The sequence below is a fragment of the Ciconia boyciana genome, chromosome 3, assembly GCF_034638445.1.
Source record: "Ciconia boyciana chromosome 3, ASM3463844v1, whole genome shotgun sequence".
NCBI lineage: Eukaryota > Metazoa > Chordata > Aves > Ciconiiformes > Ciconiidae > Ciconia > Ciconia boyciana.
The window spans coordinates 115,719,131-116,004,252 of NC_132936.1; the positions used below are offsets into that span (position 1 = coordinate 115,719,131).

Below are 285,122 nucleotides of genomic sequence, written 5' to 3' on the forward strand. Positions count from 1 at the left end.
CTGGGAACTCCTCCTTCCTTGAGCCAAGTGCCTTGCTCTTTGTACTAGCAAAGCAGACACAGCTCCTGTGCCTTGGAGGGAGGCTGTGAACCTGTGTTCAGTGGCTGGTGTGACTATCTCTGCAAGACATTTGATGGGCATCACAGTGACAGCTGGGCCTTTTCCTAGGACAAGAGGTCTGGGGGTGTGGAAAAGTTTTTTCTCTGTGGTGGCCTTGATGGCCTAAGGAGCCATTGGGAAATGCCACCAAGGGGACCTGAACCCCAGAGGTGCTTAGAGATGCCCAGGTCAGGTGAGAAAAAAACAGTTTAAAGCCCATGTGGAAACACATTTCACCAAACTGGCATTTAACATGTGCATGCATACTCCCCAGTAGCTGGTTTCATCTTTACAGAGGCAGGTCTGCAGAGCAGGCAGTAGGTAGGCAGACATGTCCTCCAGGTAAGGCTGGAGGCAGTGTGCTGGCTGTAGACAGAGCCATCTCTGCAGTGGGGCAGCCCTGGGGTTTGCAGGTATTATTGGCACTCTACATTGCAGCCTCCACAGGAGTCAGTATCTAGCCCAGGCTTTAAAAGCAGCCTCATCTTGTGCTCTTGCATAACAGTGAGATGGATATTGCACTGGATGGATATATACAGACCGAAATGATAGGAGTCTGTTTGAGCAAACACTTGCACATGAAAGCTTCAGCTGGCTACAGAGCTTCATTTCCAGGAGCAGAAGAAAACCACTGAAGAAAGAAACCCTTTGAAGACTTCAATCACCCTGATAAGGGAAGACAGGGCAGAATGGGGGAGAAGGCTCCCATTCGCAGCTGTAAGACTGCCAGCTCCACTGGCAGGCTGCGTACCACCACCCCAGAAAGCTCCCCTAACACATACTGCACAGGCAAGTGTGGCTCCGGAGCCTGCCCACTGCCCTTCCCCCGGCTGTGCCACAGCCCCTCGATTTAAACCCTTAATCCTGGAGAGATTGTGCAATAGCTCCTTCAGGCTGAGAACTGATTATTCCCGTTTCAAAGGTATTTGGCACTCAGGCTCTACTGGGAGAGCCCAGTTAACCGGCCCAACCCCTCCTGCAAAAGCACCTGCAGGCGATTCCTGCAGCTGGTGCCTAGCAACATGTTCTGAGCTGCTCTGACAACAGCTAAAATTCAACGTTATTTCATCCTTCCTCCCCAAGGGAGCAGCTCTTGAGTCATCACCAGGGGAGAATGGGACGTGTCTCCCACTCGGCTTGCTATAAATGAGTGGTATGCGAGGGGCTGCTCTCTGTCTCTTGAGCACGTGTGCTGCTGCTGGCTAAAAAGGCATCTCCTCTTGGCATGTGGGACAGCTCCAGGTTCAGGAGATTTGCTAAATTGTTTTTTTCCCCTCTTTCCCCACTTGCTTTTAAATTGTTTTTTTCCCCCTCTTTCCCTACTTGCTTTCTGCTCCCAACAGCCTCTCTGCTTTCTTGGAGCTCTCTACAGGGAAGCCGGCAGGAGAACCAAGTTTGGATCCATGCTGAGTCCTACCTTGGCTTTGCTTGGGCGAGCCCCAGGTCACGCAAACACATACAGGTGTGACAAGCTTGGGGCTGTGCTGGGCACTCTCTCATGACATCACAGCAACTTTTAGATCACCTGTGTGACAGATGAAGGCACTCCTGAATCTGAGGGAGATGCTCTTGGGGAATGGTGAACATCAGAAAAAATACATAGGAAACCAAGCTTGCCTGTTTATGGGGCTGAGATCCTCGTGGAGGTGGTGAGGCAAACACCAACCAGCCCAGGCAGGACTAAGCAGCGTGTTTCTGCATGTGGGTAGGGCGCAGGGACTGGTGATGCAAAGAGGGAGTCAACAGGAGGATCCAGCTGCAGAGAGGGCAGGGGCTCGGTGGGCAGCACAGCCTCCAACGTCTGCTGGCACTGTGCAGAGGGGAGGAGGGCTCTGGCTGGAAGAGGTGGGAAGCTGTGAGTAGATGAAGCCCATGAGTAGTAGGGCTGTGGTGCTTCAGCCTGGGCGCTTCTCAGAAAAAAGCGAGATGAGGTGACTTGCAGGGCTTTTTCAAACTCTGGGAGGGCACATGTTTGCCTCTGGGAGCAAGCCTGAGATCCAGGCAGACTTCCCAGTGGGAGACTGTTAGGAAATCTCAGGCTTGCCCGAGTGACGCAGCTCCCTTGGTGGTGTCTGGTGGGAGGGCAGCTGACCACCATCTGCCCTGGCTGTTCGCAGTGCTAGCGCCGGTTCACCCCTAAAGGGCTGACCCCTCCTTGCCTCCCCAGTCTTCTCCCTTGGGAAGCCCTTGGTGGGCCTAGGAACTGCAGCCAAGGCGTCGGAGGCGCCTTATCAGCAATAAGTGGGGACTGCCAGAAGGACCACCTTTATTTCACAGCTTTCTGTCCTCAGCTCCCATCTGCCTGCAGCGCTGCATAGCCTGGAGGGAAGACTGAGACTCACCTTGTCACTAGTTTGGACTCTACAGCCTGAAGCAGATGAGGAAAGATGTTGGTAAGTGCGGTACCACCAACAGAGACCTCTCCAGCTCATCTCAGGTCCATCAGCCCTTCAGGATGGGAGATTGCTCTGTTCTCCAGCCCAGGAGTGGTGTTCAGCGTGCTTCAGGTGTGTGTTTGGCTTACGGATTTGTCATCATGTAGGTCACCTTAAACAAACCCAGCAGCATTGCACAGGTTAGCTGACAGGAATAGAGAAGCATTTTACACAGAAAGGCATAAAGAACCTGAGTCTGATCTGGCCTTTTCTTGTGTCCACTGGGTGCCTCTGCCTGCGTGGGTCAGGAACTGTCCTGTCCCCTGCCATGCCATGCTCTCTGAAGGCCAGGAGACATTGTGGTGGATCCGTTTCCCTTCCAGCTGTGGGAGGGGACAGCTCTCCCAGCAGAGTGGCTGAGCAGCCCCTGCCTTGGGCAGAGCTGGCTCATTGCACCGATGACACTGGTTGTGCTGACTGGCCCAAGTGGGTTTGGGACAAGCTTGGGACAGCAGAGGTTTCTAAACCAGCATGGCAAAATCCAGGAGAAGACGCTGTCTGTAGCACAAAACTGTGCCTTTGCTGGCTGAGGGGACTACTGTCCCAACCTGCACTTGCAGGTTAGACATGTCCTCCTGCTCTGGCAGTCTCTTGCCACCACAGCCTGCCAGTGGTTTGCACAGTTGCTCCCAAGCTCCTTTCAGGCCAACTCCATGGCTAGCTTAAGCAGTTTCAGTGCAAACTCCTTGCATAGCCTGGCTAAGAGGAAAGTGGCACACAGCTGGGAGTGTGGTGGAGATGGGGACCTTTGCAGCCAGGAGATGATATGTTGATAGCAAAATCCTCAGCTCAGAAAACATCGCCTTCCTTCCTGCAAACATGAAAGGACAGAATTAAGGTTGAGCTTTCTGACCTCCAAGTTCTTGACTTCTGTTATCACATTACAGCAGCAGCAAATCCTGTTGCATGGAGCAGAAATGTATCTGTCTGTATATGCACTGTTTCAAACTCTGCTCTGCATAAACTGTTCCAGACTTGATCAGAAATTAGGCTGTTTACTAACAACAGAACTGGGAAACTTCTTCAGTATTGTGGTTTTTTTCCCCATTTTTTTAGTTTTCATATTGAGCTGCTGAAGCTTAAATCTGTCAGTTAACAGTGTTTCAGCTTTCAGTGTGTTTTACTTCAAGGTATTTCTCTTTGCCTGATTTCCTGTGTATCTCTGAAATACCTCTGTATGTAGAGTGTGCTCTGCCTTCTTTCTGATGTAAAGAAAGGTTTTCCTCTTGACTTGGGATGAAGTTAGAAGGGCAGGCAATGGCACACTCATTTTCCCCAAATAAGTAGAGGGTATTAAACTGCAAAAGGCCAATGGCAATGTTTTTTTCTAGCATTCATACCAACATTTCTGTACAAAGGGGTTGAATCTTGCTTCCATTTATGCTGATGTAAATCTAGAACAATAACATTCTCGACAGTTTTACAGCATTGCATATTTTATTATTACAAGTAGCATAACTAGAATTGAATATATATTAGTTTGATCGTTGTATCCTTCTGCAGTTCTCACTTGCTGTGGTTACAGCATCTTTTAGACATTTTAATGTCTTTTTAATGTGTTTTAGACATTAAACTCTCTGAGGCAAGGACTGCCACTGTAAGCACAGCACCAAGTGTAATGGACCCCAATGTTAGGAAGACCCTTATGTGCTACCTCAGTAGTAAAGGTCTGAAAGCAGGGTTTGGAGAAGGTTTGGAAAGCACTTCCAGGTGCCATGACAGCCCATTAATTTTTGCTTTGAAGATCTCTTCTGAGCTTTCCCTCCACCTCTGTTTAGGCAGAACCAAACTCTGCTTGTTTTTTAGATCGCTGTCACTCAAAAGTTGCACTTCCTGGACCAAATAAGTTAGAACAGTGCAAGACTTTGAGAAAAATGGTTTCTACAGAGAGTATTACCATGGTGAGGTGGGTTTTTGCAAAGTTGTTGCTCACTTCACATGCTGATTTATCAGACAAATGTGTTGTCATAACAAGTGACAAGGTCACACCTACCAATTTGATTATGGAGGTTTACACGACCTTTAGCAATAGGAAACCTCACAGACCTAAAACCTTTGTGCAGTGAAGGCACCTAGCTTTAACAGTTGGCCTTTTAAAAGGATGCAGTAAGGTCAGTTTGGGTTAGAGGAACGGGACTCTTACAAAACCCAGAAACAGCAGGAATGTTTGGTCCCTTGGGAACTTGTGTGTCTTATTCTGATTCAGAGCTGTCCTTTTGTGTGTTTCCAGCCCAAATGCAGCAGCAGTGCCACAGCGAGTGAGAACTCAAGAGCGAGGAGCTGGTGTTACTGCCAGAAATGCAGAGCGCTTGAGTCGCTTTCCTGGCTGTCCCCATGGCCCAGTAAGAAAAGGGAAGTGAGGGTCTAGCAGGGTGACAGCACAGTGCAGGGAGAGGTGGATGCCATCAGGTCTCCTAAAGGGATGGGCCTGGCGGCACACTGGCAGCTGGCTGGCTGCATTTTCTGCATGAGTGAGCTGTGCTGGGAGCAGCCAGCCGATGACGAGTGAGGAATCCCTGAGGGACGCTCACCCCGAGGTGTTTTGTACGGCCTTGGGGCCTCCTCACCCACCGCGCCATCCTTCATCCCTTTGCCCCGAACACCCAGCTTGCCCTCCAAGCCCCTCGAGGCCCCTCTCGCCCGATGCGCTGGAGGCCCGCATACTCCATGCCATTTCGACGGTGGGGTGCAGGGCCGTGAGGGGGGCACCCCACCCCTCAGCCTGGGGGCTGGGCCGGGCAGCAGGGCCCGGTTGGGGCGGGTGTGTGTGTGTCTCTCCCGCAGCAGCGGGAGGCCCCCACACGGCGTGGGACTTCGCCTCCCCCTTCAGGCAGAGCGGAGGCTTCCTCCCAGTGCGGGCGGGGGACTCTATCGCCTTTCCCTGCTGCCCGCGGCCATGCACCAATTCCTCAGCGCGCGGCCCCGACAGAGGGCAGTGACGCAGGCGCGGGCCGCCGGCGGGGAGTGACCGCGCATGCGCCACACCCAGGAGCGGCAGGGCGCGGGCTGCGCGTGCGCCACCCCTCCCCTCCCCGGGCGGGCAGCCGGGGGCGCTAGGACCCGCCCTGCCCGCGCGCCGCCGCCGGCGGGCGATAAAGGTCTCGCGGCGGAGCTCTGACGTCACGGCGAGTTAATTTTAAACCCGGACAAGATGGCGGAAAGGGACGCGGCGCGGCGCGCGGGTCCGGCCCGCCAACGGCCCGACCTGGCAGGTAACGCGCGCCCCTGGGCGGGCGGCGGCGGCGGCCGCGGGCCGGCGGCGGGGCTGCCCGCGGGAGGCGCGGGGCTTGGCGGCGGGGCTTGGCGGCGGGCGGTGCCGGGGGAGGCTCCCGCGTCTCCCCCCTCCTCAAAATGGCGGGGGCGGTCGCCAGCCCTGACGTCCGCCCTCGAGGGGCGGTGGGGGAGTCGGCGCGGCGGCCCCTCCGCTCGGCCGGCTGCTCTCTCCCGAGCGGGGTGACCCCGCTCTCCCTGCGCGGCCAGGGCCTCCCGCTGAGCGGACGGCGGCCCATAGCGGAGCAGGGGCGGCCGTGAGTGCGGCCCGGGGGCTGGCGGTCGGTGACCTTATTCCCCGCTGCGCCGTGGCCGGGCCGCCCCGCCGCCCGCCCGTGTGTATATCACGTGAGGAGCGGGGGATGCGGGCCGGAATATGGCTGGTGCCGCCCGCCGGGGCCCCCCGGCCGCTCGCCCGGCACGTTCCCGGGGCCGGAGCGAGACAGCCCGGAGGGCGCCTGCTTCCTCGGAGCCACGTCCACTTGCAAAGGGAGCAGCACTGGGCAGCTCGGGGAAGGAGGTGGCTCATCCCTCATGTGGACCGTCCCCCATATGGACCTAGTGCGCTCCACCGTCAGTGCTGCTCTTGCTTGTAATATATTCTGTGGTGGTGATGGGACATGTCTCTGGCTTGGTGTTTAGCCTCGCATGTGCTGGAGTCTGCGCAGTATGGTTTTTTTAAATAAGGTTCTCAAGAATAGCTTAAAAGCTGAGAACTTGTAACCCTCTCTCTGCCATACTCTGTGTGAGGGGGGACCTGGGACTTGAACACTAAGTTGAATCATGTGAGGTTTTTAGCACTGCATTAGAACACTGAAGTATTTTAAAATCTTTGTTGTATAACTCTCACTTAATTTGGAAGTAGAACAATTGGACTGGGCACGATTACACAAAATCTAGCAGATGCTATGTGCCACTATTGGTTTCAATGGCTTCATTTGTAAGCCAACTAGAGACTGGGAAATCTAACCACACTATAAACTGGCAGGTGTGGAGTGGCTACTGTACAGACTTTTTTTATAGGGAGGAAAAGGCACCGCTTTGGAGCATGTGAAAATGTTTGATTGTGTTTGGCAGCATTGCAATTTTAATAATTTAAGAGTCCAGAGATTGAAATTGAGGATATGATACTGCTTTACTGCTTGGGTACTTGTTTCTCCCCTCCCCCCAGCACTACTGAATTTTCTTTGGTGGTTCTCTGTGTTTTCACCACTATGTAGTTTAATAATCTCAAAGCATTAGATTATTGCATAACTTTCTCAGGGTCATAAAAGTGCTAGCACACCTGTAATAAAGGACCTTTAAGGTAGCTGGGTCATCATTAGTGGTGGAAACATGCACGTGTCACTGTTAAGTTGCTTGCGTACTTCAGGCGTGGAACAACTTAATTGATAGGGTCTGCATGTACAGCTATGGATGATCTGTGCCTGCCTGCAGAGTACCTTTCTGTACAATGAAATAAAGCAGAGTGGTAGATTGGAATAGTTACAAGAAGAGAAATGTAACAGGAGAGACCTATAACTCCTCCTATACCATTACTAAGTGTTGCTTAACAGCTGTTACGTTCTAGCTTACCTTAAAGTCACTAATGATGTTACAGTTCCTCCTCAAATAATAGCAATAGCTCTGTGGTGTTTCAACTAGAATTCTTTTGAAAGCAGGGAGTGGGGTTGAAGAAGGCTGTATTCTTTTCATGTTCACCTGCCTGCAACTTAAAGACACTTCTGAAATAGTTCTAGCACAGAACAGTTTTACTTGAACTATCATAAAAGCATTCCTTTAAATACAACAGTGTCTCCTAGTTTAGGAGGCCAAGCAGCTCTTGTTCGTGTTGGATGGACAGGAATGCTTAACCCAGGTCTTGCAGGAGTGCTGATACTTCTAAGGTACCTTGTGCCAACTGCAATCCATGTGTTTTGGTTAAAAATCAGTTATTAATGTTTGCTTACTGACTATGCTAGTAAAGTACCACTGACTGCTGGAGCAAGAGACTGTGATAGATGAGGGATTGTTTTCTCTTCTTGTCCTAATAAGAATAGGGACACTACCTCAAGCTGGCTAGACTGGATAAGAGCTGGTCTGTTGGAGGGGAGGAGGGCTGGGGATTTTCCTCCCATGTAACAGGAGAGCACTTATCTCCTGATGGCAGTATCACATCCTCTCTGACTTTGAGTTTTTCCCAACTGCAAAAACAAATGTAATAAGCAGATGGAAATGCAGGTCAATTAAATTCTGTGGTGTTCTTGTTTTGGTAGTGAACCACAGGGTTGTTAGTCTCCACTGCAAGCTGGATCGCAGGTTTCATTTCAGCAGTATGACAAGACTAGTTTTAACTTTGTGGCTGTTGTTAGTAGGCTGTTGTACATCTTAGTACAGTCTGTAAAAGTTCCTAACTGTTTCAAGGACATTCACAAGGAAAACTGCCAAGTTTCACTTAAATCTAACTTTTCGATGTAAGGTGAAGTTTGAAGTTGCTTTTGTTACTGCACTGCAGTCTTGAACAGGCCCTGTTCTGGGGATGATTTTTGATCCTGGCATGGCAGTCTTTGAATGGGAAGTTTTAAACTTTAAAATCAGGCCGAATTTTTTCCTTGTCTTTTTACCGTTGCTGCATGCTGTGCCTACAATGTGATCTGCAAGCTGTCAGTTTGAGTGCAGTTTTCCAACTTTTTGCTAAATCCTGCATTAACTTTTCAACTTTACTATACCAATCATTAGTGTTTTAAGGTTTTGTCTTTAATCTCAACTATCTAAGGTGAACAAGGCACAAAAAATTTTCTAAGCTTCTGCATAGGCAGGCCTGCTGTATTTGTCATTTGTGAACAACTGAAGTTTTCAGAAGTACTTACATACACTGGTTCTTAAGACTTTACTCTTACTGGAGAATGGGTCTCTTTCTCAAAACATTTTCAGCAACCTGAACTTGAGATGTCCTGGAGGAAAGATGGAAGTAGCTTTCTTTGGTTTTGGAAGGTTGTTCTCGACATGAAGAATATTATGTTATCCTAAAGCTGATTTTGAGGTCATAGTGCTGTGTAGGGAGTTGATTTACATGAATACATTTTGTGGGGTTGAGGTTTGTATCTGAAACACCAGAACAAACAGATGAGCAAGTTTGAAATATGTGAAAATGTTACTCAGCTTGATGTCTGCTATTTCAGTTATCTACAAAGAAATGACTGATATGAAATGAGTGATGTCTGTTAGGACAAGGATTATAATCAAGTCATTTCTAGCGGCAAATTAATATGTAATAGGGACTAATGTTCTGAGAGCATTGGTAGCTAACTTGTCTGACCTTTAACTTCTGTTTATTTCTGAAATAAATTAATATATTTTGTGTAGTGTTCACTTCCAGGAAAGCAAGATTTTATGTGCTTGCTAAGCATGCTTTTTGAAACACATTCAATATAAAAGTTGGAGGAACTCAGAAGGCATTTAAATTCGGAAGTTGATCCTCTGCCCACTTAAGAAACCTGGAATGAAATCTGAGGAATTTGAAGATCTGTCTTTTCTCCCCCACTGTTAATTCTTATTTGACTGAATTTATCTCCTAAGACTTGAAGGTAGCACCCATTGTATTCTGTAACTGTACAAACGAGTTACTGGGAGATGATCTAGGGTATAAATTAATGCTAGGCAAGTAACTACCTGTTGGTGTTTAACTGGAATTCTCGCTCTGCAGCAAAGTAAGGAGCTTACCCTCCCCCTTTGCATTTGGGATGGAGCATACATGGGCTGTTACAGAGCCATAGCTGGTAAATTCACTTAATGAATTACCTCCATAGCAGGTTGTTCATGTGCTTACATATCCTAAAGCTGTCTAGTTAGTTTGTCTGGAGTCTATCACTGAAAATTCCAGCTGCTCCATGGGGATATTACTCCTTGAGGAAACAAGACTAGTTTGTATCTCATTCTAGCATGAGAATAGTAGATCTTTGTGCTCAGTATAATCTGTGGAGCTAAATAAGTCTCTTCTCCCTTTTCCATTAACTAAACAGGAAAAATAGCTATGCTAATTTCATAATGGTTAGTAGCTGGCTCCTCTTTAAGGTTGGAAAAACTTAAAGCAGAATGTTTGACACCAAAGATGGCATTACTGAGGCATATAGCATCGAAGATAGTCTGACAAAAGTTACCTGAGTGAATGCGGGTAAGCTGGGTATTGGAATTCCTGTTTGATGCCAGCTTGATGAACTCATGAGCAGGGCTAATAGGAAATCAAATATAATGTGAAAGAGAAGTCCATTTGGGCCTCTGCAGAAATGAATTATGGAAGACTAGCTTCTTTTAAAAGAAGCACCCTGCTCTTCTCTATCCTGGAGGAATAGATAAGTGAACTGTCAAAGCTGTATGACTGCACAAAGTGCCTTTTGGGAAAGGACTCAGCTTACAGCTCGGTTACCGGGCCTCTATTTACAGCTTGTGTATGGTATGAGGGATATTCTGATACGCTTTTGCTAGGAGGGGAGATGTCTCATCTAATATTTTTTTCTTGTTCTAGATGTATTTCCAGCTTTATTTTGCAGTGCAGATGATGAGCAAATGACTGATTGCATTTTTAGCCCTACATACCAGTGATTTCTGTATGGCAAGGTGGGGTTTGTGTGCTTACTGCAAGTCTTGGCATGTTTCTCTTAAAAGACTGGAATAGAAGCCAAAACCTGGAAGGCAGCAGAGTTGAAGACTTGAACTAATAAAATGTTGTACGGATTACAGACATGGAGTGTAGAACGTAATTTCCAGTAAATTAATATTTGAAAGTAGAACTTAATTTGCTCTTATGCAGTTGTTGCTCAAGTGAGATCAGAATCAGGTTCCAGTCTGGAGTTAGTGTCAAATCATAATACAGGTTTGTTTTTTTTTCCCCACCATTGCCTTAAAGGTAGTCATGTTGAATTTACAAGTTCTTATTTGTCTCAGTAAAATATTTGAAGTGTCTTTTGAGCAATGTGTTGTATAATGATTCCAGGACAACATGGCTTTTTTTACTTGGATTGAAAATTATAGAAACCTATTGGAGAACATGTGTCAGCTGCTTGTATCGATGTTAGAACTACTTCTTGTATGTTGTGTATACTTGGAAAAGTTGTTCTCACCTCTTATCTTCTTAAACAGGGTGGTACTGCTGAGTGGAAGAATAAGTGCAGTTATTTTAACTATCTCTGTAAGCCCAGTCCTATGATACTACTGCCTGCAAACTTGCATGCTATGTCTTACTCCCCTCCCCTCCTCAACCCCTTCTGCATTTTCAGCTCCTCAGGTAAATGTAAGAAAGGGTCTTCTGGCTTTTGTGACTGTTTGTTTATCTTGGTCTGTGTAGTGTGATTTACTCGGGGAACCTTAAACAATTGGGAAATGAAAGGTACCATCTGTCAATCCTCTGCCTAATATGGAATTATCACAGTACTGATTTCAGGGGAGGAACAGTTACTCGAAGTACATGAGCATCTAGGCATGGAGGCAGAAGCTTGGCTTCCTTTAATGTATTGCTTAGACATAGAATAGCAGTGAAAATGACTGCTGTAGACAATTAGGTTAAGGTTCTTCATATAACCAAATCACTTTCTTAAAACAAGAAGTTGTCTTGCTTTTAAGAGAAATAATTTCTTAAATACTTTGTAATTCTGAACTAATACTAAGGAATTATTCTTAATGACAGCAGTGTGATTCTAAACATGGCCTTAAAGCTGCCCTCAAGGCAGTTATCACTTATCTTCCAAGCAACAAAGTCTTAAGCTTGTCATGGGGATAAGGGAGGGAATGAAGTACAAAATACTTAAAAAAATCTTTCTAAATGCTAGTATGTCAGATTTCTTAGTACAGAAATTGTTTGGAAAAGTGCAGTAAATAATGCTTTTGGGGGTTGGGGCACAGAACTGGGGTATTTTCTAGAGCTAATAGTACTATAGAAATAAGTAGCTACTGAAAACTTACTGCATGTTATGCTCTGAGATTTAAAAGGCAAAAAAATATTTCAAAATAAAATAATGGTGGTAGGAGCATTAAGAAATGCAACTTCTGCTATTAAGCTTAATTTTTTTCAATGGAAAAACGAACATGCTGTCCACTATGAACATTTAGATAGCAGATGCGATTAAATAATTGTAGAACCTTCAGATGCTACTGAGAATCCTGCTTGTTTGAGAAGACCCTTAAAATGCACTCTGGTGCTTTTAAAGAGGTTGGAAGTTGGCTCGTGATAGACTGAGGCTCTAAGAATAACATTCAGTCTAAGTACTTTGAGTTGCAGACATATCACTGTTTCATTAATCAAATATCAAACTAAACTGTTCTGTAGTCTAAGCTGTTTTCTTATTTCTGTAGTGCATTAGAACTGACTAGATTAAGCATTTGTGAGCTTTAAAGAGCAGCACGCTGCTATGTATCTCTGGGTTCATCTTCTAAACATAGACTTCTGTCACCAGTGTTTGTCCTCTCTACACTGTAAGGAAAGATTTCATGGATCCACAAAATAAGGACAATAAATACGATCTACAAAGACTAAACTGTTGATTGGAGGGGGGTGTTAAACATACAGTCTTCAGACGGTTTCTTCTTCCTTCTCCACCCAAGTGAAAGATGGATATTGAACCATTTGTAGTCTCAACATATGGTATGGTGTGCTGTCCTGTAGAAGAGCAGTTAGATTGGCTAGATGTATTCAGACTAGTCCAAGAACTTGATGTAAAGAGCAGTAGTAACCAGCTCCCCTTCTGTGTTTCCTCCTTTCAGGAGGATTGTGTGGCTTGCCTTACCTCTGGGATTACTCTCCTTTTTCCCCCTCAATGCTCTACTCACCACTGGGCTTCACTGGCCAGCAGCCATTAGCGTACACATAACAATGGCATTTGCTGTCCCAGGAAAATGCTGTTTAAAAAACCAAAAATGCTCCAGTTGTTAAGACTCTTGTTTTGCTAGCAGAGGCTGATGTTTCTATGGTAACAAGTGTTGTGAATGATGTTAAAGAAGCTTAGGTAAGTAGGTAGGCCTTGAGCCCTTTGAACTGATATGAAGGTGCTTGCTGTGTGGAACTGAGCTACTAAAGTGTGCTTTACAGCATGATCATGACAACTTATCTGGTGATTTTTGAAATCAAAATTCTTCTGATCTACTCTTTAGTAGAGACAGATCTTAGCAGGTACAGTATATTCAGTAGGAACGTTCAGAGGAATGCTCCTCTAGTGCAGGAAGAACTATGCCAAGCTCAAGGTCTTCCCACCAGTTACACATCCTAGCCTATGTTACTGACAAAACTGAAACTAGTGTTAACCTCCATTTACAAAGGAAGGAAACCTTGTTGTTAAGTGAAGGTTAACAAATGTGTTGGCTAGCCCAGCCTAAATCTGAACTCTTTCAGATCTAGACAAATCCTTGGCAACACACAGTCCGATCCAATTACATCCCAGTTGTCTATCCATCTTTGCAGTGTTATCACATGTCACTAAGTCAGTCTCCACATGAACACGCTTCTTAACTGTACGTGTGAGTTCTGAGAGTCAGGAGGAGTTTTCCAGCTTAACTAGGTTGTAGTCACAAAGCTGAACTTTTCTTTTGGCACCAGTGGCCCAATCAAGCAGCTTGTGCCTCCCCCTCAATTGTGCTGGTGCAGCTGTTTCAGAGGCTGTAGAGTGCATAGCACATCACCTTGTGTTTGTTCAAGATAAGTTGGTGCCTGAACCTAGGATAGTGGTGCCAACTCAGAGGGCAGCAGTCCTGTAGTGTTCAGCAGTACAGTTGAACCGACCCTGTGCCCTGCAGATGAAGCTGTGTAGCTCTGCTTTTTGTTTGTCTTCAGCTCTAGTGCTCGTTGGACTCTTATTGAGGCAATACAGTTTGTAGAAAACGCTGGTTTGGTTTGTTTAGCTGACTTGACTCTCAGCAGTGTTGGATATGTGGCAAAATTAGTAGGAAAGGCAGTGTGTGGTTGTGTGTGGTGCTGGAAATGGGAAAGAGTGGGAGAGCCTTTGTGTGAGTGGGTGGTTAACTCAGCTGTGCTACTGAAACAGGCTTGAAGAGGCAACAGGGGAGAGAGGAGGTGGCGGTTACTGGCACTGTCCTGTTGGCAGAACAAATGTACTTTGAGCATTGCCTTAGCAAGGGACTTTTGTGCAGCAACAGCAATGGTGCCTGGCAGAGACTCAGGAGTTGTGGAGAGTAGGTGCAGAGCTCTGAAATACATGGACATGGTTAGGTACTGTGTCAATTATCATGGGTTAATTGCAGGAAAGTGAAATGGCAGCCCAGGCTTCTTTCTCTATGTGCTTAGCAGGAGGGGCTGCGATGAAAACTACTTTTGTCATGACTGTGTGAGAAAAATCTCTTCCTCCGGTGGAGACAGAGCGAACACATGCAAAATGTGATCTTTTTGTTGTTGTTGTTGTTTCAATTTCAAATGTGACTTGTGTGGGGCTTTTTTCTTTTGATTCACATTGTTGATCTGGGCATTAATTGTGTTGGCACGTGTTGTTTCCCCTGGTCACACTTCCCTTTCACCTCATGGGTGTGTTAGTGACACTACCAGGTAAGAACAGTGGAGGAGGAATTTAAATACTCCATGAAGGTGTCTGAAGGTAGTTACTGCATCAGCTTTGCTAGCTATGTGATCTAGAGAAGGCAGTTTCTTAAGGTAAACCCAGTCTCTCCCTGTACTTGTCATTCTTTGAAATGATATGTGTTTATTGTTTTATTAAAACAGAATTATGGAGTTCAGTGCTGGAAAAGCTGGATGGGAGGCTCTCTTAGTTGCAGGAGCTTAAAGAGAGGTGGGAAGCTGAGTGTAAACTGGAGGTTGGGCTAAAAGATTGCTTTTGCTTAGAAGCTTCAGACTGTTAGAAACATAGTTTGATCAAAAAGAAAAAATTAATGCCTCTTCAGCTTGCTCTGTTTCCTTAAACCTGTTGGTGTTCCTGACTGACAGCTTGTTTATCCTGGAAATGAGTATGAAAACTGGCCCTTTGGCATACCTCCTTGTACAGTAAAAGTGACCACTTGCTTTGCTTGCTGTTGAGCTCCTCTGTGGCCGTGGTACAGATGCAGCTGGGTGACTAAACCTATTCTGGCTGCTAATCTACATATCAAACATGGGGTAATTGCAGTTGGCATCTCTTGCCTTATTCTTTTCTCCCCATACTTCTCAAAATCTTGGTTTGAGTTAGCTGGTCATTGTTTAAATTATCAGCCGCTGACATGAGGAGTACATACAAGGTACATAAAATGTAGTTATGGCCTAAACCAATTAGAAAATACTGACTGAATCTTCTTTGGTGAGCAACAACCTTAAATAAAATCACTCTGAAATACAAGCAGAAGTCTGCCTAGTCTAAATCTGTGTGGCCTGCAAGGATCCAGTTAGCCTGCAGTGTTCATGAAAAGCTTTCACTTGCCATTTCCAAAGTCCATAGTGAACTAGGGCATTGTCAGATCTGGTGTGTTCTCATTCCCATCCTCAGGAACCTGGGGGATGGGTAAGAAAGGGGAGAAAAGGTGAGGAAGAGGTCTTTTAATGCTTTCATCTGCCTTAGTCTTAGTATTCTAAGGCAGCATTCTTTGAGGGGGCTGGAAAAGTACTGGTAAACCTTACTGTGGGTAGAGATCCTGTTAGGTCCTTCATTGAGTGTGCTAATAATAGCTGTGGTTTTTAGGCAGAGTGGAAGAAGGATGAGAAGCATGCGTTGTCACTATCCCTACCCTCCAAGTTTTTCCTTGTAGCTATGGAGAAACATCTTTAAGTTCATGATGTGCTTTCAGAAAAGCAATCCTTATATACATGTAATATATATAAAAATTTTTTTTGCTACTTACTAGGTTGTGTCAGGGTTTGTGCTGCTTCTGTCTTAGTCTCTGCTTATTGGTATTCTCTTACTTGTATGCATTTGCTGAAAATAGCTGAATTTGAGGGTTAACTTTTTTGCTGCACCTCTTCATTATAATGAAGTCTCTCTCTAACTTTTCTGTCCCCTTAAAATGGAGAATGCAAAATGCCAGCTTATCAGTATTTTGCATAGCTATGGGAGAGCTCTCTGCTCCTGCATGCATGCAGACCATTCAACAGAGAAGCAATTTAAAGCACTTAGGAGTAGACGGGCCTATTGTTTGATTAGTTATGATACTTCATCGGTATCTAGGTCATCAGAGTATCTTCTTTATCCCCTTCCCTAGCAGAATTGTAGCTTCAGGTACTTCTTGCTTCTGCTCACTGTTTATATAACAGTTCTAGATCTGTCCCTGAACATCCCACTGCCCTGAAGGAACAGAGAGAGTTAAATGCATCTTCCCCCCCTCCCCTACTCCTCTGTCCGTCTTGCTGGATATCCAAACAAGTCTTTGGAACTTAGCTCATCAGTCCTATTTATAGCTGAAATATTAAAAACATTTAATTATTTCTGGCCTTAAAATGAGCTACTTGGCAGTGTTTTGCTAGTCAGCAATAGGAAAGCAGTGATGCATCAAGGTCTGTGGCAGCCCCATAGCTTTCATGTGGGTCTTGCTGTGAGTTTATTGCATGGAGTAGGACTGCTGGAGAAAAGGGAGGACAATTTTGTGACTTAAATCTAGTGATTTTTTTTTTTTCAGTAGATGTGCTGGATTTTTTACCTTGTCCGAATAAGGTTTGAAGGTTAACCTATTTGTGTGGTGGCTTTTTTTATGCTCTGGAACTCAGTTCGCACATGCCCTACACTTCCTTCAGTTCACTACACCAAAACAAGAAACATCTGAACAGTTTGTCTCCTTTCTCTCTAAGAAAAATTTCCTAGGTGAAGCTCTGAGAGAATGCATTACATTTAAATGTGATGCAGCACTTCCCTCAACTTATTTTAAGCTTTTGATTCAACCTGTGAACTCCCTCAAGCCGTGGAGGTAGAACAAGGCTTCAAGCCAGATGATATGAGGTTAGTGCAGCCTCCTTCAGCTTGCTTTACCATTCAGGTGTGTGTGGGAACCTATCATGCATCTGTACTGAACTATGAGGGGGAGACTTACATTGCTTTTATATGGACACAAACGTGTGGTGTCTGTAGAGCACCAGGAAAAAGAGTTCAGGGATGCTGAGAGCTGAAGTATCTAGGGGTACCAGAAATTTTGATTTAAAGCTGGACTTCTAGCAAAGTGCAGGTTTCTGTACAAACAAGATATTAATACAAACAAGATATTAAGATTACCGGCTTCAAGATGTACAAGGCTTCATACTCTTCCTATGACACATTATTAAGCAAGATTTAATAACAGTAAGTACCAACTCTTGAAAGAGTTAAGAGAATATTTTATACACAATTTAAGAATCAGTACCCTTTCAGGATCAACCAGTTGTTGAAAGAACTATAACTCAGATGAGACTTAAGTTACTAATGAATGATAAATTAAGGTAACACAGCCCTTCAGACATATAGCACAATAGTACCAATATTCTATTTTCCTGACTTCCAGAATTCAGGAGTTACTGCATTAGAGGCCTAAAAGAAAACCAAACAAACTGACCTGTCCAAGATGAAGTCTCTTCTTTTGTTCAAGTACCACAACATTGAAGTTTGTCCCACAGCAGAAACAAACTCTACCACTGGCCTGATTCCACCTTTTCCTATCAAGTGGATTCCTTCCATCTGGAAGCGGTTTTCTGCTTACAGAATTGCCTCCAACTCCAGATTTACATTTTCCCATATTCTATCAGAACCCCATGTGCACAAACCTGATTGAGGCACCTTCCTAGCAGTTACTTATCTGGGAACATCACTGTATGGATTTAAGTACACTGAACTGCTAGTCATGCTTGCATTTCCAAGCATTGCTTTAACAAAGACAAAGAAGCAGCCATCTCCAGTTATTTGATGCATTGCATGCAGGTATGTTACATGGCCCCATGCTTCCTGTGGAAGCAGTCCAGAAGCAGTGTTCTCTTGCAGGATGTGTCATGAGGCGCCATGGAATGTACCACAGTTTAATTCATTCATGGCAGAGACCATGCCAATATCCACAGGACCTGACAAGTCATTCCTGCCAGACTTTGCATCCTAGATACCATCCTCAGCAAAAGACTCATGAACAGTGCTCCAACGCACTCTGTTTTGTGGATGTAACGAGACATTTGAGTTATTGCCATGAACTTGAAAAACTGGTAACATGGTGACCCTGGAGTTTTTCCAGCAGCTGTTTCTTCAGTTCTGACAGCATTTCACTTCATTGCAAATCAGAGAGGATGTTTCAATTTCCAAGCATCAAATCTGTGCTGCCTCAAAGGCTGGTGGCACTAAATCTTAAAAAAAAAAAAATTTGTTTGAATATATTAAGCTAGTGTAGTACTTGATTTGACCAGAAAGCAAACTTGAATGCTTAAATCCTAAGCAGCTAGAACTAGACTCCAACGTTATCCAAGTGGGTGTGGAAAACAGCCCCTAGCATTACCTCAACTCAAACTGGTTGACAAAGCAGGCCAAAAAATTCAATTGCACCAGCAGGCCTGACAACTGGAAAGGGTAACTTTAAAAAGAAAAGCTGTCAACAGGACACCAAACTATACAAACTACATTGACACAATTCTGGTCACCACTTCAGAAGAAACACTCTCACCTTTGGCCTAATGCTTTTGTATTCCCAGAAATTAAACAAGCACTCTTTTTTGAAAGAGTTTACAGAACAGGTTTTGCCACATATAGGTAGCATCCTTTGTAGACCAGAAAACTTGGGAGGATAGCCCAGGTGAGGTACAAAGATTCTGACAGTCAGAAAGAAAGCCTTCAGTGTCACAGCCTAGACACCTAAAGGGAATAATCCTATTGATAAAAGCATTAAGATTAGATAGCTCCAAGAAGACACCTGTGTTTTAGCAAGCAGATATTCATACAATGTATCTAAGCCTCTGCTTCTACATATTCCCCAGGCAACAAGTTTAACTTGATTACTTAAAACAGCCTTATATTCTTTTAAATGCATACTTTGTTTCAGCTGCAGTAATGTATCAGTTTTGTAAACTAAGGTAGACTGTAAAATAGTCTGAAACAACATCTGCAACTTCTCTTCATTCACTTGGAGCCTGACATTAACCACCTTTTCCTACCTGGAAGTCATCAGAACCTTAGCAGACCTCAAAGCACAAGTTGTAGCAGTATCTTTCTGCCAGTGCAGAGCATAGCTACCCAAAGCCTCTGTAAGCCAAGAGGCTTTCTGAACAAACAAGTAGAGTGGTCTTTTATCATTAGTTATTCCTAAACAAGCAAATTCTTCCTATCACAAGTAGATAGTACTATCAAGAGCTTACAGACAATATGCCTGTTAAAAGATCACAACATCTTGTTAATGGTATTCTGCACCCCTGGAGCTCATTTAGCTCAGAGGGGACAGGAGAGAAGATTCATCTTAGGCCCTATTCAATTCCTATTAGATTTCACTTACCAGCAGAAATTGGAAAGTCAAGTCCAGAGCATCAAGTTGGGTTTTTTGGTTGTTTTGGGTCAGCTTGGTTTGTTGGGGTTATTTTTTACTAGCCAGGCTAATATATCTGAAAGCTACCAATCTACCTACAGAGAAGACCACCATTGCCATGAATCAAGCACTTTAGAGAGTGGAGAACTACAGTGCTGACAGCTGTGAAGGAAACTTGATCCATCCAGAAGAGCTGGTTTGGTAACTTCATGCTCAAGTTGCAGAGAACACCCTTCCCTTCAAGAGATTTTGAACTAGTTAGCAATTACCAGGACAGACATTGCACAAGTTAAGCATGTTAACTGTAGAACAAGCGCTACTGTTCATCCCAGCAGCATAACCAGCATATACTAGCCTGTCACGTGCTCCTAGGCAGATGTCACAACCTTTTTGGTCCTTTATACTACCTTCTGTCTGCTTACCCTGTTACTCTGGCTGGTCGCTGTGTCAGGCAGCACTGGAGTACTTTGGAAGCCTTTCTAGAAGGCTTTGACATCCTGGGCAGAAGGATCACATTCCACTTCTAAAAACTACTTTCCAAGGAGTCTCTTAAAACAATGGTCAGGACAAGAAGTCCCACTTCACAGTCCAGTTTTCTGCAAAAGCTACGGAAGCATTGTAGTAAGTTCTGCAAGTAGTTAATAAAATAAATGTGCTGATAGCACTGTCAAGTCAGGCCAGGAGTTAATGAAATTCAGAACATGAAGACCTACTCCTTACTTCCCCCCCCCCCCCCCGGCCTTTCCTCACCTGCCCCAGAACATGGTCTCAGTATGCTACTTGAAACTCAGAATTTAAGCGAGTTTGTCCTAAAGCCCAGTCTAAGGACCACAAAGTGCTCTAGGTTCTTGCAATAGTCCAGTCTCAGCAAATCAAGTATAGGAATGGATGAGGACTAACTTTAGAAGAGGTGGTGTTCACAGAATGACCACCCCTACACTGAAGTGTTTCTAGCCAACTGGATAGTAATTTGGACTTGCAAAGCTCATGGCAGCCTCCCTATACAGGTCTCCATGACAACTCACTCAGTGCTGCTACAGAGGCAACCAAAGCAACAGACTTTTGTGGTTGGGGGTGGTGGGTGGTGGTGTTTGTTTTTTATAGTGTCTTTGAGTGACACTTTGAGAAGTCCACTTCCATCCCAGTAATGGGGTTACGGAGCCAATACATCCACCCCATACATTCACACTCAGAGAGTGGTTGTTTCAGAGGCATGGCTGATGGCTCCTTACACTGCATGTAGAACAGCAAGGCAATGCTGCCTCCTGCCACACTACTAAAGACAGGCTAGTAGATTCATCCAACTCACTCACAGGGTTGGTGTCAATGCTGTTAGAAATCCCCACGTGCACAGAAGACAACCTCAGGCTTTTAGTACATACAGAAAAGCTCTCATCTGTCAAAACATAAGGCACTAGAGCTCGTAGTGCAGTGTTGCAGGCCCAGAAAGCCATAGCTACATTTTTCTTTTTTCAAGATGTTCATCTGACCTTTGAAGCTTCTGTACTACTGAACTAACATACTCCAGACTACAGTCATATCTACCACTCTGGCTGGAGCTGATGAAAAAAGATCATCAACTGGACTTGCCCCTGAAGTCTGCCATCCATTCAGGCCTATTACTATGGCTGTTCACTAATCACTCTCTACTCCATTTTGTCTTCTTCCAACCTGAATCATTCAATTAGAGCATGTGAGCTAATGCACAGTTCTGACTGTGTATAATCACCAGGTCAAACAGGCTAGGAGATACAAGAGAAGCAATACTGTACAGCAAGACACAGAAACAGACAGACTTGAATGGAAGCAAAAATAGCCAAAAGAAGGTACTACCACTCAGTTAACATATAAGCTCTTCACTCCACTTAGCAACAACTACAGCAGGACTGCTATTGACACTCATCAGCTAAGTATCCAGAACAAGCACCATTTGTTGAAATGCTAAGCCAGATTTTGAGAACAGTAGCTTCTTGTGTATGTACAAACAATATTTCAACTGAACAAACTCAACTAAATAACCCGTTTCTTAAAGGATGAGGTAAAATGAAAAGCTAATTCCTGTCTCCCCTAAGTACACAGCTAGCAGCTGATGACCTGTTTGTTCTGCAGTGTAAGAACATGGAAGGGAGAACAGTCAGCTCAACCTGTATGCTATGAAAAGAGACAGCTCGCTTTAAATGCAAGTTCCTCCCTTTAAGCACATTAATTGAAATAAAGTACCAACACAGTTACCTTTAAGTTTCAACCCAAATACAGTCTGAGCTTGTTAAACACATCACTCACATTCTTTCATGGCAAAAAAAAGCACACACTAATTGCTAAACTCAGTTGGGTTTTGATATAGTATATGGTTTTGATCAACAAGCACTGAATGACAACTAGTAATTGCTTCTCTGGATAGTGGGTTGGACACAGACAACTGCACACAGATGCAGCACAATATTAAAATAAATTTAAATCCCATTTGCTTTTTAGTGACTTAAGACTTGAATTATGAACAAAGTCTGAAGAAGTCACTTTTATTAATGTAGATGACTCTCATCAGCACTCCTATTTGCTCTGTCACAAGGAGTTACAAAGCTCTGACTTACTAATGTATTGTAACCTGTCAATTTGCAGGTAAGCATTATGAGGAAGAGGAGGAGGAGGATGCCCTACCTGACTCAGATGCCCTGCCAGACTCGGATGACGAGGTGGATTTGGATAAGCCACGCCCCATACAGATTGTTCTTGCTCATGAAGATGACCATAACTTTGAATTAGATGAAGAAGCATTGGAAAAAATCTTGCTTCAGGAACACATCAAAGATCTTAACATAGTAGTTGTGTCTGTAGCAGGAGCTTTCCGCAAAGGAAAATCTTTTCTGCTGGACTTCATGCTTAGATACATGTATAACAGGGTGAGTAATTTGGATTTTCCCTGCAGGAGAAAAGTAGTTTGGTGTTTTAGTAATTTACCTTTGTATTTGTTGACTTGATCACAAATATAGCAGGTCAAATTTTTCTTACTTACTGGGGTTGGGGAAGACAGCTACTCTGTGAAGAAGTGTATTTAAGTGACAGTTTTTCAATATAAATTTTCCTACAGTTATCAAGGGAACTTACTGGTGTCCTGATGTAAGTGGGCATGAGAAGAACTTGAATGAGGGAGTGTGGTGGCCTTCTAGCTGGGCTTTGGGGAAGGGCTCATCCAAGTGGTGGCTTGGAGGAATCTTGCTTTGACTTGATCTCCTGAAATCATATTGTAGCACTAGCTTACCCATTGTTGAAAAAAGAAGAGTCTTATCAGGTAGCTGTTGGAGGACAAAATCTGCTTAAATATGAGGTATGGCAAAAGGGAGAAAGTCTCCTGTTTGCTGCTTGGAATATGTCTCTGAACATAATCCAGGAACTTTTAAAAATCCTTTTAAGTCATTGGTTAATGAATGCATGATCCAAAATTTAGTATCTTCTCTTAGTTTGTAGCTTTTGGCTGGTGTTGTCTTATGTCTGCTATACTTTGAACTGTTGGCTGATGTGGGGTAGGGCCTCCTGTGATCGTACGCATCTGCCTGTCAAAGGTTGTGGTGTGTTTCTTTTAATCTGCATAGTGGATATTGACAATTCAGTGTTTTATTGCTTTTTGAAGCTCTTAAAAAACCAGAACTGATTCCTTTTTTGGTCACTGTTATTCGGAGCTGGAATTCATGGTAGCAGAAACCAACCACGACTGCATCTATTTTACTTTTGTGCTAGCTGGCTTGAGGAGAAATCAAGATGAACCCTACAGTTACAGGAAATATGGGAATATTGCAAAGAGCCTGCTGGTAGTTGGCAGATGAAGACTTCCTTTCTCTCACTCCCAGTAGTGCCTGCTATTGAATTCCTCTCACTCATTTGCCAAGAGCTCTGTAAGAAAGACACTGAGGATATGGTAGGAGGAATACAGAGTAGCAAGCTGGTGCTCCCAACTTCTTAAGACTCTTTTAACCTATGGAGGAATAAACGTTTCATTGATACAGCTGTTCAGTGGATGGCCTTTTGTGTGTGTATATAAACCTGCTCTAGTGTCCTGTTTATATTAAAAACAAACAAAAAAAAACAAACAAAAAACCCCCACAAACAAAAAACCCGAACTCCCAAGAACTATAGCAATCTGAGCTAGATGGTGGCTGGATAGAGGTAGTGCTAGTTCCTTCCAAAAATAGAAGGGGTGGGCTTTAAGCAAATACTCTAACTTTCAGATTGTGAAATAAAACAGAAGTTCATAAAGCAAAATGGATTGAAATACTGTTTCAGCCTTGTGTAATATCATGCCTCTCTGTTCCCTTTATTGTGCAATCACTTTTTTCATTTTCTATAGGTGTCCTTCAGAATACCATTTATTTTACTTAAACTGAAGATGAAGGCAAACCTGGCCATCTACTGTAACAACTCTCTCTTACCAAAAGCAGAGAGGTCTTGCTCTCCATGTGCTGCTTCTGGCCAAGCATTTGCATTCTGAAGCTGTAATGCTTGCAGGCCCTTAGCTGAGCTGATCCAACTCAATGATGCATCAGAAGACACTGCACTTTGACAAATTGTTTTCCTGCCAGCTCAGTGACGTAAACTGGCTTAGGGAAAGAGTTTTACAAGCATCAGAGCTGCTGCAAACTGATTGATGGGAGTTGGGGATGAGAGAAGATAAGTGCAATGCCTCCTCTTTTGAGCACTGCTGAATTGTATCAAGTTAAATGGTATCCTCTATGCTTATGCAAATTTCGGTACAGGAGGGGAGGCCTTGGTATAGTTTTCTAGTACTCTAGTCTGATTGCTCCATCTTCAGTCAGGCTTAATTACAAGTCTGTATGTTCTGTGAACTAAATATTGGATCTTGCACAAAATACTAAAGCATCTGCATTCAGTTCGTACACTAATCAAGCAATTTTGGGATATCCTCCCCTGTGGATAGTAACACGCATGATGAAAAACTTGCCAAGATACTTCAGAATCCCATTTTCTTGTCTTAAACCAAGAGCTGGAGGTCATGTGAAAAGTTACCATTCTAAAAATCTCACTTGTGCCAATTGAAGTCACAGGTAGGATTTTGGCATGGCTGAGATTGGTCACTAACTTCAGGGAGGTGGGCATCTCATTTCAAGCACTGATACTTAGTGTTATTATTGCTCGTTTGACATGGAACAGAATAATCTACTACAAAACAGCAGCAGTTGTGTACTCAGCAAGCTGCTGCAAGGGTCCTGTGATCTTTGTGGCAGTTTAAGCCTTATTAAGAGTTGGGTGCAGCTAACACTAGTAAATTTAGATATAAAAGCTTTTTTTACAGGGGTATAACCTTCTTAGTTTGTATTAATCTGCAGGGTGCACTGTGTACTAATGGCACTATGCGAATAAAGCTGCATTGGTCCTTTCCTTAGTGTGGAATACATTTAGAGAGGTTATCTTTTAGGTGACTGATACAAAATTGTAGTGCAACTTCTAGCTTGATTTCATGTAGGAACAAAGTCTTTGTTTTCCTCCTCCCATCTCTTGAATATCTTTCAAGCCAACTGGATGGATGGAGACTGTTAAAATACTGAGTTTTAACTAAGGAAAGATGGAGGTAACAAGCTAGGAGTGCTTCAAACTGATGCAAAGGTTAGTCAGAGACAGGCTTAAGTGCATCATCCACAAGATGAAGCAGCTTCAGCTGAAGTTGTGCCTGTTAAGACACCAAAGTCTCCTGTGACATTAATCACATACGAAATCAAATGTGGTCATATCTAGTGCTCATTGAGGTTCTTGTCAAAAGATTTGTGTGGTTGTTGTCTGAATTATTACAAATAAGGATAATTTCTGGACCAAACTGGGAAAAAGTATTCTTGTATAAATGACAAATGGAACATACTGTTGAGTAATGTAGCAAATTATTTTTCAAAAGTGAAAAGCTACTGTCCATTGACATATACGTGTGAAATATGATTCAGCATTGCAAAACTGTTTCCTGGAGTGTACAGGAGCCCAAAGTAGGCCTGGAGCTTAGATTTCTAGAGTGGTCAGTGGATGCATAAGCATCTTCTGTGATAAAAAAACTCCAGGGGAAAGCTGTTCAGATTTTGCTTATTCTCTCTGGTAGAGGTGTACGTGCATGACAAAACAAAAAAACCCCAACAACCAACCTACCTGTAAAGAGTTTTAGTTCTCTTCACTTGGATACCTGTGTTCACTTTCTGAATTTTAACTGCTCATCTCATTTACTTTTGCCATGTCTGATCCAAATAGCAGAGCTGAATAGTGTGCACTTAGCATTTGGGAGAACGCTGGTGCAGAACTATTTGATTGCCTTTCCCTCTTAGTATGGCTTGCTCTGCGTGCTGCTAGGCATAAGGAATGTGTGCAGGTTTTTTCCCCATCCCCCTTTAGAAATAAGCAGTTTCACTTATTTGTAGTAAGTATTTCTATTCTGTACAGCCCCTGGGTGCTCATGCTATTTTCTGAGATGTGAACAGATGTCTTGAGCTCTTTTCTGAAAACTGCCAGTGCAGAGTCAGCAAAGTAGAGACCATAGCCTAGTGAATTGAGAAGTCTCCCCTTTGACCTTTCTCAAAGAGCACACTTTCCTGGCTGGTAATCTTCTCTGGGTAGTCAGAGGCAAATTCATTAAATGTCTCTTTCTGTTCTGCCAGCATGCTGTGTTCTAGCCTGTGAAATAAAGGTTTTTCTCTAAGCCCCCTCATCAGTTAAACTACTGTCTGCCTATCACTTCTGTCTTGTAGGATTTCAGTATATATAAACCTATCACAGTGAAACTTCCTCAGGGTGCCTGTTCATGCTCCTTACTTGCCCAGTACATAAACTACATTTCTGGGTCAAATGTGTTCATATAACAGCTGGATTCTTCTGTGAGAGCCACTGTTCTGTGTGTTGCCTGTCCTTGAGGACCAAAGACCTTGTTACAATACCATCAGCCAGAAATGTTAGCTGCAAACTGTGTTTGACTCTCTGATAGTGGGCAATGTGCCAATAAAAGTTTAATATGGATGGGTTGATTGACATGTATCAAACTCTCAACGTGACCTTTTCTCTTGAATCCTAATCACTTAGGAAAAAGTATTTTGTAAGTGACAAGTATAGATTGTAGATGATCTGGTCCTTGCCTATTCTCTTTGGCTTCTGCAAGCTGGCGCTGGGAGTCGTACTGGCCTGTGTTAGTTACATGCTTAGCTAGTTTCCGCAGTTGACCTGTTTGTGAGGGGGAAGGGAGACGATTAAGTCAAGATCAGTTTTTTTGTTCCTTGGAGAGGTTTAGCTGTTCCTGTGTTAAAATACATGCTATTTACAACTGTGTTTGAGTTGAGTCCTCTCAACTGTGAGAGAAGAGCATGAGTGTGAAGTGGAATCGATGGACAAAACTGAGCTGTTCTCATTAGCTCTGAGTGCTTGAGACTTGAAAGCTGAGCACATATACTCTTCAGTGTCTGAAGAATTGTGCAACTGCTGAAATACAGTAGACTCGTACAACGTTTCTTTGTGGATGATCCTTGAAACACAGCAGAGTAGCGTTGTGTTTTAATATTTTGTGTAGTGTTGTCAATTGGCTTTGAGGAAAATGAGAGAACAATGTGGAAATCTGCTAAAACATAGCATGTTAAAAAAAAAAAATCTCCTTGGTTTTAAATAAGTTTCTCCTGTTGTTTTGTAGACTTCTCCTTGCTGGATAGGTGGAAATACTGAGCCATTGACTGGGTTTACATGGAGAGGTGGATGTGAACGGGAAACCACTGGCATTCAGATTTGGAGTGAAGTGTTTGTAATTGATAAACCCAATGGAACAAAGGTAAGTGCTTGACTTAAATAGGTGTATGTAAAGATTTTTGCCTCTGTGTGTATACCTTTAATGCCATGGGTTTCATGGAGGCAGTTCAAACATCAGTTGCTTTCCTTTGCATTCAGTAGCTGCAGAACATATTTAGAAACCTTGTATGAGTGCAAATATGAATTTTCCTGCTGGGTTGTAAGATTTAATCTCCAACAATAGTCCCATTCTGAGACTACTTTGTTTTGGCAAAGTCTACTTTGTCCAGGCGGATGGGTGGGTTATCCTGTCTTGTAAAACTGTGATGGCTATCAATACCATATGTAGACAAATGCTGTGATAAGAACAGCTGTGTAACAAACACTGTTTTTTGGGAGGTGAGAATGTGTTCTAGCTTGTAGCTGTTCTAGTGGAAGCTGGTCCTTCCATATAGTTTAACAGGTGGTCTGTAAAAAAGGCTTGAGTGGGATAAAAGGCTCTAACTCTGATCTAATCAAAGCTGGTGCATCTTTTTTAACTCTAAGTCAGTTTAACTACAAATTTTGGTTGTAGGTGTTTATCTTCATGCTGAAACAAAGTGTTAATGTTGTTAATAAGTATTTACTCCACAATACTGGTGGTGTATCTTGACCTATTCATGTTCTCCTGAACCATAAGCTCTTAGTTATTTAACTTTCATATCCTTTGCATTTGCAAAGGAAACATCTGATGGCCGATTAATATGGGACACTGATCTTAAACAGATAGTGGCTTAGGGGTGTGCAGGAAGTTTTATCAAATTTCACAGCTAACCAAACAGTTCTCTGGCTAAAAAGCAGTTAAGTTGCAAGGATCTCTTTGTGCTCTGGGGACAAATCACTCGCTTGTTCTTGCTTGTCAGTCATCTCTAACTGAAAGAGAAGGGAATTGTAGTAGATACCAAAGATGGGAATTGGACAGACTAACTTTTATCATTAAGATCACTTCATTCCTTGTCATTCCGGCAGACAGTCAGTATCAATTATCTTGTTTTCTTCTGAAAATGATTATTTTAAGATAGATATATTTTTAAAAGTAACCATCTCATTCTTAGCTCTAATGAACTATGCTGGATTGTCGTCTGAGACTGAAGTTCTTCCAGTGAATAAGAGCTGTCTGTTACTCTGCACTGTACCCCTACTGGGCTGAGGGAGGCTGTTCCTGTGGGAGAGGGTAACTAGTGTAGCAAGGCCAAGAACTTAAGGCTGATGACATGGCCCTCTAGTTGTTGCTTACTCAGCTGTAGGTGTGTATAGGTGTGTGCGCAGGGAGCTGACTGAGGTTTAATAAGTATATATAAGGGCAGAGACTTGCTGTACTTGAAACAGAATTTATCCCAATGGCCTGGAGTTTGAAAGTGTTAACAATTTGGTTAAGTATTGCTGCTCTTTAAAACTCTCTAGGTTGCTGTACTACTCATGGATACCCAAGGTGCCTTTGATAGCCAATCCACTATCAAAGACTGTGCAACGGTTTTTGCTCTGAGCACCATGACAAGTTCTGTTCAGGTAAGAGTACCTGTGCTGGCAAATAGCGGCAGCTATAGGAACCCTCTGTCCTGAACATGCAAAGAATATCTCTCTAGCCATGGTTTGAAAGTTCACGTGCATATCTTCCTCCAACTATCATTTAAGCTTTCATACTTAATGTCTTATTTTCAGTGTAGTATACTGCATAAGTTTCTCTGTGGAATTGAGGTTATCCAAGGCCAAGCTGAGTTAAATTGCTGATGGAACTGGGGAATCCAAAAAAAAGATGTCAAAGTAGCAACTGCTTCTGTACAGATGTGTTGCAGAATCTTTTTTAAGACTTTAGATACCATTTGAGGTGAAATTACACTGTGATCAGCTAAACTTACAATTGCTGCTACTGTTAAACTTCTGACAATTCTCTTGTGCTATGCCCAAAACTACTTTTAAGCTTGTGCCTTAAATGTGCCAAAAGTGAGCAGGTTTTTGAGGGATGACAAGTGACCTTCTTCAGATGTGCTACAACATGAAAGTAACAGCAGTATGTAGAACACTAATTGTGCCTTGTGGGGTTGTTTTTTGCTGGGTTTTTTGTTTGTTTGTGTGGCTTTGTTTATTTTGTTCCTGTGGTTAGGATAAGTTGTGGGTTATTGATGCATCTTTGAGTTTACTGCTGTTCAGTATTCATGCTATTGAAACAGTCATGAACTCCCTGGATAAAATCAGATTTCTCTGGGAAGATTTGAAAGCAAAAAAACGTGGTGAACTAACTACCCAGTCATTTCTGGGTTGGAGATACAGCTGCTGGATCACTGAATCCTAGAGCACTTGTACTTGAGGATGACAAACAGATGTGCCCTTCTCAGTCCTCCTTTCTCACACCTATGTGGTAATTTGAAGCATTCAGCAGTCTTCTCTGATTGCTTTATGGCTTGCTTCCTTGGAAAGAGGCTGTTGTAAGAAGGATTAGGGTAGTCAGCAGTGATTTTGTCCCTAGCACTTTATATAAGGAAGTGGCTTTTGTTTGAAATGCATTCTGTGACACCTTTCTAGTTGCTGACTTTTAAGTAGCTAGACTTTTCTGGAGCGGGTAAAAATACTCAAGATACTTAAAGACTCCATGAATGTAAGGTAATGGTTTCATGTTACACTGTAATTCTTTCACTGTCTCTTGCAGGTCTACAACTTGTCCCAGAATATTCAGGAAGACGACCTTCAACATTTGCAGGTAAGAATATGCTGAATTTATATTAAGCTGCTTCTGAACTGATAGTCTTGACATTGTTCTTGAAGTTACTACTAATGTAACTGTGATTTGGGAGCTGCCTGCTACTTCATATAAAACACTGAAGCTGACCTGACGCTAAAACTAGTACTGCCGGTAATGACATTATTTGCATCAACTCCATGATGCTGTGATGCTTCTGCTGTGCCAATGCAGAGGTAAAATAGTGCAGGCCTCTAATCTGGCTAAATCTTATCTTTCTAAAGTCTGTTCTCTATACAGTAAGTTCTGAAATTCCTGAAAGAATGAGAAAGGAAAATGATTTATGGAAGTACTTAATGGAAAATTCCAATGTTTCTCCTTTTTTCCTAAAATAGGAAAATGGATGGTATTTCATAACCAGTTTCTAAAGAAATGTGGGAACTTGGGTCAGGGCAGAAAGAGTATCTTTTACCCAGAAGCCTTCTCTAGTTTATCAACTGAGAAGCTTCTATGGAGTTTTATTTCTGCTTAGAAACAAAAGCAGGAGAGAGTTGTCCTCTCTTTACTGTGGGGTTTTCATCCTCTAATGGAACATTGTGGTCAAAGGCCACTGAACTCTGGCTTCACGTGAATGTTGCAAGAACCTTATCTCCTTAACTTAAAACCTGTAGCTTTAAAGGTTAGCTTGTGTATTAACAAATGCTTGCCTGTGCTCAGGCCATGACCTTGTCACAGCTTAAAAGTGTTTTACATGTCTTCTGATTGAAAGGACTTCTGTCTTGGTCAGTGCTGCAAAAGACTGGCTGCCAATACTGGAAGTAGAAGAGCACTAACTAAACATAGTCTTGTGATGATGTTCTCAGTTAACAGAGTTGTATCACTGGGCCAACACCCTCCCACCACCCAAAAAAACCCAACCAAACACTGCAAACAAAAAAAGCCTTAGCAAATTATTTGAAAGCCAGGCTTTCCTCATGACTTTGGTCCTTTGACAGCCTCAATGCAATCTGAATAGAGCAATCCCTTTCTGTTATATCAGAGGGTGAGATTTAAGGGAAGAGAAGAGTGATAAATATAAGCAATGGGTAGGGGACACCCATGCATTTAAAGTTGGGGCAAGGAATCATGGGCTGAGGGAAGGAAATTCTGAATTTCTGTTGTAACAGGAATTTCTGTTATTTTGAAATACTGTTAGTCTCTGGCTGCCTTTTCCATGTAGCAGGGAAGTGAATGGGGCAGGGAGTTAGGATCAAAGGAGTTAGTCTCATGTGGATGCTTGGCCACTTCAGAGCTTCTTTTGCTCAGGGTGACAAGGGCTTGGAAGTTAATTTGTGTTAAACTTCTTGTGAGTTCTCAGATGCTCTTGTGATCAACACAGGGGGAACCGTCCTTTTAGCCATTAAATTTATCGGAGATGTCCCGGGAGTTAGTTTTAATGCAGAAGAACAGCTGTGTGGTACTAGAGGATACTGATGTGCTTCCTTCATCTTGACCTCCGAGATCTGTAAGGGGATTAGCATGGATCAAGACCTGACAGTATTGACCTCTGCTGAAACAGCCAGCAGTCCACAATTTGTGTTCTTGTGGGTTGTCTGGCCCACTCAGTCCAGTGAAGAATGCTGCTGCTGGTATTAAAGATGGTGAAAGCAATGAGAGGAAGACAGCTGATGCTTTTATACTGGAAGGAAAGAACAATTATCAGTTAAGGTCACAGGCTGAAGTAGAGAAGCTGCTGAACTTGGCTTGTATTTAAATATCTGATACATTGGCTCTAGCCAAGTTCCTTGAGATTTCCAGGAATAAATCTTTTGTGGGAAGTAAGGGGCAAACGTTAGACAGGCATACCTCCTTAGCCTAGGAAACAAGTGTTGGAAACTGGCTTGCTCAGAGACGCAGCCAGCTTTCCTCTGAGAATAGCCCACAGGCCACCCACTTAGAGCTGCAGTGCGTTGACAGTTACAGAATGGCACTGTGAAACTGGTGGAAATCATGTCTCCTTCCTGAATTTTACTGAGAGATTGGTGTACTTGTTCGTGAGGTGTATTGGCCATTCTCAACCCATAATAGGATTTAAGATTGAATGGTTTATTTTCTAGTGACATAATAGAATATTTTACAGTAGAAAAATGTGATTTATATCTGGCACCCTTACACTCTTCTTTCTATCAGTTGTTTACAGAATATGGAAGACTAGCTATGGAAGAAATTTACCAAAAGCCATTTCAGGTAACTATATATGTTAAATGGATCTTAAGCAATTGAATGTGTAGAAAATGAGCTCAGGGTAATTTGTGAAGAGAAGAAACTAGTTGGGCTGAGGGTAGCCTGTTCTTTACAAGACTGATTTTCCTTCCCTGTCACCACATTTCTTGGGAGAAACACAGTGGAAAAATGCTGAAGAGGATTGTATTTTGGGCAATTATAGCTTTGTGCCCAAGTTATAAGGCATAAAAGAAATTAAAGTGTCAAGTGATGTGCAGACATTAAGGAGAAAATTTCGTGCTGCCTTCTTACTCATTACTCTGAGATATGGTTGGTCTTTGGTGGTGGTGCATGGTTCTGAGTAAAGGTCATGTGGCCTCTAAGAAATAGCACTGAGGAGGACCATGTTGCATTTCATTTACTTGAAGTGTTACTGGCTTCGGTGTTAAAAGTCTCAAAACTGCTAGCATCTCCTGACTGTTTGCTGGGCCAGAGAATGCTGCTTCTGTTTAGTGGAGACAAAGGCTGAGATCTCCTCCATCCTGAAGTATCCTCCTTAACCTATAAGGGTACTAGTCGACTGCTGTTAGTGGTGAGTTTTAAGACTCTTGTGTCTCTAGAATATTCAGCCTGCAAGTGTGAGTCCCCAGTGTTCTTGTGATTGGCTCAGGCAAGATGCATTCTTCATAAAGCACCTTGTCTGGTATGAGTAATGTCAAGGTTTGTTTTCTGTCTTCAGCTGATGGGAGAGAGGACAGTGTAATCCCTGTGGGATAGCAAAAGGCAAACCCACGGAACAGGAAAGCTATCTTTTTGAGACACTTGGGTACTTCCTTTCAGATAAGGAGTGAGTTGCATTTCTGTGTTTGGTGTGTGGGTTTGGTTGTTTGTTTTTTTTTATATAAACAAGCAAACACTTGCACCACAAAACTACAAGGCTACTTCATTTAGAGCAGCCAAGCTTAGAAATTTTTTTACTTAAAATAATCACATGTGATAGAGTTTTTAACCTTAGGAATGATGCGAGCCATTCACTGCTGTTGTTCTTCCTCTTACAGACACTAATGTTCTTAATTAGAGATTGGAGTTATCCTTATGAACATGCATATGGCTTGGAAGGAGGAAAAAAGTTCCTAGAGAAAAGACTGCAGGTAAGTTATCTTCAGTAGTCCTAGTGTGGTCTTCTAACTTCAGTGACAACTTACTGTCAAGGTAATGATGCACGATGAGCTAACTCTTTGTGCTAATAAAATAAATTTGTGACACTCCCACTTGTGTGCGGAGTTCTGGGGTTTAGAACGTGACATTTTTAGGTTCAGGAATGAAAGCTTAAACACACTTTTGTGCTCTTACTGCTTTTAAGCTGATATTTAATCTTAATTGCAGTATTGCAAAACTATTAGCAGTTCTTACTGCCTTTCTTTTTTTCTTCAGGTAAAGCAAAACCAACATGAAGAGCTACAGAATGTAAGGAAGCATATTCACTCCTGTTTCAGTAATCTTGGCTGTTTCCTGTTACCCCATCCTGGTCTTAAAGTTGCAACAAATCCAAATTTTGATGGGAGGTTGAATGGTAGGAAGCTTTCCATTGTCTGTTTCTTGATTCAGATCACTGAGTTTATTTTCTTTTATAATGGAAGTTAAACACTGAAATGGTTGGCTATTGAAATGCTTGATTGGAAAAATGTAGGGCTAAAAGGTGAAACTACGGAATCTAGAAATGTGCATTGTGTGTTCTTTTCAGTGGTTTAAAGGTAGAGGAGTTAAGCAGGCAGAGGGAATGGATATCTTTTCTGTCTAGCTGTTGATTGTAATCTGATAACTTGAGACATACTTAAAGGTCATTAAATAAGGATTCTAAAGATAAATAAGGATTCCAGAGGGGAGAATTCACAAAATTAAAGACTTGACTTAAAATTGAAAGGCTTTTCTCTTAAGAACTTGCTAAACCAAAGGTCAGAACTAGAATGACTTTAAAATAAAAGCTGTAGACTTCTGGTGCTGCAGAGTGAGAGGCAGTCAGGATTCCTCCAATTGCTGCTTGTCCCTCAACCAAGGGAATGTATCAGAATGGCAACGACTAAAAAAGTGGGTTTGCAATAGTGGGATGCCAACCACTTCTGTGCTGAGGGTACAGACCTGCGGGATTATTGTATAAGATATTGGTGTAATTGGGGAAATGTGCTTTAAATATTACAAGAACTATGGACCCTTGTTCTCTCAGTTTGAAGTTAAGATTAAAGACTAGGTAGAACTTACTAAAGCTACACTATGTATTTAAGCCTTTAAATATCTTAAAAATGCAGTCAAGAGTTGTGATGCTATAGATTTTGAAGGGCCATGGGTTATCAGTGTTCTTTTAAGAAATGTAAGATTAAAAAGAAAACTAACCACTTTTTTTTTTTCCTGAAATTGATTGAATTTTACTAGATATAGATGAGGATTTTAAGAAAGAACTGCGGAATTTGGTACCATTACTGCTTGCCCCTGAAAACTTGGTAGAAAAAGAGATTAGTGGTTCCAAGGTGACCTGTAGAGATCTTGTAGAATACTTCAAGGTAAGCAAACTGATACTAATTATTTCTGTTAATGGCTTAAAAGAAAGTATTCTAATTTTAGGGCATGTTACTCCCAGAGAAGATAAGATATCTAGGCTGACACTTGCTGATCAGCTCACTTTTATTTTCATTTCATTACTCTGACTTTCCAGAACTGGCACACAGCTTCCTAACAGTATAGCTCTTAGCAAGCTACTATTGGCAAAATTGGTGGGGGTGGGGGGAGTGGGTGTTTGTGGTGTGTGGTTTTTTTTTTTTTTTTTCTTCTTCTTTGTAAATAGGCTGAAATATTTAAAGGTGTATTAGACATTTTTTTCCTTCTTCAGAATCCTAGTTTGTCTGGATATGTTGCTGCTCTTTTTTTTTTTTTTTTTTTTTTTTTTTTTTTTTTTTAAAAAAAAAGAGGGTCTCATGTAGATTGTACAGATAGAAAACCAGCTCTTAAACTGCTAGGTATGCATTGAAAATTTCAGATACTCTCCTCTGGATTTGTAACATGCAAGGTAGATGCTTTCTAAACACTTGCGTGTGCAGCACCACTGTATGCTCTGAAATGTTTGTGTATGATACTTGCAGCTGTTAGACTCTTGAGCTGTTTTGGTATCATGGTGACACCAGCAGAAATGTGATAACATAATCCGTACATCACCAGGAATTGGTCTGGTGTGTGTAACCTTTTTTGAATTGGAATGACTTAGACAGTTGGCTTGGTAGGATAAAGTGGCACTCATTCCTAAAGACATTAATTTTGCATTACTACTTTTGAGCATGCATGTTAAAGGTAGAACAGAGTTGGACTGATGTTAAGAAAGAAGCTATGCAAGGGAGGAATCTGAGATGAGAACTCTTTAGCACTTGTAAAATGAAGTAACTTTTTATGAAGGAAAGGCATGATATGGGATGCAGAAGTCATGGCTGTTCTGACAAGCATAAAATCAACACTCTGGAGCTCATATGTTCAGTCTCTGTATTTACATGCTGATTTTTGTTCCACTTTCTTCTCTAGTAAAGACTTGATCCTATACAGTGTAAGGAGTGTGCATTCAACAGCAGTTTAGAAAGGACTGCACCCTAAAAATTGAGTGTAAAACCTCCTCTATTGAAAAGCTGCCTGATTCATGTCCCGTATCCAGTCTGGGAGCAGTCATGCAGGGTGCTGCGGAAACACTGTGGTTATGTAACTAAAGAGGACTGCTCCCTTGGGAATGTGCATCTAAAGCTGAGATTGTGAAGTCTGAGTTGGAAACTTGAGGGCTTTTACTTGGAGGAAATAGCTACAGAAGCAAGGAGGGTGTTGAGGGAACAGTCTTTTATGACTCTATACATTTTTGTAGGTTGTCCTACAACCTAGAGCATTGGGTATATAGGGATCCTGATAACCTTGTTCTGTCCTCCTTTACAGAGAAAAATCCTCAGGGCAGAGGCTTGTAGACAAGCTGTGGGGGAGAGCAGTGGTAGCATGAAGAAGAATAACTGTCCAGCCTCCAAGGGGCTGAGAGTGGCCTTGTTGGTCTAACTTGCACAGCTTGTCCAAAGCGCTGAAGTGGCTACTGCTGCCTACTATGCCCCCTCCACTAATCTGTCCCAAAGAGCTGTGCCATGGGCCATCTTGTGGGCTGGAGAGACGTGTTCTCTTCCAGCCTTCTGAAACCCTGGTGAAAGAAGGGACGCCTGAGGATTGATGGGGTTGGGCACAGAGGGATAGGCTGCCTGCTTGGCTTCCAGAAGTATTTTGACAGCTCAGCTCTGTCTGCATTAGTGTTTTGATCTGCTTTTTTTCCTCCCACACTTCAAGGGAGCAAGGCATATGGGGAAATGTAAGTACTGGTTCTCAGCACTGGGGTATGTTTGGACAGACCTCTTGCCAGAAAGGCTGTGTGAGATAGTTGTCTTCACTCTTTTGTTTGGGTGAAGATTCCCTGCCTAGCAAAGACCTTCTTATGTATTTGAGGGAGCAGAAACCTGCTGTCAAGCCTGTTACTTCTTGAGATAGTGGCCATGTCTCCTCAAGGTGCTCTGCTACCCTGCTAGGCCCCAGCCTCAAATGCACAGGGAAGTAAAGGGATTAAAGCACTAGGGATAGCTGTGAGAATGCCAGACTTGTATGAAGAAATTTGCTTAATTGAATATTTAGCATTATTACAAAGAAATAATCTACAAGCTCTATCTTTATATCATCCCTCTTCTCTCCTTCTCCTCAATCATAAATGTTTAGGAAAAAGAAACCTTTTTTTTTTTTTTTTTCCCCTCCCATTTAGGCTTATATTAAAATCTATCAAGGAGAGGAGCTACCTCATCCGAAATCTATGCTGCAGGTATTTTATTTTTCTTTCAAATAATCTGATAGATGATGTGTACTTTAAGTTCTTTGCAATTGAAGGTCATGACTACTGCGGGTCTAAAGCTCCCACACACAGACCTGTAGTTCTTGAAGGAGCTGTTTACTTTGAAAGCCATCTGAACTGTGTAGCCTGGGTACACATTTGTGTCTTCCCTCAGCTCCATCTACCAAATGGAGCAGAGGTATATCTGGTTGGCTGGGTTTTTTTAGCTGCTTGTGTTTCCTGTAACTTGCTATTTTGTCAGTATCTTTCAGACTGTATTCAGAGGGCTTTTAGCATCACATGCAGCAGATAAAATGGAGAAGGCTTACAGCAATGCAGCTATCGCCACTGTCTTGCAGTGTTGGGCTGCTCTATGTGGGTTTGTTAGATTGGATAACTGCACGGAAGTTTCTTTTCTGGGTTGATCCAAAGAGGATGTAATCAGCTTTAAAGTGATCCGAACACGAACTGATTGTATAAAGCTGTGTGTTGAACCCTTGAATTGTTTGGGATGAAGAGCTTTCACCGAAGTGTGGGCTTTAGAGTCGGTTTTAACCATTTTGTGTTTGTAAGACTTGGGTTTTTTTAGCTTCCTTTGTCACTTCATTAAGATGTGACTGTTCTGGGTGTGTTCTCGTCCTTCAGGGAACCAAATCTTTAGACTTTTGGGGGAGTTCAGAAAACTCATCACAATGAAACAAAGGCTGCTATCATTTCCTCTACTTACTTAGCATGCCATAATATGGCTGCAAGATACAGAAGATGCCATCTTGCAGCATAGCTAGAATAACTGCCCCTGACATGACACAAGTTGAAAATAGTCTTGAATTCTTACAAATTCTGACACCAAAACTGCACATATATAATGCAGAAATAATACCAGCTTGCTTCTTTCCTCACGGATAGTGATGTATCAGGATTAGCATTTAATAGTTTAGTGATCCTTATTTGCTTATTAACAATAGAGCATTCAGAAGAGATTGCTCATGATTAAAAGCCTGTACAAGCATGTGGGAGTTTGTCTGCAGCTGTACTAGAAAGCTGAAGAAAATGTTCTGCTAGTCAGTAATCTGTTTTAATGTATATCACTAACCTTCACTTGTTTTTGTGGGGCATTTTCCTGGCAATCTGAAGCTTTGGAGGTTGTGGGGGTATGCTGGGCAGTGTAACTACATCTATGTAACTAGCTGGTAATGCTGTAATGATACATGGTGCTCAATGTTTTCTAGGCCACAGCCGAGGCGAACAATCTTGCTGCTGTGGCAGGAGCAAAAGACTTGTACAGTAAAGGCATGGAACAGGTATGATGACACAACTTTTTCTAACTGCCTGCATGCAAATACAGGCCTTCAGTTTTAATGTTGTACTTGGTGTTTGTTGTGAGCATGTTAATGGAGAAAAGTAGCTTAGGGCCAGTGCTTGTGTGTGTTCCGCACTCTGTGCTGAGGTTAGATGTCTGGTGCAGCAAAACTAGGATTCTTTGAGACAGAAATTGCTGGGGAGGTATGGGAATGGGCATGTTTGTAAGATACCACCTGTTCGTTCCCCCTGCTGCTCTTGACAGACATCTTAAAATCCTGTGTCATGAAATGGGCAAACAGGTGAGGAGACATTTGGTGGGCCAGGGTTGTGCAAGGGTAGAGTTCTAGTATTATAGTCTCATGCTTCTGAATTGTGGTCATTCATTAGCTGTAAAATGCAAGGATTAAAATTATTCTAAAGTTTTTTAAAAAACCCCCTTGAAATACAAGAATTATCTTGGCTGAAAAAGCTGTATATGTAATTTCCTACTTGCTTCTTCTCTTGAAGACAGTGACTTATACCACTCCAAGCTAAATGTCTGGATGGACTTCATGCTTCAACGTAGTGTTATGCAAGGTTTTATCATAGGAAATTCTGAAAACAATTACATGTCTTGTAAAGCTTAACAGGACTATGCTTATTGTGAAACTACAACAAGAAAAGACCAGTAGGTGTGATAACATGCTACAAACAGCTCTCCATTAACTAGGCTAATTCTGGTCTTAATTGCTGAAGTAGCTTTCCATTTTGAAATTAGAGTAAGACCTAATGCCTAGTGGCAGACTAGCCAGTTCCAGTTGTTAGCAGACTGTTTTGAGAATGTTCTCCTGCTGTAGAGAGACTCCTTCATTTGCTTCCATTTTGGAAAATCTCTTGCAATAGTAATTGGGTTGTTTATAATAAATGCCAGGTCTGCCTTCCTACCTTGAATCTTCAGTGGCTGTTGAGATACTGTAGTTGTAAGGTTTCTTACTTGGGGCAAGGAATAAACAGGAACAGATGTTCTCTTAAACAGACTTTGTTTCCATAGTAATGCTCCCCAGTACTGTATATTTTTATATTACTGTAGAGATACACACAAATGTCTTGAATAGTTTTTTATCCAGATGTCTCAGATGATGTTCTTAATGTGACACAGCTCTGAAATTTCTATTTTTAGGAACAGAAGTGGGAACTCTTTGGATTTAAGACCGGATTATGTAAAGATAGTTCTTACTGTAGCTTCTGAGTTCTCCTCAGGAACCAAAGCCCTCCTTTTCTGAGTGTGCATAACCAAAATACTGTCCCCCTAATGACCTTAAATGTAAAGAACAACAGGTGCAGTCACACAGAGTATAAGAAAACAGTGGCAGTTATTTGTGTGGTGGTCTCGATGCATCAGCAGCTCCTAGTGTTTAACAATCTCTGGGCAATGTGAAAAGACTGTTTTGGAGGATGAGACTAGTAGCCATTTTCCCAGGGAGTTTTGCCAGATGTGGAGGACTTCAATACGAAAGAAGCAGAAAGGTGCTTGTTAAACTTAAGCAAGGGGCAGAGTGGGGGTGTCAGGATCTTGACAGTGAGGTTTGTCTTGGAGAAGCTAGCCAGTGAAGCCATGCATCTTGTGAGGCAGAAAGGGGGATGCTGTACTCTGACAAAGTGATCTTCTGTATCCTGCTGAAGGGATAGCAGCAGAGAAAGTTAAAGTTGTTGCTTGCACTCAAGACATGAGATGACAAGCACTGCGATAAGACTACCTTGAGGCAGGAGAGGGAAGGCTGTTGTTTGACATCATGTGGAAAGAATCTTCAGTTTTTAGACATAGTCTGACTGTGAGGGTCTGGAGGAGTTGGAGCCATATGTATGTCTCTGGCCGAGGTAATCTCTAATCAATAGCCCTGACGAGGTCATAAATCAGTCTTACAAAGTAGAAGTCCTTGGAGTCTAACCATTTTCAAACCCATGCTGATTCAGGGAGAGGAAGATAGTGGGTGTCCACATCACGGGTATCCATTTGAGTCCGTGGTCTCATCCTTTCAGCAGACACATACTCTCACAAGTTGATCAGAATCAAGCCTAGAGGACAGTCTAGGGAAGAATAGACTAAAGATGTCAGCAGCTAGTTCTTGTTAATTCATATCACCTGGTAAGTTCCATGGGGCCTGCTAGTGGCAGCAATAAACAGAAATAAACTTGTTGAGTGGGCAAAATCTACCCTGTTTGTCCAAGTTCTGCGCTGACCCTCTCACTGAGATGGGTAACTAGGAGTAAAAAGCTGAGGAGAAGGCTTGTGGCCTTCAGAGTTCTCCTTAACCTTCCTCGAGCCAAGCTTTCTCTGCCTCCTGGTGTTCCTTTATTTCACCTTTTCATAAGAGGCTGTGGCTGATGTCCTGTCCTTCTGGGCTTGTCCAGAGGGAACAGTTGAAAGTATGAGTTCAGTTATGTGCTATAGCTCTCTGTGATTAGACAGATAAGGCTCTTGCTGTGCCATGATGCAAAGTACCTTTAGGGGCTTCACTTGAGACAGGACTCTAGGCCTTACAGAGTCAAGAAAGCTGCAGGAGGTAGACCGGTGCTGGCTTGAGAGGGGGGCAGCGAGGAGCAGGCTTGCTTTCTGTACAGCAGAAATACTCAGGGTGTGATGACCTCATCTGATTGCTCCAACAGGTTTGTGGGGGAGATAAGCCTTACATTGCCCCATTGGACCTTGAGCGGAAGCACCAGGATTTCAGAGAATCAGCTGTCAGGCAGTTCCGCTCCGTGAAGAAGATGGGAGGGGAGGAGTTCTGTCGGCGCTACCAGGAACAGCTTGAAGTGGAAATCGACGAGATCTATGCAAACTTTGTGAAGCACAACGATGGCAAAAACATCTTTTATGCTGCTCGTACCCCTGCCACTCTATTTGCAGTCATGTTTGCCATGTATATAACCTCAGGACTGACTGGGTTCCTTGGTATGAACTCCATAGCTACCCTGTGTAATCTTGTGCTGGGGATGGCTCTTATATCGTTTTGTACTTGGGCATACGTTAAGTACTCTGGGGAATTCAGAGAAGTTGGAACAGCCATTGATCAGATTGCTGAAGCTATATGGGAACAGGTTGGTATCTGTTTTTAACACAAAATCTTCCTTTCTTGAGCAGACATATCAAACAGTTTCTGTTCAGTGCTGTGAGTGAAAAGCTGGTCTAGACCTAATGGAGAATGCTAGTGCTGCCAAAGAGAAAATCAGCTCAGAATTGTGACTGCTCTCTTCAGAAAGAGATGCTGCACATGAAGAATGTTAAACAAGCTTAGGATATTATCAAAAAAGTGTTACTTAAAGGCCTTGCTAGGTGCTTGGATGGCAAAGAGTGGAGGGAGTATTTAAAAATCTTGTTACTTTTTCAGAGCAAAGAACTCTGCTTTTAAAGGTATGTTTAAAGTGCTCAACTTGCCCTATGGATGGGGTGGATAAAATATCTCAGGTGGTGCAAGAAATGGGGAAGGCAAAACACTGCTGCCTTCCCTCACCTCACCTGGTGGTGTGACACTGGATGGCTAATTAGACCTCAGAGAGAACTGGCTGATGACTTGCAGCAACCAGATTGGCTTGCAGTAACTGCTACAAGAGGATGTACAGCAGGCTTCTTCAGGAAGACTTGTATTGTCTGTGACAACTTCGGTTGGTGCAACTGCTGTTGCAAGAAATACTTGCCAGACAGACTAATTCCTGAAAGAAAAGACTACATGAGTGTAAGGGTACCAAAGCTGGAGGAGAAAGCCTTCTGTACAGGGATTTTGCTGCTGTACAGGGATTTTCCTGAATCCAGTTGACACAGCTGTGTCAGTAAAGCCAAAGTAGAGAATTCCTGACCAACTCTTACAAGTAGTGTTTGGAGCATTCTGAGTAGCTATGTTCAGTGCCAACAGAAGGGAAAAAGTTTGGTGCTGCTGTTACTAGAATTAAAGGGCTCACTGAACTGACCTGCGTGGACATTAAAATGCGTCCTACAAGGCATGAGCAAATAACTAACTGGAGCCTTCTGTACAGAGGCTCTCTTCTACATTTGAAAAATGACTCTGTTCAAGGCTTATCATAGGCAGTAGTACACTAGACCTATCTGAGCAACCAGGTAAGGTTATGAGTTACACTGAAGTGGAAAAAGTGGATTTCTAATAATAGGAGGGAAATGAGCATCAGGGTACTAAATTTCGAGTTACACCCCTAACTAGTGATTAAAATTGAGGCTCTCCTGTACCACTGTAGCTTCTTGCTTTGGAGCTTGGGGCTGAAGAGCACTGCAAGAAAAGTGGAAGGTGTCAGTTCTATGTGTAGTACTTGCTGAGTGCAGCTGCTGCTGTAGGATACCTAGAGCAGCACATAAGGCTTGATTTGACTGCTGACCTTCCCTGGAAAGGGGGAGAACTTGGCTTATGCTAGCAGGAGCTTGGCTTTTGTGGGCTAGAGGAAGGTGGTCTCCAAAAGAGCTTGCTGGTGGTGTTGCTACAGTTGCATATCACCAATAATATGCAAAGCACCTACAGGTCCTGTCTGAGTCACTCTGATTTATATACCATGTTCTTGCTATTGATTTTTCTGAATCTCTGCCTTTCTGTTCCCTCCTTGCTTCAGAGGAATCCCAGGAAGGTGAGAAGTTACTGGCAATCAGTTTCTTTTTCTGAACTTGACTGACTTTTTCTGAGCTTGATTGACTTTTTCTACTGCCTTCTAAGAGTCACTTTTCCTAACAGCTGAATTCGTGTTTTAGGTGTTTTCCAAACTCTTCGAAGTCCTTAGACGCCAAACGATTCGCCGTACTCTTACATCGGTGCTGCGACAGCGACTCTCATCCAACAATAACAAGAAGAAAAACTAGCCAGTATTTTTTAACTTTCTTTCTGTATCTGAAGTGTTCACACTTACACATATAGGACAATAAGCTGGACCGTCTGGGCCGGTCTGCATAAATGCTGTAACCATACCAGACTGATGCTGCATATAGGGTATGGAATTGCACATCCATCTTCTAGGAACTGTAAGGTGGTTTGAATTCAGTGAAATACTGCTGTATAGGAGGGATATCACTTGTGTTCATAGCATGTGACTGATTTAACCTCACTACTGTAGCAGCAAAACTCATTTCTCTTTCAGTTCATGCCAGTTTGCATCAGACTTCAGCATTCTAAGTTTTTTCATTATTTCAAGTCTCATCTCTTTTTATGTTTTTATATTTTATTGTCCTTGGTTACCTCATTTTTTTGTTTCTTTTGCACATTTCTCATTCCACAGGTGTACTAAATTCTCTTTCAGTTCATGCCAGTTTGTGTCAGACTTCGGCATTCTAAGTTTTTTCAGTATTTCAAGTCTCATCTCTTTGTATGTTTTTATAATTTATTGTCCTTGGTTACCTCATTTTTTTGTTTCCTTTGCACATTTCTCATTCCACAGGTGTTGAAGCCCATGAGTGATAATTTGATGGAGGATCATATGAGGCAGTCTGTAAAAAACTCTATCAAAGCAGGCCTGACCGAGCAGGTGTCTCACCATGCCAGACTAAAGACAGACTGACAGTTCATCTCCTCTTCAACTCTGCCCTCTCATCCTAGATGTGCTTGCTGTACCATGAGAACTCAATAATAATTAAAAAAAAAAAAATAAACCAAAGTTTACAATCAACTGTAGAAGTAGTTTAGTGTGACTGGCTTCACAGATTGCTGCCATCACCTGGAAGAGTTTGTCAGTGCTCTGCTTCTAAGACAAACTGGTGCCATGGAGACCGCTGGGGGTGGGAGGGAGGGTGTCTGTTTTACGTATAGTCCTGGTGAACCGTGCACGTGTGTGTTTGGGGGGTGTGTGGGGGAGCGGATCTTCCCCCAGTGTTTGAGTTGATGCAGGCTCTGGCTTACAGTGGGAATCTGTCCTCTGCAGGAGGTAATTTCAGGGAAGTATAACGATCAGACCCACATAAGGTGTGCTCTCACCAAATGTACCCAGCTCCACAACATCCCCTTGCCACCTCTAAAGAGTGTTTCTGTGTATTGAGTGTATCAAGTTGGTGAAGCCGTTAGAGCCACTACATTACAATATGTATCTTGCTTTATTGCCTTTTATACCAGTGTTACACAAATGCATGTATTGGTTCCTCACGCCGCCAACAGCAGAACTGACTTGTGAGGGAGGCAGTGGGTCAGAGCATATGTCTTGCCTTGAACTCGCAGACTTGGTCCTGAGGGAGGTGCATATCAGAACTGAGCTGTCTTTTTCTGCAGTTTAGCCTTCATGTATATAATATTGCCATTAATTCTATTGGGGGAGAAATTCCATCCAAAAATGTTGCCTACAGCTACCAAGCAATGAGTTAGGATTGTCTGTACAGTGTGTTTAGTTTTTATTTTTTAAGAAATCACAGATAGGGCATGTATATGAAATATAAATATATAAATACAATTTTGTATCAAAGTTTTGTAGTTTATGGCAAACCCTGGTTCTGTGGTAGCTAAGTGCAGTCCCTGTAAAGGAATGTTTGTGGCTCATGTAAATGTGTGAATGCATCAACAATTTGAAGTTTTTTGATATATTTGTGATATTTACCTGCCTTGAGCACTGCAATCTCTCACCCCCTTGGGAAAATCAATGGGAATGTTTGTTGTGAAACTCTTGTCTTCTGTTGCATTTTAAAGTTATTTCCTGTAATTTATTTTCAGTACATGATTAAAATCAGTTGTGTATATATGAAATGAAATTCGTGCTTATTTTTAAGATGTTTGAGTATGTATTCTACTACATAAACTGTCAAATACTTATCCTGACAATTATATGAACAAATTGTCTATTGTACTTCATAGCTTTCTGTTGAAGCTGATGTTCCTCTCTCATGCTTGTCTCTGAAAGATGACATCTGTCTAGCTCATATCCCCTCCCTGTACAGGAAAACTTCCTGGTATTCTAAAGCACGCTTCTTGACTTGTGGAGTTGCTTGTCAGCTTTTGCCCTCCAACAACTGTATCATTCTGAAATCTTGTTAGTGGCTCTGTTTTCACCCTTGACTAAATTGGTATCAAGTAAGGCATTTTCAGGTGTGCGGAGTGTAAAGGCAGCTAAATAATTAACTACTGTAGTTTCAGCTGGAAGTTACTGTGTGCAATAGCTGGGGGTTTTTGCATTCCTAAATGGTGACAACTTCCATCAACATTTGAGCTTCGTCAGTCTCCCCTCTCTTGAGTGAGAGAAATCATCTGTCTAGGACTAAAGCAATTGCACTGTGAATTTTGTACCATAAAGAACTGCTGGGGAGTGGTGGTTACCTGCCCTCTGGAGATGAGGGCTCAGCTCCAGGTGAATGATGCTGAAGATGAGGTAGGAATGTTGCATTTTATAGTACCTTCTCTCAAACTGTACAGATTAAATACTGTTATTTAAACAGTCTAATGGTTTGGTGATTAATCTATTTTCCTTATTAGTCAAACGACTAGAGCCACACAGGGGGCTTGGAGGGCCATGCTTGCCTTTGCTTGCATTGTCTGGGAAGGTATGAATCAGATTTGAGGCTGTGCCATGCCCTGCTTGCTGTGCAGTGAGGGTGAGAGCAGAACTCTGTCCAGGATGTGAACAGTGAAGCTGGAAGCCTTTATCCAGACTCTACCCTTGTAGAAGAGCACTGAAACAGGGTGTGTAGGGGGAGAATTCCTGAATACTGTGCCAAGAAGTTGCAGAATTAATGCAAAAACCCCCCAACTCTGGGGGAGGGATCAAAGGTTGGAAAAAGGAGGGGCGAAGGTGACTTTTGGGAGGAGCAAGTGTGGGAAATAGATTAAGGGGATAAAAGGGGCTGGTCATGTGGCAACAGGTTGCTGGTGACTGTTCTTGTCTGGCCATGTCTGTCCTGTTTTCTGTTAACTCCATTTCACACCCTCTTGCTGGCAGAAGGGACTCCATTCTATGTGCATGTGTGTATTGGGGTTGTGCCAGCAACTGGAGTGGGACCTTGGGTCACAGGGGCTTTATGCTTGGAGTGTCAGCAAACTGGAGACTAGAGGGAGTGGAAAGCAAGTGCCAGCAACTGCAGAGTGAGGTTGCTTGTCAGTGTATGAATATCAAGCCCAACTTAGCCAGCAAGTAGGAAAAGGGGCCTGGGAGCCAGGTATTGAAGCAGCCCTAAGTCTAGGCTGGATATGCATCCATTTCTGCATGAGGCAACTGGAGGGTCCAGGAAGTCCAGGCTAACTGTTGGAGGGTCTGGGGTTCAACTGAGACCTATTTGTATGCGTGTGCCTCTCTCTATGGGAGGCAACTAGAAACAAGAGGCTCCAAGGGCAAATTACAGGATAGACTTGTGTCTGAAGGCCAGTTACCGAGGGCATCCACAGGGGGTGTGTGCAAGGGTAGGCTGAACCAGCAACTGGAGTGGGGCTGTGGTCCATGTGCCAGCTAGTGGAGCAGACTGGTGATCCAGAGGCCAGCTACTGGATGAACTGAGCCTCCTTGCCCAGTCACTGGAGGGATCCACAGCTTGTGTGTGTGTGTTTATTTCCCACTAACAGACCTTCATCCTGATCAGCTGGTGCAGGACAGGATGAGGATATGGGTGCTGTTTGTGCCAGTGCTGAATGTTGACCTATATGGGCAGTGTGAGCACATGTTGTGTGTGTGCGCCTACCAGGAATGCTGGCTCGGCCTTGCTGCTGGTCGCACATGGGAGCATGAAGCTGTAGCAGCCTCACCTCTATTGGGCAACCCCTTACAATTAGTATTCTTAGTAAAATAAGGTTAGTACTTCTCAACTTTTGCCTATGTACTGTTAAGAACAACAGGATCATGCACAGAGCAGGTAAAAGGGAACAGAGAAACTTCACTAGTGGAATACATGGGGCCATAAAGGAGATAGATGCTCACTTTTCTCTACCCAGGGCTACTCTGCTACTGACTCAGGAAAGGTGCTTTGAGAGCTGTTCCAGTTCTGTGCAAACTGCTGGTGTACCAAGGCCTTGATTCCCCCATCCTCCCTGAGCAAGCAAAAAACAAATTAACAGAAAAAGCATAGAGTAAAACATGTTAACTTACCTCACACCAGCAGCACAGCTCAAAAAGGATACAGCAGAGCTAGGTAGGAAAGCTACGTGGAAGATACTATGGCTGGCAAAGTACAATGTAATGCTGTAGGGAGGCAGATTAGGAGAGATGACTGGGAAGATATAACAAGCTACAGCATCAGAAGGGGGTGGAGAAGGCAACAAGATAAAAGATACTTGCTCTTTGTTACTTCAGGAAATGCTGATTAGAATGTATTTCTCCAGCTGGCATAAAGTAGGCACTTGTGAGGTGAGTGCCTCTTTAAGTCCCTGGGTTCCTCGGGAGGGGAAATACTTATCCAGAGCAATGACTGACGTAATTTCTGGCTCCAGAAAGGCATAAACAACAGGAAATTTCTTTTCTGGTTCTCTTGTAACTCAATTTTCTTAGAGCAGGCTAGGGCCAGGCCACAGATTTTTCCTGCAGATGGCTGATCCTTAGAGTCAAGTTAAGGAAACTAAAAGGTACATCAGGCAGCATGGCACAGTGATAAGGAAATAGTGGAGAACAGAAAGCCCTGCATTTTATGAACCCAGATATACTGAGCATCAAATGTTTTTTCAATTGTGCTAGCCAAGCATGGCAGTATCTCAAAACGCCCTGCCTGTTACTGTCTTGGGTTAAAGTAATTAAGCACAGGTTATGGTAAAACTTCCTTTTTTTATTGAAAAACATGGGTGGGAGTAAAGACATTATTTACACAAGTTCCCAAGTGCAGCTCAACTCAAGAACATATTGGCAATGTGATAAAAGGATGTGGGTCCAAAACAGAATTATGGAGGCTACCAAATAGTACGAGCACAACTCCCTGGTAAACATGGACCTTCAGATAAGATCAGCAACTGAAATGAGAGAAAATGAGAGAATATAAGTATGGACCGAGTATGCTGAGAGCCACAGCCCAGCACACCTACTGCTGTTCCCAGGGGAAGCAAAGATGGGTCGGGCTTGGGAATGAGGCATGTGGCAAAACAAAGCATCTGGTATCTTCTTTCAGATGCAGCACACCAGTTCCCAACTGGAGGAGGGCAGCAGCCTCGCTAGGGCTGGCCTGCACTCACCGTTCATGGGCATCTCATCTATCTGGGTGGAGTAGTACTGCTCAATGTCTCGCAGGATGCGGATGTCATCATTCTTCACAAAGTTGATTGCTACACCTTTTCGGCCATATCTGCCTGACCGGCCAATTCTGTGGAGGGAGAAGGAAAGACAGAATGGAGCCACCTTGGGGAAGGGTAATCCAGCCACACTCTCCCATATGAAGAGCAAGCTTACCTGTGTATGTAGAGTTCTCTGTTGTTAGGTAAGTCGTAGTTAATGATAAGGGACACCTGAGGCACATCCAGGCCTCTAGCCCAAACATCCGTTGAAATAAGGACTCGGCTGCAAAGAGAAGGGGACAGTTATGGCTGTTCCACCCTGCTGAGGTAGGTGTGAGAGCTGAGAAGTTGTAGTCTCCAGCACAGGGCATCCCCTGGTATTCTATGCTCCTCCTCCCCACAGCACACTGGCAGCATCCACACTTTTACTGCAACGAAAGCTGTTCCATGCAGCATCACCAAACTTCAGCGAAGACAGATAGCACCAAGACAGCTTTGATGTTTCAGAAAGAATCTGATGCTCCTAAGAGTTTAAAATACAGGACAGAGCCCAAATATTTTTTTTCCTTCACTTATTTTGAATGCAGCAACTCCCAACCTCTTCAGCAAAATAAAACAGACTAATTCTATGCCTGTAAGTATGAGCATCCCTCCTTGGAAAGTGGCAGTCTCCCAACCCTGTGACACCAGAGGGGGATAGATGGGAATCAGAGCTCTTCCTAATTTGAGCTGAACAAGGCCGTCAGAGAGGAGAGGTTTTATGGGTTTCTGAGGCCTGTTCCCTTCAGATGCTGGAAGAAATCCTGCCCTGAGGTAGCAATGCTGTAAGCAACACTGTTTAAGGCGTTTACCTTGCGCCAGATCTGAACTCTTTCATAATGGACTCTCTCTCCTTCTGCGGCATGTCCCCATGCATGGATGAAACTGTGAAGTTGGCTTCTCTCATCTTCTCTGTGAGCCAGTCTACCTGTGCACACAGTCAAACAGCCTGGGTTAGCTCTTTGCTCAAGACAGCCAAATGCGCTAGTTGTGCTTGGAGAATGTTTGCAGAGACATATGCTGGTAAGGACTGACAGACACTTTAAGAAGCATTCTGGAGCTAAAGGAAGTAAATAATCCTTAGAAAGCATCGGCTATATGATAGCCACTATGCCCTAAAAGGAATTAAGGGCATTTGTTCAGAAAATGTAATTTTGTTTCAGGGATTATAAGCAATTAGAAGCACATTCTTACCTAATCAGTTCTACTTCTCTAAAAAGGCAACTCTTATCAGGTCTGCTTATAACCAGTTGTTTAAGCCAGGCATATCCCAAAGACAAATGTTTAACATCTGTTCTTACTATTCCCAAACGGGGAAACAGCCAGACCTCTTAACTGGGTTTGTTCTAGCATTCTCCTCTGAGTCACCCTCTGAAAGTAACATGCCCATCTAATGGCTGCTGTACCTTTCTCTTGGTGTTACAGAAGATGACAGCCTGGGTGATTGTGAGTGTGTCGTAGAGATCGCACAAGGTGTCAAACTTCCATTCTTCCCTCTCCACAGCCACAAAAAACTGCTTGATTCCTTCGAGGGTCAATTCATCACTGTAGGGAAGAAGAACAGCTATACCATACCACAAGTAGGTGAATGCATACAATGCAGTTAGAAGGGCTGGGTGTGCTTCAACGGAGATCACCTCTGTGCTGTGGGTTGCTGGGTCTATACGCAAGTCCAAGCTTTTTAGAAAAGTCCCTGGAGAAGTCTGCTCTAAGAAGGGCCTCCAAGGTGACCCATGCAACAGAGACTAGAACTCCTGGGGCACCCTCTCTGCTCTAGACAGCTTCAAAGGGAAACATTTCTGTTCTCATCATTTTTACATTCAAGCTTCTTGACAAGAGACTGAAGAAAGGTAAATGGGGCAGTGTAAGAGATCAGGCAAGAGGGAGGCTCCTCCTGTCAGGTTGCCTACACTTACTCCTTTTGACTCCTGCTGAGTTCCAGTGCATGAGGACCTGTGACACCACCAGATATAAGCTACACCTCCAAGGGCATTCAGGATCAGTCCACTAAAGGCTTTCTTGGCTTGCTATATAACAGCAAATTAATGGAGGAGGCCTACAAAAATCCTCTGGAGGAGCACAGGAGTTGGGTAGGTGTGAAAGATGGATTTCCAGGAGAAGAGACTGCTATACATGGGAGATCAGGGGGCGGGGGGCAGTCAGGCTGAGCAGCAGCAAACAGAACTGGACAAGAATAAAGTCATAGGGACGAGTTGGCCTCTGCTTGAAAACAGGACATGAGGATGTCTGCAAACACCTAGACAAACTGCAATAGTGAGAAGGAACATGAGAGAGACTGCACATTTAAATCAGTTAGTACTGTGAACTGCCCAGGGCTGGACCAACTCAAAGACTCCTGTTCTTTCCAAGGAAACTCACTCACCGTTTCACCAAGATGCGAATGGGGTCTGTCATGAATTTGTTGGTCATCTCCAGAATTTCATGAGGTAAAGTGGCACTGATCAGAACCACCTGTGTAGCTGGAGGCAAGTATCTGTACACATCATAAATCTGCTCCTTAAAACCTGAAAAGCAAAGCAAGTAGCACAGAACAGTTAGCACATCTTTCTCCTGAATATCCTGCTCTTTCACAATTTGATCTGGAATTCAGTATTGGGCCTATACTATGAGATGAACATTAACGAGTGAATCAGTAACTCAAAGCCAGTGTCACATATTGCTCATCTCTTCCTAATTTTCCCAGACTGACTACAATGTGGCCATGGTACACAGTAAAGTATGAAAGGCAGTGCTCAAGTATTTATAACTATTGAAAAGGACACTACAACTAAATCAGACGACATATTCAGTAGTTTAACCTCTTATAGCCTATAATTAACTATAATCATCTAACTTTGACAAAACCAATTGTTTTTAGAAGCGGGACTGCCAGCTGGGACACCCTGAAATCTCCTGGAAGAGGTGAGAAGAAAGGAAGTAAAAGGGAGACAAATATTTTACCTTTATTGAGCATTTCATCCGCTTCATCCAAAACTAGCATTTTGATGGCACGAGTCCTTAAACTTCGACGACGAATCATATCTGTAAGATTTCACTTTGTAAGATGAAAAGGCTCTGAAAGCAAACAAGCCTACACTGCTCCCAGCTGCTGTCAGGGCATTGTGGTGGAGGAGGGACAGGCACTTCCCCTGTTGCCAACAGAGACAGGTGTTTGGTGACACAAGGCACATCCAAGGGCCACAGAGTGCCCACTGCACCGTGCAACCTAGGGGTACATCTCTGCAGCCCGGCTAAGGGAGCACTGACTGCAGAGAAGCTCTGAGCGTCCAAGCCATGGGATGCTATTTGCCAACTGCACAGGAGAGGTGACCCAGTCTCCCACAGTAACTGCAGTTGGATGTGAGAAATGCAAAATGCTACATGAACTTTTCGTCAACAGACTGGGCAAATCCACATCCTGTTTGAAAGAGCACATGGCTTTGTGTAATCCCTTAATACTGCGATAGAAAAGTATTTGCTATTAGTGTGCTGCTCAAAGCCAGCCCAGTTCGGCAGCTGCTAATTTTTTGTTGTTGTTTTTTTTTTTTTTTTTTCACTTGTGAAGCTGTATGTTCTCCCAGTGACAGGTGCTTGTGTAAGAAGTGCTGCCTGTTTCTCAGAGATCCAGAAGATGGGAGCTTGAAGACTAACACTATCACTGTGGTAACTGCCATGAACAGGAAATGTAAAAATCTTCATGCAATGAAACCAGAAAGTACTAGCTGCAAGCACACCTGATTTAACAAAGAGAGTGTGATGGCCAGTACACAGAAAATGTGGACCTAACTTTGACATTCAAATAGACCCAGCTTCTATCTCCTCCAAGATTCTGAAGTATTTCCTGGGACTGTAATATTTTCTGCTTAAAAAATACTCTTGTTTCCATGCCACCATACAGAGAAACACTTCAACAATAAAAAGCAAAATATAAACAGAGAAAATCCAAATACTATCCCTGTCGATTTCTCTCTAGTCTTTTCCAGCTATTACTACAGTAAGTTGTTACCTTGTTATACTTCACATTTATGTTACATTAATGGTGTCATAATAAATGTAATTTTCATTCTATTTCAAATCTAAGCGCACAAAAGTTGCAGGAGGTTCCTGTGGCTCAACTCAGGTCTGAACCTGGAGGCGATGTAGCCTCCCACACCTCCTTACCAAACACACGGCCTGGAGTGCCAGCAACAACATGCTGCCCATAATCCAGTTTTCGGATATCTTCGCCCACGTTGGTCCCTCCAATGCAGGCGTGACACTGGACATTCATGTAGTCTCCCAGAGCAAGAAGACCCTGTGTTGATACAAAGGAATGACTTAATTAACTGAGCTCTCATGAAGTTTGTATTTGTGAGGAGATGCAGGTCTGCACAGTCGCACAGTGTATTTTTAAAAGAGATGTAAGCACAAGCAGTCAGAGGGATTTTTTTATATCTGTTACCCAAACCTTCTCAACAGCAGGCTTTTAAACACTGGGAAGTCAGTTCCCCAGTGATCACAACTGCTTTAAAATTGCTGTCCTGAAAAATTAAGTTAGTAATGTGTAAAACCTTACACCACTAGCCAATATGGTCACATAAGCAAGAACGGATATAATGCAGGTGAGCAAACCAGCCCTTTATCAGAATTTCTTATTCCTTTCAGGAACAGAAAGAAAAAGCAGAAACTATGCTTTGAGCTCTGCTGGGGAACACCTGAGAATTGGCCCCAGGCCTTGCGAGTGCTTTACAGACGGCAATTTAAATGCTCCTACCTTCTGAATCTGTACAGCCAGCTCCCGAGTTGGTGCCAAGATCAACGCCTGGGTCTCGCGAACCTGATTAAAACAGGTGATCACATGGCAGTTAATCACAGGTCAGATATCATCCAAGCATTACAGAGATTACAGATCCCACAGTACTCTGAAATGTCACATCTGAAGGACTGATCATAGAATTTTGTGCTAAAATCTAGTGTTTGCAAGGGTCAGTACACCTAGAAAGCTGCATTTACACAGTAACAGCCTCTTAATTGAGTTACTTTTGACAAGACAGCACTTCAGCAGTGCTTTGATAGCTCATTTTTCATTCCAACCTGATTTCTGAAAAAAGTTATAAAAGTGTGTACTTTTCTTGCAAAAGAATAGAAACAAATTTAAATCACTTCAATTTCATATGTTCAGTTCAGATAAAAACGTTGCATTGCACAAGGATTCCAAGATAACGTTTTAAAGTGTCACACCTGAAAAATATTATGAGCACTTTACAGAAATGAAGCATAAAGCTGACCTTTTCATTTACAACATGCAACATTTATTTTTATGTCCCCAGGCAGTGACAGGTGAATAAGAATCTAAGCTTTATTTAAGAGGGTACTGGCCCACAGAAAATCATAATTTTATTCAACAGCATCTACACATTCAAGTTATACTTAAAAAACAGTTGGATGGACACAATACTCCTGACTAGAACAAAAGCGAACATCTGTCAGTCAAAAATCTAGGTTTGATTCTGTGCAATGTGCGCCAACTGTTCAGACAGGTTGCTGATGCTGTTAGGACTGTTTGAGGACAATCCTGCCTGCTGAGAGATTAATTTAGCCCTCTAATAAGTATGTGAAAGAGGTCAGCTGTTAAAGCCAACTTTATAATTACAAGACTTTACCTGAACTTATTTTGTCAAGGTGGGTTTAACAGTTAAATTGTTACGGAATAGAGTCTGGTGAAATTTTCAGTCATAAATTTATCTGAAGTTCACTGGTCATAATTAAAAGATTTCAATGTAAAGCTTCATTTATTCACTCTAAAAATGAAGGCTTTTATGATGAAGATGTTACCAATTTAGTTAAAAAACATTTTTAGCATGCACTATGAAATTACCTGTATATCCAGGCACTGCAAAACAGAGATGGAGAACGTTGCTGTCTTCCCTGTTCCTGACTGTGACCTGAGAAACAGATGTTTGGTGAATACCCTGGATGTCTGGACAAACAATATAGGCAATTTCAAGATATTCCACCATTTGCCTTTTGCCACTCCTTCATTGCAAAGAAGTCAATGTTGCCAACGGTGTACCTGACAAAGTTTTGTTACGATCACAAGCATGATCTGCAGACCAGCAGCTTTGAGAACTGCAGTATCAGGGATAGAGCACTCCGTTGCAGGGTCCCCAGCTCTGGCATGTTTACTGCTTAGCAGACCAGCATTTTAACTTCCTGCAATTTGTCGTACATAATTTTTTTTCAAGTAAATGGTAGATAAGCCAATGCAATTTGTAAGGCTAGCAATTCCCACTAGTGACCTAGAAAGGATTTTTTTCAGTGGGATGCATATCCTTCATCTCTAGAGACATAACAAATTTTCTTCTGCTTACTTTTTCCCTTGATTGAGACTGCAGTTGCCTCTGTATTTCTCTGGCTTTGATGGAAAACATTCCCAAGAGTCTCAGAGCCCTATTCATTGAGTGCACGCACAATATCTTGGCTAAATCTTTATTACAGTGACATACCTAAAACTAATAAACTTTGACATTAACAACTGTTAGGATCACAGTCTAAGTGCAAGATAGCCAATTTCACCCCGTATCGCTCGTGATGTGATTTCCCTAATCCTGCCAAGCAGCAGCCGAGGATCACGGGTGACAGATCTCCCTTCCAGCTTCCGGCAGCGAGTGACTGACACCCCGCCTCTAGGGCCCGCACCCTCCTCAGGGCACACGCCCCTCCCACCCGGGAGCAGGCCGCGCTCTCGCCCCCTCGCCGGCAGCCCCACTTACTGGGCGATCACGTCTCTTCCCTTGATGATCTGCTTGATGGCTCTCTGCTGGATGGCCGAGGGCTTCTCAAAACCTGCGGAGGCGGCCGTTACCGTCAGCGGCGGCGGAGCAGACCCGGAACCGAGCAGGTGGCGGCTTCACCGCGCAGGCGCGCCGCCCCACATCCGGGTGCCGCCACCGACGCCGCCGCCCCCCCCCCCCCCCCCCCATCCCCCTCGGTGCCGCCCCGCCGCGCACCATAGGCGTAGATGCCGCGCAGGAGGTCCTCTCGCAGCCCCATGGTGTCGAAGGTGGGCGTCACGTCCACCTCCTCGCTCGTTTCGAACTCCACCTTCGTCATGTCCTCCTCCTTCATCAGCCGCTTCCGCGCCGAGCCAGCCGTCCCGCCAGATCCCGCCGACCCCGACATGGCTGAGGCCTTCCCTCTCCCGCCGCCCGCCCCTCACACACCGGCGATGGCGCCGTCGCCGCGCACCGAGAGAGCGCCCCCTGCGCATGCGCGGGGCGTGCGCATGCGCGGGGGGCGTGGGCGGGGAGGCTGGTGCGGCGTGCGCATGCGCGGGTGGAAGCGGGCGGGGCGTGTGCATGCGCGGCGGCGCGGTGAGTGAGGGTCGGGGGTGGCGGGGCCAGCGCAGCCAGGGCTTTGGTCACCGCAGGCCCTTGGGTGCCGGGGGGACCGCGCCGCGCCGCGCCGCGCCGCGCCGTGCCGGCACGGCGCGGTCCACCCGGCGCCCAGGGGTCTGCGCAAGTGTTGGGGGAGCATCCGTGCCACCACTCCAGCCGAGGCGCGGCGTGCGGCTTGCAGATAGCTGCGTCTCTGCAGAGTGTGCTCTGGGCTGGCTACCGTCACTGCCGCCTGCGTGGCCTGTTCGCCTTGTGTGAGGCTTCTTAAAGCTTGAGGCTTCTTAAATCTCGTGTGAGATCCTTCTTAAAACACCTTGAAAAGGGAGATGGAGGTTACGCATGGGGAACATGTGTTCAGTTCCCTGCTTAACATATTGCTTGAAGATGAGGTGGATGGGCCCTGATCTCTGGTTGCATGGTGACGTGTCCCCCTTGGAAAACCATAAGTGCTGATGTCTATATGTACAGCCTGTCTTGCCCATGTAAAAGCCTAGTGTCCAGACCCAGGAACAGCCTAGGCAATTTGCAGAGGGAGGATGGGCTGGCTGTCAGACCATATAACCTTTTCTACAAGCTCACGAGTGTCAAAACGAGGGTTGATTTGCAAACCTGGGCTCAGGAGGTTCTCAACAGAGACCAAAGGAGAAGGACCCATGCTTTGCTCTGCCTTTCATCAGCTGATGCCCTCTCCATTTCTCTGTCCATGTCATGCAAGCAGCTGGGATCCAGTTTTCACAGAGCTGGATCTCTGGGTTTGCTTTTGGGGCAGAGGGTTTGAATGTGGGCATGCTGCACCCCCTTATCCTCCATTCCTATCTGGGATTTCAACAGGATTTGTGTTTTCTATCTTTTCCCCTTTTTCTCCTCTTCCTACAATGTTTTTTTCATCCTTGAACAGAGGGCAGATTTAATGGTCCTCCCACCATGGGTACCCTGGATACTTGGGTGATCTCTGAACAAACCCTTAAACTTTTGTAGGAAAAGGCACTCTCCGGCTTGGTAAGGCACTATTCTGAGTCCCGAGCTAAAATGTTTGACATGGTAAAATGAATTTGTTACAAAAACATAAACATTTCCGATCCCAGCATGCCTGAGGGTGCCTGAGAGAGTCAGGCTGAGTGCTTCACATGGGTTGTTCCCATTCTGGTTGTGAGCAGATGTGTCAGGAGCTGCATGTTTGAGCAGAGCCAGCAGGTTTGGGGTGTGTGACCCCTGCCCTGGGGCAGACTGTGACTGATGCTCTTTTATTTTTCTTGTTACAGAGCCTGAAGGCAAACAAAGAGCCTGAAAGTGATAAAGCTCTTGTGAACGTGACGCTGGAGGCACAAGGTATGATGGCCTCCCTTCTCCCTATGTGTAATGTATTGGCAAGCCATCAGGAGAGGACATGGTACAGATCCTCTTGGATTTGTGGGGGAATGTAGGAGGGTGGCATGGTGCTAACATGCCTGGATTGAGTTTGTGACAGGGGAGTCATGCTGCTTGGTCCCCATCATCCTTGTTGTGTCAGTGACATTGGCTGTGCTTTTCCATTGTCCTTACAGGGATGAATACAGATACAGGGGGCTTGGTCCTCACAGTATTCACAAATAGTTGTGGGGAGGTTGTTTTTAGGATGGCTGCTGTGTGCTGTGTTTTCATCTGGAACCCTGACCTAGCCTGCAGCTCCTGGTGGGTGCCCAGTGCTTCCTTGGACATGGCTGAGACTCGTGTCCGGGCCCTCCCAGAGGAGGTAGGTGCAGGAGGCGAGGCTTTCCTCAGCCAGCATTTGTCTGAAAGAGCTGAGGAAGGAGGTGATCAGGGAAAGGCTGTGAGCTGGCTTGTTGAGAGAGGGATGGACAGTGAGTTCTGGGCAGTGAATCTGTAGAGTCAAAGGAAGCGACTGTCAAAAGTAAGCTTTGCCTTCCCTAGACCTCAGGCACTGGTCCTGAGCTGGTGTACCCCAGCACAGCTGCATTTCCTTGGGGACACCTTCCCTTAGAGAGGAGCTGGTCTGTAGTATCTGACCAAGGCAGGGTTAGGTGGGAAGGGAACTCTGGAGGCATCTGGGCTAGTCCTCCTGACAGCAGGGCTGTCTTTCAAGCTAGACCAAGTTGCTCAGGGCTTGTCCAGTCTAGGTTTGAGTATCTCCCAGGATGGAGACCTCACAGCTTCTCTTCCCAGGGCTGCAGTGCACTCAGGAGGAAGAATTTTTTCCTTGTGGCCAGTCGACGTTTCCCTTGGTGCAGCTTGTTCCCATTGTATTTTGTCTGTTTGCTGTGTGTCTCTGCAAATAGCCTGCCATTTCCAAAATGAAATTACAGGGTGACTGTATCTCCTCAGGGTCCCAGAGTAGGCATGGGGCCTTAATCCCCCTTCTCTCCCAAAACTGGAGCAGGATTCAAGTGGTTTTTATACCTGTCTGCATCCACTAATGGGGCTCAGATTTCAGACTTTGTGGAGAGGAGTTTGTTTCTTTGTGCATGGATGAAAATAGAGCAGCGTTAATTTTCAAAAAGAGTTTTTTAATTGTGTTCTATTTGCACTGTAAAAAAGATGGGATTTATTTTAAGAAGCTGTTTGGATGCTTCGAGCTGTGTTCCTGCAGCTGGTGAGTTTCTTTTCTCTTGTACTCATTTTTTAGGATCTCTAAGATCTATTCGCTAAACTGGAGAAGGATGGACATGGAAGGGTGAGCTTTGAGGAGTTGCAGTTTGGTGTGCTCAGCCACATGACCACCTTTTTCCAAGGTATGTCAACGTCTCTCAAGCAGTCGAGACTGCACTTCATGCGGTGAGCTGGAAGGCAGAAAGATTTATTTGTAAAAAGGATCCTGGTTGATGGCCTTGATCTGCAGCTCCTTGGAGGTGATTTCCTTTAACTTTGGATAAGGAACCATAAGTCATTGCCAGTTCCCTATACAGGACAGTTCATTTGTATTTGGTGTTTCTACAACGTCCTGCAGGGAATCCAGACACAAAACCAGCTGTCATACTTAGAAAGGTTTCTCCGTCTGTTTCCCACAAAAAAGGAGGCTAAAGAATGGGTTCTACTGAGAACAAATCAGGCCAAGATGTTTCGTTTCATAAGGGGGTGATTTAATAGACATTAGTTGGGCATCTGAGGGTGGTGACTTGGGGAGAGTTTTCCCCTTTGAGTCAGTTTTTGGGTCTGGACTTCACCCACTGCATGGTGACCAGAAGGCTCCCTTGGGAGCTGCCTGAGCAGGAGCAACCCCTGTGCAGGTGGAGTGAGATGGTAGTACAGAACAACAGAGGGCTGTCAAGCCTCATCTTTTTGTGGGAGGGAGAGGGATGCATATCCTAGCAGAGGGGAAAGATCACCCCAATTCATTGGCTTCAGAAGCGCTGACATCTCTGCACCTCTTGTGACTCAGGTTGTCCCCTTTTTAGTGCATGGAGCAAGCTTCATCCACATTTTCTTTGTTTGATGTAAAATACTTCTTTCTCCTTAGTGCTTTTAATTCCAAGGACTGGCAAGGCATTTGCAAATGGTTTTGAAGTAACTGTGCTTTAATGCACTAAGGTAGAACTGAATAGCTGATTACCCTGACAGCCAGGACAGCTCCATCCAGGATCCTGAGCAAAACAGCTCCAAAAAAGAAGAAAAAAGAAAAAAAGAATTGTTTCAGGTTGTTTTGTCTTAAGACTTTGAGGTAACAGTTCTCTGAGGATAGGCTTCCTCCAAACCTGGTATGAAATTGGTGCTCTTGCAGATGTTACCAGTTCTGTATCCGGTTTCTGGGTTCTGCTTTTTGGTTCAGCTTGGCTGAATCTCATTTACCTTTGAAGCTGACCTCAACCCAATTTTAGCTTCTAGATCAAACAAAATGTAGGCTGGCAGTCCCCATGTGACAGTTTTCACAAGACCCTCTGATGCTATATAACTTTCCACATTGGTCTTTCTGTGGATACTGAGTTTTCATGGGTTAGTAGGGAGACCAAAGTCCATGGTCTGTGGCTGTCATCCTGCTCCTTGTGGTTGCCTTAAGGTCAGCTCAGGACATCTCCCTCCTGGCAACTTGAGGTTGTTTTTAGAACGTTCTCCAATATTGATGGGGTTCCTAGAGTTTCCTTTCAGTATTGAAAGCTGTCAGTTTTTCTCTGCCAATTTGGCCCCACTGACTTACCTCTGCTGCTTTTTTCCTCAGCGTCAGAGGAGAGTGTGCAGGGAAGCAGTCCGTCCTTCTGGCCAAGCTGCGTGGGTCCACATCTCTTCTCCAGCATCGGCAACGGCACTAGATTTGCCAAGCCTGAACTTGTCATTGCCTTTTGAGCCCTGGAAGAACTTAGAGGAGATCCTCAAAGTCTCTGGTGCTGCCTTGTCCGGTGGTGGTGGGTGAAGTGAGCAGCAAGGCCTTTCAGCAAGCAGCTGTCCAGGGTGGAAGACGTTCTTGCAGTCAGGTTCATGATAGGGTGGCAGGGTTTGGCCACCCCAGGGCTAGGCAAAATCTGGGGTGGATGTGATCTAAGCCTATCTGTGAGATGGGGGCAGATCTCTGAAAGACTGGAGGGTGGTTAGATGGTGTAACAATGGAAGTCCTGTTGGCACTGTTAGAAGAGGGAGAAAGTGATTTCAGTCTGTGCTGTCCTTGCAGAGGCTGAGTAGCAGCACGGAGGAGCAGGTGAGCCTGGTAGACCTGCCTGCAGCTTTGGACAACACACTCATGGTCCCTAGGAGCGGGCTTCAGCATGCAGCCATCACCTCCTGCGGATACAAACTACAGTGCCTCAGGTGAGGGTGCTGCTCCCTGTGAGGAGGGCCCTTCTGTGGGATATGTGAGATGTCTCTTAATGCACTGCTTGCTGTGCCTGCAGGATCCAGGTGAGGCACATCGCCAGGGAGAGGGACAAGGCGAGGCTGGACTTGGAGAAAGTGGAGAGACGCTGCCTGCAGCTTGGCAGGGAGTTGGATGAGCAGTACGTCGCTCTCGAGCACACCCAGAGCAAGCTGAAGTAGGAGAGATCCTTTTGGTGGGGCAGGGAAAATGGTTTTCCTGTGGGCGCCCACAGCCTCTCCCTCCCGTCCCAGTCTCCCTTTATGAATGTCCCACTTGTTTTGCCATTGTGTCAGTGGTAGAGAAGTCCCTGAGGACACCCACCCCCCCCACCCCCCCCCCCCGACAGTTCCAGCATCCCTCCAAACAAGCTCTCATCTCCTGCTTTATGCATGGTGAGAGGGGGTGTGTGGACCTCATGGCTATCTGAGAACACGGTCCAGGTGCCCCAACCATGTTGCTTTTTTTTCCTCAGGGACGTTCAAGCAGAAATAGAGGCAAAAGAGCTGCTTTTGCAGCAAGCAGTCAATCACCAAGCGAAGCTGGAGGCTGATACACAGTTCCTCCAGGGAAAAGAGGCCAGCCTGCAAGGGAGATTGAACCACACGATGAAGGTAAGTAAAACTGCCCTGGGTGAAAGATGTTCCCTTCTGCAGAGGAGGCAAAGCAGAGGTGGTGACAAAGATGGATGGTTTGTGTTGCTCTTGCTGGGAAGGACAGGAGTTTTATGCAGAAAAATCATCAGCCACATCCATACTATTGAATTAAATACAGAGCTTGTTCCCTTGCTGTGACATTATTAAACCCCCATGTTGTCTGTTGGGAATGGTTTGGCCCTTGGTAACACCTGAACATTTGGTGGCTGAGCCTAAAATTGTGACAAGGACCATGTCAAAAGCAGAGACGATGGTGTCCGCATGCCTGGGATTTTCCCAGTGCTGTTCAGTGTGGAAGTACAGACGGAGATAGCTCAGGACTTGCTGCCTTTGTTGGCTGTGAGGGAAACCATAGTTTTGTGAAACAGAGGTAGAGATGAGCCTGTGGGGCTGTCTAGCTCTTATTCTGCAAAACCCACTCCTACATCTGTCCTTTTGGAGAGATGAGCCAAACCCCAGCCCATGTGGTGTGTATCAGCAGCGTGCTGTCCAAAGCACGGTCTCCTGTGACCTGTGCTGCGTTCGGTGTGCTCATGTGCCAGTTGTTTTACAGCTTCCTGCTGAAGGCCTGTGGCCGATGAACCTGTCCTGCAATGTGAGGACCCACAACATCAAGAAAATCTTCTCCCTTTTGTCTGCAGGAGAACACACAGCTGCAAAACAAGGTCACAGAGATGGCTGAGAAACTGGCAGCCTCTGAGAAGCTGGTGTTGGAGCTGCAGAAAGAACTCCACTGTGTTGTGAAGGACAAGGTAGCCTTTCTTCCTCTGTTATGGTTAAATAGGAACTTTTCAGGAACTCATCAAAAGATTGACTCTTTTCTATGAAATTTTGCGTATTTTGGGTCAGTTGTTGTGTCTCCCCCTCTTTGAACTCTCCTGCACATTAATGACAACCTGGAAAGAAAAAATATTGGCTTTTAATTTAGGCCTCTTGAAGTTTGAAAGAAAAGGAGGAGGAAAGTTTGCAATTGTAGAATATTCTACAAATCTGCAGTCTTCAAGTGGGAGCTTTAGAGTTGGGTTTCCAGAAAAGAAAAGCTTTCTTTTTCACAAGTATTTATGCAAAGGGTTAGTTTTAGTGTCTTCCACTCCAGCGAAGCATCTGGTAAAATGGATCTGGGGAAAGAAATTAGTCTGTGATATTATTAGCCAGTTTTGGAGAGCTAGCCTGCCTGTAGTTTGGTGTCTCTCACACATGAAGAAAAATGTTTTTCCTCCTCTTTCTGCGTCTGACCCATCCCACAGGTGTCAATAGGACACCTTCCATTGAATCTATGGGTGTAGCACCATGATTCCAGTGATTTAGTAAAGCTTTTGCCTCTCCATTTGGAGAGGTGATAATTTCCTTGATGAGAAGTGTTTCCCTGTGCTTGTGCAGCTTGGCCAGATGGAGGCCCACAGCCCAGAGCTCCCAAACCAGAGAGAGTGCTTTGCAGAGATTGTCCTGGAGTATGAGCGGCAGTGCCAGGTACAAGTGGGCAGCTCTCCAGCAACGCTGTCATGAAAATACAGCTCTCGTCAGCCCATCTGTTGGGCACTTTGGCCTGGGGGAGAGGAATGAGGCAGCCCTGATCAGAGTGCAGAGGGGGGATCCCTCTTGCCTTGCTCAGAGTCCTTTAGCAGGAGGCAGGACACAGCTGTGCCCTCAGTAAAGGAGCCTGTCTCCTTGCTCCTGCAGCCCTCCATGGGTTGGTTGCCTTGCTGGGATACTGGCAGGGGGGAGTAGGGGTGGGTTGTAAATTCCTTCCTTCCTGCCACCCTGTTGCCATGGGCCACTTTGTTTGGGAACCATGTAGCTCTGTATAAGGACAGACCAGACTGGGCTCTGATGCATTTCTTCTTGAACACAAGGAGAAAGCTATTGTCCTTTGGAAAGCATGTTATCAGCTAAATTCTTCTATCTTTTTGTTTTTCCCTTCCTCCTTCTTGCCCTACAAAATACAAAATAACCCCTACAAAACTTGTTGCTGCTGGACTCTGCTAGAGAGTCAAGGTGAGCCTGTCCAGGTACCTGGTGTGTGTGTGGTCCAGGCATTGGTGTTGTGTGTGTTGTATCTCCTGCAGGGTGCTGTGCTCCTGTCCAGAACTTTGGGCTCTCTGGGACATGAGCACAGCCTCCGTTTCCCTTCTCTTGTTTTTAAGTGGCTTGTGTATCTTGCATGTTGTGAGTTGCTGGGTGCTCTGTGCCTTGGCTCTGGAGTCCTGTGCTTATTGCATTGCTCATTTGTTTCCAAGTGCTATGTGTGGCTGGGGTATAGCACTGAGTAGAGACAGTGACTTATCAAATCCCCCCAGCAGGGGCTGAAATCTACATTTTCAGCAAAGCTGTTTCACGGATGCAGCAGACAGCCCCTCTTGGACCTGTAATTAAAGGCAAACCTGCTGGAGCACTGTCCAGCGCAGCATTGCTCCAGGTGGCACCAGAGGGTTGAAGATGCTCAGTGCTGCAATTTTTCCTCCCATTGAGCAGCCTCAGAGTTGTCCATGAGAATGCTAATGGATGGAGAGGTTCGGCCTTCAGGCTTCATCCGCCCCTGTGAAGGCACCCACTCAGGTTTATTCTTTACCCTTGTTGAATGCTGTCAGCCCCCCTCCTCCTCTGCTCTCCTGCTTAGAATGGAGATTAAACAAACTGGGTTTTGCATTTGTCTAGATCTGCTCAATAATATTTATTAATTGGGATCTTTGGAAATATCCTAGTTCATAGTCTTGTGCAGCCCATCAGTTTCCTGGGTGGCAGCATATGGGATATGATTTGATGTCTGCTCAAAGTGGGCAGTCCAGAGGGAGGCAGGATGCCTTGTACGCTGTTGCTTCCAGTACGGGATGGAGGGTGTGAAGTGAAACAAGCAGTTCCCCAGCTCCAGACACCCTCATGGAAGTGGCTCATTGCACTGGTGTGGTGCCTCATAGTGTGGTGTTCAGCTGTGGGACTCCTTGCTGCAGGCTAATGTTGGCACTGAGATAAGATAAACTCCTGTGCTGGCCTCTGAGGGTGTCTCTGTGCTAAGCAGGCAGCAGGACCTGCCTCATGCTCTGCTTCCCATGGGATCAGCACCTTCTTGCCTCACTTTATTCCTTCTGCAACCTAGAAATGTTCCTTTCCAGAGCCTATGGGACTTGGGTCACTGTAAATCCTGCTGTTGCTTTGTCTGCATGCAGTAGCGCTTGTTGGCTAGCCCAGATGCCCACAGGAGTGTCTTGAGGATGTAAATGCAAACCTCTGGGCTGTGTGAGGGATTGTACTGAGATCACAATGTTTCTTGTGTGTTGGTTGCTAGCAATGGTTTTGTTTAGGTCAGGAGGGGTCTCAGGAGGTCCAGCCCTCCAAGGTGTCTGCAAAAGCCCCTGGTATTGTGTGTTTTTGCATGCCGGGGCAGTTGCTTGTGGCTCTTTGTGCTTTACAGTGTCTAATGATGGTTCTTGTAATAGTGGTCGCAGTAATCTGGGCTTGTATATCTTCTCTGGCTCTTCTAAAATCTCTCATCTTTGCCTGTTTGGGACAGAAGAAAACCCCCCTGCCTTATTCTCAGACTGTGCTGGCGAGTGGGCTCTGCTCTTCATGCTGCAAGAGACCCTGAGTACACATGGCTGCTGGGAGCTGTGGGCGCTTGGCCTCCCACAGCCCTGGGGAGGTTCGTAGCCGCATCATGACCAGTCTCTGCTTCAGGTGCTGTGGGACCAGAATGGAGTGCTGCGGAGGGAACTGGAAAGGCTGCGTCTCCAACTACGGGAGAGCAGGGCTGAGAGAGGGCTTCCAGCAGGAGGTAAAATGCAGGAGGGTTCAGTGCCTCTCCAACCAGAACAAGGTTCCTTCCGGATTGGAGTTTCCATGGGAGTGTGGGGCAGCTTGTTGTGCCTGACCTGCTGCTGCTAGTTCTGGCACTGGGCAGCCATGGGAGGGAAGAAGGGGGTGATGGGTGGTGAGAGGAGGAGGGAGATGGAGGGAAGGAGGCTCTTCCAACTCGAGAGCTGGTGATGGTAACCTGTGGACTACGCAGCTGGGAGTGAACAGGCAGATTTTCACTGTTGAGGATGTTGAGGAAACACAATGTAATAAAGAAGAAGTAGCCCCAAACTGTGGGTTGGGAGATTCAGGCTGAGCATTAAGAAAGACCTTCTGGCCCAGAGGGGTGATGCAGCCCTGGGACTGGTTGCCAGATAGATGGGGGATCTCCATCTTTTGGGGTTGTATGGACTTGACTCAATGAAGCTGCAGCCATCCTGATCAGTCCTGTAGCTGTCCTGTAGGCCTGTCCTCACAGAGCTCCTCTCTGCCAGTGTGCCACTCTCCCAGCCCTCTGCTTCCCACTTCTGTGTGCACAGAGACGTCACTCTCAATGGAGCAGCTCCACGAGCAGCTGCGGGACCTGAAGGTGCAGCTGGAAACCAAGGTGAGGGGCGTGGGGGGAGATGTCCTGACCTCTTGGCACAACTGCTTGGTAAACACCCTGCTACAGCATGGCTGATGGGGCATCTACTCCAGGAGGGTTGCTAGAGAGTTCAGGCTGGGGAGCAGGGTGGTACCTTGTCTCTGTGATGGGGTTATTGCATGTGCTTCCCCAGCCCATCTTAGCTTGTAGGAGGGTTTGGAGCCCTCACTGGCTGGCAAAGGCTTTTGTTGAAATCTCTGTCACCTTGCAAAATGTTTGTGTGGGTCTTGCTCCTTATGGGGAACCAGAGATTAACTCTACTCAGTGTTGCTGTCACAGTAAAACCAGCGACAGGACCAAGAGGAGAAGCAGCCAGGTGTCTCCTGAGGGTGTGGGGCGGGTATCAGAGCCCTGTCTCCCTGGGCTTGCAGCACACTTTTAACCTGCTTGTCCTAAGGTGACAGTGTGAGCCCAGCCCGCCCTTTAGACTCATGTGAGTGGCCTCAGTTTCCACCTTCACTCCTCCTTTTGCTCCTGAACTGAGAGATCAGGGTTGCTTGCTGGGTTTCCATTGCAGTGCTGCAAGAGTAATTCCTAAACTGCCACACAGGTGATGAACAGTTCAAGGAGCACAAAGCTGTTTGCAGATCTTCTGCCTGCTTCACAGTTCTGCCTTTGTGCTCATCAAATCCTGGAGTTTCTAGTGTTTACAGGGGAGCCGTGGGGAGCAGCAGCTACTTATCACCACATCTTGGACAAGGGACCAGTTTGCGGGGTAGAGGAAGGGTGTGAGGAGAAGCGGTGGATGATGCCCTGTCCTCTCCCTTCTCTCTGGGGTCCCTTGCAAACAAGGAGAAAGGGGAGAACTGCATTGCTTGCTGGGAAGAGCTGGGACCCACTGATATCTGCTTGTTAGAGGCTGCTGTGTGAGACTGATTATTGCCCTAAGTTCAGTAGGGACCAGAACTGTTGAGAGGGTCCAGTAGATCAATCTGAGTCAGACCTATTGGAGGAGAGGGGAGCTCTCGGGAGCATAGTGCTAATATCCAAATCCTGTTTCCTCCCAACAGATAAACTATTACAAGGAGGAAATCGAGTTAATGAGGAAAAACTTTGAGAGAGAGAGGAAGGACAGTGAGGAAAGCTTCAAGGCTGAGATGTGCAAGATGGCAGACCGGAAAAGAGACCTGGAAGAAACAGTTGCAAAGTACTGGGCTGTAATTGATAGCCTGAAAGAGCAAAAATGTGCGTGGAACCTAGAGCTGGAGGAGAGGTTTGAGATGGAGCAGGCCAGGGTGAGACAACAGCACGCCGAAGACATTTACCATCCAGGGCAGCAGCTGGATCAGGAGGGAGAAGAGCTGAGGACACAGCGCAGGGACAGGGAGAGCCTGAGGTCTGGCACCATTCTTTTTCTGGGGCTAAGTGGGGGACTAGGGGTGCATCCCCTGCTCATACCAGAGTAGGTTGGGCTGATTTCTCACAGGGCTGGAAAGCTGCTTTAATTTGGAAGAAAATCTGGGCAGTATTGCATGGCTGCAGCTGTTCGAAGTGAGCTCTCTAAACTCCCCTTACATGAGTGCTTTTATTTCAAGACTTTAAGTTTCTCTGCATGTTCTACAAGGTTGTGTCAGAGGCAGTGCCCAGCAAAGGTTGTATCTCAAAACAGTGAGAGAAATAAGAGAGCCTCCATATATTTTCTTATTATCTCTCTCTTTCTTGGTCCTTCAGCAAACCTGCCTTTACTTGCTAGATCATCACAATCTGCTGTCTTAAAAGCAGCAAAAAAAAAGGTTAAATTCTCTCTATAGCCAAAACGGACTGGCTTGTGGGACAGTAAGGTTGTCATTAAATGGCTGTTCATCTTCCCTTCCTGTGCTTGTGGTGCCAGTTCTGCAGCCTCCCCAGGGGCCAGAATGGCCTTGCAGAGGAGGCTGGAGAGGAATGGGACAGGAAACTGTTGCCTGACCATGCCTGTCCCCTCCTGTTTCCCAGCACACCCCACCGCTGCCCCAAGGCTTTTTCCTCCTGCCTCTTCCCAGCTGTGCCTCCCTTCACTACCTCTTGTCAGGAGCAGAGTCCCCTTCAGCAATACGCAAGCGGAAGATTTTGCTAGGTCATTATCCCCATTTTAGGGCTGAGGAGCTGAGGTATGGGGTAGGTGTGGGAGAAAGGAGCTGACTTGGCTGAACTCTGTGGCAGACCAGGGGAACAAACCCAAATAACAGGAATACAAGGCATTTGAGCTCTGTTACCACCATCTCTGCTGAATAGTAGAGGGACTGGCTGTAGTGGGGAGCTTTCAGAGTTGTTGGAAAACATCTGATGGATGAGTCTTTGAGAAGCACAAAATGGTGTGGGAACTTTCTGTAACGTTTAAATAATTACCTTGACTTTGCAACCTAAAGAAAACTTTGCATTGCCTCTCCAGCAAAAGTACATTCTGAGGCTGGCTGAGCTTTTCAAGCTGTGTTATCAAATCCAGGTCAGCAAAATGGTTTTCATCTTTAGGAAAGATGCAGAGGTTGAGCATAATCAAGAGCTGTCATGGAGTGAATGCCAGTATGAGGACAGCTGTAAGGCTTTGTTGCAGCAACATTGGTGTGAGAGGAGGTGATTTCCCAATGATAAAGGCTCCAAGGGGAGAGCTTCAAGAGCAGCGTGCCCAGGAGAGGCAGCAGTGGAAGTGGAAGGAAAAGGACATGGTGTCTCTGTGGAAGAAGAGGCAGCTAAAGTTGGAAGAGAAGGCTAATGAGGAACAAGTCAAGATGTGTGAGATGCTCATTGTTGAGAAGAAAAAGTGAAAAAAAGCACCAGGATGAAATTGGAATAATGCAGAGATCATAGGGCTGAGGGCTCTGGTGTTGGAAGGGACCGGGTGTCTGGAGAGCTGCCCTCTGGGGGGAAAGGAGCAGGTCCCCAAGACTCAGATGAGCAGGTAGACCAAAATCTCCTGTTGCAACGTCAGCACCAAAGGAACAGAGAAGAAATGAAAAATTGCGTGATGGATGGACCAGTGCAGACATCTGTTGCAGCGAATGGCTTGCTCAATCTAGAAGCTGGAGCCAAAGCTGAAAGCATTTGTCAAGGAGAAATGAAATCTTGATAGACAAGGGGATGTGCTTGGGAAGGAGGCAGAGAGAGCAAAGTTAAATGGTTTGCCTTCACACAGCAGACACAGCAGCATGTCAGGACATAGACAGACTTGATCTGGAGGGCAAGAGGAGGAAAAAAAAGTCCTGAGCGACAGAGTGGCACAGTAGCAAAGGAGGAAACATGACATTCAGCACTGTCAAAATGGAGCTGGAGAGGGAAAGGAACGGGGTGAAACTGGAGCTGATGCAGCTCAAAGATGTCGTGCACTGGTTGGAAAATGAACCCAGAGCTCAAGAGAGTGGCAGGTTTGAGCACAAAGTCAGTTTGCAGAACTAACAGTGCTGCTGCTGCAAGAAAAGCAGATGCCTTGTGAAACACAAGGCTGCTTGATGGTCCAAGGCACTCTAACAACAGCTATATTCTGTCTTGATGCTCTAACAGCAGCTATGTTGTTTCTTGACGCTCTATAACAGCAGCTACGTTCTGTCTTGCTGTTCCCCGCATGTCTTTTACTAACCGTGGGAGTGTGGTCAAAGAGCTGGGATGTGCTCACATGGCTGTGGCTGACCACACACTTGTCTCCTCTGCTTTGTACAGCTGTACGTGGGTGTTGGAGATGCCAGAGGAAGCACAGCATGTGAATCCTGATGTAAAACTGACTCAGAAAGCAGCTGCTGTGAGGAGTGTCCTGCCTAGCAGGGGGAGCAAACGCCACACAGCCCATGCACTAGTCCTCTCGCTTGCTTGCTTGGAGAAGAAAGGAAGAACTTCCCCACTCAGCTCCTCTGCCTCCTACATGCAGTGCCACAAACTGCAATGCTGTCCTCCCTGCCAGGATGGACAGTCTGTTCTCCTGCGCTCTCCCAAGGAATTTGGGTCCTGTGTGGACCTGGGGTTTAGCAGTAGCTATTGGATAGGACTGTCTCTTTGACACAGGACTGAGCTTCCTTCCCACAAGTGCCCGTATTCATGTCCTCATGGGAGACTGGGAGTACCAGTAGAAGTGGAAGAATAATGAGGCCGAGAGGCTACCTTGAATTTGGGGTCATAGCCGTTGTGTCCAGCACTGTAAAATCACAGAGGCCTCACAAGCAAGCTGACTTCTCCAGACATGGCTCAGTTGAGGGGTTGGGCTCACCACCTGGTTATCCTGTAATGAAGTCTTGGTGAGCCAAATCTTTTTGTTTCCACTCCTTGGTAGGCTTGCAAAATAATTTCAGGCAGCTGGAAGCCACACAAATTCAGGGTCTGATGCTGTTTGTCCTTATTCCCTTTATTTCCCTTCCCTTGAAGACCTGCTCCTTCTCTACCAATGTCTCTTGATTGTCCCCACGTGTTTTGTGTGAGTTATTGGATGATTGTTTCTCAGATTTCTTTAGCTCTTGCTCTCCTTGCAAACCAAATGGGAATAGAGCAGGGAGTCACTGTAGGATGCCAAGAGCAAAGTGGGCTTTTGCATGGTTTTCTCACTTTGCTGTCTCTCCCTGCAGGGGAGAGCCGTGCTGGCTGCTGGAGGAGAACAGCTTGCTGAAAAGTCAACTTCAGAGACTCCAGCAAGAGCTGAGGCTAGCAAAGGAGAAGGGCAGCAAACACGATGAGTAAGAGAGGAGCCAGCTGTGGGCGGCTGGCAAATGTGTGGATAGCTGACACTTGTAAAAGGAACAGCCACTCAGGTGCATTTATGAGATTTCAGCTGGCTCAGCCTGCCTTTTGTTTTCTCGTTTCTGAGCAAGCCAGCACTCTCACACCCTTCACTCCATGCAAAAGCAGCCAGTGCTGGGCTGGGCTTGGCCAGCCAAAGGGTTGGGCAGGCCAGAGCACAGGGTCCGGAGCCAGGTTTGGGGAAGGCTGTGGGGATCGGTATGCCGAGGGAGGAAAGGATGGACTTCTTCACTACACAAACCTTTTGGCCAGTGGCCTGCTGCTGCCTTAGGAAGCTTGAGATAGGTACTGGGGTCACCCACTGAGCCATAAATCCAAGGAGAGCCATGTTTCTAGTGCGGATGGTCCCAAGAGTCTGCTAAGCTGGCTCTCCCACTGTTCTTCATCCCCTGGTTTTTAGGCCTCTGACAATGTTGCAGGACTTTGGATGTCCCCAGCTGTTTGCCCTGGGCTGGGCTGAGTCACCTGTTGGGCAGAGACACCTGACCCACTCCTGAATTAATTCAGGACTATATCTGTTTTGGCCTAGCTTTGCTTCCTGTTGCAGGCCAAAACCAGATGTGTGGCTCCCTGAAATGGGGCCCTTCTTTGGGTGGCCGTGGTTTGCTGCTCTCTGGCCTGAAGTTGATTGTATCCGTCTCCCCTGCAGGAAACATGTGAGCGAGTTGGGGGGAGAGAAGGTGGAGGAGCTGGCTGAAATAGCAGAGTTAACACTGTCGGTAAGAAGCTGTTAACACTAACTGACAGGGTCTTGGCTGAAGGATTTAGGAGGACAAAAACTGCATAGAGGAGAATGGGAATGTTTGTTTCAAACATTCCAACCCAGTCTTGCTTTGAAGAACCAGCTTCATTTTATAGCTTGTCAAGTAGGGAAAATTTGTGTGACAAAAGCCAGTGAAGGTCTTACAGAAGGGAAGCTGTTACTTCAAAATCTCTAATGAGGTTGACTTTACCTACTTGCACTCTTTCTCCCAGAGATTTTGCTCACTCCCAGTCTCAAACCCACATGCTCACAAGCCCTTGGACATGTGTGCACACAAGGCCTGGTCAGGATTGCTTGTGTGCAACACGGACGAGGGTTGCAGGCTGTTAGTTCCTCACCCTGTTCCTGGGATTCCTCATGACTGGGAACCACAACCTGTTTTTTGGATGTGTCTTTTGTACTCTTCGGGGCTGTCAGCTGCAGCAGGGTGGCCTTTGCTGGCACTTGCTGGTTTCAGCTTCCGTTAACCTTCAGCCACAAACCTGCTGCCCATTGTCTGCTTTTCCTCCTTTGGAGGAAAGCTATGTTGGTTGCCCATTTTCCTGGGAGGCTGGCAGAGGAATGGGATGTGGAGTGTGTCACCGCCATGCTGTTAGATGCAGGCTTTCTGCTGACATGTTTTCTGTGCTGTGGTTTGGTCAGAGTACGGGCCAGAAACTGCACCTTGCTCAGCGTTACTGCCAGGGATGGTGTCCTAGGAGCAATGTCTGGGGGATGGTGCCCTTCAGTGTCAATGCAGGCTGCTCTTGTAGCCCTTACTCTTTTCTTTCATCTGGTACTTTCACACGTGCACATGACACGTTTCGATTTGTACTGTGTTCTTACCAATCTTAATATTTCTGTTACACATTTGTACAGTCAGCCCTGCCTGCTTTCCCTAGTTACCTCCAAGACTATCATCTGTGCAGGTTTTCTTACCCAGGAATGCTGTACTTGAATTCAGCTGCTTTCATCAGGCTGGGAAATCGGCTTTGGACAGGCTGGATCGATGGGCTGGGGCCAATTGTATGAGGTTCAACAAGGCTAAGTGCAAGATCCTGCACTGGGGCCACAACAACCCCATGCAATGCTACAGGCTTGGGGAAGAGTGGCTGGAAAGCTGCCTGGCAGAAAAAGACCTGGGGATGTCGGTTGACAGCTGCCTGAATATGAGCCAGCAGTGTGCCCAGGTGGCCAAGAAAGCCAATGGCATCCTGGCTTGTATCAAAAATAGTGTGGCCAGCAGGACTAGGGAAGTGATCGTGCCCCTGTACTCGGCACTGGTGAGGCCGCACCTCGAATACTGTGTTCAGTTTTGGGCCCCTCACTACAACAGAGACATTGAGGTGCTGGAGCGTGTCCAGAGAAGGGCAATGAAGCTGGTGAAGGGTCTAGAGCAGAAGTCTTATGAGGAGCGGCTGAGGGAACTGGGGTTTTTTAGCCTGGAGAAAAGGAGGCTGAGGGGAGACCTTATTGCTCTCTACAACTACCTGAAAGGAGGTTGTAGAGAGGTGGGGGTTGGTCTCTTCTCCCAGGTAACAAGCAATAGGACGAGAGGAAATGGCTTCAAGTTGCACCAGGGGAGGTTTCGACTGGATATTAGGAAATTTGACTTCACTGAAAGGGTTATTAAGCATTGGAACAGGCTGCCCAGGGAAGTGGTTGAGTCACCATCCCTGGAGGTATTTAAAAGACGTTTGGATGAGGTGCTTATGGACATGGTGTAGTGGTGGACTTGGTAGTGTTAGGTTTACGGTTGGACTCGATGATCTTAAAGGTCTTTTCCAACCTATACGATTCTGTGATTCTGTGAAATTAGAGCACTTGTCCTGAGTGCCCACAAGGCCCTGCAGCGACAGCAGTGTTCCTGGGTGGCAACCCAGTGGGGACAGCATGGGACAGGCTAAGTCTCTATTGCCTCTATTCCTATCCCAAGCCTCTGTGTATGAATTATTTTTTCCCTCAACCTTTTCCAGAGTGAGAAGAGCAAGGGGGAGGTCTCCCACCTGAATGTCAAGATGCATCAGCTGGGCCATGAATTCACTGAGCACAAGGCCAGCCACGGTGCTGGCCCTGGCACTGTCCAGCTGCAGAGCCAGAGGCTTGCAGAGGCTGAGTGGCTACGAGGAGCAGAGACAGCCGCAAGGCTGGAGCACCACCACCAGCATGCAGCTTGTTGGATGGAGACAGAGCTGCTCCAACAGCAGCTTAAGGCCTTGCAGGAGAAGGTGGGTGTCATTCAGTTGGTGGCAGTGTGGCAGGCTGCTGAGTAGTCCCTATGATGTTGGAATTGCCCTGCTCGGGGCAGTATCGGACACCTTCCCCAGGCAGAAAAGACCGTCCCTTCATCTTTGTGGAGGACAAAGGACTCGCCCTCCTGCTCAGATATGTCTGAAGCCAGTTCAGGTGCAGCTTGGGACAGGTCCTTGCTTGCAGCTGCCCCTGTGGTGTCCCATCTGTCCTTGTCCTGTGCAGGCTGGCTGGGCAGAGGAGATGGAGGCTGAGGGGAGATGGCTTACACAGGAGTGTGGTTCCCTGTGGCTCTGCTGACAGAGGAGCTAGAGGAGTGGCAGGATCAGGTAGGGGCTGGGCAGGGATGACAGGGGCTAGGCAGGCCATGTCTGAGGGGAGGGAAACAAGGTCATCAGAGCAGGGGAACAAAGGACCACTAGGATAGAGTAAAGCCTATGTGAGAAACCTCCAAATGTCTTAATATCCCCCTCCTGCCTTCTACCCTGGGGACAGGCTCAGGGACTGGCTTTCCAGAGTACAGCTTGCTCATTCCAGCCACCCCTAGGTAGCCCTAGGGCAAAGCTGGATCGGACCTGCTTCCCAGTACCAGGTTTGCACTTTGCTGGTGGCAGGAAGCAGAGGACATGTAGTACAGGTAGGGATTGAAGCCCAGCTTGCCTGGGATGTATCTAAGAACAAACCCAGGTAAGCAGCCTCCTCTGCCTCCTGCCATTGCGGCTCTTGGTACTAGGACTCCCTCCCAGAGGATCCCTCCAGCAACTCCTGCTCCTCACTGCTCACCAAGGGGAGCCATATCTCTCAGCAAGGGATCCCTGTTTCTCCTCCTGCAGCTCTCAAGTGCTCTCCATCCCTGGCTTTGTAGGCTGCCCAGCAAGCACCACTCCCATGGTGCTGCTGCTCTGCTGTGGCCATGCTGGCATGAGAGCCGAGGTGGGGGCTGAGGGTGCTTCCTAACCTCTCCCCTCACCTGCAGCACACCCTGGGCCTGTCCCATTGCTGGCACAAAGCTGTAACCAGCTATCAGCCTTTCTGTGTTACAGCTCTTAGAAGCCAAAGCAAGCCTGAGCCTGGCCCAGAGTTGGCATGCTCTGCAGTTGCAGAAGGCCAAGGCCCAGATGAACAACATGGTGCCAAAGAAACAGTTTGAGCAGCTGCAAACTAGCTTGAGAGAGGAACAGTGCAAGGCTCAGCAGCTCCAGGAAAACCTCCACCGGCAGACTGAGCAGACATGCAGGCAGCTGGTCAGGACCCAGGTAAGCAGGGAATTGCAGGATCTCAGTCAAGGGTACAGGGGAGGGAGCACTGCCAGCCTGGAAGGCAGCTGTGGTTGAAGCCACGAGAGGTTTGGGTGGAAGATGCTATATATCAAGAGCCCACGTGGAAAATGCACTTGATCTTTAAATTCAGCTCAAATTTTCATTCCTCATGAACCCAGTCACCACACTGCACTCAAACAGGAGCCCTCCCCACTCTAATCCACCTACCCCAGACCAGATACCTTGTGCCTAGAGGAGCAGGAGTTATCCAGGGAGACACTGTGTTGGCTCAAGCTGTGGAAAGAAAGTTTGAGCCCTCTAAGTGGAGATGTATCCTGCACAGAGCAGGGTCGTTTTATCTCTAGGGCACTGGGCAATAAGGTGTTAGGTTTGTGTGAGTTTGTCCTTTGTTTCAGGACACTGTGATTCAGTTGAACTAACCTGGGCAAAGATGGAGCGAATTATAACCTAAGGAATTAAAATGAGCAGACACAAAAACTGCATCCAAGGAAGCTATGTCTCTCCCTAGGCTTTTCTGGACACAGCTGAGAGGGGGGAGGCCATTGGCTTGTTTTTATAGAAAACATTGCTGGGAAATCTGTGCCTTGTCTTAAAACCAGTTGGTGCTGACCTAGGGAAGGTTGTACTGCTCTAGACACTTGTCCCACTGCTCTTTGTACCGTGCACCACCTCTGCTGATCCCCCCACGCTCTCCTTCAGGGAGTGTGAAGGTCTGTGAGCCAGGCCCTGGGGAAGTGCATGGTCCAGGATTGCCAGGGGCCAGGTGAGTGCTGGGACAACCCAACGTTAGGCTTTGTGGCCTGCTGCAGGAGGAACACGAGCATCTGCTGCAGGCAGCTGTGGAGCAGGCAGAGGGGCTGGAGCACAATCTGAGGAGTGCCGAAGCTGTGCTGGCAGAGAGGGCAGCTCAGCTCAAAGATGCCCAGGTAAGTGCAAGAGGTGTTAGTGCTGTGTGTCCCTGCCTGGCTGGGACCCCTGCATGGGGATGCTGAACCTTAAGCCTCCTGTCCCTGCTGTAGGCCCAACTCTCCAGGAACAAACTGCTGATTGAAGACCTCCGTGGGAAGAACAGGGGGTTTGCAATGGCCCTGCAGGTGGCTGAGCTGAAGCAGAAGAGCACTAGGGAGAAGAACCAGCTGTTGGAGGAGCAGGCCTCAGCTCTGAAGCAGCTCATCGGAAAAATCACGACAGCATCTCTGAGTGGGTGATGGGACACTGTGGCAGCCCTGGCCCTGGTCCTGGCTGGGGTTTGTCAGGTGTGGAAGGGGAGGTATGGCTGGGTTGGGAAATCAGCCTTGTCCTCCCTGGTCTTGCCAGGATTTTCTTGGGTAGAAATTAGAAAACGGAGAAACCAGACAGAGTCCTTTAAGGAAATTGGTCCTGTGAATAGCTGAATTTTCCTACTGAAAGCACCAGCTTTAGTGCCTTTCTCAGTAGCAGAGCATGCTGTTGTAAGTCAGGTCTGTCTCAGGGCAGCCTTCCCACAGGAGCTTCCTGCACTCTGGCAGCATGTTTGGTGGTGGTGCGGATGCTGCCTTCTCTGCAGAGGGTTGCTGTTGGGGCCACACTGTTAGGTCTGGAAAGCTAGGGCAGGAGGGCTTGCAGGTTCCTGCATCTGGCTCACTCTGAGCAGGAAAGCTGTTTTATGGCATTAAAATGTTTGCAGTATTACAGCACCTCCTGCCATCTCCAGTCTGCTCTGTATTTCAGTAGTCTCCCCCAGCTGTTGCTAAACTTTTATTCCCTACAGCTCCTCTTGGGCTCTAGGAGACTCTGGCCCTCCTAAAGCCTGAGCCTAGGATCCAAACCAACCTGTTGCCAGATTGTTGCCTCTGTAGTGAGCAGGACAGAGGGGCTGAGGGAAGAGCCTTCTTTCAATTTGAGCCTCCAAGGCTTGGGGCAGGGTTGGTGACCCCTACTCAGCACTGCACTTCTTCAAAGGAGACCAGGAGACATGGTAAGTGAACTGCATCATCTTGCCTTCCTTGTTGGCCTTCACACACTGGCAGCGAGTACTGCTCTTGCCAGAATAAGGCCACAAAATAAGGCCTTGTCTAAAAGGCCACAAAGCCAAGCATTCACATCAGCAAATACCAAATGTATTGATCTGCCCAGGGCGTTACCCTGTGCATGGAGGATGCATCATTGTCACAGTGCCCCTGCCTTGCTCTGTGCAGAGCAGAGGGTATTTACATGGGAGCTGTGGTTGCCACTAGCTATGAAAGGACTCCTAGGATTTTGGGAGCTATAGAGACTACTGGACAAGAGAGACTAGGCAAGCCTGACTGGATGAGGGTAGCAAAGCAGAGGCTGGACAAAGTCAATACAAAGAAGAGGGCTTAAAAATAGCTCAAGCTGTTGGTTCAAGAACAAAAGGGGGTGAATTGGCTGTGAGCTAAAACTCATCCAGTGCCTTTAAGTCCCAGCCTGCCAAGGCAGAGGGGTTCCCTGGCCCTGGGACAGTGCCAGGAGATGGCTGGAGGCTGTGACTAAGGAGGCATCCGTGGTCTAGGCGTGCTTTTTCTGCCCTGGTAGATGACAGCTGACTCCTTTCTTTGCCTTGGGGCCAGCCCTGATTACAAGGGCCCTGAGGAAAGCTGGGCTATTACAAGGAGGGAAGCCCCACAGAGCATGTGGGCTAGCTCAGGGAGGTTCCTTGGCTGGGGCTGGGAGAGCAATAATGCCCCTGGCTGTAATGCCCCAGGCATTTATCCTGTTCCTGTATTCTTCCCTAAGTATTTGCTTTTTGGCTCCTGTCAGAGATGGGGGCTAGGCAAACCTGTAGTCTTACCTAGGGCTTATGTTTTTGGAAGTGTTATCTCTCAGCCACTACTTAAGAGTGAGCAGCTCTGTTAGGAAAACCAGATGGGGAGAGCAGCTCTTCTACCTTGCTCTGGTTTTATGCTAACTGGAATCCTTAAAACCCTCTGTTCCCTTTCCTACCCCTACTCCAAACAGTCCCTAGGCCCTGCCAGACCAGTGCTCTCAGGAAGGAGACTCTTCACAGAGGGACAGAGGCACAGCCCAAGTGTGCTGGGAGAAACCTTGGCCAGGCCCATGACCCAGACTGCAGTGCTCATTCATTCAGCACCTTAAGAAACAACATTTATATGCCTCTGATGGGAGACAAAGCTTCATGTCTAATCCTAGAAAGAAGCTCATGCAGCCTCATCTGACACAGCCACATCTGAACAGTTCCACTGAGACACCTAAATAACCAGTTGAGCATCACCCTGCAGGGTCAAGATGGGTTGGGCCAGAGAGCCAGGTCAGAGTTTTTAACAAATACAATGTTAACTCTTGAAAATCACTAAAATGAAGGCTGAAGCAGTTCTTTATTTTGCAACCACAGAGCTCTCCTGGCTTCTGGAGCCCAGCCCGTTGGTCTCTTACTCCTACATGCACAGTGTGAACAAAGAACTGCTCCAAATAAAAATGCATTCACAAAACGTGCTTGTAGCTGTTGGGCTTCGATAACACCCCCTCTCCCTGCCCCCCAATGCCACCCGCCACTATGCTGGATTCCCAGGATCGCTACATTAGCAGTATGCACCCTTTAGTCACGAAGAGCTGGCCAATGTGGTTTGCATACTTTATAAACTTGAGGTTGATCTTCATGTCAGGTATCAAAGGCCATTAAGAGGAGTGGCAGGGTGCCCACTGCAGAAATGCTGAAGTGTCTGAAGTCCTGCACACACCAGACTTCAGTCCCCATTGTGGGCAGGCCACCAATGTTGTTCCTCCTGTCCTGCACACTTACGATAGAATATGTTCGAGGACTCCTTGTCTGATTAACTGCTCGCATTTCCAGCGGGGTAAAAAGTGCTGCACAGAAACAGAGACAAACTTTCATTGAATTCCAGGCAGACTGGATTTGTTGCTGCACACAACCAGCTGTTCGTTGTGCTGTATGCCCACTGCATCATGGTACCAGATCAGGCAGAGCTGAACCACAGTCCTGGGCCACACAGCTTGCAGCGTGTGCAAGGAGACGTGTGTGCAGGAACTGTGACATGCTGCAAAGCTGGGATAAGCAGGGGGATGTCATGGGAGTGAAAGGGAAGGATGAGAATGGACTACCGCTCTCTTGTCACGGGTACCTGGCTATTCTTCTTCAACAGGATGGTGGTACCATCATCGATCTCAAATTCTCCATAGTCTCTTAAACACCGCACCTGCAAAGTGGAAACGCAGCTCTCAGATCAGATCTCCCACAGAAAACACTAGACATCACTGCTGACTTACAACACATGCCCCAGAACTGTACATATGGACACATTCCGACCTGCCTGCTGGAGCTTCAATGTAGAGCAGACCTGGAAATGCAGAATCCCATGGTCTGTGGACTCTACCTGATGTTCTCTTCCTGGCTCTGCCTGGAGCAAGAAGCACCAGCGAGCAGCCCAGCCCAGCTCTCTACAGACTAGAAGAAGAGCAGCACAAGAGACAGGGTCTGGGGAACAGCAGCAGCATTTCCAGGAGAACCTTCCCACACACATTCCAGAAAATGCCAATCTGTTAACAGTGAAACTGTCTTAAGGAGCAGGTTGATCATCACTACATGTTCTTCCAAAGAGAACATCAGAACAGAGCACTTCAGCTACTGATTCTGATTTCTTCCACGCTCTTGCTTTGCTGTATCAATTGTGTAGAATCATTTATAGTCTAGTCTGTCATAATCCATTTAAAATGACGACAGAGAAAACTAGATAACAATTCTTAACATGGGAACAAGGTTTCTAGTTGATCTGACAGTTGGTTAAGTTTCTGCAAAATGCTGCAAAACCTTCTCATTGGGATCAGACCACTCACCCCACCACACCAATTCCCTGTGGACTAGAAATGCCATCTTTCAACATACTTTGAGCCCCCAGTAGAAGAGGGAGTAAAACGCTGCTAGGCAGAGTGTAAACAGTAAAATGTAGAAGCTTGTGGAAGCTTTGGTGTTCTCGAAGGCTTTGCTCAATGACCTTCTGACTTGGGATGGGGGTGAAATTCTCTAAAAAAAAGACACTGGGGCAAAATGTTTGTTCACAGACAGAAACCACTAATCTTGCACTTACTTCGATGTACAGGCTTTTAGGAGGTTTTATGTCCTGTGTAAGGTCCAGCCCCTCCTCTCCTCCTACTGACCTCATGTAGGTAGCCAGAGACTTTTTGTACCGATTGAACCACTCCACCTGTGGACATTAACAGCGATCCCTCAGGCAAAGCCAAACAGCTAATGCTGAAAGATAGGTCCCTGATGAGTGAGCTCCAGTTTATCTGTGCTGTCAGCCCACTGTTCCCAAGTGTGTTCATGCCAGCCAAAAGTGAACGCAAGCTCTTCTAAAGGGAAAAACTGCCCCAGAGGCAGAGCAATCTGGATTCGGGGTAGGACACATGCTGCTAATGTTAGCAGCTCTGTACATTGGTCTAGAGATGGTTGGCTGCGAGTCTGATCTAGTAAGACCACCTGATCCTTAAAAGTGCCAAGCATGACCTGCCTTCAGTATCCATTTGGGATTGTACCCATAGACAATGAATAAACAAATCGGTATTTACAGAAAGGCACATTAAGTGTCATGTTTATAGCAGGGGAAGAGAATTCTACCCTATTTTGACTCTACCAAATAGATAATCCATCAGGAAGAGGGGAATGAGGAGAAGAGTTTAAGACAAGGCTGACTCACTTCCTCAGCTGACATGTGAAACTGGATGGTGTTTGGCAGGACGCTGCCATACTCCCACCTTAGTGCTCGGATCCGCAACAACCGGTCGTACCTGGGGGAAGAAAAAAGGGGCAAAACCAGCATCCTTGCTGAGGCGAATGCTGGCAATATCCCCCAGCAACACTGATGCCCCGGTCTGCCCTCAAAGCAGAGAGCAAAAACTTGGGTCATTCCACCCACCTTCCTTTAAAGGATACAGTTTTTGGCCTACCCAGTAATTAAAACTTTTAAAGAGCAGCAGGAAACGGGGCCTCCTCTTTGTGCTAGCGTTTGGTGGTACCAGCAATGAACACAAAGAGAGACAGCCCCGCAGCTGCCCTGCTACTGCACCTCGCAGAGGAACAACTCGCCTGGGCCAAGAGTCCCAACACCCGGCGCTTGGGGACCTTGTCTATTGGGGGCGGCGCCCCTGTGCCGGCGGGGATGAACGGACGCTCCGTGCCCCCGACGGGCCGCGGCACCCCCCCGTCTCCCCCCGCGCACTCACAGGTAGGCCAGGATGCAGCGCTGGTTTCGGAGCAGGCAGCAGTGCCGAAACCGGACGAGGAAAATCAGGTCCGTCCGTCCCGACTTCGCTTCGGACCTGGAGGAGAAGGAGCCACGTTGCAGAGGTGCGGGCCAGCTGGGGGGGCACCGCCCGGACTCTGCGGGACGCGCCGCCCCGGGACCGGGCGCGGCACTCACACGTCCGCCTGGTTCCGCTCGTACAGCACCCGCATCTCCTCCAGAGCCTGCCGCAGCCCCTCCGCCTGCAACACGGGACCCAGTCAGTGAGAGCGGGCCGCCACCGCGGCCTGTCCCGCCGCCACCGCGGCCTGTCCCGCTCCCCCCGGTCCCGGCCGGCCCCGCTCACACGGAAGGGCGGTAGGTGCCCGCCGGCGGCGCGGTGCAGCTCCCGCACCAGCCCCGCCGCCCGCTCCCCCGCCATGCCGCCGCACCGCCCGCGCGGGAAACCTGGCCGCTCCGCGGCCAATGGAGACCGGGGGCGGGGCCCCGTGACCCGCGGGGGCGGGACCGCCAGCGGGGCAGCGCCTCCCGTGGGCCCCACCCGCCGCCATTACATGCATCGAGCTGTGCCGGGTCTCGGCACCGCTGCTGCCGCAGCCGCTGCGGGGGGTCTCCCTCAGCTGAGGGCTGCAAACCCGCGTGGCAGAGCCGAGGCAGCCCCCCCGCCCCCGGCCGGGGGAGGCCGCGGGGGTCTACCTCTGCCCAGCCCAGCGCCTTACACCAGTGAACCCCGCGGTCCAGGGCCTGCCCTGAGCACCCCTGTCCCAGGCAGGGCAGGCAGCGCTGCCGCCACCTCGGCACCCAGCAGAGCGCCAGGGCCTGCGTCCTGGCCTGGAGACCCCCACGGGGCTGGGCAGAGGGAAGCACCAACCCTGCACCAGGGCAGGACAAGCCCAACTCATCCTATCTCCTCATCCACCCCCGTCTTGAGGCTTATTTTGAAATCTCACTTTTCCTGTTTCTGACTTTTTTTTGGCCTCCCACCCCAAGGTGACCCCTCTAGGCCAAGAGTAACAGGAACAGCAATTGGAGGGCCGCAGCCTGGTCTTGGCTTGAAGCAGGGTTACCCTCGTGCTAGGTCAGGTCTGCTGCGGACAAGCCCCGACCCCATCCCTGTCCCCGAGGATGTCCTCTCGCACACCCGGGGCTGTACAAGTCCCTGCAGGGGGACCCCGGGCAACGTGAGCTGTGCCAGCAGAGCCGAGGACACAGCAGGTTAAAATGAGGGGAACCAGGGTGAGGGGGGTCCAGCATCAGGACGCTGTGAGGAGCCCACTGAGAGCCCTGGGGTCTCTTCCTCTCCTGCCAGCCGGGGCTGAGCCCGTGACTTCCAGATGGTGCCTTCCAGCAGCAGCGCTATGAGAGCAGGGAATGGGGGGTGTTAGCCGCAGGCAATTTTGGGGTCACGCTGAAAGCCTCTGAGTGGATAAAGCAAAAATTAGCATTTTTACCCTGCACTTTACAAAAAAAACCCAAGGGGTGCCTGTAGCAAAACTGGTTTCACCATTCCTCTTTTTGGTCTTCTCTGGGGTGCTGCACAGAGCTGTCTCTCTGACAACCTCCTCCCTGTACTACCACAGCCCTTCCTGGTGCATCTCCCTTTCTCCAGCAGCATCCTTCAAACCTGAAGCTTGCCAAAACCAAAGGGAGAAAAATTAAAAAATGTGAGGTGTGTTTCTGGATGGGACAGGAAATTTTTTAGCACACAAAGCCCTGTAAAGGGAATCAATAACCCAGGACCACGGCTTGTCCTGCTCCAGGAATTTACTTCCCTGACCATGTGTTTCTATGGTTACTAGACATAAAAAATGACCAGCGTTTCATACAGCGCAGTTACGCAGTGACGATCAAAAACTGGAGGATTGGGGAGAGCACAGTAGGGCTTTTTACACCATAATTGAGTCATCTCAGTATGGTTTTGTATGCCTGAAACATTTATGCTACTTGTGTTTAGGGTGATGTGGCACCTGTATAACTGAGCAGGGACCATGGCTGGCTCTGGCAAGAGTGTTTAATGCTCTCAACAACTGTTTTATTTGGCATTTTAGGCATGGAGGGAAAATGCCCAGAAATACTCCAGTCAGCTGAGAGCCAGAGATGGGCTTTCTGGGGGTGTGTTCCCCAAACAGACCTGTTTCTTGGCCGCAAGGTGCTGCAGCCAAGAGACACAGCAGTTGTGTCTGGGGGAGGACAAGAGGGGTGACACAGCAGAGCTGGTGAACCCTGCTGCCCGGGGTATTGCGTCACCTCTTGTCCTCGTACCACCACCAAAACAGATTTGTGCCTACCTTGTACTGCTTCCTTCAACAGTGTAGCATGTTTTCCAAAGGATCTGACCTGTAGGTGGTATACTGGTGCCTAGATGGGGAGCACACTGCTGTTAGCCAGCCGTGGAGTAACGTGATCCCATGGCTGGAAACCAAAGCTAGAAAAAAAACCCATGCGCAGCTCCAGCAGATGCTGTAGGAGGGCAGATTTTTGCACAACGCCACGTCAGGTCGGGATGTTGGTCTTCAGAGACGTGCTGCAGCCATGGGGTTAATGAATGGACAAGATGCAGTTTTATGGCTGGGGTGTCATGCAGGAGGGCAGATGGCACAGTCTTGGGGTACCTTGTGTAAGGAGAAAAAGCGCCTTGGAGCCAGGATTAGTAAGCAGCATTTCTCCCCTCTCTCCTCCTGGCTGTCTGGCTATGGCAGGGACATCTATCTTCTCCCTCCCTACTCACCCAACAGCACGGCAGAGGTGTGGGGCCTGAAGAAGCCGTTGTACAGTGCCTGGTCCCCAGAGGGCTGTCACTACAGAAGCATCATGCGTGGCTTGTCATTAATAATTGTGTTCTGCAGTGATAATGACCCATCTAAGCCAGAAAAGATAATAGCAATAAACATACATCCCTAATTCCAATTGTAGCTGCTGAAAATTAGTTGTTGCATCTTGCTGAGGGATAGAAATGTAACTGAGCCTTGATTGAAAAATTCAGGGGAAGCTGCCTTATCTTACTCCTTTGCCAGATTAAAAAAGCCTCATACATAAAACCAGACAAAATGAATGAAGAATTTACAAACATCTATATTTTGCGTTAGGAAATGTGATAAAATTAGGAAAACAGCTGAAGACAGTGATTTTACAACTCTGACTATTTCAGGCAATGAGAGGTTTACATATCACAGTTTAACAAGATAAAAGGTCTCCCACAAAATACATAGATGACAGACATCTCATCTGAATTTGACATAACACAGCATCAAGTACACATGTAATGTGATGAACAGTGCCAGGTCATTCCCCAGTTAGGTAACATACAACCTCTTGAATAAGGCAATTCAAATATAACTCTTAATTCAAATCACAACATACCCAGGCAGCATGCAGGGAAAAGTCATTTATTTTGTACATTGGAATGACACAACTTGCAACATGTTTCCATTTTATGTAGTTAGAGCAACAGGATATAAACCATTCAAATAATCTCTCTCTCTCTCACTCTCTCTCTCTCAAGTCAACAGTTGTCTTTACTGGAATAAAGATTATCTGTTTTTGGTAAAAATAAAACTATTTGAATTCACTAATTAACAAAATGCACAGTGATTAGAAACCCAATTCTTCTCACAATTGTCTTCCCTGGCTCACGTGCATTTTCCTGTGATGCAGCAGCTGTGTAACCCTGGATTCAGAGAGCTCGTTCATTGCACAGAGGAACAAAAATTCACCGGCACGCAGTTCCCACGGCTGCAGACTGTGCCGTGTGCTTTACCATGCGGTTGCATGACACCCACACCTGATCGATGGCAGTGCTTCCATCACACCCGTACACACCTCACGGCTTGGAAACTGCATGTCACGTCTCCATTTCTGGGCACCTGTCCAATAAAGCATTTACTTACACACGTGCCTGACCTTCAGTGAGTCAAAAGTTGAATTATGTGCAGAAGCCCGTTCACTGGAACAGGGCCTTCATTTCTTTGTTACCAATTAATTCCTCAGGATCTTTACAACCAAGAAATTTAAGAAACTGTGAATCTGTTCAGAAGCAAAAAAAACCCCCAAACCTGAGTCAAAAATCTCTGATATGGTGGAGCCTAATCGACATGGCTGAGGATGTATTTCCACTGCAACAGACCTGGGGATCACAGAAGATAATGAAGGCTTTTCCTAGCATTGAAAAGTTCTTTCAAGAGGAAGAAATTAAGAAGGGAAATAAGATTTTTCCCTACTAAAAAAAAAAATAAATTGTAATTTCTGATCAGACTAATCTGGGAAGCTTCTCCCTGGCAAAGGGCTGTACATCCCCCTGTTTAACCATATACCTGCAGGGACTAATACTCTTGCTAAGGTATCGCGTCCTGCGGTGGCTGGGTCTCCCCTGTCCTCATGTGGGGAAGGGAACGGATCCAGGCGTCAGCGGGATTACTTCTGCTGCTGGGTCAGGGCTGCTGCAGGCACTGGGTGCATTGCAGGAATGGCTTTGGAGGGGGCCAGACCTTGTCAGGCTGAAGTCCCGCAAAGCCCGGAGCAAGGGTTACCCACGTGCCACAGGGCCTATTAAGGGCCAATAAAGGTATCGTGCTTATAAACAATGAAGAGGCGGAAGTTACCACAAGGGGGTCCAAATACCCCAAGCCTGCAAATGAGTGGTGGAGAGATTTCGCTCCTTCAGGTGAGCTACACAGCTGCAGCAGCAGCCGCAGCTGAGACCTTCTGGCTAGAGAACTGTCCTAGGCTTCAGAACCCATCTGTCCGAGAGAGGAAATACAGGAGAAACCGGATTGTCAGAGTGAATGTTACTGGATCCCGTTTATCACCATTATAAAGTTGTCTCGTGCCTCCCTACTACTCTATTTACTGCTCTGGTAAAAAAATCATTGGCATATTTATTTGCCTTTAAGGATACAAAAAAGCAAATCTTCAAAAGATAGTGGGGAGAAAGGTGCTTTCACAATGACATTCAGAGCAAAAATAGAGAAACGACATTTTACAGATCATTAGAGAGCTATCTTTGGCAGAATATTTCAAATAAATTATTTTTACAAATATTTTCTGCAGTTGTATATTAATTTTGAATAGTTCACTTTCAGCTATAGGGTTACTGGTTCACTACTCTCTATTAATAGGAAAACACCACAAATATAAAAATATATGAGCTCAGCACAATTTTTAGGCTACCACAACTGTCTCCAATGATTTCAAAAGTTGTAGATCAATACCACAGAAAATATGAAACAGGTTTTCTAACAGCATGTGTCAGGTTAGAAGATCACAGCTCGTTGCTGTTGTAAAACGCGCTGGGGAGGGCGGCTGGTGCCATTGCACGGGATTAGCACGGAAACGAGTTGGAGGAGCCGGATGCTCAGAGCCAGTCTCTGCCGCTGCTGGACATCCCCCCGTGGGGAATTGTCTCTTTCTGACCATAAGGCTTAGAGTTGTCGTGCTGGGGGGCAGACGAAGAGTTTCCACCATGGGCAGGAGAGGACGGAAGAGGGTGGGCAATGCCGGGCTTGCTGCGCTGAGAGTTTCTGACAAACAAAGCTGTACCCAGTCCTCTGCTTTACCCCCAGCAGGAAGATCAAGTGCAGCCACTTTCCCCGACAAAGTTGCCTCCTTTCACCTTCACGTGGGGAAAAGCACCCAGGGAGCCGCAAGCTTCACCTTTGCACTGTGGCCAGATCCTGCCTCAGGCTCTGGCCAGGACCCCAGCGGGATGGTGACTCTGCTGGGGACCCCAAGCCTGAGCCGTGGTGGCCCAAGAAGGGGGCTCACCTGAGCCCAACCTCCCCTCCCAGCATGTGTCACCGAGTCCACTGAACATTTCGATTTAAATATTTCACTTTGTTTATACAGCATGTACAGAATATACAGCATTGGGTAATTATTTCCCAGTAGATTACAAGTGTCTCCCAACATGACCTCTTTTATCAACAAATATATAAATCGACGGTAATAAAAGAGTCGTACCAACAAATATTATGGCTTTTCAAATAGTGTAGCTGCATTGTGCCATTGAACTTATGAGGAACCACGAGAGAGACAGAGAGATCAGGAGTCTTCAGCTCCTGAGCCCAGGGGTGACCCTCAGCTTTGACCCACTGTTGCAGGGGCTTCGCATTGCCAGGGCAGTGCTGGCACATGGCGCCAGGCGCGGCGCTGGCGGCAGAGGGAAGGTGGGGTTGAATTTATGACCCATACTCTGGCTTCTGTCTCCAGCCAAGCCAGTTCTTCTTCAAACTCTCCTTTCAGCCCTGCTTTGGAAAAATTTGGCTTTGTCCAGCTGGGGTCTGCCTGCCCCATCCCTGGTGGGGGGACTGGGTGGTCCATCGGGGTGTTGGAGATCTCTCGCTTTCTCTCTCGGCCAGGGTTTGCACAAGACATGTCTGCCCTAGAGCGCCCTGCGGCTGTGAGGGGGAAGATGCACAGGATGATGGGTGTCACAGGATGTGGCTGGTGACCGTGGTGGGTGGCTGGGCTCACCAGTGCTTCGGGTGCATCAGGAAGGGTGGTCGCAGCCTCCTCCCTGCCTCCCTCCCTTGTGCTACTCCCGGGCGATGGGGAGCCCCCCTTGGGCTGCTGAGCAGGGGGACAGGGGCTGCTGTCAGAGGAGAGCAGGAAAGCGTGAGCCATCAGTTTTAGAGCACATCAATGATGTGTTGCAGCACATCAAAAATACCAGAGGACAACCTTGCCTTGGCGGTGCCATCCCCAGCCACTGCCCTGGCATGGGGTGCCCGTGAGGTGGGTTACCTGTGCCCCAGCACTGCATGCCTGCTGCCTGCTGTGCCTCATGGGATGCATCTAGCCACTAGCCATTCCCCTCGCTTCTTAGAACCAGTGAGCCATTTTAAGCTCTTGCTCTCCTGCGTCCTGCTGTTACAGGGGGGTCCTGGGCTGTCTCACCCATGGGGAGCATCTAGCATCCCTGGGACAGGCTGCTCAGGCAGCTGCCAGCTCCCTGCCTGAGTGTTCCTCCACTCCTGAGTAGGACAGTGGAAGAAGCTGCTGATTTGAATTACATCTCTGCCAAGAGAGATGTGTTTCTGTGTCCTCTCCAAGCTCATAGCAACAGCCTGTTTTCTACTCTAGAAAGAGAAGCAGTTGCTTTCCCCGCATATCAAGTGTATGGAAATGGCTTTTGAGAACCGGAGTGGTCACTCAAGCATCGAGATAACTGGATCACTTAATTACAGCGGAAAATTAGTAATGGTTCTAAATTATTGCTAGTGTTGGTTTTTGACTAATTTCCATCTCATTTCCCTCTTCTTCAGAATATTATGGCCACTCCCTGCAGGCCTCTCTGGCTGAAATCAAGGCTGATGCTCACAAGAACAAGCATGGGCAGCCCTGCAGGATGCTGAGCTACAAGCGGCTCTGCCCGCTGCGGCAGTGATGCAGGGAGCAGTGCGGAGAGAGTCCCACGTGGAACCTGCCGCCTTTGAGACGTGTGAGCTTTCCTGTCAACAGCTTTGTTCCCTGTCAGTCTGCTTCTTGCTGGGAATATCCTGTGGGCTTATTTGTTGGGGTGAGGGGGAGGTAGTGTGTGGTGTCCTCTGTGTCCTCTTCTTGCTTGATTAACAGTGATGTTTGCACTTGGTGAAAACCAGGTGTACCAGAGACCTCTCTGGATATCCTAGGGGCAGTGGTAGGTATAAAGATGCCCATCACTGCTGAGTGGTCTTCAGAAAGTCATGGTTTTGATTTTACAACCTCATAGCACGTCTCTTTGGCACAGAGACCCGGGATACAGAGGGCTGCATTGTACCAAACTTGGCATTTTGTGGCTTTTACCAGCATGTATGTGTTTCTTCCAGCAGGAGCTAGGAAGCTTAGGAGAACTCACCAACTTCTCCCCTCCATCCACAATAAAACCATTTTGCTGGATTGCTGAACAATGTCCTCAACAGGTAGTCTTGAAAGCTGAGTTATTTGCAGAGCTGTGCCTCCTAATGCTTAAGGCATTATGGAAAAAAGAAGCTGGACAAGTGTTGTCAGAAGTTGAGCTGTCATCAGGGAAAAAATAAATAACGTTTTCTTTCTTGCTAACATAGCGACTGTAACGTAAAAGGTATTATCACAATCTTTTGCTCTCTAGAGCTGCTAGAAGTAGTACATGTTTCCTGATTAAGAGCAAGACAAGCAGGTCTCCTGCATGGCTCGCTGCGTGAGCATGTTTTCTCAAGAACTAGGAAGACAAAGGAAGCAACATGGGGCAACCAAATGAAGACACAACAGGTATTGGTTCGTTTTAATCTGTACAAGGGGGAGTTCAGCCAAGGGGCATCTAATCACAGCTCTTATTGCAAGGCAAGACCAGGGCAATGCACAGGGCTATAGATGAAAGCAAGGGGCAAGAGAGCCATCTCAGCCTTACACTGAGCAAGAAGAAATCTGCTTGTGCATCTCTCTACATCCCTGGGAGTCACAAAGCTACTAGTTTGCAAAAGCTTTCATCAACGCTCCCAGATAAGCCTGATAGCAACCTGGGACACATTCGCACCAGCACGCTCCAATCTATCCTGTGCTAGTGCAGCAATTTTACAGTCACTCAGCAACTCTCCACGTTTCTAAGTATCTCTGCAAAGAAGCTCAACTGCCAGAATCTCACATTTCTGTAAGCGAGGAGCCTGCCAGGGGCTGCGGGCTGGGGCAGAGGGGCACATGCTCCTGGTAATGACAGTGCCATGGACTGCCATGGCAATTTTCGTCAAGAAAACAGAGCAAGGCTATACTCCATGCAGGTCTTGCTCTGCTGCCATCTGTAAGGGACTCCTCTGAGTTAGAAATAAAGGAGAAGAAATAAATCCAACATCAACAGAGAGGTCAGGAGGTGCACTGAGAGAGCCCTGTGACAGTCCTCCACAGCCTGCAAGGGTTTAGGAGCTATAAATGTGACTAAGCATCCCAAGCCATTGCAACTTGCTTGACTTAAACTCTACCCATTTTAAGTGGGGGCAGGAAGGTTTTGTAGGCAGGTAGATAAGTTTTAGAATATTTAAAGCACCAAGAACAGGCTCCATTTTGAAAGGAAGAAGTTGAAGTGGGCCTTGAACCCTCAGTTAAAGCAATTAGTTTGCTCCGGAAGTGTAGAGGCAGGGTTGGGGTGGGGGTGGAGTTGGAGCATCTGTGAGACTTGATAACTGTGGAAGTTCAGGAGAAATGTTTAATCTTCCAAAAACTCATGTGTGAAGGACAGCAGCACAATAAAAACAGTGCCTGTGGGTAGTGGCTGTAATGGTGCCTGCATGATGAGCAGGAAGGCCTCAGCATGCTGACGTTTGCCTCTGCTGCGTGGAAACTTGCATGGTCCTTTGCTTGCAGGGCCTCAAGTTGAAGACATCTTTTGGCGTGGTTAATCTTTGCCCTGAGATACAAACAGCAAGCCTGAGCTAACAAGCATTGCTGTTCGGTCCCGTGAGAGAGGAGACTTGTCCCACACAGAAAGCCCCCAGCTGAGGGGCAGGAGGGACAGAGAAGGCTCCTCTGCAGGCAGCCTGAAGGAAGAAGGCATGCAAAGAGGCTCCACAGGGGGGACCAGCACAGAGCTAGCCCCAAGCTGGATTATCACTTTGTGCAGACAGCCATTCTGGGGCCTTGAGATGGCTCAAGGCGGATGCTGGAGGACCCCAACATCAAGTAGCATATGTTCCTAGTGCATTGCTAGTGCTCCTTCCCACCACTACCTAGAACTGCACACTGTTGGGGGTGGGGTGTGTGTGCTGGGAGAGGCAGAGAGCTGTTGTAGTGCACTACAACAGATCAAGGGCTATTATGAATCAAATAGATAAAAATACTGCCTGGGGTTGGTGCCCACAGACAGCCAAAAAAGCTGGAGGCTGTGCTATAGCTGTGCAGAAAACAAAATGCATGTCCGTAGCCACACAGCAGCTGGGGCAGGGGGATATGCTGTGGCAGTGCCTAAAAGGGTGTTTCCAGGTCTGGGTGGGACCACACAGCACTTCTCCCTTCCCCATGCCCTCTGACGCTGGACATCCTACCAGCAGCACTCTGCAGCGCCTGCTTTGGGAATGGCGTGCACGCCAGTGCCCTCTTTCACACTTCTAGGGAGGGGAATCCCAAGCTGGCGTTCACTTGGGAGGGTGGGAAGGAGCCAAGGGAGGGTGCAGGGCCTGCAGGAGAGAGAGATGAGCCACCCTGGGGGCACTGGGGCAGGGCTGGCCATTCTCGGGATGCTCCAGAGAGACAGCAAGACCATGCGGAGACCCCTTGGATGCTCTCAGGGACATGCCATAGACAGCAAATCCTGCTAGTAACTGCAGTCTTCTGGCTGTCTTTGCAAGTCAGAAGACTTGTCTAGTAACAGCTCCTGCTTGGCCAGATGGGCCCCTTTTCTTTGCAGCTACCCTTCTCTCTGCGTGAGGGGTGTTGCTGGCTGGCGAGAAGCTCTCAGCACCTCCAGTTCCAAAAGGAGGAAGGATCAAGTCCTTAAAAGGTGAGGAATCTCACTATATTTATTGTCCCTTAGTGCTTTTTGCAAGAATACAAATGCCTCTGGATGCTTTCCTGTGCAAGTCAATTTTTTACAAGATAAACAGGCTTTTCTGCAGCTTTCATGCTTTCATGCATGTGTATGAGCGTGTGTGGTTGGCCATCGCATGCTCAGAGAGGCCAGATAGATAGGTTCCTGGTGCTCTGCAAACATGCTTCCCCAGATGGGTCTGGGTGCCAAAGTCTACAGAAAAATAATGCAGGGGTTTCTCCCAGCAATAAGTTTTCCCTCTTTTCTCTCTCTCCATCACTTTCTGGCTATGGCCAGCTCTGCCCCTCCGGGAGTGCAGCTGAGTCTCCTCCTTAGGTATGTATATGGCCCCCAATACTGTTGCACTTGATTCTTACCCAAGCATTTAAAAATAGCTGTAACAATAACACACGGGCTCTGGTTCTTCCCTCCCTGCCCGTAGCAGAAATAGCATGGTGAGTTTATAGGCTGCATCCAGACTCGTGACCAGAAAGGGCTCAAAGCCTCCCTTTTCCCTTTTGTCCTTTAAGGAGGCGATGAAAGTGGGGAAAAAAATGCACAAATGACTCTGCACACAGGTGCAGGCAGGCACTAGCAGTTCGGGTAGGCTCAGCTGTGAGATGCTGCAGGTTTGCGGCTCCTGCTGGCACCAGGGACCTGCAGAGTCCCTGGGTCTTTTGCACCTTTTCTGTGCGTTCAGGTTGTGGCTGGGATTTGCCTCCTCTCCTGTTGGCCCCTGAGAAGCTGGGGATATGGTTTTGCTAAGATGCTCAGGGCTGTCACTGCTCTGTGTGCCTCCTTCCCTTTGTCCCCAAGTGCTTTGGAGTGGCCTGTTGAGTTATTTGGATGTCCGTCTCTGACTGTCCTTTGCACTGTGCTGTGTCCTTTACCATGGAAAGGTTTGCCTTCAGCTAGTGGGGTGATGAGAGGGGGTGAGAGCAGCCAGGGCAGCAGATGGATGGAGGCTGAGGCTTTGAAGTGCTGTTTCTGGCAACCTCCCTGAGCCCAGGGCTTTATCAGAGATGCTTGATGCCCTTCCCTTGCGAGGGAGGGTGGGGAGGCTGGCAGGGACGAGGAGGAGATGGGAAAGCACTGGCAGCAGACGGGGGACTTGGGGAGACAGGTTGCACCCCACAGGGCGGGTGGGCGTGAGGGTGAGACGTGCCATGCCAGGGGCTGTGCTCCCTCCTGCTGCCTCTGGCAGTGTGTGGCTGGGCGTGGGTGTTTCGTGGAGGAGGGCAGTTTATCTTTTGCCTTTGGAGGGTTTGGTTTAAAGACGAGGTTGGTGCAGAGGAGCAGGCATTACACCCTCATGAACACAGGCAGGTGACTGGGGCTCAGTGGAGTGGTCCGTCCCCTCCTTTGTATGGACTTGCTGCTCTTCTGTGGCTCCTCCATGGGCAACTGGGCAAATACATGTCACGCTTTGCATAAGCTCGTTAAAGATGCCAAAAAGCACATGGCTAGCAGAGGATAATTGCATAAACAAGGCTGGTGTTTACTGTGTGATTTAGGCCTTGTCCTAAGCAAGAAATGCTCCATCATTCCCTTTGGAAAGCTCTGTGAGCAGAACAGTTATTTATTGCCTGTTAAACTGAGCTGCTACACAAGTCCTGTTTGACTTGTTAATGACTTCAGCGACTGCAATTCATTCTGAAGAAGCAAATGAGAGTAAAATACCAACATCACCTTTCAGTAGATGTAATTACTGGGTCAGGAGAGCTGCTTCGCTTTCATAATTCACTGCCTGGGAAAAGCACACAGATGTGACAGGCTGTGTTCAGCTGGGGCTTGATGAGCATTGATGTTTGACCTGCACTCATCCTGGAGGGTGCTGAGCACCCACAGGGAGAATGGGGCAGCAGCACGGCTGGCAAAAAACAGTATAGGATGTGGGGAAGGGCCAGGTTTGTGTGAAAGCAGCCCAGAGATCATGTTAAATCCTCTGGCTGCTGGGGTGCGTTAGTTACCTGCTCTGCCACACACGCCCTCACGTCGGCAGATGGGAATTTTACTGCTTCTGGGCCTCTACAGACACAGTCATGGTGCAATGAAATCAACCACCTCCTACCCTCTCTCTTTTTGCTTGGTGGCACGTTTCTAGCCTGGAGCTCGAAAGCCAGACACTGCTGTTGGTGCCAGTCTGACCGGCTGTGTGGTTCCATCCTGACCCTGTGCAGTGGACAGGCAGGAATGTGGGCAGGAGCGTAGGCAGGAGCATGGACAGGACCCCAGGATCGTGTGCCTCAGACGCACACGCCTCACTGGGAGGACCAGATGAAGGCAGCGCTTGCCTGGGACACGTCTCCGGAGCTGGTGTTTGAGTTCAGCTGTCAGAGCAGGACCTTGGAAGCATCACGGGGAGGGTTTATTTGGGGACAGCTCAACAGATGCTGGATGAAACACAAGGAGGAGCAACATCCCTGGGCATGTAGAGACTTTTCTCCTCCTCAGTGCTGGCTGAGCTCCATTGAGCCATGTGGGTCAGAAATGGCCTGCGGCACCTGGACTGGGGCATGGGCAGGCAGCTGCTCAGAGCAGCCCGAGCTCCTGGTTTGCTCGGCGACCTCGTGGTGTACCTCAGATCTGCTTTTGCACCCATGGACTCTGCCCTGGTGATGCATCTCTTGCATTCCCACTTATCATTAGCTAGTGGCTTAACCTAGTGCAAGTCACCGTGAGGCTGGAACAAGAGCAGGAGCAGTTCTATATAACTAGAGGACACAAGAAGAAATTGCTGCTAAGTACCTTGGGGACATATGCACAGGTCTCCCCAAGTCTAGGGCAAGCTGGCGCTGATGGGGGACCCAGCACAGGGGCAGCTCCTGACCCCAGAAGGGTTGCACTGCAACTTTGTCTCTGGGTGGTTTCCTGCATTCCCCTGAGAGCTGGGTGGCTGTGAGCCCCGGTTGTACCACAGCACACCAAGCCCGAGGCACAATGGAGATGGAACAGGAGGAAAGCCATGAGATGGGGCAAGAGCGGGCGTGCAGAGGCACTGTTGCCCCCTGTCAGCAGCTGAAACACAATGAAGTCAAACCAATGAGTAAAGAAGAGATGGGTACAACGTAAGGGGAGACAATGGGAGGGGAGGGAAGGGTTTTCCATAGAGAATATGCAGGAGTACTACTGGATCCATCAGGAATCATTACAAACTTTATTTGTCTGTGCATTGTGTACTATTGATAAGGATCATCACAATTAGTGGACTCACTGCCTATAGTGGTGGGCAACACACACAAAGAAAAATCAATGAAGCCAAACAGATGAAAATGAAATAATTGTACATAAAGGTAATCATAAACCTGAACAACCTGTGCCTGTGTTTGATTCTTCCCCCAAACAATGAAAAACAAAAAGAAAACCCCCAAACCCCATCAAAAGTGAAAAAAAAGCTTAAGAAGAAAAAACCCCCACAACTTCATACTCCTAGAGAAATTCTTACAACAGGTTAATTAAAATTTCCACAGATCGTTCAAAATGAGTACAAATACCCCCCAGCCAACTGGTTCTGGTACAAGTGTCAGATGTAGTTTCCAGCTGGGTGGGAAGAGCTCACCAGTGGACATGCAGGCTGGGTGTTTGGCTGGCTGGGACGCCAGGAAGCCCGGCAAAGGCCGTAGGGTAAGGAGACATCTTTCAACACTAGTGCACAACGTGATCCCTGTGCTGCGCCCAGGGGAGCCCTACATCCATACCTCCCTGGGCTCAGCTCGCTACCCCAGCCTGCACTGCTGGATTCAGGGGGTGATGCTGAGTTACAACTCCCTGTCTCACCTTTTCCGTCTATTTCAGATTTGGACAGTGCAAAATGTGGCCTTTTTCCCTGGGAGATGCTTCCCGCCGCCCTTCAGCCATTACACTGAATTATTCTGCCTCCAAATGTCCATGGGAGAGGACCAGCTTTGGGGACTGATCCTGATGGCTTAACGCTCAGAAATAGGGGCTGTCACTGGACCTCTGGGGACACAGGGAATAGCAGGGGGCCAAGGGTTTTTGAGGCAGCCACCAGCTATAAAGGCAGAGGCAGGCAAGGTGCTGGAAGCCAGCCATGCTTGTCCCCCTTGGGTTCAGACGCTGCTCATCCCACTTGGGCTCCCTGGGACCTTGTGTAAAACCTCCTGTGGATGGTGGATGCCTTCACACCGGTTTCAGCATGTCCTGGACTGGCCGCTGTTGGGGGGACCCGGGCCATGTGGGGGGACAGAGCCTCCAGGCTCTGGGGTGTGGGTTTTCCTCCCCTGAAAACCTACATCTATGTGGCTGTTATTGCTTCTCGTAGACCCACGTACAGAGCAATAAATCGGGACAGCTTTCCCTCCTTTTACTCCCACTAAGAGGAAACAAACAAATGAACAAAAACCTATGGCGAAACTAAACTAACTAAAATAAATAAAACCCAGTGAAAAGAAAACACTTGTATCTGCAATGCTCAACCGACATGGCTGGAAGGACTATCGCTATAGGATGCTATATACAGATTGGGTTCATTTCATTCATGCAAATGTTACAAGTACCACGACAGCATGCCCAAGGAGGCAGACAAGGTGGGAGGAAAGCCCCCGCCGCTCCGCGCAACCTCGGCTTAGGACACTGGACACGAGGTTGCAGCTGCGCATCCCCGGAGGACAGAGGGGGAAAGGCAAGGGGCATGTGGGGGCAGAAATCCTAGTTGTACACAAGCCAAAACAAAAAAAACCCCACCAATCCCAAATCAATGATGAAAATGGTTTGTGTTCTATCCTTAGAAAGCTCCCAATTTCCCCTTGTCTTCAGTTCAGTCTCTCGCTTCTCTCCAACAGGGCCAGAGGGGACGTTCCTGAGTGGCGAAGGCAGGCGGATGGTGATTGGAGATCAGGACCCTTGCTTTCCTCTCCTTCCCTCGCCCACTGCTCTGTTTCTCACCAGCTACTCTGGCCTTCCCCGTACCGACGCGCCTCGGTTGCCTTCGCATCCATCCTCTCGGGGGGCCGCGGGCGAGAGAGAGCGATGGGAAAGGGCTCGGTGGCTATCAGCCGCTCTTGGTAGAACTGCAGAGAGGGCCCTGCCGCTGGGCTCCTGGCCGGGGCCGCTGCACGGGGAGGGGTCCTGCTGGCTTTGGGGTCCTGCCTAGTTCAAAGGATCCTCCAAAGCCGCTTTCCATCAGCACGTGTGTGAACATGGCAAATCTTTTATTCTTTCTCTGTTCATTATACACAGCATTATATCTATATCTATACCTATATATCACTCTATATAGATACATATAGATATATATATATATTTACTATCTCTGATTGTCCCTTTAGAAGCCCTTTATGTGGCAGTAGGCTTCCAGAGATGAGAAGAATATGTACAAGAGCCAGAGGAGGATAAAGAGTGAGGATGTGAGCAGCTTGGAAGTCCGCGGCCCGCCCAGCTCACCTCCAATCTCGGGTCTCCGCCGGTAGAGCAGCACACCCACACTGATAAAAGCAAAAATGGTGAAGAGGGTGACAGAGAAGGCCAGGGTGCCGGGCGAGACTTGGAAGGCTTGTCCATGTGCCGCGTGGTAGATGGCTGCGATGGACCAGGCCACCCCGATGCCCAGGAAAACATTCACGGCATTGCTCCCGGTGACGTTCCCGATGGAGGCATCCGCATACTGGTCCTGTGTCGCTGCTACTTTGCTGGCAAAGGTGTCTGCAAAGGGATGGCACAGAGAGACCCTCAGCAAACAGCCACATAAGGAGGGACAGCAGCAGGTAGCTTGGGGACAAATGTCAACGACATCACTTGGGGAATGAAGATAGTGGGTAAGGGGATAGGGTACAGCCCCATCTATGGGCACTCCCAAAGAAGGGCACATCTGGCCAGAGTGACAATCAGGGTCCAGAAATGCCCAGGAGGGAAGTCTCAATGTCCAGAAGTACGGGGCTTCCCCCAGTATGGCCCCAGATACCCCACAGTGCTTCAAGCAAGAGACAACACTTCCCAGTACTACATTGTGTTGGCCCCTTCTCCCACATCCACTAATTTGTTGACTTGCAAAAGAACCGAACAGGCTGGAAGAGCTTTGTGGGAGCCACAATAGTTTATATCTATCCTCCAGGTCCACTGAAGTTTTGTATTTGTGTTTCTGTGTTTTCTTTAATGATGTTTCTCCAAAACCTTTTACCTCACTAAAGTCCAGTGTCTTGTGCAGATCCTGACACTTTGGTAAACAAGTGGTCATCTTTCACACCTTAGGGAGAAAAACCATGCAGGTGGGTGTATGCTTGCCCATGTGCTCCACTAGCTTTAATACTGGTGGCAAAAGAGCTGTGATAAAACTCAGCTGGCCTTTTACATGGCAGATCTTGTGTCGAGCAGACCAGCACAATGCTGCTCTGCACCATAGGGAAGTGCTGATTTTACATCCAAACCCACTCTGGATCTGCAGGGGGGGGTGAGCAGGAGGGGGGATTAGCATCTGGGTTTTGTCCAGGTGAGCACTCTCAGCTAACGATGAGAAGATGAATCCTTAACATATCTGCACTCCCAGATCACCTTGGGTACAGCCAGCAGAGTGTGGCTCAGAAAAAGAAAACGGTGAGGTCAGATTTCATGTTTTTTAATTCTACAGAGTTTCCTTTACACTCCTTCCCAGTGGGGCACCAAGGTGAGACAGCGAAGTGCAGCCTGGCATGAAGAACCAGTTTTCACATAACAGGAGGGGCTGGGTGCCTATAAGCACAGTGAGAGGGGCCATTTGCAGCAAAGACATCATGAAGCTGCTTTATTTTTTAAAAAAAGCTCCCACGGAAATGCATCTGACTGCTGAGGGAAGGAAAAGGCATTTCCCCTTGGTCTCAGCCTTGGTCACGGTGCAGTAGTGGGGTTGTGGGACAGTGCTGATGCCTCTGTGGCGCTGCAGCTGCCACTGCGGGAGGAGGGATGGGGCACATCTGGGGCACACTGCCAGCGCCAGCCAGAGTGTGGAAACAACCACGTGCACTTCTTCAAGCTTGAGCGGTGCTTTCAATGCAGGAAAGGCCCCTGTCAGTCTTGATTTCACTGCACGTTCGTCTGATGCCTGTCCGCCTCCTGGAAAGCACTCTGCACCTCCCCAGTGTGGAGGAGCCAAAGCACCCAGCTAACACAACATAGTCTGGGAGCACCTGCTAGTTCAAACAAGAGTAGCCAAATATATCCTAAAAAGAACTTCTTAAACGCCACCTTTTGTCGACAAACGCAGGAGGGAAGATTTTTGCTGTCAAGGGTGTGAGATAGCCCTAAAACCCTCACGCGTAAAAGTGCCAGAGGTCTAAAAAATGCTCCTTCTTCTGTTCCTTGCCCAAATCTGTTCTTCCTTTTGGTTCTGCTGCTTCTTTTTTGGGCTCTGATAGCATTAAGACAATTTCAAGATCTTCGAGCACCTGAGTGCTGATCACTGGAAGTCACCTGGTGGTGAGGAAAGGTGTGACTGACACGGGGGTGGTCAGGTTGGGTTAGAGCCCCTTGTCCGGGAACCAGGCCGTGCCTGACCAGCACAGCCCATGGGAGAAGGTGAGTGAAAGGCACAGGCCCTCTCACACAAGCTGACACTGGGCTTCCCAGAGCAACCATGTCACTGGCACCACCCTCTCCACTGCGCCAGCCCTTTGCTGAGCCAGCAGAAAAGGAGGCTGGGTTGCAGCAAGTCCATGTGCATTGGGAGGACAAAGTAGCATGTAGCTATGGAAACTTGTGTTTTTTTCTCTCCCTGGTCAGTCTTCAGTCTCTGCTGTCTCTGAGGCTGGGTGCCCACTTGATCAGAGACACATCTCCAAACATTTGTGGGACTAGGACCTTCTAGGGGCTTCACAAGTCGCATTTTGAGCAGCTCCCCCAGCTCAGCAACCTCACCTTGATCCATCTGAACCAAAGCTGAACCTCGTCTCACACAACAGTGTCTGTGCTGGGCAGAGTGCCCTGAGTACAGACTAGCACCTAAGTCGCCTGGGAGGCAAGGTTAAAGGAGCAGATGCTCAGAAAGAAAACGCAGGACTGCCAGCACAGGCAACATTTTAGTCAAAGACCAGTTTTCTACTGCGAGAGTGGATGCCACGGAGGCTGTCCACAGAAATAGATACTTCACTGTCTTTGCAAGGGGAAAGTCCTTGAAATAATTTCCAGGGGACTGAATCCACATCCTGGTTCGATCCTCCCAGCCCATCTGAGACTGAAAAACAACTTCCACATACACCTCAAATCCATCCTCAGGGGTCCTGCAGAGCACAGCTGAGGACCTCACTGTGCCCAGCTTTCTCAGCCCAAACCCAAACTCAGACTGGGCAGAGATGGACCTTTACAACAAACCCTGCTGTTGTCCTTACCTGGCACTGATGTCCCCAGTGCGACAAACACGACCGCAGTGACTGAGTCCTTCAAGCCAATGGTGCAGCCAAAGTGGGACGCTAGGTCGCCAATAAAAGCTGTCAGGAGGCCGATCATGAGGATGGAGACAACGAAGCAAGCCCAGCCATTCCAGTAGTCTGTCGGGGGCACGAAGGCAAAAAGGACCTTCCAGAAGACGGTCAGAAAGTGCATCACGTAGTCAAAGCAGGAGGGCAGCTTCTCCTCCCCACATTCATCGTCATCGTCGTCTTCCCCTGGAGAAAACCATCACTGCCTGATTAGACTTGCCCATCCTGGGGGAGTTTGGGCAAAGCTCCTGTGCATACTGCAGCCCCCCAAATGCTGTGTCTCATGATTTGGCCCTAGAAGGCCTTGACTTCCAAATATCTTATTTTCTGGGCAATCATGAGAGGGGCTCAATGGCCTTTCCTGGCCCCTTCCCATGACACAGAAGAACCCTCCAAAGGCATTGGTCTTGAAAACCAACCTGCACTTCAGAAAATGCAGAGCCTCATGCTAGCACCTCTGCCTGGGTTTAACGACCAGATGCTTTCTGGGACTCAGCTCCTGCTCAGGAGCCCTTTCCCCAGAAGACATGGGAAATGACTGGCCTCATGCTGGCTGGAGCCGATCAGGGTGGGCAAACCCACCAAGAGCAACATGTGCCTCACAGAGACTCCTCTAAGGAAGCTATTTTTGAGCCACTTTTCACAAGCACCTGTGATTGCTTCCAGCTCTCTGTAAAGACGGCTGGTTTTGGTGGCTGCTGAGCTGCTAGCTCTGGCGCTTCACCTTTTCTGCAAACCAGGATCCAACCATGAAGAATACCTGCCCTAAAACCTCCCTGGTCCGTCACTGCTGACTTCACGTGCCTTCCTATGAGCTCTGGCAGCCCATTCCTTTCAGTCTGGTCTGACCAAGGTCAGTGGGCACCCCCTGCACATGAAAATGCTTTCCCATTTGCACCCCTTCCAGGTAGCTGTCAAGCACCCCAGGCCATGAGCCAGCTATGGGGCATCATTTGTCACAGCAAAAATGCACTTTCCTTCTCTTTATTTTCTGTCCCTGATCCAGGTCAGTGCTTCACTTCTCACCAATCTGTTGTTAATGCCTTGCAGGGGTCGTTTTCCCAGCGTGAGCCTGCCAGCAGTCCTGGCCCCATCTCTGCTCACCAGGCACATTGTGTGGGTCGGACCCTGGCTATCCTGGTGCTGTGCTGAGCGCTCGGCCCTGCACAGTGCACCACTGCTCACAGCTGTGGCCCCTGCAGCACCTGCAAGACCTGGGTCCCTAGCACAGACGGGGAGCTGGGGACGTGAGTCCTTGTGCGCATCCTGCCTGATGTCCCAGGGGCCCTCAGCCCCCAAGTGCCAGCTGCTGCACACCCCCAAAGGCTCTCGGGGAGTTATGCATCCACAGCCATGCCCCGTGGACATGCAGGCTGGCTCGTACCCAGAAGCTCTCTTGTGGGTCACAGGGAAAGAGCTCAGCAGAGGTTGGACTGTCCTGGCCCCCTCCCATGGCTCCTTGGACCTTTTCCCCGGCACTGGCCCAGCACATCTTCATCTTGTTGGTCCTGGCAGGGCCATGGGGATCCAAGCAGGTGTCTTAGTTTCTTGCTTCCCTGCTCCAGCTATCAGTGCCTCACCTGTCTCTCCAAAGCCTCTTGGCATCCAGCCTCCAGGGAGTCCTCATCGTGCAGGGCTGACCCCGCCAGCGAGCCCCTTGGGGCTGGTGACCTCCTGCCTGACTCCAGCAGCTCTGACGAGGCACCTCGCGAGCCCACCGGCGACCCTGTCCTCTGGGCAGGCTGCATGGTGAATGTGGAGCTCCCCCAGCCTGGCACAGTGCACAATGCCAGAGTTGTGGCACAGTCAAAAACTCCTCCAGCTCGTGCTCGTACCACCACTGGGCATGAAGGGGAGGTGACGCTTTCCCAATGAAATCAGTGGGAGCCTTCCTTCCACCCTCAAGGAACAAGGATGTGTTTCTAAGTCATGGACATTGGGGATTCCAAGGCCATTGCGAGTTGTGTTAAAGACATCCCTTGCACTCAGGTTGGTGATTTGTCATTGTCTTTGATGCATTTTTTTCCCTCCAAGGATGTGGACCACCAGATCTCCCTGCATGGCTGTTGGAAGAAGCTCCTTACCAAGGGGAGGACGCAATGTGCAGTCCATCCCCGTCAGACAGCATGAGTGAGCCTGGCTCTCCTTCCCAGGAGGACACCTCAGGACGGCAGAAAAAAGGGGCCAAGTCCCAGAGCAGCCTAGACCACCCAGTGAAACCTGAGCCTCTGCTCTGCTCCACCGCAGTGGGAGAGGGGACAAGGTCCCATCTCACCAGACGCTGGGTTTAAGGGGATGATGGCTCTGTGCCTGGGAAAAGCTACTTCTCCTGGCAGCCACAGTACTGATCAGGCTGGCATAAGCTTTTGCATGAGACTGTGCTGTTTTTATCTGCCCCACTGCTGGCCAGGGTGAACATTCCTCCTTTCACATCTTCCTTCACAATGTGGATGTTTGATTGAATAACAAAATGTATAAAGCCTCCCACAGGGAGAATAAAATGGTCTTGCTGTATGCTGTGTACCAATATGTGGGTATCAATTAACCCCGTGTTCAAATGGTGGCTCTGTGCCATGACCACAGAGTTACTGGGGGAAGCTGCTAGTGAGCTGCTTGCTCTGTTGCTGCTCATAACAATAATTGCTTTCTGCCTCATCGCAAAGGTGGCAATGAAAAGCCAATTGGGGGATCAAGACATGGCATCCTTCCTGGGAAAGCGGAAGCCAAACCCTGTGCACTGAAGTTTCACCTCTTGGCTATTCCTCTTTGTGGTCCTGCAGAGAGCGCACGCAGCACACAGGAGCAAGAAAAGGAAAAGGCCCAGGGATCACCCAGATTGTGATCACTCTCAAGAGATTTGGTAACCTATAAGGGGAGTCAACCTGCTCTTGGTTTGGCCCAGCTCCAATACCTGTAAACCCTGCACTCTCCTGACATCCTTGGGGCTTTCAGCAGAGATGCAGCTACAGGGGAGATGGTAGTGATGGAGACAGTAAGAGCAAGGCAGGAGGAACCTCTAATGCAGATATCTGTCTGTACACAGGGGATACGGCATCCCACATGAGGGCTGGGGTGAAGCTGGAGGGGATTCAGTGCGGCCACCAAGATGATGGGAGCCTGGAGGATGTTGCCTATGGGGAGAGGTGGAAGGAGCTGGCTTGGTGAATCAGGAAAAGAGGAGGTTGGAGAGGACCAAGCAACAGCCTGCAGTGACTTTGGAGGGCATGTACAGAGAGGACGGAGCAAAACTCCCCTCTGCACTGACAAATGGTACAAGGGGCAATGGCCACAAAACGCAGCTTGGATGGTAACATCAGGAGAAATATCTCCTCCAGGAGGGTGGTGCAGCCCTGGGACACATACCCTCACTGATGGACATAATCTCTGGACGTTTTCAATATTTGGCTAAATAAAGCCATGACTAACCTGGGAAAAGTCCTACTCAGCACCCTGTTGGGGTGCAACTTTGCACACATTGTTTGTCTTCAAAGCACCTTTGCAGATCAAGACCAACACATAAGATAGAGGCAGTGGGAAACTTGGTGTCTCTACAATAACTTGATGGAAAATTATGTGTTGCTTGGCTTTAAAGCTTCAAACTCACTATGGCAGAAACAGTAGCTAACCAGTGGCATGGTGTTACTGTTTTGGCAGATATAAACACCCTATTCCTGTGCATTGTCGTGGAGATAAGGAACAGTTTTTCAGCCTGGGAAGCCTATGCTGGCCTATTTTTTTTGCTCGTTGCGCAAAGGCTGGTACTGGCAGGATACACTGTGCTGTGCTCACATTGTAATTTTGCAGCAGGTATTTTAATCCTCTCCCAAGCTGCATGGCAGCAGGACTGTCATGGATCTAAATCTTTATGGAGATGGTAAAACAGACTGAAAAATGAACGAGTGCCACTGTCATAACACTCATCCAGATCTGTCTATCATTTTGTTAAGCAGCAATAACGTCTCTCTTTTGAAGAGCTGGCCAGATCCTGTGAAGATGACTTGAAACACAGAGTGAGGTCGGATGGTGACCCAGGGGTACATTCAGGAACAGGCTCACAAACCCCAGGATGTTTTTGCTGTGGAAGAAACTTTATGGGCTGTTGGGTGCACACTGAAGGCAGCTATGCGTGAGAGGCTCCAGCTCAACCCCATGGACAGCATGGGATGGCATGGTGTGGTGTGGCACAGTCTTGCCTGCACCTGCACTGCCCTTCCACAGACCTGACCTCCTGTTTTTCCATCACTCAGCCTCCCTGCCAGCATTGCTGCCAGTTGCTCACTGGGTGGGAAATAGGGTTTTAATGTTTATTTTCTCAGCTGGGATGTTACATTTTGAAGTGGGAATGTGCGACTTTCACCTGCTCTCCATGGTGGGCTGCAGGGAAAAACTCAAACCCAGACTCCAGTGTTTGAGACATTTTAACTTGCTCGGCACAAAGCTTGAGGAGCTGAATCCTGGCAAAAAGCAGGTCCAGAGCTCAGAGACAAAATAGTGTTCCCCAACCGCAAGGGACAGCTCATGTCCACCGAAATATTTTATTACATTTATTACAATTTCGCTAATCATCCTGTTAGCACTGATGGTGGCTGTATATTCAAGACACGGTGGCAATGGGGCTTTTACACTGCAGTCTTTACACGTGTCACAGAGATGGGATCCGAGTATCAGTGATTATCTTTGCTTTAATATGGAATGCAATTAAATAATTGATTCTGGCATAGATTAGTTTAGCTGTATTAGCTACAAAACCTGCAGCAAGGATTGTCTTGCATGATATGTTCATTCTGTATCTGAAGTAATGGGAGGCTCTTGGCTGGAGGCTCTAAGAATAACTATGCTACAAGAGGAGGGATCACAATTTGAGGAGATAGCTGCTGCACAATGTCCTGTCCTCATTTTCAGAGGCGGAGGGTAAATGGTACGGCCATCACTTTTAATTACTTTGTGCTGGGCAGAGGTTACCCTGTACAGCAGAGCTCGAGGTAGGAAGTATGAGTGTTCCTCCATGCATTGCAATGCACAGTTAGCCAGATGAGCTCAAATTGCCTTCCCCAGTGATTTAATTTAAGCTGGTTGATTTTGCCCTAATGCGTCCACACATGCAGCCCAGGCTGGGCTGTGAGGTTGTAACAGCCAGCCAGTGAGTTATAGCGTCTCCAGCTGTTAAAACCACATCTGGAGGAGACCTTCTTTCTTTCATCTTCCACAGATGTGGGAATGCTAATATATCTTATACTGGGCATACTGGTAAACATGGCACTGGCACCTGTGAGAACAGTACAACAGGGCATTTCTGAGGGAAAGAAAATTCTCCAAGAGAGGGAAGATATGATCAGATATGATCTGATATGACCACAGATATCACGTGCTGCTGCAGCTATTGGGCTGCTGAGTCATAACCTGCAGCCACAGCTGGCTGGAGCAGCAGGAGTTCCTGAAAGCAGGGGTCAAGGGCAAATTTTGGCCCACAGAGAGGGGGACTCAGTGGCTGTCTTCAAGGCTTGGCACCCTCGCTACCGCATTGTCCTCACTGCAGCAGTATGGGGAGCACCAGAGATGGGGAGCACTGCTGCTTCACACCAGCATCATTTATGCCGCTCTGAATTTAAACACTGCTTTCGCCTCCCAGATCTCTCTCACTGAAATGAATTTTCCTCTCTGCCGTCTGGTAATAGTCAGGGTGTTTCTCTGCTGGGTGCTACAGACACACTTAATGCAGGAGGTTTCCTACACATCAGACAAGGTGATCTCACGAAAGGGTTTAATCAGCTGTCTTATTTATGCAGACTCTGTAAATAACTCCGCCATCTGTTTTGCCTCCTGCTGCTCCATGACGGTCTGTATTACTGATACAGCCAAGCCAAGACACAAGCGAGGTTGATCGTAATTCACCTGGAGCTGTGGTCCAAACTCACCCGCGCTGACAGTAATAGCCTCAATAAACTGCTCCCTCCAGCTGTTTGTGCCAACCACTAGGGCCAGGTTCGTCTTCTTAATGAGCTTGTCCACTGTGTTCTGTGGATGGAGATGCAGAGGAGAGAATTAGGGGCTATTGGGCTAGAGATGCTGGGCTAAAACCCACCGGCGCTAGTGCTTACAGCCATGCACTTATAGAAAAAGCTTAGTAGATTTTAAGCTCAGGTCAAGAGCCCCAGCAGTGAAAGCAAATGTAAGTACTTACAATTCCCCTCGCTGCCGCTCAAAAAGACCTTTTGAAACCTGCTCATGATGGGAGTTTGAACCATCTCAGCAAAGGTTTAACAGCAAATAGTGCTGAGGTGCCACAGCTCCTGTTGTTCCCAGTGCCTTGGGAATAAATTTTACTGGGCTGCTTCAAAGCACTAACTGGGTCTTGATCACGGCCCATTCGTAGAGCTGGGCTCTACCTCCCTGTGCTGCTCAGGAACTGGAGCTCAGTGCCGGCAGGGAAGGTGCTATGGCAGCGGTGGGTAGGAGATGCTCCTGGGCAGGCAGCCTGAGGGCTGCCTGCATGCTGTGATGCCTCAGACGCACACTGACAGCAGGCAGCAAAACCATGGAAGGGAGGCAGCCACCGTTGTGACACAGTAAAGGTCATCTGTTATTTTTTATACTACAGAAAAATGGAAAAGGTAATGAAATGGCCAGTTTTCAGCTCTTGGTCTGGCACATGCATTCACAGCAGCTTAGCTTCCCAACCATTACTTGCATTTAGGATATCAGCCCTTTGCACTGGGAGCCCCAGGCTCAGGACTCACCAAAGACCGCCTGTAAATAGGACCTGGGTGTGGCATATCACTGTGAGAACGAGGTTATATTTTAAAGCACCCTGCAGCATTTTGGAGCCCAGTCAGCTCTTAGACTCACCAGATTGATGTGCTTGTATAATGATAACCACAAACAGTCTGTGAGTGGGACAGAAAGTCTGGGATCATTCCCCAAGGACCATGGCTGTGGGCTAACGGACAGAGTGAAGATGCAGAGTGTATTTTAACCCACTGCCATCTCACCGGAGTGACCCTCACCCTTTCATCCTGCCTTGGCTCAGCCACCTTTCAAAGTGTCCCTTGGTCCTGCTCTGAGACCTTGTGGTGCCTTGCTTTGCTGTGATGCCATGAATATGTGCTTGCCAATGCTGTGCAAACCCAAAAGGAGGGTCCCCAGCTGGAGGGCAAGAAGAACAGGGACAGGGGACGCGGACAGTACCTTGAACTCGTAGGATTCCTCAATTATGACTTCGAGCTTGGTGTGCTCCCCCAGGACTGGGCGCCCCATCTCCGCGATTCGACGCTCTTCCTCCTCCTTGCTGGTCAGTGGCTGCTTTTCTTCATTCTCCTCTGCAAAGCAAAGAGCCCGTCGGTGAGCCAGGCACAGCTGGTCATTCTCTGGAGCTGGCTTCCTGTCTGAGGGGGAGGTCAGGAAGCCTCCGGGTGGGAGTGTGAACGACAGAGCAGCTGAGAAGAAGGAGGTCATGGAGCAATAGACAAGGTAGTTTTGCTGGGAAATGCTAGAAAGAGGTCTGCAACTCGTCCAACCTCAGAAGGAGTCCAGTTCATCCTCAGGGCTGGGGAATAGCTTATCACGTGGTACCTGCTGCCTCTCCCACAGGTATGCTGGGAGGGGACAGATCATCACTAAGGCTGCTCCATTTCCCAGCTCTCCAGGTCTGCATCGGGGCATGGTCAGGACATTTCCATCAGCCTGTTACAATCAGACAGCTGCCAGCAGCCCCAGGGCTGAGACGGGTATAAGATCTTGGCTCTGCCTCCTTCTGAGCAGGGCTTTACCTTGGGGAGGGGGCTGGCAGCCAGAGAGCATGAAAATCCTACTGTGATGGTGGGGCTGGAGGAAATAGTGCTGGGCCATACAGGTGCGAGGAGCCATCCATAGGGCATGGCCTGGCCCCAAACCCTGAGAGAGGAGGCAACGGAGAGACTACAAGAGCAATGGAGCAGGTCTGCACTTCCACTGGCATCTGTGCCACCTTTGGGGCATGGGAACCCCAGGCAGCATGGCTTTTGTCACTGTCCCTGTGCAGACCCCAATGAACGCCCTTCCAGTCCACCCCAGGGATGAGCAGAAGGACATCAGGGCTAAAAAGGGCTGGATTCACTGGAGACAGGAGTTAAACCATCAGTAAGCAAACACCCCAGTCGTTCCATGTTAGACCGCCACGGCCCTTGGGCATCACGCTGCGGGTACCTTGGATGGTGATCACGGTGCAAGGAAGAGGATGATCTCTAGCCTGGACCTTCCTGAAGACAGGTTTGCCTATCAAAGCGATCAGCAGGAGATCAGCAGGAGGGACTGTATGCCCTGCGCAAACTGCCGCTGTGCAGTTAGTAAACTCTACTCATACTTCACACAGGGTTAGTGTCACTCCCTTGCTGGCTGCCCCTCGTCTGCACCACACTGCGGGAAAGCCCTTCTCCTCCTGCTGGTCAAAGGGACTAGCCTTGCAGCCAGAGCCTCATTAATCTGAATTATTGTTTCCAGGGCTCCTTAGGGGCTGCTCTGCAATGTGCGGGGCCTGGGACCTTCTCTCCCTGCAGTGCTTGGCCTAATGACAGATGCTTGGCTGGCTAATGATGGATGATCAAACCCTGCTGCCGCATCTCGCTGGTGGGAAGGGCAGGGGCTGCGTGCCTGAAGCCGCCATGGGGTCCTGCACCTTCCGCAGTGCTTGGGCACCCTGGCTGCTGCCTGGGGAGTGAGGACAGGCTCCCCATGCCATGCAGAGCCCTGTGCACACATCCTGTGTGGGCAGCAGGGAGGGGAAGGCTGGACTAAGTGGAGAAGACCCCCTGCTCCAAGAGATGGAGGGGGGCTGCCTGTCACTTCAGGGGTGACGGCTCACCCTCCCTGAGGTGAGGGTTAGGTGTGTGTGGCAGGCAGAGCACTCTGTGAGAGGACATGGTGTTAGCGTGACCGGCCAGGGCAGCGGGGCAGCGGCACGACATCTTCTTACCCTTCCAGAGTTTCCCTCCAGGACAGAACAAAAGCAAAGAGGAAACCAAGAGGAAAGAGCAGGGTGAGTATTATGGCCATTAAGAAGAGGGAAGGGGGGGATGGAGGGAGAGCAGAAATCCATACCTGTGATGGTGAAGCCACCTAGATGAAACCAAAAATGAGAGAGAGAGAGAGAGAGAGCAGATTAGCATCGGCACAGCAACATGGACACCCTGCAGCCCGCAGGAACATGGTGGTCCTTCCCTGCCCCATGGCTGGGGACTGTGGACATGGGGGGCTGCTCCCCAACACGCACCCGAGCAATAGTGCAGAGAGACCTGAACACAGGCTTTTCAACCCACATCTGCAAGCTGCCACCCCCCAGTATCTAATATATGCTGCAGAGTGGGTAAAACCAGTGCGAGCCTGCCCTGGGGCTGGGTGTGCTTTGGGGAATGAGGGTGGCTTTGCTTCCCTCCCTGGCTGCTCTATCCTGGGGATGGCCAGCAAGGAAATTCAGAGGCTGGGTGGGCTCTAAATCTCCCCAAGACTGGAGACAAAGTTTGTACTGTCTCTTCAAAAAGGATTGGCCAACTTTCCTGCCCAGCCACAAGCATCCCTAAGTTGCCAGGCAATCCTGTTTCTGCCATGCCAGTGTAAGAGGCGATGGGTTAATTAGCACGGTGCAGGTTTGTAACTTGGGGTGTCAGTGGGTTTACTATGGCTGTAACAACACCACTCCTGAAAAATGCTCCTTGCCACAGTGGGTTACTGCTCGTTAACGTTAGTGACTTTGGGGCTCTACTCCAAGGAAAGATGTGGCATTAGACACCTAAGCTTACTTAAATAGTTCTGACCACCCTAAAAAACAATGTCATGAGCAAAGAAAAATGTCAAACAAAATCAACTGTCTCTCAAAAATATGCAGACAAACTGGAAAAATGGAAAAGAAAAACGAATGCGTGCTTACCAAGCTCATTCAACAACAGGGCTGTGAAGGAGACAGACAGAGACAAACACAGAAGAAGAGAAGTAAATGAATAATGAAATCAAAAGGGATATCCACAGAAAGACTCCAGATCCCAGGGCAGAGATTTCAGATCTGTAAAGCTGCAGGATACCATTAGTGTTGAGAGAAAGGCACTAAAAATAAAGGAACAGAAACGTTTCATGGGATTGTGGATTTAAAATAAAAACTATTGCATACATGGGGTGGATATGGGATTAAAAGGCACACTCCAAAAATTCATTTTTCCCCTTTGAATTGTATGTGCAAGATCTTCCATTGGTCTCAGAGGCAGTTCTGCCCTGGGGGAGGACACAAGATGTCCCATGTGCAGCGGCTACTGGCTTTGACCTCCTCCAGCTGCCTAATGGGGAGCAATAGCTCCAGCAGGCAGCTGCGCTTCTGGCGTATACAAGAGAAGAAAAGTCTGTGGCGAGGCTTGGCTCAAGGATCTTGTCGCTCAACATTTTAGGTCTCCAAAACAAAAGAAAAAGCCTCTCCCTTAGTGCACTGGTGGGTCTCTGGCCCCTGAGGCGGGGACCCCGCCATGGCTACATGGCCCAAGGGTGACATTTCAGAGATGCTCTTGTCTCCAGGGTGCCAAGCACACAGCTTGCCCCGCCTCGCTGCCCCTTGTACAAAACCAAGCACAAAAACCAAGTTAAAAAAAAAAACATTGCACGGCCAAAGCAGCAAATAGCATCCTTTAAAATCTTGACTTGCCTTCCAGCTAGTGAGTTTGCAAAGCTGAGCTTCCCTCAGGTTTCCTCAGTTATCTTGTGACCAGGAAGATGAGGAACTTTCATTTTCCTTTTATTTTTAATTAAAAATTTCAGCTGGGATCTCATGAGTTGGTACCACGATTTCTCAAACCTGGGGCCTGGAAAGCATGTTTGCTCTTGCCAGACTCACAAGGCTGAGCCCACGCTGGTTCCTGTGAAGCTGAGCAAAGCCGGAGCCACCAAGTTGAGTTGTCCATGTGTCACTTTATCCTCGCAACACTGGTTATGCTCCATAGATGCCACCAGCACCATTTAATGATACACATCCCACCTGCAGAGCCTGGGCCATGCCAGTGTGTCTGATTTTTCACCCCTGCTTCTGCTAGCTAGTCACATAAACTAGCAGGAAATCTGATGGAGGGGATGATGCAGCTGACATAGATGGCATCTGTGCTGAAGGGGAACATGGCATTGCTGCTGGATGTGTTTTTAGCCTGAAATACAGCAGCATGTCCCCACTCAGTGCGGGGACTGCTGGGGGCCCTCTCTGTCCTGAACAAATAATATATTACAACCCCATGCCTGCTGAAGGGAGAGCTTATGTCCCAAAAATTGGAAAGCAGCTCCAAGGCAGACAGACCAAATGCTGCTGCCAACTTTTTACAAAGGCCTTAATAAGGGTCTGTTGTAGGGAAACTAATTAACTTAAGTAACTCTAAAACTGCTTCTTGCTCAGCCACCAATAGCATGCAGAATTAGCTGCTGCTATTAATTTTCACTTAATTTCCTAGCAGAAAAAAATGCACAGAAAAATAAGCGAACTCTGTCTTTTTGGGAAGGTTTGCAGTTGGTTTAGAAATGTGATGAAAGAGGAAATTGTTTTTATTATTCCTATGAGAAGCTATTATCCAGTGCAGAGCCATGAACCTTTATTTGAGTATAACCTGATTTCTCCTAGACTGATTGCATCTTATGGTATTACCTGCTTGTGCCATGATTCTCAGCTATTTTCAGATCCTAGTGCCAGTATAAAAAGGCTAAAATTACTGCTCTGGCCATGCATTTTATTTCAAGCGAAGGCTATTTTATCTTCTGATAAAAATGAAGCAGCATCGCCTTTTTACTTCTTGAGACTGAATTTTCTACTCGATTAAATGAAGATGTAGCTGCGATGTGGCAGGGCAGCACTCTCAAAATGTCTCTGGGGGCTGGCGATGCTCATCGTCCCCTGCCTGGGTGCTCCAGGGCCCTCCTGGGAGCGTGCCTTGCTCCCAGGGGGCCCTCGTGAGCGAGACGGAGCCCTCCCGAAATGAAAGAGGAAAGAAAACAGAGCAAAAAGGTGCAGTGGCCAAGCTTCGAAGGAGGGAGGGCAAAATGGCCAGGAGCCAAAGTGCGAGGAGAAAGGAGTGTGAGAGTAGGGAGACACAGAGAAAGCGGACGGCAGCGTCTCGAGAGCTGGTCTGGTTTTACTCTCACACCTTTCACTCCTCGTCGTAGCCACACCGGATCCCCAAGCACAAGGAAGAAACTGCACTCTTTCTCATACTCCTCACGGTCAAGTACTCTAAGGGTAATGAATTTCCTGTGGGAACACAAGACAAAGGCAAACACATGATTGGCATCACACACACATGCAGTTCACATCCGCCTGGGTGCCGTGGTGCCGGAGATGGTCGGGTGGGGGGAAGCGGCTGCACATCCTCTCTGGGGCATATGGGGAAGGACAGGAGCATCCCCGTCACCCGGCCGCAGTTGGACCTTGGTCGGCTGGGGAAAGGCTGAATTCAGGGGGGATGGGAAACATCCTCTCTCCTGCCCTTTTCCATAGGCGCTGGGGATGTGAGCTCGGTGTTGCAGGTGCCAGGCATGAGTGAGCCAGACAGGGACACACAGGCTGGGCTCAGCCCCGGAGCACGTCCCCCACCTTTCTTCTCACTCATCTCCACCAGCCGGGGCTCCCCGATCTCTAGGTAGAAGGTCTTGTTTTTCTCATATTCCTCATCATCTATCACCTTGATTGATATCGTTTTGCTGGAACAGAGAAGAAGAAATAGAGATTCAAGAGTAAGGGGGGAAAAGGGAGGAGGGGAGACAGGGAGAGGAGGAGGAGGAGGGTGGAAATGGCAGGAGAAGGGGGCTGCAGACAGCAAACAGTGGGTTTGGTAGCACAGGCTGGAGGGGCAGCTGAAAGCAAAGAGCAGGAGCTGATGGGCCGAGCTTGGACAGACCACAGGGTCAGAGCACCAGCAGCTCGCAGGGTGCCATCCGCCCCAGCATGGCCAGAGGCCATGGCTGGACATGATGCAGCCTGAACCAGCCTCCCCGAGAGGTGCCTTCGCCTGGGGCAGCAAGACACTTCCCTTTCCAAAAATCCAGGGTGCAGAACAGCCCCTTGACAGCTTGCACACACCGCATAGGCTCCCAGGGGCACGAGCACCGGGAACCAGCACAGACCAAGCCCCTGAAAGCATGATGCACTGCTTAAACCAGCCCCTGTGCACAGAAGAGGCTCTGTCTTGCCAGGAACAGCAGATCCATGCACAACATCATGATCAGCTGCTCTGTTTGGGCTTTGGAGGCTCCAATTTACAAGCTTGAAAGGGATGCTGGAGTTAGGACTTTTCCTGTGGAGGGAACATAAGCGAAAGATGGTCTTTCTGGGCAGGGTGAAGGAAAGCTTCACTGATGGTGAGATTTGACTTTTTTATTTTCCTTTGCAAGCAGTACATCCTTTCCCAAGCCCTGAAGGTTTGGTACTCTCCTGTTCGAGAGTCATGCAGCAAGTCTCTCTTCTCACATGGCCCAGGGTTGCTCAATTTGCCCCTGCGGCATCAGCCGGGCAGGTCCAAAGGCAGAAAAAGCCACAAAGCACCCACCACGAAGGGCAAAAGCCTCTCAGGAGGCTGTGGCCACCAGCAGAGAGATTAACTCCTCAGGGCACCCAATAGAGTAAAAAATTGAGTGAACAAATTGCTTTACCAGGGGAAAAAATTGGCACAGAAGAAGTTTTCCAGCTCTTTTCAGGGACTCACGTAAGTAGCCCAGAAACACCCAGCCAAAAGCTGCTCACCAGAGGGTGACCAAACCGCTGGGGTACAAGGGGCTAGTGCATGGCGGGAGCGCTACTGTGGTCTTTCCTACAGTGCAAAGCCTTTGCAAAGACAAGATGGGGGGCAGAAATCCAGCAGCCCCTGATCCCGCCCAGAGCGCTCTGCTCGTTGTCATGTGCGTGTGGCATTGCTGTCAGGATGGGACCTCTTCCTGGCTCTGACCTTCTCCCAGACAAGAAATAAGAAGGCAATAACAACAAGAGATAAAAAGGCAATGCAGTGACTGTCTGCAGCCCTCTGCTTGCTGCCGACCTCCTGGTTGGGTTTGCTTTTTCCCCATGCTTGACAGCACTACCCTCCTGTGAATGCTCTTGATTAAACAAGCTTTCCAGTCGTTCTCCTCCTGCCCAAGCCTGTCTGTCCCGTCCTTCAAAGAAACACCTCTTGTCCCATCCCCAGATCCTCTGTGCTTTCCACTGGCAGCCAGCACAAATCAGAGCAGCCCTGAGGCTGCTCTAATATATGATCAAGGAGGATCTGCTGCTCCTGGCAGGTCCCAGCACTGAAAACCCATAAATATGGAAGAAAGCCATGCTCTAGGGGAGTGAAATTCAGGCCATGCTGCTGTAATTTCTGGCTTTCTCCCCTCCTTCCATGTCTGTACTGCCACCCAGAGCCCCTCTCTTAAGCTGACACGTATTTGGCAGCAGAGTTGTCATTTTATTCTCATTCAGAGCAAATACCGCCAAGCACTTGGAGGAACAGCCAGGATGATTTCTTGTGATGTTTGCTATGAGTCAGAAGTGTATTAAGGTTGCCCTTCACGCTTATAATGAAACCATTTACTCAAGAGCAAGTGATGGCTGTGAAAAGTGTAACAATGCAATGTGGCCCAGTGTAATTGTATTTTATAATGAATATCTGTAATAATTTGTTCTGTTTATAATTACTGCTGCAATAGGTTTGTACATAGGAAAAATGGTTACCAAGCACGCAGCTGATCTTGCTTTGCATTGATGAGTTAAGGGAAATTATAATGTATTAAAAAACTAATGAAGGATGCAAAAATGCTCTCAGCCAAGCTATCAAAGAGGACCTGACAGAAATAACAGAACGACACTATTTCAAAAACGTTCCTAACAAAATCAATAATTTTCCTGACAACTCCCATTAAAATGTACACTGCACCCTGCCCCCATGTATGAAAAAAAGCCTTTCTCAGGGAAGTTAAGTAAAAAAGCTGCCTTCATCAATTCTGAGGGCAGCAAAGGTATCAAGACATAAAATTCCTATGGGTGTGCTCTCGCTTGCCATGTGTGGCTTTCCTCAAAGCCCCACAAAATAATTCTCTCTCACAAAAATAAACCTGGGTGCCAATTAAAAAAGCTGTTCCTGATGCTTAGACCCAACACCAATAGGGCTTCCTTGAATAATGCGGCCTCAGGGCTTGAAGTGCCACTGCCAGCAGGTGCTGCTATTATGCAGTTTTTCAAGTGATCTTTCTAGGGTTTGAGCAAGCGCTCTGTGTTGGGTAGACATGTGCACTGCTGCTGTTTCTGCTGTACAAGATCGTCGGGAAAAAGGCTGGGAGGAACAAATGGCAAGTCTGCTCTCTGGATGAATCTCCAATCAGCAAGAATTGCTGAGGCAAATTTGTCCCTGGGATGAGACTGCAATCCCAGAGAAAAGGATTTCTTTCTAATGGTGTTTGAGATCACATCTGTTTGAGAAACAGCAAGTATGTGAAAATAACATAGGCTATTCTTAAAGCATGCCTGATCTTCATCACACTGCCTTTTGCCTGCTGCAAAGCCCCTCCGCAGGGTCCCGCACAAATGTGGCCATGTGCCAGGGTTTGATCAGTGGAGAAGAAGGATCAGGCAACTGCGCAATTTATCCTGTGTTAGAGTAAGGACTGCTTTCTACAGTAATCTGGGATGTGCACTGATGACACCCTGCTCTTGTTGGACCCTCTGACATGGTCTCTGTTTCTCACTCCTCTCCTAGGCAGAGATTTGCTGGATAGCACAGGCTTTGACGATGTAAGCAGCATCAAGCTAGCGTGGGGCTGCCCATGCAGGCTGTGGATTGCAGCCCATGTTCCCGGTGCCCTCACCTAGCCCTGTGCTCCTGCTGCGTTTAGTGTCCAGTTTTGTAAGCCTGCTGCCTGCAGTCCTCTTTTTCAGAGGTACACGTTGCTGTGTGAGGCTGATTTTCTTGCATTACAATACATGGTGCGAATGAGGCACACCAGGAATGCCTGGCAGAGCCAGGACAGCTTGCTAAGGCTCACGGAGCGATGTGGGCTGCAGTGCTGAGTGCAGCAGCTGAGATGTCTCCCTTGGTTTCCCTAGCTGGACACAGTGGGATGAAATATGCCGAGACCCAAAGTCCCGACAGCGCAATTACATGCTGAAATTTGCATTTAAAATCTCTCTCTCCTGTGGCTCAGGGGCTCTTTCAGCACAAGACGTGATAGTACTTGTGTAAACAGAAAACAAAAGGGACACTGTATAGCACCCCACTGCTGAGTCACTGCACAGCCAGAAACCAGGAGCCCCAAATCCATGAGGCAGAGGGAAAAAACAGAAGATTAAAACAGAAAATTAAAGCAGCCTCTAAACCATTACACATTTTCTTCACCTTGTGCGAATCTGGGGTCAATCTAGATGCTGTTTCCAAGCTGTCTCTCAAATCTTCACAGAGGTCTAGAATGAGCTTTGATTTGGGGACAAAAGTGGTGTTTCTGCCATAATCTAACATCTCCAGGAGCTGGGTATGTAAGCCAAATGCTCAAGACCCCATGAGTGTGCAACACCACAGCCCTTGAAAAAGCTGGAATACTTTTTTCCTGCCTTGTGCCTTGGCACACTGCAGGTGGAAAAGAGCAATTTCTGGACCATCTCTCAAATAGATTTGGGTGCATGGGGCTAGAGGTCCCTCTGCTGAGCCAGGCTGCGTGTTGGCCTAAACCACCAGATTTGGCACACCTCCTGCCTTCCTCCCTGCCCACTGCAGGGAGCCCCAGAGACAGCATGGGGCAAGTGTGCAGCAAACCACTGCTGCTGCTGGGGTTTTCCTTCCAGTAGTGTGAGTCCATTTTGCCCGAGCTAAAGAGCCCTGCTCTGGCATGAAGGCTGAGGGCATCCATGGCGCATCCAACTGTCTGCATTTCTGTACCAGAAATTGCTCTTCCCTGAGTCTGTAGCCAAGGCAATTGCTGAGGGAATGAGTTTCATCTCATTTCCATGTACCAGAAATCAAAGAATAAAATAAATCTTGCAGAATTGCAGCTCCAGCTCTTCTCCTCTTGCTGACAACCAGGAGCAACAAGAGAAGGATGGTATCTTCATGAACACAGCATACAAACCCCTGCCCTCACTCTAAGCCCAATCCTCTCCATCAGAATTTAGTTTTAATTTCAAACCATGCTAATTCATTCGAACTGTAAAGGTCTTTTAACAGAGCATTCCCACACAACCCTTAGTTACAATAGCCCATGGAAAAGTCCTCTTGGCTGGTGATGCTCTAAAGATGGTGCACCAAGGGAAGAACTGCTATAGCTGGTCAGACCCAATGGCCATCCAGCACAGCCTCTTCTTCTGAGAACTGCCAAGAGCACCTTGGAGTAGGAGGATATAAGAGCAGGACGGGCATATAGACAGCATTTCCAGCTGATGCTCTCCCAGCCCCTAGATATTTGTTTCTCAGGGGTTTCCTAGCCAGACCAGGTTTCTCTGCATTTAGCTATGCTCTGCAGACTTCTCCCATTTCCCTTTGAGCTTGGGTAAGCTTTTGGCATTTGTGGTATCCCATGTGCCAGGGGATTGCTAATGCCAGCTCAGTGTCATGGACAGCAAATAGCTGCTCTTAGGAGTTGATATGTATTTGGCACAAGCATGCCAGCCCACCTGCATTTTGTGGGCACATCTCTGGAAAGGGCGAGAGAGAACACCCACATGCCTGCCTGTAAGTGACCCTAGCAGGGACATGGAACTAGCAGGACAAGGCTGAATGTCCCGTCAATGGGCAAGCAAATTGGCTTTGTACAATGACAAAGGCAGGGCAAGAAGAGACCTGATGCTTAGAGAAAAATGCCAGCTGGGGAAGGCACCCTGTAAGCAATCTCATGCACGTGCAGGGACAGGTACATATGTAACGAGTTAGCACAGTCTAGCACAGGGTGACAGGAGCAGAACAGAGAGCAACAGGGGAATATTTCTCTACAAGTATTTTTTTGTGCAAGGCCACATGAGAAGATGGGCGCAGAACTGGGCAGAGGGGTAAGGAGCTGGGACTCCCAGCTCTCCTACCTCCACTAGCCTTTTCTCTCTTGTGGGATCAGATGGCACCAGAAATGACTGGTGACAACCTACATGGACCTTTGCATTCATTTCAAACATGAAAATCTGCACAGTCACGGCGCACCAGTGGAAATCCTCAATATACTCACAAAAATCCTGCTATTCCCAATCTACACTGTAGTGCTTAGGTACGTGAAATGGCAGAAACCCCTCTCATGACTCAGACAAGCGACCAGCACTGCAAGGACCAAGGGAGCTTGCTGTTTCCAGGGAATCAGCAATCAGCTCCAGAGAGATCCAGGCAGGACATGCTGGGGGAGAGGGGACATCCTCCAGGGCAGTTCCAGCGCCAAATATCCAGGAGCAGAGATGTGTCAGGTCCAGCACTCACTTCCTACTGCTGCTCAGATTCAGCATGGCGAAAGGAGGTTTTCATTACTGCACCACATAGCTCTTAGCTCTTTTTCAGAACTGTAGTCATGCCTTTTTAACACTGCTTTATTTTTTTTTTTCTGAGTGAGAGAATGAGGCCAGCTACCTCCATCCTTGGAGATGTTCAAAGCTTGCCTGAGCAACTTGCTTTAGCTCTGACGTTGGCCCTCTGAGAAGATGTTTGACTAGAGACCTTCTAATCCAGAGACCTTCCAATCCAGAGACCTTGCCCACCTCAACCCTGCTGTGCACCTAGGTCAGAGATCTCACGGCTAAGAAAGCATCATTGTGCCCAGATCACCCATGAGCTGGAGCTGGATTAGCTAAGAAGTACTGCATGTAGCCAGTAATGGTGTCTCCAGTGGGCCAGGAAAATGATCACCTCTAAACACACAACCAACCAGCCGCTATAGCAGTCAGTAACTAGCTTGCCCATGAGAACATAGCATGCTGTTGCTGCCTGGACAGACAGACACTTATTCCTGAATCAATAAATGGAACAAAGCACTTATGCAGCTTGTCACCCATCCAGCTTCCACTGATCACCCAGAAGAACTACATGAATAGCTTGAAGGACTTTTAACTGCAGATTCATAGTTACAACATCCAGGGTCGGCAATCGGGAACGGAGTCCTGTTGCCTAAGCCTGGTGCTGCCAGCCCTGACCTCCCAACAGCCAAGCACTTCCCACCCAGAGGGTCAGCAATCGCGGTGAGAGAATAGCCATGAGGCATGCATGTTCTGGAGGTGACATTTCAAAGCCACAGCCATTGGTGCTGCCTGTTCCAGCACGCATTCTCAGACTCCCGCAGAAAGCTGCCACAATGATTTCTCACACATCTGCTTGTCAGCCAGTCACTTAATTAGCTGAAGTTAAAGCTTGTCATGAAAGACAGGCACGTGGCTTGGGAGACTCCCTGCCTCGCGCAGCTTGTGTGACCGCTGGGCACTGGGCAGCGCCTGTGCACAGGGGCAAGTGGGCTGCTGTAGGGGACCAGGTGCCGTGGGGGAGAAAGCTCCCAAATCATCATCAGGGCTGGGCATCACCAGAGTCAGCAGCCAGGGCCATGCAAACTGGCCGTGGCCACAGCAAGGTGTCTGGACCAGACCCCAGGACACGGCTGGAGCCAACCATGAAGAGCCAAGGCAGCTCTTTCTCTCACCATCCCTGCCTTCACTATGCTTTGCCCTCCATCTCCCTGCCTGTCCTTATCTGCTTGGTGAGCCTCCCTGGAGGCTGCAGGGGCTCAAGGCCCTGTCCATGCTGTTAGAGACGCAAAGAGACCTAGCTGCACCCGTGTCTGTCTCTGCAGCACACAGCTCTTCTGACCGGGGCACCAGGGACACCAGGGAGTGCTTTTATGCACTTAGCAGCTTCATTGCTCAAATTTCTGACAGCTACTTGAGGAGGGAAGTTGTCTTGTTGCTGGGAAGGAAAAGGAGCAGATCAGGCTTTTCTTCCACCAGTTGACAAAAAAATTGCACCTGATGGTGAGGAGGTGACAGCCTCGCATGCAGAGAGACACCCAGGTCTGTGGTGGAGGTGTTCGTCCCAGCTGCTGGGGACGTGTGCCTGGCAGGGGACATGCGAGAGGGCAACGCAATGCCTGCTCAACCAGCACAGGGACGCACCTTCCTGAGGGACAGAAGATGCACAGAAATGGGCAAGATTATGTGAATGACCTTGTGTCACACATGATTTTAGCTGTTATCCAGCGGTCTCTGACAGACAAGAGGGTTCATTAGGGTTTCTGTCCCTGCTGATGGGATCCCATCTTTGTAACATGTCCCATGAGTCACCCATGCAGGGTCCTTTGCAAAACCAAGCCTTGCTGACATGAAATGTCTATACTTAATGAAAACTTTGCCTGAAGCGTGCTGCAAACATGTCACGGAGGGCACTGAAGCTAAGCCTGACGCACGCTTTGGGAAGCGTGGATGTGAGCTGATCTGATGTGGCAGCTTGGTTTGCTGGTCCAGGTGCCCAGATCTGCATGGGGCTGCACAGTCCAATGCCTACTAAAACCATGCTTTAGCACATCAGCCTGGGCACTGCAAACAAAGGGAGGGGGAACTAGTCCCTCTATCCTCCCCCCCACCTCTGCAGCCAAAATTCATCTGGCTGCTCTTATTTTCTTGGTTGCCCTCCACCTCTTTCTCCAAGGCTTGCTGAATCAATCTTTATAAGACCACAGGGCTGTGTTGTCATTTCCATGGCTGCATAAAGCAACTGCTCCCCTGGCCTCAGGATGCATTGAGTTTAAATAACAACATACAGCTCAAATACATAACGCTGGCCTGCTCCAGAGCACCACTACCAGGAAAATCCTGGAAAAGGATCCAGCTTGCTCTTCCTTGGCCTTGTGGAGATACAAGATGTGGGAGGTGGTTTGCAGAGACAGGAGGACTGAGAGCTGTTGCTGCTTGAATAGCTGGGAGATGACAGGCACAGCTGATGCTCAGTGCCTCAGAAAACACTTTTCAGGAGTGACAATTGCCAGGTAAGATGATTTCACGTGCTAGACTGAATGCTGCTTGACACTATTCTTAGGAAGACCATATTGGGCAGGATATGTAAGACCAGAAATGCTTTTCTGGGGAATCCTCGATGTTTGTGCTGATCTGACTGTGAATTTTGCACTCTGGCTAACTCCGCATTAGCACTTCTTCATTCATCTGCCAATGTCACATTTTGCAAGGGGCCAGCTAGGCAATGATGCATGGCACTCTCTTGATCTGCCCCAAAACAGGGCCTGAGCCCTTGGTCATGCTTAAATGTTTCGCTGTCACAGGACAGCTGAAGGTGTGGCCTCCCCCCTTCCTGTGGCTCTGGATGTGGTAACATCAGGACAAAACAGTGCTTTGCTCTTCTTTCCCAATCCCATTGCCATGCATGTCTAGTGATGGTGATCCACAGTCCTTAAAGCTCCCAGAGTGCCTGCTGGAGGCAGGATCACTGGGGGATCAAACAGGAGAGACTCCATCTAGATCAGCATCTGGATCTCCAAGGACAGCATGTACAAACAGTGCAATACAAGTGACAATGACTAGGAGGGAAAACACATTTGATGTGAATTTGATCAAAAACACCCCCAGCAGCAATTGCTTAAGGTGCCTGGGAAAGCTGACAGAGCAGAAATAACTTCTCCCCTGGCTTTGCACAACCTTGCCCATGCCAGCTAAAATCTGCCATTAGTCCCTAAAAATTCAGCCCGCGCTGCAAGCAAAGGATTGATTTCCCAGGGCTCAGCCCAGCCCAACATCCTTGCTCATAAAACTCTGCAAATCCCATTCCTAAACCTGCAGTGTTCAGAGCCAAAATCTGGCATTTCCCCCCATTCTGCCTTTGTGGGATTTTCTCCTTGTGCCTGGCTGGTCAGTCAGGTCTGTGGGTAATGCAGGCAGGTAACAAAGGGGACAGAAACTCGGCTCCAGTGTTTCATCACGCTCCATCGGCAAGATTTTCCCTGGTTCACAGGGAGCTGGGTGATGGGGGAGGCGTGTTGCAGGGAAGAGATGTGTGCTGAGCTGAGAAGGGGTCAAGGCTGCATTTAAAGTCCCCACTGGAAAACTTGAAGTGGAAAACAAGCATGGTGAGGAATAAAATCGTGGAGGGGTTTGGGTGGGAGAGAACCTCTGGGTCAAACCCCCATCCCTCTCCCTGATTGTCCTCATACACATTTTCCCCAAGGAAAGTAACTGGAAACTCCTACAAGTGCTTTTTGCTTCTCTACGCACCCAAATACGCATGCGGCTTTTTTTTACAGCCAGGTGCCCCCTTACAACAATAATCTAACCTTTCAAATAAATATGAGTTGCTCTTCCCTGTGTGCACCTGGCATAGTTGCCATGACAATGTTCCTCAAACAGGAGACATCACTCTTACTGAAATGGCTTTGGCACTCCCCAAAATGAATTTCAATGAGCAACTGCCGGCAGAAAGGACATTTCTGCAGCCCTGTAAATCATTTAGCAAACTTTGCTGAGTTAAAGCTGACTAAACAAAACAGTGGGGACCATGTGAAATAATAGGTCCATGGCTAATAGCATAGCTTCAGCATCAGGAATCGGGATTCAAGGAAGCCCAAAATACGTCTGCTGTGCATCAGCTGCTCCAGCGCCGCCACCGCAGCAAGATTTTGTATCAGTCATAGCAGTGCTTCCCTCCCAGGGAAGGCACATTTCAAATCCTGCTTGCCTGGTTTCAGGGCAAGGGAGAATTTCCCTTGTCGTTTGGGATGAGACTGGACAAGGGGTCTCGACTGTGCCCCGCCACTCTGCCAGGGCTGCTGACAGGTAGCTCTGCTGCTGGAAAAGCAGCTGTACGTGGGAAAAGGAGAGGATGAGGGGATGCTCAGTGACAGCAAGGGACATGCCACAGAAATTCAAAGGGCAAACATCAATATCGAATGTGCAGGCTCCCTTTCAGGACCAGTATCCAGCTTCATTTTAACTCCATGCTCAGTCAGGGATGCATCTGACTCCTGTTATTTGCTGGCTGGCCCCAAAGATCATCTCCCTCTTTTGAAAACACTCCCCCAAAACTCTTGGAGTGGTGACCCAAATGCAGGATCAAGACCTCAAGACCCCAAGAAATAAGCACTTCCCCATCACTACGTTTATCATCCTTTGTCTAGCGATGCAAATGACTGCCTTCAAGACTTGGAAAGTACCTGTGACTGAATCATTTTGTGCTGCGCTGCTGATACCAGCATGCCCTGCTGCTCTCAACAGCTTCTGTGCCAACTTAGAAAAACACGTGTGCACGCACACCCACATTCACGCAAGTTGCAGTCAAACTGCTGAACAAAATGACATATGCCTCAACACGGTGTGTGCATGTGTGCAGATGTGATCTGTATTTGCAAGCGCAGCACACAGCAAACATCCTACCTGCTCTCCCTGCTGGGGCCCTGCTAATGCTAATGGATTCCTAAGCTATGGAGAAGCCTTTTGATCTTTTATGAGCTTGTCGCTAAGTGTCACATTGAACTTTTATTAGAAGAAGTTGTAAGTAATCTCCTGTCAAGGGAGGTTCAAGTGCAATGCTCACATTTTAGCAATTTAAATGACTGGCTGCGGAGTTCACTCCTGGTCCAGACTCCCTTTGGCAAGTCACCCATGCTGGACCAGTATCGGGGGTTACCTGACTGTATAAAAGACATGAAGCCTCTGGGTACCAGCATATGAAATGCTGTCATTATACAGGCTTGAAGCATCAGGGATGCTCATTTCTGAAGACCATAACCGAAGCTGTGAGCTACACCCCAGTGCCATGCAATGCTGTTGCTATGCCACAAGGCAAGCCCTGCGAGGGAGGCGATGCAGAGCTACCCAGGGATAATGCCAGCAAACTCAGAACACGCCCTGTAAAGTAATCCCCAGCCACCCCCAGAAAGGGGCTGCTGCTATGGCAATGCTGCCTTAGTGACAATGTTTGGAGCATTAAGTCAACAGATGACCCCAAAATCTCAACTCTAAGTTCTGTACTAAAGGTGCAGCTTGGTGTTTTCACACTGCCATTTCCATCCTTTGGGGATGGCTCTGGCCAAGAAAGAGCATGTGCTGGAGTTGAGCGCCCACAGCAGGGTTCCTCTCTGCCCCAAGCCCAGCAAGACATTACAGGGAGGGGACAAACTTGGCTCCAGGGCTTGGCTCTGAACATGGCAGAGCACTGGGGAAAGCTGGTTTGCCTCTGAAATTTGTGTCTCTGGACACCACTTGTTTTCAGAAAGAGGGATTAAGCACAGGAGCTGATTTTACCTCCCCTGGCTGGAAACACAGCCAAGCCCTCAGACAGTTAGGGAGTTGTTTTCATTTTATTTTTTTCTTTCCTTCTTGCTTTCCAACAAGTTCTCTCTCCAGAGGGCAGAGGAAAAAAGCGTGCCAGCTGAGATGGGATTTTTTCCCTGCCTTTTCAAACACCTCCAGGTCTTTAGGAGCTGCTAGCAGTTAATGCCCATCCCCTCACAGAGACCTTTCTGACACTGCCCCAAGACCAGAGGACCCTAATGTCCTTGGGCTGCTGTGTCCCAGCAGAGGCAGGCGCTAGAAGACGTGCGGGACTGTGGTACCCGGGTGGAGGGTGCTGCTGCAGCAAGGGGCTGTTACCCATCCCTGCTGAAGGGTTTTGCCACTCTGGCGGCTGCAGCATCCCGACAAGGGCAATTTCAGTGAGGTTTCCCTGCTGCTGGACACACTCGAGGCTGGGAGCACGTGGGCAATTTCAAGAGCCACCGTTCACACTGTGTGACTGACATGCCATCTGTTTACTGACAAATAAATTAAACTGTGAAATACGGCCCTCTCAACTGAAACTCTGTGTATAAAACCCTATGAAAGAGACACCAGGTCTTCCCAGTGATACATGGGGTTAAAGCCTGTGGTGGGAGCACAAAAGCAAATGCATATTTGCTAAGGATCCCTCCGAGTGCCGAGATAAGCAGGAAACCAACCCTATGAGGAGGATGAAAAAATTCTGCTTCTGTCTCCAGTTACCAAGGAGATTGTTTAAACAAAGCTAAAATAAGAGGAACCGAGTGGCCAAGAGAAACGTGAGCGTGGAAGAGCACTCGAGTGCTTTGTGAAAGCTTGCTGCCTTAAAAGCTGGGCAGGATCCCTGTGATGGGCTCAAGCTTGGCCAGCAGCTCTTCCCCTCTTTCTGGAGGAAAAAGTCCACATTTCAGTTTACATGCAGCTGGGTGAAAATGGCAAGGAGCATTTAAAAATGGCAATACAGAATAGTCCCTGCTCACAGAGGCCTCAGCCGCATGTCAGCCGCATTTATTGCAATCGTGGCAGCAGGACACAGCATTTGGTGCCCTCAGCCTAGACCTGTCTTGTGTATTCAGGTCATCAAGAGGAGACCTCCCTGTGGGAGCAAACTAAATCCAGCCCATGTGGGGCTAAAAATGACTCCCCTTTGTGGCCAGCTCAGCAGCTCCAGTCCTCGTCTATAAGCTTGCAGGACTGGCAGATATATAGAATGCCGGGTGGAAAATCTACTGCAGAGCCCTGTGGATACAGACATGCTGGATTTGCTCCTGTGACAAAGGTGAGAAGCCAAAGCCCACCAGATTGTTTGCAAAGACAGGGCTCTCTCAAGCCCCACAGGTTGCACACCCCACATCAGGGGCTGCACATGCGCTGCCCCAGATCCAGCTGCACGTTGCTGTCATGCTGGAAACTGCTGATGTTATGTAGAAGCAGCGATTCCCACACAAACCCCAGAGCCTGGGAGCTGGTTTCCATCTTTCTGCAATCCTTAGTTCAGACAAGAGGGAAAAGCTCCCAGATGCCATTTCTCCAGCTGATCCTCATATCCTACACATGCTCATCTGGATCCCTGATGCCCTCGGGGCTTTGAGTTAAAGGTAGAGCATGTCAAAGTGCTTGTCGTTAAACTTGTCCATGAGTTTCCACTGTTTTAGAGTCCGTTTCAGTTGCTTCATACTTTGCGAGACTTTAGCCCTTCAGACTGAAACTTTCCATGTGGAGTGGCCACTGCTGAGAGAGTTACGAAAAGCCCCACCATCTTCACCACTGAAGACTCAGCTTCAGGAAAAAAAATACGCTGCTTCGCCCATGCAAACATTTTTTTTCCCAAACACCATACTGAGTAATTCTCTCTTCCTTATGCTTCGCTGCAGAGGATCAAACCTAGCAGAAGGATCTTTCCAGTGCTTAGGATGTGCCAATCCCATAAAAATTTTCTTAAATTAGACTGAGTTCTAAGACTCTAAAAACTTGCAAAATGCGTAGGCTTCTTCGAACTGGCAGCTCGAGGTCTTGGAAGATTTCATCTGCTCTGGAAATGCTCCATCCTCTCCCAGTGCCAAACCTGCCTTTGCACAGGCTGTGTCCCCACCAGGGCTTTCCCTGTGCCTGGAAGCCACTGGGGAGCTGGGAGCTCTGGCTGTGACAGGGAAGCTGGCTGGCCTGGGTGCCCATGGCAGGGCCAGCCAAAGGGCCTGGGGAAATCCTTGTCCGTGCCTACCCTCCTCCTCCTTACTGTTGGCCTCTGAGCTATGAATGTCTCCGAGCACATGGACTCCTGCTTGCTGCAAAGATGACAGGCTCTCTGCAGTAATTTTGGTAGCCCTCCTCATCAGCTTGTGCTAAGTAAGCAATGAAGCTTGCTGCAGCACCTACATCTGCACCCTCATGCTCAGCGTGGGATCTGTGGGGGATGATTCTCCTTTTTCAGCTGTCCTGATCCTGAGCTCGACTTAGTGAGCCAGGCTGCTGGGGAAAGCCAGAGGCATATGGCTGGTGTTTAACTCTGGGCCAAAGCGCTTGGCTTGGTAGGACCATGCTCCAACCTGCTCATCATGTTGGCTGGCTGCAGAGGGAGTGAAGCTACAGAAAAAAACTGCTGCTCCTGGGAAGGGCAATTTAAAACCAGAAGACTTAGAAGCATTTAAAGCACAAAGAGGTAGAAACACAACTCAGTATTGTGCTTGGGAGTTTCTCCCTAGCCTGGGCCTGGTGGGAGCCACAGGGATGGTTTAGGGGCTGTTGGGTGGAAGGAGGGCAGGAGGGAGGCCAAGGGAACAAGGGCTGCCCAGAGAGCCCTCCCAGTGCAAAGCCTGGGAGGGGAAGAAAGAGAGAGAGAAACAAAGCTAGGATTAATTGCCTTTGGCTCCAGAAAGCCATGGTGGTGATGGTAATTACAGTGTTAAGAAAAAAGGGAGCTTTTAAGAAGTGTTGCAAAGACACTGTCTGTCAGGATCCAAGGAAACTGTAGCAAAGTGTAGTAAGAGGAAAACAAATTGACCAAAACAACCAGTCAGGAAATAAAGGCTGCCTTTTGCATTCTGCCCTTTTCTTCTCTGAAACTCATTAGCTTTTCCTTCAAGCCTGGATAGGTACTGTTGTGGGAATATTAGTGCTTTCTAAGAAGAGAATGAATCTCAGCAGGAGACTCCATTCAAAGAGCCTGTTTCAAACAGACTGAGGTGCCCTTCCAAATGCTTCGTGATGCAGCCCCCACTGCTGTCATTCATCACACCCATTCACACCATCTCATCACTGTATCTATTTTTTGACTGCATATCAGGATGCCAAACTGGCCATGAACATGTTTATTTATTACAGCCAGGTAGGGATCCTCTAGTAGCTACACAGTTGCTGTTCTATTTTCTCACCAGAGCTCACATTTGTAAAGCTATTTAGGTGTTTAAGGTTAATTTAAACCCTAACCACAACAGCTGTAGCAGGGCTCCAGCATGGTCAGGGTTTCTGGCCATGTGCCTGTAGTCTCCAGCCTGAGCCTGACTGGCCAGAAGCTGCAAGAAGAACACCTGTGGCAGCACAGTCCCAAAGACTCGGCTGACGGTACTACCATGTGCAGCAAAATGCATGGGGATCTGGACCAAATTTGGACAGAAGGGCCGTGAGGCCGCACAATAAAATCAAATTTGCCCCTCTGCAGTTTTCAGTGTGTTTTGACTGCATTTCAAAATGAATCTGGAAAATCTAGGCAGCAAGCAGGGAATGAGCCTCCAGAAGTGCTCAGAGGCTGGCAGCACTGGGAGAGCCAAGGTGAGTCCCAGCTCAATGGGCACAGGGCTCATATGTTTGGCTGAGTCAAGGTGCCCAACACAGCTGCTGCAGCCTTGGACTCGGGAGCCGTCTGCGGAGGTGAACATTTATTTACAGTTGCTGTTTCCCCAGAGGAACCTTTGCAGAGCACATTAGCAAAAGTCTCTAATTCTATTGGCACTACTCAGGGAAGATGTCAGGGCATGGAAAAAGAAAAAAATAAAAAGCTTAGGAATTTGGAACGGTGCTGCATGCATTTGTGGAGAGAGATTTTTAATTTGCTGCCTCCTTTTCTGAGAGCTACACAATGTATCAAAGAACATGCATTTTTTTTTTTAAAAGAACCCTCTAGTAATGGTCTTTATTGTTTTCCAATTCATAGCTGCCAGAGAGCCTGGAGGATTATTCTGCACAGAGCTATAAATTATGCCCCATATTAATGATTGCTTTCACTGATCTTTGGAGGAAGATTCCAGGGTGACTTGTGAAGATGAGATTTCCATTTCTACACCTCAAATAAACAGCTTCATGTCAAAATCCTAGCAGATAGGCAGAAAAGTGTGCTTCCAAGCCCCTAGAAACCCAGATAAAAATGCCCAAGGTGTATTCCAAGTGGATGACAATTTACGTGTGATGGGCCCTCCCAGAAAAGCAGCGAACAAAAATGATCTCCAGCTGAAGAGCAAAGAGGACCCTGCACCACATCCTTGGGCTAGGCAGCATACTCAGGCATGAAGGAAGACCACAGCTTCTCCTGGGGCCAGAAAACGCCATTGTTTCCCAACTGAAACAGCTGTGCCATAAAAAATGTCAGAGGGATGCTGGTTTGAAAGCTGAAGATAATACAGATTTACGTCCAATTCACACAAGATGTAGGTCTAGGCATCAATTACTCTGTGTTACCTAAGAGGCAGAGCAAGTCACACGTCAGCCCAGTTACTTCCCTGGTACACATATGGTGTCCCACAAACAGCAGGGCCATGTATATTTAATAGGCATTGGCACACACACACATGCACAGCCTAGAGGCATGCAGACAGAGCTGCAGCAGCCTCAGACACTTGCAGCCTCGATGCTGGCTTGTGTTGTTTTTGCCTTTTAAAGTCCAGAGCAGCCCTGTTTCCCTTCTGCTACTCCTGTTCGTGATCATCAACCAGCCACAGGTTGGCTGTTTTCCAGCTGATGGGTTGTTTTCCAGCTGATGGGCACACACAAACCCTGTAAACAAAGTGTCAAGAAGGGAGGGTAACGCCGCAAGCAGCACAAACCTGCTTGCTGACGTGATGGGAGTTATCTTCACCATGAATTTTGTCCTTTATTAGGCCTCCTGTATTCACTCTATTATTCATGAATCCAGCCTCATTTCCTCAAACTGCAGGAGAAGCCAAGAGCTAATCGGGATGAATAATTTTTGGGCTGGCACCCTTCACCCGCCAGCACCCCATGGGGATGCACCCAGTGCCAGGGGAGCCAGGATTTCCATTCCAGTGCTGTTAGGAGCACTGGGAAAATGAGCAATATCCAGGCAAATCAAGACCAGCTGCAAAAGTCACTGCAGCCGTTGGGAAAAATTTGACCAGCCCATAGGGCTTCCCTTTTTCTAGCATGTTGATAGCTACAGGAAACAGACACTTTTTAAGGTTTTCACAACTGGGTTTCAGGAGGACTCGTCAGCCTTATTAAATATAATATTTCACTCTGCGAGCACTTATTTATTTATTTATCTTGGCCCTGCCATCCCCACAAAGCTGCCTGAAAGTGAAGAAACACGGCCTCAGTGAGTTTCAGACTGAAGCAATGCTCTGGGTCTGCAAGCCAAAGAAGAATAGAAGCCAAGTTAAAAATATACATGCATATATATGTATATATATTTGCAATTATACTTTGTGGCAAGGGTTTGGGAATTTGTTTTGTTGCTTTATTGTGTTTATAGACCTGCTTTCCAAATCTGATACTTAGAGAAACATATTTTGTTACTATATCCAGCAACCATTATGGCATTTTGATTTGCAATGTGACAGGCTATTCCACAAACAGGACTCCAGCCAGGCCCTGGTAAACAAGAGAAACAAGGCTGGGAAGCGAGGTATGTGGAAGGCTTGTTTGTGTGGTTTGTAGCTGTTTATTTAATAAAGATCTTTGCATAAGCTGGATTCCATGTATTGATGCAACCAAAATAGATGCCACTCAGTAAGTGCATCCAGGCAGTGGTTGATTTTTCCCACTCTCTCTGCGCTGTTTGCTTCAGCTATGTGCTCAGATCACAAGTGGGTTCGTCCTGTTCCTCCATGTGGATACTAAAAGAGCCCAAATGCCTCAGAGGAAATTAAAGTGCCTGACTTTGGAGCTGGCTGTGCATTCCAGCTATTTGCACCAATTTGCATATGATTTGCATTTCATCACTAATCACTGCACAAATGTGCGGAAAATACTGTTTTAATCAGCTGACTGTGGGCAAACAAAGTAATGTCTCTCGCAGTTTGGAGCCGGTGATCTCCTGTCACAGCATCAGAAGTGATGTAAATCGCCGCTCAGATGGCCTGGGCTTTTCCCAGGCAAGCCAAACTGCCAGTCTGCAGCCATCAGGACACCCTGCCCTGCCCATCTGATCTCCCCTGGTTCTCTCTCTCTGGCAACGATAATTTCTTCTAGGAAAGTGCTGTGATGCTCTGTGCTACCCATGCAGTTGTTACTGTCCAGTATATACCAGCATCCCAAAGCTCACTCCTGCAAGCAGAGGCTGGAGGTACCGAGACACATGACTCATTCCAGCCCTGCCAAAACTGATGGACTTGCTCTCAGCAACCCCCTCCATCACTGGACAGACAGATATCTCCAGGGGACACCATTCAGGTTATTGGGAAGCCAAACATTGCAGAGAAACTTGCTTTCACACCCAGGGATGGGCAGTTCATCAGCAGTGGGCTCTGCGGGAGCACCAGCAGCTTCTCCTGACACATCGGTTTTCCCATCTTTGCTTTGCACTTCAGCTCTTTCTCATGTGGCTTTCAAAAGATGCCATATGAAAACCCAGGCAGCTCACAAAGTGCTGTGCCCTTGGACAGGCATGGAAAAGGGAACCACAGCTGCAGAGAGCTACTCGAGGAGGATAAAAAGGCGAGTACCCATCACCAAATGGGCAGTGAATCGCAGTGATTTCAGGGGGGTAACTGTGCCTGTCTGGCGAACTGCAGAGGCTGTCAGAGTGACGCACGTGCCCATTACAAAGCCAGCTACTTTTTGGATAGATATTTTTAAAGTTTTCTTACCAGAAAGAAATAATCTAGCAGTGATTTACACCTCTCTTCCTGTTGCTTGGCACTGCGGGAAAAATCTCCTTTCTGCTACGGCAGTGGGAGGTGGGGCAAAGCCAGGAAAGGTGGCTTTTGCTGATGACGAGAGATCTCAGACACACAGCCAGCACCTGCTGCAGCCCCTCTCACCAGCACGGCTCTGTCCCTGCACTCTCAGAGGAGACGATGCTCCAGGACCTGCACTGCTGACCTGGGAGACTGTGGGATGTCCCAGGGGAGATCGTAACCTGCTTGCTGGAAGGGTGAGGCTTATGGGATCACCAATGCACACTTGTTTCCCTGCCCTGTCTCCCTCCCTCCCCTCTGCTTGGGAAGTCCATGACTGCTTGGACGTTTTTAGCCACGTTCAAAAATGCATTTTGGCATAGCGTGCTTATTAGACATTAGAAAAGTTATGGCCTGCCAGCAGGCTTTCTGCTGCTAACCACGTGCAAACTCCACATGCAGCTTTTTCTGCAGCATGGTCATGCCTGATGTCTTGCTCCTGTGTGAGTTTTCAGGTGTCTAATACAGGGTTGAGCTATTCCAGCCTTCAGTCAGCCAGGAGACATGAGTCAGCCATGGGCAAACCAAGTCTCAACAATCAGCCAAATCACAAACCAAGCCTCATTCATGCCAGCACATGCAGGATGGCTGGTTTTCCTTCCCGAATCTCTCAAAAACAGGCAAAGCTGTTCAATTCACCTTTTAAAGGTTTGCTGATGGGTCAAGACAGAAGATGGGAAGTTCTGACCAAGAGAGGAAATTTCTGGGCAAGGCCGGTGTGACTGCGTTTCCTGAGGACAGAAGTGGATGTTTGTGAGCCTGGGGCTGAGATATTCAGCAGAGAAATCCCAGCTCTGCTCGTGACCCACTGTATGAGGTCTCAGGAGAATGAGCCAGGCCAAAGTTTCAGCGCAGCCTTTGGAGGAGGATACTGAAGTCACCCAGTCAAACTGGCCCAGTGCCCAGTGGCCAGTGTCATCCCAGTGGCAATGGGCCAGTTTGGCAGCTCTGTAAATACAGCCTTTTTAATGAAAGTACTGAACTGGATCTGGATGTCTGGCCTTAACAAACCCAGATTAACCAAGGACTGACTCCACTCTGCTGCTATTTTTAGCTTCCAAAAACAGTCTGACTGTGCGCCGCCTTACACCCTCTGTCTGTGAACCCTTTTAGCTTGATTCGACTCAGAAACTAATTCGACACAAGCGTCCCTGTACCCATTACTCACCGCCAACGTCCCTGTGGTGCTGATCTTCCACCTCCTTCCACGTCATGCCCGCTTTGGGCTGTATTTCAATCCATGCAAACGAATGGGTGTTTCCAAGCACTGGTGGACTGGTTCCCCAGGAGCTGCCTCAGAGCAACTGGGCTGCCAGGCTCAGTGGGATGCTTCCAGCAAAACCACCTGAATGTGCACGTGGTGTCTCCTCTAAGCCTTGGATGCTTTGCTAATGTAACAAACTAACTGATATACGCACTGCCTCTCAGATTCATTTTGCCACTGACAAAACACATCTCTAGAAGCAGCAGCTGTTTGGGCTCATGCACCAAAATCATTCAGCAGCTTTAAGGAAGGGAGACCCGATGGGGCCAAACTGGCTGTGAGACAGAAATGGCTTAGCCACGTTGGATTTGATCAAGCAGCCTTGGTAGGTGCCAGCTGAAATGTCCCAGCCAGCTGGTGGCACGGGGAGGGCTGCTTGTGCATCAGGATGTCCAGATCTGCTTGGAGCATGCTGGAAAAGTGATGTCTTGTTGGGTCGAAGCCAAACAGATACAGCCCCAGCTGCCTTTCTCTCAACACCTCCAGGGCTGAGTGCCGGCGCTCCGGGCAGACATGCCGCATGCCTCTTCCCAGATAGGTAAGGCACTGCACAGGCAGAAACTTGCTGATACAGAGGTGTGAAACCCAGCACTGAGCTCGTGCTTAAAAATGGAGGTCCTGCAGGACTCCTTATCTCTCCTGCTCCATGAAATGCAGACAGACGAAGCTCTGAAAAACAAGTCACATGTTTTTCCCACCTACTTGTGATTCTTAGAGGAAGACAGGGTCTTTAAAAGCATAGGCGATTATTAGTGGTCTGCCTCTATTGTTTCCCAAATTTCAGACCACCAGAAGAGGACAATTAAGTTTGGATCTGAAAGTCAAAATCTACTTGAAAAAACCACACTCAACCCCACCCCAAACCCCTTCAATGTGAGCTCCAAATCCAGCTGGACTGGGAGCTGCTCCTTTCTAACTACTGGATTTTATAAGTGGAAGGAGAAAGTTTCTTCCACTGCAATTCGGCAGGGATTTCTTTTTTTTTTCTTTTTTTTTTTTGTGTCAAAAGGTATAAGATGAAGATTTATTAAAGGTAAATATTTCCTGGAACACAGATGGGGCCCTGTTGTGCAGATGTGCTCGTTAAGCCTTATCTGCATCACAGTTTCCAGGAAGCTGCTCTCTTTAACTCCTCAGTCAGCAGTAACACACAGCCCACACCTCACCCGTGGACACATTTGGTATCGCCTTGCTGAGGACTGTGGTCACCAGCAGGCCATCCACAAGCAACAGCGGGGAGGATGGCTGCATGCAGAGAAGCTCAGCTCTGGCTCTGGCTCAGCCTGGCAGCACTGGCATCGCCTGCCTCCAGCTCTCAGGGGGCTTGGTAGCACAAGTGAGAAAGGCCCTGCTGACACTCGAGGCTGGACTGGCTCTGTTACCTCTCCCATCCTCAAAACCTCCTTGCCCTGGAGGAACAAGATGCTGAAGGAGGGGATATCACCACAGACTGTTTCTCAAATATGCTCTTTATGACCCAAAATGTGTAGTTTCCATTTTTATTAAAAATGGTGCATTGCTCTCAGTCCTAGGATCCATTTAGCATACCTTATGCTATTGGTTAAATGTCAATTCATTTACAACATTACTTTCTATGTTCATAACATAAGGGTTACAGTGCCCCTACAAACACCCTCATCAGATCCTTGCAGAAATGGCTGAAGCTCTCACTTGTATGAAAGCAACCTCACCATCCTAAATCAAGATATCCTTACCTCCCCATTTAAACACACACCAGTCCAACAGACCAGCAGATCACAAAAGCTGTTTAGCCTTCTGGCCCAAATAACAAAACTCAAATGCCTTTCCTCATGCCAAAGAAAAACCATGGGACTCCCATTTGTGTTGCACCACTCATCATGGTTTCCAAGCAGATGGGGCCCAACTCCATCCCGCTTACATCACTCCAGTTAACCGCAGATGGACTCAGCAATCCCATCCGACAGACATCATGAAATGAACTCCATGATATGACCAATCCTCTAAAAATACTGCTGTTTTACAAGAGGGAGGGCCTGGGTGGGAAAGTGCCAGCATTTCTGCTCTGGCACATTTTAGTCTGGCCCTGCTTGGTTTTCAGCCTGTTCAGCATTACGAAATGGCAATCTCACATCACACAATTAAACAGAAAGCTCTCCTTCCTGCATGGGGTCATCTGTTGTGGGGAGAGCACGTGTGAGATGGATCCTCTCCACGCTCGTCACCACCAAGGAATCTGCAAAAAGACTTTGCGAATCCCTTTTTCTTCCCCGAGTAGCCGTTCCTGTCTGCTTTCTGCTAACAACCTGGCTTTTATGTGGGAGGATAGAGAATTGTATGCAGGAGGTTTGGGGAGACCAGACAGAAATTTCCGTGTACCTTTGAAACCAGTGGGAAATGCACTGCTGGTGCCAGGTGCAGCAGCGCTTCATCCCTTGTCCGTCGCTCCCAAGTCCTTCCTCACACCATCTCCCTGTCAAACACACCCATGCCATTTGGCTTTTCATTTAATCTCAAAAGCAGCTGGTCTGAGGCTGCTGTCCCTGTCCTTGCACCACACTCCTGCCCCAGGGGTGCACCCTCTCTCCAGCCAGGGCTGTGGGCAGCGTGCAGCACCCATGGATGTCTCTGACCTCGGCAGACCTGGGCATTTTTCCCCCCTGAGAGTGCAGGATTAGTCATCAGAATGCCCATCCCCTCGATTAAAACATCTGTTTATTATCCCTTTCTGATCCTCGCAATCCATGCAGATAGCAGTGCCACTTGTCAGGTATCATTCAATAGAAAGCCCCCAGGGGCAGGGTAGCCCCCGTTTGATGCACGCCCTTCCCCAGCGTGTTCACTGTTGAGCCCCGTGAGCTGGGGTCGCATGCACCCCTGCTCCCTGGCACTTCTCCCTCCCTCCCCAGCAGCAGGGGCTGAGGGGCAGCCCTGACACCAATCCCAGGAGGGATGCTGAATTACACTGGAGTCAGCAGCGAGAGCTGCCTCCTTGGCTCATCCCTGAGCCTTGATCTGCCAAGACAAACCTGGGTCGGTCACAGAGGGCTCCTGGCAGTGTGCCCAGGTGCTCCTCTTGCTTAAGTGCATTTCCTCTGAGTGCACGCTTGGTGGAAACAGAATTAAAGGAGACCATTGCTGCCCCTTCCCTCTCTCAAGGAGCCAGGTACTTCCCACATGCTGGCCTGCCCCAGAAAGGATTATGAGCTGTAATTAATGCCTGGCCTGTTTCCCAGGGTTCTCTTTTCCTTCTTGGGAGGAAAGGGAAAGGGAGTTGTGTGGTCGCTCCAGCCCTGCCAGCATGATGAAAGTGCCGTCGTGCAGCTGAGCCCAGGGACATTCCTGGAGTCCAGCATCAGGCAGAGGCATGCTCCAGCCCAGGCTGGTGGTGCAGAGAGCAGTGCTCATCCCTAGCCTTCATCTCCCACTAGGCTGCAATATCAGGGGGTGCCCTGAAACAAGTGGTGGGAAATGCAGTTGCCCCCACCCTCTGCCCCAGTCCTTCCCCAAGGCATGGCCTTAGTTTTGGGGAATGTGCAACATCACTGGGGCAGTGGAAACACCTATCTGGCAGCAGCTCTTCAGGCAAGGATACCAAGGATAGAGGAGTTGTTGGGAATCAGTGGGAGTTATTTCTGCAGTAATAAGGAAGGTGGACAGTGCATGGGGACGTGTAGAGGACTGCCATCTGGAAGACGACAGGGCATGTAACTGCATGCCTCCAAGCCTGCCCTGAATGCTGCATCCATGGCACGCTATCTTTGGAAAGATGAAGGTGACCTTGAGATGTGTTGGAGGATATTTAAAAAGCTCAGGAGGGGCCAGACATGGAAGAGAAAAACTCAGGGTATCAGGGCAAAAACACTCTGTCTGTTAGGCAGGGAGGGCAGTGGCGCTGGTGGCACAGAGGCAGGTCAGGCTGGATGGCAGGGAAAATCCATGGCAGTGTAGGCTAGAGGCATGCTGCCATGCAGCGGAGACCACGCCGCAGCCTCTGCTGCGCCACAGGAATGCCTGGAGTTACTCTTTGCCAGTTCTCCCAGCTCTCCTCCCATATTTTCCCTCCATTGCTCCATCCTCTTTTGCAGCAAGGGAAACCTTTTCTCCACCTGCATCAGCTGTCAGCTGCCCCATGAGCAAAATGAGGCTAGAGCAGGGTCTGCGGTGCCAGAAGGTTTTGGCGCAGTGAAACTGGGGGAAAAACAAGCATGCCACAGTCCCGCCCTGAGGAGAGGATTATAATGCGTCTGTTGCGCGCAGGACCTGATGTCCAACATAGTTAATGCCTCCTTAATCACTCATAAGCCACTCTGCTCTGAAAGAGTAATAATAATGATAAAAAACCCCTCTTTAGTCTCTTTGCTTTCTATTTTCCTGTTTGTAAATCCCAAGGCCTTCAACAAAACTGTCACTGCTGAGTGAACTTAACCGTTAACCTACAAAGAGCCACCGATGATTATGCCTCTGAAAATAGATTTTATCCATTCCCTCCACTCCCCTTTACTGATCTAGACACAAATGCTTAGTGATTGTTACTTGGCAACCATGGTAAAAATGTACTGAGCCACAAGTGGCTACAAAGGATGAAATCACTGTCACGAAATTTCCAAAATAAGTACTGTAATACCAGAACTCTTATTCCTAAGAGGAACAAATGAATCTCTTCCTTCCTTATATCTGTTTTTTGTTTGTTTTAAAATAATTTATTTTTTTATTAGCAAGGTACAATTTTTTGTCTTGCTTCTTTGTGAAGCTTCTTTGTGTCCTCATTCAGTTTACTTTGCTGCAGTGAGTACCACATACATTTCTATGCGTATATGGGCACACAGCATTTGGGAAAGCACATATACCCTCTCCTGAAGTCTGGTCAGAAATACACAGTTGTAGAAGGGTTCAGGTGGGCAGGGACCTCTGGAGGTCTTTGGTCAAAGAAAGGCCAACCCCAAAGCTAAGGCAGGGTGCCCATATATGTCTCTGTATAGATGCGTGCACGTGCACATACACCACCTCGCACACTTTCCAGACTCTCAGAAGGAAGCCCAGAGCACATAATAAATGGTTAATCCATCTGAGACTGCTTTAAACTAGATATCACTAGTGCCATGAAAAGCTGGGATGGATACCAGTTATTGATTAATCGGCGGCCTGAACCTACAGTTGTCAAATGTCCAACTCACATCTCCATAAATCCATTCTTCTCCTATGGCTTAGCTCCTGTATTCAATGCTATGTAGCCCTAGGGACTACCAAAAAGAAGATGCAACTTGTAGGAGATACTTTGCCAGATAAAGAACATCTGAGCTTTAATCTTTGATAAAATATTTCACACAGTGAGAAAATGTTTGTGTCGTGGCTCTCATATGGAAAACTCTGTGCCTTTATATCTGATTGAAAGCTGTCCTTGGTAGCCTTTGATTAATATGTGTTTCTCTGTTGGTCTCTCAATAAAGCAGGGAAGAAATTAATGTTTTTGTTTTGCTCAAAGGTCCGGAGGCTGGACAGCTTCTGGACGGACTGAACTCCACACAATCAGAGAGATCTAAAACCAATGCACACCAAGCTTAATTTTTCAAACTGGAGCCTCTTGAAGTTGTCTAACTTCTCACCAGGGAAATATTTAATTCCAGAGATTAAACACTCTGTTTGGAGACTCAGAGGCAAAATGTAATGCTGATTAGCATTTGTCTCAAAGCCTGATTATTCACACTGTTCCCCTTTTAGGGAACATACTTCTTTCAAGCTCGCACATAAATTTGTACCCACAGCTCTGCTTTCTTCTCTGATCAATACCCATTAGTTGCAACTTTTCCTAGATCCGAGTAGCAAGGGCATCCGTTCCTCTCCAGACCAGTGCTAGCTGGGATCAGCAATCTGAAATCAGATTCACCCCAGTTTTCAACCCAGCCTAGCCCCAGAGCCCTGCATGCTGCACTGGTGCTTCGGATGAGGACAAGGAGCACAAGGATGTGCTCGTCCCTCTCTGCCACGCTCCCCTTGGCAGCAGGAAAGGCTGCGAGGGGGTTTCAGCTGCTGCAGCAGGACTATCTGCTCAGCTCCCTTCTGCCTCCTAGGGTGGAATTTTATCAGCAATGAAGCAACCTGCACCATCTCTTCCTGTAAGAAAGAGCTTAGGAAGCAGGGTCTGTCACTTCTCTAGGATATTTCCAGGCTGATACAGGCACTCCAGCATGCTTACAGTGTACGGTGGGTTGAATGCCCTAGTTTGCAACAGAAGAAGCTTTTCCCTGCTCTGCTGCTGCAAAGGAATGAAAAATCCTGGTGGCAAAAGCTGTGCTGTGAGCCCCGCACGTGGTCCAGCGTGGCTACCCATTGAGTATGCTCCCCGTGCAAAGGCAGCAGTGCTTGCTCAGCCCATTGCACCCAGTGCTCTCTACCCGAACCCGCTGGCATCCCCAGGCTCCTCCATGGCTGAGACCGGGCCCTTCTGAGCCCCACCTTGGTGGTATGGTCTGAGCAAGGAAACCTGTGAGCCCTGGATGGACTCTGGTCCCTTGCTGACATCTCTGATCCACTCTCAAATGCTGCTTTCCTAATTTCCTGTCTGGCTATAACACAAGCACAAGTCTGGAAAAGACATCTGCATCTCCCCAGCCTTCCCCCTGCAAGGGTTTGGGACCAGCACCCAGAAATCTCTGGGAGGCCCTTGCAGACAGTGAAATGGTGAAAGAAGCAGCTTAACCGTGTGAAATGAGATGATGCCAAATAAACATGTTCTTCCCTCTTCTCTGGATTCATGTTCCTCACCAACCTACCCCCGCCTTACACCTGGCCAGCGAGTTTGGGCTCCTGGGACAGGCAGGCTGTGGGACAGGGCTGCTCTGATGGACACAGCGCCAGCATCTGGCCCACCTTGCTGGGATTTCATCCTAGGCAAAGCCGGGGCGGAGGGTCCCCAGCTCCCTGCAGTTATTTCATGCCTCCTCTCCAAAGCCTACGAAAAGCAACTGCCAGAAATCCCACGGGCACAGGGAATACCTCTGGGGCTCCCTAGCTCAGAGGGAGATGCTTGCATCTGTAAAGCAGCATGAAACAACACTGAGAAGGTAAGAGATCCACACAAGAAGGGGGAGTTTTTAACTAACCTGCCTAGGCCAGTGACACAAAACTAGCCTTAGAATAAAACATACTACAAAACCACACACAGCATTTTGCATCTGAAGCCTGTGTTCAGCTGGGCTCTAAACTCCCCCAGGAAACACTTCTGCTTCCTACTAGCACTTCAGAAATGGGTTTGGACACTGGCTTTTTAATCAGTGAGAACTGCCAAGCCATATCAAATTTCCCATACTTAAAAGCTGATCTTTCACAAGTGCACTTTTAAAAGATTCTTTCAAAAAAATCCCCTGGCCTGCTAAATTGTATCTGCTTTCTAAATGTACAGTGCAGACATGCAGAGCTATGGGTGACTAATAGATATTTAAGCTAGCTATTATTTTCTTCTGCAAGCAGTGGCAAACCACAAATGCTAATCATATGGGATTTCATTATCTCACATGTCAAAGACTTAGCACTTCTTACAGCTGATGCGCAGGGAGGAATTAAAACTCTGCATCTCAAAAATGCAAGCCGTAAATGAGCTGCTCTGAAGAATGATGACCCAAACCCACCTCAGCAGCTCTTCTGCAGGGTCAACTTGTTAGCATCGACTTGCTGGCAAATTCCTGGCACGAGCAGTTTGTGGGTATTTAATGCTTTGATTGCAAAAGAGGTGCCCAGCAGCAGGGTGGTGTGAACATACAGAGACACAGCATTGTCCCTGACCCCATGACCTTCTCAAGTGGTGTCTTGCCTCAAGCAAGCGCCCTTATAATTTTGCACCATATTCTTGCTGGCTTGGCAGTAGCTGCATTGCACTGAGGAGAAGTGTGTGTAGAGACCTACATGTGCACAGAAGTGCCTATAGGCAGGAAAGCAAAGATTGTCCCTATAACCTTAACTTTGCACAAATGCACATGGTCGTACATCTGAAGTTCAGTGTTCACCTACTACATCTCCAGCAGCCAAATGTAATGGTAGCGCCTGCGTATATCGTTATGACCACACAGGAACAGGGCCAACACACACACCTGAGTGCTCCTAAGACAGTGTGTGTGAAACATTTTAAGCTATTTCTACACCGAACTGCCATCACTGGAGCATTCTGAGCTCAACAGCACTTTCAAGATTCAGCCACAACTAAACTCCATTTTCTGGCTGATCGACAATCTTGGCATAAAAGCCAGCCCCTGCCCGTCCCTGCTCTGCATTCCAAGGCAGACAAAGAGCAGGAGAAAGGAGATATTCCTTCTGTCTTACAGGCAGCAAAAGAAGCCGTTTCTGTGAGATTTTAGGAGGTGGGTTTTGTTTTGTTTTGGTTTCCCCAACACCTGGAACAAAAAAAGGTTTCCTATTTTAATCACCCAAAAGCTGATGACCTCCCTGTCTTGGGGTCAGCACATTCCCCACCTGCCAGCAAGTGATAGATTCCTTGCTGAACAGCCACCTTCACTGCGGTTCTCCAGTCTGGGAGCTTTTTGAATCAAAATGAGAAGGCTATTTGCGAATTAACTTTTAAATAAAATGTGGCTTTCAGCGGGGCAGGAGGACAGCTGGGGAAAAGACAGCCTCCCCTGCCTCCTGAGCTGTGGTGGCAGCTGGTGGCTTGGGCATATCACACCAGGGTGAGAGGCACAGCAGCAGGGGTGAGGCAAAGGGGTGACCGAGGTACCAGTGCCGGCGAGGGTCCTGGTACTTCCACCTGCTCCTTCCACCTCTCTGTCCTGCTCCCATTTGGCTTGTCTCTGCCCTCCTCTCTGTCTGCCTCAGCTTCCAGCTCTCTTAGGGACCAGAATCCCAGCAAGCCACCAGGGCAAGCAGCAGAGCAGCAGCCATCAGCAGGAGGGGACATCTGCTTAGCTTGGACAAGCGAGGATCAAATCCCCTCAACAGTGGGCCATGGACACTGTAGCCTGTCCAAACACCCTTCTGCAGATGCCTTTCTCCATTGCCCTGCTTCTCTCTCCCTACCTTTTCCTTTCCCCCTTCACTGAAGACAGGATCGATCCTGGCAGGGAGCTTAATAACCTGTCCCCAGCCTACAGTGAGCATAGTAGCCCTTAAATAACTATTAGTTGAGCCAAAAGAAAACTGCCAGTTCCTTCCAGCCTCCTAGCCAGCGAGAGTGGGGATTGTACTGGGGAGCAATGAGCCCTGGGTGGGAGTTCCCTGCGGCACAGGCAGTGCTGGGGCTGGGCTGGCACCCCTAACCCTGGCCCCACTGCAGCCTCACGTATGCAGCTGGGTGGAGGAGCACAGTGAGGCCGGCTGCGCCATTGGTGCACAGCAGCATTTGAAATTCTGCCAGCTGCCAGAAGAAATCGATTATATCGATTATATTTTAACATGGGTTATGATTCCCTCCTCTCTTTTAAGAGCCTGGGGCAGCCCAGCAGTCCACCAGGCTCTGGCCAAGGCTAGTTTAGCAATTTATCTTCACGTCTGGGACAACATCCTACAACAGGTGATGAGTCACCCTGATCTCGACAGGCATCCTGGGACACACGTGGACACCAGACGAAAAGGACGTGTTGCCTCAATGGCTCTAAAACTGCTTGGAGATAAAGAAAGAGGTAAAGGCAGGAGGTGTCAGGAAGGCAGCAACTGTTGGAGGAGCCAAGGGACAGATTAGTTTGCATAATTCATTCCTGCACTTCAAGGGGAGGCTCAGGAGCCAAAGTCTCCTTTTGCTGAAGTTGCTCTCCTCTGTCAGCGTGTGGCGGAGACACGATCAATCATGGCCACTGCAGCTCCCCAGTGACATTTCTAAGTGTTCTGCTGAGCAGAGATGAATTAGAGATGGTCGCAGTGTAACTGTGGGGTGCCCAGGTCTCTCTCCCAGGCTCTGCAGCCACCGGGCTCCATCCTCGCTCTCCTCTCAACCACATTTCCTGAGACAGATGGGTACAAGGAGATAATGCTTGCACATAGCAGCACCAGTCCCAATAACAAGCTATTAACAAGAGGCGTTTTCAGACTGTACCACTTTTAACAGGAGCCTGACAACTGCGGAGTAAATAACAGAAAGCAGATAAAACCCAAGTGCTTCTCTGTCTGTACAAGTGCTGCTCACATCCACGGGGCAGTCTTCAGACTGTGAGCCACAGGCTGAAAAACTCAGCCATGTGGTCTGATCCAGCACACATCACCTCTGTCTCAATCTTTCTGTGCCTCAGTTTCCCCTACCTCTACGACAGCATATTACCAGTCAGGCTTTGTGAAGCACCTGGAGACCTCTGAGCTAGAAGTGCTGCATAAGACTCTAGATGTTGCTGCAAATTGCTGAACTACCGCAGATTTACTCCAATGGCTTCCTTGGGTTAAGTATGGGACGTGGATAGCAGCATGGCCAGTTGGGATTTGGCCTTCGGAGCCTAAACATGCTCTGGATTTCTTGTGTGACCACTTCAGCCCTGTCAGCATCAGCTGCCCCTCTGTAAGCAAGGAGAAATCCTTTGCCAGGCTCATCCTTGTGCACAGTGCACTCCCCGGGGCTGCAGCTGCTCTTCACTCTCTGCTTATCCAACCATCTTGATCTCAAGAAGAAAGCCTTGAGCTGTGACGCATTCCCTCTCAGCTCTCTTTGGAGCCTCAGCGCCTGCAATGAAAGGACGGGAGAGCTGCGTGTGCCCTTTGCTCCCACCAAGGGCAAGGACCGCTCCACGCTGCAAGCGCCTGCTCATGGTGTCACGGCCTCTGCCCAGAGGGATGCTTCCCCTGTTGGGGCTGTGCTCCCCAATGCCAGGCACAGCTCCCAGCTGCAGCTGTTTTTTAGTGGGTTGCTATTTTTACTGGGTAATGCTTCTGCAGATCACAGGACCTTCCACTGCCTCTGCTCAAGAAGCCATCAATCTGCTGGGCAGCTGTTTCCACATCTGGGAAGGAAGGAAGGAATCCTTGGGCTGAAGCAGCGCTGGGACAGCACAGTTTGAATGTGGTGCCCTCTGTTGCCTGCTACATCTGTTCCCCCAGCAGCCTGGGGGGACCTTTATTTCTCACCAGCATTACCAGGGCCACAAACCTCCCGCATGAGGTCCAGAGCAGCATGCAGAGGCATCCGAGGAGCTCGTGGGAGCCCCTCCAGGGCGTGAGGAAGGCAAAGGGGTAATTGGGCACCACTGATGCTATGGCTGGATCCAGGTGTGATCCCACCTCGCCACCCAAGCTCACAACAAACACAGACTCGCTCCAGCTAATGCAAAAGACATCCCCCAACAATTTAGGTGCCAGCGAAACCCTGAAACTGCTAGGCTGGACCACAGGGTCAGCATGGCAGGGGCAAGCGAGAAGGCAGACATAACCTCGAACTGCAGGGCAAACACAAGCGGCTCTCAAAAGCTGATGGAAGGAAAGGTCGCTCCTGAAAGAGGAAACAAGGTGTGAATTAATGAAGCCGCTGAGTGAGGAGACAACAGCGCTGTTCGTGCCAAGCGCTGCAGGGGCAGCTTGCAAAATGAGAGCAGCAGATGTGGTGGGAACAGGCAGCGCCGGGAGAGCCAAAGGCCCTGCCGCCACGCAGACACCCGGCCCCAGCACCGAGAGCTAAAAATACACTGCTCCCAGCATGACGCCTGGGAAAGAGCGGGATTCCCATGGCACGGCCAAAAAAGCAGGGAGCACGCGGGGGGGTGCAGCAGCACCAGGGCTGCTGTGCAAACCCACCATCATGCCTGGGAGGGAGCTAGGCTGGGAAACAAGAGGCCTTGGGAGGAAGCAGGAGGAAAATGTGCAAGTCATCAGTGATTCCCATCCAGGGGACAATCCAGATGCATCAAAGGCAGGTTCAGCCCTGACACTGCAGCTTCAGCTGATGCCTATGGTTTGAGCTTTTGTTTACTTCCCATCGGAAGACCCTGCCTCTGTTGCCAAACTTTTACTACTGTGGCTGACATCTGTCCAGGCTCAGTATCAGCCCCGCATGGACCCTGCTGGGTCACTTGGCTCAAGCAATGCACCAGCCCTCCCCGTTCACAGACATACGGCACTGCACTGCTGGCGCAATAGAGCAACCCCTTGCAGCCTTCTCACCCAGCTCTGCTGCCCACCCAAAGCTGATACGGATGGGGGCATGCAGGCAGGTGGGCAGTGGGGCAGTTGCTGCCTATAGGAAGGCAGTGTGTTTTCTATAGGGCCTGGGAGATGCAGTGTGCATGAGATGGGGGTGGACGGGGGAGAGGGGAGCCTTGGGGATGGCTCAGCTCAGTGCTCCCGGGGAAGCACCCAGTGAAACTGGTAGCTCCACTCTCAGCTCAGTTTGGGGGGTGAGTCACTGCTAATCCACAAAGCTACCCACCAAGCGAGGAATTTAAATAGATTACATCTATCAAACAGATGAAAGGGATGTTGCTTATCAGTGCAGGGGGTGAGATCTAGTCTCTCCACTGGAAGAAGTGTAGGTTTGAGTCATGGGCAGCGGCATTTTTGAGGTTGTCCATCTACCTGCTTGGGTTGGCACAAGGGCGTGCACGCTGGCTACGACTCACTTTGTTCAGAGGCGATGTTCTTGCCAATCTCAGCAATACAGGATGATGTAAGTATATCATCCATTATTACTATTTTGATTCTTGACACATGGAAAATTAATTTTCTTTTTAAAAGTGATGTATGAAGAACCCAGATTTGCCTGAATAATATATGAACCTATAATCTGGCTGTTACCCTTTGTCTGAAGCATTAACATTAGGCAGAAGGCAATTTAGGATGATTGCTTTTAAGTTGTAAAGCCAATGTTCAATTAGAGCATGAAATGAAAGACTTATCACTAGTACTGGCATAGAGATTTATTCTCAAAGTATTTCTTTTCAGCCATAAAGATGCTGGTTTTGTCGAAAGTGACATGTTTAGAGCAAGCAGCTTTTGTCTAATATTACTATGAAAAATGGTTTGGAATCAAACATTTTATATTTAGGATAATGACGGTGTTTTGTTAAAAAAATCCAACATCATGCTTTGAATTTCAGTTACCGAGTTCGGTTTAAGGAGACTTCCATTCCTCTGGTGGGTCCTGCTGCACTGTGGGCTGTAGAGGATACTGTTCACATTCTCTGACACCTCCTTCGCTAGGGCGGCGGTAGTGGAAGCCGCAGTGATACCACAAATGTTTTAACGACCAAACAGTGCTCCTAGCAGTCTCCCACAAGTCTGAAGCTTTGTGGGATCCCCAAATGAACTTTCTGTGAATCAAGTCTTTGTGAAATGCTGGGGACCAGATCCGTAGGCAGCCTTCTCCCCCGCAAGAAAAGAAGTAACTGCAAGTTTGTGGCTTGTAAAAAAAAATACAAGTGTGCCAAAGTGTGGTTGTCAGAGGGGTACCCACAAGGCCAGCTGGCCCTTGGCTGCACGTGGGGAAAGGTGCAGGAGTGGCCAGCCAGGCTGAACAGAGCGGGGAAGCCCGGGCTCTGCTTTGGTACCTGCCAGCACTGCGAGCAGTGCCTCGAGTGTGGCAGGCACAGCTTGCAAACCCTTGTCTGTATGCAAACCCTGGGGTTTCCAGGGTGCTTCAAAATGGTAATTCCCATTTTGTTTGCACCTTTGGATGGCCAAGACACCAGGCTTTCTAGTGAGATCTCAAGAGAGGCATGGTGAGGGATGGATTTGTGAAGATCAAGCAACTACAGCAGGAAAAACTGTGCATGCAATACATGGGGTTTCACTGGGGAAATAAAACAGAAAGCAGTGACAAATAGCCTGCTGGTATGTAACGTCATTACACAGCAGCCGGTCTGCATGCTGCACAGTGCTCTTCAAGTGATTGCTTTGTCCCAGATATTGCTGATTTTCTGCATGCAGTGCCATGTCTTTGCTGCATGCTCCCCAGGCCCCGGCATCCATTCGGCCCCATGCTTTCCAAAGGGAAGCAGTACGTGGTCGAGCTACTGGCTGCAGACTCAGGGTTTGCGCTGGACTAGGCACCGAGAGCAACTGCTGCAGGAATAACAAATAAAGGGCACTTTGCTGCTTGCTGCACTATCAGTGCTTGGAAATATCTGGAGGGCACTGATGGGGTGAGCAAGCCCCAAGACACATGCGAGGGACTGCCATGGTCAGGGGGGCTCAGGCCATCCAGTGCTGGCAGTAGGGGAATGGAAGAGGTGCACATTTGTGCAGCCTGCCTCTCCCTAATTCCTCCCAAATCAAAAAGACCCCTAAGTGGAGCTTAAGGGACTCTGGGGTTCCTGGAGCTGTGAGAGAGCAAGGCCATCCAGGCTGAGCTCTGCCTGGGAGAGGAGAGCTCTCCCCTTCACTGGGTCCCATGGGGAGCAGCCACGATCTGCCTGGTCCCAGGGAAGCTCGCCAGTACGTCTTGTTCCCGCTCGGTACTATTAATTTGGCTAAGCGGTCAGAGCTGGCAACTTGCCTGCACAAAGTCCTGCACTGAATAATAAGCCCTGACGTCGAGACACAAGGTAGGGCCAGGATGGAGCAGCCAGCAAGCTCTGTGAGCTGCTCCTCTCAGTCTGGCGCTGCCCTCCATGCCTGGGGGTCTGGCACTACCATGCTTCTTGCCCCTCCAAAATGCATTGCTGTCTCCCAGTTTCTTCTCCGTTTACAAGCTGTGATCCAGATGCCATGTGCCTGCTCTCAGCCTAGAAGCACAGTACAGACCGGAGTTTAACTTCCTGAGATTGCAGCTCATATCTTTCTCTGATCCTCTTGCAACATTCATGTAAACAATATGCATGCAAGAAATAACACACACAGCAGCTCTCTGCTGGCACAGAACGGCCAAGTCTGTCACGCTGAACAGAGAGGCACTGATTTCTGCAAGGCAAAGGTCTAGACCTGAATTGCCACCAGGACTTTTTCTTTTTGGTAGAAATAGCCACGCTTTCATGTGCTCAGGTTGGCAGTTGTTTAGTTTAACGGTATGATATGGCTAGCTAGAGCAAGACAGATGGGTATCTGCAATTAACCCATGCCTGAAACAGACTGAAAATGAGTAATACAGTCTGCTTGGGTCTTAGGGTGCTGATATGGAAATCCCAGGGAAAAGATTAAAGGAGGAAAAGGACATAATATCTCCAAGAGAAGTTTATTCCCACAAAAAAAAATTGCTGGGTTCATTTATACAAAGCTGTTTCTCAAAGCTGTAGTGATATCACCTTGCTGAGCTATTTTCCAGATGCATTTTCAGAGGTCTGGATGGATCAGAATTACACCTTGGTTCTGGGCAGCCTCTGGCAAAAGTTTATACAGCATCAAGAGATGGAAAAAAAAGTACTAGAAAGTTTCTCGCAGTGAGAACATTTGTCACTGAGATGCTTCACGGAATAAACCCTGGGCATGGGACCAAGAGAAGTAATTGGACTGGCCATGCTCCATGTTTAAGATACTTGTCTTGGGCTTTTCAAATGTGAAAAGAGTATCAGATCTTTCTTCCAGAGAGCAAGGAAGAGAGGGCTTGATGGCATTTGTTTCTCAGGCTCACATATCCTTTAGGCCTTTACCCTGAAGCCATGCTGCTTCGTCCCGCGAAATCCTCCCAGCATGAAAACCTGCTGTTTATTGCTGTCCCTGAAAGCCCTGCAACGCACCAAGCTGCCTGCACAGTGTTGCTGGCATGGGCAGGAGCAGGCAGGAGCAGGCAGACACATGCCCTCGTGGGAGCATGCCACGTGGGAGTCATGCTGCAGTACATAGTGGAATTAGCCCTGGAGTCGTACAAGGACAGTATCTCCAGAGAGGCACCTCGCCACATGCCTATGGCTCAGGAGAGCCAACAGAGATGCTTTCAGCATGCCTTTTGCTGGCGGCTCCCCCAGGCCGTCCATCTGCCACCTTGGTCCTGAGGGTGCCTCCAAACTGCTGAGGCACAGACAAACCCCAGCCCCCTGTCCCTCCCTAAATTCCTGATGGCTGGGAAAGGGAGGGAAGAAGATGGTGTGAAACATGGTTTGAACCATGTAACAGGGTAGAGAAGACTGTGGCCGGAGCTACCCTTGTGCATCAGGAGATAAGGAGACCACAGCTGGATCTAAAGAAGCTGGGGACAACAAGCCAGCTCACACCCTGCCAGGTCTGCACAGGGAGGAGCTAGCTTGTAAATATCCCTGCTTCTTGACTCCATGCTGTGGATTAAACATTTGGGCTGGCACGTGCAATGGACCTTGCTGCCTGCTGAGCTGAGCACCCACCCATGTCATTTCAGGAATGATTCCTGTGAGGAGCTTGGGCCACACGGACAAGCCCAGCAAGAGTCCGGGAGGGAGCTGGAGGAGAAAACAAAGCAGATCCACAGCTTTGGGGTTTACCTGGAACAGCCCTAAATTTATCCTTGTGCAGGCAGCCCCTCTTGGACTGCTGGGCTTATGGCTGGTTTGGTGGATCCAGCTCCTGTTGCAGGGGTGAGGTGGGCTGGGGGGCCAGGGGTGGGATCTGCCTGGGAAATTTGGGGTCCTACAGGTCTGTGCATTTGGAAAGACTGAGTGCGGCTGGCCTGGGCAGTAGGGAAGAGACTGTGCTGGCTGCATGCAGCCCAGCCTGGACTTGGGAAGCTGCTTCTCAGTGCGCTAGTCCCTCAACCCAGCGACTTCCCAAGCTCCTCTGGCATCACACCACCTTTCTCAGCAGGGATCTGTTGATTTGTATTTTTTTTTAAACTAATCCTCCATACTAATATGCTCCTGGGAGGTTTTGAAGTAAAATAACAGCAACTGGAGCCACCAGTTACCCAAGCAGTAACACAGATGTAACAACAGCCCTATGATTACAGGACCTGCTGCAGTCCCTGCTGAGATTGCCCATGCTTCTTAGGAATGTTGTAAGGATCAGCATATTAAAGACCGCAGCTAGCTGATGCTGTATTGCCAGGTAGGTAAGTACTCAAGCACAGATTAATTGCTAGCTTCAGGAGGTAATTAAAGGGACTCTGAGCCCCCCTTGCACCCCAGGCAGCACAGACCACATGTCTCAGACCATGTGGCTGCAACTGCACAAACCCTCTGCCTCCTGAACTGTGGCAGCGAGCTGAGATGGATAGATTTCCACAATATTTGTTTGCCAACAGGCGATCCGCCATCAATATTTAAAGCTGAATGAGTCTCAAGAGTGGGATGAAGAGCCCTTCATAAGGCAGCATCCATCATTTTGGTTTTTAATTTTGCGCTTGCTCACTTTCTGCACAGCATTATATGCACATTGGGTAAATGAATAATGGATAAATAATTCACCAAATTGCTCAGCCTCTTGGTTCTCCCAATCATCATGGAGCTTGGGCACCCAGCACAAGTGCAGGGAGATGGGTTTTGGGAGGTAGTACCACATCGATGCATTACTCATCACTTCTGAAATCCCTCTGCTAACAGCTGTAACACCACAGCTGCCCAGCTGGCTCTACAGAGGCACATCAATGCCAATGTCCTCCCAACTCCGCTCAGGAGCTCTCAGGAGTCTCAGCAGCCCCTGAACCATTTCTCTGCTTGCTCTGCCGATGCAGTGAGCACCAGACTCCCATCCCTGCCATTTCCAGTGTGCTGCTGGGGTGCCAGCAGCATCATGGGCAAGTGCCTAGGACTTTTTGCTGCACCATCTTCATGCTCCAAGGGCAGCCAGAGAAATCCTGGTCCTTCTGAAGTCTGTGCCAAAACTCTGCTGGCCAGGCAAGCAGAAACGTCAGCCTCTGCCATCATTGCTGAATGGGTAGGAAGGGCTTTTGTTAACCCCCTGGGTTGTCTGGCACAAGGGCGTTGGACACTGCACTTCACAGCCCTCATTACCACCTTTTAAAGTGGCATTTCCCGAGCCGAGGGTAAAAGCGAGAATGCTGCCAGCGTCTGCTCTAGGAAAGGCAATGAAACCAAGGATGCAACGATACCGCGACACCCTCCCCACACCCTCTTGTGAGGCTACGAGCTGGCTGTACCCCACTCCACAACCATAACACGTTTATTTCTCTCATCCCTCCTGTGTACTGGGCTGCTGCCGAAGGTTTGGCAGGTCCCTTCTGCTCTCATGTAGCTCTCCACTCACCCTTCACTTTCCATAAACAACACTGAGGTCTGCAGGCCATGCATGCCAGGTTCAAATGCTGCAGGATCATTTGCTGGAGCACCCAGAAGCCTTATCTGCAAGAAATGCTAACAAACATGGAAGGGGATGGTAAGAGCGTGATAGGCATGGTAAGAGCGTGATAGGCATGGGAAAAGCTGTGGAGCAGGGATTTACCATATGCAACTTTTCTATCGAGCTTCTCCAGGGACCAGACATTCATCCTCACCAGCCACCCCCCAGTCACACTGACACCATTCAAGAGACCTTAATCTCCTTCCACCCTGTCTCCACCCACATAGCAATAACCTCTCCTGGTGCTCAGCTGCGCACAGGTGTGCTGCCATTGGACTGGGGTGTCGTGAGCTCTGGTGATGAACAATCACAGCCTAACCCCAGGGCTGGGCCACCCAAATAGGCCCTACAAGCAAAAGTAGAGCCATGAACCCCCCTGAGTCCTGATGCCATGGCTGGAAAGGCTTCACCTGCCCATGTTGTCTGGGTGCTGCCGTTCCTGCAGCAGGGACACTGCCACATCACTCTCCCTTTGCAATGTTGGCATGGCCAGTGCATTAGCCCAGCTCTGCCTCTCAACCATCAGCACAGCATGCACCTCCATTTTGAGATCTTAGCCTTAGATTTCAAAGGCTGGTCAGACTTCCCCAGTGCACTACCAGAGAAACTCAGCTCTGCCTGCGAGGGTGCCTCGGGACACTGGGGGAGAGCAAACCTGCCAGAAGTGCTGCAAAGCTTCCCTGGTCCAGCTTCTCCTTCTGGCCACCAGACACACAACTGAGCTGCTTGGGACAACCTTGATCCCCAGCCCCACACCGGGACCTGTCTTAATTTATGGTGGCAAATAGAAAATCAACTCCATGTGCTCAGTGCAAAAAGCTCAGCAGTTCCTGCTGGAAGATGCTGTATGCACAGGAGCTGATTTTCTCCAGCAGCGATCAGCAGGCTCTGAACCTCTGTAAAGCAGCTTGCTTTGCGCCGAAAGCTTTAGAGCTACACCCGCACTTCTGCAACCTCTAGTCCCCAGGGGTGTGCAGGCGGTGTCACCTGCTCCAGAGCAATCTCAGACCCTCTCTGTCTGCAAGAAGTGCTGATCTGACGTGACAGTCATGATCCAGGTCTGCTCTGGCTTCAGACCTGGTTTGTGAGAGAGTTGCCTCCTTGTAGCTTTGTGCATTTCTGGGTCTCCAGATGAGATGTCAGAGCTCACCAGACCTACTGGTCAGAGTGAGCCAGTAGGATACACAGCATGTCTTGAAGTTTAGCAACCAGATGCCTAAAACATGGATCCTGAAACATGGAAAACAGTTTTGGTTTTCCTGCAACACGGTTGCAGTAAGCAGTCATTTCCCAATGCTAAACGACTTTAGCACACCTACGGTAATGCTTAGCTGGTGTTGGCGAAGGTATTTTCAGACTGCAGGCCACTGACATACAAAGCCCATTGTACAAAGGTGGGTCGCAAGTACCCTGCAAGAGGAGGCAGCACAAGGGATGCACAGAAATGCTTTGAGCTTCCCTGGGGAGCTTTCTGCTCCTCTCCTCACCACTCTTCTCCTGTGTTTCTCCCAATTGCAGCTGTCACACAGACACACATGGAAACTCATTGCAGCAGCAAAACTGTTGCTCAGCTTCAGCAGGAAACATGCACAGGAAATCCCCGGGAAGCCATGGGCACCTGAGCAGTGGCAGGTGCTAGGAGAAAGCCTTTCCAAACCACCCCACCAGGAAAAGCCATGACCTTGCTCCAGTCCCTGCTGCGCTGCTGCAGTTTCAGCACTAGTGGTTACAAGGGATGCAGGGGTGAAATACCCAAGTGGTCAGCGTTAAGGCAAGGAGCAAGTTAGCACTGTGGCAAGAGGGGATGTCTCAAGCTCCGGTACAGGCTGGCAGTAAAATTTCACATTTTTGGGGGACAGTTTTTATTATCTTTTTTTGTTTGTTTGTTTTTTTAAACAACAACAAAAGTCATTTTGGCGGGCACATGGAGCTGTGTTTTGCCATGAGAAACAGTTCAGCATGTGGTAGCTGAGTTCATGAGCAAGTGGAGTGGTGTCTAATACACTGCACGGATACTTCTCTTAACAGGAAAATTTGTGGAGGTGCAAATGAGCAGAGAGAGGAAGGCAGTGGTGTAAGAGACCCCGCGCCAACCCCGTGGGCAGGACTCCCAGCAGTGACAGTCTGGCCCACGTCTCTGGCCAGCACTGCGCCCAGGGCAGACACACAGGGATACAAGCGGAGATGGGGCAGTTCATTCCTATTCCTTCCCCCCACCACAATCCAAGGAAGAGAAAGAAGAGCCCAGCATCAAAGCAAAAGGCGACTAGATCCCTCTGCCTCCTTGGTTCGTTTTGTGCTGACCTTTAATAATTGCAGAATGGGAAATGGGCTTTTTGGGAAAGCCCCAAAAAATGGGCTTTTTAGAAATGGGAAATTTCTAACACAGTTTGTGTTAGAAATTCACTGAGGTGTCTGGTGCTTTCTCCTGCTTATCAAATCCAAGCTGCTTGGAGGAGTCCAGTGAGCAATTAGTGCTACAACCTACAGCCAGAAATTTTAGAAGTCCATTTGCATATAGTTAGGAAGGAAAATGTTATTAATTTGTTCTGATACACTTCAGAAAAAACTGCTCAAATAGCATCAGGGAGCTCAGGTAGATTATAAATTGCCTTGCTCAAGATTGTAAATATTGCATCTCTGCCTCCCTGTGTGTTTTAAAGACATCTTCCTGGGCTGTGCCTGTGTGGAAGAGATCTGTTTTAATGTTTTACCAAGGAATGCATATTTCATCTGTGTGGTGCTTGCGAGGGAGGGATTTTTTATTTTGAAAAGCTTCTTCAGCTGTGAGGAGAGCAAGCGTGGATGATACACAGATATGCAACTGCGATAAGCCAGGATGCTGCAGCTGCCCTGAGATGTGATTAAAAATGCACAGGGCAGGAGTGACAAAAAAAAAAAAGGAGAGCAAGAAAAATGGAGCCTCAGTGATGAGGGAAACAAGGCTCAAAGCACAGCACTGAGCCTTGAGCCTCTCATCACCGCAACTGTGAGTGCGCCAGGGGACAGCCGAGTCTGGGCAGAGAAGGACCTTTAAACAGCAGCTGCTGTTAATTCAAGGCGACCACCTCTCGCCATCAATATCCAGGCATTTACTGATCAGGGCTGGCATGGCATGGCATTAACATCAACAGATCTTATATCTGTATTTGCATCAGGGAATGGTTAACAAAATATGTTGAACCCTCCAATGCAGGATGACAAAGCTTTAAGGCACTTGGACCTGCTGATGGCCTCTCATGCAACACTAGCAGCTGATACCACATTTTCTCTTTTCCTCTAAGGCATAAGCTTCAAACTTCAAACAACTTTTGGACCATAAAGGTAACAGATTCAAGCTCCCTGGCTTTGTGGAGTGATCTTCACAGACCCGTTAGAGGTCACCCATGGTCCCTCACAAGTCAAAAGCAAAAGCAATGGTGCTCAGCACAGGATGTTGCCCAGGATGTGCAGGGCCTCATTTCTAATGTGCAGTGCTGCAGTGAGCATTTGTTTGCAGGGCTCTGTGCTGTGCCGGCTGACGCTCTCCCAAAGGTCTGGTCTCCTCAAGCCTGGGGGCTATGGGAAAAGCTACATTTTTCTTCAATGTATGAAGACCAACCAACTTTCACCCTATACACTTGCAGAGGAAAAACTGACAGTGTGAACTGGGTACAACCTAGCAGTTCCCATGGCCAATACAAGAGCCCTCCATTGTCACTAAACCAGCTGTCTCATTCAGGGGTGCTCTGACCCAGGAGGTTTCTTGCAGCACCAGGGCTGCCTGAGGTGATACTCCTGCACTGAGCTGTAAAAGCTGGCTCCCCTGGAAAGTTTCTGCCTTCTGCAGCTCCTTGCCATGGCAGGCTGTAGCTACATGTGCTCAGCAGTGTGCACAGCCAGCTCCCGATAAGATATTTGCTGGGGGAAGCAATGAGACTGGGCTCTGATACATTTGAAGACCAGAAAGCGACCCTGCTGCCTTGCCAGAGCCAAGGATCTACCTGAACAGAGGGCTCCTCTTCTCAAACAGACAGCAGAAATGTCCCTGGGCCCTGCACTCCCAGTGAGACCATCACACTCAGGCGAGAGGGTGACAAAACCCCACGAGACCCTACCACAGCAACAGCTCCAAATGCCAGCAAAGCTGCAGACCTCAGCTGCAGGACTGGGAGAAAACAGGGCCCATTCTGTGCAACAAACAGCACTTTAGTGAGAAAGTTAGGAAGACAGACTGGAAGAGCTGCCTTTTAAAGAGTTGCTAACATTTAAAGGATGCCTTGAAGAATTTTGTCTATTTTTGTGCTGTGAGGTGAGCTCTGCTGATCTAAATCCAGATCAGCTGCACTTCACAAACACGGCAGCTCTGAGTTCAGCCTGGTTAGCTCTGGCCTTTTATCCTTGGGAAATGTGGCCTGCTCCGAAGATGGGAGGAAGCACATAGAAGAGAACAATGCTATGAAAAACGCCAGGAGTTCAGTCCTTCAAGCCAAAGAAACAGGCATGTGCTCGCAGGGGGCAAAATCCACGTGCAGCTAACTGCAGTTATCCTGAGACACTGCAAGCAAATGGCTAATTTAGCAGACAGCCCATCCATCCAAGGCAGCTAAGAAGTGGAAAGACCTAATAGAAATTATACTGTAACTCACTCACGATGCTACCAGGGATGGATTTGGCTTGGATGGTGGTATGGTTTGCCAGTGTTCAATGTGCCACTAGAAGCAAGATGGAGGACATGCTGAAGACCTATCCCAGAAAAGGACCCCTTTCCTCCTCTGAGACCTCTCCAGCTTCCAGCACCTGATCCCCTCTGGCCTCGCCAGTGATATCTGTGCAGGTTGCAGAAGATGCTTGCAAGCCCTGTGCGAACTGGGCTTCGCAGAGGATGCCTGCTGGGTGTCACAGTGGTTGCTTGGCCAGGGCAGTGACTGTGCTGCAGGGTCTTTGCGGAAAACCAGATCCGAAGGCTGGGATAACACAGACAGAGGAGGCAGGGTTCCCCTGCCAGGCTGCCAGTGGGTGGGTGGGAGGCATACAACCCTGTGGGTTCGCACCAGCACCTGACCTCTGACAAGGCCTTCAGCCTGGCTGTGCTGGGCACTGGCAAAGTTTCAGAGCAGCACGAACACCAAGCAAAGCCTGTATCCAGCTGGAAACAGCCCAGCACGTTGCTCCTTGGTGCTTACCCAGGCCTTTCACTAAAACCCCTCCATGTTTTATTGCACACTGCTGTGAGGTGGAGCAATGCTGTTACATGGAGAGGAGACATGAGACACAGCCAACACTTATCTTCTGCAGGGGTCAGGACAGACCTCAACACCCTCAGAGCTCTCTCCTAACACAGCCTCAGACACATCCCTCTGTTGAGCTGCTCACGGCCGAGCTGGTGGCCTGGCTTTTGATTCTCTGATTTCAACCACAAAGCATCAAAGCAAGGTAGAGCATTGCTCCATGTTGGAGCATCTCCAGGCTTGAATTAGTATGCACTGAAAACCACTGCTCTGAATGTTCAACTGCACCTAAAAGCAACTGTTTGTATTAAGCAGGGTCGGAAGACCTGCAGCCACCTCCTCAGGCACAGTGGGAGAAGGAAAGGTCTTCTGCCCCTGAACAGCAGCTGTCCTGCAGTGTGTCTTCTAGGTACTGACAGCTTATCTAGCAGACATAATCTGCCTGAAATTGTCCGCATTCATCACTTTTGCCATGGTATTTGAGTGCCTCGCAATCTTTACCAGTTCTCTGTGACACAGGGAGCTGCTGCTATCTGCTGGGAGCTGGTGGGGAATGGATGGGGATGGGGTGCATGAGTCCTTGGGGTGGGAGACGTCCTCTGTCAGCCCCTCCTCACCAGGCTGCCCAAACCCCACTCCTCCCTGCCCACGATGGCTGGCTCCAGAGCATGACCATCTCTACCCTGGGGTAAGCAGCAAGGATGAGGAGCTTGGTTTCTGCTTCTTTTTTCTCATGTTCTCCCTAGTGTTTTAAAAAGTCCTGCTTCAATCTCCTCTCCTTGGCTGCCAGCAAAAAGCCTGCAGGACACAGGAGGGGCAGGGAGCAAGTGCCTCCAGGCACCTGCTTGGAGCCTTTGGGGGACACCTGCGATTCCCCCAGCTGCTGGCCATCAGCAGGAGGCCCCCTGCCCAGCAGACATCAGCAGCGGGCAAGCTTGCCGCTTCCTCTGCTGAACACGACTGCCCCCGAGCTGTGTTACCACAGCTCTCCTTTTCTGTGAGAAACTGTGCACAGCATCTGGCTGCAGATGTGTGGGTGGCCACACACCCTGCCTGGCCTCCAGCAGCCAGTCCCCAAGGGAGAAGCCGAACTGCTCTCCCAAACACATAACCTTGTGTCTGGATGCACAAGGGAGGTCTCCAGCAAAGGCCAGGCACTGCGGGCAGGGCACTGCAGTGACCGAATATTTAGTTGTTGCATCTGCCTCTGGTTTCATCCCTGTCAAGTGGCATAAACAATCAAATCGACATTAATAAGGGCATTTGGTGGAGGCTTTTAGGTTCTTATTTTGCTTTTAATGATTCATTCAGCTTCTCTCAGCTCTTTCAACCCAAGTGCTCTCCATCTCTTCCTTCCTGAGCAAAACCTGCTGGGAGCCACCCCAGGACCTCTCAGCGCTGTCTAGAGAAATTAAAGGGGCTTGGGCTATGTACTGGCTGCGAGGACTAAAGGATTCATGAAGGGAGGATGATTTCTCTATAGAGGCACACAGAAAACCGCCACATTCACTTGAGCTCATTATTCTTAATTAGTAGCTCCATGGACCGGAGTAACCAAGATACACCTGCTGCCACCATGGTCTGCCACGCGTTTTGTGATGCCATGCCGGCATCATCCTCGCCAGCCCCTGGCCCCCTCCCACCATGGAACTGGAATGTGCTACCGCGTTGTGGCCCCGCAGCCAGGCTGACTCTCTGCTGGTGCGGTAGCCACCACAGAGTGGACGGGGGAGCACAGGAGGGAGGTTTTTTCCAGTGTTGCCCCCTCCATTTTCTTTTCTCCACCAAGTACTGGCAGTGCAGTGGGGAGAAAGTCCCCGTGGCTGGGGGGCAGGAGCCAGGGTGCACCCCACACCACTCTGTCCCCCACCTGACCACAGCAAAGGTGGGAGGGAGCTACCTTCACCTCTGCGCCATGTCAGCCTGAGCAGCTCTTACACTGGTTCATCCGGAGCGGAGAAACCTTCTAGCGCATCCCGCATCTGTCAGGCAGCTCTCCCTGCTCCTTGACACTGATTTATGGTCTTCTTGTCCAGCTGCCAGAGGAACCCTTTATACCAGATAGCTTTTATCTCAAAATAAGCCCTGGAAAAATACCACAGGCTTTATTTGTCATTTGCTCTGGGAAAGTTTTGAGCTAATAAATAAAGCGAAGTTATTTTAAAGGGCAGCAGCTTTCCTGAAAACTTAAACTCAGGGCTCTGACAGAAACAACAATACCTCCGTTGCCTAAATACCCATAACCTCAGCTCCTGCAAAATTAGTTTTCTCAGGCTGCAAAGAACAAAACTTTGCAAATCAAAGTGCTTCAGACTCATGTAATTAAGCAATTATCTCCCTGGTGGAAAATGATTCCCCCACACAATATTTGGGTGAATCACACCCAAGTGGAGTTTTTTTACTTTTTTTGCATGTGCGCACACACACAAACAGAGAGGCACATCGGGATCTTGGCCAAGCTCTCCCCTTTAATCTGCCCTTCATTTCAGTGCAATTCAGACCACAGGTCTCAGATCTTAAACCACAGGAGACTTCCAAGTGTTAATGTCGGTATTAGCAACCCCACTGCCCCACTGACAGTAAAAGAAAAGTCAAGTATGGGTCAGGGACGTGGTCAGGCCAGGACTCCTGAGGACGCTGAAGAGTTTCTGCACAGTTTTGCAGAGCTGTTTACAGTGCTTGGGCAAAGACGTGGGAGTGTTAACTCCCCCACGGAGGTGCGGACATGCAGGAGGCGCACCATCATGTACGAGAAAGACCCTTCACCATGAGCTGGATTTTGCACCCTCATTTTCACATGACAGATGAGGGCTATCATGTCCTCTGCCAAGACTCACTTTTGCCTAAACCTCATTGGAGCAGTAGCCTTGTGAGACACCCCTCCAGGAACAACCGTATTTCTCCTTATTCCCCTGGTCTTGTGGGAACAGACATGGCCTTTCATCACTTTCCCAGCTGGAAAAGTTGGCAGGATGATGAAAAAAATGAATGGACCTCACTAAATTCACCCAGTGATGTTGGCCAAGATTGAGTCCTCCTGCCATTAGAACAATATATATCCATGCATGTATCTATATTTTGATAGCAACTCATGAAAAGCTGGGCTTCAAAGCCATTTAAACTCTTGAATTGGTTCAGCTCCCAAATCAGCAAGAAAAACACAAAGAACCAGACCACATGCTAGCATAAACCAGCACTGCCTCCACCATCCTCTGAAAAACATAGCCTTAGGGGTTTGCCCTCATAGAGAGGGTTTATATACACTTTGGATCTAATGCAGGTGTCCTTAGTCACCTTCAAAGGCAAAATCCCCATGGCCCTACAAAGCAGCATGGCATTTGTACCCATGAGAGAAATGCAGAATAGGAGCCACAGGAGGGTTTTTGCTGTCTTTTTAGACTGGCTGAGACAGGGACCTGTGGGAGTAGTGGAAAGCTGCCTGCACCCAACGGAGAAAGCAAATACAGCTCTGTCAGGCAGGGCTGGAGGGTGCTTAGAGCAGGATCACATTACATGCAGAGCTGTCCCTAGACTTCGTCTGCAGCCTGTGCTGGCCTTCTCCTATATTATTTCAATATGCAGATTGACGAGGACTGCTCACTTTAGGTTGCTGTTGGCATTTCTGCTCACAAAGTGAATGGTTCACAAGGTACCTAGTGCTTTTTTGTTGGGACTGGTTTCCCACTTTGAAGGGAAACGTGACTTTATTGAAATGTGAGAATTCTGAATTACACTCCCAACGCACACATTGCAATGCTGCTCTGGGATAAAAAAACCTCATAGTCTGTTTTTATGTTCTCTGTCCCCTCTATACTATTTAACACCGTTTCACAATGGCTCAGTAACAGCATGCATGATACACTCAATTTCTCTCAGCATGGTGAACCAGAATAGTATAAAGCTATTGAGAGCAGCTCCTCGTGCTGAATGAGGCACCAGACTTTGCTAGAGCAAAACGCTCCCCCCTTGGCTTGTCATCGGGTAATTTGTCACAAAGGGACTCACTGAACACAAAGTTAGCTTAAATTTTTTTTGAAAACTTCATAAAATGAAGCAATCTCACTCCTCTCAAGGTGGGTCTAAAGCTGAAAGGCTACAACACAAGGCAAGCAATGCAGCAACCCTCATCATGTTCACTGAAGGGGCTACCACTCATCTTATTTCAGGACATAGAGTGGCCAGACATCCCCACTGCTTTATGTAAAACTTGCTTGTGTTGTTCCTGGCTTCCCTAAGGATTCCCAAAGATGCTGTCCACTCTGCTGATAGAGGTTGTCTGGATCTGCAGTGGTGGTATCACTTCGTGGCCCACCTGGAAAACAGAGTCTGGCCCAGACCCTCCATGAACAGTTTCATTGGATTCAGCAGGCAGTGGTGATTTACACCCCATGAGGAGCTGGCTGTTTGCGCCTGGGTGGGTTGCTGGAGGCGAATTAGATCTGATTGTGTGCTTGCTTATTCAGGTTTCGGTGCATCAAGCAGGGCAGCTGCTCTGCGGGACGGGCAGCCGATAGCCACATGGGGCAGTGCAGCTCTGAGCCCTGGATCTGCTCAGCCTCATTAGTTTGCTGGCAGAGCAATAACAGGCCTTCGACATTTTGGCTTCCTCTCCTGCCCTCAGCTCACATGTGGCAGAAAAATTTCCAACGTTTTTTTCAGTGAACAAAGTGGCTTTGTGCAGTAACCAGATTAAATTTGGAGAGAGACTGAGCCATCAACTGGAGGCGTCTGGTGTCAGAGCAGGAAATTTGAGGATAAGCATCTAAGAGCACTCTGTGCAGCACTAACTCATGCGTAGTTCATATGGCTTCAACCTGGTCCAGGCCTCATGAAAGGATGGCAACAAAAAACAGTGATCAATAGTTAAGAGATCTGAGAGAGGTCGCAGCTTCAAAAATAGCTCAGAAGTGGAAAACAAGGAGGAAGAATAAATGGTCAATTTTCAAGAGAACAAGCTCACCAGCAGGGTACCATACAGTTGCATGGGACGATATACAGGGCTTCGTAAATTCTTTAGCAGTCTGAGAAACCGCCCCCCTCCCCATCCCTCCATGTATGTCTACATATGTATACACATACAAATATGCATATATACATGTATATGCATATTTGACTCAAGCTCAGAGAGAACTGTGGGAATCTTCAAAGGCACTCAAGAAGGGTGAGGGAGTGGGAAGATGAAGTCTGAAGAGATTAATGCAAAACAACGCACACATCGATGGGAAAAAACCCAAACTACTCCTACATGCCCTACATTGTAAATCAGCTGTAGCTGCTCATGAAAAGGACTTTGCAGCAGTCAGCCCGGTGAAGAACTCCGCTCTGACATCAAGAAAACAAAAGAAACCCTTGGACGTGCAAACAGTAGATTGAAAAAAATAGTATCAAACCAGCACAATGACATTCAGTAAATCTGCAGCGAGGGCACATACGCGGTTTCTGTCATTCCACTTCAGAAAGGGAGAACATCAAGTAACAGGGTGACAGCTGATAAAGGGGTGCAGAGATTTTCATAGTAAGCCAGGCTGCACACAGTGGATTTGTTTAGCTTCAAGATAAAGCAATATATAAACAGTCTGCCTGACACTTCTTATTTGTCCTTCCTTGACACAAGAACAAGTGATCTCTTGGTAAAATTAAAAAGCAACAGATTTAAAAGAAACAAAGGGATTTTTGTTTATATTCCCACATAAAGCATGCCAAATTGTGGCACTAATTGACAAAGTATTTCTGAGGTCAGGAGATTAGCATGATTAAAGAGAGAATCAGATGTTTAGGTGGAAAATACAGTTACTTTAAATGAAAGTTTAGAAAGAAGCATGCAAGCCCCTGTGTTTTTATCAACAATATGCTTTCTCATTCAGTCCAGGTCAAACAACTAGGAATAAAGAATTGGTCCAAAGGTGCTAGAGGAAGGCTTGTAGCCCCAAAGCAGTGACCTTGGAAGTGGTGCAGCTCTCCCACCACGCCACTGTGTGTCCTGAACTGGGTGCATAGAAAGGGAGATGCTGGCTTATGGCAGGGAGTCAGGGACATGACAGCCCAGCACCAATGAGACCATTACTGCAATATCTTCTAACTCCCGTGCCCACCTTTCAGTATGGTTGTTGGAAGGCCTGATAAAGGCTGAAGACCAGTTGAGGACTGGAAAGCTCACCTGGCAGAGTGGACCCAGAATAGGGAAGCACCCTTCTGCTTATTTGGGAGATACTGACTAACCTGAAGTGCCAACAGTGTAATTTGTGCTAAGAGGAGACTGAGGAATCCAGATGATTATTGAAACATGTGTAAATGCATGCAAGTAAGTAAGATGAACAAAAAAATTGCTATGTCTGCAGACAGAAAAAAGGGTTGAATTTACTGGATAAGGGGAGTAATTTAACTCCGTTTTCTCTGGACCATGTAAGACTCAGCATAACCCCCTGAGGAGGGTCTCCCCAGGCTCCCAGTGGATAGGATTTCATCCATGAGCTGTTTTTATCCTATGGCAGCCTTATTTCCCCATCCTCCCTCCCTAGCTTGACTCCTCTCAACCTTGTGCTTCATGGCTGTGTGCTTTGGTCAGAAGAGATGGGTTTGGAAATGAAATTACTGCAAGATGCAGAGGGCAAGCAGGCAGCCCAGGGTGCGTTTCCAGAGGTCACGTCCTCCTGGCCTTTCCTATGGGAAAGTGCTCTCTAAACCTGCTCACACCCTTCTCCAACAGGTTCAGAGCCTGAAGCCAACCACCTAGTTACATGCCTGTGATGCCTTTCTCCAGACAGGTTACCGTGGAAGGACTGCTCTGCTGCAGGGAGCAAAAGGCTTTTTCCTGTCTCCTCGCTGGGACCCTGATGGTGTTTCTCAGATTCAGAAAGCAACTCTCCCTGGGGAAACGCAAGCCAAGTGGCTGCTCCATGTCAGTGGTGAGGATACAGAAAGGGATGAAATCTCCTCATGGTAGGCTCAGCTTTGTGGTGGGAACGAAACTCCAGTTCCTTGCTGCTGTGAGGCAGGATCCGCAGACTGAGCCCAAGCAAACCACTTGCCATGGTGGGAGGATGTTTGCAGAGTGAAATAGCTTAATTTCTTAGCTTCATGTGCCCTTGGATACAGTGATATTTTCCTCTTGTGCCACAGAAGCATGAACAGCCTTCATATGGAGTGGCTCGGCGATGACAGACAGGTGAGGAGCAGCATCGCAGAAACAATATGACTCTGTCAAGGTCCTTCTGTAGCTTGGCACCTGGACTGGGCACAGGACTGAGTCTGTTGGTGCTCAGTGGGCTCTGTCCACCAGGCCATGCTATCTCCTTGCTGCAAAGTCCCAGGTGTGCTCTCCAGCAAGAACAACAGTGACTGCAGCTGGCTCAGGACTTCCCAGCCACAGAAACAAAATTGAGTTTTGCCTGGTACTGAACAAGTGCAGCCAGGGCCTGGGCAAGATGATGCCTGCAGCAGAAGAAGGGGTGCCCAGAGGCCTAGTGATCACTAGAGTTGGTTACTAGCTCCCTTTCAATGGTCCCACCAAGGAGAAAAAGACCCTAATGCTATTCTCAGCCCCTGCCCTGCCCTTCGTAACCCTAGTGGGCCACCATCTGTGGTCCTCTTCTGTTTGCTATGGGGTGATGCAATAAGATGGGTGACATGTAAAAGCCAGCCTTCTACTGGGACTGCTCGAGCACACATGCCTGCAGCAAATCTCCATTGGAGATCTCCCTTCGGCCTCTTTATAGTCAGAGAAGAGTGGAGTGATAAGATCAATGCACAGTTTTCAGCTGCTGCTTTGTTTTCGAAGGCAGCGTTGTTCACCAAGGTGGAGGAGATCTGCACTTGCCCCAGCTCTCTGCGAGGTGGTTTGTTTGTGGGAGAACCAGCACAGTCACTTGTCACAGTTACACCATGACCCTGTGGCCTGCAACTGGTTTAGGGACCACCTCACAGGGGACCTGTGAAAGGTGATGGAATGAGCATGTGGTGCCTTCTTGCGTTGGTGCAGGGGGTACCACACACCTGACATTGCTCACCTTTACAAATAGGTTTGCTAACCATGCCTGAGCCCTGAAAGCCCCAGTGCACGTTTCCTTCTGTTCATTCTCGCCATCTGCAGCTCCCATCGGCAGGTGCGGGGCAGCCAGGCAGGACAGCGCACTGGCTGCACCTGACAGACAGCCTGGTGCTGCTCACAGCCATTTACCCTGGCAAAGGGCTTTTCAGCACTGCTGAAAACAAAACACTTATGCAAGCCAGAGCTGGAGGGGAAGTGAGTGGCCCCTGTTCCTACCAAGCCACTGCTTCTCCAGTGCCAAAGCCCAGGCTCCACAACACAGGTAGGCAATGTCTGGAGGGAAGGGGGGTAACTTGCACATCCTTGATTTCTTCCCGTTGTACTCTTTTCATCCTGTTCACCATGAACAGGCTTAAACTGGCTTTCAGACAATTTAAGTTTGTGATTTTTTTCCAAAGATGTCTCATGGAAAATGTTTGGAGGTCTTCAGCCCCAAAGCAGCAGCAAAACACTACTACAGAGGGGCTGGGGGGTTTCCTTCTTTGCCCCCTTCATCAGGGCTGTTTCACCAAGGGGCAGTGGGAAAGCCTCCAAGCCCCTTCACTCACCCTGCACTGCCCTGTAAGACAAACAGCCCCCCTGGTATGGAAGAGGGTTCACTGATGGCCACACAACGGGAATCATGCCTGGCCAAGACCCAGTTCCACCACTGCACTGGTGCAGGGAGAATGGCTGCCACATGTCCCCATGTAAGTTATCGGGGCCTGGGGAGGCCCCCTAGTCCCTGGAGGACCCAAGGAGAGAGACACAGCAACCCCATGCAATGCTACAGGCTTGGGGAAGAGTGGCTGGAAAGCTGCCTGGCAGAAAAGGACCTGGGCGTGTTGGTTGACAGCCACCTGAATATGAGCCAGCAGTGTGCCCAGGTGGCCAAGAAAGCCAATGGCATCCTGGCTTGTATCAAAAATAGTGTGGCCAGCAGGACTAGGGAAGTGATCGTGCCCCTGTACTCGGCACTGGTGAGGCCGCACCTCGAATACTGTGTTCAGTTTTGGGCTCCTCACTACAAGAGAGACATTGAGGTGCTGGAGCGTGTCCAGAGAAGGGCAACGAAGCTGGTGAAGGGTCTAGAGCAGAAGTCTTATGAGGAGCGGCTGAGGGAACTGGGGTTGTTTAGCCTGGAGAAAAGGAGGCTGAGGGGAGACCTTATTGCTCTCTACAACTACCTGAAAGGAGGTTGTAGAGAGGTGGGGGTCTGTCTCTTCTCCCAGGTAACAAGTGATAGGAGGAGAGGAAATGGCCTCAAGTTGCGCCAGGGGAGGTTTAGACTGGATATTAGGAAATTTTACTTCACTGAAAGGGTTATCAAGCATTGGAACAGGCTGCCCAGGAAAGTGGTTGAGTCGCCATCCCTGGAAGTATTTAAAAGACGTTTGGATGAGGTGCTTATGGACATGGTGTAGTGGTGGACTTGGTAGTGTTAGGTTTACGGTTGGACTCGATGATCTTAAAGGTCTTTTCCAACCTATACGGTTCTGTGATTCTGTGACTGGGCATGGTTCATGGTAAAGGGAAACTCAGAGCCAGAACACCCCTGAGAAAGAAAGAGGGCTCTGGGTTTTGCATGGACAGAGAGGAGGTACGCAGACGCACATAAGAGAAGGTGAGCTGGACAGTCACACATCTAAGAACAGGCAGAGAAATCATTGCCACCAGTGGCTGCAGGGTCCTCCCCATCCCATAAAACCTTGTCAGAAAAGCAAGGAAAGGGTGGGGGCAGCAGCTGATAGGAGGAAGGTGCCAGAGCTGAGAGTCCAAGGCACTCATCTGGGATGTACAGAAGTGCAGCTGGCCATGTCCCTGGCACATCCCCAGCAATTCCCCCAAAGGTAGGGATCAGACAGATTTAAATATAAGGTATCTATCTTGATCCTTATACAAGCTCTAACCCTACACTGGACTCCTTTGGGAAACAAAACCAACAACCACAACTCCCTTCCCTTTGGAGCAGCAGCAGGAGCTATGGCTTTGCATCCCTAAGCACGTCAACACACATTGGACATGCTCTCCTACAGCCCCAGCTACTATTTCTGTCCCCAGGTTCCCACAGCTTCTTCCAGAGATGCCAGTGTGGTGTCCAATTAACTCATCAGTCACAGCTCCATGAGCTTTGCTGAGTGCAAACTCTCAACTACATAAATAATAAATAGGAAAATTAACATCTTGTCTCGGTTTCTCTGCTCCTTTCAATTGCAAATGCATCTGGTGCAGCCACCTTAGTGTACACACATGCACATGCACACACACACGGAGAAGCTAAGTGCCTGCACTCCAATTTGATTAATTCTGCATTTGGTGATAAGTTCAGTTTGTGGCAAGGCTGTACACACAACTAGAAAATAACACTGGCTTTAATAGACCTAATTTTCATTAATCTTGCTGCTTCTCTCTCTGCCTCACCAAAGAAAGGAACTGAGGTTAATAAAAAAAAAGGAGGCTCCTTCGCAGAGCTGGTGGGAGTTCGTAACAGGGCTGCGTTGGTTATTTTCCATATTCCCCTGAGGCCCATGTAGGAACAGACATTTAGTCCAAACTATATTACTTGGCTAATAAGATTTACAAGCAGTTTGAGATAATGCAATCATTTCCAAAATGAAGGAAAGGCATTCTCTAAAAAGTAAAGCTGGGAGGAGGGAGCTGAGGGCTCATTTTCTCAAAATCCATTATGTCCAGCCTGGGTTTTGCGTGTGTGAGTGTGTGCGTTGCCTTCAGACTATGAAGACTGAATTAAAGGCCAGCTCTGTATATTCATCGCTAGCCTTTATCTGCAGCATCATTTTTCATCTTCATCTGGATTTTTTCCCTCCCTCTGCCTCCCATGAATCTTACACAAACAATGAAATCTAATCAAGCTTCCCAACCTCGCCTCATTGCTGCTGTGTGTTACTTCACGCAGCCTTTGCTTGTCAGCAGCAATGCAAGAGCAGAGCATGTATCAATACAAACAGAAATGCTTAGCTAATGCAATAACACTCTCACAGATGGATGCCTGCTTTGCAGTGTGTCAGACCCCTGGAGATCGCGCCTGCTCCTTATTCACCTGAAACTGTGGAGTAATGTGATTAGCTCTCCAAAATGATTGATGGTCATTGAATCATAGAAATCAGAGATGGAAAAACCAACTGCATCATACTGCTGTCCACCACCTCACCTATGTATGCATCCATGCATGTACACACAAGCTCCCTGCTGCCAATGCAGGATCTCTCCCTAGGGCTGAGTACAGTTAGGTTTTAAAGTACTGTGGTGATGGGGTTTCCAGCATCTCCTTGGGAGTCTGTGAGCTAACCAGGCAGACGTCACCCACTGTACTGACAGTCCTTCCTCCCCAAATGACTAATTTTCACTTGCTCCATCATCCTTGCTATGCATCCTGCTGAGTTCCCTGCCAGAAAGTAATCTTGTCCCAGCTCCACCAAGCTCTGCACACACATTTCTGCTGTTTCACTACAAGCGAGTCCCTCAGGCTTTCTCTACCCCTGTGTCTGTGGTCCTCCTGGGGCTGTGCACTGAGCCGTGCCCATGTAGGCAGCTGAGGTTTCACTGCAGAGGGATGAGGAGATGCCGGTGGTCGTGGTGCAAGGGGTAGGATGGCCAAGGCAGAGGAACTCCAGGACAGGAAAATGACTGTGCTCAGCACAGGAGAGGATGCATTGACGTGCGGCTGGAGGAGCCGAGGGAAGAGCAAGGGAGCAAACCTTGCTCCCTGCAAAAAAGGAAGGTGGCACATTAGAAATCCTGCATGGCTTTAAAGACAAACTACCTTCATGCACTTCATTTGCCAGGTTTCACGTGCGCAACAAGGTCTGGTAAGTGCACAGGCTGTTTAATATTAAATGTACTATTTATTATTTACACAGCAAAAAGTGCATGCTAAGGAGCTCTTCCAAGGCAGACACACCAAGCCTGGCCCCAGAAAACCTCCCTCGCGCCTCCCAGTAAGGCCAAGAGGAACAAACTCTTTAAAAGTCTGGGAATACATCCACCAGCAGCACGGGTGTATGTAGGTCATGGTGATGCAGCAGAGCCCAGGGCTGTGCCCAGGCTGAGCCACGCTGCCTCGGGCCAGCGCTGTGGCTGGGCCTCTTCCCCCAACCTCTTCCTGCAAACCAGGTCTGCTCACCGTGCGGTTTCCCTCTGCGCCTTCCCTCCTGAGCTACACCATGGGGGAGTTGTCCTGCCCTTGGTATTTTCTGATTTCCAAGAAGGTGAAGGTAGCAAGGGGAAAAATAAACCATTTGTAAACAGGACAATGCCATACATCAACAAAAAAAAAGGGAAGAGCGAGGCTAGACTAGGAGCTCAGCAAGCCAGGGTGCAAGCACAGGGCGAGTTTCTCCGGGGCTCTGAACATGAGCGTGGGGGGATGGGACTGCAAGGCTGCAGGGAGGGATTCTTGCCGGAGATGGTGGTGGGAAAAGCTCCAGATCTCTTTGGAAATCCCTCTTGTTTGAAGTGGTTACACAATAGCACCGGGTTGCCAATGAAATGCAAGAGACGTTAAAGCTAAAGGTACCTGCTAAAGGTACCTGCAAAAGCCTTAGACCAAACCCCAGGCAATGCTTCTTTGAAAGAAAAAAGCATATTTCTCTTAACTGGTTAATAGTTCAGACTCTGGCTAAATTTGTAGCAGCCTACAGTAAACCCAGGGGTCAGCTAACATTGCTGTCTGCCCACCATCCTTGTGCTGCTGCTGGGCGCGCAGGATGGCCCCTTCCCCTGCGGCAGCCTTCTCCTGGGAGTGCTGGCTGTGCCTGGTGGCCCCAAACCCAGCCCCGCCGTGTCTAAAAACACACTGTGGCTCAGGGCCAGGCAGGCAGGCTGCCCCCCCCCATACCCTTGAAAGTCCTGAGTGCTTTATTTTGGAGAAGCAGGAGTCATCTTCTGAAGCAGAGAGTGGGCTCCTGGACTATGCCACCAGCAAGGCTTGTCTCCCAGCATGCCACCGAGACAGCTGTGACATAAACGATCGCGATGGCTTCGAGGGGGTTTTGTGTTGATGCATTCAGAATACCTCACCACCTGCCCCCCAGACACAGGAGCTGTTTAGGAGGCATGACTTTTTAAAGAAGGCAGCTGCGATATTTTCCTCCTGCACAGAGCAGTTTCTGGCAACTTCTAAAGAGAAAAAATTAGCAGCAACCACCAGCACACAGTGTAAGAGACTTTCAGATGATACCCTTATCCTCACCACACCGTGATGAGCCAAAGTTCTACACTTTCATATCAGTGCTTCTCCCATGGAGCTTCCATCAGACTCTTCTCCAGCACTTCAGTGCTCTTCATTTCTGCACAGACTTGTATTTGTTGATGAGAAAATGGAAATCACAGCTCCAGAAAATACATGTTAAATCCAATTGCACCCAAACACCCTGTAGATCAGACAGAGTCTGTGCCTCCACGTGACTAATGCATTTGTGCTTAGCCCCAAAACACAGATAGCTGGGGAAAATTCCTTATCCAAATCCCACCATGCTGAAAATTTCTACATATATATGATGGAAGCCCACACCCTTTAGCTTCCAGATACCCAGTGGTTTGCACAATGCATCTCAAAACTGCTCACTGCTCATCGGCAGGGCTGTGTTGCACTGGGCCAGCAGAAGCTGCCTGATAAATTAAAGCAGCCCAGAGTGCAAAGTGATGGAAGAAGCAGCAGGCAAAACACTGTAACTCATCAGGCAATGTAAGATATCATAAGTAATAAGCAGCAGCAGTCTACCAAGTGGTTTATAAAGGGCTTGACGAGTAACTCAGCTGAGCCTCTGGATTACACACAAGACAAATAATTTCATTTCTGTCCTTATGCAGCAGGCCATCTGCAGTGTGCAAGGAACCATCCATGCTCCTCACATCTCAGGGGCTTCAGATAAAAGGGTGAGAATAGCTGCTAAAACCAGGCAACACAAGGCAAATTTTTCACTTACTCCTAAAAGAGATGAGTGGTTCTGCATGCCTGATATCTATAATTGGGAAGTACTTGATATGCACAGATGTGCAAAGCCCTAAATGGACACACAACTGTGAAAAGTTCAAGAAATGGGCTGTGCTGGCTGATAGGTGTTCTCAAATTCAAAACCAGATTTGTCTGAAGGCACTGACTTACACCTTATAAAGCTGCACTGATTTCTGCCCTGTGCAATACTGTTGAAATTCAGGGAACAAAATATCTGCAAGGGGGACCCATGGTCAACCTGCATACTGTCAGGTGCAGAAGCTACAAGCACCCACTTCTCTGACCCCATCCAGCCACCACCTCCAATGCATCATTCCTCTTCCTCGACAGAGCCTCCCTGGCTGTCTGCCCAGAGGGATCCTAACTGCTTCAGCTTCCCTAATCTCCCAGGATTTTTCCCCAGGCTATCTCAATTCTGGCTTCTCATGAAAGGTCCCCGAGTAACCTACTCTCTACTTTGAATTGTGTAAATCATGCATGGACAAGGACATGGACAAGCCAACAAAAAACTTGCCTTACTCTCCTGAGAGATTTGGGTCAGCATCTTTGAAGTGTTTCCTCTACTTGCAACAAGGAAACTTCTGCTGCGCATGCAGCACGCATGTGCAGGACACATTACATCTCATGCACATGCTTCCTTGCAGGTTCATCTGCCAATGCACAGCAAGGCTGATGTGGCCAAGAGGCACTGGGCTCCTTGCAGAGCACTCTTACAGTCAGACCGATAGTGAGCTGTGTGCATTCACTCCAGACTGACAGGCCTCTGGGATGTCAGCCCCAATAGCCCTATTCCTCTGCTTGCACAGAGACAGCATATTGTGAACGTCCTGTCCGGGGAGAAGCAGATTCCTGCAGTCTGAGCCTAGCACCTGGCTAAGAGACAACCGAGGGGGAAGATAAACCTCTACTGGAAATGGCATCTGTGGTTTCAGAGTCACACAGAGAGACCAACTATTTGGAGTGTAACCACCCCCAAATGTTGCTCATCAAAGCAACCTTATTAATTCATTGCATTTGCAGCAAAATGTATAGGTGTGTCAATCTTGCCAGGGGAGCTGGGGCATTCCTGGAGGGTGTTGAGTTTGGGATACAAGTGCGGTTCACTCTCTAGTGAAGCCCAGGCTATGCTGCGTGGGGGCCCACGGACACCCTTCCTTTCCTCCTTCCATGACAGGCAGGCGAGCAGCTCCCACCCCCGGAGCGGGCTCTGCCAGCGAGCTGAGCTTCTGGGCGGAGGAGCCTGGGGCTGGGGGGACAGCTGAGCACAAGCTGGCTTATCCCTGTGCTCCCTGCGAGGTGAGTCCTGCTAGCTGTTACCAAGCAAAAATGCACTTCTGGGCTCTTGCCAGGCAAGATGGTTCACGTCAAATGGAAAGACATCAGGGGATAACGTCTTCAAAATGCTTCGGATCACTGCCTTGCATTTCAGTTCACTGTGCCAAGGGAGAGTCGCTCCAGCCGCCCTCTGCTCTGCATCCCCATTGTGCAGTGGCACTATTGCCACTGCCTGAGAAAGACCCCAGCTGGGCTTTGGCATCTCTGATATGCCTCAGGCATGGGGATGGCGGGTCCTGGCTCACCCAAAGGAGAGCCATTCCCCGAAACTCATCTGTCTCTCACATAGTGCCCTGCTGCTCCATGTAGCATAGACAACGTCCTTTGGCCCCCACAAGCTCACTTGGCTCATGCTTGGCAGCAGCAGGCAGGCTTTCGGCTGCAGATTTCACCAGCAGCCCCAAAGTGGGGCTCTCCATACCATGCCATTTCAAGGCAGCCCCGCTGTTCCCGCACCTCTTGCTCTAGATGGTTCAGCATTAGACAGAGCTGATCTTAAGCCTTAAAGGGTTGATTTTCACCATGCCACAAAGAGCCACATAACTGTACCCTGGGAATCACTTAGTTACTAGAGGAGAAGGGTTTGTTATGAAGGAGGACAGAAGTGCCTGGGAGCTTCTGGTAAAAAAATAACTTTAAAAACCCCACAGCAATCAAATGGTTAATGCTGTATTTTTTTTTTAAACCCTGAGCTGCCATTGCTCCTGGCTGGTTGCAGGTAGGAGCCCCTGCAGCAGCCAGCTGTCTGGTCCTGCTGGAGCGTGGGGTGCAGGAGAGGACTGGGCAGAGCTTGCGCTGTAGCTGACATTTCCAAGCACAGTTGTGTCAGCAAGGCTGGCTGGGTGCGAGACCAGGAGCACACTGAGCTGTACCTAGGGAGCAGTCTGGCTTCCCAAAGCATGGCAAAATAACAACACAGTCCAGTCTTCCCTCCAAACTCATGACCATAAGACATCTGCGCTTTGGTGCCTTCGTCCAAAGACCAAAGTTTGCTTCAAACAAAGACCCACATCTCTGATGGCAAAGAACAAGGCGCAAGGAGTTCCCCTTCACCTGAGAACCCCAAAACTGCCAGGGGAAGTGTGCAAACCCCACTTTCTCCTGCCCTACAGCTGGTGGCTTGTCAGTAAGGTGAGGGGAACTAACCCTTTCTGGCTGAAAGACAGCTTCCAAGAGGGCTGTGGTGAGGGAGAGTGTTTCTATTCTGAGACACATCTCCCAAGGTCTCCAGCGCCCGGCTGCTTTCCCAGAACTTGCTTTAATTTCTCAGGAATGAAGGGAGGGAGGGGCAGGCTGCAGAGACCCCCTTTCTGGGGGGGCTGCCTTTTGGCACCATGACAGTGGGCTTTCAGCTTCGAGATGGTCACAGGGAGGCAGGGGCATGCAAGCATGCCAGAGCACCATGGGCTCTGCTGTTTGCTCAGTTAGGTACGCCTAATCCTCCACCTTCAAACATCAAACACATCAAGCTCTCCAGTTCTCTTTATTTCCTAATTTATTCTCCCAGGCAAAGATGTTGGCTGGTTCGTTCCAGTGTAACTACTCTTCAAGGCAGGTTTGGAGACTATCCCAGCTTCTACCAGCTGGGTAGTAAACCAGGACAATAATGCGTTGCGGCAGAGCAATTAGCAGGGGGAAAGGAAAGCAGAGCAAGGGAACAAGCATGAATGAGAGCTGGCATGAGCCACCATGTCTGCGGTGATTTATTTTCAATTTCACTTATTAAAACCGCTCTGGGTACAGATTGCCTTTCCCCACTTTGTCTTCATTATTGCTCCACCTGCCTTGAGACTGGGCGACATGGGCGTTTTGATAGACTAACTGGAAGCCTGGCTAATTTCCCTGGTGCTTCCTCTACAGTGTGATGAAACCACCACTCCAGCAAGCTGCGTCAGCTATGCCAGGCAAAGCCCTTGCTTTCCTCGAGACAGGTCTGTGCTGCAGGGCCCTGAAGCACAACTGTGTCCCCACCCTTCAGGTGATCTCTGTTTGCACTGGCATGCACAGGCCAAGAAAACAGCAGGCAAACATATTTCTCCTCTCTCCAGATGTCCTGTCATCAGGATCAGGGGACAGGAGGATACAGGTGGGCGCCTCTGACCTGCTGCTTCAGGTATGGCACAGGGGGCTGCCAGGGACATGGAGAAATCAAGCTCCAGGAGAGACCTCTGCCCAACACAGAAACTGCCCAACCAGGAGCAAACCCACACCGTCCTCCTGTAAGGCTTCGCCCTGACCGAGAGGCTGTTGCCGGCATGGACCTGGGGTCAGCAGGACTGCCTGTTCTCATGGACGCAAATGAGTTCCAAGGCGGTTAGTCCAAGCAGATGGCTTGAGACATTACAGCCCACATGGGAGCTGAGGGTTGATGTAGCACAGATTTTTGCTCCACTTCAGACCCCCATTTCGGTACTGCAGAAGAAACGAGCTTTTGCTACAGTCCATAACTGACACTCCTTCCAGCTTGCATGACCTCTTCAGAATAGGATATGGGATGCACAGTACAACATCTCCTACCAGTCACAGTCACACCCTGGTCTTCAGCATTTCCTTGAGTCATACTCGGCAGGCACCAGGGCTTGCTCTGTGCTGGAGGAAATTCAAGGCAAGGACACTTCGCAGCACCAGAAATTATGGTGATCAAAAGATATCTTTCCCATAGAAAATCAAGTTGTTTCAGAGAGGTGCATCTCAATCACTCACCAGTGGAGAGTCTGCACACCAGCTGGCATGGGATCTGTTTGTGTGGGAAGCAAAAAGCAAACAGGGAGTTTCTCCCTCTTGCACTGATGGAGACCATGATTATCTCCCTTGCAGGTGGCAAGCTGCCAATGACTCCCAAACATGCTGTGGTCTGGACCATGCTCAAGAAACCATCCCATCACATTAATAGCTTCATCAGTTATCAATCAGCTTTTTTTCTCGCCTGCTTTTACATCACCGAAGTGTTGAGGGCTGGTACTGCTCCAAAGGGATTGATTTCCTTCCACAACAGTTTTGCACCCATCTCTTCTCCCCAACTTGCTCATGTCTTCCACATCCCCAAGGGTTTGTGAGACCTAATCAGCCAATTCAAAGGTGTTCATGGCCAGATCCAGCAGCATCTGCCATCCTGCATTTTGGACCCTGAACAGGACATGCTGCAGCGAAACCAAATAAAGTGCACTGATTTCACAAGTCAAAGGCTTCTTTGGAGCAATGGAAAAACACCTATTTCCCATGCTAAACTAGGATTTGCACATGTCTTCAGTGCCTCGCACAAGGAATTATGGCTGCCTCATCAGCAGGATTTAGAGCTGCAGTCAGCTCAGAAAGATCATGAGGCTGTATTTACTTTCTGACAGATGTACAGGTTTATCACATCCTCTCCTTTGAACATATATGCCCTTGAGTTTATAGACACCCAAGGTGTCTTTGGGCAGAGCTCCAAGAGTATGACAGAGAAGATCCTGGCCTTTTACTGGGCAGTTAAGCTTCCTGTCCAAGCACAGCAGGATTGATAGAACAAGGCATGCTGGAGAATGGGTTTCCTCACTTGTGCAATGTACCAATTTGGGTCTAATTTGCCCTGGCTGCCAGCTACTAATTTGTCATATTAGTACTTGTCATGTACTTTAACCAGACATGTTCTTAGAGTGCTCCCCTTGCTCACGCATGCTGGACTATATGGTTGCACACTGTGATTGTGCGTCTAAAATTATGGCAGCTGATAAACTGAAGGCAGAAAAGGAAGTTAGAGCTCAAGCAAAAGTCTGCCAAGTTTCTAATAAAATTCAAAACACAGCAATATTTAAGAGCGTACATGAAGCCAGCATTTGTCTGTTTCAGTCTGCCTTGAAATCCCCTGAGCAATCAACCCACGTGGAGACAGCTTAAGGAATGGAAAAATCAGTCACTTCTATTTCTCATGTCTTTTTTAGTCTGCAAAGTACAATATGCAGTGGGAAAATGAGATCCAAACCACTTACTCCGCAACAAAAGCAATTTTGGTTGTTTTCAACTTGAGAAAACCAATGATACCTCTTCCTAAGGCCTCTCATGACAGAAGTCCATGGATGCTTGACCGATCACCTATCCTCAAATGTGAAAGTTTCTCAAAAGAGTGCACTTGTTCACTAGCTCTCCAAATGATCCTTTATTTCCATTGTCCATGGGCACACGTGTTGTGATCCAAGAGGCTCATTCAGGAGTCTAAGTAACAACAAAATCACTTCTTCCCACCATTACAACTGCAGTTCTAGCTATTTAGTGCTGCACTCCCAAGCACAGGTTTTTAGTCAGTTCTTGTTAAATATCCAAAAGGAAAGAGGCCCCTGGGCATTTGTGCTGGGTATGCAGTTGTGTTCTCCATCTTTTACAGAGAAGGTTTGGGAGATCCCACCTGCCAACGTCCCTGTTCCCCCCAGTCTTGCAATGAAGAAAGTTCCTCTAGCGGTGGAAGACATACACAGATACCCTGGATGAGTCAGGAGGAAGGTGAGGGTCACATTTATCGCTTGCATATCACTCTGTGTCAGCACATCCATGTGCTCTGAGCTCTGAAAGGAGAGTGCAAATGTGATTCCGTGATGGTTTCCCATCCTGGAAACACCTCAGCAAGGACAATTCTCTTCTTTCAAGTCCAAGCGAGGAAGACAAGGCTGCTCTCTCCGGCATAACTAGTGTCTCTGCAGGCATTGCTGTGGTCTGGAGCTGGGCCAGCATGAGCCAGGGGGCCACCTACACGACTTGCTGGTGTGCCATGGACACCACTGGTACAGCTGAGCGAGTTGGGAGGGAGAGGCCAGTCTGGCCTGGGGCACCTACAGAAGTATCCTAAGCTGTTCTTCTCTGGATGAAAGGAGGGGACAAGGTGTTCGGATCAGTCCCTTCCACAGCAATGTGCAGAGCAGAGTACAAGGACTATGCTATAGCTAGCTTTCCCTAGGCAGAGGGGAAAGCTTCTTGTAAACTCTTCATCCCAACCCTAACCAGGTTATGGCTATGAGGAAGTCCACCCTACAATATGGGGAGCAAGCTCCAATCCCAAGACAAGGTGGGACATTGCAGTTGATAACAAGCTAATACTGGGGTCAAAGGAGACCCAAGTCTCCTAAGCAGTCTAACATGGATCAACGTAAATATTTGGTGGGTGGAGAGGTACAGCCCTACGGCTGCAGAGAAGTAGGAACGTGGCAGATGGGGCTGGAGTCACCCATGGCTGTACAGAGACCCCCTTTCCATCTGGCACAAGCTCTTTGTTGACATTTTGACTCATATCAACATGTTTGCAGCTTTCCCCACTCTTGGAGAAGAGCTTTCATGAGAAACAGCTCTCAGCTGCAAAAAAACGTGCCTCTCGGAAGCCTTAGCCAGGCTGAGGTGGATTGCTGGAGAAATCCTTATGAAAGCTTTCACTAAACAAAATGTCAATGGCCCTGAGTTGCAGCCAATATTTCCTGAGCTCTGATGATGTTAAGTCACATCCTGGTGTTTGGCACAACCCCTTAAAATCACCACTTTGTGCAATAAGACCAGTTTTCTAAATACCATAGCTCACATTTTAGCTGCTTGTTTTATCAACTGTAATACCAGCTCATATGATGTGAGAAGTAGTGCCCTGCAATCAGAAATACCTTTGCTTGTGACAATTTTGGCTCTAAACTTCACCTCTGAAGTACTAATTGCCCTTATGGTGGGAGTTTTTCCCAGATTTCCTTTTGAATATAAGGGATCTCAGATCCTTAAGCAAAGCAGAGTAAATCACTGCATTTGGGTAGAGGCCACTTGTTGCTCTGGCTTAAGGAAATTTATTTATTTCCTCTAAACGTCCACAATTCTCTTTAGACTAATAATATTTACTATCAGAGCTGTCCAAAAATGTCTCGTTAAAAGATTTTTTCCCCCAAAAAAATCTATCTTGCAATTCTTTGCTGAAAATTTCAAGCCCTCTCTATCCTCCAGACTAAATGTTTGAATACCACATTTTCCCTGCCTATTTTTTATAATATGATTTTAATATTATTATTATATTTCTTTTATTACTAATTTTTTTATTATTATGTAATAGGAAATACCTATTTCCCTGCCATTTCTTTAAGTCCTCACTGTTGCCATTTTCTACCCATTTCTTTGACTTTCCTTCCAGCGTTTCATTAATTTTTCAAAACTCAAAAAATGGAGGGGAAAAAAGGAAAAAACTGCTCTCTCATTTCTTTTTGCTAAACAGACTTTCTAAAGCTAATGAAATTCTGAAATGTTACAAAGTTACCACAGCCATGGTTTTACTTTTCATTTGCCATATCAGAGATTTCTTCCCACAAACCCAGGGAATTCTGGGAAAGATGGAGTAGAAAAAGAGAGAAGTTTAAGAAAGAAGGAAAGAAATTTCTTCCCCAACCCTCCCTGTGACTTGACAGTCACCTATAATCGTGTTTGGAAAGATGGAATAAGAGCCAGAAAGCAAAAAAGGTGAAGATTCCAGGTTTTGGGTTGGTTTAGAGATTTTTCCTGGATTAATGTAGCATCTTCTTATTTCAACACTGTGAGGTTTTGTATTTTTTCAATTAAATTTCTTTTTCCCCTCTTCAACCAGCTCTTACCCTTCAGACTATGTAATAATTTTTCCTACTTAATATTTCCGTAGCTCATCTTGCATTTAGTTCCAAAAATAGGGCTTGGCACTAATTATTTCTCGTTCTGGGAATAATTAACTCAGACAAGAGCCTTCCCCATATGCAACCTGCATCACTCCTGCCCACACAGCGCATTGTGTCTACATTTATCACATCCAAACACAGTTCTATAATTCTTCATGCAAAGAAAATTGTAAGACACAGGGCACCATCCCCTGCCCTGGTATTTTCGTTTCCCTCTGCTCAAGACACACCCCAAAGCCTCCATGCCGGTGAACCGCTGTCTCTAAGGTCACGCTACCTCCAGGATGTCTAGGGGCAGGCAGTTTCCTAGTTACAAGGTATTTGTCTTCCGCACCAAGTGTCCATTTACCACTGGTGAGATATGGAGAACGAAAGCTCTGGGGCATTATCAGCCTAAGTCAACACATACTATTAATAATCATTACTTCTGCACTGCATATTGCTTGCCACCCTCACCCAGATTAGCTCTGCTTTTTGCATCACAGCTGTACACATGCTTATTACCACACAGTTTACAACCAATGCAATTACTTGGGCGATTACTAAAAACCACAGATAGGGCAGAAAGACTTTTTTTATCTCTTGAACCATCAGAAAACCTCCACGGCTAAAAAAACAACAATAAAGTGATTGTCACAGGGATTAAATGATTTTTCCCTCCCTACTTGCTTGAGTGTTTGCTTTTTTTCTGGTTTACCTACAGAACTGCCCTAATCATTCTGGCAGTAGCACTGCCAGGCCCCATTTCTTATGGCGAGAAGCAGGCCAGCGCAAGCCTGGGGGAAGATCCTCCCTGCGGGTGCAGTCGAGCTGGTGGAAAACAACAGCTCAGGGCAGGACAGGTGAGAGGTGCTGAAGTGACCAGCTCAGACAGGGACAGAGGGAATCACTGCCCCAGAATTGCAAATTTCCAGCTATTTTCAGAGCATGACTGAATAAGTTTGTCTGCTTTTAGTTCTGAAGCGTAATACTTACAGTCCTTTAAACTGTCTGAATTAAGAGAGGAAAAAAAAGGAAAAGAAAACCTGGAATAAGGACAAAGCAAACAGAAATTATGTTCACAGAAGCCTCTCGATACCTCTCAATGTCCCGTGCTGGAGAGAAAGATAAATGCTAAAATCTTAAACTTTTCTACTTCCAGCATGTGTCATAGACAGAAAATCCTGGCTTTGCAAAGGGACACCAGGGACCCATACTGTTTTGGCTAATTATACCCTATGTTTCTGCTGTCCAGTATCCTGCCCGTCCTGCCCAATACAGATGTCCCCTTTGTGTGGACCAGCAAATCAATGGTCACAGGTTTTCAGAAAGCCCCGTGTCTCCCAGGTACATGGCTCAGGACCTCTAAGCTGTGAGTCGCTGCCCTGGTTTTGTCCTTAAAATGCACATTAAGAGACACAGACTGACTAGAAAGCAGGTGCCAAGCAAGATGAAAAAATCTCAATGAATTATTTCAAACAAACCATGCCCAAAAACCATGAGCTTCTACTTCAGGTTTGAAGTGTGGTGTGGAGAGCTGAATCCAGCCTTTCAGTCCAGCAATAGCTAAAGCATATTAGAAAACCTATGAAGGTCCGTTGGTCTCCCTTGAGAAATGCTTGGCTATTGAAGCTGGCAGGAGGAGGCTGTGGGCAGGACATGGCTGCTATTTTTCTCATCCCAGCAGACTCAGTCCCACCTGTGCATCGCTGAATTGCAGAAAGCTCTTGCCAAAGCCCACCAGCTGGCAGGAGAGCTGGAGCAATGATGCATGCCAGGAGGTTCCCGCAGGGTGGTCCCAGACCCCTGTGCCTCCATTTCCCACCTGCAAGGGCAAGATTTATGGGTTTTTTAGGCTTGTACAAAATCTGCAAAGTCCTTTGGGCAGGATGTAGTGTTATCAGGTGCTGGCATGGCAAGGCCCTGCTTTTGGTCCCTGGACATGGAAATACTGCTCTGTCATGTGAAGCAATAAGCTGCTCTGGGTGCTGGGAGAGAGCGAGCGGAGAAGTGGTGCACAGGAGGGATACTGCCGCAAAGACTGGGGAGGGGCTCAAAAGCATGTGGCCCACATGGTGATGGGTAGAGGCACAGCTGTGGGGCTGCAGAAGAGGTGGACAGCAGAGACAATGCGGGGGTAACCTGTCTGACCTGGGTGCTCTCAGGAACATGCATTATGGTTAAACTGCCCAAGGGCAGCCTATAATACACCGTGTATAAAGGATCTTGTGTGCACCAAGAGGACTGACAAACAGGGGGATTCCCAGCATAGGCAGGATGATTACACAGCGAGGATAGCCAGGCTGCGTTGGATAAATCCCAAAGGGCCACTGCTGGACTAGCACAGGAACACAAGCAGGAGCACAGTTTTCCCCACACAATGCCTGTGCTGGAGGACAGGAGCTGAGAGGGACACTTTTGGGGCAGCAGCCCCCGCACATGCGGGTTCTCATTCACAGAGCCTCAGGCAAACAGGAGATGCTGGATGCCTGCTCCAGCCACACACAGCAGGGCAAAGATTTTCCTCATTGCCCTGAGACATCTATTTTTAAACTATTGCATATGTTTCCTTTCATTACCAGTCACTCATTTGCTTTGAAAGGAGGTTACAAATAAGGAGAAAGCCCCTTGTTAATTAAGTGACTGGATGGGCCCATGCCTTTGGCTGAAGTGATTTATTGCCTCCTCCCTCTCTTAGCAGCCACACAGGCTTAAAGGCTGCATGAGGAAGAGCTGCTCAGCTCTTGTTTGGAAATGAACTGGGCGAAGACCAACATGGAGGAGATGGGATTGACCCCAATCATTGGCCGCCTGTCTTTTAACCTCTAGACAGCTCTTTGGAAGGGAAGTCCCCAAAAAGGGGACTGATCACAGGTCGAAACCTGGCCCCAGCTCTGCCGGCACCATGTTTGGTGTTATTTACTCTGGAGCATCAAAATTCACTCCTGCTTGGCATTTCTGAAAGGTATAAATACAGACAGGGTAAATGGACAGAGATTTCCTAAAATCTCATCTACAGGCATTTTTCCATGCACAGAAATACCCCTACTCTCTGCTAACCCAGAGAGCAACTTGTGTCATCCTTAAAGTCAGTCCCAGCAACTGATTTATCAGACAGGTTTCTGGCTGCCTTCAGAGAGAAGGCCAGAAAGTACCACTGGGAATCAGGCTTCCCTGGGTGATGAGAGAGGGAGGAAAAAGATTAAAAAGGCTTAAAGGAAAGGAAAAAAGGTATAAGGAATAACATAATGGAAAGGGGGAGGGAAAAAAGAAGAGAAAGTGGAAACAAAGTTTAAAACAAGCTTCAACAGCCATCAGGGGAGCAGAAAATAAAATGAACCCCTGGCCTCCAACAAGGTGTTCAAATGCCTCAGCTCTGGGTATCAACAGAAGAGCTCAGACAGGCAAACCAGAGGGATGTTATTTGAAGCAGCTTGCTGGCTTTCCCTAGAGTTTAATAATAGCAACTGTATTTATACAACTAAAATGTTTTTGTTAAAAGGCTAAGTACTGGTATGTCACACTAGTCACTTTAATTTAAAATCAATTCTAAAAGTTCTCACTGGAAAGGCTTGCAGCTAACTATAAATATATGCAATATGCAGATGGATTTTTTTGAAAGCAGATTTATTCTTCTTCAGAGGCACTAAATTGCACAACAGTGCAGCATTTCTGTGGCACAAATTTCCAAAGGCCCTGGGAGTCATGATTTCTAACTGATCTTGCTGCATTTTTTTTTAGCCCTTCTGCACGGAGCAGCAACTCTGGCTGGTTTGATGTGGGGTTTTTGATATGTGAAGAGATTTTAAAAGATGGAAGAGAGAGAGAGAAAGGCGAAAATGAAAAAGGAAGAGTCCTGGGCAGGGTAACAGCCCTCATCCTCCCTGTTACTTTGAGTGTTTGGAGGAAAAACCTGGTCAGTCAGCTATGAGACTGAAAGCAGATACCCAGACTCCAGTCCCAGGGCTTCTCTAGGTGAGCAACAATGGCCCCAAACTGCATTCATTACTCTTCCCTAAGTGGAAACCACAGCAAGTTTCCTCCAGGAATGTCCAGCCCCTGCCCTCCACTGGCTGCACTCATGGCGAGACGTTACCCCATGCAATAGGGACAGCCAGATGGTGTGCTGGATGGCGCTTACTTCCCCTTCCTTCCCAGACTCAGGGAGGTGGTGGGCAGCAGAGACCAGAGCCCAGGTCAATCCCTTGATTCCCGCAATGTGGAGAGCACCCAGCCCCACCTCCCATCCCCTGTGTGGCCACACCAGGAGAAACCGCAGGAGGATGCAGGTGGCCCTTTTTATTGAACAGTTCCATCTCCTTTTCAAGCCTCAGGATGGGGCAAAGGAGGTTCATCTGCATTTCAAACTCCAGCCCCTCAAACTGGCCCAGCCCTGGCCACTCCACCAGCCCCTTATCCAGACTCTGTCCAGCAGCGCCCTGCCAGGAAGGGGAAAGCAGACAGGCAGGTTTGAACCTGCAAAGGGAACAGCAGCTTCCCCTCTTTTCGTGCTTGCAGAGAGTCTAAAAACATCCCCGATGGTCTCTGCATGCGTTTTCTTTGGCTTGTAAACGTTGCCGGAGCGCGTGACATCATACATTTGCGTTGCCCTAGCAGCGGTCCCACAGCAAAGCAACGGAGCTGCAGCACCGGGTGCAGAGGCCAGCAGCACCGCAGCGGGCTTTGCAGCAGATCTCTGCCCTCACCTGAGGCTTCAGCCCCGAGTGAGCCCCACATGTGATGCAGCCCCATCCCACCAGGGCAGCTGGAGGGCACACTCCATTCACGGACCTTTGCCAGGAGCAGAGTTTTCATTGCAGCTGTTATAAAGGATAATTATGGTGAATTCCTTAGAAGGGACTAAACTCAGCCTGCTACCAGATAGCAGGAAATATTTATAACAATCACTTCCAACTGCAGCCTTTCATCTAAAATCTAAACAGAAAGCTGAAATCCCCAGGCCTGTAAGTTGATACCTTGGCTATATATGGTCAAAGAACTACACAGGGGAGAAAAAGATGCTAAGTCCCTAGCAATCCTCATACACGCAGCACCAACGAGATCCATTAACCTCTGTAAAATTAACAAGCCCGTATCGTCACTCAGCTTTGAAGTATGATTGTCACGCTGTTGCATTAAGAGCTCTGCTCTCCCAGGGATATCTCAGCATGCCACACTCACAGCCGCATGTATGACGGGGCACAACATGCTGGAAATGCACAGACATCCCCCGGCCTTGCGTGCCTGCAACACAGTTCTGAATTATAAAGCTCTGTTAACCATTGCATTTCATTGGGTGACCCACTGCACTCTTGAAGTAAAGCACCACCAAGCAGAGGCAGGGCATTTTACAAGCTGCTTGCTGGCAAACAGGGGAATTGTGTTTTCTGGTATTCAGGCTTGCAGAAATGAGAGCAAAACCAACTCCTGCATGAAAATGGACTTAGAAAATCACAAGGCATTGAAATGCTTTGCTTCAGACACTAGTAGTGACTACAATTTACCCTTTGTGGAAAAGTTCTTTTGATAGCAAAAGTCCACATTTTCCACTAAAATTTCAAAATTTTTTTTTAAGAATCCCCCATGTGTCCTTCCACAGCAGCAGGAAATGAGCTGCAGAGCTTTATTCAGAGAGGTACTTCATGTGTCATACGTGTTCCTGCAGCTGCCTGGCTCCCCTGGCGGGGAGCAGGGGGCCAGTGCAGGGCACATGGCCTGGCACAAGGTCCTTCTTCACTACCCAGGGATTAACAAACTGGAACCTGGCTGGGACAGCAATGTTTTCTTGTCGCCCTCCTCTGCTTTTAGCTGAGCATTTGCTAACCTAACACTACAGATGTCAACTCTGTCCTCCCTTCCCCTTCAGCTTGCAAACTGTTGCCTGCCTCTCAGCTTTCAGGTTTACTGTAATGCTGGAAAAGTCACTATTTCTGGCTTTGCTGTGTGGTTGGGAGTGCAGGGACATTGCCTCTTAGCTGAGATACAGAGTAGGGATGTATGCTCACAGACACACGGGCTTGAAAACCAGCATTGCAGGTTTTCCTTCCAGCAGGAAGAACAGGTTCATAGCCCCTGAAGAATCAACAGCTTTGGCCCTGTGATATTAAGTGCTTTCTCTCTCCAAGACACTGCTGTGCACATGCACTCCACCATGGAGATGGTCTCATGCTCAAAAGCAAAGAGCTGGCATTCCTGCTCTCAGTCTGCTGCATGTAGGCTTTTAACAGCTCACCCGTAACATTAATCGCAAACCAGTCAAGTGAGTTTGCCAACACGCATAAGCCTTGAGCCAGAGCTCACAATGCTTGGTCCTCATCAAAAGATCAGCCTCTGCATAGGACATCTCATAAAACAGTCTGACAGGCAGATGAACCCATGTGCCTCTGGGGTAGCCTGTTTCTTTTTCATTGCAGTTGAATGCCTTCCCACCCACCCTCAATTCATTACTTGCAACTCAGTTTCAAGAAAACAGCAGTGAACATCTGAATTAAAAAACCAGAGATTATAAAAGAAAAGTCATGTTTCCTTTTGTGAGATCTAATGTACTGTCTCAACCTGCTTATTGTTACTAGGCAAACAGCAGCAAATTCATTTCTGCGTATGTCCCTGCCATATGTGGTGACAAACCCATAAGAACCATTTCTATTTAAATACAAACCCTCTTTTGTTTCGCTTTCTGTAACTCATGCTGTATCTCAGCAGGGCATGGTCACAAAACTACCACCCAACCAAATATTGGTATCAGTCAGCGCCAAAGCAGCAGTAAAGCCAGCTAGCTACATTCGCCACAGCAAATGCTGAGTTTGCAGGGTGGAAACAACCATCAGACACAACAAACGTCTTTGCAGTGATGGCAAGTAAGAAGATGCAGGCTTGAGAACTGCAGTGTGAAATACAAACCCTAATAGCTTTTGCTGGTAGTTATTATGTGGGCTCTATCACAGTGCATATTTGCCTTATCCAACCAGGGCTGATGCATTTGCAGCAGGAGCTCATCCTGCAGGCAGCACCAGGCTGTACAAACATGCACCACCGCACATCCTGGTGCAGCCTGGGGCACGTGCCCAAAGGGCACTGAGGCATCCTGATTTAGATCCCAGTAAAACACAGCTCATTTATTAATTTTTGACACCTGAGGACTAAGCCCACTGGACATGAGTTCTCTCTGCAGGAAGCCTGTGAGGCCAAACCAGGAGCAGCATTATGCCTGTGTAGGTACCCACAGTACATTTTGGGGCAGGATGACCCAGGCCGGCCTGGTTTGAGGTAGGGTACAAGCCTTCTTCCCCTGAGCCCATGACACTCAGAAGACAAGCAGAAGAAACTGGAGTGGTGGGACAGAGGGGTGGCTGGCGTGGAAACAGGGACAATATGAAGAAAGACAAGAGGTGTCTGTGGGAAGAAGGGGTTTTCCAACCCCAGAGGAGGACTAGGTGTGGTGAGTAGAGACCTTGATGCCTGCTGACCCTTCCTAGCTTCCTCATGTGCTCCAGAGCCACTTTGCTGTCAATCTTCTTTCTGCATGCCTCAGAAGCCTGGTTACCTCTGACCACTGGTCCGCACTGCTGCCTGCCTGTGTGCCACAACCAAACATGGTGCTCGCAAACACCATGTAGGAAACGTGGAAGGACAGATCTGAAAAGCAATGTGCATCTGCTAGATGTGCCCAGTCACAAGGTTGGAAAGGAGAAGGACCAAACCCCAAAACAGAGCAGCAATATTTGCATGCAGACTCATGCAGTTGCAACCCAGCCGATTACACTCCCCAGCTGACAGGCAAGAGCCATATGTACTCTTTCAGGTGAGTATGCAGCATCCTTGGTAGAAATCTGAGTGTTACAAATATTTGTTGGATCTTCTCTCAACAATTTCAACAGATATAACCCAGGGGTTTAGCTACTGGGGAAAACTCTGCAGTCTTTATCTGCAGTCTTTTATATTCCTCCAGACCTTAAAAATGCACTGCCTGTGTCTGCAGCCAATAGCTTTGAGATTTGAAAAGAGCTCCTTTGGCAAAAGAGGAGCTGTGGAGCCTACCAACAGGAACAATGGCCAGATGATTAACTCTCCTGCTTCAAGACATTTTCAGCCACAGCCATGGCTGAGCTGGCTTCCCTCTACCAGGCTGCAGCCACCCTTGCAACTCTTCTGGCAGAAAGAGGAATTATTCTCCCTTCACCCGGCAGGAGCTGCTCCTGAGGCCTCAGTGCCCACATACACAGGGCAAAGACAAAATGGCCTTGCGTTCCCTGCCAATACATTCTCCTTCTTCCGCTCGGCGGAGTCAGTGCAAAGAAAGCTCCCACTGACAAGACAATAAGAAGGAAGAAGTACAAGCCTGAAAAACACATCTCTGATGGGAGCATTTCAAAAGGCAGCCAGCTTCCAGAAGGCAAGAACTACTCTCTACCACATCAATTATCTACAGAGATGCGAGAAACTGGTTGACAATGAGAAATTAGATAATAAAAGCTCTGATTTAACTCATTAAGGTTTCCGTTATGGCTCCAGGTATGTGTAGTCCCAGTGCGTGCAGAATTTTATTTATGCCTGCATTGTAACCACCTTTGGAGAGCACTGCTACAGGGCACAGAGCAACAGAAGAAGAAATTGAAGGTAATTTTGTTCTGCAGCTCAAGAGATGTGAGCCATTTCCACTGTCACAGTATGCAAGCAAACCTCCACCTCCCTCACAATTGAACCTCAACCAATGTGACTGCACCCCTACAGCAAGATCATGCCCAGGGCCTTCCCAGCACAGTAAATCTCTGCAGGTCACTCAGCGTTAGTGTTGCGATGTGGATTTCTGTCATCAAGAACTGAAAGGCAAGGGTGACATTTTGTTTTGTCCCAGGTGTCTTCTCTAAAAAGCAAGCCAGCCTCCCCTCTAAATCCATATGGTTTCTCCTCCTCCAGCTTTTTAAATGAAAAACAGGTATGCTTCTGTGGAGTTTCAAATTTTCCTCATTTTCACTGAGAGCAGAAAATGCAGTGAGGTACTTCTGGGGAAAACCCTCGATCAAACATTTCCCCAGTTCCAGCTGTTGTAGGAATGAGAACCAACAAGCTTGTACAACCTCTGTCACACAGGGTAAGCCAAATGACCTTTACAGGCCATCTCTAGCAGCTTTGATATATGTAGCTATGTTGTATTTGTAGTTTAGACCAGCTGTGAGATGAAGCGTGTCATAAATGCCTATCATTTATGTTTAAAAATCGATGGCCTCCATCTTGACCAAAATCTGCCTGCAGCCAGCAGAGAGATCCCACAGAGCAATGAAGAAAACCTTGCTCGAATGTCAAGGTCACCTGGGCTGCTTGGACACACCAGTAGGCAGAGAAGATCCTCAGGAGATATGAGCTGGGTTTTTCTGGGAGGGTTTTTCTGGAGAGGTTTTACCTCTCCTGGCAAAACCTGGAAAAAAATCCTTACGCTGGTTCCCCCTCACTTGTAAGCACCAGGGTTGTGTGACCTGTTTTGTAATGGGACTGATAGAGAAACCAAGGAAGGAGCAGGAGAGAGCAATGCTTGTGCTGGCATGTCTCCAGACCCACTTTGCTCACCCTGCAGCATGCCCCCAGCCTCGGGAGGATGTCCGTGTGGGAAGGGCTTCCCCTCATGGGACAGCAAATGTTTTGGCTTCCAGCCTCCCAAGGGTTTAAACTCAGACACTTAGTCCCAGGTTTGTTACAAGCCCATCATAAACTAGTCTGTCTCAACCTCTCCTTTTCATACAGTAGCTTCACACCACCCTATTGCGTTAACAACACACTGTTGTTTCTGCGTTAGAAGTCATTAGTGCAGTGGTGTTGGGGAGACAACTGCTGCCAAATCAAGGCCCTTGCTCACAATAACTGGTGCAAAGAGAACATAATTTTACCTCATTTTTAATGACCCAAATGCAAGCCTAAAGCTACCCATGTTCAAATGCGCTAGCAGAGCTCACCAGTTCTCCTTTAATTAGTACATGTGCCTAAGCTGAAAAAGAAATAAATGAGTAAAACTCATGCCACAAATCAAAGGGTGCTGTACCCCAGCAAGGACTGGAGGGCAGGCACTACGCCCCACTCCTCATGGTTGCTGCTGGAGATCATCATCACACTGAGCTCTGGGTCCAAAGCTGGCATGTGGCTTTGTGACTCTCAGCTGCTCCTTTGCAGGATTTTCCGTCACATAACTAGGGCGCTAGAAGCAAATCCCTACTTGCAAAGAGCTGTTGCACAAGTTGCCTGACTTGATGTATACCTTTTCAAGGTACTGGCTTTCACAGAGAAATTGAGATGCTGAAGTGTTGTTGCTTCACCTTCTGCCACAGTTGCTGTTAGCAGGGGTTTTCAAAACACTTGGCCTGAAATCCATCCCCTGCCTAAGTTTCCAGAGTTAATGAAGGAAAGTTTGGTTCAAAATGCAACTTGAATTTTCTGTGGAGCAATAAATACCCCCTCCAACTTCAATTAATTTCTTCAGACTTCCAAACTAATTTATTCGGTTGCAACTTTCCTGAAAGGTAAAGCTTTATTCCCTAATTAAATAATGTTCACACAGATCAGTACATTTCCCCTCATGTCCAGCAAAGGAATTTTAAACCTCTGCTCTAGCTGGGAGGGAAGGGATTAACACAATATTAAACATGGAGCTCTTCATGTTACCTTTTTTCTTTCCCTCTTTCACATGCATGTACCCATCCACACAGAGTGTGACTACCTTGGCACCAAAATGCTGACCAATAGCAGGAAAATTCAGATCAATTTAGTTCTCCCTTTCCCATGCACAGTGATTTTTCTTGGCAAGGCTAGAAGAATTCTCTTTTCCTCATTGCTTTTACCTTTGCTGCCTAGTGCCAAGCCAGGGCTCTCCCTGCAAGCACACTGAAGCTGAAACTTGTGCAATGTCAGCTCAACGCATTTAAGACATGGATGTCAAACTCATTTTGTAGCAAGAGCCAAACAGTTTATTGCAACTAGCTGTTGCAAACTTTAGCAGCCCAACCTCGCTCTAAGCTTTGATGGGACTAGGGGCATCTGAACAGGACCCTGAGCACGCTGCAGCTCTGGAAGTGCTCACCAGCAGCTGAGAGGAAGCACTCATATGAACCATTGTGATTTTGGCCCCTCTTTCATTTTTCCTTCCACCCCTCCTTTTCCAATTGTGATCATGCATTCACCTCTTTTTTACCTTATCCCGCCTCATCCCCATACATGCACTTCCCTGGTTGGTCTTTCACCTACTCTGATTGCTGAGGCATAGGCATATGCAACTCTTAGGTATATGGGCACCTTGAGGTATATGCATCCCTTTTGGATATGGCTACAGTTGCTGCCTGAGTAAGTCCCTCTACTCACACCAAGAGGGAAGGGCAGTGGTGCAAATTAGCTTTGTAGCTGAGCTGTGCAATAGCTGAAGGCGACAAACGCGCTGTGCCCATGAAGAAAAGCAGTGACTGAGCAGTGCCACGCTCCCTTTGATGTATAGGATTAAGTGCCTGTTTTTTAAGCCGTCAGAGTCTGACTGTATTTTCCATAAGGTCACTGTTTTATACCATGCGCATGGCTAAGTGTCCAACCAAGTAGGCTGCTGTAGCTCTTCCTTCTCACTGGGGCTGGACTCTGCTCTCCTCTTCTCCACTTCGTACCTGAGACCTGAGACCACAGGTGTGCCTGTGGTCTGTGCCTGTGGTCAGTGTGCCTATAGCCTGGCCATGAGATTACAGTGACTGGGGGTGGAAATCAGTGCCTCTCGTGCCCCACCTGCACGGCCTGGCTGCCTTGCCCCCACTGCAAGCCAGCCCCGTGCTCATGGCCATAGCGGCAATAGATGTCTCCTCTCATAGGTTTCCTCCCAGCGCTGTCAAGCCTCTCGCCCTGCATCACAGCCAGAAGCTAACAGCTTCCCAGCATCTCCACTAAAAATGCACTACTTCAGCAGTGTAATGAGCTCCCCAGGTTGAGTCTTTTACTGACTCCCCACAAACCACTGAAAGGACAAACTGCTGTTTTGGTTCATTAGCAAGTGCTTTGTAGAAATCTGTTTGTATATTTGCAAGAGACCAACATGCTCATTCATACTTGGTCTAGGAAGACTTGAATTGAGAAACAACTTAAGCCTCCCACCTTCCCTTCCAGCTCTGCAGCGTTGACAATAGAGAGCAACTCTCCCCCCAAAGCACAGCAAATTCTCCCCTGGCACACCAAGGGCCAGACAGGGCACTCTAGATGCTAGTCAGCATTTTTCTTAAAACCCCAACTCTTGGAGCTCTGGGATTCAACAAGAAATTTAATTTTCACCTAAAACACAATGAGTGAAGAATCCCCTGAGGCTTTAGCTCTTGGCATGGCAGAGGAAAACATTACCAGAAAGGCTCAGGCAAATAAAATGAACCTCAATGGCACTGGCATCACTTTCAGGTCTCGTAATGTTTTAAGCAGCCGAATCACCAGGGAAGCTGTTTGTGACAACATCACAGATACCATTCATGGCTTCTGTGCATGGACCTAGAATAAAATGGGGGCAAAGACCACGCAAAAGAGGAATACCAGGAGACAAAGATGCAGGAAAAGGAGTTCTAGCCTTTTGCTTGCACTTTTCACAGTTACTGCCTTCAGGAGGTAGAAGCCCTCTAGCACTTTATATTTACAAATTAAAGCAGGCACTGCCTGCTTTGGCACCCAAGGCTGAACTAAAGCCTTCCTTAAGGGTTTGAAGTTGCTGAGGAAGAGGAATTCTGGAAAACTTCCGGCTGGTTCTGCAGTTCTACTCTGCCAGATAATATGAATCCAAGCTTTCCCTCATCATGGTTTTACTACATTAACACCCAGAAGCAGCTATGGGATAAAAGCTACTGCTGCAATCCACAAAGCTTGCTGGCTCCGCTGGCACAGAGTGCAACAGTGAATGTTTGAAGACAAGGCAGGCACTTTACAGGGAAATCAGACTGCCCTCCTGGCTGGAGAGGGCAGGCTAAAGGATCAGAAGTCAGGGGCTATATATGTGCTGTGGCAAAGGAGCAGGGAGGGGAAGTAACTGCTTCAGTGGCTAGAGCAAACTTGTGGGAAAATAACCTAAGATAACTTTGCAGGATTGTGAAGCTAAGGGGAACATCAGCATGGTGCTCTCTGGAGATACCAGGAAGCCCCTGGCTGGCAGGCACAGGGGCAGGACCTTTGTCTCCTGTGCATTGGGAGAGAAGGGCACAAAGACTGTTTCTCTTCCTCAGGCCAAGTATTTACAACCCTCTCCAATTTCCCCTACATTTTCAGGATAGCCTCTCCTTGCATGGGTATCTGCAATGGTCTGTGCCCAGCTACAAGGAAAAGCAGAGCAATCTCCCTTTCAGTACCAGAGCTGTGGGTTCCCATTACCTGCTCTGGGAGAGGGATGACACCACACAGTAATAAGGAGCTGGTGGTCCAAGGGAATTTTCCTAGCTCTCCTCTTCAGATGTGTTTCCCAGGTGAAGTTTAATAAGCACAGCCCCTAGCCCACTACTGCCTTCAGATCTGTTCATTAGCACCTTTGTGAGGGCTTTCCAAAACTGCCAGTTCTCAGGGGGCTGAGATGTGGTGTTTTAATTGTATATAATTAAATACTGCTCCCTTATCTAGATTTCAAAGTTTACTGTTGGGGCTTCAGTACCAATGCTTTCTTCCCCTCTTAATTAGCCTTCTTAATCTGTGCAGCCTTGCTTCTTCCCCCATGGGGACAGGGCTCTCCTTCAGGGAAGCTTGGATTGCATCTAATTATTAGCAAAGGAGACAGAGGCAGGCGAGAACCGGCCCTGTCCCAGATACCCGCTGTGAGCAAAGAGCCTAGATTGGGTGGCCACAGGGAAGCTCTGAAGGTTGCATGTGTATGCATGCTTTTGGTCTTTCTGCTCCATCTGTAGGTTGCTTTGTATGTTACCCCATCACACATTTGCGGCAGAAGACCGTGCAGGACAGAGGCCACCTGACTGAAGTGCAACTCACAAGATGAACACTTTTGCCTGGCTAGCGCGTAACAACAGGAGAGGAAGAGTTCCCAAGACCTCATCTACCCAGTCCTGTCCTAAAAGAGACAATACATCTGATATCTTCAGTAAATTTTTGAACAGTGTCTCTAAGCTGTCCTCTGCTGTTGACAGAGGTTACCCACTCCCCCAAGCTACTCCTGAGTGGGCCCATCTGCACTAGGAGGAAATTTTCGCTCCTGTGTAATCTGAGTTGCCTCTGTTGCTTCCTCAAGACCCTGCAAACACAGAGAATGTCTTATTGCCCTTTACATAGCTCGAGGCTTAAACCTTCCCTATGCCTGTGTCTTTCTAAATTAAACAGCCCCAGTTCTCACAGTCTCTCACCTTGGGTCATGTTTCTCAGACCACCAGTCATTTTCTGTGCTTTCTGTTGCACTCTTCCCAACTTCTTCTGGAGTCGAGTGCCCAGAGCTGGACACAGGTGGGCACAGCTGGGCAGAGACAGCATAAGGATGGCTGCACTCGTGAATATCTTCAGGATGACATCTCTCTCATTCATTGCAAGAGCATGACATTGTGAGCTCAGACTTGGCTGCCAGGTCACAATGGCAATCCATGACTCAGTCCCCTCCCACTTGAATTTGTGCTTATGACTATTCTCGCACAAGCACTACACAGTGTCTTGCTTCTGCTCAGGCTGTTTCCCAGCCATCTCTGTAAATCCCCATCTTACCTTCGATAATCCTTCCAGCCTCTCCACTCTTTCTATCTGCAAGTTTAAACACCAAACTTCTCTTTTCCCTGCCCAACAAGTTCCAGTTCAGGACAAGCACCTGCTGAACACCTTTTCACCCCCATTCAGTGTCACATTTCTCTTTCAACAGGTTTGACCGCATCACCCCAGTGGCCCATTTAGCCAGTGCTACCTTACGACAGCACCAAACAAGGCAACATTAAAAGCCCTTCTGAAGCTGAATGATATGACAACCACTGCTTCTCCCTTACCCAAAAGGCTGGCATAAAAGGAAATTAGGTTGGCTTGATAAGATTTGTTCTTGACAAATATATGCTGGCTATTATTAATCTCCTTGTTACCTTAGAGGTACTTACAAATAACATGTTTATTTAGTCTAGGCTCTTTTAAGTACAGAAGCAGACCCAATCTGGCTGAGCTGCTTTTGAAGGCAGCTCTTGAGCTCGCTTGCAGATGTCACCTATTGCCCAGGAAACCTTCCAGGGAGACTGCTAGCACCTCTAGGAGCCCCTCAGGCACTCCCCTAACAACACAAGGCTAGATTTCAGTATGCTCGCTGGGTTTGAGGACAGGTAGGTTACATCATCTCTGTCCTACACCTGCAGGCCTCATGAACACAGATGTCCAGAGGGACCTGCTTCTTGGTGGAATCTGTTGTTCAGCTCCCTTCCCCTTCTCCCTCTGCACTGCTAAGGCATGGACAGGATATCTCCTTCCCCTCTAATTCTCGTCCAGTTCACACTCGGCCTGACTCTGACCCAACACTCCCATGCTGCTCTGTTACAATCCTCCCTACTGAACTGACCCATTTTCAGGTTTTTGTATGATTCTTTCTGAGTTCCAGGTCACTGGAGAGCTTGTGAGTCAGGTAAATTTCCAGTTACACTTCCCTCCCTTTCCCCTGTGGTAGGATCATTTGTGCCTGGGGCATTAATACTGACTTTGTTTATATTATTTTTACCCTATGTAGGAGTCATATTGTATCCCCCTAGGTTCCATCACATATCCACTCACTAAGGAAGAACATAAATTTCAATAACCAAACCTAAAGTGTGAATGCAAATCTACTGAACTAAGCAAATACAAAGCCCTGTGCAGACTCTGGTGCCAGGTAAAACCTGCTCCCCACTTGCTTGAGCCAAAGCAACAGGTTTCGTCTCAGATCCAGCCTCCCGTTCTCAATGAAACCAGTGCGTCTCTCCCCTGCTCATCGCAGCTCTATTTATTCCAGAGTCCCTGCAGAGCAGACTTTTTTTCTGCCTCATGTGTTGTGACAGGGCTGTGTATTCATGCGAGAGCTGTGCAGTATTAGGACAGCAGAGCCTGGGCTGCAGAATTGCATTGCCGAGAGGGGAAGGAGGGATGCGGCCGAGGACTCACAGCTCCTCAGACCACAATGTCTGCAGTCTCCAGACAGGCATGTTTCTTGCCCATATCTAAAGGCATGCCAGGATAAGTCATCTGTCACCACGCTGACGAGAGGAGCACTCAGGCTCCCCGGCTAAGGTCTTGGGTCAGAGGACGGCAGAGCCAAGGCCACATGAGTGGCACAGACATGGGCAGGTGAGCACCAGGGAGAAGGGGCAGGCGGGGGAAATGCCTGCACAGGCTGAGGAGCTGAGCCATTAGCACTGTAAAGCTGAGAGGCTGCATGGGCAATTTGAAGGGCTGATGAGGGCTTTAACAGATGGATATATTTCTACTCCGAATTGTTTGCAAAGGCCCAACGTATAACTATTCTGTTCTCCTGGAAGCAAGCAACAGACTTTGGAAAAGAACTCAGAACAAATCAGTCCTTTTTTTTGTTTTGTTCTGGACCCAGCAAGAAACTTTATGTCCTTCTTACACCCCAGCCAGCAAGACAACAGCTTTGTCACCTGGTGACAGGGCATCTGGCCTTTGAGACAAGGCTCTCCTCAGGGCGTACTGGGCCTGTGGTTAATTTAGAGCCACATTGCATGACCCTAAAATAGCACAGTGTGTGACTACTGCACACCAATGTTGTAACAGGAGCAAATAACCAGAGGAATCACTCAAGCACCCCAAAGAGCAAATAAGCTTCCTGACAACAATGCCATAAAATTTAAACCACCTTTAGAAAAAACCCAAAGGCAGTATCTCTGCACTGGACTCCACTCAGCCCATCTCCATCCCTGTCCTCAGCCATCTGAGAGCATCTGCACTCAGAGGACCTTCCCCTGGAAAGGACTTTGCTTTGATGGAGGAGGCATATGCCATCAGCTCCATCTTTCTCCTTCTAGCACCCAGTTCATGGGGAACCAGTCTATGCCCTCGTTCTTCGTTATTGCTTTGTTTCTCATTGGCAGACACATTTTATTGTTACTTTGATTGTGTACGAAGGAGTCTAGACACTATGGAAATGGAACCATATAGGGACTGGATGGAGGAGGCACATGCTGGTCACCCTCTTACTTGCACAGCAGTGGGAATACTTTCTCTCTTACACTAAGATATTTTTAAAACAGAGAATGCCGTTATTAATTGTTGTTACCCAAGATCCAGCATTGCCATTCTTGGAAACCAGCACAATGCCTCCAATGTCAGTGTCAGAAACATTATTAGTACAGTTTTTGATATCTCCCAAGATGTCCTCAGGCTAAATGGCATTTATGACTTGGAGAGGGCTGACCTTAACTCCAACCATGCCCAAGATTGCAAAGCAGAGAACATACCCACTAATACCAGTGCAGCTAGGCCATGCACCCAGCCATCACAAACACTGTGGCTGTGAAAGACTAACTTTTGTCAAAGCTCCTCATCTGAGAGTATTGTAGAAATACAGGTGGTTCAGCAAGACCAGTCTGTGAAGGTTAAGCTAACAGTTATCCATGGTGCTGGAGAACAGGGGAAGGAGCAGAGACAAGGGATAGCACAGGTGTCTTTCCCCTTGCACAGCAGTGATGTGCATATCCTTGCTAGTGAACATGCAATTTTGTCCCTGGTGTGAGCAAAGCCAGCAGGGACACATACAAGGCAGACCCAAACATGGAAGACTGTGCATCACCTCTGGCATGCCTGCCTGCCAAGGGCAGAGCGACATCACATCCCCCTGCCGGCAGAGAGCCGTCCGATATCACTCCATCAGCCTGCAGCATGCAGGATGATGCCTCTGGGCTCAGTCTCTCCCCCCGGGGAGGGTCTGTTTCTGACTCAGCCAGTTGTCTGCCAGGTCTAGCTTCTCCTCTCTGTTTGGCTTTGGATGACAGCAGATGTTTCTCTGCCCATCTGCACAGATGCTTGGATGCCGGCTGTGGTCAGCTGTCTGCTTTTTTGTTCTGTCGCTCTTGTTTTAAGCCCACAAATGCAGCCCTGCTGCTGGAACAAAACTACTGAATGCCATCCACCGAGGTCAAACCTGGGGGCAAAGTGTCAGGTGAAAGAAGCCTATTCCTAAGGCAGATGCACAGCTTGAACTCAGCGCTTGCACTGGGGTCTTGTGTACCAACTATTTACCTCTCCCTGCTCAAGGATTTGCCACAGTAAAGGATCCCATGCGCACAGGAGGCAGAGGACGGATCCCTGCTCTGTTGACAAGACCTGCATATCGCAGCTGGTGCTAATGCTGCTGCCAGCAGTGCTCAAGCACATACCAGGGAAAGAAAAGAGTCTGCAAAGGGGGACAGGGCTTCTCCCATCCCCCACTCTTGTCTCCCCAGCAAGGAGCTGCAGAGCAGTGCTTCATTCCAAGATAACTCTTTCCCATGCCAACAAGCTTCGCTAGGGTTGCTGCTTTAATTTCTTAAAACAAGCCTAGATACTGTGTTTTATAAATTACTACAATGTATTTAATAGGTAGCCTTTTCATAAAGGAGCACAGCGGATGTGTACACAGGCCCTGATGAAGCTAATAACTGCCTCTCAATGGCTTTCAGAGAGTTATTACATATTTAAGATCCAAGCTCCCTTAATCAACCACAGAGATGCAGCTGGCAGCAGTAAATTGCCAACAACAGCTCATTACAAATAAGGAAACATTGTTTTTTCAAGGACAAAAACTGTGTCAATTCTTCAGCGAGACCTAACCACTCTTGTCCTCACCCTTCTCACCCCCATTCCCCGGGGTGGTGTGCTGGCACAACTTGCTTCATCCAATAACACAACTTCGCTGCCTAATCCCCTCCACAGGGGACATCATCAAATCAAGTTCCTAGATTTCATTACTTTTTTGGGCAAATGGCACAGACTGCGTCCCATACTCACCCTCTCCAAGCAAGCTATGGGCAGGACTTGTCCCACAACACCATGATGACATGCCACAGGAGCACACCCACTGGCCTTACTCTGGGGAGGAGAGGACCAGATCAGGCCATAAGACAATTAGAGACACAGTTGCAAGTATGCACTTTGCTGGCTTGAGACCTGACATGGCACTTGGAAATGAGTTTTTCAGTACGCACCATGTCTGTGTCACTTGGTGCCCAGTCTGTGGGTATAGGACAACAGCAAGCACCTGCAGGCACTTGGGTGCAGGAGAAAGGGGAAGGTCTGTGAACACCACGTGGCCTTATTTCCTTGCTGTCTCCTAACAGAAATGCAAGGGTTGTCCAGTGCAACTGAGACAAGAGCACAGCAGTTTAAGAGAGATGCACATGGCTGGGAGATATTAAGGCTAACATTTTAGGAGCGTTCAGGAAAGACTAAACATTGTGTGAACAAAGAGGAGAAGAATAAAAGACAGCTCACCCTGTTATAGCTGTATCTTCCCCCCTGAAGGGGGGACAACCAGCTTTTGGCCTTCAGGACCCAAAGCAATGATACATTTCAGCCCCAGGGAACATCTTCTCCCCAGATCTCCCCTGGAAAGAGGAACAGGCCCCCGTGCCATGCCCCAGCCTGGTGCGACACACGTGCTCAGCTCCCTGCTGTGGGCCATGGCCAGGGCCACCTCCCATAAGATGGACCCAGGGCACTGGGTGCTCCTGCCAAGGACCCAAGACCTAGATCCTCGTGGCTGTATTTGAACTGCCTGCAAGTCCCACTGGGCCAGGCGAGACTGCCAGTGGTGAGGAGAAAACATGCTCTAAAACCCAAGCTGGGTGCTGGAAGCAGGCTGAGTAAGAGATTAATCTTTGTTTGGTCTGTTTTGATATCACACACTGTGCCTTCAGACATGAGCCAGGGCTTGCGAGGGAGGGGATGCACACTGACCCACACAAAGTGGGACAGACAAAGAGAGAGATAATGTGTTCAATGATGAAATGTGAAAAGAGAAATGTTTGTTTGCTTCACCTTCAGCCCAGTTTACAGTGGTCTCTCTGCTACATCAGAAGACTCTCTGCTCTTTGACTGCATCCTACTGCAAGGCTGACCATGCCTGGAGGTTTCATTTTTTCCTCTGAAGCTGCAGGCTGCAGATGCAAAAATGAGCTAGAGAGGTCCCAGGGCTGACTCAGGATTTTATTTTTGCTGTTTCTTTAGAAATACCTCACCCAACTTCTTTTGGAAAAGAAAAGAGGACCTTAAAAAAGCAGTACCACTTGGTGTGTTGTCCCCCCCCCCAATCTATATTTATTGCCATTGACATTTTTAAAGGGCTCTTGGGAGGGAGGCTATGTGGTCTCTCAGAACACTTTCCCTAAAAAGTCAGAGGATTTAGCTGATGTTTGTGTCACCGTTAGCATTTGGCTCCTAGATTTATGCTTCCTGAGAAATGCCAAAGCTGGCTTGGACAAGTCAAATTCAATGGGCCAGGAGTGTCACTTCCTAAACTTGCAGCAGACACCTTTTATAAAAACAGCTAAACTATATATTATGAACAGCAAGATCTATTGACATAAGATTCTCCATGCATTTACAGGTGTAACTGCATAGGTGAAATACCAGTTTAATCGGTTATCCATATGATTGTGTGTGCCACCTTCCTCACTGACTTATTAATGCAGTATAAACTTTTCTTTTGGGGCGTGTGGGTGCAGACATCTGGAATGTAGATTGTAATAGATAGCTAGTTGCAATGTTATCTCTAGAAAAACTACTATTTTTTGAACATGAAAGAAGACACAGTTTTCATATAGCTTTGCAGATATATGAAGAGGTGCCCCTCCTGATGTTTCGACACAGCAAGGAGAGGAGATCCCATCAGCTGGGGGAAGGATTGCTTCCTCCTCTAAGATAGGAGGCTGAACTTCTTTTGAATTATTTGGCATTCAGTCAGGAGATAAAAATACACTGGCTAGATGAAACAGTGACCTCTTCTATGATCACAATAGCTGTGGTAGATGGGTGGCCTGCAACTACGCATCTTCTCCATGTTCTCATCAAGAAAGCTTTAATCATTAATGGAGATGATAGCAGACAAGGCTGGAGTCACCTTGTCGAGGATGGCCCCAGAGGGAAGGCTTTCTTACACTTTAAATCATAGCACACTGTCCTACACCTATATCTCAGAGCCCCAGGTACCCATGCAGCTTCACAGAGACTGACCTTGCTGAGACCCAAGTCAGACATCTTTAGCTTTCCCACAGAGCTTGGAACAATCTGTCGTCCAAACCCAGCTAACGCCTTTGCAAAACACATTTAAATGCTGTTTCTTTCACTTGCCGGCATGCACCCATTGAACACACAAGCTGTGCTTCAGGATCAAGGAGCAGAAAAGCATCACTCCAAGAGGCTACCAGGCAGTGCTGGGATAAAATGTTCCATAGGAGGACCAACATCTTCTCCATTATACATCTTTCTTGATAGCAGCAGAATAAGATCTTTGTTTAAATGCACAGGAGTGGCATGGCTTCAGCAGTTACACAGCTATTTTGTGTGCTCTGGGAAAGGGGACATCAACAGATTGCAAAATGGGAAAGTCTCTCTGAACGCTGCAAACAAACAACATGTTACCTAATTGGGCCTTTTGGGAACCAGAGGAAGGTCTCCAGAAGATCAGGGTCCTCCCAGTGCTTTCTAATCTTACTGGGACTTACCAGCAAGCCATCCCTCTAATAATAGAGGCTTGTACCCAGTTTTCTTTCATCCTTGTGTGCCCCTGCACTGCCCTTTGTTTTTAGTGCCCCAGAAAAACACATCTTACATGATTTTATCAAGCTGATTGATACAGCCTAGAATGGCAGAGCTGAAGAGGCACTACAGACCTTAGAAAGGGCAGCAAAGCCATCTCTTGGCCACCAGAGCATGGGAATACCTGAAGTTTTAGAACTTTATTGAATCAAATGTGCTGGGGAATTGCACCATTCTACATAGCTGTGATTTAGCTGAAGCACAGCACTAACAAGCAATGACATAGGAAACGGGCTTTAGCTCTATAATCCACATATTGTGCTAGCACATCTTCTTTCTTCCCATTAAAGCAAATTCTTCCAAGGGAGGATCCCGGTAAGCAGCACCTCAGCTTCAGGACCACATCGCCTTTGTGCTGCAGGGCTGTCCTAAACTTGTGCCCAGGCAAATATGGACCTGCAGGAAATCTTCTGCAAGTCAGATTGTACCATCCAACACCTGAACATGGACTGTAGCAGCTAAGTTTTAGATGAATACCTACTGCGTTTCAGGCACATGAATAGATTGCAATTTGTATAATCAGCTTCATCCTTTTCCCAGAAAAATAAGGTATGTGCATGTCCTCTCCCACCTGAATGGAGCAAGCCCGTTGGTCAACGTATGGTCCTTCAGTCACCACCTCCTCCCACCCCATTCCCCAAGCCCTCATCTGCACCAGGCTGCAAACTCCTGAAGTGATGCTTCCTATGTACCCTCCCTCCCCACGATTCCAGAGAGAGGTAGTTTAAAGGCAAAAGAGGTATGATGGCAATACCCTGATCTGCACAGAAAAAACACACTCGGGTTTCTAAGAAAGCTGTTTTCCTCCATTTCTTGTTTGCTGTGCACGTGCTGACAGCCAGTAAGAAAAGAAAGGAGGAAGCTTGCTGCCGTGATGAGGGCACACCAGCATGCCCTGGGAGGCCAGGCAGCAGCTCCAATAGGATGTGGTCAGCCCGTTTCCAGCACACCCCTTGGTTACTGGGCTGTTGGCAAAAGTCAGCAGTGAACAGCTTAGTGGAGGAAAGGCCACCAGCAGAGACAGTAGGCACAGCACAGCGGGCCCCGGCACAACAGCGGGGAGAAGGCACTGCTGTCCCACTGCAAAACCCCACATCACAGACTGAGCACCAATAGGCAGCACAGACAGAAGTGACACTACGTGTCTTTGATGAAGGACAGCACAGAGATCCTGGCCAGAGTAATGGATCCAAGACAAGGGGGAAACCCAAGCCCCTCTGAGCAGAGTCGCAGAGCCTGCGGCCATGCGTTTGGCCTACCATGTAAACATGTCACATGCCAGGGGAACTGAGACCAAGCATCCAAGTTTTCCTGCCAGTAGCCCAGTTTTGCTAGTGCTGAGTGACCTGATTAAAAAGTAAAGAGCCTTCGGGGGATATCTTTATAGCCTAGTTCATTGCATCTCTGCAGACAACTCTCTGCTTCTCCCAGAAAAAAAAAAAAAAAAAAAAAAATCAAATAACTGCATTCCTCTCTACTACAGTTATCATTCAGAAGCCAGGAACAATGGCATATCATGTATTCTCGACCCTTGTGTGAGCAACATGCATGTTCTTGCCTCCACATTGCCGGAGCTGTGAAAGTTCTTGCTCAGTTTTTCCTGAGAAGTCAAAACCCCAACTGGTCTAATATCCTCCCTGAGAACTACAAAACACTTTTTTCTTTCCCCCTACTTCATGAAGTTTTATGATTCCCCCATTTGCTTCATTCTCCCTGTACACAAGGAGCAAAGTAACAAACACAAGTAACACAAGTAACAAACAACGTAAGGCCCACTCTTGGCACTCCTCATGGGTCTGTCTCAGCTCCTAAGAGACCAGTTGTGTGATATGCAACACGCAAGCCAACATTTAGCTCTCCCTTGACATAGTAGTGCCCTTTATCAGTGACTGCTCCAAGTTCTATGCAGTGGTTTTGTGCTAGAGTCTACTGTTGGCAGGGATTGATCTATCTACAGACACAGACTTCACTGTAGGAAGAGCCTGAGGCTGGAACAATGCAACTCCCAACCCTTGCTCCTTCCAGAGCCCCAACTGGGCAAGGAAATGTCTTCATGACATACCCAAGGATAGATGTTTTCTACCATGATTTACTGGACTAATTTATATTCTCCACATAATGTAATAAACAAGGCTACAGCACTAATAATTTTTCCACCATCCACCTAGCAACACTCAGGAGAAGCCTCCAACAGCTTTCAGCCTCTTTTTTATTTGCAAGCAGCCAAATATGGCTGCAGTTGCATCCTAACCATGAGGCTTCTCTGCATGACAATACTTTTTCAGGATATGCACTGGACAATGATCCAGGCCTGCAGCCTTTAGAAGAGGAGGAGGTGAAGTGACCTTCACCAAAGCCCTGAACAGAGCATCAGTGGAACAGGCTGTGGCCCAGTCCTGGATGACCTGACCCTCAACAGGCAAGGGGAAGTAGGTACCACAATTCATACACTCAGTTTAGGCCCTTCGCAAGACAGGTCCTTGTGACTGGGTGGTAACAGCCAGCTTGTTTTTTTTCTCTGCTCCACTGTAGAGCTGAGGCTATAGAGATCTGCTTAGCACATGGGTAGGGTATGGGAGGCTGGGTTCACAAATCAGTCCTGCTGCTGGAAGAGTGGAGTGCCCCTGAGCAGGCATCACTCTCTGGTCTGTTAGCAAGGCAGGAACACAGCATTTCGGGCTTCCCAAAGCACATAAGGCCATTCATGGCTTACTGCAATGCACTGGCACCCAAACACCTCCAGTGCAGCTCTGGGAGCCATGTGCATTTAATGTCAGGAGAACCAGAGTCTGTAAGTAACAAAAACTTCACTTACACTATCTCATCGTTCTGGAACTCCAGCTCCCCACAGGTGTCTTCAAAGTCCTCTCCTCCACCTTTGGCTGAGCCTTCAATGGTTTTGTAGGGCACAATAACATTTCCTCGTGCACCAGAGGTTCGCAACACTTTCACTTCCATGGTCCCCACACTTTCACTGACGTGCGTTACTGGCTCCTCAAAGGTGAAGATGCCAGCGTGGTCATCGTCAAAGATGGTGACGGTGGCAGTAGATGGTGATCCTAGGCAGGCAAGTGTTGAGACACGACTGGCCTCAAGAATGCCCTCATCTGAGGCCTCAGTGCTCACACGGACGTTGCTGAGATGGACCAGGAAGTTCTCATCCTCCTCAAATATGTCATCGTCGATTATGCCAACTCGGATTTCCTTCTGGGTCTCTCCAGGCTTGAAGACCACTGTCCCTTCAGTGAACTCATAGTCAGAGCCAGCATTGGCCGTCCCATCCTCTGTCCGGAAGTCAACGTATACTGTGTTGGTCAAGTCGCCTCCCCGGCGAATGATGGTCAGGGCGACAGTGCCACAGTTCTCCAGACACTGGTAGGTACCCTGCTCAAAGTAGAGCTTGCTGATGGGATCATTTTCTGCCACCTCACTGTTGACCTCATGCATGCTGACGGCTTTGCGGGCCTGGTCTGCAGCATGCCTCTTCAAGATGTTGCCAGCTCCCGTCATGAGCCGAGTGGCCTGAATGCGGTAAAAGGCCCTGCTCTTCTGCTGCTGGCTCAGGACCTGGTAGTTGGCCAACTCTATAAGCTGTTCAATTTCCTTGTCGGGGTGCTTTTGTTTCAGCTCCTTCAGGATCCGAGCCATTTCCCTTCTGGCTTCCTCATCATCCTGGTCTTTCTCATCCACCTCCAACACCAGTGTCCCATCCAAAAAGTTCTCCACATGAGAATTAGCAACCTTTCCGTCCATCTCGATATCAGCTTTGGAGGTGGGCCGGTCACCCTCATGCTCAATGATCATGCCTCTCTGCTTGCCAGCTCGGTATTTCTTGTAGACGTACTTGTAAAATAAAAGCCTCCTGTCAGCTATCCAGGCAAACACCACACAGATGGGGAAGAAGAAGAAGGTGAGCAAGCCTTCCCAAACCTCCACAATCCCAGGAGAAGACACAGATAAAATAATGTAAAGCCAAGTGTAGGCAAAGATGCTCCAGGCTGCTGTAACAAAAAACACTCGCAAATGCTTGATCTTCCTTATCTCTCCATCTGGAACAACGTAAACACAGATCGCAATGATGACAAACATGTTAAATGCAGCACTCCCCACAATTGTGCTTGGCCCCAAGTCCCCTGCCGTGAAGCCATGGCCACACACTTCAATAACAGACAGGAGGATCTCAGGGGCAGACGAGCCCAAGGCCATCAGTGTGAGGTTGGAAACGGTCTCATTCCAGATCCTCACCGTGGTTTTGCTGGTCTCACCATTGGGCTTCTTGATGGTTATTTCCCGCTCTTGGGACGTAATGACTTCGATGGAGGACATGAAGCGGTCAGCTATGATAGATACTCCCAGGAACATGTACACCATCGCTACAAAATACACTGTTGCTCGAGCGATTTTGTCACCGAATGAAGGGTCTTGGGGTTCCCATATTGGTAAAATCACACCCTTTTTGCAGATATATGAGCCAGTGCACTCCTCGGTGTCGTTCACAGGCAATTCGCTGGGGCTCTCCGCATGTATGCCATCTGCATGGAAGAGTGACACCAGCACAATGCTCAGGAAGCTCACTGGGAAGGTGGGTGGGCGAGTTGCTCGCGACATGGCCGCTTCCACTGAACAGGTCCCTGACGTCCTTAACCTGCAGAGACAAAAGGAAAGATGCATTAAGTGAGGCCGACCGGAGATAACAGATTATCCTCTGCACCCTGTTTATTTCCCATTTTTCCCAAACATATGATCAAGTTACCCTGTTACTCAAGAAGACCCATCCAATGAGCCCATTTGTGTTACGATTACTGCAGTTTTCCATGTACAAATTATCTAGTTCAGTTATCTGAACAAGGACGGATTCAGACGCTACCAGTGGGCTAGCACCTACCCCCTTTAGCTAGTATGATGTTTAAGGCCACTTTCTTTCTCTTTGCTGAAAGCCTATTTGTTCAAATGCATTTTTTTGTTTCTCATCTAATTAAAGCCCATCATTCTGCTTCACAGCTGGCAGAAGTGTCTCCCATTTCAAAATTACAGTGCACTCACTCACTGGAGTTCATGGTAAGAGCAGGAGAGGACAGGGAAATCTACTATCCTCCCATCATTTTTAAAAAATATTTTTATACTTGCAATTTTTAATCACTGTAAACTACGTATTTCACAGCCTTTTCTTGCTCACAGTCCTCCCAAGCATCTATTCCACATCAGAAATCTGCATGAAGTGAGCTCAAGCCCTGGCAAAGCCTTATTCTTAACAGTAACTTGGTCATAAGGTGCACCAGAAGGGCAGTCTTTAATTAATGATTTTGGAGCCATTCCTTCCACAGTGCATCACTTTGCACCTTCCCAAAACTGGAAAGAGCCCCATATGCATCCAAGCCTGGCTCTCTTGGCATGCTTCGAGAGGAAACCTGTCCCTGCACTCTTTTCCCACTAGGTCAGCTTTGATGGCTTCCCCTTCAAGGGCCTTTCTCACTCGATTTACAACAACAGTCATCAGGCATGACAGCAGTACTTGCGCTTGTCCTGCCTCAGGATTTTCCAGTAGTGTAGAGGAGCTGTTAAAGAGGTTTGCAGTTAGTTAACAGTGCATAAACTGACAAAACAGATGCCTTTAAGTACAGGTACTTAGTGCAAAAACCTGAGCATGCTCCGTGTTACATTCTCAATTTTACTAGCCAATAAAAGCCAGATTCCTAGTTATTAAAGCTATATTTTCTCCTCAAGGAGAGCCTTTGCCATACTATGCTTCTCCATTCCAAGTTAATTTAATCACATAGTACTTAAAAATGTTTCTATGAAGAGAGGAAAATAAGTATGTCAATACCTTTACTTTGCTGGAGAATACAAAAGGCTGAACTGGTTTTGCTCATTAAAAAACCACACCCCAGAAAGAAAAAGAAAAAAAGAGCCCAGCCATGAAAGGTTTCGCCTTCTAAGAGAAGAATGGTATTCCCAGGCCCATATCAGAGATGGGACACAAACAGGAGATCCAGTCAACGCCTCCCGAAGTGCAGCCTCTGCAATGCCTGGCAGGTCTCACTCTACCATGTGCCATCTGCCTGGTCTCCAGCAAACACAATGCCAGGTCTGACAGCTGCACAGCTGCATGCGCTGGGAGACGCAGACCAACCCATCCACACTAAAGGCTGCATCCAGTGACAGCATCCCAGCTGTCACCTGGGCCCAGTCATAGTGAGCATGACCCAAGCAGGATGGCTAAACACACCTTCCCTCTTCCTCCTGAAAGAGGGCTTGTTTCACAGCACAGCTGGGAACCAGGCTGGTTCTCCAGCCACACAGCAGGCTATACAGGCTGTATTGCTGACTGCAAAAGTACATGCAGTCACGCGTTCCTGGGGAGAAACATTTACCCTCCTAAACAGGGACACACCAACGCCTCCTTGAAGAAAAGCACCTGGTCACCACCACCCATCTCCTTATCCCCCATGACACAGAAATCACCCCTCCTCATTAGGGCAGAGGCATATTATGCAGGGACAGGGCCGCATGCAAGTGAAGAACTGGCTGGAGGAAGCAATGGGTGCCATCCTGCACCCACGTTACAGGATCTACTCCACAAAGAGACATTGTAATGATGGATCAAAGCCCTCTCCTCCATTTACTTTTATTTAAGGATGCTGTAGTAGGATTATTAGGCTGGAAGAATAATATGAGAATTTATCAAGACAGTTTTATATAAATGGCATTTCCTCACCAGGAACTGTTGATCTGCCTCCCCCCTCCTCCTCCCAGTTTTCTAATTAAGAAAAGAAAAAGATACACAGAGCAGGAAGTAAGCAAGTCAGAGAGCAGGATGATAAGAACAGATAAGATGAACAACAAAAAGCAAGTCTCCTATATGAAGACAGATTTAAAAGAAAGGACTTGTTTGCGTTAAGAAATCCTGCTAATGCTACAAAAAGCTCTTACTGCTGGAGTCAGAAGCCCTGAATGTTGCTCCCCTGATCACAGTCCCTGGGTACTTTCTGCTTCCCAGAATGCAGGCTGTAGCCACCGCTTACAAATCTGAAGTAAAAAATTGAAAGCATGATGATTGTAAAGAAGAGTACCTTGTTACAGGCCATTTGGCAGATAGCTAAATTGAAACAGATGTGCGTTCATGGTCATTGAAGTTCAGCCGAAGCATGAATTAGTCACCCAACATCTGTACTCCTGTGTTTCACACTGCTCCAAACCAAGTCTCAGAGACATTTGATAAAGGGGCTGCCAAAACACAGGCTGACTTGGTATCTACTCTGTTTATCCCAGATAGCTCCTAAGTGTAGTTTTTGGTTGGTTTTTTTTAAATATGTAGGCTTAAAAAAAAATTAGTGTGGGCATAAAATATTACTCAGCTGCATGGTTCTTAACCCTCTCTATCTAAAGAGTAGTAGTTTCAACAGAAAACTCAAGAGCATCCACCTGCCCTTGTTCAGTTAATTCTTTCCCTGTGGCAAATCATATCCTTGCACATGTACAATTATTCAGAGCAACCAGGCATTGTGAAATCCCCTTGGCAAGAAGAGGAAACAGATGGTTCTAGAGAAAATATTATGCTTTGGGTCACTGATTTAGGTCATAAAGAATAGGAGAGTCCCATCACACTTTGGACCAACTCTACAGTCTTAAAAGGATGCGAGCACTGGAAGTCTCAGCCAGAAAAAAGACACCCACTAAATCAGATTAATAAGTCACTTGAACTTTATTTGCCATGTTCTTCCCTTTCAAACATTCTAATATAAGTTGGTTTTGGTTTGTTGTTTTTGTTTTTGTTTTTAAATCAAGTCCCATCTTATGTTAAACAGGAGGAAAAAAGGCCTAGAGGCTTGCATCTGAGCAATCCATCTTTCTGGCCTTCCCATCCAGCTCTCCATGTACAAACAACATTTTTCCCTCAGATGGCAGGAGATAAGAAACATGGAATTACTCTGGAGAGTTCAGATGAGTGGGGAAAGGCTGTAGCTTTGGAAAAAAAACCCACCAGCTTTGGCAATGTCCCAGGACCCTTATTTGAGCTGCAGTAGCATCCCCCAACTCTATGTTGGACTTTCTCCAGCATTTTGTGGTGTGGTCATCAAGCAAGATTTACATACCCTCACCAGCTTTCCTACTTGAACCAATTCACAATAAGTGTTATTAACACCAGACTCGGGAATTATGGAGGGCTAGAAAATGCTTGGCCACACCATGCTGGTTACATGCACACAATCAGAGCCTGACATTCAAAATATCTCTGAGAAGCAGCTGCTATAAAATTAGCAGCATTTCTTTATTTGTACAATCCAAAATAAACAGCTTGGTCCCCAGAGACCCTCTTACTCTGCATTTGCATAGGGTCTCGGCCCATGGTCAGCACACTGCTGCAGGCGCAGTGGTAAGAATATTCCCAGACAAATCATTCATATTATTCTCTAACAAGAAGCAAGGCTACCAGAACGCCAGCCCTCCCTCCAAACCCAACTTTGTTAGCTTTTCATTAAGGTGTCTCAATTGCATTTCCCATCCTGGCCATCAACAATAAAAGCAAATGCGGTAGCTGATTCACAGCATGCCACGTTAGCATCCACGGCAAACCTTGCCTGCCGTGGTGCTTGTGGCCTCGGCGTCACTCCCACAACACCCTTCTGGTCAAATTTATCACAGCAGCACCAGGCAGGGGTGCAAGCTGCTCTCGGGCTCAGTGCTGGCCATACGTATGTGGTGAAGAGCCGCAAACCACCACCCCAGGCCAGCACAACCCCGCCCATAAGCACCACCCCATGCCCAGGGGCAGCACCCAGAGCCCTTTTTAGCACCAAGGGAGTGGAGCTGTCCTGGGGCTCCCTGGAACCAGCTGCCTAAGAGCTTTCAGGTAGAACTGGAGCTAACCAGGAGAGCCAGATCCCAACTCGGGCTCTCCTGAAGTAACAGCTGTGCCCCTTCCCTTTGCGGACAAGCTCCCCCAGGGCGCTAGCAGTTGGTTTTGCACAGTCATGGAGGAAAGCCTGCAAGAGGCTGCATGGTCCCTTTGAGGCAAGCTCAGTTTAGATGCAGCTCCCAGCCAAGGGATGTTGGTCCAAGCTTTATTCCAACCCTTGGTGTTGTGAAACACCAGGAGGGCAGTTGTTGCCCACAGCAGGGCTGGGAGGGTTGCAGAGATATCTGCCTCCCTGCTGGACATGGGAGCTTTTACAAATTGGTAGGAGACAGCTCCTGCTGCCAGCTTGTGCTCCAGCCCCCCAGTTCAGGAGCTGCCAGATGGGGAGAAAACAGCCTTTTAGACTCTGCACTGACCTTTCCCTGGCAGCAATGCTCCTTCAGGCTGGCTGGTTGCTGCATGCAAAGTGAGCCTGAAAGCTGCTCTGCGTTTTAACAAAGCACAGCTTTTGCTTTGCAGCAGCCTCCCAAAAGTCCCACCTCCATTTGGGCACTTCGCCCTTGAAATACGCAGTGTAAGACCCTTCCTCTTATTTTCCTAGACCTTTGCATCACACACAGGTTTATGATCATTTGCAACAAGCTGGTAGCACCATTATTTTTCAGAGTACTGAAAAAACACTGCTAGCCCAGACACTTTCATTACAGAAGAAGGATTGGGCAAGGAAGGAAATAGCCTGGGCTCACAGGAGAGTGGCCACACAAAGAGAGAGTGAGAGACGTCCCATGGGGAATTTTTTTCCCAGCATTTGACAGAAAAACTGTACAGAGCAGCTGTAACACAGCAGCGTTCACACCATTACAGCCACCACCACCACTACCCTACTACAACATCAGCTTCATAATAAACATCATTACTGTGAAATTACTGCCAGCTTGTATGGGAGAGGGTGTCCCCACAGCCATGTCATGGGTGTACAGGAGGTGGGAGCTGCACCCTCTCCCCACTGGGTGACTGGTCGCTTGCTGGGGGGCAGTAGGAAGTTTGCTCTTCACATGAGAGCGGCTGCTTTTTGACATGCTGTGGGGACACAGCCAGGAGCATGTTGCAACACCACGAGGACTCCCAGCCAGCCCTTCTCCATCCCATAGTGAGAGCTAGACAGAGAGGAGCTTTCCTAGTGAGAGCGTGCTGCTGCAGGGAGACAGGGAAGGCTGCTCAAAACCCCCTTTGCTGGTGTCAGGGGCAGGAGAAAAGACGGTCTCTCTTCAGCCAGAGGGGCCAAAAACTTTGACAAAGAAGATAGTAGCTACTGCAAGGCACAGTTAGCCTGCAAGCTAGAGAAACAGAGCCTCAAAGCAAGCCAGCTACTCACTCCTCTGCCAGTGTCCCTGATGAAAAGACAGCAACCCCCAAAAAGGCCCCAAGTGAGAGGACAGGCTCTCCTAGCCAACAAGTGTGTTGTCGTCCCCTCCCTGCAAAAATGGCTGTTTCAAGTTATGTGCCCTATGGTCCTACCCCAAGGTCAGACCTGAAGTCTCCAAGTCACAGCACCCCTTTCCCAGTTTCTCTTGCAGGAGAGCAGCACTTAAAGAGTCTACTGCAAGCAATAACCAGCCTTCCCTGGGGAAAGTGCTGCACACCTCACCTCCATGGGTGGGACTTGTACCCACTGTCCCATCTCCAGAGGGCTAGCAAACCTCTCCTCTCCTGCTGACCCTTCCTGGCCATGCTGAAGCCTGTACACCTGTGCCTCACTGAAAGCAGCAATCTGCTCCACAGCAGGGCAGCTCAAAAAAAGCCTGTACTGGGAAAAGACATGACTGTAGGAAAAAAAAAGCCCAAACAAATTGTCTGGTCTTTGACCATCAATCAGTAAATCAGCCAAGAGCATAGGTCCAGCTTCCTACAGGCGAGGGACACAAAACAGATGCCAACAGCCCTGCAAGGTACAGGGTGCTTGGAGATTTGTTTAGGTAGCCACAGGCTCCGCTGGCTTCACTTCTGTTCTTGATGCTGACCCGTGGCACAGCTTTGGTAAAAAGCACCTCCTGCCAGCTGTAATTTTTACCTATCAAAGCAGGAGAAGGACCCTACTACCATGCTGGCTGTACATCCAGATCCATGGAGGCTATGTCCAAATACAGTGTTGCCACTCAGGGCTGCACAGTGTGATGGCACTTTAAATACAGCTTGGAAAACCCTTCACTCACAGCCCTGCTCTAGCTCTACCCGGTTCCTTCTCCCTTCCACCCAGCTCTGCTACTCCAAAACAGGCACAGCCTGTTGGCATCCTCTGCCCATGACCCTCCAGATCTCCACATCAGGAAAATGATTTCCAGGCCATCAGCATCCTGATTGCATCAGTACAAAAAACCATCAAACCCTTTCCAAATATAGTCAGAGGCACAAGCCCTCCATGAAGCCAACTAAGTAAAATACGTATCAGGCCACCCTGTTTTCTGCAAAGGACATTAAAAAGTTAGAACAATTATCAGTGTGCAACTGATTTTTCAAAGTATCCTATCTCTTCAATGAAGCATCCAATCTCCTCCCACAATCTCCCCAGCAACTTTCCAAAATAAACAGATAAATAGAGAAAATAAAACATCCGTGATATAAAATTTCAGCCAGATTGGATGAATTTGGGAGCAGCTTGTAAAGACTGAGCTTGGAATTGTGTGTCAGGGAGATTCCAGCCTTGCTTTTTAAAGCATGGAGACCAAGTGGCAAGTTGTCCTTTTCCCCCATGATTCAAGATCTCAGCAAGAAAAATGCCAGGAAATGAGAAGCAAGGGAGAAATACTACATTTCTTTTGGGGTTGTATTTTTTTTTTGTTTTTTTTTACATTTCCCCTCCTACTCACTGCTGTCTCCAGACCATTTCTCTATCCCTACCACCTGCTTTTGGTCTCTTCTTTATCAAGCAGCATCAGACTCTTTCCCATTATTCCTCCTGGGCTGTTAATGCCTTCCTCTGCCTGTGGATCTCCCTCACTGATTTAAGCATGGTGCTATCTGTCTGGTGTCTACAAGCCAGCTTTGAGGCTGCCTTGCTGACAGACTCCCTCTGCAATCTCAGGGCAGCTCTTCACCTCCCTGTGCTCTGTGTCTCCCTGTGTAAAATGGGAAGAGCACCTCCCTTGAGTGTTGGGAGAATAAAACACTGCTGAGAAGCCTCAGGCTCCTGGGTAGTCTGGGGAGGAAGCATCTGCCCAGAGATGCCCCATAGGGGCCAGGAGAGAGGAATTAGCAGGCCTTTTGCTTTCCTCTCTGTCTGCCTGTGTTGGCTCTTCCCTCTGGGCCCATTTTTGCACTGGGTTTGTAGCTGTGTGTGCATCCCCTGTGCAGTGGGATGCTCTCCTGGGCTCTGTGAGAGGAAGGAGCAGAAAGATTCAAGGGAGCAGAGACAAATCCCTGCGCCCATCCAGGGACGAAGAGGTGGTAGATGTCCTTGGGAATGTGTGTGGGGAAAGGCAGAGGCAAATGCAGGTTGTGGACCCAGGCAATTTGGACACGGTCCTCGACAGGAGCTGGGCAGGTTAGTTTGGCTGGAGGCCCACCCTGGCACGCTCCTTCCACCAGCTAGGTGCCTAGCCCTGGCTGGTGAAGGGTGGTAGCACCACCCAGGAGAGTCACTGTCCAGAGGTACAGCTCTCACACCGCTGACTCTAGAGGGAGCCGAATGGTAGTGCCGAGCAGCTGCTCAGTGTTTAGACCTCCAGACCTCAGGAAACGGAGTCTAAGCCCAGGTGTGTGCCGGGCCTTGGTTGCCTATCTCAAAAGCAAGGTTAACCACCCCTCCCTCCTCCCCAGTCTCCCCCACCTTCTCTGTCTCCCCAGGAGCTTTTTGCAGCAGCAAATCTCACTTCTATTTGTAGCCAGGTTTCCTTAGGAAGCCAGGCATATGAAATCACAGTTTCCATGTCTGTCTGTCTGTTCACGTCACTCCCCCCTCTCCCAATTTCAGCTAAAAGCACCAGAGGGATAGAGATAGAGGAGAAAGCCAAGTTCCTACAAGCTTCCTGAAAATAGCAGGAGAGATACCACTCAGGCCCTTGACAAGGGAAAGACTGGTCAGTGAGCTCAACCCATATTGGATGCTAGAGTCCTGACAGCACAGCACCCTGAGCACCCTGCAGCAGACCCAGGTGCAGCCAGGATTTGCACAGCTGCAGGCACCAATGTCCATAAGCTGGGAGCACATGCAGATCACGGCACCCTGATCTTGAACAGAGCTCCAGGTTGTTCACTGTACCAGTTGCAAGGAGAGCCAGTATTGCATGCCATTTGTGTTGTTTATGACCAACCTGTTGGTTGGTTGTCTAGTGATGCTCGTGCCTCAGGGGACAGCGGGCTTTATTATAGGATCTGAGTTTCATTAGGATGCTGGAGAACAGTGACTTTTCCCAGGTAAGCCAGCAGGACTGTATCCTCCCAAAAACAGCAGAAAACCAAATTCTGTCCTAGAAGCAATGCTGGAAAATTGCAACACTGACAGCCTCGAGCAGATCAAGACACTACCAAAGGCCCAAACAGGCAGAGAAATGTGCCTATATGGCATCATGCAAAGTGCTGTGGAGACTATCAAGAGCAAGGACGTGAGCCAAGTTCATGCCATGCTGTGTACAGCAGTGCCAGGAGAGCAAACTAGGTGCAGCCTGGGCAGCTGCAGGACAGTGAATATTTAAGTCTCAGGAGCAATTCACAGCCAAAAGATCACAAAAATCTTAGTGAAAGTGGGGGAGACAGAAGCAAGCAAAGTTTCATCGGCTTAAAACTGTGCTACTCAGTGTTGGCATTCAGGGATGCTAGGCATAAAGGGTACATCCAATCTCCTCAGATATCTTGAACACAAACCCTGGTACAGAGGAAGCTTTGAGCAACGCGGCTCCCCAGCACTAGCTTAGGAGTTGTTTATGCCTCCAGAGAAACAGAGCTGGTGGGGTATAAAAGGAGTCAGGCAATGCATCAACTTTCCTGGGGAGATGGTGGTGGGGTTCATGGCTTGGCTGGTAGGCTATGGCTCTAGAAATGCTAGATTATTTCCCTATTTGGGCTAAATACCTCTGCTGGAAAAGGGGCAAAGCTGCTATTGAAGAACCAATCAGAAGGAAAAGGGGAGAAAGAAACATTTATCAGATGCACCCAAGGGAACACAAATGCCTTTCTTTGGTGATGTCCACTGCCCCAGCCAAAGCCATACAGCACAGCTTTTTTTCCTGGCCACCATCATCATATCAACGTGCAAGTGTCCCACCTTCCCTTTTCTAAATCAGAATGCACCTCTTCTCCTTGTGGTGGTGGGGAAAAGCACATGAATGTCTAGGCAGGTGTCAGGAGAGCGCACAGAGAACCCCAGCCTCTCTCAGCCCCCACGTCCATTGCCTGACTCGCGGATTTCCAACATCTGGGACTGGAGGAACAGCTTCCTGCGAAGCGCAAGCAAAGAGGAGCCCTGAAATCAAACACTCGCACCCACATGCCTGTGACCTTGTGGTTTTACTACAGCTTTCATTTTTAGACTCCAGTTCTCCCTAGTGCTTGCTGCATTTCTACAACATTTTGTCCGTTTGCTTTCGCCTTGGAGACAGAGCTGAGTGTGGGGTTGCTTAGCATGGCTCGGCGGGGAGGGAAGCAACAAGGCTACGATTAAAGAATTAAACTCGAGATGATGGAAGAGCCCCAGCCATGCTTCCACCTAGACAAAGCCTACGTGATGAGCCCTGCTTAATGCCAGCCCTTAATAACACACGCTGATCGAGATGAAAACGGGAATTTCATCGTGGCTGCAGGTGCCTCCGACCACTCACCTCGGAAACCGTTTCAAGGTGGAAATCCCTGGGGCTGGAGGAAAAGCAGCACTGCCTGGAGGCACGAACACCCCCGCCGGGCGGAGGCACCCCACCTCTGCTGCCGCGCACGGGGGGAGATGCCCGTAAGCCCCCCGGGGAGAGGCGGTTTGCTCCAGCCCCCTCCCCGGCCCCACCTGCCCAGCAATGCCCGGCCCTTGGGGTAGGGGGGAGGCAACCCCTCGCCGCAGCCGCGCCTCCCGTCGCGACATGTCGCGATTGGCCGGCGGGGGAGGGGGGCGAGCCCCATCGCCTGCCTAAAGGTGCAGTGGCTGGGTTGCAAAAAGCATTCCCGGGGCGGGGGGGGGAGGGGGAGCATCCTACCCCCGCCTCCCCATCGGCTCCCACACGGCTCCGGGCCCCCCATCCCGCCTCCCCCATCCTCCCCCGGCACCGGGGACCCCGGTGTAGAAACCAGTGTCGGGGCGGCGGGGGACTCGTCGCGCTGGGCAGGGTTGGGGCCGGGGCGGGGGCCGGTCGGTCGCGGTCCTACCTGGCAGGGGGGCAGGAGCGGGCGCCGCCGGGGCCGGCTCAGCAGCGGCGGGGCATCTCGGCGGGGCGCGGGGCGGGTGGCGGAGCCCCGGCGCGCGGCTGCGGCGCGGCGCGGCGGCGGGCGGGAGGGAGAGAGGGAGGGAGGGAGAAGGGAGGGAGGGAGGGAGGGATGGAGGGAGCGCGCACACACACACAGAGCGCCCCGGGGATGCGCTCAGCCGGCCCGCCCCGCAGGCAGCCTCCCCTCCCTCCGCATCCCTCCGCCGCGCTGCGCGGAAAGGGAGAAACCCGCCGTCCCTCCTCCGCGGTGGCAGCTTCAGCCCTCCTCCTCCTCCTCCTCCTGCTGATGGAAATATTTCCCGATTTCCTCCTCGGAGCGAGGGACTTTGAACGGCAGGGCTGGTTGCAGACCCACCCCCAGCAGCCCTGCCCGCCCTGCCTGGGGCAGCCCCCAGCCCTGCCCTGTTCTGCCTGGGACAGTCCCCGTCGATGCTCTGCCTGCCCCCAGCCCTGCCCGCCCTGTCCGGTCAGCTCCCAGTCCTGCCCGCTGTGGCTCGTCGCATGCCCCCGGCCGCCCTGCAGCCTGCCAGGTGAGCCCGACCCCATTTGCACCCTGCAGGAGGGAGGGAGCCCTGACAGAGATGGCGAGAAGGGAAGCGGGGGGTGTGTGTGTGCAAGGAGTGCCTTGCTGTGTCTGTCACCATGCCCCACAGTGTTGTCCATGGCTGCTATGGGGAGGCAGGAGGCCAGGAGCACCCCAAGGGGCCCTGTGTTGAGGTTCACTCCCCTCCAATGTTGTGGTGTTTGCAGAGAACAGCAGGGGCCATGGGGTGACAGGCAAGGGGCATATGGGTCACTAGGGCCCTCCTGGGAATTGCCCCCACATCTGGCTATGTCCAGGTCAGCCCCTGAACCCACAGAGCCTCCTGTCCCCATGGGAGGGTCATCGGGGTTGGCGAGGCCCTGCAGGAAGCCAGCAGCCTGGCACAGAAGGACTTGTTGCACCTCAGGCTGGCCCAAGTGTCCTTCCTGTGGGCAATTCTCCTTTCACCATGCCTGAGTGACTCCTCCACCCTTCGCTGGATCCAGCAAGGAGCAGATGAACCCATTGTCCCACCCTCCAGGCAAAACTCTGTGGCTTTAGGAACTTAAAATAGGACCAAAACTAATAACTCACACACTGGTAGTTGCCAGTACCCAGTGACCTTGAGTAGCCCTCTACACCCAGATCCTCAGGTGCAACAAGAACTGTGGAGAAGCAGAGCCATTATTCTAGCTCCTGCACCCTCTTATACCTTCTCCCTCTTATCTTGTTGGCTGTGCCTGTAATTTTTGTCACCACTGGCAAGACAGCAAGTCAGAATTTTACCTTTGGATTTAATTTGTGCTTTTCTTCCTTTCTTTCCTTTTTTTTTTTTTTTTAAAGATTTTTGCATCACCACGTCCTTCAGCAGGAAAACTAAATTTCTCTGTTCAAGATGAGGTGTAAAACATGGACAGTGTCACCAAACTCCTTTGTAAAGCACTCTGTGATGGACTGAGCAACCAACAAACCAGCTACTTTTTATTAGTGTTGCAGCTTTTATTGATATTATTTAGTTTTGGTCTCAGTTTAAGAGCTTATTGCCTACACACGGGATGAAATGCATTTCCAAATAAGAATTTGGTTTAGAAAAAAACATGTTTTTGTGTCCAGTAGCTAACTCTGATTGTGTGTCTCACATCTTTTGATTTAAAACTTCAGAGGAGGGATAAAGTTGCATCTGGCCATGTGTGGTACTTTGATGGGACTCAATTCTCCCAGCAGGGCCATTGATATAAAATGACCACAACTAAATGTGTACAGCATGCACAGTGCTGTGCTCTGATCTGGACCTGAGCGGAGCAGTGGATGTGTATCATCAGAGGTGTTTCGTTTGGCAGTGGCTGCAGGACACAAGGCGCTGCACAAGCTGGCATGGCAAATGGATAGTGTGAGCAGAAAAAATTGGCATGGTTGCAGCAAACACAATCCCTGCTGTTGCTTTTCACCCTGTGCACTGAAATCTAATCACTGCAGCAGTAAGCAGTGGAACTCAGATTTTAATTAGCTGTCAGCCATGAAGTTCTCCCTAAAGCTCCCTGTTTCCCTCAGTTATGTTGCTGACCTACTTCCCCAGCTCTTTTCACTGAATATGGTACACAACTCCTCTGGAGCACCAAGACATTAACTCTGCTAATGGGAATCCACTGGTGAGCTGCTCTCTGAAGAGCCAGGCACATCCCCAGTTCCTCCAGCCCACCTCTCTCTGCAGCTTGCAGTGCGTATTCCTGTCTCCCAGTGCCTCCTGCTGAGACCCTCAGAAAGGTTGCTTCAGCTGAGGGATTTTTGTGACATTTAAGGGGAGCTGAAGAAAACAAGAGTTTGTCAGTGTTTGTGGTGATGCTCATTAGTCAATGCAAATGAACCCTTTGTATCACCCAGCCTTAATGGCACTGGGACAGAAAAGGTGAAGCAGAGATGCAGCATTATCCCACCTGCACCTGAGAGCAGCTTTCATCTGCTTGAAAAGTGACTGGTTAGGGAGGATATGAGGCTGGAAGGCTGGGAGAAGATGTCCCCCACTCCCCAGTCACTCACACACCCCTTTCCAGGCACATTCAGACCTTCATCTTTCACAGTCTCCAAGAGAAAGGTGGAGTAGGGCTCTGAAAGAAAGAGTGGAAGTCAGGGAGTAGGGGAGACAGTGAGCCCAAATGATGAGAGGAGATAACCAAGTAACCGTTATGCATGATGGAGCCCTGCTTTCCTGGAGGTGGCTGAACACCTGCCTGCCCATGGGAAGGAGTGAATGAATTCTTTGCTTTGCTTTGCTTGCATGCGCAGCTTTTGCTTTCCCTATTAAACTGTCTCTATCTCAACCCACGAGTTTTCTCACTTTTGCCTTTTGATTCTCTCCCCCATCCCACTGGGGGGGAGTGAGCGAGCGGCTGTGTGGGGCTTAGTTGCTGGCTGGGGTTGAACCATGACACGGTGCTATAGGACTGCTCCACACTGCAGTAGCTATGGTTCCCCCTGCTTTTTTTCAGCCAAGCTAGCTGAAGTGGTAGCTGTAACAGCACAGAGCTCTGCCTGGGCTGTGAAATCTGCTGGACAAGCTGAGCAAATGCTCCTGTGTTCTGCCTGGTGCTCCAGGCAAAAATGCAACAAGACTGCTCATGTCCTGACACAGCAAGTTTGTCATGGTGTGGGCACATCCATGCTTCATCACAATTGCAGCCTGGGCTGTGCTGGGAGAGGCAGCGGTTTGCTTCAGCTACCTTTCCTTCCCTGTCTCTCTTTGCAGTCATGCAAGTGAACACCTACCATTGCAAACGCGCTTACAACCACTAATTAGTAGTCTCAAAATCATGGAGATTCTCATGCCAATGCTAACGAATGGTTCATTCATTCATTCATTCATGCACACCCACAGCCCTCTCCGACAGCAGCCTGCATCTCTCTGCAGTTGCTGGAGGAGGTTTCGGGCTATTGTCTACATATGCAGAGCAGAAAGACAATTTCTCCCTGCCAAGAATGGGGTCAGTGGACTGTGGAGTCTCAAGCACAGGACAGAATGGTGCAGGCCAATTCTCTGCTCAATGCCTTGTGGAAAAAGACATCTGAGCTCCTGGACATTTTAGAGGAGGGGGACACAAGCCCTCAGGCATTTCTTGCTTGAAAAATTCCTGCCTTATATTCCCTGTAAAAGAGACAAGTGGTCAGGGCAAGGTCAGTCTTCAGCTCAGCCACAGCATGCTCACTTCTAAGCAGCTGTCCTACCATCCTTTCTTGGCCCTGTCTGGAACATCTCCTCAGTGGGATGCTTTGGTCTCTGCTCCAGCTTTTGTGGGTTCAGATAATCCTGGAGGATAACCAGTGAGTCCTTATTGGTTAGTTAACTCTGGTCATGGTTTTCCTTGAGTCCCTCAGGAGATGCCAGAGAGATCCTGAAGGAGCAGATGGAATGTCACCTCTGGCTTACCATCCATCTGTCTTTGCTCCTCACTGCAGCAGACTTGAGCGTGCGCCCACTGAACCTTCTCTGGCTCTCCTCTGCATGTTCTTGGCAGACACCTGGAGATTCCTGAGAGGGGTGTTTCTAAAAAAGGTGCTCAGAAACATAGTTTCCAGCAATTTGAGCATTCACTTTCACTGTGACCTTCAAACCTGCCTTTGCTGTTAAGGGGATAAATCAGGCATTTAGAAATGTGGAGGATGGAGTGGGACACAGCAGTAAATAGGAAAGGCAATTCTGTGTGCTGGACATCATACATTTTTTTGAGCTGTCCAGGCAGTGCCTCCTTAGCTGTTTCCAAGTAGCAGATACAGTCTGAGTCCTGATGATGCCAGGGAGGTATGAGCACATGACAGTTGTCCATCAGCCAGCCAGAGGTCTTGGATGTGGAAGGTGTCTTCTACCCCTGAAAAACTGAGAGTAAAGACTGTACCCCAGGGAGAAGGCAGTGCTCAATGGGATGCTCTGGCACGCCTGTGAAAAACTGGCAGTGTATAGTATATTCTCACTGCAATGCTTTGAGAGCCCACAGAGGTAACTGGAGAAAACATGCTTGTGCTGCTTTTGAGCTTTCCCCCCAAGATCTATGCTGTGTTTTATACAGGTTTAGACAACAAATCCAGAGCACTAATTAATGAGCATAGCATTTAACAGCTTGGGAGAGAGTTTTCCTGGAAGAAGCATTGACTGGCCAAATTTTGCAGAGCACTGCTTGTGTGTGGCAGACACAAAAGAGTATTTGCACTGGAAACCACCTGCCATGTGGGGGTTGAAAGCAGAACTAGTTATAGGAGCTGGGCATGAGTTTAGGGAGCTTGGAAATGGGGAGAGCTGCATGTATTTTGCGAACATCTAGTCCGCAAAACAAGCCACACACTCTTCTCTTCAAATTCTGCTTCAAAATGTCACTTTTTGAAAAAACTGCTTTCTGGTCATCAGAGATATACAGGAAAAATTCAATATGTGCACAGAATGACTTCAGTGCCTGGGTTTAATGTAAGAGATGCACAAGGTACAAACTGTCTCCTTACTCTTCTCAAAGGATTAGAAACTCAAAAGCCTTCTGACAGCTGTCATTTGTCTCAACAGCAGTGCATGCTAATACTAGCATCTCACTCCCATCCCCATTTCACAGGCAAAAACCAGTTCCTAGCCTGAGTCACTGGAAAATGAAGGACCAGATGTCCCCTGCTGAACTGCCTGTCCCTTAGCGTCTTTTCCAACCAAAGAAAATGGAGCTTTGTTTTGCTGTTACAAAACTGCAGAATACAGGAACTAAAAATGCAGATGCAAGGTCAACTGAAATGCATTTCCCATTGAAAGCAATAGCCTAGGGACTCTGCTGCCTCAAGGTGAGTGTCCTGCAAGGGGCCATGGAGCTGCAGTGTGCCAGCCCTGGGGCAGCACTACTACCAAGCAGGCACTAGCACTCTCCACTTGACACTCCAGCTCTTTTCACCACCATCCCAAGGCTGTCCTGGCCTGGAAAAAAATTGTCTGGAAAGCAAAAAATCCCCCCAAATCCAGAATTAAAAAGCAACAAATGTTGTGTTCTCTGGATTTGCGTTCTGCTTTTGAAACCTAGAGGTTTGACATTTTCCAATTTACTTGGTAACCAGAATTAAGTTGTAAAAATAAGAGAGATGAAATAGTGATATGTAATGACATGACCCCAGGAGCTTGGACTTTAAGAAAAAACAAAAGTGCAAATACCATCATAATGAGACAAGATGTGGGAGCTGTGTCATGCAAACTGAGGACTGTGATGCTTCCTCAGCAGCTCCAGTGTCACATGAGGCCATATCCCTCATTTGATCTGTGTGCAAGGTTCCCATTGCAATCAGTGGGAGATGCAGGGTGAATTGGATGCAGTGCATGACTCTGGCTGTGGCCCCTGGTTGTGAAGGTAATTTGGCCTCCTCTGTACCATGTGTTTGCCAGCCCTGAGGGAGGCTGGATGAATATCCAGGGAAAATAGACTTTTTTATTAAAAGTGAGCAGCGACTGACCTCAGCTGCATAAAGCACCTTATTTATATTTTATTTATATATTCCAGGTCAAGAAAGCTGCTGGAACACCTTGCAAAAACCAAGCCCATTAGGCAAAAGGATGTGAAATGAGTTATCTTAAAGGAAAACTTGTCTTCACTATAATGGGTTCTAATCTGTGCTGTCCTTGCAGGGTGGTCAGAAATCTTCCTTGCCTCCTTGCTGCTTTGACTTTACCAACCTCTGCCTCAGCTCTGCCTTGTTTCACCTCCAAGGGGCCTTGCCTGGCTAGGTGTCCCTCCCGCACTGACCGGCTCTACCAGAGATTATCCCCTGAGTCCTGGGGATAGAGTGGAGCCGAGGAACATGATGTCTGCTGTTATCAGCATGCAGCAGTCAATTTTAGGCCACAAGAACCCATGGGGCTGGGAATTTCTGAGCTCCTCAGTCTTCCCCAAGGCACCTTGGAGAAGGCATGTGCCCTTGCTCCTGGCTGACTCTGTCCCTGGAATAGCTGAGGCAGCAGCACGGTTCTTATCCCAGTTCCCTTTTCTCCCCACAGCTTAGGCATGAGGCCAATGGACAGAGACTCCCACTGGTGCACACACAGATCTTGCTATTTTGGCACAGTTTGCTCTATTTGCACTTCTGAAGATGTATAGACCAAAAATGCTTGTCTTCTCTGTGTGGCACACTCAAGCAGTGGTGAGGCAGTAACCAATGCTGCATGTCCTAAACATTGTAATTGAAGCCCTGCATGTAAAAAGAATTTAACCAGAAAAGAGACAAACATAAGAAAACCAGATTTAACTTCCAGATTACTTAATGGTTATGGGTTTGGTTTTTTTGCTGGAGGTTTTGGAGAAATGAAACTGCACTGTTTGTGAGACCGGATTCTCCTTTCAAATTCCCCGTGCTGTCACGTGCCAGTCTATACCCCCCCTGGAATTTCAAACATGGTCTGTTTGAAAGCTGCTCTAAGCTGAATGGCTTTTTCGCAGCTTTCTGGATTGTGATGATGCTTTAAAATGATTGAAGATGTTCCTTTGCCACCTGCCTCGTGGTTAGAAATCCTCAAGTCTCTTATAAAAATCTTCTGCTCTTATGGGAAGCTGCTCCCAGCTTCTGGCAAAACTGTTGAGGTTCTGAGGCTGTATCCCTGTGTTTGTATGTGCAGGAGGGACATGGATGTGTGTGTGTGTGTGCGTGCAGATGTTTCCTAATGCAGATTGTGCAAGCTCTGACTTCTTCCCTCTACGTTTCTGCTTATTCAAATGAACTGCTGCTCTTCTGCGAGTGCTCCCATCTCCTCAGCAGGGGAGACAATTTCCTGAGTGTAGCTGTCAGTCTAGGAACATGGGCTGCTGTGGTGTTTATATGTGTGTAGGCTGGAGATCAAGGAGACAGGGCAGAGCAGGGACTTGGGGATTCAAGCATTGCCTGGCTGTGGCTGCGCCTCCTGCTCTAGCAGTGCAGACAGTGCAGTGGCAGGTATGGAAGGAATGGCAGGGCTGGGAAGGCATGACTGTATGGGGAGAGAGCCGAGATCTGGTAGTAGAACCAGTCCACTGGTGTGTAGGCAGCTGTATGTTTAGTAGACCAGTGTCTCAGCAGGGCTGATGGGAATACAGGCTTTCCTCTTTCACTCAGCTCCCTTCCATGTGCACCTCAGTAACTAAGAAAGTTTCTAGCCCCTGCACCTCAAGACAGCAGTGTGGTATTTTGGTAATTGTGCCAGGGCTGTTAACAGTATCTGGCATTTTATTTGCCATCAGTAGGCTCCAGAGTTAACAGCTGTATTTACATGACCAGTGGCATCAGAAAGGCAGGCGACAGCTGCAGAGCCACCAATAAGAAGAAATAAGAGAAGTGAGAGGTCTAGAAGACATGATTCAAGAGGAAACATTGCACGAATGCAGACTGTCAAGTCAAGAGAAGACATATATCCTCGCAAATCTGAAAGAATAGATGTTTCCCACTCCTACTGTCGATAAGATAAGAAGTCAGGAGGTTAAGCTACAAGCAGGGAGACTGAAGTTTGACACAAGGATAAGTTTTCTATAGCCATGAGAGTAATGGTGTAGCCAGCTGGATTGTCTGCAGAGAGGGAGAAGTCTGTGTCACGGAAAGGTATTAAGATCAGGTTGAGCAAACCTCTGTTGAGTTCAGATCAGGTGTAGGTGACCTAGCTGTCAACATAATTTCATCAGGAAGATGTATCTGAGAGATGAACAATCAGGAGACATTCAGCACATCATAAAAAGAAAACCACTGTTGTGGTTAGTAGGGTGAAAGAAAAGAAAACCTGCCTTTATGCTTTGGACAAAGATTTGGTGTAGGAAAACAGAGCACTGGAAATTAGGTCACACTGGGAGAGGAGATCTAGGCAGCAATGCTATCCAAGCTCATGCAACCTGGGAGCAGACGAACCTTGGTTCCAGGCTGGTGGCCAATTTCCTGGGCAAATGAGCCATTTAGCCAGTGGGACACTGGGGAAGAGAGCTTGTTGCTGCTCTGAAGCCCATGATATATCCCACTTGGGTTTTGTCCTGTCAAGGTTGTTCCAGGCTCCTAGCCATTTAACTCACTTAGCAATCTCTTCCATGAGTTTTTCATGCTCAGCCATAAGAACCTTGAAGCTTACTCAAATGCCCTCAGGAGCTGGTGGCACAGGAAAGCTTGTGTTGGAAACATTCGTCTTGCCATGGCAGTCCCTCTCACTTGCTCTGCTGGGAGCCTGTCCCATTGTGAACTGCAAGTTGAAGTGTGCAGACAAATGGCCTGCCCTGAACAAACTGCAGCACTGATGAGACAACAGCACAAAGGCACACATGGGCACTCCCCATAGCAAAGACAAAATAATGTCTTTGGTTAACCCTGACTTATGGCTATATAAGATACAACATGAAGTAACGGTATGAGAAGCTACCAGAACCTGCAGATCATAAGAAGAGGAGTAATGTATATGCAGCTGACCATCTCTGGCCAGTAGTTACACTAACTAGACAGCAGCATGAAAAATGGTAGAAACAAGAAACATTGCATATAACAAAAGAAGTGTACTAGTTTAATTGCTGACTGAGGTAGCAATTACCAAGGCAACCGTATCGTGAATACCAAGCAAGTATATAAAGTCAAGAAACCTGGGGTCAGTGAGAGAAAAGTAAATACAGGTGGATGGCTTGTCTGGGCAGAGAGAGACTTGTTAAAGAAGCAGAACCTGTGAAGAATAAAAGGGGCAAAACCAGACTATAAGGTAAAGCAAGTGACATACTGTAGACTGATTGGGCTGTTGGTCAGCCCTGTGCTTAATTATGGCACTTTGAAGCAGGACAATAAACCTGCCATTTCCACCTTTCTTGTGTCCAGCTTGCCTTCATGGTCCGGAGGGACATGGTATGCTTTGGGATTGATGAGAGCTGTCTCCCTTTGACTGGTGAGGAAACGCCTGAAGGGTATTACCTATCCACACCACCCTTCCCTTCCTTGACAGCCTGACTCTGTCCTTCAAGTCCCCATTTCTGCTGACTGACTCTACAGAGGATCTGAAGTGTAGACATTGGTACCGTAGGAGTTCAATAGCTGAGGACTAATACAGGGAACCACACGACAAATGAGCTACACATGCGCGTGGCTGTACCTGAATTCAATCAGGCCACACACATCTGCCAAGTTCAGCACACCTCCAGCTCTTCAAAGAGCCCGACTCACTGCAGTGCCTTCCTGCAGATGGTTTTGGGGGGAAAGAACTAGGTGAAGTGAAGTCTCTGCACAAGTCACAGCCACAAGAGAAAGGACATGCGTCAAATAAAATCCACTCCAAAGACAAGAAATGAAGTTACAACTCAGGATGAAGGCAGGGATTTTGTGCTGGCAAAACATCAGCTTTATTAAGGTTAGAGTCTTCAAACTTGTCTTGTTCTGTAATTTTCCGTAGGCTGCATACATCAAGGCATGTTTAAGATAATCAGAATGTCTGTTTCAAAGAGAAGAATGTTAAAATCGGGTATGTTTTTATCAACAGGGACAGAAAATGTCTAGAAAACATGAGTAGTAGCACAGCTTGTAATGCTTACAAACTTGTGCTGTTTTGCAGCATTCCTCTAGGTCTGTGCATCAAAGCATGCTTAAAAATAGCCTGCCTGGTTATTTTTAAGGTAAGAACATTTAAATTAAGGGTCAAGGGCCAAAAGTTTTCTAGTGCATTATTGTGGAGGTACATCTTCAGGCATTTTAACACATTAAGGCACTTTCCAGGCACACATGAAGCAAGGTGCCCCAGCCTCTAAAAATGCAAGGACTGTCACTGAATTATGGATCTTCAGGTGGGTCTTTGGTGATTTATAATGGAGATTCTCAAATGTCTAGAAAGGGAGTGACTTACTTTTCTAAAATACTTATGATTTGTCCTGAATCTTACCCAATGATTGGTAGCTGAACAGACAAATCATGACAAATCACTAACCAGATTTTCAATGGCAGGCAGTACAAAGTTTTCTCTTCTCCAATAATAAAATGTGCATGCTTTGTACACACTGTTCTCCTCCACAAGATCATAGAAATCCTCATACACTCTCACAGCAGAGAACCTTCAAGATTAACTGTTTTGTCTAGGTTAAGTTGGAGACACTGTCACACTTCAGGGGAAGGATGAGGTTATCTGCAGGGCTCTAAAATGCTCTAAGTATTGGTTACCCTTGTTGTCAGAAATTCACTTCAGATCAAATCAACTCAAGCCAAAAAGCAAATCCCTTAGTTATTGAGAAAGATGCTTCTTGGAGCATCTATTTTCCATAACCAGTGGCAAAATGTATTTCAAAACGAGAGAAACTTTTTAATGCATTTGTTTTCCAAGCTGTGCTGTGGACTATGCCCAGTACAGAACATGGCAGGAACACAAGTGCAGGACATCACACAAGGGTCCACTGTGGTGCTGGAGCTCATTGTGTTAAATCTTTGAGTAATGTAGCCAGAGAGTGCAACGAGGACACCTTTCACAGCTGCATATCTCTCTTTTTGCAGTGTTTTGCCCATGAATTAACACTACCAAGAAGATTTGGAAAACCTGCTAGAAGGTTTCCACAAAGATTTGGCTGATCAGCAATTTGGAAAAACACACATGGGAAGTAAGTGCTAGAAGTTAAACCTATATTAGCTCCTCATGGATATGGCTTCTACCCTGTGCCAGAACATTGGTATAATGTGTGGCTTACATCTGAAAGGTGTCACAGCAGGCAGCAGAGCAGCAGTAAACATCACTATTCTGGACAATCAATAAAAACGGAGACCTACTTATTCAGCTAAAAGACAGGGCAATCCAGAACATTTGTCTCGCTCCTGAACTGGGCATTTATCCTGGACAGGAGATGCTTTCAGAGCCTTGCTTCAAATAGCTATGCTCTGAAAAGCAGGCTAAATCCAGGAGGTCATCTTGAAATAATAGTTGGCAGGCCAAAGTGACTTAACATTTAACATGCTCTAAAGGACCATATGGAATAAGTTACACCAGAGTAAAAAAACCACTTGTCTCTCACATCCAGTGTTATTGTTAGCAACTTATTTGACTGTGTGTATTTCTCAGCAATGACAATGACTCACTAAATAACAGGATAATACCACTGATCACTAGCATGTTGTGGTCTGTGGCCACAGGAAGGGTTTAGTTTTACTGTGTACATGTTGGCAGTCTCAACACGCTAGCAGCAAATCCAAATGTTTATTGTTGCATCTAAGGCAGAAGGACAAGATCTCTGCTTGGAGCCTTTCTGTAAGCCAGAAAGATAACATGGGGTATTTCTAATATCATGCTTGCCAAACTGCAGCAAAAGCAATGAGCAGAATTAGATGCTGGGAAAGTAGATGTCACCTTTGTTTTGCTTCCTTGTTCCAGTGTGTGGATATGGCAATTGCTGATGCTGGGAATCAGCATGGGAGGGGGCTGTTTCAAAGAGGTAGGCTCCCTATTCCCACACTAAAGCCTAAACCTTGATGCATGGTTGCTACTTTTGGAAACAGGCATCAAAGCAAGCTGATCTGGAAGGGTGAGGAGATTGTAGGGCAAGAGATAAGACTGGTCCATCAAGCCCTAGGCCCCTGTGGAAAGCCTGAGAGTGGTCAGAGCTGCCGCAGGTGGACAAGCACATCCCCTCGGCTGCTTCAGGACTCTTCAGGCTTCTGCCTGAGGCCTGACATGCTAAAGCCCTGCCCAAGTCACTGTGGGCCAGGCCCCTCCGTCACCTTCATTAAGCTCATGTCCTGTCCCTTGCTTCCTAATGCTTGTTGAACATTACAGATAAAACTCAGCATCTCAGTGAGATCTCCCTGTAGCCTGGGAGACCTAGCTGCCTGGAGGAGCATTTTCAGGTAGATTGCATCAAAAGATCCCAGCCCATGTCCCAGTGGGTTAGGGGCTGTACAGGTAGCCCAGGATGGTGGCATGTTATTTGTCTCCTTGCACATTGCTGTCCAGGCAGTCTGCAGGGACCCATCTAGATAATGAAGAGGAGACCACAACCCCATTCTGGCCATGTTGCAACAGAAGGGTGTCCGATACACCTCAAAATAGAGAAGAAAGCAAAAATGGAACATTTCATGTGCATAAGTTTCCAACAGAGACTCAAGGAAGCCTTGGTGGGAGGATAGAAAGGCAGCAACAGTTTTGCAGGCCACATTCCTGCACTTCCCATGTTTTGTTATTTTTCCATTTTCATATTTTCCTCTAGTTTCCTGCTTTTGCTTATATAAGAGGGAAAGAAAAGGCAATTTGGTGTTTCTATGAAAGGAAGGACAACTCTCTGGAAGAGCAGGAAATGGTGTGTGGTGGTGTCATGCGGGATTAGTCTGCAACCTCCAGGGCATGCCATGGTCTGTGGGGTAACCTGGAAAACATCCCAGGGACAAAACTTTTGGTGAAACTCATCCTGCACAGGATGAGGGGCTTGAAAGCACTGGGAGACTAGGAAAAAGGCTTTTTACACACTATTCAATATAGTATATTCCCATGTGGAGTAAAACAACCCAAGCACTGAATCTCCCAGCCTGGTAGGGGAAAATCTATACCCAAACAGCACTCCTTGGCAGAAGAAGTTCCTGAGCATTTGTCCTCTTTGGGTATTTACAGACAAGTCATTAGTAATTTTTAAGCTGAGTGGAACCCAGACTAGTCTGGGGCATAGGTCTTCCCACTGTACCTTTACCCAAATCCTAACATTTTCCAGAATCCCAGTTCTGTGAGTATCTTCCTTCTACCTATGCCCGCCTTTCTGCATAAGTAAACTGATGCAGAGTTTTCCAGAGTGAAATGCGTGCCTCCTCTCCTCTCCTCTCCTCTCCTCTCCTCTCCTCTCCTCTCCTCTCCTCTCCTCTCCTCTCCTCTCCTCTCCTCTCCTCTCCTCTCCTCTCCTCTCTCCTCTCCTCTCCTCTCCTCTCCTCTCCTCTCCTCTCCTCTCCTCTCCTCTCCTCTCCTCTCCTCTCCTCTCCTCTCCTCTCCTCTCCTCTCCTCTCCTCTCCTCTCCTTTCCTCTCCTCTCCTCTCCTCTCCTCTCCTCTCCTCTCCTCTCCTCTCCTCTCCTCTCTTCATCTCACGTCTCTGGAAAAGGCTCAGCTAGAGAGATCACAAACTGAAACCTGCATTTTATGTTAGCAACATCAGAGTTCAGCATTCCAAGGATTTGGGAAAGATCCTAAAAACAAACATCCCCAACTCAGGAGGAAGTTCAGCATTAAATATAAAAGAAATCCAAATATGTTTAAGTATGGAAATCAAAACAACTTCAGCTTTGCCCTGCAGTGACCCCATGCAATAAGAATATATTTATGATTAGATCACACTGACTGTTGGAGCCCTAGATAAGAATAAACTGAGTTTTGAAGACGTCCAGATTTACTGTATCGTTGCTATGTTTTTCCCCCATGGATAATACTGCATTTCTTAAAGGATCAACTCCAAAATGAATGTCCACTCATAAATTGCCTGCTTTACCTGTAAATTGTCAGAAAACTCCACCACTGCTTAAAGCTGTCACGTTGTTGCCTCTTCCCATAGCAGCGCAGATCAGCAGATGGTGGGTGGGAAGAGTGAGGCTTATGGCTGGAGTCCGTCTGAAGCACACTGGAACAGCAGGAGATCTCTGCAGCCATGTCCCTAGCCAGCCTGCTGGCACTTCTTGCTGACTGCTTAGGGCAAACATCCTGGGCCCCTCTAAAACCGAGCTTTTCAGTTCAGGGGCGTGCAACTCTGAATTCAGATTATTTTTTCCTGCATTTGTAAAGAGGCTTTCTCCATTTGCTGAATGCCTTGTCTGCAAACCCCAGCACCAGGATTCCTCCCATGTGAGCACAATTCAGCAATACCATAGTTCAGTTTGCTAGTGAGATGCTGAGTACCTGAAAACTTAGTATCATCCAGAGCTATGTAATAAGATCTAGACTGCAGCTTGGCATTAAAGGCAACTTTTGTATCATGGGATGGAAATTCAGGAGTAGTTCATGTCTGTAAGTGACCAAAAATGACAGCTGGATTTAGACCAGCTGAGGCCATAGAGGGGTATTGACTCATCTCTCCATGCTGTGCAGTCAGTTGTTATGCACAAAATTTTCATAAAGAAAAAGTTTGTGAGGGTGGATGGCCCAGAGTTTAATGCAGTGAAACAAAAATGGCAACAAAGCTTCTCTAAAACACAAGCTATTTTCACTTCCCATCTGAAGTTCTACTCTTATTCAAAAGGATTATGAACACATGCGCATAGAAGATACTGGACATATTTGTGCTGCTACGCATGAGATTGCAAGCAGTGAGTGCCATGGTACATGCTGCAGTATTTACATGTAGTGCTTGCAGCCTGCAAACACAAACTTTTCCTAAAATGCCGTTCCTTCTAGAAAACTGCCTGTCTTTGCGAGTCCTCTGGTAAAACCTTCCCCAGATAGATCATTGTCCCTTAACCTGAAGGAGGAGAGACAAGAATAGGAATATGATGTTTTGGGAACAAGAAAACCAAAGAAGACAGCTGCCCATTTTCAGATTTTTTTGGAGCATCATATTCTTCAGGCCTCAATTCCTTGGGCAAACCAGATTTGAACTGGCAAATGGGTCTGCAGGTTTCTAGGCTGGGAACAGGCAGAGCCATCACATAAAGCCCTTTTCTCTAGAACATAGGCAATAAAATCTATCTGGCTGGAGAAGTGGATCAGTCTGTTAATGTGTCCCCAGAATCTGCTCCGATCTTCTGACTTACTAGAGAAAAGACAGAGATGGTGTACAAACTCCATCCTTCAGGAATCACCAGAAAAATATTGAAGTTGTGTGAAGGAAGAGAATGTACAGTGTGCTTACTTCAAGCCAGAACCAGTTTGCTAAATCCTCACTGAGCGACTTCACAGTGTAGATCTCCTCTGTGTGGTTTATTTTGAGGACTCTCTCTTCTTGGGCGCACTGTAAACGACAAACATGGCTTTCCCTTCTCACAGGAAAGTCTGAATTCAGGGACCAGTTGTGGATGTCTGGTGCAAAGACTTCTTCAGACCTGATGTCTGAAAACCAAGTGTATTGGTTTTTTTCTGAAAGCCACCAAGAGTTGGGAACACAAACCACCAGTGCGCCTAGAAGTCCTGTGTGCCTTTGGCTTCTTGCATGAGACACACAACATATTCTTGCTTGCTCCAAGCGTCACCAGGATGAGGGCAGCTTTACCCTTGTCCCCAGATAGCAAGAATAAGCACTGAGCTCAGCTTTGCCCTTGTTACTCAACTCCTGGGTTTTGTGCTGCCCCGACTCAGCTCGGCAGCCTAGCTCTGCCTGAAAGAGCAGAGCTCCCCCTTCCCCCTCTCCTCCCTGCACTCTGGCAAAGAATGGTGCGTGGGAGGACCTCGGGGTGGATGCTCGGAGACTACAGCACTCATAATGACTAGTCACTTATAAAAGACATGTTAGTGATACTATTGCTAATACTTTATATGTCTATTTATATTCATGTCTAGGGTCTCTGAATGAGGTCCCATCAGCTTTGCACAAGGGACCAAACACTAGCAATACCCATGACTAATCAATAGTAAATATTAATAATAGCTAGTATACTGATAATAATAAACATTAGTGATAACATAGCCTGCCTGAAAATGCTTCTGATAGAGGGAGGGAAGGAGGGGAGCACAAAGGACGGGTCGTTCACAAGGTCCCTGGGCAGGTCTGCCCTGGGGCTGGGAAGCAAGTGATGACTCCTGCCACCAAGGCTTTGTCTATTAGGCCACACTGCCCCAGCCCCTGGGCCAGATGGGAAGATCAAATTAAATAGGTCCCAGCTTTTCCAGCTCCATCCTGCCATCCTCTTCCCAACCTGCCCAGCACAACTGTTGGGTAACGCCTTGCTGAGGGACAATGCACATCAGCTAGTCTTTGTCTCTGGGGAAAGGGAAGCACATAGACTTGAAGAGATGGGGGGGGAAAAAAAAAAAGGAAAAATTGGGGAAAAGCTTTTATCTATCAGCAGGCTCACAGCAACCTATAAAACAGAACTGTATCCAACAGAATATAGAAGCAATCTGGGTAAGTGTGAAATGCAGAAGTGTTTTTTCATAGCAAAAACAGCAAAAAGGTTTATTTGTTAATGACTCAATAGCAATTAAAAAGCTATCTATTGACCCCAATTATTTAAAGATTAATTTCTGCGCTAGCATTTCTATAGACACGTGATATGCATTTAAAAGGTACTTGTCTACTTGTCAAAAAAATCAAAGTTTGCCCGGCACAGACAAATTTTAGCTGCAGCTTAATTTTGAGTATTTTCTTCTCAGCACTTGAGAGGAAACCAAACAAAGAGAAGATTTGTATTTCCGTAAGTATAAAAACGAGGAATGTGGGACTATCCATGGAAATGCTAGCTAAATAAAGGGAAATGAGGGCCATGCACACAGGCCCTCTTGACTGCAGACTCTACTATGGAGTTACAAGCAAACACTTCCATTATGTTCTTCTTATGTAATGACAAGGGAAAGCATTTTCATTCATGAATAGAAATGTTTATGACATTTGCAATCTAGTAATTTCCCTTTACAATCATACTTCATATCTCTGGAAATCTCCTACAATTTCAGTCATATTCCTGATATAATTTTCAGTTCTTTCTGTATAATTTCACTTCACCTGCTCTAATGTTTTTTCCAGTCTATTAACCAGCTGAAAAATGAGAAAGCTTTACCTAGCACTTTGCATTGGGAGTATGAATACCTTATTATAACACCTGAAAGCACATGAACTGTTACCCAAAAGACATTCTGTAGCATTTAAAGAAAAATCTCATATTTAACTGTACCACCACAAACCAACAAGATGTTAAGCCAAGCCTACAAAAAGCTTTTTTTGTGTTCTTTTTAACAAAACACTTCTGTGGAGAAAGCCTTTCTGCCAAGGGTATATTCTGCTTTTTTGACAGTGCCCAGTTCACAGAGCTAACACATTTCAGTGCTAGTTTGAAGGAGAGCTATTACTTCAGTGCTTTGGAAATATTCACAATAACACACAGCTGTTTTCGCTGGGGTCGACTTTCACAACACTGTAATGGCAGTTAAAACTGTACCAAAAATCATTGCACAGGATGTAATCAACCTCAAATCTACAGAGAAACATTGAGAAACTGCCTTCAAGTGCCAAGAAAAACAACAGTCGTTTACAAGAAGCTCTTCCTAACATCCAGTCGGCTCAACCCAAATGAGACATGTTTCTCAAAACAAAAGTAGGACAGACCAGAGAAGAAAAAACCTTTGACTATTTTAATGAATTTTTCTAAATAGAAACACAAAAAGACTCAGACAATGGAAACACCACCGATCCCTCCTGCCCCTCTGTCCGCTGAAGCTCTAACATCAGTCAGCCTGTAAATCCGGTTCATGAGTGAGAAAACGCTTGTTTTCCAACATTTTTCTCTTGCCTCTTTCAGACACTTGGAAAGTTTCTGTCCCTCCAGCGGCAAAGCTGTTATATGTCATGTTCCTTACTCAGAGAGCTTAACCACTATCCAGCTATTGGAGTCATCCCATAGCCCCCAGATTTACGGCTTTTCTCAGGATGTCAGTCTAACTGAATACCTAGGTGTTCCCAAGAAATGCTTGAATTGCTTTTCACTTACCCCATCCGAGTCTCAGCAGTTGTGGGTAAAGCAGAATGGAAAAAAGCCCTCATATGATAGTGTCTCTAAATTTACCAGAAAGAAAGGAGCTGGGGTGCTTGTCCTTTAAGTGTCTCTAAAGATGGTTTGCATAGCTGGATCTCAGCTTATCTATGCTTTTCTGCTTTTGCTTCCATACATGGATCTGTTCCCAACAGTAACTTCAAGCTGTCGAAAAGAAGCTATCTGGCAGCTTTCAGCTTCATCTGACATATAAATGAGTGAAAATAAATAAATAATTATCTTTTCTGCCAGCTCCCTTTTTTTTTGATTTGTGCTTCAGAACACCTTTTCTTTTTTTCCTTCTCCTCAGAGTAACATTTTGCTGTTTTTTCCAAAGTAATTCCTAGGTGAGGGGAAACAGAAATGACCAAGGCAAATTTCTATTCTCCCTTTCCTGCAGGGTCACATCATTTTATTCCAGAAATATAATTTTTTTTCCCCCTTTGCTTTCCTTATAGGTCAGGGTTTTGCATGTTTGCTACTTGGAAGCATGTCAAGGCAATATACATCATGTCTGCAGTGAGGGAAGGTTAAGAGTCAAATTTTTTTTGGGGGGGAGAGAGAGAGATTATAGAAGAGACACGTGACTGTTCCCAGATTAGCAGCAGTAGCAGGAGTAAGCATTCCTCTGATATTACAGTAGCCACCGTGGGACATGCCTGAAACACTGAAGAATGGAAACTGCAGTTTGGAAGCTCCTTGCAGATGTATTTATGAATAAATCACTCCTCATTCTCCTTCCTACCTTCCATACTTCCTAGGTTTCAGTTTCAGAAAGAGCTGATAAAAGACAAAAATGTGCACAGGGAGCCCTGTGTCACAGGTCAGGAAAGTAGTCGTATAATTAACCTTAACTCTGCCCTTTGTTATCTCTGCTGTGCAAATGGGAATGTTAAGGGCTCCAGTGAAAGGGCAAGACTAAGTATATGTCAATGTTATTGTATGTTATAGCAGCAACTGGGAGTAAAGAAGATATTAGGGACGATTGCTTCAGACTGGTCTCCCTGGATGAAAGAAAACTAGTGAAAGACATATTCAGGCACTTAGATATCTAAGGCTGAATATAGGTGTCCATACTCAGGCCACTTGCATTGAAAATGTCATCCTCAAACTTGGTGGTTTTGATTCATTGCAGGAGAAGCAAATTCCTTGTATTTTCTCACACACAAATGACCTTGACTGTTTGAGATTTTTCCTAAACATCTGTTGAACACTTGACAGAATAAATTTTTTTAAGGGCTCACCAGCTCCACCTCTACAATTAATGATAAACTACATTATTTCATTATTATGTTACAAATTGCCCAATTAGAGATGCCGCTTCAAATGGCGTATTTGACTCCTGCTGTTCGGTGTCTCAGAAATTGGAGGGGATGTGTGTGTGTGTGTGTGTATAGATGGGTATCCTGGGAGGTCTCCAGCATCTACCTAGCATCCAGAACAAAGGCAGCTGCCCTGGGAGCACACCCCTGCATCCCAGAGCAAGCAGAAGGCCCATGGAAGCATGAAACAGGCAGGAAAAGGAATCACTTGCAAAAGATGAGTAAGTATGAAGGGGACCCTCCGGTTTCTAGCATGCCAGCGGAATGACTGGTGCCTGTCGTTTAGGGTGGTGGGAAGTAAAGGAAGGAGAAAAATCCCTTCTGGAAATCTGCCCTGGGGTTTCTTCAGCCTTTCAAGAGCAGGAGCCAAGCTCATCCCAGGAGGGTGCTTGAATGGGAATATATGCTGCTGTTGCCTGTTAGACAGGCTTGGTGACTCAGGAGGTCTATGCTCTAGTACAAATAAGAAAATGATTCAGCAACGCATTTAAATTCCTGCTTAATTTTAAATATTGAATAATACTTTTGACTTCCCTGGAGTTATTAATGTGATTTTATTTCTATGCTTTACTAGGTTGTCCAGATACAGACATGAAGCTGCCACAAAGCAGCATAAAAAACAGACAAGATTTGGCACTAACATGTGAGTGTATTTCTGCTTCACAGGTCTCTTGACTTCCATGTATTGCTCCTAAGAAGTCTTAGGGCTAACCAAAATGGGCTAAGGAAAGCAAGACTGTTGCTTCAATTCATTGCGTGTGTCCTCCCTTCCACGAAATAAATGTTGAAAACCACAGGTGTGCGTAACTGAAGAAAAATGTATGTGGCTTTGAGAATAACATGATAATGCTGCACTCAGAGTTTTGGTAACCACAAGGCCGAGGGGGTAGGCTGTTTTCTGGCTTTGATCTGCCCTTCTGCACAGCCGACGCATGTCACCCTGTGGATGAGTGACACCACCCTCTTTGAACTCCAGTCCCTACACAGAGTGGCCAAAGAGCTTCTCATATTTTCCATCGAGAGCTTTTCCATGCGTCCCTGCTGGGACAGGTAAAGTTTGTATCAGGACATGTGGGTGATAAGGTGAAAGACATTTTCCTAAAGCTAAAGAAAAAATAGGCAGCGGTGTTGCCAAGCACTGAGTGGGCCACAGGGAGATGGAAATAAAACACCATTGACCTTTGTGCCCACTAACTCGTCTCCTCCTCCCCAAAACAAGCAGGACAGAGGGAGAAAGACCACCTTTGGTGGTGAGACACGTGGAGGACATCAGCAGCTCTGCTTGGCCTGGCAACAGACAGATTTGCAGAAGTGCTGGTGAGTGCAGGCCTAGGATCAGGACTGGTGCCTGTGCCAGACGAGGGTGGTCGGGCTTTGTTTGCTGAGGCCTGGTTCCCCTACCGGGATTCCCCATCCACCCCGGTCCCCTCCCAGGGCTGCACACCCTCCTGGGGAAAATCCTCTCCGGCCTTTTACTCAGCAACTAGGTACTGCATCTCCAGGATTTTGTTCCAGGAGGTTGTTTTTTTGTGTTGTCCGTCCTCTGCCTGTCACAGTCAATGCTGTAGCCTTGACACGAAATGGGGCCTTGGTCTTCAGAGACATTAGTGCTCTTTCCCATGCTGTGTGCTGCAGTTTCAAGCCACCAAAGAGGTGCTGAAGTGTCTTTTATGAATATCAATGTGAATTTCGCAAGAGTGATTTAAATATAGCTGCCTGCTTTCCTGGGAGACCCTGTAGTTGTATTCTCACTGCAGCAAAAGCCGCACCATATGCCCAGCATTTGCAGCCGTTTCCCAAAGACCGCCAGGGACTTGTTATTCTGCATTTCGTTTGTACAGGGTTCCAAAATAAAGGCTTGCTGGGGAGAAAGGGCGGAGGGGCAGATTGCAACTGACGTCTTCAACACGTTTACATGTGCTGCTCAGGTGCATTTATGTAGCTTTATGTGCTATGAAAGCTGGATGCAGCTCTGAGCAACCTGATCTAATGTGGAAGTCAGCCCAGCTTTGAGCAGGGGCTGGATCTCCAGAGATTCCTCATAACTTAAATTATCCTGTGATTCAGTGAGAAACTCAGTTTAGGATATAGTCATATGGCAGAGAAATAGCAAGGAAATCTGAACTCCTAGGGCACCTGGGTCATTTTCTGTCTTCCTCTTGGTTTTTGTGACTGTCTTACAAACTCTTTGAGCATGGTCCATCTCTCATTCCACATACACGGCTTTTCTCCAATGTTGCTTGAACCTTACTGCACTGCAAGTGAAAATCCACTATACCCCCTTTTTTTAAAGCAAAGTGATTGAAATGCAGTTGGGCCTGTGCCCAGATAAAGCACAAGAAAGTCAGGCAGCCATTCTTTCCTTGTGTTAAGTATGTAAAGCTTTGCAAGTGAATAAGACTCTTTCTGTTTAGGGTAAGCAAATACACCTCCAACTTGGGGAGTGTCCAATCCTTAGTGATCATTAAGTGATTGTTTATTTCACCAAGGCATAAATTACTCTGCCTTCAGGACAAAGCTAATAGAAAAAATGCTAATTAGTGCTAGTCAGAAATTTTCCAGTGGAACATTTTTCTGTCAGAAACTCTCCTGATTAGTCAAAGTTGAAATGTTCCAGAAGAACATGTTGATTTTGCTGAATCTCCGGTACCACATGGTGGGCTGAGGTGGGGTGAGAGTAAGGAAAGAGGGAGTCCATCAAAACCCTCTTGCTGTTCCCCTGCCAATTTATCTGCCTGGCTGCAAGCCTTGTGGCAGCACTAGGGATTGGAGTTTGGGGCAATCTGCCATGCAGACAACATGCTGGTGGACAAGTCCTGAAAACTCCTGGTTCCTGGGTGGGAGTGGTAAATACAGAAGTCAGGGAGCCTGCCTCATCTCCCCAGCTCCCTTTCACTGTACACCACTGGGAATGTGCATGCAAAATGGCATATCAACTTTTCCAAATGAGATGCTTCAGTCAACTAAATCAGACCTTCTCCTTGGCTTCCAAAAGAGAAGACTTGAATTTTGTTCTGAGATTTCTGCTGGAAGAGAAGGAGGAGCTGGTCTGATACCAGCTGTGTTCATTTGGACTCAGGTTTCTACAGGTGTAGCTTCTCCCTCCCTGACATGTAAAATCCACATGCAGTGTTTCTTTTCATCTCACACTTTCCTGCCTTCTGACAGAGCCGCCTCTGAGGCTGAAGAGATGAGGATCACAGCAGCCTGGTCCCTGTGATATTCCTAAATTCAGAAACAGCCACATGGCCTCCAGTTTTCATGTAACTTGAGACACTTGAGGGCTCTATGGCCAGACTGGAACTGAAAAGTCCATGAGAACTGGGCTTCTGTGGTGGCGATTGGAGGAGTCTGCTGATATCAGCTCAACCCGGACCTGCACTGCAGGACTTTGGAGACCACACATGCAATCAGCAGCATACTTAGATAGTGCATGCATCATTGTATGTTTGCTCCTGGCTCTGCTTGTGCCTGCTGACTTTTTTGCTCCACTCCTGCTGAAACCATCCTAGCTCTTTGGAATTCCACATTTCCCTCCTGCAAAGAAAACCCCTGGAGCCAAGCACCCATGGGGGCAGTGCACATGACCCTTCTCTTAGCTAGTACTACCTCTTCAGATCCTAGGGCTGGCAGAACATGGCTCTAATGCTGATCAGAATACTGCAGTAACCAGGACTAAGGATACCGTGAATTGCCAAGCATTAATATTTGATGCATTTCAATATTTAAAGAGCTTGATAAGATAATTTAAGAAACACTGTCACTTTTTAAATTATTTGTAGACAATTTATAATGGAGCAAATCCACTTGGAATGAACAATATTTTGGCTAGGGTAGATGTATGGCTCAGACAACTGCCTGCATTTATTTAAAACATCAGAGAGACGACAATTTTGAAATTCTGTGCTAGAAACCTCAGGTCTCAACAGGCCAGATTCCCAGCCAGCAGAAGCAAGCAGAGGATCCAGGCGGTGTCTCAACACTGGTTGCAATTTTGTTGAAGGAAAGTTTTGCCTTTGGAAATAAAGTAAAAGAGACAGAGGGTTTCCCTGAAAGTTTTGTTTTCAGTGAAAATATTTGGGTTGTCATCTAAAACTTGAAAACCGCAGCTGGAAAAAAATGAACTGCTGGTTGCCAAGAAAGAAGAAAAAACCCTGCTGCCTTTCTTTCTTGATTTATTTGTTTTCCTGGAAACATCCTGCTGTGAGTGGCTGCAGCAGTTTACACCTGATCAGGATCAGGCCCAATACTGATAGCACTGTCACTTGCTTGATAAAAGCCATATGAGTCTGCACAGAGTTCACTGTGGCGGTCACATCTCTCATACATATCACATAGCTGCTGTGTGCCTGAAGCAGAGGGCAGGGAGGCGATGGCACAATTCATGCAATGTTAAAATGAGCTGCTTTATGTAACACAATATGCTTCAAATGCACCCAATGCACCACGGAAACTATGTGAGGAAAGCCAAGAAACCTCTGTACAATAGCACAAACAGAGACAAACAGTCTGTAAAGGACAGCACACTTGGATACCAGTGAGGGAACATTCTGCATAAAATATCCCCTTTGTTTCTGATTTTCCCATCCTGCCCATCAAGGGAGATCTCCAAACATGCCATCAAAAGATGAGCCTCAGAGCAGAAGTTCATACCTGCAGTGGATCCTGGAAAACAGGAGGTGCTGGTTTTACAGTGCATAGGAATTTTCTCCAGCCACCCCTCAGTGGTCCAGAGAGAATCACCACACTTTCTTTTCTTCCCTAACCACCACTGGGGTCTAAGCCACTTCTTCACCTCCTTCCTCTCTGATACTCCTGTCTGCTGCCCAAACACCACCCTGTTCTCTCAAATTGTATGAGTCCAGGTAATTTAAAAAAAATCATTCTCAACCTGCACTTGATGCGAAAGTGGAAAGTGGAAAGTTCTCTTTTGCATGGCTTTTCCTGCTGCATTGCTAGCTTAGTCCAACTCACTGCCTCCGCTTACAAACCATGCCTTGCCTATAGCCTCAGGTCTTTGCCAATCCTGCAATCCAGTTGCTTTATACAGCCAGCACACAAGGGCAGTGCAGGGAGAGGATGACTTTGTGGTGGTGCTGACTGTTTCCTATGAAAACCAACCCATTGCTCCACAGATGCCTGGGCCAGGTGCATTAGCAACTGGAAGCTTGGTTTACAAGCAGAAGCTGGGTATCTTATATAGCCTTTCTCTGTTCTGGTTCATTCCTGTGCAAAACAGAAATTATACAACTTTTTTTCCACTGTTGTGCCTCTTTGGATTTAGAGGGCAACTTCTGTCTGTTACTGGAGGTACGGAGGGAATCAGAACAGAAAGATCTTATTCTGCTGGGTTTCTAGGTGTGGCTATAACACAGTTAGGAAAAGCAATTCTTTTTTTCACCAGTGAAGCAGGTGGCACATGCAACAACTGCTATGGCAAAAAAATTCACCTGTCCCGGAAAACGAGCAAACATGACAGAAGTATAGCAACGCAACAGTTGAAGGTTTCAAAATGTTCACAGTCTTATGCTGGATGAAGGGAAGAGAGATGCAGAAAGCATGGAGTTGCATACGTCCCATCATGGCAAACCACCTAGGAGCAGGCATGTTTTGTATCAGGTTTTGTTCAGCCATGACTGAATGTCACTAGCAGAGCTCTGCCAGTCATTCTGCAGCCAGAGGGATTTTGGAGCCCTGAATCGCTGCATATTGCAAATTTCAGAAATTCCTCTGCTCTACACTTTGCTTATGGCCTGATACTCCTTTGTCCTGAATAGGCAGGAGACCCCATCTTTTGATTTCTTTCCCTGCCATGAAACCATGACCAGATCCATCCAGGCTAGTGGAGCTGCCAGGATAAAAGTGGTGCTTTATCTGAAGAAAGCTTAGTCACAGAATGTTGCCTGAAGGTGTCCGTCATCCTGGGAATCCCAGAGGTCATTTTTAGCCCTCTGGGATTAGGAAGGAGTTTTCCATCCTGTGGCAGGAGGATTGTGGCTCACGGGCTCCCTTGCTTCTGCAGTCATGTTGGGGTGATGGGATTTTTGACAACTTTTCTCCAGAGTGTTTTCGTTTCTGTTCATCAGCTTGTTGGTGTGATAACATTAATCAGCACTTCTGTGGAAACAGTGCTTTTGGAGATGAACATTGTAATCAGGATGAAGAGACACTGATGAGTATTGCTAAAATTAAAGAGTCTAAATTCAGCAAAATTGCTTTCACTGGGAAAATGTATTTTGATCCATAGCTGCTGTTATCCACTAGCTCCATGCTAGCTTGACAAAGCCAGGGATGCTTGCAGTTGGAGGGGGTGGCACCTCTGTGGGACCCCCAGCAAAGATGTTCCTCACACCTCACATTTTCCCAGTGACACTTTCCTCAGTGTGTTAGTGGTCTCCCTCTTATGCTGTCATCTGGCCAGACACGTGAAGCAAACAGCTTTGTCTCCCAGAGGGAAGATAGTCCAGAAACAGAAAACCCAGCCCATGCTTGTGCTGGAAGAACTGGCAGCTGCCCACTGCTTGCTGCAGCACCCCTCATTCCAGAGCCTGCTGCCTGTTGAAAAGATTCGGGGTTTCTCCCTGGTGTTGTCAACCTCGTATGATCCATAGATGTATCAGGGCTCTCTGTGACAGTGTCCCACCTGCAGGGGAGGGAGAGAAGTCTCAGGGTGACACCCGAATGCCCTTGAGACAGGAGATGCCATGTGCACATACTCCATTGACCTTGCTATCTGATCTCTTACCACCACCAGAGATGCATGCTATTAACTCCTTAGTGGAGGAAAGGCTTTTCCTAAGCCTGAGCCTGAGCCGTCTTCCATCTCTGACAGCCTCTCAGACAGTGCCTGCCCCTCTCCGTTCACGGTGCCCAGTGTTTCGCAGCTCTTTGTAGGCATGAGTGTCTCACTATAGAAAAGCAGCCATGTTGGGCATGCCACACAGTCCTGCTCCTCATCCCCTTGAACTCTCTGGCCTGCTCACTGCTCTGTTGACCCTTCACCACACATCCGAGCAGCCTCATGCCTCACTCCATTCAGGCATGGGTAGTGGGAGACACCCTCCCAGCTTTGTTCATCTACCTTTTACTGCAGTCAAAAAAATGTCCCAATTTGGCATGCTGGTGACCTGCAGCATGTGACTGAGTGCAATGAGACCATGCACGTGTTTGAAGACAAAGGGAAAAATTGATATCCCTATTAATACTTTCATTTTTGAGGCTGCAAAGGTCTCCCAGTGGAAGAGGTTGTCTCTGTTCTCCCTCTGATAGCTCTGTGCTTCAGGCTCTGGTCTCTCCTGGATGTGTGTAAGCCTTGCTGGAGGCAGCAGCTACAGCTATGGGGGCTGGAAAAGGGCAGTTCTTTGCACCCCCCTGTTGCAATAGTAAAAACTGGAGTAGATAAATATTCAAATCCAGAGAGTGATGCAAGGGTGTAATCTTAGTGTTAGTGTGACTAGAATCGGGTAATTTGTTCATGAATGTGACTAAATATTAAAGGAAGATATCTATTTGCCCATAAACCTGTCAAAGGTGAAGCATTTCAGAAGTATTTCGTGGCCTATAAAACTGAAATACAAAGCCTAAAAGTATCACTTCCCACTGAAAAGCATGAAATGGCTCACGCTGCCAATGCTGTGCACAGCTCTGGGGCATCCCAAGCCTCTGTTTTCCTACCCCTGCTCAGAAGTGAGAGTTGCTTCAGCCTCCATGAGTGGCTTCCTGCTTTACCACCTCTCTGGAAAGAGTGAGGAAAGCAGAGGAGAAAACAGAATTTTTTACTGCTGGGTATTACTGCTTATACTTCACACATTGCCACTTAATATTGTTAATGCAGTTCATACAACAAAGGACAGATTTAATATGCAATTAATATAATTACTAGGTAATCTTTAATAATTTCCTGCATGTTCTCAGGGGTCTGAAAGCAAGCCCAGGCTGGAAGAGCAGCAGTCCTACACAGCATGTCTGATCAATGATTAAGTTTCCTAATTTTTTTCCCTTCCTCAAGACTATCTGCCCAAAATGTTTGCTTCATTCTCAGTTGAAGGGCAGAAAGGGGAAGAAGGGAGCTGATTTTGCCTGCTACTTCCTTTTGCACTGTTAGAAACATGGCCCAGCCACTTCTTTTTTTGTGAGTTGATTAAATGGTGGCCTCTGGGCCCCCGGAAGTGAAAGACCTGCCTGGCCCTGGGTAAAGAAGTGGCTCCCCCCACCCGCCACGAACAATGCATCTGTGGGTGGGAAGATGTTGCTCAAGAGAGGACATTTCAGGAGCATCTCGAGCATCAGAGACAACTCTCATCTTCCCACTACTGCTAATCAGTAATGATACCCAGAAGACCCTCACCATGTGAGGGACAGCACTGGCTTTCACCATATCAGCACTGCCCCCAACATCCCCACTCTTTTCTTGAAGCATAAAGAAGGGGATGACGTCAGCAGCCAGAGGAAAGTAAGAAGATATGCTAGGAAATCTTTTTTGTGCATGGGGGCAGTCAAACATGGGCATGGAAGCCCAGAGAGGCTGTAGGATCTCCATGCTTGGAACCACTCAAACCTCACTGGACATGGCCCTGAGCAACCTCATCCAAGCCTGACCACAATCCCTTCCCACCTCAATTATTCTGCGATTCTCTGCATTTCCAAGATCCAAAGGTTTGATAAAGTTTTCTGGAACTCATGACTGTTGCTTACCCACCAGCAGGCCCTGGGTAGAGGCACAGAGCTGAGTGTTTCTTTCATGGCAGTGGGCTGGCTCCAGATTTACCCCTGTGACAGACACCCTAATCTTTGCACTGTGCTTTGTCTTCTGCTAGTTTAATATTCAGGATTGGAAGGCAGTGGAGACAGAGATTGATCACTTGATACTTTAGCAGTGATTATTATGAATTCAATCATTTAAACTAATTTGGAATTTATTTTTCTTGCTTTTGAAGGCTGCCTTTGGATAGTTTAATAACATTACTTCTAGTGACTGCAAAAATAAATCTGACAGCTCTAGTTTAGCTGTGTGTCATCTGTATGGGTGTTTTCTGATGTATAATAATAAATACATGCTTGTTAGGAATATATGATCTATAAATCAAAATTTCCAAGGTCTTTGATTAATCTTTGTGAGTGGCGTAAGGAAGATTGCTTTCACTCTGGCACAAGTAATCCCTGCTCTGGGCTCTAGTAGCAACCACTGGCACTGAGGTCACAAACCAGTTTCTATTTAAGCCCTTTTGTTTTCATTTCCCTATAACTTTCTGAGACATTCACCTCTGCAGCTAAAATTTTCCATGCTGAGCCTTTGCCGTAGGAGGGCTTCAGACAGCTGTATTTTGGGAGGGAGAGTGCAGAGGGTAGTAAGAGGCATTATTTTCCCCTCCCTCCTATGGCAAGGACAGTGGGATAACATTTGCAAAGTGGCATGAAAGTCCTCCTTCTCTCCAAAGAGATGGATACAACCCACACCTGGAAGGAGCTGCCTGAGGTAGGCTTACAAGCACATGAAAAATATTGTATCAAGCATGAACTCAAAGGCATTGCATGGGAAGTGGTGTGGTATAGCACCAGACCAAGACTCCATCCCTGCACAGGCAATGACTATTCTCATTTGTGGGTTGCTCCACTCCCCAGGCATCATCCCTAGGATGGGTATGGGGCAGGGGGCTGGGACATCTCCAAGAGAGGATAAAAGGCTTAGAAAAATGCCTCGACCTCCCTGATAGAAAACCCTGATAGGTTTTCTGTTTCTGTTTTACTATAGATCATGAGTATCCATGCCCTGTTCACAGTGCTTGAAAAACCTTTTAACTGGGGCTTTTGGAGCAATGAGTTTCCTGGAAGGAGGAAGCATTGACTCTAGACCTGTCACTCCCTCCCTGGATGTCTGCATGTTATGATGGATGGAACAGGGGTGTGAAGAAAAGACATGGTGCTTTCCAAAGCTATATTTGTTTGGTGCCACACTACATGGTTTGTCTGCCATGTGACAAGAGAAGGTGGGGAGTATGGGGCAGGGATCTTGTGCTGCAAATGTAAGTGCTGATGTAGTGCAAAAGGAGGAAACATGCATACATCTCGCTGTATGCAAATCTGCCTGTGCATACAGATCAGGGCTGCAGCCTGAAGGTTTATCCAGGTGAGCTCTTATTCCAGTGTCCTGCCCTCCCTTCCCCTGAGTCTGTTGTTTCCACTAATGAAGGTGATGCTAATTAACAAAAACTCTTTGTAAAAGTTAGGTCTTGGTTTTGAAATGGCCCACCATACCTCCTGATAGCATTAATTTCTTCAGAACTGTTTTAGAGGGGTTTTTTTGCTTCTAACCTTGTTTTTGTGCTATGTTCTGAAAAAGCCTGGTTCAGCCTGGAAAAACCTGGCTGGCAGAGATGGCATCTTTGCTGATACCCCTGCTGTCTGCTGGCAAAGCAGTTGCAGTTTGATGTTTGTCTCCCTGCCTGTCCAGGCCCCACAATTATCCCTGGTTAACAGTGCTGCTGTGCCACAGCCTCCTTGGTGTCATCTCCTGACTTGGAGGAGATTAAATTGCACAAGCAGCTGAGGATGCATGGATGTGTGCTAAAGAAGGAAAACAGAAAGAATTAGTTTTTATGGTTTATTAAGTACAGTGACATACTGAGGCCTGTCTAGAAAAGCTGGAACAGCTGGCTTTTATATAACTTCAGTCATTTTAAGGCCACTTTTTGCAGAGTTTAGTAGCCTGTTTTAATTCTTGATGGTCTGTCGGGTGGAGGCCATTGACTGCTCTGTTGTATAGCATCAGGTGGTTGGTCCAGGTGGGCTCCTGGATATGCTGGTGGGAAGGTACATGCAGTGTCCCTAGTCCAATGGGTGCCTTAGTGAGGAGTTTGACCATGTACAAAGTGCATGTGATTCCTGAGTCTATCAATTTCTAGCATTTATGGCTACCTGTACAGCGCAAGAACTGCAGCAGATCCAGTTGCAGCCCATTATAACATGTATCTGAGGACCAGCCATGTCTTAGGGAGACCTCCTGATTCAGTGGCATGTAGGCAGATTGGGTTAGAGGGTAGGTACAAAAAAACCTCCAGTGGTGCCCAGCATGTTTATGACCATGGATTAGTCCTCCTGGAAACCTGAGTGACCACATAGCATGTTTTCTTCTACAGCATTAGGTTTGCCAGTTCAGATGAGAAGATGTGGTATCTTCAGACATGGATTTAGCAAGACAATAAAGAAATCTGCATAAAACCCTACACTTTTTGCAATGGAATTATGCTTTTAGCTAAGCTCTAGCCTTAGCTTAAAGTGTAGCAAAGTCTTCTGGATTCAACTTGTCTTTTCAAGTCCATATGGTTATTCGTAGTGGTCTAAGCTCGTAAGGTTGCTAGAAGTGTAAGCATTCTGGTTTAAAAACGTCCAAGCAATTTTAGGTCTGTGTTTCCAGTGTATCTGGAAGCAGTGACAGATACTTAATAATTTCAACTCCGTTGCAGAGCTAAACTGCAGTGTGGTCCTGCTAAAGCTTTCTATCTGCCTGGAAATGAGTCAACTGGTGCTATGACAAGCATGGGAGCAGCCGGTGTGCTGTTGGTGTCAGCTGGAGTGTCTCTACGGAAAGAACATATGTTCTCCAGTGCAGCCACTTCATTTGCTGTTCCCTTGTTAATTTTTATGGTATGATTTTTTTCCCCTTAATTAAGAACTTTGACTTTTTGAGAGGTTTTTAAATTTTCCCTTATCTGTGGGGGTGGGGAAGGGCAGATGATAGGAGACAGAAGCTTTCATTGATGAAACTAATGAGATTTTTCATGTCCTACCTAAGAAGGAAATTGGAATAAAGACACTAGTAACTCGAGCAATGTTCCGAAAGATCTTAATGATTGGCAGGTTGTTAAATTTGCATCCCTGCTATCTGGTGAAGAAGGAGGAAAATTAGATGGAGTTATATTAGGCTGGTGAATAAATCTCTAAAGACTGCAGAGTCCTCAGTTTAGCTCAGAAATGTTCTGCAAACTTGGTGGTGGCACTGGGTGTTGCAGGGGACTAGATCTACCAGGCACATTAGTAAGAAATCATAATAAAGAATAGAATTAGTGGGGACATGGCAATAAGAAATGGAGTTGTGATGAAGTAGAAGGAAAGCATATTAATAAATGTTTTTAAAAGTAGAGGAGGAATAAATGCTTATTTTCTCCATGTGGAGAGCTTGCTTGTGCAATCTCCTGCATGTCTTTGAAAGGGATCTAGGAGAAGGTGCCCAAGCTTGCTGCTGGTACAGACCTGTTCTGGATGGTCCAAACTGACTGAGGAGCTGCAGAATGATCTTGCAAATAAAATTAAATTTATTTAACTGCAAAATGATGTCTACGTGTCGGGGGGAGCCTTCAATATGCTTACGTGCTGTTTGTCTCTAAATTAACATGTACCATTTACAAAGAGGATCTGAGGATTTGTGAGACATTGTGTGCAGTGCTCTGAAAACATCAATTCACAGCTCAGCATGGTCAAAAAGGCAAATGGGATGTGAGTAATTATTAGGAGAGATATCCAGAGAAAAACAGACAACGTTGTTATCCTGCTGTATAAACCCCACATGGCATGAAGCTTTGTGCACTCTGTCTCAGAGGATATCATGGGAGCAATGAAGGGATAGGAAGAGGGGATCTGGGAACCAAGGTATGGGTGAATGCTCTTTAAGAAGGGTTTAAATATGACTGGAAAGAAAACAACTGAATGGGCTGTGATCAAGTCCTCCATGTTCATGAATAAGAGTGAGAGCAGGGAAACAGTAGATACTGCTTCTCATAACTGAAAAATGTTCAAGTATTTTTTAAAAAGCAATATTAAAACAGACTGAAGGAAGGATCGTTTTGCATGGATCCTTCGTTGCATAACAAAGCTGTGGAGCTCCCTACCAGAAGATGCTGAGCAGACTAAAAATCTAAATGAGAGAAAGCTTAAAAAAAGAAAAAAAGAAAATTAGAAAACTCTTCCTGAGTTGATCTGTCAAAGGTCCTTTAACACAATAATAGCTACTATGGCCTACACTGTGTGCTAAGATGCTGGGCAAATACGACAAGGAAGAGGTGTTTGCATGGTATCTCCCCTAGAATTTGTCCCTGACAGCACGTGATCACACGAAGTGCAGACAGATGTATAATGACTATGTCTGGTCTGCATACCTGCTGAAAGAATAACTATTCTCCCTGTGTATTTTCCTTCCTGCCATTGAGTTTTCAGGCTGTTCAGAGAGGGTCTGTGTTACTATATGAATTTACAGAAATAAACATGTTTGAACCCTGTTTTGGTTGGACTCTCCATTTTAATTCCTCCAAAGGATGGCAATGTAGCATACAAGGACAGGTGACAGTCAGATATTTGCAGTATATTTGAGACAATAAAGTCTATTTTGTTCTACATAATCTCAAGAGCCCAAGTACAAGGTGTCTTGCAGTCAGCATTTTCCATGTGCCCCTGAATGACTTGGAACAAGAATGTGAAATGTGATTGAACAGTTTCAATGCTTGTCCTCAAAAGTGGTGGCATTTTGGTGGCGTGGGATCCCATTGCGTGTATTTTTTCCTGAGCCTGGGTATCTTCCGGAGTGAAGGCACTTTGCACATCGTGAGTTACTCTAGCAGTGATTGCTTTCACTGCTAGAGTGAAAGTGTGAAAATGTCTTTTTATTTCTACCACTTGCTAATCCTGTTTTGGCTGGTGCAGCCCCTGCAAAGAGCTGTCTCCATGGGATGTGTTACTCAGAAATGATCCGTACTATTGCTAAGATTCAGGAAGTGCTTTGATCTGTTTTATGAAGTTCTTCACTTGTGAAGCAAACCTGGTGAGCATTTGCTGTCTGCCAATTTGGTGGAAAGGAGAAAAAACTTAGCTCTTTTATTTTATCCCTTTGCCTGACATGGACAATTTTGCCTTTTGTATATTTACTGGTCTTCAACCTGAGAAGTTTTAAAAGTTGGTATTTCTCAGTACAAGTTAAACTCCTATGGCTCAGCATCAGGTGAATATGTTGGGGATGCCTCCCAGACTGGGGGAGGCAGACTTGGGGATGACTCCCAAAGAGTGGTGGTGAATGGAGTTTACTCCAGTTGGCGGCTGGTCACAAGCGGTGTTCCCCAGGGCTCTGTGTTGGGGCCAGTTCTGTTTAATATCTTTATCAATGATCTGGATGAAGGGATCGAGTGCACCCTCAGTAAGTTTGCAGATGACACCAAGTTATGCGGGAATGTTGATCTGCTTGAGGGTAGGAAGGCTCTGCAGAGGGACCTGGACAGGCTGGATCGATGGGCCGAGGTCAATTGTATGAGGTTCAACAAGGCCAAGTGCAAGGTCCTGCACTTGGGCCACAGCAACCCCATGCAATGCTACAGGCTTGGGGAAGAGTGTCTGGAAAGCTGCCAGGCAGAAAAGGACCTGGGCGTGTTGGTTGACAGTCGCCTGAATATGAGCCAGCAGTGTGCCCAGGTGGCCAAGAAAGCCAATGGCATCCTGGCTTGTATCAGAAATAGTGTGGCCAGCAGGACTAGGGAAGTGATCGTGCCCCTGTACTCGGCACTGGTGAGGCCGCACCTCGAATACTGTGTTCAGTTTTGGGCCCCTCACTACAAGACAGGCATTGAGGTGCTGGAGCGTGTCCAGAGAAGGGCAACGAAGCTGGTGAAGGGTCTAGAGCAGAAGTCTTATGAGGAGCGGCTGAGGGAACTGGGGTTTTTTAGCCTAGAGAAAAGGAGGCTGAGGGGAGACCTTATCGCTCTCTACAACTACCTGAAAGGAGGTTGTAGAGAGGTGGGGGTCTGTCTCTTCTCCCAGGTAACAAGTGATAGGAGGAGAGGAAATGGCCTCAAGTTGCGCCAGGGGAGGTTTAGACTGGATATTAGGAAATTTTACTTCACTGAAAGGGTTATTAAGCATTGGAACAGGCTGCCCAAGGAAGTGGTTGAGTCACCATCCCTGGAGGTATTTAAAAGCCGTTTGGATGAGGTGCTTATGGACATGGTGTAGTGGTGGACTTGATAGTGTTAGGTTTATGGTTGGACTCGATGATCTTAAAGGTCTTTTCCAACCTATACGATTCTGTGATTCTGTGACTGTCCCTGCTCTTCGTAGTGGGTGGCAGATGAGCCAGGAGTGTGTAGAGAGATCGAATGAGTTATTTGACTGTTTAAAGAGGAAACTGGGAGAAGAATGGAGCTGGCTAGTGAGCTCACAAATGAACCACGTAGGAAATACTGTATCATTCAGTGTCTAGCACCAGCTGCTTCAAAAGGAAGGTCAAGTTTGCAACTGTGGACTCCAGCAACTTCTACAGTCTGGGAGAAGCCAAGTTTGGGGGAGGACTTTCAAAAGATGGGGACTTGTGTACCTCTGAGGGAAGCAATTGCCCTTTTAACCCCTTGGATGGGCAGCAGTTGAAATCAGATTGCTTAGTGCTTTCTGCTGTAAGTCTGCCCCTGACTGTTTCTGGTTTAAGGAATTTGGTCTCTCGTTTCTCCAGGCTACCTGTCATCTTCTGGATGTGTGATCGTATTCACTGGTCTCCGTATAGCACAGCATTGCTCTGTCAGGGAAGAGTTCAGCCCTGTTTCTGGAACAAGACAGACAGTGGTGGTGGCTTGTCTGAGCTTGGCTTGGCAATGAGCTGCTCTTTGTTGTGCAGGCAGGGTAGTTTAGCAGCTCTGCTACCATCCATAGTCACCTGCCCCATTCCTGGCTCCCATAAGCAGGGCTGCTGGGAAGGCAATAAGCCTGAGGCCCAGGATGCAGAAGACAATCCCAAGGAGGGTAAAAGATGTGTGGACTATGTTCTCTGGGAAACAGGAAGACCAGGACTGCTAGGGGTAAGCCAGCTGGTGCACTGGTCTTCATTTAGAGTCCCCTTTCCTCCTGTATGCTGTGTACTGGCTACTGAAAAACAAATCCATAACTAAGATAGGCACTGCAGTGGTTGGTTAGGGTGGCAGGTAGCACATCTTGTTACTGAACGTGAGCATAGGCATTGGTAGCAGGGGTAACAAAGTCCTGGCAGACCCCCAGAGAAAACGATACTGTACTGCACAAGGTGGGGAGAGAGATGGGGGGATAGGCTGCGAAAGGATGGGGAGAAGATTTTGGGTAGGAAGCAAAGGAAGGGTCTGGCTTTGAGGTGAAGGTGAGGAGAGAGAGCTGGGAAAAGGGCATATGGGTAGAAGAAGAGACGGGGTTACCCAGGCTAGTTGGGAGGGAGGCTGGGATAGCTTGAGAAAAGAGACTGAATCAAAGTACGACAGACAGAGATCAATTAAGAGGAGACAAGCCACGTGGAGGTGAAGGTAGGTGAGCCTGTGCCACTTCAAATGTGTTTTTTCTCCCCATAAACCTGAAAGGGAATCCCTGTTTTATTCTCTGGAGCCAAATCCCTATTATAGCTTCCATTTGGTAAAATGGGAATAATATCACTTTGGTTAGCAGTGGTGTGGTGAAAATAGGTGCATTTGTGTGGTGAAGGACTGTAATGACAAGCCCTAGAGCTGGGGGAAATGAGCAAATTTGCCTGCAAAGTAGGCTTTGTACTGTGTGACAGGTAGCATCTGAAATTGTGGATGATGCAGAATGCTGAATTTTAAACTAGGTAAGAGACTTTCATCTGTCTGGTCTGAACAAGACAAAAATCCTGTGGACAAAAGAAATGTTTTATTAAAAAAAAACAAACCCCAAACCATCTGATACACACAGGAGGTGGTGACTTAGTGATGGCAGACTTGCAGATTCATTTCTGGGGACTTTTTTAGTTGTACTTTGAACTGGGAGAGATGCCAAGAGTCATAGCACCTCTTTCCATACACTGTGTTAGAAATTTAACTTAAAATAAGCTCTAGATATAAGAAAGGTTAAACACTTTTAGAATATCTAAATATCTCTTATCTTCATGGTACAATAATTTATTATCAAGTCCTGCGCCTGGAGACAGAGGAACAAATTGTGCTGTTTCTGCTTTTCTGTTGATGGACTCTGATTTCTGTCTGGTAGCTGTTCCATATGTCTTATTACTTTTACTACCTTTTCCATATTAGTAACATCCTTGCTTTTCTGACATATATTTCTTATTAGAGCTGTCAATTCCTCTTACCCTCATCAGTGAACAAGTCTGGCAAACACGTTTATGCACTGGATCAGATGCCAGTCCTCCAAAACAAAATGAAACTAAAGTTACCACAGCTGGTGTCTAAAGCTGCTGACACTGCATGATTCCCTTGGGAATAAACTGATTTACTCAGTCTATATAGAGCCTTTTGAAGCAGAGGGCTGAGCCCAGGTCAGGAAATGGACAAGGCAGGACTGAAGCATGATGCTGTGTGGCAGGTAGAAAAGAGACTTTAAATGAGAGCCCAATCTCACTGGCACAGAGGAAAGGATTCCTCAGTTCCCCTTTGGAGTTAACAGATGAAATGTACCCAAGGGCAAAGGCAATTACTCCCAGACACATTTGGATTTTAGGTTACTCTTACACTTTGTTAATGGTCTAGGCTCTTTCTAGCACTGAATTGTGAAATATTTGCAGACATAATTCTAAGAGAGTTTCTTTACAGTACAGCAATTATGGTGATTGATATGGACAAATGTGATCTTGAAAGAGCAATAATGAGACAATATAGCTCAATACTAAAGCAAATGCATTTTGAAAATCAATTTTTGAAATGAGAATTGCAAGAAAAATTGTGCAAGTGTGTGTCTTTGTGCCCGGCTCTCTCATTTTTGTCTGGCTTTTGTTCTGCAAAACTTTTAGCGGTGACCTCAACCACACTGACATGGATTATCACTCTCTCAGAAGGCTGTACTGTGACAGATGTGCTTACCTGCTTATACCAAAAGGCTGGAAGTTAAAGTATATTTTGCTGTCTAGTATCTTTTTAGAGGAAGTGACAATGTTCTGGAACACGCTTAGCAGTATCAAGAGGAAAATGTGAATCCATTATGGGGACATAGATAAAAACTTCTCACTAAAAATTTGTGTGAGCAAAACAGTAAAGAGCAGATACTTTACAGGAAAGCAAAATGGGCAGAGTTAGAATTAACTGTGGGTCTGACCCAGCAAACAAGTTTGCAAACATGTTTTTCAAGTATTCACTTGGTGCTATAAACAACCAGTGCAGAAGAGAAATATGTGACCAGTTCTTTGTAAATCTTTGTAAGCGGGGAACAGATCTGTAGCAATTTTCTCATTTACCACCAGGCTTCTTTCCAAACTTCACTACCTCCGAAAGTTTGCTAACCTCAGACTGCTTTTCCTCCAGTGCTAAGTTACATGAGAAGGAATGTGGTGTTTTTTTACTGATATTTGCGCAAGATGAAATCATCGTTACAGGCTTGGTGAAAATGTCAAGCTCTTCCCTTCTCCTGGAGTTTCTGACAGCTCCTGCTGTACAGGCTGCACTCCCCTCTGCTGGAGGGAAACTCGGTGCTTGGCAGGCGAGGTGCCTTGAGTTGCCAGTGGCAGACGGAAACCATACTCTTTCTTCAGCGAGGGAGGTTTTCCTTCCACTGACTGGTGAAAGGCTCCGTGTGAGGTGGAAGATGCTGTGTCCTGTCCCTGCCAATGAACGTGTACGGTTTAACGACTGTATTTTGCTGGCATGGATTTCTTACTCTTGTCACTGTAAGATTTTTCTCTCTCAAATACTATATTTAACCTGATGCTTTGTCATGCTGCTGTCTCTGAACAACAAGCATACACCTTTAGTAAGCTGGCTGCACTGTTTCCCAGATCTATGCCCTTTAGTAACCTTACTAGATTTTTCTTGCTAGTACATGTTATTATACCTTTATCCAAATCATGGAAAGAAGATTTCATATGATTTCCATCTCCTCAATGCATGTGGATATGTTTGGAGCTGCAGTGCTCCAGGATTTGAACTAGCATGAATCAGTGATAGAGAAGACAGAGGCATACTCAGGAAATAGAAGTACTTCTTTTATTTTAAATTCTCAAGAAACTCATGTGCACATAAGGAAAAAGTGATGCAACATGGGCCACCAAAATTTACCTTGTTATCAGATACTGGGCTTGCAACAGGTCTGTCTGACTCCAGCAAGACATGCCAGGTACTTTTGAAGGTGCCAAGCACTGCAGATTTGTCCATTGCTCTGACTGTACTCACTATAACTGCCAGCAGAAAAAAAATCACAAAAAAGAATTGGTTTCTAGTTTTCTGTTGGCACAAGGATCTTTACCCTCCTGGAAGAAAGAGCACATTAGTACCCACTGTCTTCTGGTGATGGTACCTCGAGGTAGCAAGGGTGGGGACCACTTCACGCAGGCTGTCTTTCCTGATGCATCCAGGTTTCTAGGAGCATTCATCACAATTGTTGATTCATCATTCACTGTGTCCACAGTTTCCTTTTCTGTGATTACAGCTGATCACTGAATGTCTGAGCATGGCTGAAATTCCTGTGCAGGGCCTAATGCTAAAGGAGAAGAGGCTAAATTGTATCCACTCATGCTAAAGCTACACTTTCTTTTGATTCAGACCAGAAAGCTCTATCTCTTCCCTGTGGGATAAAAAGGGAAAGTGACAGTAGGACAGTGTATTTGGGATTTGGCACTGGAGTCTGAATGAGGAGAATGTGGCCTTAATGATCAGATTTCTTGCTTTTGTTGGTACAGCTCTAACCATTTGATTTATTTTAATGATGGTATTTTTCATTAATGGTATGCCAAACTCAGCAAAGCAAACTGTGCTAGAATCTATTGTCCTTGAATCACCTCTCTGAGTTCAGGTGTTAGAAAGGACAGACACTACAAATAGGAAAATGGTGTCTCTTCACCAGACTGATGTGCCGTAGCCTGACATTGAGACTTCCTGCAGCTTTCCTTAGTGCACTGCAAAAAATCTGCAGCATTGAAATAATTATTAAGGAATTTCTTTAATGCATGTTGGCTTTCTGGTGTTGGAAACTCACCTGACACATATTGAATTATGTTGGAATATTGCCATTACTTTACTGAAAACTGTATTGGACACTTTTTTCTTAACATCCATTTCGATAATGTTAAACAGTCTTAGAAATTGAGAAATGAGAGCAGTATGTGAATAATTACAAAATTAATCAGCACTTTTTACAGGGTCAGTAAGATGGCTGTGAATTACAAGAACCCTCTAACTTAACTGCCTGTTCTGCTTACTTGCACTGTATTAGTGAGGAATTGCCTGAGTAATTGCTGCATTCAAACAAAACAAGGGGGAAAAGGAGGAAGAGAATAAAACAGTAATCATTGCATATTTTCAAAACTTGACTGCACAACAGCATGATCAACCTGATCTGCTTTGAAGTTGCCCTGCTCTGAGCAGTGAGTTGGACTAGGGACTCTTGAAGCTGAGTTACTCAATGATTCTGCAAATTTTCCTGAATAACTTCTCAAGCTAGGGTCAACTTTTTTTTCTAAAAACTCTTTCATGGACTTTGGTTGTCTTGGGTAGTGGAAGGAGTGAAGCAGAAGGCCAGGAGCTGTCTCAGATAGCCAGGTTCAGCGCAGTTCTAGGCTGGGGAAATCATAAACCTGGATACGATGCATGTAATCCCACTTCTTCAGTGAAAGGGAATATGGACCTCTGGCCATGAAGGACTGTGCAGAATCCATGGTTGGAAGGAAAACAGCAGCACTCCTGCTTCCAAATGATCTGCAGATCTTGCAAGCAAAGAATATTCCAACCTTAATAGCAAATGTTATTCAGCTGTATGTCAGCAGTTACATCTGATAATGGAGTTGTCAAAGCTAAATCAAAATTGGTCCCAACAGAGAATTAATTCTGGGCTTTCCAACATAGGAAAAGAAATGAACCCATAAACATCCACTTACATAAATTTTGACCTGGACATCAAAAGTCTTCCTTCATAAACATCCCACAAATATTTCTTAACAGTTCTTAGCATCTCTTGAAGGTTGCACAGAGGGTCTGTAAAATGCCTGAGAGCAGATCTCAGAGGATGTGTGCCACACAATGTCCTGCTTTACTATTCTTTCAGCCTTTTCCCTTCTAAACCCTCCCAAAGCCTCCATAGTTTTGAAGACAGGAAGGAAAGGCTGAGCTAAATTCTAGTTTTTTGGTGACACTGATGTCTTCAGGAGCTTTAATGGACTTACCTCAGCAGGTGTAGGAGCTCGCCAGCACATTGAAGTACCTTTGCTTGTCTAATTTACTTCTTAGCATTTCCAGTCTTATTTTTACGGGGGAAATTGTAAGATTATGGTGTCTGAATACAATGCAGTGTTGGAAGTCTCACATGGAACCAAAAGACAGAGGATGAGCTCCAAGGATTAAGAGCAGTGAGCATTCACTGAAGTCAGTGTTGGGCCATCTACATAGTCCACAGGGCCATGCAGAAAGTGTGAGAGGCCACTTGCTCCTCAGGAGAGCATTTGGAGGTAGACAGCAAAGGCATGAGAGTGCAGCCTGGCTGGATAGATTTCCAGGCCTAAGGATATATTTGTACCAGCTTAACAATCGAGATGTGTAAGTTCATTTTAAGGAAGGATATATCCTGAAACATCAGCAGTTCTTTCTGAGTAGGTTCCAAGTGCAGGAAAGGGCTCAGATGCTTTTGAAGTGGACTATGCTTTTGAAACAGCTTGAGCCCAGCCAAAATGTGACGTCTGGGTGACTGAAAGAAGACAGCAGTGCAGTAAAAGGCACTGGCTGAAGTCTGGTCAGCTGTGCGAGGTTGGAGATGCTCTGTTTGAGTTGTGGAAGTGAAAGATGAGCCATTCCTGAGCCCTCAAAGCCATGCAGAGAATGAGAAGGCAGCAGCTTCCAAACATCAGGGAACAATTCCTCCTGCTGAATCCTCAGACCCTTCACACTTACTCTGTTTCCTCCTTCTCTGGAAACCAGCCACCTCTAGTTTCCTGTGTGGCTTCTCTGCTCACTTCAGGAAGTTGAAGAGGAGTGCCATTAAATGACCAAAAGCACAACTTTTTCAAAGCAGTTAATCCCAAATAAATTCAGATTCCAAGTCATGCTGTGTAAAAATGAGCACTTCCCTAATTTGCTTGAAAATTGGAGCTTGTCCCCCGTAAAGGAAAGAGGACTTTCAAATTACTGAATAAACTGGATTGGTTTATTTATTTCCTCCTCCCATTTCAAAGGGCTCAAAGTAGGCTTGTGTTGTGGATATTTTTCTTGGCACTCTTCTTGGGAGCTATCCTGGAAATACTTTACCTACTGAGTATCAGTCTTACCTTTTTATGGTAGTTTGCAGGTCATTTGCACATACCTTCCCCATCTCTTATGTGCACACCACACTGTTTCCCAGAGCAGGGACCTGGGTTGCTTTCCTGCCTGCCCTTCCTCTGCTGTCTTCTTCAAGGGGTTCTACTGGGGCTTGCAAACTTAACACAATGGAGTGTCCTGTCCTCAAATTGCTATGTTTCTGCAGCCGAAATAATTCTCTTGAATTTTGCCTAGAATGAGTCAAGCAGTTCCCAAAATAAAATCTTGATAAAAGTTTTTTGAAAGGCTTTCCTCATATGTAGGAAGCTGCCTGTACCAAATTATCGGGTCTAGAAGAGAGCTTCAGAGGCTGTGCCAAAACATGAAAATGTGTCACTGCCTGTAATATCTGCACTTCAAACTCAGTGTCTGTATTTCAGAAAGCACTAGTGCTAGTTTGGTGATAAGTTACCTAGTGGTGCATGCGCGGTACTTTGCTCCTGAGCCTTTTTCCTGATATTGCCTTGTATAGGGTTACTTTGAGGAAGATGGCAAATTGAATTGATCCTATAAGGAAATTACATTTGGAGTGTTCATTCACTTATTAAAGCAGAGCCAGTGTTTAACTCTTCTTCAACACAGTGTTAGAGGGAAGTGAATGAATTATTGAATGAACTACCTTCAAAAGTTCCCTGAGGCTTATATCATCCTGCACTTACCAAAAGTATGATGCCTGCTGTGCTCAGATAATCCATTTACAAAGCTTTTAAAAATATTTAAGGGTGAGCTTTGTAGGTTTCCTCTTTCCAATTAAAAAAAGCATTGACTTCTTTTAGAAAAGCCTTTAAGAAGCACAAAATCTCATCGTTTAAAATAATTTTGGAAACTTGTTTCCAATTCCCAACAGTCCTCTCTATTCTTTGAAATGACTTTTTTCTATAGTGTTATTTTGAATAAGTCAGTTTATCTTGAGTTTGCCATCTCTGATTACCTCATGTTATTCAGAATGCAGTGTATACCTAGAGATCCTATGACTCAGGATGTGCTGAAATTGCTGCTTGCTGGAAGGTGTGTGGGGTGCTATGGAAATGAAATTTTGCCATGCTTTATAGACTCACAGCAATGTTGGTGGGAAGGACTGCTGGAGATCTGTAATCTAACCTCCCATCACCAACACTAGATCAGGGTGGCTGCAGCTTTGTCACAACTCAGCAACAAAACCTCCAGTGGTGGAGATTCTCCCCACCCAAACTCTCTGGTGATCCAGATCCTGGGGAAGACTCTTAATGCTCAACCTGAACCTGCCAGGCTGCAGCTTTCCATTGTTGCTCCCTGTTGCATTGTATTCCAAGAGTGTGGCTCATTGTTGCTGTAACTGCCCTTCATGTAGCTATTAGATGTCTCCTCTGCCTCTTCACTGACTGCTAAAGTGCAGCTTGCAATGCTTTTCCAAACTATGTGCTGCTTGGCCACCACTATGGATAGGGTGGTGAGTGTTGCCTCTTCCAGAAGTTTTTGTTCTTTTTCTGCAACTGTCGAATTTCAGACTCCTACTCATAAAGGTCAGCCCCAAAATTGACAATAAGGTCTCAAAGTCTCAAATTGTGTAACCAAACACTCTGCACATGCAGTTTTAGGGTCCAGTCATCTAGACTAGATGTTTCTCCTTGGTGAAATTTGAAGTCAATTCTGTGACAGTGAATGAAAAATGTCCGTGATTTCATTAATATTGGTTTAAAACAGATATAAAGCTTACTGATTGATCCTGCATTTTTGTTTAAGCTGGGTATGTTTCAAACATTGCAAAATAAAACTTTTTTTTGATGGATTCAGGCCTTTTCCCCCTTTTTGCCCTGTTCTCACAGAATGAGCGGTAAGTATTTGAAAGTACAAAATTTGAACTACTTTGCTAGTAAGGTTGAAAATGTGGTCCTGGAGATTAATCTGCAGCAGCTGTTGTGCTATCCAATGGGAACTTTTGCCTTAATGTCCTAAGGTTTTTTGCTGTTCTAATGGGTGGTAGGGGCTGTGACTAATCCGTGCTGCTGCAGAGGCAGCGGACGCAAGGAAACACCTTCTCCTTTGTAATGGGCTGCTCAATGAGCCAGTAACCAGGTCTTGTGTCAACATGCTACTTGCATATGCTGGGATGGCTCTCTCCCCTAGCAGGAGAAGCAGCACTTGTCCGTTAAGGACAACGAAAGGTGCTCTTATAGCAGAGTGAGCAACACTGATATTAGAGCATGTGGAATTAAGCTAAAGGTAAATGTAACTTTTAAGGGGCTCTAAGTTATCCCAGTTCCTAAGGGCAAGTGACTAAATTACTGCATGACTAATAAATAATTTTCAACCTAAATTGAATACTAAATCCCATCACGTAAAATCTAATTTTTGTTCTATATATATTCTGCAGTCACTCCAGTTCTTGCTATGGTCCATCAAGTTGCAAAGACATCCAATACAAACAGCTAAGAGTAATTTCCCTTGATTTAGGGTTTTCATCTGCTGTGCAAGCTGGGAAATTAATTGGAATGCATGTTCACACTTCAGGGGAAGCAGATCTGAGCTGACTGAGACACACAATGACAACTTCCAAGTTGTAAAGGGCAGCCTTCAGATGACTATGGGTTTTGGTTCCTCGAGTGAACAGCCCAATCCCATTTCCACAGCCTCTGTTTAATATTTGCTCCTGGGAACAGTGGAGAAATGGAAAAAGGGTGCTTCATACACAGGGACTTTTTAGTGCTTTTGGGCACTGTTTTCATTTGATTCCTAAAGGAGTAGAATTAATGAGTCCTGAAGGTGAATAGGATCAGAAACATGTATGGGAAAGTCTCCAACACCTCTGTTAATTCTGGAAACATCCATGACAGTGTGATGGATGCTCAGCTCTTCTCAGACTCTGGTTCTGCTTGCGAGCACACAGGTTTGGCAGTTCTGCAGATGCTTGGATGTCAGTCAGCACCTTTCTAAACTCCTCTGAGACTGTTGACATCGCAGTCACCAAAGATCCTGAGGTAAAAGTGCAAAGGGAAGGGATCTCCACAAGGCAGGTGATAAAGTTGATTTGCTCATGAGGAAAAGATGAGTCTTGCAATGCCATGATGATTGTGTTGCATGGGACCAGAAAAGGTGTCTGTACCTTCAGAGACATCAAAAATGTGTTTCAGAGGAAGAAGGTGGAAAGAAGGGTGCGGTAGATCATGTGGATGCCTTTGAGTATATGAAAAGCCTCACCACATAGGATACTGCTTTCTCACATGAGGTTGTTGAGTGGGTACAACCGGAACTGGCTGCCCTGTTCAAGCAGAAAAACCTGCTGAGGAGGTATAAAACATCACAATTTGTTATACACTGGGTGGCATAAGCCATTCAAATTGCCTTCCTCTTGGGGTTCAGAAGGTCATGGTTTATATGAAGTCACAGGACAACCTGTCCAAAACAAGTCTCAATGTTTTATTACCAATTTTTGGCTCTCCATTTAGCTTTCAGATATTAGACTTTGGCTTTGGATGAAGACTTGATATGTTTAACTGGAAACCAGACCTTTTTTGCAAAACATCATTTAATGGAAAACCCAGTATTTCAGTGCAAATCACTTAATACTTGCCTGTGCCCAGCTAGACACTTCTGATGTCCCACTATGCCTGTTTCATTTGTGACCCACAGGGTTCCTCAGCAGGCTGAATAGCTTCTGAGACATTCACATCTACTTGAGCTTTGCAAAGCCAACCAGAAATATTCACTTACATTTTGCAAATAAAACACATGGACTCACTCCAAGGAGACCAAAGACACGTAAGCTCCCTGCCAACTTTTGGGTAGGGCAGAATGTTAATTGAAAGCAAAACCACCACTGTCGCTCAAGACATATGTTTATACCATCTATTCTGGAAGATTTTTGAGTTGTAATTTGAAGGTGTAAAGGCAGCCAGTGCTAACAGTGAAGCAGGGGTAACAAAACTCTCATGGCAAACAACTCCAAAAGTGCCAATTAATCTGAGCAGCAGGGGTGGTGAGGTAGAGAAGTCGAGTGTGTTCACAAGTCTTCTTGCAACTCACCAGCCCAACAGCACTTGGGAAAGGAACATCCATACCCCAGTAGGAGAAATGAGTGCTGGGAGGGCTATTGATTAACAGTGATTTCCCAGGATGATTATCATCTGCATTGCCTGGAAAATGGGGGTGATATGTTGTTGCAAATCCTCTGTTAGAGGCTGTCAAAGCTAGTGTCCCTCAGGGGTTATCAGAGGATGAGGCACAGCAATGCTGATATGAAACCAAGCATCAGGCTCCGTGTATTTTTCCTGTCCAGCATCACTTTTTTCTTAACAGCTCACATTTCACACATTTTTCCTCCTATTCATCATGTTCTGGATCTGCTCTTGTCCACCTAGACCTGCATCCCTCTGGGCATTGCCCCCCCACCTCTTTCTTTTTATTGGTCTGACCAAGGTCCTGTCACAGTCTTGTTTGTTAGTTTGACCTGTCACAGACATGCCATGTGATATGCAAAATCCTGCCTCTCTTGAAGGCAAATTGGTCTTCTGTTGGCTTTAGTGTTGTCAGAGTTTCACCTGAGGGTATGGGCTGTGCTTACCTCTATGGGGAATTTCCCATTAAGTAGTCGGTGGGACTCAAGTAATGCAAGAGGGTATTGCTTGTATCAAGTGGGAGTTGGGCTAGAGACCTCCAGCAGTCCATCCCCACCTCAGGGCTGCAACTTGCTGCTGTAATAGTCAAGTCCACCACAAGAAAAGAATAAGCTTTCTGTCTTTGGATAGAAACAGTCAGATGATCTGCTCCTGATAACTACTACAGTAAGTCTGGGGCCATACATTACAAATGAGATCCTGTGATGACTCTATTTGCTCTTATGGAGAACTTTGCCAGATCTGGCAATGCTAAAGGAAGCAGGGAAATTAACATATCTGTGCTGACTGAGACTGTTTTGAATTAACTTTCTATTTCTTTTTATTTCCCTGAGGCAAGGTCACATGAAGGTATTGGAAAATTTCAAGGCAAAGAAACTCAACACCTTAAACTTTGTATAAAATAGTTTTATATATATGAAACCCTGGGATATTTGGCAGTCTGGCTAATCTCTAAGCAATAAGTAAGGTTTTAAATGCTTTCTCAGAAAATCTAAAGGATTTAATTCTGGCAAAATGATGTCAACACAGTGTCAGTTGCCTCTTGGTAGGTAATTACAGAAAGCAATAAATGTTTTTGAACTCCTAGATGTGGGCTACATAAAGGGGAGAAGGATAAGGCATTGAAGTTGTTAAAGGCAATCCATCTCCTGACTTGGAAAGATATGAATCTGGCACACACTTCAGCTGCCAGGTCCTGTATTAGCACAGTGCATCCAAGAAGCTATAAGCTTTGTGCACATAGCTTGCCTCCATATTCTGAAGCCCAGGTGGTTCAGCTAAAGTCATGGAAGGGACTCAGCATTTGTGATGCTGAGATCTGTCCTCTTGTAGCTCCTCTGCACCTCGCCTTGCAGAGTGAATAGATTATAAAACTACAGTTGAGAGATTTGTTTAGAAGATGACAAAAATTGAACTTTTAACTAAAACACCTGTGTAAATGTAATGATATAGTGCTGTGGTCATAAATATTCATCTTGAATTAGATGGAAGTCAGTGCACTCCATGAGGTGTAATGAAGAAGACAGCACTGTGCAGAGACTGGATTTTTATTTGAGAAGTACTCTAGTCACATTTAAGATATATTTTTGCTTTTTATGATAATACCACTTTTTCATTACACATGAAGAAAGTTCAAGAAATCTGGGGGAGAGATTGCTGGCCTTTCTAAACACTATTTTACATTTTTAGCATAGTTTCTGGTGGGGGGGAGCAAGAGGACATAATGTCATTTGTTTTTCCTGTCCACCTGTCTACTTGCAATCTCACAGCTCTTGAATCCATTTGCTAAATTCCATGAGATCTGACCGAAGGGAAGAGATCTCAAAGCTGTCAACTTAAATTATATCCCAGTTTCCTCCTAGCTGCTACATTACTTTCTGTATGCTTAATGAAAATTGGCATTTACATGGAGGTAATAGCTCCTTTTGGGCTCATATTCAGTTGAAAAAAGGCTAAGAGCAGTGCTTGCCCCTCCCACGTAATCTGGGTCATCCATCCTGTAGAAGCTATTAAAAACATTTTTTCTGAATAATAATTTTTTTCAGTCTTGAAAATTTCTAAACTAGCTTTTGTAATTCACTGGTATTAATCATAGATGGGACTATTCCACCCTGATGGTGTGAGAGGGAAGAAAGACCTTTATTTGGCTGAATGGTGATTTTCTTCCCTTTCAAGAGCTGCATTTGTTGTGTGTATCATGTACTGTCAGAAACGTAAGCTAGAGAAATAGGAATACAAGAAAACAGTGAGCAAAAAAAGGAATGGAAAACAATGTTGCCAGGGCAACTTTCTCATGGTTTCCAAAGATTTTTTTTTTAAATCCCTGAAAACATTAGTCATACTTTTTTAATACATTATTTTTATCTATTAATTTGGAGTTTGCTTTGCCACAGCATGGAAGGCGTGGAAGTAGAAGATGACCTCCCTAGGAGGAGAGTTGATTTGTCAGTCAGGTCTCAGGGCTGAGTTTGCAGTTAGCCAGGACTGCAGCAGCCTGATGTGCCTGTAAGGAACATGCTGAAGCTGTGTGGACTGACATGTTGTTATGCACCAGGAGGTGCTGCTTCGTTATAATCCCTGTAAGAAAGGCATTCAGATGCTGTGAAGTATAATTTAAATGCTGTTTATTAGAGCTAGCACTGTAAAGGAGAGGATAGCAGAGATAATGCTGTGTCCCTTCAGATACTGGGAACCCCTGGCTGTGCAGCACTAAGTGGGTCTCTGATGAGGGTACAGTGTGCCATGCAGACCCCATCCATGGAGAGGTTCCACTAGTTCAGTTATTTGAGCTATTATATGATTTTCTTACAAGAAAACAACTCCATGCATCATTTCTACCATCAAACAGAAAGGATGTTGCCATAAGAACTTCTTGCTGCACTTTTAGGTAAGGGCAAGGCCACACAGGTGCATAGCTGCTGATACCGTATGGGAGCTAGCAGCAAGCTCCTCTGTCACCGTGAGCTGGCAAACATTGTCCTGTGGCCGAGGTACCATGCGGAGCACATCTTGGAGGCCACACTGGGCATGCAGCACAGCACAAGCCATGCCCACCAGAGGCAGCTGTGATGAGGACCACTGGCTCCTCAATGTGCAGGGGTTTCCAAGTCAGGACCATGATGCCTGCATTGCTGTAATGATGGCTGTGGGAATGCATTGCAGGGGGCACGTGAGAAAACCATCTGGAACGGGCCCTTCCTTCACTGTTACACTCCAGAAATGTTAGTTTTCATGCTGAAAACAGTCCAGAATGTGCCATTCACAGATATCTTTGCACTCTGGTTTTGCAAAAGCAGCTATGACTGCACAGTGACTGCAATAAAGCTGTACCAGTTCTTCATTTAATTTCCTCCCAGATACTTAATCTAAAACAGTATTTCCAGCATACCTTGCAAGAAGAGCGATTTTTGTTGATGAAAGTTTTCATCTTACCTTAGCATGGTTAAGTGCAGTTAGGAAATCACCATTGTTCCTTCTAGACCTGTGGGAATTCTTTTTTTTTAAACATGGGAGATTCTAAAGCCATAAAAAAGGAAAACATTTGGCAAATGGAAAATTGAAATAATAATTTCATTGTTAAAATGAGATTTTTTTGCTTTTATAGCAAGTGATTTATTTACTTGAAACAATTAGCTTGCAGGAAAAATATAGGAAAAATTGTTGTGACTGAACACATTTAATCCCAAAGATGCAGAGAAGGGAGCTTGGCATTTCTGAATTATGTAACCAATCTCTCAGTGGAACTGACAAGATTTTCAGGAGCATGTCAGTCCCCAAATTCCTTGCAAATCCTCATACCATGTGTAGGGCCACAGAAATTTTCCAAGCCACTGAAGATATGTGCCCTTTCCCTCAGAAGTGCACCCACTGTCTTTCTGCTCTGACCTGTAGCTGTTCATATGCCTTTTCACACCAGTGTTTTGAGGAGTCTGTGGTGACAGAAACCCAGGCTGTCATTGATGAGAGTAAATCCCCTACTGCAGTCAGTACATTGCAACAAGAACTGTGCTTCCTCATCTCTGAGTCACTCCACCTTGAATGCAAAACCAGTTATTTCCCAAGCCCACTGGAAATGTAGAATTATGGAGCCAAACTAGCTAGTAGCTCACAGTAGCAAAGCAACTTGCTCACCTTGCTCAAAAGTCTTGTCTCCAAATTTTGACCATTCATTTCCTAACAACAGCTAGGCATAGTCAAGAAGAGATGCTGAAAACAGTTAAGGTTTGCATTAGTGATGGAGACCATCCCTAGCATAAACTATGTCTACATAAAAGCACTCCTAGCTACAGAGCACTAGGAACCAAAGGCAGAGGCTGCAAGGGATTTCAAAGTGGAAAAGGAAGACAAGGTTGCTGCACAGTTGCTGTGCAGAATAGTAGCTGGAATTATTTGTGAAATGAAAGGAAGAATAGGTCACAAATTGGCCTTTTGCTCACCGGATTTCTGAAACCAAAATTTATGTGGTCCTTGCAAATCCTGTTGTGCACAAAGAAAGCCCTGGTGATTCAGGGTTGCCAGCTGCCCTATGCTCCATGTGCTTGCTTTGGAGTGGTGGTGGTTTTGAGTTTTGTTTCCTGTGAGTAAAAAAGTGTGTATGGGCCATCCAACCAGTATAAGGTTGGGTTTCCTGCTCTGAAACGGAAGCTGCTAATGTAGGACCTCTGTGTGGGCTCAGTACCTGCTCTTAATGATGTTTGCACAGAAAACACTTGCAAAAACCATCTGAACTGAGACACAACAGTTCCCAGCCATATCCTTCACTTTGTCCCCAAAGTATATCCAAAACTTTGAAAGCACATGAGATGTTAAGACAACAGTAGGAATAAAGTGTTCAGCCAACCTTGAACATGTAGCAGATTGTCAGTTTTTCTGTAGGCTTTGGAGTAGTGGGCTTCAGAAATAAAGTTATGGCAAATGTGGTCCCTTCCAGGGCTGACAAGTTCCTCCTGCAGGAGTGAAACTGCCTTGTTTGTTTGCTGAATGAATTTATTTGCTAAATACTTTGGACAAATCATTTTGTGAGTGTGGGAGTTCAGCCAGCTGTTTGCATCTTTGCTGCTGGTTACCTGAGCTGCATGATATTATCCCCACTCACTGCCTGGAGGGTAGCAAAGAGAATGGTGAGGCGTGCCTCAGGTGAACAACTATGACTAGAAGTCATGAGCTCTTGCTAGATACATGGACACTTATCATGATGCATAGGATAAGTTGTGACTCAGGTGATGTCAGACCAGGTATATGTATTCATAAGTCATCCAGGAGCAAGTCCTACAGTTCGTCTGTTTGTTTATACATTGTTAAATTACAAGATCTTGTCTCACAAAATTATGAATAATGGACACATGAGCAAACTTGGGATGTGGCTTCAGGAATTTATTCCTTGCAACAGCTTCCTAGAGCATTGGCTCCAAACTCCCTTCATCTGGCTGATGCGGAGGGAAATGCCCACCCTTTATGCAGGACGAGGCAGAGGCAGGTAACAGACAGACTGTGCCTGACATGGCCAGGAGGTTTGACATCCTCAGTATTTGTGGGGGGTTTTTTTAGAGAAAATGTTGGCTAGAATAGAATATTTCAGTTGGAAGGGACCTACAATGACCATCTAGTCCAACTAGTTCAGGGCTGACCAGAAGTTAAAGCATATTAAGGGCATTGTCCAAATGCCCCTTAAACACTGACAGGCACGGGGCATCAACCACCTCTAAGAAGCCTGTTCCTGTGTTTGATAACCCCCTCAGTAAAGAAATGCTTCCTAATGTCCAGTTTAAACCTGCCCTGGCACAGCTTTGAACCATTCCCACACATCCTATCACTGGATACCAGTGAGAAGAGATCAGCACCTTCCTCTCCACTTCGCCTCCTCAGGAAGCTGTGGAGAGCAATGAGGTCCCCCTCAGCCTCATTTTCTCCAAACTAGACAAACCCAGAGTCCTTAGCCGCTCCTCACAGGACATTCCTTCCAGCCCTTTCACCAGCTTTGTTGCCCTCCTCTGGACGCATTCAAGGACCTTAACATCCTTCTTAAATTTTGGGGCCCAGAACTGCACACAGTACTCAAGGTGAGGCTACACCAACACAGAATACAGTGGGATAATCACCTCTTTTGACCAGCTGATTATACTGGGTTTGATGCACCCCAGGATGCAGGTTGCCCTCCTGGCTGCCAGAGCACGCTGCTGACTCATATTGAGCCTGCTGCCAACCAGCACCCCCAGATCCCTTTCTGCGGGGCTGCTCTCCAGCCACTCCTCTCCCAATTTATACTTGGGCCTCATGTTACCCCATCCTAGGTGCAGAATCCAGCATGTGGACTTGTTAAATTTAATCCCATTAACCATTGCCCAATGCTCCAATCTATCTATACCCCTCTGCAAGGCATCTTGTCCCTCGAGAGAGTCAACAGCACCTCCCAGTTGGTATCATCAGCAAACTTGCTAATGGCACATTCAACTCCTGCATCCAGATCATTGATAAAAATATTCAACAGGACTGGCCCTAGAATCAAACCCCAAGGAACACCACTGGTGACCAGTTGCCAGCCAGACGTAGCCCCATTCACTACAACCCTTTGAGCTCTGCCCTTCAGCCCATTCTTCACCCAACACAGCATGTACCTGCTCATCTCACAGTTATAACTTGGATAACTTGTGGATAACTTGTCCAGAAGGATGTTGCGAGGGACTATATCAAAATATTGTCCAAAATATCCCAAATATGCCCAAAATATCAAAAGCCTTACTGAAATCTAGAAAAGCTGTATCCACCATCTTCCCTCCATCCACTAGGCAGGTGACTTTATCATAGAAGGATATCAAATTAGACAGGACTTTCCCGTTGTGAACGCATGTTGACTGTACCTGATGATTGCATTGTTCTTTAAATGCCTTTCTATAGCACTCAGTATTATCTTCTCCATAATTTTTCCAGGAATTGAGGTTAGACTAACAGGTCTGTAGTTTCCTGGGTCTTCCCTCATACCCTTCTTGTAAATTGGAATAACATTGGGTAGCTTCCAGTCAGTTTAGTTAAACTGGCAAGGTATAGCCATGGCTGAGCTCTGAGCTGTATTATTCAGGGATAGTTCAGCACATCTGAAAGAGATCCTGTGTTATCTCATTTCTCTCTGGGAGATTGATGCTGAGTTTAAATTTAATTTAAGATGAAAACAACTGTTATTCTTCAGAGTAAATATGTTCTGATATCCTCCAATTGACTGAGAATCAGACAGTTCAGAAGACAGAAACTGAAGGCATTTTAAGTCATTACTGTTTATATATGGAGCAGGAGTAACTTGTTTCCCATTCTTATGAGTCATTACTAGAGGTAATAAAAACTCCTTCAGAATGTGATGATGATTGAAAATGAGTTGTAGATGTTCATACCTTTTCAGCAAAAAACAGAAAAGGATGTTATAGACTGGCAGGATTGTTATGATCTTATGAAAAATTCACATTTGCCATATTAGCTGACTAGAGCCTAAAGCACTGTCTGTAATTGGTATTGTTATGCTAATTTATTATTTACATTGCAGTTGTGCCTGGAGATCTTAAGCATGCGTTTGGGTCTTATTGTGCCTTATTGTGTTAGGTGCAGGCACGTGGGAAATAATAAAGTGGAATGTCATCTCACAACTTGTTTCACTTTCCCTTCTCCCCAGCTGAGAAGGGAGGGCAAAGGGTAGGCTATCCCTCTGACAGTCATGTTCGTTGCTCCTGGTCTGGACTTTTTGGAATTAAATCGTGGGTTCGAAAGACTCCTCTGAGGGGTTGGGTGCCATGTGCATCTTTTCTGTAGAAGGTAGCTTCATTTGAGCTGTCACTGAAGTGCTAACAATGGTCTAGCTGGGCTGGTTGCCTAAACCCAGGGCTGATGTGAATCAAAGCTAGGGCAGCATTGCCTGCTTAAGCCAGCTTAAAGCCTGGCCTTCAATGCAAAGATAAGTTTTCTTAAATAAATTTGAAGAGTTTTTCCTGTTGCCTTATTTTCTTATGGCAATCATATCCTAGCCTTTCCTCTTCAAGGTGTGATTTGTAGACACTGTGTTTCCTTCTCCCTCTCATTGTTTTCTGTGATTAAGAGGTAGTTTTTGACCTTTGGAAAGTCTGCAAGAGCTTAGAGGAGACTCAGATGCAGCACCGTTGAATGTGGTAGGACTGAGCTTTGCCATTGTGGCTCAAGCGTGGCTTTTGCCCTCCTTAAAGCTTCCTCTCTTCCTCCTGCCAGCTCTCCTATTTGGTGACATCTTGGTCCAGAATAATTTGTTTGCGCTCTTGTTCCACTGGCAAATTTTATTAATATAGATATTATGAATACACTTTTTTAAACATGGATATTATGAATATGCTTTACATAGATGGCTCTTGCACTGTAGGACCCTCTACCTGTGATAATTCATACAAGGGATGAATCTAAAACCCTGTGGCACTGAGCAGGTTCAGACTTCAGTAACTAAAAGGAAGTAACAGTGCAGCTGGCTGGTTACTGTATGCACTGAAACAGGGTGAGACTACTTTCAACACTGCCCCTTATGAAGGCTGGTGTCTCAACTGTCTTTCAAACCATCATTGCACTTAACTAAAATGTTCCCAAATCTAACTTGCTTTGGTTTCAGTTCCAGTTCCCCCTCACAGTTTGCAAACTTGACTATTGCGTAAGGGTGCCAGCTCAGTCATAGTGTTGAACAGGCCTGGGAAGCTTTTCAATTGGAGATGTGTAAATCCATAGTACATATGTATATGCCCAACTTCAAACGTGTATCAGAACTTACAAAGAAACCTGCCATCTCCTCCAAAATACACAATAGAGCAAATTTCAGGATACTGAGGGTCTAGCTTTCAAGAAACCCCAGGGCAATCTCATTCTCCCCTGCTCTGGTGGAAGAGGTGACCACAGACCTAAGGATTCTCCAACCTTGGGAGTTGCCAGGACCATGCAGATTAAGCCATGTCCTCCCGGACCTAGTGTTCGGGGATAGTCCTGCTCCAAGCAGGAGCTGAGATGAAAGACTTTGGAGGTCCCTTCCCTGTGCTGTAGAGTGGATGCCCTGGGCAGAGCAGAGCACCGTTTATGCCTGGCAAGGTGTAAGAGCATGGGCAGCTGCCTTCTCAACATCTGGAGCAAGAACTTACTCTTTCCAACTGTCCCTGCTGCCCCATGGCTACATGGAGCAGGTATGTGTGTAAGCACTTGGATTGTCCATGCACCATCCCCATGCAGCAGGATTCTCTTGTCTGCCTATTGCCGGCAGGTGCGTACTGCAGTTCACTGGTTTGTTTTTCATGTGGCAAAGCCAGAGTCCATCTGGGTCTTTTCAGACCTTTCATCTGTGTCACCGGGGTGCATTCCTGAGCCATCTGCACTCCACCAAGAGCTACACTCACAATATAGCTCTGGCATCCATCTGGCATCCATCTCCTGTGCCTCCTTTCTGGTTCCCTGCCTCCTCCCTACTTTGCGTGCAACTCATTAATCTTTGGCTGTGTATTTTGAGATCACTATCTTTTTTGATCTGGTACAGTATTAGGCTGTTGGTGGGTTTATTTTTTTAAGACCTTTCTGATTTAATGAACCCCTCTGCTCTGCCTCACTGAAGGATTTGCTAACAGATGTCTGGCGTTTGCTTCTCCATTTAACAGGTTCAAAGCAATTGTGCTCCCTGAAGGGTTAGTGAGGTGCCTAGGAACCTCTGCTGTAGCGAGGTTACTTGGTTGCATTGCTGTTCCCTGTTCTACTAAGCTTTGGGCATCCTTGCTGTGCCGTCCCTACCAGAGGCTGCTCTGGCTTCTGTCAGTGTCTGATATTTCTACAGCCCTGCAGCAAGGGAGGCCTTGCTTTGCATGCCACACAGCCAAGATTGAGTGGGATAATGCTTCTAACTGGAGCCTTCACTCAGCCCCTTGGGAATTTAGTTCTGTTCTTTGGTCTGTGGCTAGTTTTTGAGTTGACCTTGTAATGTTTCTGGGCATCAGCCCTGCCTAGCTGTTAGGGCAGTAGTGTTTGTGCCTCAGAAGGGTTGTGGGTCACTGTGGATTATTAAACCATTATTTGCTTGCTGGACCTGCATGGGCAAAGGTCAAAAGCTTCTTTGTGGTGATGGTAGATATGCCTTTCTTCCTAAGAAAGATCAAACTGGTGTTACCATGTACAAAATGAATGTTCTGGCACATATGAAAAAAAAAAAACGGCAAATGAAGCAAGGTAGATTTTTTTTCAATTACCTAAACCTATAATACCTTCTGCTCCATCTATGAAAAGAAACATAATGTGTGCAGGGAAAAAATACACCCCTCCCACACTGGACCTGCACATTTTGGATCTCCACAGGTGAGATGTGAAGACTTTCTAGAGAAAATCCAAACACCTGACAGGCAAGTTGTTTGCTGCTCTGTAGGCTGAGTAAGTGCCTGTGGTACAACTGGTGCTTGCTTGCTCTGATGGTCCCCTGAGCTTACCATTATAAAGAGAACTTCACTGAAAGAGTTGCTGTCCTGTAGAAAATCGTGTGCTCCTGACTGCGCTGGTATGATATAGTGACATGTCCCAGTAAAGAGTTCCCTGCTGTCCCAGAAGTCAATGTGGATGTGGCCAGTCTGTTTTGGAGGATAGTATTTCATGGTATGAATGCAGATATTTAATCCAATTTGGCTTCAGGGCTAAGGCACTTTTGATTCACTAGCTGAGGCACAACTTTGTCCCTTTTCTTTTTGAGATATGGTATGTGATCACAAGGGAGGAAGTCTCTGACTGGGGATGCTTTAAAGAGAGCAGGGACGTAAGGCAAATAAAATGCTTCTAAATCAGATGGTGGAGTGGATCATAACTAAACACAGGTAGGTTTTCTGACCACCTGCACCAAAGCATTTGCTAGAAAGCAAATGTTTCACTGAGTGAAAAATATTTTTTAATATGGTATCTGCTTGCACAGATAAATTACTATCACTGCTAGTTATTTCACATGTTCTTGAATCCCTCCTGTGAATTTGCTGTATCTCCTGTTTTGACCCATGGTTGGCACATTTACAGGTTGATTACTTATTGTTGTATATTTTTTCAGCTTTGCCACTGAGACTATGGGGGTACAAATGAAGTGTGAAACGTCTGCCCTGTAAGGCAGCCATGAGACTCCTCCAATCTTTTTCATTCCAGGCAAGCATCAAAATTCCTGTCTATGCAAATGGCTGGTCATCAGGGCTTTTATTGCAATTACTTATTATTTTATTATTAAAAAGTCACATCCTTAACTTATCACTCAAGGAAAAAAAACCCCACCAAATAAAATCTGGTCTCTGTACAGTCCTCATATTTACATGATATAGTTTCATTCTTTCAAAGAAAACCAGCACTTTGGAAAACAAATAATGGCTAGCTTTTTCCCTTATTTCCTCATAAAAGGGTCATTACCCACCCTGCAGGAACTGGTCACTAGAGCTGGGGATCCCAGACTCACATTTGCACTCCATGTGTCTTATTGTGTGTATTCCTCTTTTTCTGAATAATGCCACCTCATGCTAGAAGGACCATGATACAGGACACACCACAAGGATTTCAGTCTCCTATAAAACAAGGTGTTAATAAGCAGAACTAATTAAAACTCATTTCCTACATAAACCTGGTTCCTGTCCTATCTTGTCTCCTTTATAGGCAGCTTCCGTTCTGTCATCTGTGATGCCTGTAGGTAATGATGAACTACATGCATGCTCGTTAGCCAGCCAGCACACTTGTGCTGATGGGTTGCCAGCTGCTGCCAAGCACAGTTTATAACAGACAGCAAGAACACTTTCTGGACTGCTTTCCTCTAGCCAGATGCCAATTTTCACAAAACCTGTACGGATATAAAATCCTGGAAACATCAACTGTTCAGTGAGATTGATTAGTGAGTTAAAATTTATTAGTGGAGGATTGAAAGATACATGAACAATGTGATCTCTTAAACATCATGGATGTAAGGAATCGAGCCAGAAGGGAAGAGAAGCATATATTATATGTGCAATCACGAGTGATTACTTGTGTCTTTATCCCCTTTTTCTCTCTACAGAAGATTTGATGTAACATAGTTTAAATTCCATAATCCTTTGGTCAAGAATAAGAACCTAACTTAATGTTTTCACTTATTGCTTCTGCTGCAGAAAACTTCTTAAGTGCATGCTCTACAAGAATTGCATAACTACCTTGCTCTGAACTTCTCTAAAATGCAAGTTTCATTTGTGAGTGACCTGCAGCACCTGTTACAAGAGTTATCTTACTTTATTGGGACAGCAAAGAACATGTTCTCTGGAGGATTAGAGAATATTACTTTCGTTAGTTAATCAAAATCTAGATGAAGACTTAAAATAGACTGTTGAGCCTAAACTGCTGTGATTTAGTGTATTGTATTTGCAGTGATATTTAAAACTGACTACATAAAATATGCCTGCTCCTTTTAAAGGGCTGGATGGCAAAACCCTTGCCTCATACTGTGTTGTAATTGATGAGATTACTTTGTCTAAAGGCTTTTCCTCCATGTAGGGCATTCATAACCTGATCCACTTGTGTGTCATATCCTGTTCATGGGGCACATTTATTTGCATGCATGCAGCACCAAGTTTATGCACCTTTTAGCCTCTGGACCAAAGCTGTTGACTTCTGGCCAGCTTAGACAAGCTCTCTTCTGGCTCCTGCCCTCTCTTACATCATCTGGCATGTGTCCATCAAAATTAGGTATAGCCCAATGTTGCAAAACTTTCCAAAGCTTGCATGCACATCTTCTTGAATCAAGTACCTTCCAGGATATATGGCCTGCCTTCCTGACTTTGAGTGCAAGTAAAAAATTCCTTCTGAGCGTGATCATTCCCAAAGCAGAGTTACAGCATCCCATGAGCACAGCTCTCAGTCTCATCTCACTGCCGTAGTTCTGTCTGAACAGCACTCCAAGATGTCCATTACTCTGACCTATCTGGGTTTGGCTAGTATTTGTTTGTCCTATCTATGTTTTGAGGCCTTAGAGGGTATTCCTCTTCCTTCTGATAGTCTCAATGGAAAAGTTGTCCTTGACTTCAGTCAGACACAGCCTCCTGAAATGGCCGTGGCATTTGTTTTCTATAGCAAAATATCAGTGTTTGTAACTATTATGCAAATACTTTTCTATGCAAGTTCTGCTCAGAATACAGTAATAAGTGAGAATACAGACCGATTCAGAATGACACTCTGTGGTCAGCCCCACTCCGATATGAATGCAAGTCAGTGGATGTTCAGATGCCTCACAAGGTTCACAGCCAAAATCCAGTCTTTTTTGAGTTTAGTTTTAAATTAATTTTGCAGATTGCTTGGTAGCTGCAAAATGTGCATGGAATTTGCTTATGGTCATGTCCAAGATTTTCAGAGAGCTTCATGCCAGTAGAATATGTTGATCAAAACCATGATGTGGAGTTGCACAAAACATTAAATCTTGAGTTAATGTATGTGATGTAGCAAGGAAGAAACCAGCAAAGCTAAACAATGAGCAGTTTCATTTCTGCCTTCCATTACTGTAGGCTTCAGAACACATATTGTGCTTTGATTTCCACTGCAGAGTCTAGTCTAATAGCTAGAAATATATTGAACTTCTCACTGTTCAGAATAAACAAGGTGGTTTTTCAAGTCACCAACTTTTCTCTCCTTTGTCTTCACAAACTGAACTGAAAAACAGGTAGCTTTGTGCCAAGATGGAAAAAAAAAATGCTGGTTAGATTCTGTTTTTCTGGATAACACCAGAACCCTCTTCCTTTCCTGAAACCTTTGCAAGTACCTGCTGTTCTTTTTCTGGTTTAATTTCAAGCTTTCCTGAAGTTCATGAAGTCTCTCGGCTTCTCAGCCCTTGCTTGTGGAGTCCAGCTTGCACAAAACCATTTCTCTTGTTTTATTAAAAAGACAAACAAAACATCCTCCTTCCTCTGAGTAGGATTGTGTTTGAAATATGTACTTTTCCAGTTTTATTTTGTAAACCAAGTACACAAATACACTTGTTTGTCTTACAGAGTGCCTTTGGGATGAAAGGGAACAATACAGCTGTAATAGATGTTAAATGATGAAGAACTAACTGTGTCCGTCCCTGAAGTGTTGTTAGGGTGTAATTGCAACACGTTAGGCCAAACCCACATTATTTTGGCAAAAGTAATAGGGTGGTGTGAGAACCCTCCTTGTGTCTGTAATGAGGAATGCATCATATCTCTCTCTAACATTACTGGAAAACAACTGATGTTTCTACTGAATTATTTCAAATGGCAAAGCAAAATCTTCTTTTACTGTAAGCAGCTGGAATTGTTAACCAGTGCCAGCCAGTGTCACAACCTCAGCCTTGATAAGAATCAAGAAGCACATGAGCTTTGATTCGCATGATCCAGCGTACTGAGAAGGATGAAAAGTCTCTTGCCAATCTGAGTCATTGTTCTGGCACCTGTAGGAGAATTGGGAAGCTCAGTTCAGGGTGTCCATCTCGCCTCAACAGAGAAAAGAAATATATGTTTCAGTGCTACTGCTCAGATTTGCTTTATGACAAAGTTTTCACAGAGCTGAAAGATTCCCTTCTGTGCTGATAAATACGGTATTAACTAAAAGATCTCTGTTTGCCTTATAAAACAGATATACATGACGAATAATTTGAAAAGATGGCAGCTTAACTTACGCAAGATAAATGCCTCAGTGCTCAACTGAAAGTACTTCAAGCCTGAATTTTGAAAAGAAGAAAAAATATGAAAATATTTATTTGAACAAAATTAGAGATATGCAGCTTTCTGCATTTGATTTGCTAAGGCAATAGATTGTTCTTTGAAGAAAAACAAAAGTGATCCCTGAAAGACAGTGTGCCTGTTTACCCTGTTTTAGATGGAGCTGACATGTCCTCTAAGGATTAGACATCCATATATATTATATATAATTATATAAGCAATCGTATACAGAATAAATATGAGGATTAAAAACCTCTGAGAGTGGGTGTCTTGTAACAGCCTCCTCGCACTTTGAAGTGGCAGAGCAAAGGAAGGGATACAGCTAAACCTTGTTGTTTTCTTCATTTTGATGATCCAGCAAGGTCTGAGATTGTTCCATTGACTTTGAGGGGTTTTGGATCAGACCCTTGCTTCCTCGGAATAGCAAGGTCATGTATTTTCAGTGCAGCACTTAAAATATGCTCCTTATCTCCAGCCTGTGAACTGTGGCTGTTCTCAGTTGTCTCTGTTGCAACTCTGTCTCTCGGCTTGGAAACCCTGTTGCATAGCTCCTTGTAAGGTCAGCCTTTCCCTGGGCACTTTCACACTAGGATGTTTTTGCAGATTGTTATGGTCAAACTTGTCTGGCCCTTTGGTGTCTCCTGGCAAAAATAGACTTAAACCAGTAATATGTTGAAGCTGACTGGTTGCAGGTAAGCTTCTGCCTGATGGCTTTGCTCCTGCTATGGCAGTGCCTGGATTGGCTTTGAAATGGCAAGTTCTTTCTCACGCTGGCACTAATATCAGATTAATTTTTATGGAAGGAGAGGCCGTCAGGGCCTTTTGGCACCAGTGTGGCACTCTGAAAGAGTGGTCTTGTGGTTTGCTGCTGATGGATGGGGCTTTTTGGGGCTACCAGGGTGCATGTGCCAACTAAGCTGCCATCCCATCCCTCTTGGCTGAGACAGTGAAGTCTCTCCTGCAAGGCTGGTTGCTATGCCTGTAAGGGAATGGGGGAGCAGTTTGAATGAACTTTGATCAGGAACAAGTTTGAAGATCTCCAGTATTTATCTTCAGGTAGAAGATACACACTTCTAGGAAATGCATATTCCCCATCATGCTCTGATCAAGGCCAGACCAGAGAAAAAAGAAACAGCTCTATTCAAACTGCTGCACTTTCCTTCTCTTGCGGGCCACTGCCAAGCACAATAAACCTTGTTTTGGTGTAGACTGAAGCATCACAGGCAAAACTTGATTTCATTATTACATTTCATTTGTTTTCTTGGCATTGTCTTGTTCCTGTCAGGCTCCCCGATAATCCATTTTTCGTTTCATTTTGCTGTTTTTTTCCATCCACTTATGTTTACTTAGTGCCCAAGTCAATCTCCTGTTACCAGTCATTCATCTCAAATCCTTCCACTTTATAGAGACTAAAAATGACTTGGAAAAGTCACCTGTGTTTTATTTTTAAAGGTCACTTGCCAATAACAATGCAATATCAAATTTGGTTTCATACTTGGAGGAAATCAGCAAAATAGGTAACTTTTCCTCCCATAGATGAACTCTACACTTGCTTATTTGGACTTCAACTTTCTACTTGGACTCCAGGGAATGATATTTCCAAGTACTCCAAAGGCACGTGGAGCAGCAAACTGAATGGGGAGCCTGATTTTTAGCTGTGTTTCTTTTTCTGTTTTGCTCTGGTTATGATAGTGGACGCATTCTGACAGGATTGCTTTAAATCAGAATGATCCTACTAATAGTAACCAACCGTTTAATTGACGTCTTGGCTTTCCTCTTAATTGTTTTTGGCAGCAGCACCCCTTCTACTGCACAATGTCTAATCCAACACTATTAATATACTGCGTTCAGCAGCACACACCTGCTATCCATTTCATTAAAAGAACATGTATAAATAACCAAGCAATGGGATTTCTTTGTGGGGTGGCCATTAGTTATTTGTACAGTCAAACACATGCTCTTACAAGTGTCCAGGTTGAAAGAATGGCAGTAAGTCATTGGAAAGAAGGGGACAGTTATTACAGTAGCATTATACATTTCAATTATAATTTTGAACGGTTGTTAGTTTCAGCCCCCCACAAAGTCTTTTGGGGGAAATCTTGCAAATTTTTTTGGGGTAGGAAAGGGCCAAAACTTTGGAACTGGACCCATCTCAGTGAAATTTGATACTGGAGCAGCAGATGAAGAGACAACAGGGCCCTACAAATGTAATAAAAATAGATGGTTAAGTAGAAAGATGAAATCCTACTAATATTCCTACTGAGGAAAAGACTGGAGAACAGATTCAGCCCTTATTAGACATCAGAGAATCTGTGCAAAGACTCCTTTCATTTCTCTGCTCCCAGAACCACTCATTTTGTCAGACAGCCTCTTTCCTTTAAAAGGCAGGAAATTAACCGCACTGAAAAATGACATGAATACATTTTCAGTATGATACATTGATTTGTGTATGTTTTAGTTAGTTTTTCAAACATTTAGATTTTTAAATAGTCTTTTTGGAAATGTTTCTCTGAGGTTTGTTGTGTTTTTTTTCTTGGCCTTTGGAAGGAGTTGGTTATTGACTGTGTTAATTTCTTTCTGGTTCTTTTCCCCTTATCTCTCATATCTAATTTGCAGCAGATACCTCAGCTCTTCTGAAAAGGGTTGGGTTTTTTTTTACACCAAATTCAGTAGCAGCAGCTCCTGTTTCTTCAGATGACTTCATCATGGTGTCCCTGACATTTCCCTGCCTTTGTATCACCTATTTATGTTTGAGATAAACTGCTGTGGCTGGAGTGGTAAAAGTATGTTACAGAGTTTGTAGTCTGCTCAGTAATTCTTCTGGCTGCACAGAAAGGATCATCTTCTTTCATGTGGCCAGCAGGTGAAACCACAAAGATGGTAAACACCGGGGAAAGAGATTTCACATGGAGCACTGCTTCCTCATTGTCCTTCTGGCTGATTTTATTTCCCATGTGAGGCAAAAAGCCAAAATCTGAAGTGTCTTGTCTCATGAGCAGTTGCAGCTGGGGATGCAGGACTAGGGGGTGTTTCTTGGAAATGAGAAAAGCAGATGCTCCTGGAAGAACCCAGAGGCTGTGCCAGGCCTGCTGGCACTGCGTGGTGATGTCCCATGAGCACTTTGCACCGTGAGTCCTGCTTTTTATCAAATTCTCTTATTTCTCCACAAAGAAGTAGTGATGTGAGAAAGAACTCTTGGGAAAAGTGTTCATTTGGCCAGAACATGCAGAAAGAAATGGGGATCTCTGCTCTTTGTGCCCAGGAGAATCAGGAACATGGACTCATGACACCTTTTAGATCCTATCTCCAAGAAGACCGCTGTGATGTTAATGCTGGCCCTGGATGACTGGGGGGAAATAGCATAGCTATTTCAATATTACTTCATCAGAAGTAGGAAACGTTGGTTGGAAGTAAATGCCAAGCGTGCATGCTGTGGGGTAGTCAGGCATGCAGGGGGAGGGTGGGAAACATACGCTGAGCTTCGAGCCTTGCCTTACATGCTGTTCAGCATCGGAGCCCATGCTTGCTCCCTGGCGTGGGGAGGTGGGCCCCTTTTCTGGTGCACAGTGACACCCGAAAAGTGGATGCGGAGCATGGGCTGTGTCCAGCATCACCAGCAAGTGCTTATCTGACAGCCATGTCATGTGCCTGTGGTAGGAGAGCCTTGGGTATTGCAGTGTGTGATGCCCTAAAGGGGCATGCAGGCAATGGCATGGGTTTTACCTGCTCAAACCGTCCCAACCTCCTCTTTGACAGCTACTGTCTTCCAGCATCTTTATCAAGGTTCAAAATCCTATGCATGTGTTTCCCTGCTGGTCAGTGCTTGTGTTTGCAGATCCCAGGGGCTCATGAGTGCTAGCTCTCTCCCCTGCCCTTGCAGATCCTGGTGGCCATTGCACAGTCCTGGAAGAGCAGGGCTGCAAAACCCAGGGAGCAACATTATAACACCTTGGCACAGGGCAAGCTGGGGGGAAAAGTTACTTATGGATGGACATACCAGTGTCAGCCCCCAATATCTGCTCAGACTGCTATGGCCCAGAAGAGTTAAGAGAGAGAAATTGTATTACTCGGTGTCAGTTGTGCTGGAAGTTTCCTTCCCAGAATGTTCCTGGACTGGCTGAGGGGTGGGGAAAAAAGATCTGCCTTTGAATTCACCTGTATCAGCCCCCATTTCCATTGACTTCTTTGCTGATTTTGTTCTGCTTGAGGGTTGTCTCTGGTAACAGGCAAACTTTTGTTGTGGACAAACTCATAGAAGATTTACCTTCCTGTCTTGCTGCTGTTTTGCACAGACTTCTATTTTAAAATGTGAGGTCAAGCTAATTGCTTATGTTTAATGTCCTTTTCATCCATCGTTTGGGGAAAAAAACCCACCTGTACTGGCAAATAAAAATATTTGGGTAGAAATTAGGGATATTTTGTTTAGGAAACGTAAAAGCAAACCAAACAGACTTTCAGGCTGCCACCACTATCCCTCTCTCTACTGAAATGTCCTGCTGTGTTTGCTGCTAATTTCCATTGCTGGGAATATTGGCAAATGTGCTGCTTGTTCAAACGTCGCTCTCTAAAAGTGGATTCCTGAACTAGCAGGCTGGAGGCCTAACTGATGTAGCTGGGCTGAAACAACCCCAGGTAATTGCTCCTTCTTGCATCTGGTAGATGGAGATAGGAGAGGGGGAGGTGCTGAGGACATGCATGCTGTGTTTCTATGGATGCTTTTTGGAGATGGTATAGCATGGAGGGAAAGCAGTGCCCTAGTTCATGGCTGTCTTCCTGGGCAGCAGAAGGTCACACAGATAATCCCATGAACCAGGCAAAGAGCTGCCCATAGGCTTTAGAGATGGGCCGCTGATCCCCAGGGTGGTGCAGCATCACACTGCGAAAGGACAAGATCCAGCTGTTCCCCAGTGCCAGCTCTAACCCCAATTTGTCTTTTCGGCTGCTTTTTAGGTGACTTTCTGGCAGGCCCAACACAGAATGCCAGTTTCCCTCCCAAGGAAGAGCATATTTGCAGAGACAGGCTTGAATCTCAGCTTGTTTCTCCTTCCCTCTCCTTGTGGGACAGCTTGGGGGGTCTGAGCAGAGAAACTTTGATCAGTAGTAAACTAGCAGAGAAAAGGCATTTCAAGGAGATGGAAACTCTTTGTGGGTTGAATTTAGCAAGTGGTCTTGCCTGAGAAAATAGTTTCCACAAGCGCTGAAACACTTCCTTTTGGACAGAGCTTTAAGCAGGTTTCCTATGTCATGCCATGCAAAATCAGTGTATAGTGATTAACCGTAGACAGACTGTGGGAGGGATGGTGAGTTTCACTACAACTCAATCAAACACCTCTTTTTTTTCCCCAGAGTGAAGTTTAAAATGGTTCTCAGCACTGAACAGGTTAGGATATTTTTAATGTCAAGTGTGCCTTTGCAGATTGATCCACAGTGAGTAAGTTCCTCCTTGTGAAATATTTTGCTTTAGGCCATCTGCCAATGCTACAGAAGCATTGATACAGACTGTGAGAGTGAAGGACTGAGAAGATGAACTGAAATTCCTCTCCCCACTCTGTAGTTCCAGTTTCACAATTTTTTAATCCCATGACAAACACAGAGTAGCTCAGAGCTCGGTATGTAAAGACTTCTTTGATTTTGCCAGTTTTGTCCATTAGATATATAAGTGCCATGACCATATGGTGCTCTCTCATTCATTCAGTTCCTGAGCTTTGTTTGTTTGCTCAGGTAGTCTCCTCAGCTGTTTACCTTTCTCAGACTCTATTTTCTTTAATATACAGGCTGCATTTAAAAAGCTAGAACAACTTTTCAACTCCTTATTAAGAATTTATTTTTGAGGTATACATATATAGGTTATGTTTTTCTAGTGCAAAGACACAGCCATCACAAGGTGGGAGGGTGTCATCAGTAAGAGTAAAACCGTAATTTCTAATCTACGGGTTGGCAAAGTTGTAGTGTAGCTGTATGCCACAACCAAGTCTACAACATAGGTGTCCTAGAAAGCATTATTATAATTTTCCATCCCACATGGTATCAACAGCTGCAATATTTTATTTTGAGCCATTAGCTACTGGAAGAAAAAGTGCATTCACTTCTTGGGAGTTGCTAATTCTTTTGTGTTTGCAGAACTGAAGTGGCTCTGCAGAGCACAGAGGGGAGGGAGGGAGGCAGGGAGCAGTAACCCCTTTGTGCTCTTCCTGTGCTCGGCTTCGTGGCAGTCTCCTCGGCAGGAGCAGGGGGAGGCTGGGCTGGCTGAAGGGAAAGTGCTGCTAACTTGAGTCTCTCCCACCTTCAGGGCTTCAGCAGATGGGGCCATGCAAAGCTCCTCTGGATGTGGATGTGATCTCTATACTTATCTCTGTTTGACTTGGCATCCAGCATTCCCCTGGCAGATCAAATCCTGCTGCTTGGTAGTTATTGTGTCTTCGTAAAGGCCACTCATAATAAATAGAGCTGGGCAGGTATCTAGTTGTGCTGCTCACACTTTGAGCCTGACTGGCCAGCCAGTTTTCCACCCATCTTGTGCACCAAGGTGGTATCTTGGTTGGATGGATGCACCTACTCAGGGGGCAAGGGGTGTACAACTTTGTGTATGGGAACAAGGAGAAGCAGCATTGTCATACTGCAGCTGCCAAGCTAGATTCCAGGTACCAGGAACACCACTGCATCCCGCTGCACGTTGCTTCTTTAAATTTAGCCCTGTCAATACCTCCTGGGTTAGCTCTGGTCTATGTCTGTAGGCTGGGAGTGAGCCAGTGGCTGGGGGAGAGGATGGGATGCCGTGGGTCATAGCTCACACTTCTGTTCAGTGCCTAGCTGTCAGAGCCAAGGACCACTTCTCTCCTTATGTGGAAGAGAGAAGAAACCATGCCCACAACTAGAAAGATGTGTAGCTTGTTGGCTGTGGCAGGGTGAATGAACTCTCCCATTCCTGACAAGAACGGGTGCAACAAAATCAATGCTTCAGTAGCGGGAATGAAGTATTTCACTCTTACACTTTTCCTGTCTTTCAGCACATTGCAGATAACCAAATGGTTACAAATAAAGCTACCCTGCTAAGCAAGCAGCTTAGGCTGGTATTAGGAAGAAGAGATGAATTAATTTCTATTCACAACAGAAAACGATCTTCAGCTCCCTTAGATCATGAGCTTCTTTGGAGACAGCATCACCATATCACTGTACATTTCTCTGACTGGTAATCAGGATGCAGGTTTGTAGATGTGAGGATGCAAGCCTGGGAAATCCGCTGTTCTGTGGTGGAAGGACAAGAATACGGTGATAAGATATAGAAGGAATTTCCTTTTTCATTTTTCAATGTATTTTATAGGCATGTGAAATGGACCAAGACCTATCCAAAATGTCCCTACTTTCTCATTATAGTGAAAAATTACATTTATCAGCATTGGAGTGTTGGGAAAGTCTATAAATGGGAACAGTATGCAACTGTAAGGAGGTGATACTTAGTAACATGCACATGAAGGCTTTCTTCCATTAAAATGCTGCTTCAGGCAAGAATGTGTTGCTTGATTAGTTTTTTGGAGAGCAGATTTTCATTCATAATGAGAACACACATCTCAGCCACTGTTATTAATGTGAACATGATCTAAAATGAAAATAGAAAGAAGCCAAAGCCAGGAAGCTGTCAGGGCAGCATAAAACAGCATCAGATCTTGACAAGGTTGGCTGTCCAGTCTCATAATAGTGTTTAGGTACCATGGGAGACACGTGCTGTGCGAGAGTCACTGATATCAGCAGAGTAGTCATTCTCATAGGAGTCAAACTGGATCATCCAGTGGTCTTGGTGCTCCTCTCCAGTGTTTCTCTACTCTCCTTGGCTTTTAGGATGTTGTGGACAGAATTGCATGTTGCAACTTTCTGGGGGCTGGATGCCTGCTTCTCATGTGTTGGCTGAAAAGGTGAGTGATTTTTCCAGAGCTTACTTAAAAAGGGGGGTCCTTACTGCAGTACCATGCAAAGGGTTAGTCTTTGTTCTGCAGATTGCAAGTATCTCTCTTGGTCGAGTGGAAGGTGGAATACAGAAGTAAAACAGAGCCCTCCTTCAAACAGTCACTTTCACTGGAAAAGGCCAACTTCAATTTATTTTCCCTTCTTATGATCATCTGTGTTGCAGTATGTAAGACAGAGCCAGTGCGTCCTGCTGTTCAGCGTTGTCACTCATCTGCTCAGTACAAAGCATGGTGATTTGCACCTAGGCACGTGCACCATGCAGAGAGGAGAGCAGATTAATGCTGCTCTGTTTGCATGTTGCCTTGGCCATATGAATGCATCAGCAGTGAGAGATAAATAACACAACAGAAACTGGCAATGAAGTGAAATTGCAGAGTGTCTTCTAGAAAGAGGATTGTATGAAGGAGTTGCTCTTCCCTTGTGGGTATGAGGTTGGCAGGAGAGTTAGAGAGGATGAAGGTTAAACACAGATGGCAAGGAGTAAAGGTAGTTTCCAGCAATGAGGGATGAAACCCCCCTGCTTCATGAGCACTACAGAGGCTGAAGGGGCATCTTTTGCAGCTGATGGGTGAGCTTGTGTCCTTCCCAATCTTCACTTCAGGTCCTCTTCTCCCTCCTTAGTAAGTTCAGCCCTGAACAGCCAAGCAAGTCCTTCCCAGCCCCACGCTGAAACTAAATCCTTTGAGTGCAGGAGCTTTGAGGCACAGGGTTGAAGCTAAGACCAGCAGGCTGGGGCTCACATGAGAAGTGGGTACCCAAATATGAACAGCCAACATGTCTGTGTGAATTAACAAAGACTCCAGCCCCTCTGCCTTACAGGGAAATACGTGCTTGCTAATTAGAGGTACCATCTTTCAAATTCCTCTGCTGTCCTCCTGGAATCTGTTTTTGGGGGTGCTCCCTTGAGATCTGAGCTCAGAGGTCTGAGTGTTTGCATGGGGGACCCCGACTGCTCCCAAAGGTTCCCCTCTGATCACCTCCCAGACTAGATTAGAAAGAAAAAAGACACACCCCGCTCTGCCCTGCTCCCCAGCTAACAATGTGACTGTGGCAGGCTGACAAAACATAGTAGTTGAATAGTGTTTCCTTTAAAACCATCCAGATTTTTATTTCCTCTTACAGTATTTCTGCTACCATACGAGTTTTGGGATCAGATAAATTGGAAATAGTTAAAATTGTTACCAAAAAAGTAAAAATGAACTCTTGAACGTAAAAATAAATCTATGAATTACTGTTCTTTTCCCCTGTTTGCATACTTCACTACTTTTGGGTTTCCTTCTGACATGGAAATTTCTATTATGATTGCAGCCTTGCCAGGAAAGCTAAAAGCAGGAAATACTGCTGGATAACTTGTTCACAGGAGTTTTGTAGGCAAAGAGGTAAACCTACATAAATATCTTAAGGCTCAGATACATCTTGGAGCTGAATTAAGCTGCAATCCCTCTGCCCAGCTTTGCTCATTCAGTCTTTTCCTGTGTTTAGTGTGGTTGACACAGTCCCACAAATTTCATGCAAGCTGCAGGAGAATTGAAGTTTCTGCTGTTCATGTTTGCCATTTCTCCCAAAGTACTGGAGGTACTAGCTCCTGTGCTTGATGTTTTCTCCCTGCTGTAACATGAGCTGCTGGACAGATTAATAGAGTGTATTTTTTTATCTGTCAGTTTTTACAGTGTGCTGTGAACCCTGGAAGTATTTTTATTGCCTTTAATTTTCTCCAGAAAATGAGTGATTATTTGTACTTTTTTTTTCTACCATAAGAGTTCAGGCTGGTATTGACACTTTCTGGGACAATCTCTACTTGTAAGCACCTTTCACAGCATTATCGGCTTGCTCAGCTACAATTCTGGGACTTTTTCATGTACTGAATCCTTCACCGGCAGAAATGTCACTCTACCAAGCTGAGGAGAGAAAAGCAGTGGAGTCCCTCATCCATTTTTCAGACTGGGATTTTCACCCAGGTCTATAAATCCAGCTTCAAGTCTGTCTTGCCCTCCAATATACTGTGACATGTCTGTGCATCACCCAAAATCACATGCATGTGTCTGCTGCATGAGAAAATGAACTAATTATATGTAGGAGGTCTGGAAGTGTTTAAACACACAAGGTGCTTGTCTCAAAAGGCAGGAGTCACAGGAAGCGTCCTCTGAGCCTTCCCCATGAACCACTTATCTCCAGTTTAAAGTTTTGTGGCAGCTCATGATCAAGGCAGCCAAAGTTTTGTGGCAGGGGGTCCCAGACTTCATCAGGTAAAAAGATGTTCTGCTTGGAAGGGAAAGAGGAGATATGTGGCATA

General features: G+C 47.1%; 5 protein-coding genes across 32 annotated transcripts; 2 read left to right on the top strand and 3 right to left on the bottom strand.

The window, feature by feature from the left end:
• Nucleotides 1-5,573: 5,573 nt before the first annotated feature.
• ATL2 (atlastin GTPase 2) lies at nucleotides 5,574-45,444 on the top strand. Of its 3 annotated transcripts, none has more exons than XM_072857240.1 (13): nucleotides 5,574-5,746; nucleotides 21,840-22,120; nucleotides 26,881-27,015; nucleotides 28,416-28,520; nucleotides 29,659-29,709; nucleotides 31,858-31,914; nucleotides 32,949-33,041; nucleotides 33,325-33,463; nucleotides 34,321-34,448; nucleotides 36,707-36,763; nucleotides 38,002-38,073; nucleotides 40,721-41,152; nucleotides 43,484-45,443. In XM_072857240.1, exons 1-13 carry the CDS (start codon nucleotides 5,686-5,688, stop codon nucleotides 43,601-43,603), a joined length of 1,731 nt encoding a protein of 576 aa, XP_072713341.1. In that variant the 5' UTR covers nucleotides 5,574-5,685; the 3' UTR covers nucleotides 43,604-45,443. The 3 variants fall into 3 exon arrangements, with proteins under 3 accessions (XP_072713341.1, XP_072713342.1, XP_072713343.1); XM_072857241.1 differs by having other exon boundaries at nucleotides 42,804-43,518; XM_072857242.1 differs by lacking the exon at nucleotides 21,840-22,120 and having other exon boundaries at nucleotides 5,601-5,746; nucleotides 43,484-45,444.
• Nucleotides 45,445-47,742: 2,298 nt separating this feature from the next.
• Nucleotides 47,743-55,488, bottom strand: EIF4A3 (eukaryotic translation initiation factor 4A3). Its single transcript, XM_072857243.1, has 12 exons — nucleotides 55,233-55,488; nucleotides 54,996-55,068; nucleotides 54,101-54,167; nucleotides 52,997-53,059; nucleotides 52,405-52,537; nucleotides 51,205-51,285; nucleotides 50,627-50,768; nucleotides 49,650-49,788; nucleotides 49,056-49,171; nucleotides 48,380-48,487; nucleotides 48,166-48,293; nucleotides 47,743-47,946 (listed from the first exon to the last, which is right to left on the bottom strand). Exons 1-12 carry the CDS (start codon nucleotides 55,402-55,404, stop codon nucleotides 47,930-47,932), a joined length of 1,239 nt encoding a protein of 412 aa, XP_072713344.1. The 5' UTR covers nucleotides 55,405-55,488; the 3' UTR covers nucleotides 47,743-47,929.
• An 80-nt stretch (nucleotides 55,489-55,568) lies between these two features.
• On the top strand, nucleotides 55,569-77,959 carry LOC140649697 (ninein-like protein). 24 transcript variants are annotated; one of them, XM_072857250.1, is made up of 20 exons: nucleotides 55,569-55,595; nucleotides 56,882-56,948; nucleotides 58,243-58,348; nucleotides 59,770-60,353; nucleotides 60,437-60,574; nucleotides 60,872-61,010; nucleotides 61,694-61,804; nucleotides 62,433-62,522; nucleotides 64,725-64,821; nucleotides 65,336-65,448; nucleotides 66,498-66,823; nucleotides 70,014-70,121; nucleotides 70,835-70,904; nucleotides 72,904-73,155; nucleotides 74,221-74,433; nucleotides 75,267-75,383; nucleotides 75,477-75,657; nucleotides 76,208-76,414; nucleotides 77,416-77,725; nucleotides 77,810-77,959. In XM_072857250.1, the coding sequence occupies exons 4-18, from the start codon at nucleotides 60,286-60,288 to the stop codon at nucleotides 76,222-76,224; spliced, it is 2,040 nt and encodes a 679-aa protein (XP_072713351.1). In that variant the 5' UTR covers nucleotides 55,569-55,595; nucleotides 56,882-56,948; nucleotides 58,243-58,348; nucleotides 59,770-60,285; the 3' UTR covers nucleotides 76,225-76,414; nucleotides 77,416-77,725; nucleotides 77,810-77,959. The 24 variants fall into 24 exon arrangements, with proteins under 24 accessions (XP_072713351.1, XP_072713345.1, XP_072713354.1 ...); XM_072857244.1 differs by lacking the exon at nucleotides 77,810-77,959 and having other exon boundaries at nucleotides 59,770-60,022; nucleotides 60,217-60,353; nucleotides 77,416-77,682; XM_072857253.1 differs by lacking the exon at nucleotides 77,810-77,959 and having other exon boundaries at nucleotides 59,770-60,017; nucleotides 60,217-60,353; nucleotides 77,416-77,682.
• GINS1 (GINS complex subunit 1) lies at nucleotides 77,774-81,151 on the bottom strand. The gene is made up of 7 exons (XM_072857270.1): nucleotides 81,022-81,151; nucleotides 80,853-80,917; nucleotides 80,656-80,751; nucleotides 80,130-80,220; nucleotides 79,521-79,637; nucleotides 78,558-78,632; nucleotides 77,774-78,282 (listed from the first exon to the last, which is right to left on the bottom strand). Exons 1-7 carry the CDS (start codon nucleotides 81,094-81,096, stop codon nucleotides 78,214-78,216), a joined length of 588 nt encoding a protein of 195 aa, XP_072713371.1. The 5' UTR covers nucleotides 81,097-81,151; the 3' UTR covers nucleotides 77,774-78,213.
• Nucleotides 81,152-94,460: 13,309 nt separating this feature from the next.
• On the bottom strand, nucleotides 94,461-232,605 carry SLC8A1 (solute carrier family 8 member A1). Of its 3 annotated transcripts, XM_072857273.1 has the most exons (9): nucleotides 232,497-232,605; nucleotides 203,415-203,794; nucleotides 201,965-203,198; nucleotides 111,683-111,786; nucleotides 108,621-108,638; nucleotides 106,734-106,864; nucleotides 105,464-105,563; nucleotides 99,459-99,734; nucleotides 94,461-96,804 (listed from the first exon to the last, which is right to left on the bottom strand). In XM_072857273.1, the coding sequence occupies exons 1-9, from the start codon at nucleotides 232,547-232,549 to the stop codon at nucleotides 96,428-96,430; spliced, it is 2,673 nt and encodes an 890-aa protein (XP_072713374.1). In that variant the 5' UTR covers nucleotides 232,550-232,605; the 3' UTR covers nucleotides 94,461-96,427. The 3 variants fall into 3 exon arrangements, with proteins under 3 accessions (XP_072713374.1, XP_072713372.1, XP_072713373.1); XM_072857271.1 differs by having other exon boundaries at nucleotides 201,965-203,794; XM_072857272.1 differs by lacking the exon at nucleotides 232,497-232,605 and adding an exon at nucleotides 214,352-214,464 and having other exon boundaries at nucleotides 201,965-203,794.
• Between the last annotated feature and the right edge of the window lie 52,517 nt (nucleotides 232,606-285,122).

Coding starts and splice junctions, on each gene's coding strand:
- EIF4A3 (XM_072857243.1), bottom strand. CDS start 55,404: ATGTCGGGGTCGGCGGGATCTGGCGGGACGGCTGGCTCGGCGCGGAAG. Junction 48,488..49,055: donor GAGTTCAGATCTGGCGCAAG/GTAAACGCCTTA, acceptor TTCTCTTTGCAG/CCGAGTCCTTATTTCAACGG. Junction 48,294..48,379: donor AGAGAACTCTACATACACAG/GTAAGCTTGCTC, acceptor CTCCCTCCACAG/AATTGGCCGGTCAGGCAGAT.
- SLC8A1 (XM_072857271.1), bottom strand. CDS start 232,549: ATGAGGGCTTTTTTCCATTCTGCTTTACCCACAACTGCTGAGACTCGG. Junction 203,795..232,496: donor ACTGCTGAGACTCGGATGGG/GTAAGTGAAAAG, acceptor TTGTCTCTGCAG/GTTAAGGACGTCAGGGACCT. Junction 111,787..201,964: donor TTCCAGAACGATGAGATAGT/GTAAGTGAAGTT, acceptor GTGTTCCCACAG/GAAATTCATTACCCTTAGAG.
- GINS1 (XM_072857270.1), bottom strand. CDS start 81,096: ATGGCGGGGGAGCGGGCGGCGGGGCTGGTGCGGGAGCTGCACCGCGCC. Junction 80,918..81,021: donor GGCACCTACCGCCCTTCCGT/GTGAGCGGGGCC, acceptor CCCGTGTTGCAG/GCGGAGGGGCTGCGGCAGGC. Junction 78,633..79,520: donor CTAAAAGCCTGTACATCGAA/GTAAGTGCAAGA, acceptor TCCACTTTGCAG/GTGCGGTGTTTAAGAGACTA.
- LOC140649697 (XM_072857250.1), top strand. CDS start 60,286: ATGGTCCCTAGGAGCGGGCTTCAGCATGCAGCCATCACCTCCTGCGGA. Junction 60,575..60,871: donor CACACCCAGAGCAAGCTGAA/GTAGGAGAGATC, acceptor TTTTTTCCTCAG/GGACGTTCAAGCAGAAATAG. Junction 65,449..66,497: donor AGGTGCAGCTGGAAACCAAG/GTGAGGGGCGTG, acceptor TCCTCCCAACAG/ATAAACTATTACAAGGAGGA.
- ATL2 (XM_072857240.1), top strand. CDS start 5,686: ATGGCGGAAAGGGACGCGGCGCGGCGCGCGGGTCCGGCCCGCCAACGG. Junction 5,747..21,839: donor CCAACGGCCCGACCTGGCAG/GTAACGCGCGCC, acceptor GTCAATTTGCAG/GTAAGCATTATGAGGAAGAG. Junction 22,121..26,880: donor TTAGATACATGTATAACAGG/GTGAGTAATTTG, acceptor GTTGTTTTGTAG/ACTTCTCCTTGCTGGATAGG.